The following is a 276,633-nucleotide window of genomic DNA, read 5'->3' as shown; positions in this document are numbered from 1 at the left end:
CGCCCAGGAGAGAGCGTGAACTCCGTGAGGGACACAGGAAAGGCTGAGTGGACGTCTGCCTGTGGTCCCTTACCTGGTGCACGGGTGTGTGAATTTCTGCGGAGAGCTCTTAATTTCTGTCGTTTCTGCTGGCTTGACACGGTGGTTGGCAAACGGTGACGTGTTCCGTGCATTCAGGACATGATCGTGGTTCCTAATAATCACTTTGTTTTGTCCTGACACCTCCACAGAGAATTTACTACTGAATATCCACTTTACAGAAGAGAAAGTGAGGCGTAGGAAGTGAAGTGACTGAGTAAGAGGAAGGACTCAGACAATTGGTGTTAGTAAATTAACCCTGCAAGGAGGCCATTAGCCTGCGGTGTCTCTAGCGATGCGGCCGCCTACTTAAACCAACCCAAATCTAAACCTGTCAGCGCCTCAGGGTGACGAACACCGCTGAGGACACCCAGTCACAAACCACCAACTAGGCGTTAAAGCCATAGCAAATCACTCGTTTCCTTGCTTTGCTTCTGCCCTTTTAAAATAAACATCTCTGCAGCTCCTGTGGCTGGAGTGCTCCTCACCTCTTCCGCTTTGTGGTGAGTGAATTGAATCTATTTTTGCGCACATAAAGTGTTAAAATTTTAAATATGCCTCAGTTTGTCTTCTAAGATGGGCCGTAGAAGTTGGATTTGTGTCCAGTTTCTAGAGCAGTGGTCGTCCTCTGGTCAGGCCTTAGGCGTTACATGTACAACGTTCCTCTTCTACCACCACCTTCTGGATGCCTCCACCCACTACCAGCTCCCACGCATCAGTTCCCCTAGATGTGGTCAGCAATGGCTTTTACATGCAGCGTGCTCACATTATAACATCGCAGACACTCCTCCGTCCTCCAGCCAGCGTGTGAAGTGAAACATTACCATTCCTGTTGAAGAGTCTCTGGTGTGACCACTTTCCCAAACACAGCCACTCCCCAGCTGACCCTGGGTAACCACTCTTCTGAACTTGGTCTCCATCACTGGCATGGATGTCTTTCTATGTAGGCTACATGTTTAAGTATTCTTAAACTGCATATCGTATTCTATTTTGTTTTCTCTTGTTACTTGCTTTACTTAGTGTTATCTTTGCTAGGTTCATCCATGCTGACACGTAAAGATCTGTCTAGTTCATGTACTTTCCTCGCTACGTAGGATTCCCATGTAGGGAAATCCAATAATTTATATGTGCATTTTCCTGTTGATGGACATTTAAATTGTTTCGAATTTTAAGTATGATTTCTTTTTAAAAAAAATTTTATATCCTTTATAAAGGTTACTTTACATTTACAGTTATTACAAAATATTGGCTATATTCCCTGTGTTGTACAATACATCCTTGAGCCTGTCGTACACCCAGTAGTTTACATCTCTCACTTCCCCACCCCTGTATTGCCCCCTCCTCCCCCTCCGCACTGGCAACCATTAGTTTGTTCTCTATATCGGTGACTCTCCTTCTTTTTTGTTATATTCGTTCAATTGTTGTATGTTTTAGATTCCATTTATAGGTGATATCCTACAGCGTTTCAGAGTTCAAAAGACTCTCACGACAGAAGCCAAAAGGTAAGAGCCATTTTACATTGATAAAAAGCATTTTAACTATGTAGAAGCAGAAAATGAAAAGAAAGAACTTTGCATTACATTTAATAAAAGCTTAGGGAGATCTTTGTGGTGTATTAGTGAACTTATTTGTGGAAATTTAGCCATGTACATTGTGTTGGAGAGGCACCAAGAGTTCAAGAACTCTCACAATTTGAGTACACAATTGCCTTACTTGTAGGCATGGTGGCAGCCATTTACATAACAATGATTTGGAGGATGTTGTGTTAGTCAGCTCTTGCTCTGATAATGCTTTGGAACAAATCGACCCAAAACTCAGTTCCATAAACAAGAATTTATTTTTCTTGGACCTATTGGCTAGCTGCAGTGGCTCTCTTTTAGGCCTCTAGATGGCTGGTTTTGCTCCGTGTTTTGGGTCAGTTTGAGGTCTGTAACACACACCTTCCTCTGGAGCCCAACTGTGAGGCCGCGGCTCCCAGGCCCTGTCTTCTCACAAAGTTCACTGAAACATAGGAGGTGAGCCCAACTGCACAAGCCTATTTAAGGCCTCTGCTGCTCATTGAAGGCCATCATGTCTGCTCACACTTCATTGGCCAAAACATGTCACAGATCTAAGCTGTATTTAGAATATGTGTATTTGTTTAAAGTTGGGTGCCCTCACAGAAGAATATTGCATTTTGGACAGTGTTACCTTAGCATTTTCACTGGCATTTGCAAGCGTGATAAACGCCGTGTGCACTTTTTCACCTTTGAGAACTTTCTGAAATTGTGGGACCATTTCTATTGGAAAAGAGGAAGGTACACTTTAGAACTCAACTCTAGTTATGGCATTGTTGGGAGAAGAATTAATGAGATAAGGGCAATACAAGTGAAAGATTTGGGATCACATATTCATCATTAACATTAGCATTCTACAGAACATTCCTGGAGAATTGTGATGCTTGCTTTATGTGATTTCTATCATAAATCATTAGAATTTGACCAAGACACTTCAGTGAAACATACATCATACAGCACATCGCATTTTAGTTTTTCCTACCACTCCACAACTTATCATCAATACTTCACCATAACTCAGAAAGAGAAACTGAGTGAGTTCATTGTTAGCAGACGGGCTTCACAAGCAATACTAGTGGAAGTTCTTCAAATGATAGCAGACAGTAACTCAAGCCATAAGAACAAACAAAGAATGCTGACTAGAGCAGTTGTGTAGGGAATTATCAAAGATACTGTAATTTCAAATTTCTTCTCCTTTCTTCTCTTAACTAATTTAAAAAGTAAGTGCCTAAACAATATGACTATATTTGGATTGTTCTCTATATAACATAAAGAAATATCATATCTTTGATGATATGGCACAACGAAGGCAGTGAGAACAAAGCTGTGTTAGAATAAAAATGACAGTAGATCATAAGCTGAATCCGCAGGAAGAAAGGAAGAGAACCAGAAATGGTAAATAGATTAACCCGACAAACTCAAAAATATTTATTTGCTCAACTTTCTTCTCTAAGCTCTTTGAAAAAATAAGCTTGTGAGAAGTAATTATTATAATAATATGTTGTTAAGTATGTAACATATATAAATGTAATAAAAACAAAAAAGAGGGGAAGGCATACAGCTCTATAAACGTACAGTTTCTGTTTCTATCTGGAATGAACCTAGTAAAAATCTGAAGAGATTCTGAGATGTATTACATAAGCCCTAGTGCAGCCATTACTCAAACAATGTGGTTAAAAATCATTAAAGGAATTACATGTTACAGTAGAAAATATCTACTTACTATAAAAGGAAACTGGAGGAACAATAACAAAAAAGCAAAAACATGAGACATGTAGAAAACCAAAGGTAAAATGATAGACATAAATAAATCCTACCATATCAATAATAAAAACTAAATGTAAATGAATTAATACAATCAAAAGGCAGATATTGTCGAACTGGGTATTAAAAACTGTTTTCTATAGGAGACACTGCTTGGATTCAAAAGTCTAATGTGTACAAAGTAAAAGGATGAAAAAATATACATCATGCAAATAGCAACCGTAAGCATTGCTGAAGTGGCTATACTAATACCAGAAAAAATAGACTTTAAAACAAACAAAAAAGTTACTAGCTATGAAAAGGGACATTTTATGATAAAGAAAGGGAAGATACAAAAATCTTTACCATATTTGCCCTGAATAAGGTAAAACCAAAATAAACAAAGAAGAAAATACCAAAATCCATGAAGAATTGAAGGAAGAAATAGATAATTGCACAACATTAGGTAGAGGCTTCAGTACTCCACAGTCAAAAATGGATAGAACAGTTAGGCAGGAGATCAACAACGATATAGAAGACTTGGACAAGACTATGAATTAACAAGACCTAATAAATGTTTACAGAACACTCAACCAAACAGTAAAATACTCCTCCTGCTCAACTACATGTGAAACGTTTTCCAGCATAGATGACATGCTAGGCTGTAAGAGGAGAGATTGAAACCCACATACATTGCTGGTGGGAATGTAAAATGGTGCGGCCATGTTACAAAACAGCTTGAGAGTTCCTGCAAGTGTTAAACATAGAGTTACCCTATGACCCAGCAGTTCCACTACTAAATATATACCTAAGAGAAATAAAAACTTATGTCTGCACGAAAGCTTGTACGTGAATGTTCATAGAAGCATATTTCTAAAAACAAAAGGTGGAAATAATTCAAATGACAACCGGATAAATGAATAAACAAAATGTGGAATATCCATACAATAGAATAGCATTCAGCTATAGAAAGGAATGATCTATTGATCCATGTTACAACATGGATGAACCATGAAAGCATTATGTAAAGTAAAAGCAGCCACTCACAAAAGATCACATATTGTACGGTCCCATTTATATGAAATGCCCAGAATAGCAAATCTGTAGAGACAGGAAGTAGATGAGTGGTTGCCTAGGGCTGAGAGGGTTGAGGAGATTGAAAAAAGCTTGTTAATGTGTAATGGGTTTTTTGTGGGGGGACAGAAATCTAAAATTGGATTGTTGTGATGCTTACCCAAGTCTTTTAGTGGTTACACTCAGAACCACTGAATTGTATACATTAAAGTGTTGAAATTATGGTATTTAAATAACATCCCAATAAAGCTGTTAAAATTATGACAATTTTATATTTATAAATTTGAAAATTCATCGAAAATGACAAATTCTTTAAAAATGCAAGCTAACAAGACTAACCCAAGAAAGAAAACATATCTCAAAAACCTATATCTACTGCAAAAGTTGTTTGTATAATTAAGTACCTTTACAGAAAATGATTGCCAGGGATAAATGGCTTTCCAAGTAAATTCTTCCAAATATTTAGGGAAGAAATATTGGTAATCTTACATAAAAATCTTCCAGGAGACAGAAAAGTATATATTGCTCAAATATTTATAAGGCCAACATAAGCTTCAGATCAAAACTAAAAAGAATATTACAAGAATAGAATCACAGGCCAGTTTCTCTTTTGAACATGCATGCAAAATGTGTAAACAGAAGCACAAACTGTATCCATGGTATGTAAAACAATCATATATCACAATCAAAGTAGCTTTATTCTAGTAATGCAAGGTTGGTTTAATGTTCAAACATGAAACTGATCCCAGGAATGAATTAGAGTGGGAAAAAAAGTCATTTAAAACAGAAGTCTTGGGACTTCCCTGGTGGTCCAGTGGTTAGAACTTGGCGCTTTCACTGCTGGGGCCCTGGGGTCCAATTCCCGGTCAGGGAACTAAGATCCTGCAAGCCATGAGGCAGGGCCCCCCCCCCCCGCCAAAAAAAAAAAGGAAAAAAAGAAGACAACCAGGAGAAGCAGAAGATCGAATAAACATAACAGATAACACCTTATGAAAAGTAGGTGAAGATTATGGAATATTCTAAAATTTTAAAACAAAAAGAAACATTTAAAGATTCAAGAGGATGTGACAAATATTGTACATAGGCAAAAAATAAAATAAAATAAAATAAACGGATGATGGGAGCCCAAAAATCCAGATGCCCATGTCCTGTCTCTGAAGATTCTCATTCAATGGGTTATGCATTTCCTCTATGTTTAAAAACCTACAGGTGTTATAAAGCAGAAACTAACACACCATTGTAAAGCAATTATACTCCAATAAAGATGTTAAAACACAACCAAACAAACCTACAGGTGATTCTGATATGATGCACAGACAATGTAAAGCTTCTGCTTTACAGGAAATAATACCAGATTATTTTGTTATTTTATAGTTATAGTAACAGGTTGTACTATTGACTGGTAAGTCTGATGTCAAAATGCACTCCCCACTAGGGATATAAAAGGAACTAATAGTCTCTACGGCTACTTGGTGGCAGCATGCATGTATTGCAAGGGCAATTATTGTAGGAATCCAAATGAGTGGAACATTTTAGAATTGGAAGACTACATACAGATCATCTAGTCAAGCTTCCAACTATGATAGTTGTGAAAACTAAGGCCCATATAAAAGAAATGATTTATCTCCAAAGAGCGTTAGTGAAAGAGTATGAAATTAAAAATATCTCTGAACTTTTAATTTAATGCTGTTTTTATTAATCTCATGTATTAGCTTAAACTTCAGTGTGACAGATTTGGGATTGAATTCTTGCTCAGATTTACTGATTGCGTGCCTTTTAGTAAGTTACTAAAACACTTTTTAAAAAAAAATAGATTTATTTATTTATTTTTGGCTGCGTTGGCTCTTCCTTGCCATGCGCGGGCTTTCTCTAGTTGCGGTGAGCGGGGGCTACTCTTTGTTACGGTGCGCGGGCTTCTCATTGTGGTGGCTTCTCTTTGTTGCTGAGCACGGGGTCTAGGTGTGTGGGCTTCAGTAGTTGTGGTTCACGGGCTCTAGAGTTCAGGCTCAGTAGTTGTGGCTCATGCTCTTAGTTGCTCCGTGGCATGTGGGAGCTTCCCGGACCAGGGCTCAAACCCGCGTCCCCTGCACTGGCAGGCAGATTCTTAACCACTGCACCACCAGGGAAGCCCTACTAAAACACTTTTAACTTCGCTTTTCACATATGTAAAATGGTGAGCCTTGGCTGATATAGAATATGAGATAACCTAGCACTGTTCTTAACACATACACGTAGTTAACATTTTTTGGCTCTCATCCCTCTTAAACAGCCTCTATCCTCTTAACAATGAAAGTGTGTTTCAGCTAGCAAAGCACCCCAGAACTGACCACATTCTGGCAAGAGATATAGGATTCTTTTTCTTGCTGGTGGTTCTTTATACCTGATATTTGAACTGCACTGAAACATGAACATCTCTTGTTTATACTGTATTAATGGATTGATGAATCTGATAATTTGATAGATGAATTTTAAAAAGTAATATGCAGGAAAAAAAGTAATATGCAGGAATTGAGCTGCCTTACTCTCAAGAAATATAATTTGATAGTGGTGGCTAAAACGATAAACAGTGTTTGCACAGGGAGTCCATATTGGATGTGAACTACCTGTACTCCCATTTGTCTATTAAGAATAAATAGAATCCTTTCAAAATCTGTTTTAAAGCGCAGTTATTTCCTTCTGACTCATTTAAGTTACCTGCAAGAAACAGACAATCTCCTGAATCCTTGCTTAAAAGGCTTTTAATATAAAGCAGATAATTTTTTGCAACATTTCCCAAACTTTTCATTATCAAATTGGCTGAGGCTTCTCAACGATTATCATTTCACAACAATATCTCCCTTTTCACCTTTTTTAAAAGAGTTGGCCTCGTAGATGTGCCCTTCAAACAGAGCTTCACTCTCAACTTATTTTAAATTTTGTATTCAAACAGTATGAAGAAAACAGGATCAGGGAATTCAGCCATAAAAGTGAATGGATTAATGATACATGCTACATCATGGATGCAACTAAGTGAAAGAAGTCAGGCTCGAAAGGCTCTATATTGTATGGTTCCATTTATATGAAATGTCCAGCAGTGGCAAATCCATACACACGGAAAATATTATACATTAGTGGTTTCCAGGGGTTTGGAAGAGAGGGAAATAGGGAATGACTCCTCAAAATGGGTGTATGTTTCCTCTTGGGGTGATGAAAATGTTTTGTAGTTGGACAGTGGTGGTAGTTGCACAACATTGTGACAGTAGTAAATTCCACTGAATGCTCCAGTGAATTGTAAAATGATCAAAATGGTGGATTTTGTGTTATGTTCATTTTACTACAATAAAAAGGAGAAAGAATTAGGGAAAGACTTAGAGTTTGGGAAACTAAGGTGAACTGGTCAAGAAAAAGACAGCTCTACCGTTCAGTGTTCTCTCAGCTCTCCCAGTGCATTAATCCTCAGCAAAAAGTAGCCTGAACTTGTCGATGATAGTCATTCAACACAGTCCAGGGAAAAGTAAATAAAATAAAACCCAACTCTTCTTCTTTAGCACATCTATGAAAGGTTAACTTGCTGCTCAGCCACGTGGATATTCATGAAATCGTTTCACTTTAGGTGTCCTCTACTTCAGTACTTTACTCACAGCTCATTCACACCTGTAGGCAACAGCATTCCTTAATTGGATGGAATCTGCAGTGCTGGTTGTGATCGGTCTCATGAAAAGAAAAGGGAAGGAGGAAAAAGCCTCCACATTGACTTGGTGGTCTTGACGAAATGGATGCAGAAGACAGCTTGAGTGTCAAACTGGAAACTGTTATTTTCCTTTTCCTTTTCTTTTTATCTTTCCTATCAGGTCTTCTGCCCACTTCCCACCCCCTTCTCTCAAACAGGAAAGACACTAATTAGCTGCTTTTTTGTGTTTTTGGTAAAACACCTATTGTTTTGCGTTTCTTGTTGTTCGGTTTTTACTGCCAAATGAGCTTCAGTGGTTGATGTAGGGGGCCTCTTGGGAACTTAACGTTTTCCAGTTTAAGTGGAAAAGCTTTTTTGTTTGAATTGGCTTTTACTGGGTGCTTCAAGGTTTGCTCTTGGCTCTTTGAAGGGGGACTAAATAGCACTGTGTTTCCTTTGAGGTTCCAATGAAGAAAGGATCCTATGTCCTGGGCACTTTTTGTTGATTTTGCTGTGTGTCCTCTCTAATAGCCAGATGCAGATTCCAGGAGAATGACATAAAAATGAATATAAGTAATCTAATATTTTTACAATTTGCTTTGGCCATACTCCTGGTCTTATTCTACTTGTAGCAGATGGCTTTAAAGAGCATTAGCTATGTATATATTAAAAATAATATAAATATACCAATATTAAATATTATATTGATGTATAAATGTAATATACTAATATTTATATTAGTGTATAACAATTATGTATTATATTAATATATATTTTTGCCTAGCATATATTATAGACAAAATATATGAGTAATGAAATGTATTTCTATGGTTAATATGTTCATAATATTAATATGATATATCCTGTAATATTGATTTTAAAACAATTATATCATAATATATAAATATATAATTATTATTATCTGATATAATACACTATAGTTAATATATTCTATATAACACAATATATAATGTATTAGTATAATTGTATTATATAATATAAATATAATACATATATAAAACTATATATCTTTTGGTTATACATTACACATACGAGTATGTATAGCTATTTATAATTTTATTTACATAGGAATCTGGTCATCATAACAATTGATGTAAAAATATGCAATATTTTCAATCAAATGGGCCTTAACCTCACTACCTACACATAACTACTTTTAAAATCTTGAACCCTGTCTAACTCATGCTTCCATATCTCTCAACCTGCTTTTCTACACATGCACATAGACACACGTTTATACATGATATATATGTATACCACCAGTATTCAGTTCAATGTATATAAATATATAATATATAATTATATTCCTGTGTATGTATACAAATATAAATCAAAGGTATGTGTATAGGTATGTATTTCATATGTTTATATAAATATATCATACAAATAATGTATGTGTATATAAATACATGACTGTATACATACATACACAGAAATACACTTATTTAAACAAAAGGGACCTAAATAAACATAGTTCTCTAAGAATAAAAGGTTATGTCTCACTCTTTCAATAACAGTTTATAGTTTTCTACTGTATGTGCTTCTATAATTGTTATGAACATTTCCCATTTTTGTTGAATGTTAAGTTGTTTTAATTTTTGGCCTTTTTTTGTTTTTTGTTTGTTTTTTTGGTACGTAGGCCTCTCACTGTTGTGGCCTCTCCTGTTGCGGAGCACAGGCTCCGGACGCGCAGGCTCAGCGGCCATGGCTCACGGGCCCAGCCGCTCCACGGCATGTGGGATCTTCCCGGACCGGGGCACGAACCCGTGTCCCCTGCATCGGCAGGCAGACTCTCAACCACTGCGCCACCAGGTAAGCCCAGTTTTTTGCCATTATTAATGAAGTTCTGAAAAATATGGTGGGCAAGATTACTTGAAAAACTCTCCTAAAAGAAAAGGGTTAGGTATGCTAGGTTAAATGTACACAACTTATTTTTAAGTGCGTGGTTGATTTTGGAAGTGTGCAGTCGAAATTTCCAGTACCCATGAAGGAAGGGTGGTCCATGTGTGAGAGTGATAGCTCTATTAAGAGTGGATTGAAGATCTTGATAGCTTAGAACAGAAGCTGGAACTCCTGTTTTTATGGAGCCAAATGGCAAATATTTTAGGCTTTGTAGACCAAAGAGGCCAAATTGAGGATATTATTTAGGTACTTAGGTAACCACTTAAAATGCTACCAGTTAAAACGTGAAAACTATTCATAGCTCATAGGCCATAAAAAATAGGCAGCTGTCTGGATTTGGAATACAGGCCGTAGTTGAATGACACACCTGGTATAGAGACTTGTTTTTAAATGGCCATGACCACATGGGAGGCAGGAGGTAAGACCCCATCCCTACTAGATGGGAAGTTAGAACTAAACCTATCTATCCCTGGCTTCACGTTTAATGAAAGGGTGTGCCAGGAGAAAAACATATCTGCTGGCAAAGGGAGACTAAGACCAAATTCTCTTGGCCTCTGCTCTGGGTAGGAAACAGGTAGGAAATCTTGAGAATTCTGAACCGCAGATCTGTGTTCACAGTGTTTGGGTTGCAAATTTATTTGCGGTCTTGCAAACAGAAGCTAAGAAATTAACTTACAATGCTCCCAAATCGGTGGTATTCCAAACACAAAACTAAACCCTTTCTGGAGAGGTAGACCTTCAACACAGGCCTATAGCGTTCCCACAGATAAAGTTTAGCTAAACGTGAGCTCATGATCTAAATTTACACAATAATGAAGAAATCAGCTACAAGTGGAGAGAATCAGCAAAAACAATCAATAGCAGAATTAGATTCCCAAGGCCATCCATCAGATGTTGGAATAATCAGGTGCCAGGCAGAAAATATACATAAAACTAGAACTGAAACAAGGAGCAAGGATGTTTTAAAAGACTGGGTAGGATCTTTCAAACATTTTTAGAGTACATGTCATTGTTAAAGCTAAAAACTCGAAGGTCGTGTAATACAGCAGATTAATCGTGGAGAAGAGTGAAATTATGCTGTTTTTAAAAATATGGCAGGTCAGATTTCCTGCCTAATTATATAAGTTGATTTATCTTAAAAAATACACAGTATTTTAAAGACTTATTGGCTGTAAAATAAGTTAAGGGTATTTCAAAGGGCTTCTCTGCAAAGAGAAGTGAGAAGTAGCAAAACACAGAAAGTCGAGGGGAAAAAATGTCAATATATACATGGCTATAGGGTGAACTAAGCCTTAGGCCAGCAACTATGAGGAGGAGCTGACCCTTAGATACGTACAACTAAGCTGGAACCTTCAAAAAGTTCAACTGTTTATAAGTCAAAAGATTTATTAAAATTAATAACCAAGTGTTTTAATTGACATCAGAAGAGTAAAACAATAAACCCTGAGAACATAGAAAAAGAGACAATAAAGATATGAGCAGAACTTAATAAAACAGAAAACAGTATAAAATTGAGGTGATTTAGTAAGTCAAAAGAATATTCTTTGAAAAGATTTAAAAAAACAAACTTTGATTAAGCAAAACAAAAACGTAAGTAAACAATATACAGAAAGAATCAGGACAATGTTATAGCAGAGAGTACAAACAGAGAATATATGAAATGCCAGTAAATTTGAACATTTCTGTAAAGTGGACAATTTCCTAGCTCCTAAAGTTTACCAAAACTGACACAAGCGGAAATTTGTAGCTGGAGTTCTTACACCAGTAAAGGAATTAAGTCAATAGTTTACAAGCTTTCACCAAGAAAATACCAGACCCGGCCAGATCATTTGGGAGGTGAATTCTATCAAACTTCTGTTAAACAGATAACATCAATATTAACAAAGAAAAACTTCTAGGGAGTAGCAAAGGAAGAATGCTCCTTTATTCATCTTATGAAGTCTATATAATCCTAATACTGAAAATAGATTAGGACTGTAAGGAAAAAGAAATTTACAGGTCAAATTTACTTGTAAATATAAAAGGAAAACTTTTAAACTATGATATTAGCTACCCAAGTTCACTAGAGTAAGAAAAAGCACGAGCAAGTTAGGTCATCCAATGTAGTTTAATGTCAAGAATATATATCAATAGATTGAAATCACCACATTTTATTTCTTTCATGTGTCTCTTTAACAAATTGGTAAGTACTTGTATTGATCTCTCTTGTACTAGGCACTGTGCCAAGTCACTTACATATTTACTCCTTTAAACCTTCTATCATCCCTGGGGGAAAGTTCTATTTTGCTTCCATTTCTTAGCTAAGACGCTAACCCCCAGGAAACTAAAGCAACATTTGTAAGTTTTTGTGGATGGTCAGTGACGGGACCAGTACAGGAACATCCAAAGTCTGTGCTTGGAAGCAGTGCCCCATGTTGACACTCGCATTACAGATGAAAGGAAAGGAACCATGCACTTACATATAGATTAAATCTCACATTACAGGTTAAAGGAAAGGAACCATGCACTTACATTATAGATTAATACCCACATAACAGGTTAAAGGAAAAAGAAACATGTGCTTCTCTCAAAAGTTGTAAAGAAGGCATATCCATTTCTAAATATATTCCCCAATTTCTTTTGCTTGTTTTCTGACCTTTATAGTGCATTTTGCCATGAGGAAAATTTTAATTCTTATATAATTAAATGTATCCTTTTCTCTTTGTATCTTAGAAAGGTATTCCTCATGAATAATTTATTTCAAGTCTCCCGGGTTTCTGATACTTTTATACTTTCATTATTTTTTAACTTTTAACTGGTTGCTGTATCTAGAATTTAGTAATTCTATGATAGCCATATTTTCCCACTTTTGTTGAATAATTTTTGCTACTGATCCAAAATGTGAATTTTATTTTAATCTCAATTCCCTTATGCTCTTGCATCTAATTTTAAGATACTTCCTATTCCACTGGTTGTTTTGTCTATCTAAAACAAAATGCTACCTTAAAAATAATGTAATTATAATATAATAAATGTCATTAGTAAACAGAATACAATATATAATAAATAGCATAATATAAAATAACAAAATATAATTTACCATATAACAAGGTCAAAGGAGAGCAAAAGTATACAGTCACTTGAAATATCCCCCAAAAGATATTTTATAAAATTCAATATTCATTTGTAATTTAAAAGAAAGAGTAAAATAGGGATTGATGAATGCTTCCAAAATAAGAAGAAATTATATGTCTAAAAGAGAAAGAGGTAAGTGATAGACTTTAGTAACACTGGCAATAAATGCAGGACAAGATGAGGATGCCTGATGTAATGTTAAAGAAGAAGTATTATGTAACATTGTGTTTGCAGCACTGATGAGTTCAGTGAAAAGAGAATCTCATAGAAAAGAGTATCTCGTTCTTCTTAATGTATGTACACTTGTCCATTGCATGAACATAACAGCTTATTTAACCAATATGTTACTGATCTGCATCTGGATTTCTAGGTTTTCATGGAATTTTATTATGCACAGTTGTTTCAAACACTAGGACTTCCTCTTATGTTTATATCTTTTGAAAGAAACACTATCTCCACCGATGATTTATCTGTGCTGGCTGCTAGCTGACTTTGGGTACTTCTCAGTTCTTCCCTTTACCTTCCTAGTCAATATGAAAAGGGAAGGCAAGAAGGTCTCCTGTTTCGAGACTGTAAAGATAGGTCTTGGTGATAAAGTCTTGGTGGTAAAGGCTAAAAGTATTAACCCAGAACAAATGTTTTTCCAGCTGTAACTGTGTGTGATTCCCTTGGCTTGATTCCGTAGAGGATGTAAGACAAGACTGTAGAATCTGCCCTCAAAGAGCTTCCAGTAGGATGAGCTAAGTCAAGTATGGTGGCATATCTAATTCAAGACAAAATATCACGTCTCCTTTTCTCTCCTGGCAAAACTTGGTGGAGTGAATGTCGAAGTCACTGTATGCTTTAAATTAAAGCAACACAATAAATCGTGTATTGGAAGGTGATTATTCTGGTCTCTTTGTGGAGACGAATTGGAAGTTGTCTAGAAGAAGGAAAATTAGGTTAACCAAAGTTAAACTCATAAAAAATTGAGCATTAATTAAATATCTGTGGTCTATGTTTCTCTTTGATCATAACTTCTCCCAATTTATAGACCTCTTTGATACCTGATTAATCCTTGTCAAAGATGCAGTTAACTGATTATTACTGTGTATTAGGTTTTGCCTGGGCCCTGAAGAAACTATCCTAAATCACCAGCTATGATTGTCACTTGATTTCCTCACAGAGAACAATCAGAACTCCTTGTCTTAAGTGGCTTGGGATGTGAAACTAGTTAGTCTCTTAGATACTGTTAGAGGACCCTACAGAGCCCATTGGTGAAAGTTTGGAAAACACTGGGCTTCTTAAAATTGATTCTTGTAGTGCTTCAGGAAAGATCACTGAACCAAAAGGATAACAGTGTTTCTGGTTCTGTTGTTAGTGTTCTCCATGGAAACATTGCTGAAGCTTCTGGACTCAATTTCCTTCCCCATGTGTGAATGTCACTGAAAATATCCAACTCCATTCTATCCCCATGTAACTTCAGAAACTAAGCAAAATGAAGACTCAAAATTCATTTCAAATAATGAAATGAATATATAACGTAGAATGGAACTGGGAAAATACCTGGTTTAAATTCTAGAAAGTACCAACTATACAATTCTGGATAAGTTGCTTCATCTTGCTTAGTCTGATTTAACGCCCATCTCACAGGATGTTATGATGATTAATTTAATATCTTTGTATAACGTACAGTGTTATGTAATTTCTTCTTGTTTTTCTTGAGTAAATTCATATCCTTAAGCAACTCACTGTAAACAATAGTTACTTACTTGCTTAAATTACTCTTATCTTCTATTATCAGCTGAATTGTGTCCTGCTCAAGTTAATATGTGGAAGTCTTAACCCCCAATACCTGGTAATATGACTGTATTTGGAGATAAGGCCCTTAAATAGGTAACTGAGGTCAAATGAGGTCAAATGGGTGGGCTTTAATCCAATATGACTGGTGTCCTTATAAAAAGAAAATATTAGGACACAGACATGCACAGAGAGAAGACCATGTGAAGACAAAAGGAAAACATGGCATCTACAAACCAAGAAGAGATACTTGAGAAGAAATCAATCCTGCTGACACCTTATGTCAGATTTCTAGCCTCTAGACCTGTGAGTGAGTAAATTTCTGTTGTTTAACCTCCTCAGTCTCTGGTACTTTGTCATGGCAGCTCTAGGAAACTAATACAACTTTTTATGGCCTCCTTGTCTCATGTTGAAAGTTCAATATTTGGCATCATAGCTAGGAAACAAAAATATCATCTACATTCCTTGTTGTAGTCTTTCTTCCCCATTCTCATTGCTAGTAATTTCCATATTTGGGTCTGTTTTCGGTGCCTTGTAAACAGAGCGTTACGCTCATTTCTGGTCTTACTGCTAATACACAGTAAATGTGCAGATACTGAATAGATTTTGGAGAAGTGCAGCATATAGTTGGCACATGTGTGTATGTGTGTGTATTCATATAATTTATACTTTTTCTCTATTTTCTTCCTTTGGTGAGCTAAGATTCTCTGCTTTTGTGACTAGTACTCCTGAATACTAATCCCTGAATTTAATTCACCAAAAATTGCCAAAAATAATAATAATATGGGGAAAGAGAGAGTGATAGAGGGAGAAGAACAAACAATCAGGCAAGGGCAGTACTGTGAATTATTAGGGTCTTATTAATAAGATTATGTTAGTCTAGCGGAAATGACCGTAAATATCATCAGTGAGCCCAGTTGGTCTTTACTGACTGCTAGACACATCCCTGAGTTCTGTTCTTAGTCTCCAACTGTGTGATTACTACTGTCTGGAAGTATTATTTGAACAACTAAAGTCACTTAATGGAAAAGGAATATGTCTTTAAAGAATCAACAGTAAGTTTTCTATCTGATTACAAAGGAATGTTGACTATCTGGAAACCTCAGTCATATCTGTAAGCAGGAAAGCATTGGCTATTAAAAGTGGATGATATAAAAAGATGAGCAGAAACTTTGGCGATAGGTATACCTGGATTTAATTCTCACTCCTACCGCTTAGCAGCTGGATAGCCTTAGGCAAGTTTCATACCTCCCTGAAATTCACTTAATTCAGTCTGTAAAATGGCATAATAACTTATTATAGCATCCTTTTAGGAATTTTAAATCAGTTATTGAAATAAAAGTACACAATATATAGACAAGTATGGATTCCTCAATAGGTGTTTGACTTTTCATTTCTCCATTATCCCACCCGCATCAAATAAAGAAAAATACTTTTTAAAATTTATGAATATTTCATTGTTCTAAAGTTAAAGCCATAAAAATAGAAATAATCAAATGGCCTACTATCATACCATTAGAAGAAAAAAAAAGTGTTCATGAGAGTTCCATATTAGAATACAAATTTTCCTTAGGCACCTGTTTATGTATGCTATTCTGCTCTTTACAATAAATAATTAAATTTAAAAGACTTAATTCCTCACTTTTAAGACCTTATTAGTTTACAAATTACATATTGACCTATGCTACATTTTATACCGACCCATGCTAATGAATTCAGTGCAGAAAACAAAAAACACTGCACTCAAGCAAACTACATATATATATATATATATTACTTAAATGCATTTATATCCTACCATGTCTCATAAAGCATTGTGGTAACTCACCGGAATACAGACAATCAAATATAATGGCAAAAGCACTTAATATAAACAGGGCCAAGGAAACATAGACAGAAGATGAAGAAAAGATGAGGGAAATGTGAACAGGAGGAAGTGTAGTTAATCGAGTTGTATGTTTTGACCTTAAGATTCTCTGTGTGGGGACTTCCCTGGTGGAACAGTGGTTGGGAATCCTCCTGCCAGTGCAGGGGACATGGGTTCGGGCCCTGGTCTGGGAAGCTCCCACATGCCGCGGAACAACTAAGCCCGTGCGCCACAACTACTGAGCCTGTGCTCTAGGGCCACTGAGCCACAACTACTGAAGCCCGCGTGCCACAACTACTGAAACCCTAGCGCCTAGAGCCCGTGCTGCACAACGAGAGAAGCCAAGGCAATGAGGAGCCTGCACACCACAATGTAGAGTAGCCCCCACTCGCCCCAACTAGAGAAAGCCCATGTGCAGCAACAAAGACCCAACACAGCCAAAAATAAATAAATTTATTAAAAAAAAGATTCTCTGTGGATAAAACAACATGTAAATAATTGGTTACAAAGCCATATTATTTGAAGGTGCCAGACTGCACATTAACAGTCTGACACAAAGGGACAGCACAGGAAAACTATTCAAAGATAAAGATTTTTAAATCTTTGCAGTTTGAAACCTTTTAGAGCAAGTATAATGAGCTCGACACACATTTCAACACTCCACATGTTAATCACATGTTCAAAGCATGTCTCAAAGTCATTGGAAATAGTTGCTGTCTCTGTCTCTGATATGTAAAACAGACCTGTGATGTGTAAAACTCAGGAGGTATTGATATCCACTTTTTGGCATCTGAACAGGAAACAAAGTTGTTTCGCAGTGATAATAAAGAATGAAGTAAATGCAACAGTCAAATAAAAGACAAAGTACTGAGGGAATGTATTAACAAAACGAATCCAACTAAATTCTGGTGGCCTGGGGCCTACGATTGTACACACTGCATGGAAATACCCCAGCCTAAATACTGGCATAGGAGGAAGGGTACTGCTAGGCCCATCACAGTATAATCCTTTTAAATGTCCCTTTCAAGGTTGTCTCCACTCAACACTGAGTATAGGAAATCTTCCCATCCGGCAGAAACACTGGCTGCGCAATGATTGACCAAGAAATTAACACACTAATGAATAAATGATGCTAATTTATTTCTATCCCTGACAACGGGAAACAGCACACACTCTGTGTCAATGATATGTCCTCTTTCCCACTTTTCTAAATGGTCAAGTATGTTTTTCCCTTCATTGCTTTATATCATGTGTGGCAGGCATGATGGGAAATGGCTACCAATGGTTCTGTTATTGATTTCTACCTTCATTTCACTGTGGCTAAAGAAGATACTTTGTATGATTTCAGTTTCTTAAAAATGTATTGGTACTTGTATTGTGGCGTAACATATGGTCTTTCCTGGAGAATGTTCCATGTGTACTTGAGAAAAATGTGTATTCTGCTGTTGTTGAGTGGAGTGATCTATATATGGCTGTTAGGTTTAGTTGGTTAAATGTGTTATTCAGTCCCCCTACCTCTCTACCGATCTTCTGTCTAGATGTATTATCCATTATTGAAAGCAAGGTATTGATCTCCAACTATAATTTTAGAACTATCTATTTCTTCCTTCAATTCTGTCAATGTCTGCTTCACATATTTGGGGGATGTTTGGTACATATATGTTTATAGTTGTTATATCTTCTTGATAGATTGAACTTGTTATCAACATATAGTGGCCTCCTTTTCCTCTTGTGATAGTTTTTGATTTAAAGTTTATTTTGTGTGATATTAACGTAGCCATCCCAGATCTACCTTCCTTCCTTCCTTCCTTCCTTCCTTCCTTCCTTCCTTCCTTCCTTCCTTCCTTCCTTCCTTTTTCTCTCTCTCTCTTTCTTTCTTTTTGTTACTATTTGCATGGGATATTTTATTCTGTGCTTTAACTTTCAACCAACTTGTGTCTCTTGAAATCAAGTGAGTTTTGTGCGGACAGCATATACTTGGATTATGGATGTTTTTAAGGTCCATTCTGCCAATATTTATCTTTTTATTGGAGAGCTTAATCCACTTTTTCAAAAATTACTGATGAGGAAGAACTTAATTCTGTCTGTTTCCTGGCTGTTTTCTGTATGTCTTATGCATTTTTTGCCCCTCATTTACTCCATTACTGACTTCTTCTGTGCTTAGCCGATTTTGTTGTAGTGAACTCTTGATTCCTTTTTCATTTCTTTTTGCATATAGTCTATTGATATTTTCTTTGTGGTTATCAAGAAGATTACATTCACCCTTCTAAAGTTCAACCAATATCATTTGAATTGGAACCAACTTCAATAGCACACAGAAACTCTGTTCCTCTACAGTTCCATTCCTCCTCCTTACATTATTGTTGTCACAAATTACACCTCTATACTTTGTGAGCCCAATAACATGGATTTATGATTATTTTATGCATTTGTTTTTTCAATCATGTAAGAAATAAAAAGTAGAGTTACAAGCCAGTAGCACAATACTGGCTTTAGTATCTGCCCATGTATTTATCTTTACTGGAGATTTCTATTTCTTTATACAGCTTCGAGTTGCTGGCTAGTGTCCTTTCATTTCAACCTGAAGGTTCAATTTAGCATTTGTCATAGGGCAGTGTTAGGAAGTTGTAAAACAAACGCCCTCAGCCTTTGTTCATCTGGGAATGTGTTAATTTCTCCCTAAGTTTTGAAACCAGTTTGGCCAAATATAGAATTCTTGGTGGACAATTTTTTTCTTTCAGCACTTTAAATATGTCTGGCTTCTTCCGTGGTTTCAGATAGGAAATTAGCTATGAATCTTTTTGAGGATCCCTGCTTTGTAACAAATTTGTTTTTTCTTTCTCCTTTGGGAGTAAAGATTCTTTCCCTGTCTTTTGGCATCTGAGAGTTTGATTATATTGTTTCTTGTTCTGGCGTTCCTTGAGGTTCTCTTAGTCCTGAAATCAGGCAAAGATTTACAGCAACCAAACACATACTGAACCCGGGAAGAGGCAATTGGAAAATGGCAGGAAAGCTTTGTGGCATTTTTACTTGCCCTTGCCCCATCCACTGTTAGTGTAGTGGTGGTCTTAAAGTGGTGGGGTCTTAATGCAGTGATAGTCTTAAAGTAGCAGCAGACCATTCCTAGTATGGGACCCTCAATCCTGCTTCAGGAGGGAGCAGAAGAGACCGTACTCTCGGATTATTATGTGTATCTGTTCTAACCTGTCTGGGAGCTACCTGAAGGACTGACACAAGATGCTTATCTCTGTCTTAGCTAACCTGGAACACAGTCTGGAAAAGCAGCGGTCATTGCTCAAAAAAAGTGCAAAGCACAGATGGCTGGGGCAGAAGACTGTGCATTGAAATACAATAGACCACATAAGATGCAGGAGCAAAAGTTGGGGGAGATTCTTTGGGAACTTAGAACATACAAAAAGTACACATGTGTCCAGAGAAATTAAGAAAGCCACATGCATACTCAAGATAAGATGCATGTTCTGAAAACACCAGAGGAGTCTAAGCTTTTACCATGGGCTGAGCCCTGAACTCAGTGCAGGTCAGCTAAATGTTGAAGGAGTGATCCAGCAATCTGCACAATGGGGAGAGGTGTGTGGTTTTGAGTGTGCATGTGGATGTGCTTGTGTATATTTGTTTTTGTTTGTCTTAGGTGCAGGAATTCAAGGACATCTCTGTCAAAACATTAGCTAAACATGAACTAAAGGAACAGAGACTTCAGTGCCTACATACGATAAGGAGTACAGTCATTGCAAAACTAGTTTGGAAAGGTCCCTAAACAAACAGACTACTACAGCCTTTAACAATCCAAAGGCCAGAAAACCCTGGGAAAGTAGGAGAATCTGATTTCCATAGACACCACATTATAATATTTGAAAGCCAGATGTTCAGCCAAAAAACTCACAAGGTATACAAAGACATGGTAAAGTATGGTCCATTTAAGAAAACAAATTAATTGATGACACCATCCCTAAGGAAGCCCAGACTTTTCTCCATTGCATATTCTTGCCTCCTTTGTCATAGATTGATTGACCATAAGTGCATGGGTTTCTTTCTGGGCTCTCTATTCTGTTCCAGTGATGGATGTTTTTGTGCCGGTACCATACTGTTTTGATTACTGTAGGTTTGTAGCACAGTCTGAAGCCAGGGAGCATGATTCCTCCAGTTGTGTTCTTCTTTCTCAAGACTGTTTTAGCTATTCAGGATCTTTTGTGTTTCCATACAAACTTTAAAATTATTTGTTGTAGGTCTGTGGAAAATGCCCTTGATATGTTGATACAGACTGCATTGAATGCATAGATTTCCTTGGGTATGATGGTCATTTTAACAATATTAATTCTTCCAATCCGTGACCACGGTATATCTTTCCAGCTGTTTGTGTCATCTTTCATTTCTTTTATGAGTGTCATATAGTTTCCTGGGTACAGGTCTTTTACCTCCTTAGGCAGGTTTATTCTTATGTATTTTATTCTTTTTTATGCGATTGTAAATGGGATTGTTTCCTTAATTTCTCTTTCTGATAGTTCACTGTGAGTGTATAGAAATACAAAATTCATATATAGAAATCTATTGTATCCTGCAAATTTACCAAGTTCATGTTTGCGCTCAAATAGTTTTTTGATGGTGTCTTTCAGATTTTCTGTGTATCATGCCATCTGCAAACAGTGACAGTTTTACTTTTTCCTTTCCATTTTGGAGTCCTTTTATTTATTTATTTTTTCTTGTCTGATTGCTGTGGCTAGGACTTCCAAAACTCTGTTCAATAAAAGTGGTGAGAGTGGGCATCCTTGTCTTGTTCCTGATCTTAGGGGAAATGCTTTCAGCTTTTCACCATTGAGTATGTTAGCTATGGGCTTGTCATATATGGCCTTTATTATGTTGAGGTATGTTCCCTCTGTGCCCACTTTCTGGAGAGTTTTTACCATGAATGGATATTGAATTTTTTCAAAAGCTTTTTCTGCATCTATTGAGATGATCGTATGGTTTTTAGTCTTCAATTTGTTACTGTGATGATAAGAGACCTAAGACAGCTACAGAGGCTAAGTGTCCTTTCTTCCCTGAATGGGTAGGTATCCTTGTTCTGCCTTCTAATTGAGTTAGTATCTGAGTAAAGAACTGCCAGGTGTCATTTAGTTCACAGTACACTGCTGTGGCAATATAGAAATGAATTTGCCTAAGTCATTTGGCTTTTCTCAATTATAGTAAATGAATAGACTGAATGAATACTTCAACTTAAGGAAATGTTCTTAAAAATATATTAATGTAGGCAACTTCAGTGGAGAACTGAAAACAAAACAAAACATTCAGGTAAAGGGTTGAAATAAAAGTACACTCAGTTGTATCCAGTTTCCTCTTGTAAATCTCTCTTTTTAATTTGAGTGGACAGTCACTTGAGAATATCTGACTTGGGGCTAAGGAAATCTAAGCCTTCTTGGCCACACTGTATTCTCTTATGTCATTTACTAAAGACACCAGTTGGGCTGCTGAAAAAAGAGTGGGAAAAATCAATCCCTCACATCCAAAGGGCGGCTCTTGAAAATATGTGTGTTGTTGTAGTTATTTAGCTCTTCTGGCCTCAGAAGTTCTAATCTTAACCTTAGCCCCTCATGGAGAGAGACTTTGTAAACCAGTTCCCACGTTACTCATTATGTGACCGTTGAAAAAGAGAATCCCAGCACTTTTCCTGTGCTTTCAACCAGTTATCTTCTTCAAAAATCTGTTTGGATTGTTATACCTTAATCTTGCCTGGCAAGGGACTTATGGGAAGGTTCTTATTGTTTGAAAGTTTGGTGCCAGTATCTGCAAAGAAAGAAGAAAGATGTGTTTATCAAACATCCCAATAGTGAAGGTGTGTGAAAGCAACTTTTGAAAAAGTTAATCTGTCAGAGTTTAGCCGTATTATTACATTTTATTTTATTCATTGAAAATAAATAATTATCAATGAATCCTTTCTAGATTTTCTAGTTTCCCAAAGTTCCCTGTATTCACATTCTAAGAGGAAAAATGGTATTTTAAGTCACTGCTCTCCACCTTATATTATTTATAATCACTCCTCGTGATCTCTTCCTTCCAAGAAACGTGATCCTGAGAAGTGTCCTTTGTTTGTCTTTGTGGAATAAGTGATGAGGATGCATCCTGGAGACCTGTGAGATGTTCAACTTGTGGCATAATGAAACTAGGATGGAGAGTTCTGGAAAGATCTGGAAAGGTGGCTGGTAGAGTGTGGCCAGATGTGGGAGAAGAGAGACATACAGAGAGAGGGAGAGGAAATTTTCAGAGGGAGAAAATGAAACAAATAATTAAATAAGTTTTGTTGTGTGGTGTGGGACGCAAGCCTTTCTCTCCCCCTTTCCTTCACAATGTCTTTGTTAAAGACTGTGTTTTTCATTAGTTTTACTGAGATAGGATTTGCCGTTTTGTTTGGATACTGAGAATGGACCCATGGGAACAGTTACATTTGGGTTATCTCTGACTATCTTTAACGAAGAACATAAATATTGGCCACACTATCTATGCACATGCTATCACCATGCCTTTTTTGTTCTCTGTTCATATATCTAAGTCCTCTTCTTTCTTTAAGGTCAATCTCAAATCTCATGTGAAATGTACATTTATTGATAGATTCAACCCATAATGAACTGTCCCTTCTTTGTCCTCCTTAGGCTCTGATTATTTATAAAAACTCACTTTTGAACTTAGAAACTGTCCAATATGATATATTAGTTATTTCACCACCATATGTTATATCCTCAACACAATTATACGCTTTTGTGGGGCTGGGATCATACATTCTGTAATTTTTCTCAGTACTTACACTTACTTTGATAAAAAGCGCATTCATTCATCTAAACATCATTTATTGGGTGTTAATTAAATATCTCAACTCAGTAAATATTGTTTCAATGAATGCATGCATGAATGAGGGAGTGTGCAATAGGTAGCCTAATGTACCGCCCAATGTGAGAAAACCAAAAACGTAAACACAAAAGCAAGCCAAAAAGTGGACCAGGACTTTCTGTAAAATATCCTGCTTTTTGTTGGATGATGCCATGAAAATCAAGATGCTCCTGAACGGTCTTAATAGCTGACGAAGAATAGTAAACAATTGAAATTCTCTCAGGCTTCTTCAACCCTATCTCTGGACACGTTTATACCTGTCAGGAATGGTATTAAAAGAAGAGATTAATAAAGCTTTTATAGATGAGTTGATAAATCTCTAAATATTTAAGTCTTCATTGCCTGCTAGGTTTTCTCCATTTTGGGTTTCCAAAAGATTTCAATAAACCACAGGATAATTAAAAATTAGACATTATCTTTCTTACCTTGACGTTTTTTGATGGTAAACACCTTTTTATTGTCTCCATAGTGCTGCCCGATTTCCACCAGTACAGTACTTAAGTGAATTTTGCTCTGGATGGTGGACTATATAAGATGTAAACGAATTGTTTGTATATGTTTTAGAATTCTTCAAAAGGGCCTGGCCATGGAAATGCATTGAATATTACTTAAATAACTAAAGTAACTTCCTCAGAATTATTATTCTATTCTGGTTAGGATACTATCTGCTCTGGTTTGTTAAAATTTCGCTTTAGAGTGGTTTTAATTTTGTTTCTGATAGGGTCCTAGGATTTATTGCCACGCCCATCCTGCATCTGTTTTTCTTTGAATTACTCTCCTTGCAGTTTCTGATTCATACAGGGCCTTACAGGTTAGTGACAACCTGGCCATCACAACGCTGGGAAGGACAGGCCTACTTTTCAGAGGTGTTGATGTTTTCCGTACCTGAAGGTTTTCAAGAGATATCAGTCTTCCTCACCACCTCCCTTGGCCCTCTTAATGGACTAAGCAGTTCCTCATGAAATTTCTGTAGGATATCTGTACCAACTTCTCAATATTGTTCCATCCTGAGTCTAAATTCCTGGCCTCAAGGTAATGTTAGATTCCTAGCTCCAGCCCCTATTTACATAAGGCCTATACTAAGGAACGGAACCCACAGACATCAGTCCGCTCTTCTTTCTCTGGATTTAATTTCTCTGTTACTTTCTGAAACATGCAGGTGTTCCTTTCTTTCTTTTAATCTCAGCTATGTGCTTTTAACTTTTTCAAAATTGACCCAGAATTTACATGTGTCTCCAGTAAGAGTACATTAAATTGAGCTTAGTCTGCTATTCTACTGGCATATTTGAGATCCAGATAATTTGCTACTTAACTGGATTCAATGACCTGTATATTTCAGGCATCTAAAACTCACCATGTTCCAAATTTCCTTCCTTATAGTTAGTAATTTTCTTGGGAATCTGGATGAGATTAAATGGAATAAAGTTAGTGAGTGGTCCAGGAATGCCTGAAAGTTTGTTTGTCAGAGTGGCCAGGGAAAGTTAAGCAAGGAAGAAAAGCAAATGAAAAACAGAATCCCATTATTATGGCTGAGTTTACTCCCAGGATTCCATGCAGAGCTCTCTGTAGAGCTGGGTTGGGTTATAACTTATGCCAGAGCTCTACGTGGGGCTGACACCATCTCATGCCAAGCTCTCAGTTCTGGGCTAACGTCATCTCTGGTCCACTCTGTGGAGTGGAAACTTCGGAGGAATGGCCAATGTGTTCTGCGGCGTAGGAAGAGGGAAATTGTGAATGTGACTTTCTAAATTGTGGAGGAACTAACCAATGTAAATATGCCTTGAACTATGTTGTTTAATTTGACCAGTCAGATCAATGACATTCCCCTTGAATGAAATGCTGCTACATATATGAGCAGAAAAACAAAACTGGTGTAAGAAATAGATAGCTAGTGGAAAGCAGCCGCATAGCACAGGGCGATCCGCTCAGTGCTTTGTGACCACCTAGAGGGGTGGGATAGGGAGGGTGGGAGGGAGAGAGATGCAAGAGGGAAGAGATATGGGGACATATGTATAACTGATTTACTTTGTTATAAAGCAGAAACTAACACACCATTGTAAAGTAATTATACTCCAATAAAGATGTTAAAAAAAAAAACTGGTATAAGGAGATGGAGAGACTGGAAGTCTTATTTTCCCACCAATTAACTTTGCCTCTGACCATGACCTTCCCTTTGAGTCTCCTAGACCTTGGGGATGATCACAACCCCTTGGGTTGGGTGACGGCAACCCCATCTTCACTAGAACCTCTATAGTTAACTTTTGATTTTTCCCACTCCGTCTATCCATCCCATGTATGCAGTCAGACATTTGATCTTGGACTTTTCCTGACAAAATGTGCTTGAATATAACCATTTCTTTTCACTCCCACTGCTACTATTGTCACTGCCTTAACTAGGGCTTTATCTTTAAGTTCTTTATATAAATATCTATATATAAATATACAAATAAAATATAGTATTAATTCTGATGATTTTAAAGTCTTTTCTTGAGAAAGATTTTTCCTGATAAAGATACACAATATCTTATATAAATATATTTGTATTATCTGTTCTTAGAATTTTAGTCATATGATTCTATCTCTTGGTTTGTCTAGAACTTTTTGATTGAATGCTGGCTATTTTATTTGGCTTTTTTTGTTTTTCTCAGTGGAAACGTTGTTTTGCTTCCAAATATTTTATTCTACCTGGAAGTAGCAAATCTTCAAATTACAGTTTTTTAAATGCTTTCAAATATCAATACTATAGGTGTCACAAAATCTAGAAAAATGACATTTAAAAATGAACTACTGCCAGATGTGTCTCTATAAAACTTTTCCCCCACTCTTTTAGCTATATATTCTTTAACTGCCTCCTCATACGACAGTTTATGTATTTTCGAAATAAAATTTTAAGAAATAAACTTTGTAGTTTATAGACATAGATTTCTTGTAACATGGTTGATTAGAATTTGCTTCTAGTTATTAATAGTTTAGAAAAGTTTATTTCAGCTTCACAATTTATTATTGATAATGTCACATTAATTTTCATTGTTAACTTTGAGAAAACCTCTATGGATTACTTCCTCATAAATATTTACTATTATAAATGCATTACTGATTTCAGTACTGCTATAGGTTTGTGCATTACAGGGATTCTGATAAAATACTCATTCACACCATTCCATTACACACATTGTTGATGGGGTATATTCTTTTATTTATTTATTTATTTATTTATTTTTGGCTGTGTTGGGTCTTCGTTGCTGTGCGCAGGCTTTCTCTACTTGCAGGAAGTGGGGGCTACTCTTTGTTGCGGTACACAGGCTTCTCATTGCGGTGGCTTCTCGTTGCAGAGCACGAGCGCTAGGCACGCAGGCTTCAGTAGTTGTGGCTCGCAGGCTCAGTAGTCGTGGCTCACGGGCTCTAGAGCGCAGGCTCCGTAGTTGTGGCACACCGGCTTAGTTGCTCCGTGGAATGTGGGATCTTCCCGGACCAGGGCTCGAACCCTTGTCCCCTGCATTGGCAGGTGGCTTCTTAACCACGGCGCCATCAGGGAAGCCCCTGGAGTATATTCTTGACAGAAGAAAATTTCCCGTTTTGACTAAGCATTGATGAGAACTGAATCTTTGACTTATCTTTCACATGCCTGATGATTGAAATAATTTTCCACAGAATAGCTTCTGGTTTTGTACTTTTCAGTTCTTTTTTTCTTCTTCAAACGCACATGCTTTGAGAGCTGTGAAGTGCAAGACATGGCTATATTGTAAGGTGGTTTTTGTCCTTATGCTTCTGTGTCTTGTGCTAGTTAAGTCAGTAGAGTAGTCAGTATGAGTACTGGAAGTTATTCCTGTAATGGGATAGTATATAGTCAATTACATATGGTGGTGTCTGAAAATCACATAATAGCCTCACTTAAAACATCTCCTTAGGGCTTCCCTGGTGGCGCAGTGGTTGAGAGTCCATGCCGATGCAGGGGACAGGGGTTCGTGCCCCGGTCCGGGAAGATCCCACATGCCGCGGAGCGGCTAGGCCCGTGAGCCATGGCCGCTGAGCCTGTGCGTCCAGAGCCTGTGCTCCACAACGGGAGAGGCCACAACAGTGAGAGGTCCGCGTACCACAGAACAAAAGAAAATCTCCTTAGCCAGATTTCAAAAAAGCCTGTGGCCATTCCAATATGATCCAACATAGCGGAATATGATAGAAGGAAAATTGGCAAAGAAAGAGACGCTGGTCTTACCTGATGGAAGTGAAAATATCTCACTTTTGACAATTTTGCAAAAACCTATAATTACATGAATTAATTTCTAGGGTTCTTCATAGGACCTAAAAAGGAACCCATAGAGTTGTGGAACAACAATAGAAGCTTCTGTGATGAGAAGCCCGGGCACCGCAACAAAGAGTAGCCCCCGCTCGCCGCAACTGGAGAAAGTCTGCACGCACTATTGAAGACCCAATGCAGCCAAAATAAAAATAAATAAATAAAAATAAATAAATTTATTTTTAAAAAAGTAATACTCAGGTTTGAGGCATGAGAAATATGATGAGGAGAAATTAACTAATCCTTTCAGAACTTTTAAAATATCAAACTCAGTCTCTAAGATTTTAGCATTATATACAACATCGGTTACTTATTAGTGGTTTGGGAAGGCCAATTTAAAATTTTCTGATCTTACTGTATTGAAATTCACGGCCCTAATGTTTTCCACATTGACTGTATGAATGATGAAGTAAAGTCAATCATGTATTTCCTTTCCAACTAGGCAGAAAACAAAATTTTGAAAAGTGTTTGGACTACTGACTTTTGATTTCTTCTAAGGCAAGTGTATAGGTAATTTTTATTCCCTGATTAGGAGAAAAATGGTGGAAGAGGGCAGGGTTAAGAATTAAGATTTCAAGAGCGTGACAGTTAGACGACCAACCAGAGTTCCTAAGGTTCGGTGCCTGTAACTGTCGCCGCCGCTTAAGCCTGCCAAAGCAGTGGTACGGCTGCTGCCCTCGTATTTGCTACCTCTAGAAACATTCTTGCCAGTAGTGGCGGCAGCGGGACTCAATTACCCCCTTTTATCACTCTCTGCAGAAGCTCCAGATGGCGTCTTCTGTGGGCAACGTGGCCGACAGCACAGAACCAACGAAACGTATGCTTTCCTTCCAAGGGTTAGCTGAGTTGGCACATGGAGAATATCAGGCAGGAAATTTTGAGGCAGCTGAGAAACACTGCATGCAGCTGTGGAGACAAGAGCCAGACAATACTGGAGTACTTTTATTACTTTCATCTCTACACTTCCAGTGTCGAAGGCTGGACAGATCTGCCCACTTTAGTACTCTGGCAATTAAACAGAACCCTCTTCTGGCAGAAGCCTATTCGAATTTGGGGAATGTGTACAAGGAAAGAGGGCAGTTGCAGGAAGCAATTGAGCATTACCGGCATGCATTGCATCTCAAACCAGATTTCATCGATGGTTATATTAACCTGGCAGCCGCTTTGGTAGCAGCAGGCGACATGGAAGGGGCAGTACAAGCTTACGTCTCTGCTCTTCAGTGCAATCCTGATTTGTACTGTGTTCGCAGTGACCTGGGGAACCTGCTCAAAGCCCTGGGTCGCTTGGAAGGAGCCAAGGCATGTTATTTGAAAGCAATGGAGACGCAACCGAACTTTGCAGTAGCTTGGAGTAATCTTGGCTGTGTTTTCAATGCACAAGGGGAGATTTGGCTTGCAATTCATCACTTTGAAAAGGCTGTCACCCTTGACCCCAGTTTTCTGGATGCTTATATCAATTTAGGAAATGTCTTGCAAGACGCACGGATTTTTGACAGAGCTGTGGCAGCTTACCTTTGTGCCCTAAGCTTGAGCCCAAATCATGCAGTGGTACATGCCAACCTGGCTTGTGTATACTATGAGCAAGGCCTGATAGATCTGGCAATAGACACCTACAGGCGAGCTATTGAATTGCAACCACATTTCCCTGATGCTTACTGCAACCTAGCCAACGCTCTGGAAGAGAAGGGCAGTGTTGCCGAAGCAGAAGATTGTTATAATACAGCTCTGCGGCTGTGTCCCACCCATGCAGACTCTCTGAATAACCTAGCCAATATCAAAGGAGACCAGGGGAACATTGAAGAGGCAGTTCGCTTGTATCGTAAAGCATTAGAAGTCTTCCCAGAGTTTGCTGTTGCCCATTCAAATTTAGCAAGTGTATTGCAGCAGCAGGGAAAACTGCAGGAAGCTCTGATGCATTATAAGGAGGCTGTTCGAATCAGTCCTACCTTTGCTGATGCCTACTGTAACATGGGAAACACTCTAAAGGAGATGCAGGATGTTCAGGGAGCCTTGCAGTGTTATACTCGTGCCATTCAGATTAACCCTGCACTTGCGGATGCCCACAGCAATCTGGCTTCCATTCACAAGTATTCAGGGAATATTCCAGAAGCAATTGCTTCTTATCGCACTGCTCTGAAGCTTGAACCTGATTTTCCTGACGCTTATTGTGATTTGGCTCATTGCCTGCAGATTGTCTGTGATTGGACAGACTATGATAAGCGAATGAAGAAGTTGGTCAGCATTGTGGCTGACCAGCTGGAGAAGAATAGGTTGCCTTCTGTGCAGCCTCATCATAGTATGCTCTATCCTCTTTCTCATGGCTTCAGGAAGGCTATTGCTGAGAGCCACGGGAACCTCTGTTTGGATGAGATCAGTGTCCTTCATAAACCACCGTACGAACATCCAAAAGACTTGAAGCTCAGTGATGGTCGACTGCGTGTAGGATACGTGAGTTCTGACTTTGGGAATCATCCTACTTCTCATCTTATGCAGTCTATTCCAGGCATGCACAATCCTGATAAATTTGAGGTATTCTGTTATGCCCTGAGCCCAGATGATGGCACAAACTTCCGAGCGAAGGTGATGGCAGAAGCCCATCATTTCATTGATCTTTCTCAGATTCCATGCAATGGGAAAGCAGCTGATCGCATCCATCAAGATGGTATACACATCCTTGTAAATATGAATGGTTATACCAGGGGTGCTCGAAATGAACTCTTTGCTCTCAGGCCAGCTCCTATTCAGGCAATGTGGCTGGGCTACCCTGGGACCAGTGGCGTGCTTTTCATGGATTATATCATCACAGATCAGGAAACTTCACCTGCTGAAGTTGCTGAGCAGTATTCTGAGAAACTGGCTTATATGCCCCATACTTTCTTTATTGGTGATCATGCTAATATGTTCCCTCACCTGAAGAAGAAAGCAGTCATCGATTTTCAGTCCAATGGGCACATTTATGACAATCGGATTATGCTGAATGGCATCGACCTCAAAGCATTTCTTGATAGTCTCCCCAATGTGCAGATTGTCAAGATGAAATGTCCTGATGGAGGAGACAATGCAGACAGCAGTAATACAGCTCTTAATATGCCTGTCATTCCTATGAATACTATTGCAGAGGCAGTTATTGAAATGATTAACAGAGGACAAATTCAGATAACAATTAATGGATTCAGTCTTAGCAATGGACTGGCAACTACCCAGATCAACATTAAGGCTGCCACTGGAGAGGAGGTTCCCCGTACCATTATTGTAACCACACGTTCTCAGTACGGGTTACCGGAAGATGCCATTGTGTACTGTAACTTCAATCAGTTATATAAAATTGACCCATCTACTTTGCAGATGTGGACAAATATTCTGAAGCGTGTTCCCAATAGTGTACTGTGGCTGTTGCATTTTCCAGCAGTAGGAGAACCTAATATTCAACAGTATGCACAAAATATGGGCCTTCCCCAGAACCGTATCATTTTTTCACCTGTTGCTCCTAAAGAGGAACATGTTCGGAGAGGCCAGCTGGCTGATGTCTGCTTGGACACTCCACTCTGTAATGGACACACCACAGGGATGGATGTCCTTTGGTCAGGGACACCCATGGTGACTATGCCAGGAGAGACTCTTGCTTCCCGAGTTGCAGCTTCCCAGCTCACTTGTTTAGGCTGTCTTGTGCTTATTGCTCAAAATAGACAAGAATATGAAGACATAGCTGTGAAACTGGGAACTGATCTAGAATACCTGAAGAAACTTCGTGGCAAAGTCTGGAAGCAGAGAACATCTAGCCCTCTGTTCAACACCAAACAATACACAATGGACCTAGAGCGGCTCTATCTACAGATGTGGGAGCATTACGCAGCTGGCAACAAACCTGATCACATGATTAAGCCTGTTGAAGTCACTGAGTCGGCCTAAATAATGACTGTGTGCACAGGAGAATTACCCTGTACCTGAGCCTCAACCTTCTGGGGGAAAGGGAACTACTTTTTCCTTATCTGTACAATACCATGCTGCAGATGGGTGACAGACAATGATAAGAAATAGCACAGCCAGACTTGCTTCCTGCATGATCATGATCACGATAGGGAGAGACACAAGAGATGGGAAACTGCTGTTCCACAAGGAGTCTCCATAGAATTTTGCAGCAGCCAGGTGTCTGGAAGGTCTGGAAGGTAAGTGTGGAAGGTCTGATCTCCCTTGGTCTTCCATGGGATGGATGGTTAGTGTGGAAGGGAGATAGAGATTGCCCAGCCATTTTGTGATTATCATGGATTGATTGAGTCTTCTGAATTAATATTTTTCTTTATATTTTGGGTATTGGAGCTTTTAAAAATGTTTGGTTTCAGGTATTTTTATTCATGTGAAGTGTATATGATTCTCTTGAGATAAGGTTTTAAGCTAAAATATTCCTTGTTTTAGTTTCTGAACTCTACAGATAAATGGGGACTTTGCTGGTGTAGTCTTTTTATAGGTTTTATAAACCACTTGAGCCTATATCAGTCATTTTAGTGTCTGACATAATGTTTGGAACTATCAGTGCTTTGTTGGTTTATAGATGATGGCTTAAATTCTTTTCCTGGTCCGTTTCCTTCTTCCCCTCCCTCCACTTTAAAAATTCTCCTGTAACTTGGCTAACAAAAAACCAAGTCTGATTCAAAACCTCCCAGAGCGTTTCTCTTAAACGCATCATCTGGTGCCAAATGAAGATCCTTAGGAGTGATTATTAATTCTGAAGGGCACAGTTGTGGTACTGTCACTGATGATAACGACAATGGATTTTTGGCCTAGAGTGTTGACCTATTTCACCAGTGTTTTACCGTTGACTGCCCCTCTATGCTGCTTCCAAAAGTCATAGTGTGTGATAAGATTTTTACTTTCATTTCTAAAGTTTTTTTTTTTTTTAGTGAGTCCTGTTCTTCCTTTTTCTTTCAGCAGAAATGAAATCCCAGATAAGTATAAGTATTCAAATATTTGATCAGTAAGTCACAGTTATCTCCAGTACATTAAATAACTTTCATCAAAGAAACATGTTATAGGTAAAAAGCTCTGAAGGACCAGCTATGTATATGATAATTATGTTTCAGATCTTCTAGGGTATTATATATAATAACTTGTCTTCTGGACGTGGTCTTGAAGTCTTTATGGATTCAGCCTCGGTAGTAGCAAACTGCACTGCTACTTGGTTTGGAGTACAAATTAGACTTTAGCCCTCCTGGAGGTTGAGTTTTTGGTATTGAAAACCATAGGAATGAAATTATTGTATTTCAGCAAAGGATCGAGGGCTTGAGGCTTAAAAAAGGCAACATATGTGTGGGAAGCAGTCAGCCTTGAAAGCAGGTAAGGACATGCCAGGCATGCGGCCGCTGCTCGAAGGGAATGTCCCTACTTGTTCCCCTCCTTATTCCATTCCATGGGAGATAAATCACCAGGGCCCAGAGATCAGAAAGAATGTAAAATTTGACAAGCAAAGCTGTCTCCCCTCTGCACGTGCAGGTTATTTTTGATGCTTCTGGGTTTATGGGTTTTCTCCCAGGGAAGTTAACCTTGAGCCGAGACAGTCTGTAGATAATGTAAACCACCATCTGGCAAGCTTCCTTTCTCTAGTCTATTTAATCTGCAACTGTAGCATAATGACTTTGGAATTACTGTTGCTGTATTACCAAAATCTTAAACTAGGATATTTTTGACAAATGCGGTCCTTAGTTAATTTTTAGAGCTACAAACTGTCAGATGGCTCTGAAATAACAATTGTATGGCTATTCTTCACGGTGATCACAATATGGTAATGACCTTGAGGTATCACTAAAAAGCAGGAAGGTGTGAGTCTTCCTTTGGTTCCGGAGTGAAATGCGAGTTGGAGTTGGAAAAGAGGCCCACAACCAAGTGTTAGAGAAGGAAATGTGAGGTCATTAGTTAAAAACCAGGTTGAAGTTAAGGTGAAGAGGCATGAGGAAATGGTCAACTGTTACAGTATTACAAAGATCATCAAGAAGCATATCCATGAATGTGGTTTGTATTGCAATCTGCTGAAAAAGAGACAAATATCCTGGCCTGGCCTTCATGGAGATTATATTTTATTGATTCTGATAATAGATTATTGTTGAAAAGGGCCTCCTATAAATTATAACCATGCAAAGGCAGCAAGATAATTTTTTTTCCTTTATGTATGTGTTTCTCATTCCTACTCACTTCTCTCTTAGGGGAAGAGAAAATCACAAAAAACAAAATTGTCAAGTCTCAGCTATTCCTTTTCAAAATAATTTTTTTCCAAATTCCAGTGGAGGCAATAGGTTAACTGTTAAGATTTGTAAGGCTCAAATAGCTAGATTTTTACAAAGTGTAGCCAAATTTTCTTCCATACATAATAGCTTTGGAAAGAATATGTGATGATGCAAAGTTGGAAAAAGGTGGTTTTTCTTCTGTGAATGGCTTCACTGTGTTGGGAGAAGAGGCACAGAAGAAATCAAAGTAATTAAACATGGGGTGAGTTTTCCTGATAGGGGACTCTAGTGCTTTAAAATAGACTAGATAATCCTAGGGATAATCTGAGGGTAGAACAGACCAATGCCTCATTTCCAGTCTGGTACCCTGGAAGAAAACAGTGTATTTCCTTTGAGGTCTTGAGAGGTTTCTCTTCTGCTTTGTTTTATTTTTGGTTCATTTTGTAATCAACCTTATTAAGGTATCATTTACATACAATAAAATGCAAACATTTTTAGTCAACTGTTCAGTGACTTTTAAATAATGTATACATTTGTATAACTAGCACCCCCATAAAGATAGATAACAATCCTAAAACCCTAGAAAGTTTCCTCCTAGGCTTTTGCAAAAGTATCCCCATCTCCCACCCCAAGGCCACCACGGATCTGCTTTTTATCTTTAGAGATGACTTTTGCCCAGTTTAGAATTTCATGTAAGTTGAATAATACAGTCGGTGCCCTTCTGATCTGGCTTCACTTGCTCAGCATATGGTTTTTGAGATTCATTCATGTTGGGATGTTTTAAACCAGGACTTTAGCCTGGGTGGCTGATGTTGTCTGAAGGCACCTATAGGTACATCTGAGTCTCTGGCATTGTCACTGTCTGTTCTTGGCTCAGTATTTTCAACTTTACTAAGAAGCACAAGGTTGAAGTAAGGAAGATCATTGTCAGTATAATGGAGGTGAAGTGGGTTCTGTTATATAATATTCTCAGCAAAAATTGACCTGCTTGGAATCACTGTGTTGATAATCGACAAGGATTCTCTTCCTCCAAAAGCCTTGATACTATAAAACTTCTAAAGGACGCTGTCCTAGGACCCTTCTTTTAGTTTTCATATTTTGGGAAACATTTCTGGAAAATTCAACTGCTCGCAACCTGAAAGAAGCAATTATTCACCTGAAGGCTAACTCTGCTAAAGTTGAGTTGTCCGACCTTTACATGCTGATAGAAGCCAAATAGCCTTGCAAAACAATGCTCTCTTATTGGATATAAGCATATAGATTGTTTTAAGGTGGACGTGTGTATGCAGTAAAGTGAAATAACAAAGAATCTTTGCGTTTCCCTTGCTGTTTTTTTTTTATTTTTTCATTTAAGTTTCTATAGCGTATGCTAATAGCTCAGGGAAACCTCAGGTTAGTTTTAGGTCCACTCTTTATGTAAATGTTGAAGTACTCCATACCCACCTTTTTTCTACCTTCCTTCTTTTCTTCCTTCTTTCCTTTCTAACTTCTTATAATCCATTATACTTAATCCTGCATTTGCTGAGGTGGCAATTAGTGTAGGAAAATACTGTGAAATTTTGCTGTTCAGAATGCATGTTGACCAAATTCTATATTGAGAAAGGTCTGAATTTACCCAGAGTAACCCTTTCTCAGCGTCTTTGAATAAAGGCCATAGAAAGTGGGCTATATATAGTATCCTGACAGGTATGTAGAATTCATAGCAATTGCCCTCAAAGAGCTTACCTAGCGTAGATGCATATGAATGCATTTAATAATTGCTTTATTGGCAGCAGTGCCAACATACACAGTCTATTTTGTTTTATATCATTCTCATTACCTGCTCTTTACCACTGTACACATTGCTAATGGCGTGGTTTCTATGGCTTGTGAATTTCACTGCCAAATAATACGTAATTTATTGCACACTTCAGTGTAGAAGATGGAGACTCCATAACTTTTCATGTGCTCTTTGCCGCTTTGGAATGTATTACACTGAGATCAGTCAAAGTAATAAATTTATTTCAAATGTGCGTGATAGGTAGACATCAATTAGGACTGATGGGCAATATTTCTTCCAGCAACATAACAGTTTTTAAAGACTAAGCCATTGAACGTGGAGTCACTGAACAGGGGACTCAGTTCACTGGGATCCTTCTTAGAAAAATAAAGGACAACTTGAATTGGATTTGTGTGGCTTATTCAAGTAGTAACTAATCAGCTACATCTTGGTGAACTTAATTTGTCACAGTCGTTTGGTATTTTATTAACTCTCTTCCCTCGACTCTCACGAGAATCGATCATGAGTATCTTAAAACATACTAAGTCGTCTTCCATCCCTCTAAATCTAACTACAAGAGCACACTTTCCTTATCCAATGCAACTTACTATCTTTTAGAGTGGCTGGGGTTTTAATTCTCTACAAAATTAAAACCAGCAAAGAGAAACATTTTCAAGGAGCCACCACATTGTAGAGCTTTAGAAAGAAGACTTTAGAATTAAGGGCAACTATATCATTTTATAGCTAAAGCACCCGAGGCCTAAAATAGGCAGGTAACCATCGAGGTCAGGGAAAGGGGTGGAAGATCAGATTTCAAGCTGAGAAAGAGTCTACGGGGACTCAATATGAGCAGGTCAAAAACTGAAATGAGACCACGAATGTTCTGGGAAGGCTGGCATCTGGCCTCCAGTGTGGGATTCAGATGGGGAGTGGGTCCTGGGGGAACTGAGCTTCTGCAGTAGGCAGAGAAGTCCACCTCATCTCCGGAAAGTGCCACTGACATCAGGAAGTTGAGGGGAAAGAGCAATGAGTTCCAGTCCACCTGAGAAAGCAGGCCAGTCTGATTAACTCTGAATTTAGGCTTATTTCAGATACTTCTTGAGAAAGAACATGGACAAGAGCAAGTCCCACGCAGCCTCTTTTAAATCCATGCCCAGTATTTTCTGGTGGAGCTGCTTAAACCCTCCAAGTGACTCCAGTATTTTAATTTCACTCTGTATTTAATTCCGACAGTTCTATGATTGATTCTTTAATGGGCAAATAAGTAGGGTCACAAAAGAGTGCGAATGTATTTTACAGGATGAGGATGGGTGGAGTGGAGCAGTCTGGAACAGGACACCAATAAAAAGGGATTTTGGTAAAGAAGAACGTCATTAGAAATAGAGAGGAATTCGCAAGGAAATTAGTGCCTGACACCACGCCCTTCTCTCTGCATGTTTAGAAGCTAGTTTCTAATTTTATTTTCATAGGAGATGTCCCTGTGATGAACTGTCTTTAATTCCATACTATTTATCACATGGACATATTGTGAAGTTTGTGTGAGAGAAAGCAAGTATTAGAATTTGTCTTGCAAGCAGCTATAAGCACTGCCTGGAACAATCTAGGATAGAAGGAAAAGGAAAGGAAGGTGGAAACAAAGGAGAAAGACAGCTAATGATGCTGGAGTCTCTCGCTGGGATTTGTGGTATCTCTTTTTGAAACTAAGTACAGAAAGTCAGAACTTGACTGATTGTTTCTTGATCACGGTTTGTTTTCATTTTTGCTTTTTTCTTGCTCTCTCATCAGTTATTCCAGCCAGTGGCATGTCATTTTCAGTTTCAGTAAGCATGCTTGTCTTGTTTCCATTTGCATTATTCATGCAAACGTTGATTGAACTGATGACCCCGAGTTATCACGACAACATTAGATACACCAGTTGATACATTTCTTAATTTTAGAAAAAAATTACCTAGTGAAGGTTAAAATAACTCCTCTTCAATTTGTCATTTAAAAAAACTTCTCCTAACATACAATACCTCATTGCCTAACAATGCCAGATAAATGAAGAATTCCTATGTATTCATGAATGCAGGCTAGTCTGTATATTTTTTGGCAGGTATGACCGTTACCAAGGGTAATGGCCTTGTTTGCTGGCCATGTCCTGTCTCCTTGAAAGTTGTACTTTCTGTTGTCTTTCAGTTGGTCCATGGGATATCAGAGGTGAATTTATAAAACTATACTTCCCTTTACACTTACTTTGTTTTGTTTTGTTTTGTTTTGTTTTACTTGAAGTGTAGTTGATTGACAATGTTGTGTTTCAGGTGTACAGCCAAGAGATTCAGATATATATATTTCTTTTTCAGATCCGTTTCCTTTATAGGTTATTACAAGGTATTGAATATAGTTGCCTGTGCTATACAGCAGGACCTCGTAGTTATCTACTTTATACATAGTATACACTTACTTTGTGTGATCCACGCTGGTCAGACCACATAATTATTTTCACTTCTGATATAATTTTTTCAGGTCCAACCTCAAATCTTTGATGAGAAGATATTTTAAAATAAGTTTAGCATGTGTGTGCTCTAAATCCAACAGTAGTTATTAGAGATATGATTTTGCACTAGGTAGTCCTCTCTTTTTTGTTCTTGGCCAACCAATTGAAAATTCGTTTTTATTTTCTGCTTAGTTTGCTAGATGTTTATGACTATAATAAAAGTCTTAAATTTTGTCTCATATCTTAAAGCACAATCTGAATTAGCAATGGATATTGTGCTATACATAGGGGCTGTGATATAAATATAGTTTCTAACTTCAAAAACATATAGCCTAGAAGGGAACACAGACACATATGCAGCAATTATGGCAACTGCATTTGTTTACTAAGTGAAATAGCACTGAGATGGATAAAGTGCTAGCAAGCCTTGAACACGCAAATCAGCTTCAAAAATAGATGCGCAGTTCTTTAAAAATCTTTTTAACATTTTTCCAGGTACATGTAGAATATAACTTAGCATAAAAACGGTATGGGTTTGAGGATATGGGGAGGGAGAAGGTTAAGCTGTGACAAAGTGAGAGAGTGGCATGGACACATATACACTACCAAACATGAAATAGCTAGCTAGTGGGAAGAAGCCGCTTAGCACAGGGAGATCAGCTTGGTGCTTTGTGACCACCTGGATGGGTGGGATAGGGAGGGTGGGAGGGAGACAAAAGAGGGAGGGGTTATGGGGATGTATGTATATGTATAGCTGATTCACTTTGTTATATAGCAGAAACTAACACACCATTGTAAAGCAATTATACTCCAATAAGGACGTTAAAAATAAATAAATAAGGAAAAGAAGACTGACTCATCCAATTAAAAAAAAAAAAAGAAATTCTCTTGTCCTGGATTCAAGAGAAGGGATGAAGTAAAAGGATGAGGAAGAACAAGAAGAGGAAATGTGAGCGTGGAGAGGGTAGGAGGAAGAGCAGAAGGCAAATAAGTGTATGTGCTTCCCTTGCCATCCCTGACTTTTTTTTTTTTTTTTTTTTTTTTGCGCTTCAGGAAAACCCAAAAGCCAGAGAAGAGCAAGGAGGTGGTCACCACTGCATGTGAACAAAAAGGTGGAGAGAAGAGAATGGTGGTAATCTGCGCAGGCAACTGGAGGATGACCTGAGTGCATCTCGCCAGGGAACGGTCCCTGTTCCACAGAACCCCTGAAGATGCCAGGCTCTTATGTTTAGATGGGGGGCCGAAGGCGTCTGTGGGGTCACCACATACATCACTCCTGGAGGTGTTGTTCACTCTTTGTAAAGAGTGTCCCTGGTGAGATTCAACATCTCCCTCTGCAGGACCCAGCCTTGCCCTCCCAACCCGCCGAGGTCAGCAGGCAACATCCCCAGTTAATCACCAAGTGTGGTGAGATATCTGGAGTGGCCCTGGTACCCCCCAGTTCAGGCGTCCTGGGGAAAGGGTGAGGAGGACAGAGGCACCGGGGCTTCTTCTCATGCAAGCAGACAGCTCACCTGGCCCAGCGCTGCTGCATCCCTGTGGGCACGCGGTAGCCCTGGCATCCGGTAGGGGACACTGCAGGATCCACACCTGGCTGGGATTTGCCCACCCCCTGGGGACCCCTCAGCCTCTGTGGAGCCCCACTGAAGGGCCTGGGTCACCTCATGGCACCATTTCTCAACCTGAGGTTCTATAGATTTTCCATAAATGTGTAAAAATTGAATACAACACACACACAAAATGAAGGCAATTCAAAGCAATGCTAATTTAGGATGAGTTAAAGGGCCAGGATTCCAAGTTAATTATGACCTTAAAATTAGATAACAAATACATCTGGTTTTATTACACGCTGAAAAGCAGTGCCTTCTACAAACTTTTCATGTTGGGATACAGCAAAGCTATAGAATTTATGATTCTATGACCACAGCATCAGGATATTTTTAAATTAAAAAGCACAGGCAAGTTTGGCTGGGGTGTTAAAGAAAGAAAAATGATTCTTAGGGGAAAAGGGAACATTGCGGTTCTCTGCCCACTTCCACTGTGCTGATCTCATGATGGGCCGTGTTGCGTGTGGGCTGGAGGGACAGGGTCACTACTCTCACCTGTGTCATCAGACCTCCCACTCCTCACAGCGCCCAGGTGGGAGGGACCCACACTTTTCACCCTGTAGCCCCAGAGCCTCCCCTTTCATCTGCATCACTTTCACTGTTCAGGGGACCAGTCACTTGAACACCGCCCGGCCAAATGCCCAGGTTAAATCGCCCCTGTAGGACAGGTCTCTCTGCTACCAGAACACACTTGGCAAAGAGCAGCAAACAGACCCCAGTGCCCTGGGGATGTGAGCCCTGGGGGATGTCAGGGCCCAAAGTGACTTGCAGGGTCTGAGTAGCCCCCTGGGTCCCACACACCGACCCCAGGAAGCCCACCTCCCCACTGACTCCAGTCCCTGCCTTTGTGTGGCAGGTTCTGGTCTGACACCTGTGAGGACTGTGACCTGGAGGCCTCAGCCTGAGACTCAGAGGGGATGGAGCCTGCGCAGCGTCTGGCAGCTTAAATGAGACACGAGGCCAAGGAAGGAGGGCCGCCTCTCTGCTCCCCCTCCGCTCCTGAGTCAGCTAGTGAGTGCCGGTTACTTCCTGTCGGAGCTGTACAGATTTAGCGTAAATTTTAGATATAGGTCTTACTTTTAACAGTGAAAGGCTGTTACATCAAGCAAAATTGATCTTTTTTTTTTTAAACATTTTTATGTAAGATAACACACAAGTATAGAAAAGCACCCTCCGCAAAGGGAGGGCTCAGTGAATTACAATGGGCGCTCCACTCTGGGGAGCAGTAGTTTTTCCCTCTGTAAAAGCCCAGATGCTTCTGAGAAGCTCCTCAGCTTCCTTACTCTGGCCCGACCTCCACAGCGGAAATCCCAAAGGGACTGGATTCTCCCAGCCCTCCAGCACCCTCCACTACTTTCTGATTGTGCTGCCACACTCATTTTGAGTTATTTGTGTGTAAATCACTGCACTTGGAATATACGTGGAGTAACTGATTTCATTCTTATAACCGAATAAGTTAGCACTTATTCTTCTCCCCTTCTACAGGAGGCAGCCAGGGTGCTGGGGACATCCTGTATATTGAACTGTGTGTTGGTAGCAGATGTGTTTATATTTACAAGAAACCATAAAGCTCTACGCTTAAGATCTGTGCCCTGTACAATACACCAAGGAAACTTCAATTAGAAAGAGATGCCAAAAAAATTTCCCCACAAAACAAACTTCAGGGCCAGGTGGCTTCCTCTGATTTCTACCAAACATTTAAGACAGAAACGATGCCCGTCTCCTACACACTCTTCCAGAGAACAGATACAGAGGGAACACACCCACACTGCTTTCATCGGACCAGGAGAATACTGATGTCATACCAGTAGCAGATATTACAGGACAGGAGAAATTACAGGCTAAAGACTTCTGAATGTCGATGTCAAAATCCAAAAGCAAATATTAGCAGTCTAAATCTAGAGGTTTTCAGAAAGGAAGGAAACTAGGATTTCGTGGCGGTATTTCCAGTGGTTGATGTGAACAGGATCACTGGGTGTTTGGGCGCTGCCTGGGAACGTGGAGAGAAGGGACAATGCCATCGGGTTAGTGGAATGAACGTTTGGTGACAGAGATTAGGAGGGCCTGGGTCATCTTCAGAGACAGTCCTGGGATGGGGTCTCTAGGCTGTGGCTATGGAGGGGTCCCTCTAGAAGGGCATGGGCCTCTCTCCTGTGCCACTGCAGGGTCTAGGGATGGATGAGGAGTTTGTAGGGGCTGGTTTTTGATGAGGAAGGATGAGCAGGGAAGGTGCGCCCTCAGAGCCAGTGCAGCCACGGCCCCTCCCCAGCCAGGCCGTAGCCCAGGCTACTCAGACAGTTGCTCACATCAATAGGCGACAGTGGGTCACGCCAGCTTTACCCACTAAACCACCAAGCACAGCCCAGCAGGCCACTGTCCTCATTAATCAGCACTACCTGTGCATCCAGGGCTGGTTGTTGAAGACCAAGCTAATTTGTTGGAGACGTGCCATGTGGGCAACTGGCTTGGAGAGACCAGAGCTCTGAGCCACGTGGAGACAAGCCGACCACTGGTCAGACCACCAGGAGGCTCACCCAGTGTGTGAAGACGCTGAGGGAGGAGGGACGTAGATGGGACCCCCTGATCCTTCAAGGGACCTTCTTTCAGGGATATTTAAGAGCTGTGGGGTCAGGGATCAACATGTAAGGGGGGCAGCAGGTCAGGCATGGGCCCTCCTGTTGGCTCAGACCCCTCCTGTCCTTGGAGCAACCATGGGGCAGGCAGGAGGATTGGGGGGATGGAGGGAGGGGAGCCCTGGGCTCAGGGGTCCAGAGCACCATCTAGAGGATTCAGGGGTTGAGGGATTTCTGTCCCAGGGAACCAACTACATTCCTGTCCCACATCCATCTGTCATCAGCTTTGCGACTCCGGGAAAGTCACTTAAAATCTCAACATTTTCGTGCCATGTACCATAAAATATGGTTCACAGCACCTGCCATGAGTTCCCCACGGGGCTGATGTGGGGATCACAGGAGATGATGACAGATATTCTTCACAAGCTCTAAAGCATCACACCCATAACCTTCCCCACTCCCCTGCCCTGTGGCATCCAGGTCCCCTCTCTGGAGGCAGCACTACCACATTTCTTGCTTATTCTTCCAGACATTTAATATTTGTACACTTAGGTAGCACTTATGAAGTAACCATCATTTTTCATCAGGGTCTACCTGATTTGCTGTATTAAGCTTCATCATGTGATACTAATAAGTGGGCCCTATTAACATTTCCGTTATCACAGAACAAGGAACTGAGGACAGAGGGTCTGCATAACTTTCCCAGGTTCACGTGGCTTCTGGTATGATTTGAATCCAGACCATCAGGCACCAGCCCCCACTCTGTCGGTCACTGTGCTGTGCTCCCTTTCTGTATTATCTCACTAAATAAAGTCATGTCCCCGTGCAGTCAGCCTGCTGGCTATTTTAAGTGCACACCACATTGCAACACCCTCTTCTGAGCCCAGCTTCGATTCACTTGACTCCCCTAGACTCCCCTAGGAGGCTGGTGAACAAAGAGAACAGACGTGTGACCTGGGAATGAATTGACACCTCTGCATGGTCTTCTCCCAGCAACATATCAATAGTTCTCTCAGTTTTTGTTGTGTTTTCCTGGATCATGACTCGTGTACCAAGAAGAAAAGGAAGATTATAAAGGAGTCAAACACAGGATGCACAAGAATATCATCTGCGATCAAGATAATCTGCCGGCCATCCGCAGCGGTGGTTCAGGCACATCAGAATCAGCATCTGGCCAAACAACAGGGTAGGGACACAAATAGCACCCCCACTAACCACTCCATTGAAGGTACTGTGGAAATAATACCAGCAAGTAGATTCAGGAGCAATGGCTGTAGTTTGTACAGCAGAGCCTGGGTCTGGCTGAGGGAGGATTGGGCAGGGAAGGTGCCCACTCAGAGCCAGTGCAGCCACTGCCCGCTCTTAGGCAGGCCTTAGTCCAAGCTGCTCAGACGATTGGTCAGTTTCTAGTCAGTGAGACCCTGGGGGCCTGTAAACCTCATCTGTTAAGCCACCAAAACACCAGCCCAGTAGACCCTGTTCCCAGCTAATGAATATTAACTGCTCATCATCCAGGTTTGATCAGTTGAAGATGATGCTAATTCTCTGTGCAACTGTCATGTGGGCAGTTGGTTTGGAATGTCCTGGGTTTTGAGTCAGTTAGGGAGTCAAGTAGACTACTGGTCATTCAGGGTGGTCACTTGACCACCAGGAAGTCTCACTGCAAATCAGCTGCTAGAATCAAGTGCTGAGGGGGAAGGGAGGGGAGATGCACACATATTTGGATACCCCGGTCCATCAGGGGGTCTGCATTTGGGGGAAAGACATTGTATTTGGGGTCAGGGATTGAAACGTAGAGCCAGGAGGTAGGTCCAGATTTGAGCCATTCTCTTGGGCCAGGCACCTCCTCCGAGTACCAGCTGTCTCCCTGCAGCATCCTTGGGGCAGGAGGATGTGGGAAAGGGAGTGAGGAGAGCTCTTGGTTTGTGTATCCAGGGCATGATCTCATGTCCATGTGTTCAGGAATCTCTATCCCTCCCCTGCCTCAGACCCATCACTCATCAGTGTTGTGACTCTGGGCAAGTTACTCAATCTGTCTAAATTTCAGTGCCCTGAACCATAAAATATGGGTCACAGCCCCTACTCTGCCCACCCCACAGTGCATCACAAGAAATAATATTCTTTCCATGAGCTCTAAAACTTCTTACTCATGTCATCAATGTGAAAAAGTAGGCTCTATCCTCCTGTTTGTAGCCTCCTAGGTGCCCTTTCTGGAGACGACCTACTTATTCTTCCAGGCATTTAATACTTGAACATTTATGTAGGTAGCACTTATGAAGTAAGTACCCATCATTTTTCTTCAGGCTTTGTATTTACTAATTTTTAGCTTCAGAACATAATACGAATAAGCAGGTCCTACTAATATTTCCATATCACTGGCCAGGGAACTGAGAAACAGAAGGGCTAAGTTACTAACCTTCCCAGGTACACGTGGCGTTCAAATAGGATTTGATTTCAGGCCATCAGGCACCAGCACCCATACTCTCCCTCATTGTGTTGTGCTGACTTTGTACTTGTCTCATGTAAATAAAGTTATTTTCCCCATGTGATCAGCCTGTTGGGTATTTTAAGTGCACGCTAAAATGCAAGGTCCATCTTCATAAGCCCTACTTTGATTCAGGGGACTCCCCGGGCAGCTAGTAATAAGGAGCTCTGAAGTTTGACCTCTGAATAAGTTAAGACTTTTGCCAGGAAGATGTCAACACCTCTCACTATTGTGACTGTATTTCCTAGGAACTTGTTTCAGGAATATGAAGAGAAAAAGACAAGGATTCAAACCAAGGATACATATGGGGATTGATCCTCCGTGAAGAAAATATACTGGCTGGCCCTCACCGTCATTCAACAGCTCAAAATGAACATCTGGTCCCAAAGGGTTGAGCCTCAAATATCATCCCATACAAGCCACTCCATTGAAGTCACTGTGAGAATTCCATCCTGAAACTGATCAAGAGTAATGACTATAAAAATGTTGTCATATTATCCTTTGATTGAGATATAATTCACATTCCATCAATTCACATTTTTTTTTTAACTGTGTGATTCAGCTGCTTTTAGTGTACTCAGGTTTTGCAATCAACATCTCTAATTCCAGTATATTTTCATCATCCCCAAGAGAAACCGCATACCTAGTATCAGTCATTCTCATTCTGTCCTCCCCTTTCACCCCAGCCCTGGGTCTTTCTGTCTCTATTGATTTTCCTATGCTGGACCTTTCATATGAATAGAACCACACAATGTGCGGACTTCTGTGTCTGACTTTTGCAGTAAGCAAAATGTATTCAAGGTGCATCCAGGTTGTAGCATGTATCTGTCCTTCACCCTTTTAATGGCTGAATAATAGTCATTGTATGGATATAACACATTTTATTTTTCCATTCCTCAGTTGGCGAATAGTTGGGTTGTTTCCACTTTTTGGCTATTATGAATAATGATATGACAATATAACACTCATGTACAAGTTTTCGTGTGAACATATGTTTTTTATTTCTCCTGGACATATACCTGGGAGTGGAGTTCCTGGGCCATACTGTATCTCTGTGTTGAACTTTTTGAGGAACGGCCAAACTATTTTCTTTTTCATATTTGCACCAGCGATGCTTGAAAGTGCCAATTTCCCCACATCATTGCCAACCCTTGTTTTTAAAAAAATTATATGGCACAATAGTGGGTATGAAGTGGTATCTCACTGTGGTTTCAGTTTGCATAATTTTGACTAATAATTTTGGACATGTTTTCATGTGCTTATTGGCAATTTGTGTCTTCTTTGGAGCAGTATCTATGCAGATTCTTTTTCTCATTTTTAAAATTTGGTTATTTGACATTTTATTGTTGAGTTGCCAGTGTTCTTTACATATTCTGAATACTAGGCTTTATCAGATATATGACTTGCAAACATTTTCCTTCATTCTGAAGGTTGTATTATGTCTTTCTTGTTGGTGTTCTTTGAAACACAAAGGATTTTAATTTTGATAAAGTCCAATTTCTTTTTCCTTTTGTTGCCTGTGCTTTTGCTATCATATTTAAGGGTTCATTGCCAAATCCAAGACTATGAAGATTTATCCCTTTTTTTCTTCAGAAATTTGTATAGTTTAGCTCTTATATTTAACTCTTTGATCCATTTTAAATTCAAAGCCTATTTTGTCTGATATTGGTATAGACACTCCTGCTCTCTTGATTACTATTTGAGTTTTCTCACTGAGTTTGGAATTCCCTTTTCTATCCTTTAACTTTCAACCTGCTTCATTCTTTTGATCTCAATTAAGTCTCTTGTAGACAGCATATAGTTGGGTCATATGTTTTTACCTATTCCGCCAATCTCTGTATTTTGATTGGAGAGTTTAATGCATTTACATTTAAAGTAATTGCTGACAAAAAAAAAGACTTATTTCTGCTATTGTGCTGTTTCTTTTCCATCTGCCCAAAGCTTTTTTGCCCCTCATTTCCTGCATTCCTATCTTTCGTTGTGTGTGTTTAGCTGATTTCTTACAATAAAATATTTAAATTACTTTCTCACTTCCTTTTGGGACTATTCTATAGCTATTTTCTTTGTGTTTACCATGGGGATTACCTTTAACATCCTAAAATTAAAACACTCTAATTTGAACTTATACCAGGTTAAACTCAACAACATCCAAGTTCTTGAAGCTAAAAGAGCATCCTACTATCTCAATGCAAAAGACCTTCTCCAAGACACACTGCAGTTTCTGCCTGGCTGGGACATTGCCCCAGAGTGAGGTTAAGTTTAAGGAGTCGAAGGAGGCATACATTTCCATCCTCTGGATCACTGCTCACCAAAAAATACATAATGCCAGGCACATATGTAATTTTGAATTTTCTACTGAACACACCAGGAAAATGAAAATGGTGAAGTCAATGTAAATAATAGATTTTTAATTCAGTATCTGCAAAGTGTTAGAATGTTTACATGTGGCACGAGAAATGTGGTCATATTACGAGGGCTTGAGAGCCGCGTGGGGCAAGATAGAGGACAAACAGCATGCACTTGAAACTCTAAGAAGTGAACGCTAACAGGCAGATGGGGCCTGGAAGTCCAAAGTTGAATAACAGCCCATAACAGGGTGATTATGGTGGGGTTTTTTTCCTGCCTCTGTCTCCCAGCTTAGGCAAGGCACGCAAAGTCCAGCAACAGCTGAAAGTTAAAACCATGGGATCAACCTTTTATTTCTAGCCAGACAAGTGAGAAAGTGGGGGGCTTGGATGTTGAGGAGTGAGGGGGTCATCCCCATTGGTCTTTTTCTCCCCAGTTACCACATCTCCCCTGCAACCTCAGTGATGGCAGAGGCCTTCACTGAGAAATGGCCTGTGTCTCTGGACAAAGGAACAGGTTAAGAGGCTCCTATTGTCTGAAGAGTGTGGGGGCATGCCCGTTATTTTCCTTTCTTTTCTCTTGCTATTTAAATTGACAAGAACAGATACTACACTTGATCTTAGCCGAAAGGCTGAGATGAAATAGACAAAATAAACTTTAAGCGAAAATTACTGTCAAGTATAAATTTTACTAATCTAGTAATTCCAAAGGACCAAAGAGCAGGGCAGTGGCTTTATTGAGAACCCAGGATTTCCGAGTGTCCACCGTGCTCAGTCACTTTTAAATCATCAGCACAGCCCTATAATTCAGAGATTTAGGTGAAGTGACTTGCCCAGGGTCACACAGCTAAGTGAGAGTCTTCTGGGACCAACAGTAACTTTTGCAAAGGCGTCTCTTGCTATACTTAATCACTGCCACCATCTGACACTCACATTCTTTCTTTTTATACTATTCTGTTTCCTTGGGTCAAAGAATCCGACCCCTGAATTAAGGTTAAATAGCAATTAGTGGCAGATCAAAAGCCAAAATCGCTTCAAGATATTCTTTTAATTCCCCCAAGTAATGCCTTTAGTCACAAAAATATAGAACAATATAGAAAATTACAAGTGACCTTAGTGTTCACAGGCAAGCACTAATACATTTTAATGTACCATGATCATATTAAAATAGAAATAACTATGAAACATTTTCTGCGGAGAAGCAGCCCCTGTGGCAGGCAGCAGAAAGGGACAGGAATGCTGCATGGTACCCAGGCCCCCAATGGCCTAGGTCTCACCCTGCAGCTCACTGCTGATGCGCCGGAACGCTGCTTCCTTCTCGGAGTCTAGGTCTTCAGTGGCGATAGGGAAACCCAGCTCAGGGCCTGGGGGCAGCCTCAGAGACTCCCCTTGCCGGGGCGGCAGCAGAGGAATCCTGCGTTTTCGGGGCCTGGGACTGTCAGATGTGCGGGAGCCGTTCCTCCAGGGCCCTTTCTGCCCTCTTGTTGCCTCTGCATCTTTGTCAGGCTGGCTTTTCCTCTGGGAAACCACCGGAGCTGCAGAGGGCGACGGAGGGCCCTCCTTGCTCCCTGTCTTTGCAGACTTCTGGGGCAGCCCTTCCGGTATGGCGGGACTCCTCCTTCTCTTCACTGGTAGGAAACCTCGGGTGGAGACATATGAGTTCGTGATGGCGTTTCTTTGGGGGCAGGAGCTCATACAAGTGGTCTGCGGTCTCCTGGTGGATCTGTCTTCTGCCCTCTTGGCGTGGAGGTCTCTCTGCAGAGGTCCAGGCCTGGGCACGAAGAAAGAGTCCCCCAGGGGCCTAAATGCAGATCGTGCGCCCCCGGTGTCATCGGGGCCGCTTCTCTGGTCTTCGTTCCTCCCTGTGACTGTGGGGACTTCCTCCTGCTTGGCCATCCCTTGCCCGCTCTCTCCCAGGGCCCTCAACACCGTCTTCTCTGTGCTGTAGTTCAGGACACAGCTGGGTGTCGTGGCCGGCACTGGCTGACCCCGTGCCACACTGACAGTGACTGTGTCCACTGCGGACACTGAGCTGCGGGACGTCATGGAGGTGCGAGCACCCATCACTGCCTTCTTCCGATGGCCTCGCCTGCAGATGGAGATAAGGACCCCCAGAAAGGAGCGCAGGGTCTGCGGAACGGTAGAATGGGGTCTCAGAGACTCTGTGGCAAAGCGCAGATGGCAGAGTCACTGGACACTTGTGGGCTGGCCTGCGAGTGGATAGCCGGCCATAGACAGCTGGTTTACCCGGGGCAACCATGGGAAGTCGGTGGGCGCGGGGAGCGGGCTGGGGGCAGCCGAAACCTCCTGGCAGGTGCTGGTCCCCCAGTGCCCGGGGCGGGGGTAAGGGGCAGGGCTTACCTAAGTAACTGCCCCTAGAGAACTTGGGTGAGGTCGGTCCTTGGATAGAGAGCTGGGCTCCGAGCACTCTCCTTCAGCTGCCAACTCGGCCAAAAGCGGAGTGCGCTCTCTTTGGCCTGTTGCTGGGATGCAGTTCTGGAACCTGTGAGCGAACAATGGGCGTGCGTTGGCGGGGCGCAAAAGTTTAGGGAGGGGTGGCGCATGCGCAGAGTACACGTCAGGCCCTGGGGCGCACAGGTGAGGATGCGCGCCCCTGGACCATCTAGCGCTTCTGAATCTCCCCGGGGGTCTGAGGGCTGGAGGTGTTTGCCTTGAGGGTGATGAGCTTCTTGGCAGGACAGCTGCCCCTTCTCCCCCGGCCGGCTCTAACTGTACAGGATGGGTCCCCGGCCACCAGAACAGGAAAGCTGGAGAGCAGGGTACCTGGCTCAGCAGCCGCCACCCGAGGTGGCAGATTTGGCATCAGCGCCTGTGCGTCCGCCTGCCCTCCCACCTGGTAACATTGGAGGAGAGAGCCGCTAAGAACAGAAGTGCAAAAAAAAAACCCCAAAACAAACAAACAAAAAACCCCAGAAGTGCCCAAGCCAACCAGATCCTGCTTGGGGTGACAACTGAAGGGGCAGGCAGGGCGGGCTGGGAGGGACATATATACCAGGTCCAAACCCAGAAAGATCTGAAATGCACGAGTCAGAATGAAAGTCCAGAATCATCCTTGGGCTTTGGGCTGAGCTGGAAGTATAGCCAAACTCTTCAAGGTCTCCAGCTCCACCTGCAGTTTCTGCCTGGCTGGGACATTGCCCCAGAGTGGGGTTAAGTTTAAGGAGTCTTAGTTCCCCTACCAGGGACTGAACCCGGGGCCCCAGCAGTGAAAGTGCTGAGTCCTAACCACTGGACCGCCAGGCAATTCCCTGTATATGTATGAAAAAAGGATACCACAGTCTCAGAGGGTGGCGTTGACGTCATATAAAGGTGACACATATGACAGCTATAACAAAGAGTGGAAGGTAAAAGAATCTATATGGATGTAAGCCTTCTGAATTTTATTTAATTGGTAAAATATTAACTCTAGACTGTGAAACAATACGTATACATAGTGTTATTCCAAGAACAATTAAAAAATGACAAACTCAAGAAAATTGGATAACCTCAATAGTCCTATATTTAGGAATTGTGGACAAGATAGCTAAAACATTCACATATGTGTTTTGTGAAAAGTTTTTCTCTTGGTTAATTGCCTAGGAGTGGGTTTTTGGGTCATATGGTAAGTATGGCCCTCTCAGCCAGCCCTGGCCACCACTTCAGGTGTCACCCAGCAGGATCTGGATGGTGTGGGCACTTCCGTTCTTAGCGACTCCCCTCCAGTGCCGCCAGGGGAAAGGGCAGGAGGACGCAGAGGCGCTGCTGCCAAAGCTGCCGCCTCTTGTGGGAGCTGCACAGACAGCGACCTTGCCCCACTTTGCTGGGCGGGGATCCCGTCCAGTACAGTTAGTTACCCCGACAGCACTGGGGCGCGGCCAGGGGAGAAGGGCCAGCTGTCCTGCCAAGAAGCTCATCACCCTCAAGGCAAACACCTCCAGCCCTCAGACCCCCGGGAGATTCAGAAGCGCTAGACGGTCCAGGGGCGCGCATCCTCACCTGTGCGCCCCAGGGCCTGACGTGTACTCTGCGCATGCGCCACCCCTCCCTAAACTTTTGCGCCCCGCCAACGCACGCCCATTGTTCGCTCACAGGTTTCAGAGTATAAAAAGGCAACAGGCCAAAGAGCGCGCACTCCGCTTTTGGCCGAGTTGGCAGCTGAAGGAGAGTGCTCGGAGCCCAGCTCTGTATTCACGGACCGACCTCACTCAAGTTCTCTAGGAGCAGTTACTTAGGTAGGCCTTGCCCCTCACCCTCGTCCCGGGCACTGGGGGACCAGCACCTGCCAGGAGGTTTCGGCTGCCCCCAGCCCGCTCCCCGCGCCCACCGACTTCCCGTGGCCGGCCCGGCTCACCCAGCTGTCTATGGGCGGCTATCCACTCGCAGGCCGGCCCACAAGTGTCCAGTGACTCTGCCATCTGCGCTTTGCCACAGAGTCTCTGAGACCCCATTCTACCATCCCGCAGACGCTGCACTCCTTATGGGGATCCTTATCTCCATCTTCAGGCGAGGCCATCGCAAGAAGGCAGTGATGGGTGCTCGCACCTCCACGACGTCCCGCAGCTCAGTGTCCGCAGTGGACACAGTCACTGTCAGTGTGGCGCGGGGGCAACCAGTGCCGGCCACGACACCCAGCTGTGTCCCGAACTACAGCACAGAGAAGACGGTGTTGAGGGCCCTGGGAGAGAGCGGGCAAGGGATGGCCAAGCAGGAGGAAGTCCCCACAGTCACAGGGAAGAACGAAGACCAGAGAAGCGGCCCCAATGACACCGGGGGCGCACGATCTGCATTTAGGCCCCTGGGGGGCTCTTTCTTCGTGCCCAGGCCTGGACCTCTGAAGAGAGACCTCCACGCCAAGTGGGCAGAGGACAGATCTGCCAGGAAACAACAGACCTCTTGTATGAGCTCCTGCCCCCAAAGAAACGCCATCACCAGCTCATATAGCTCCACCCGAGGTTTCCCGCCAGTGAAGAGAAGGAGGGGTCCCGCCATACCGCAAGGGCTGCCCCAGAAGTCTGCGAAGACAGGGGGCGAGGAGGGCCCTCCATCGCCCTCTGCAGCTCCGGTGGTTTACCAGAGGAAAAGCCAGCCTGACAAAAATGCAGAGACAGCAAGAGGGCAGAAAGGGCCCTGGAGGAAGGGCTCCCGCACATCTGACAGTCCCAGGCCCCGAAAACGCAGGATTCCTCTGCTGCCGCACAGGCGAGGGGAGCCTCTGAGGCTGCCTCCAGCTCCTGAGCCGGGTTTCCGGGTCACCGCCGAAGACCTAGACTCCGAAAAGGAAGCAGCGTTCCGGCGCATCAACAGAGCGCTGCGGGGTGAGACCTATGCCATCGGGGACCTCGGCAGCTCTCCCCAGCACAGGCAACCGAAAACTCCAGCCTTTGCCTCTGCTCCAGGCCCCCCAGCTTCGGGCGGCCCCGCACAAGCATCTTCTGGGTGTTCATCATCCAGAAATTCCACCGTGGGCACCCATGCCAGCACACAGCTGGGTTTTGGGAGCAGAGCGGCTGCCCTAGATGATCTGAGCTGCATGTTTGCAGCTCTCAGAGTGACATCAAGAAAGAGGGGGCCCCCGAGCACCACACACAGCAATGGGGGCAGCGTGGGCCTGAACTCCTGGGACCCTCCTCACCAGAGCCACCCCATGGTGACCACGGGACCCAGCCCTAAGAAGAAGCCTAGGTTTGGAGGCACTACTGCCCCCATCTTAATGCACATCCCTGGGGGCCCTGATTGGCAGCAGCGAGGAACCACCGCCTGTGGCAGCTCTCCCCAGAAGAGGAAACGGAAAGCCCCAGCCTTTGCCTCTGCTCCCGGCCCCCCAGCTTCGGGCGGCCCCGCACAAGCATCTTCTGGGTGTTCATCATCCAGAAATTCCACCGTGGGCACCCATGCCAGCACACAGCTGGGTTTTGGGAGCAGAGCGGCTGCCCTAGATGATCTGAGCTGCATGTTTGCAGCTCTCAGAGTGACATCAAGAAAGAGGGGGCCCCCGAGCACCACACACAGCAATGGGGGCAGCGTGGGCCTGAACTCCTGGGACCCTCCTCACCAGAGCCACCCCATGGTGACCACGGGACCCAGCCCTAAGAAGAAGCCTAGGTTTGGAGGCACTACTGCCCCCATCTTAATGCACATCCCTGGGGGCCCTGATTGGCAGCAGCGAGGAACCACCGCCTGTGGCAGCTCTCCGCAGAAGAGGAAACGGAAAGCCCCAGCCTTTGCCTCTGCTCCCGGCCCCCCAGCTTCGGGCGGCCCCGCACAAGCATCTTCTGGGTGTTCATCATCCAGAAATTCCACCGTGGGCACCCATGCCAGCACACAGCTGGGTTTTGGGAGCAGAGCGGCTGCCCTAGATGATCTGAGCTGCATGTTTGCAGCTCTCAGAGTGACATCATGAAAGAGGGGGCCCCCGAGCACCACACACAGCAATGGGGGCAGCGTGGGCCTGAACTCCTGGGGCCCTCCTCACCAGAGCCACCCCATGGTGACCACGGGACCCAGCCCTAAGAAGAAGCCTAGGTTTGGAGGCACTGCTGCCCCCATCTTACATCACATCCCTGGGGGCGCACCCAGGCAGGGCCCCCCTACTTCCAGCGGAGGGTGCAGCCCATGCCCAGCCAAGGCTGACTTTAGGGGTGTGTCGGTTCCGGCCTCTATTCCTATCAGCCTCAGCTCCACAGTGGGCACAGCAAGGTGCAGCCTTGCTCTTAGGGCCCCCTCATCACCTGCCCAGGGCGTGGCTGGACAAAAAACCACTGGGCCATCGACCAAGTCATTCTCCTCCAGGTCTCCATTCATTACCTTGGGGTTTAAGAGGAGGAAGTTGGCCTGAGCCAATAACTTTGCGGCGAGGCCATCAGTGTCCACCTCCTCCCAGGCTGGGCCTCGTGTGGACCCTGTTTCGATGTGAAACTTACAATAAAGCTTTGTTCTTGTTCTTTTGCATAATCCTCACGTGTCTGTGATCTGTAGATCAAGTGTGGAAAAGCACTGGCTTGTATGAGTGGTAACATGGAAAGCCAGACCTGTTGACAGTTTCCTGTGACCCTGCTCATGGGTTGTGAAGAGTAGCACAACAAGATGGCTACAAGGGCCCTATATTAAAAGTGTGTTTTGAGTTTAAACGATGCAGCCCGAAATAAAATGGGCCCAGAGGGAGGGGTAAACAGGGAGGGTCATCCTTGTCTGTTGTAATTGCTACTTCCCACCCACCTCTCTGGCCTGGAGGGGGCTGGGTCATCCCGAGCACACACCAGCCGCCCATACTCTACACGTTTAGTATTTTCTAATGTAGCAGTTTCTTTGACTTTTTCATTTTGCTTTAATAAGTCTTAGGCAAATCATTTACATGCACATCTCACTCAGAGAGTATATGTCCATACAACCTAAAGCAATCTACAGATCCAGTGCAATCCCTATCAAAATTCCCATGACATTTTTTACATAAATAGGAAAAACAATCCTAAAATTCGTATGGAACTGCAATAGACTTCAAAAGCCACAGCAACCCTGAGAAAGAAGAACAAAGCTGGAGGCAACACTTTTCCTGATTTCAAATTATACTACAAAGCTAGAGTAATCAAAATAGTATGGTACTGGCATGAAAACAGACACATACACCAATGCAACAGAATCAAGAGCCGAGAAATAAATCCACACACATACGGGCAACTAATTGACAGGGATCCAAGAATACTCAACAGGGAAAAGATAGTCTCTTCAGTAAATGGTGTTGGCAAAACTGGATACCCACATGCAAAACAAAGAAAGTGGACCCCTATCTTACACCATTTGTAAAAATTAACTTGAAATGGATTAAAGACTTAAATGTAAGCCCTGAAACTGTAAAACTCCTAGAAGAGAACATAAAGAGAAAGCTCCTTAACATTGGTCTTGGTGATGATTTTTTGGGTATGACAACAAAACCACAAGCAACAAAAACAAAAAGCAACCAATGGGACTACATCAAACTAAAAAGCTCCTGGAGAGCAAAAGAAACAATCAACAAAATGAAAAGGCAACCTAGGAATGGGAAAAAATATTTGCAAACCACATGTATGATAAGAGGTTAATATCCAAAATCTATAAGGAATTCAAACAACTCCATAGCAAAAAACAAACAAACAAACAAAAACAAATAATCTGATTCTAAAATAGGCAAAACAGGGGACTTCCCTGGTGGTGCAGTGGTTAAGACTCCACACTTCCACTGCAGGGGGCATGGGTTTGATCCCTGGTCAGGGAATTAAGGCCCGCATGTCATGCAGCGTGTGTAAAAAAATAAAATAAAATAGGCAAAGCAAGACTAGGAAACAACTAAGTGTCCAACAGGTGAATGGATAAAGAAAATGTGACATATAGATATAGATAGATGATAGATAGATAGATAGATAGATATAGATAGATAGATAGATAGATAGATAGATAATGGAATTTTATTCAGCCACATGAAAAGAAGGAAATCTGCCATTTGTGACAACACAGATAGACCTTGAGGGCATTATGCTAAGTGCATTAAGTCAGAGGGCAAAACATAAATACTGTATGAGATCACTTATATGTGGACTCTTTAAAAAAAAGAAGAAACAACTCACAGATACATAGAATAGACTGGTTGCCAGAGGTGGGAGGTGGGTGAAATAGCTAGCTGAAAGTGGTCCAAAGGTACAAACTTCAAGTTATAAGATAAATAAGTCCTGGGGATGTCATGTATAGTGTAGTGACTATAGCTAACAATATTGTTGTGTATTTGAAAGTTGCTAAGAGAGTAGATCTTAAAAGCTCTCATCACAAGAAAAAAATAATTTGTTACTGTGAGTGGTGATGTATGAAAAGCCATGGAAGAAGCTTAAATGCATATTGCTAGTTGAAAGAAACCGGTCTGAAAAGACTACACACTGGATGATTCCAACCATATGACATTCTGGGAAAGGCAAAACTATGAAAACAAGAGGACATGTGGCCCCAGTGGACACCACTGTCTCTCCTTTCAGGAGCCTCCAGGTGCTGGAGACCTTCCCTCCTGAGATCCAGGTCTTCATGAAGGACTCCAGTGGCCAGGGCAAGCCTTATGCCATTGACCCTGATGACTCCATCCACGACTTGAAAGAGAAGGTTGAAGAGGCTGGAGGACCTTACATGGAGGGTCCCAGGGCCAGAAACTGTGGAATCAATAGCTTCTCAGATTGCACATCAAGGATTGTGACACCATCATGCTCGTTAAGAGAGGCCCCACATCCCCACGAGTGCCAAGATCAGGCTGTTCATTCTGTAGACTTCTATGGTCATGTCCCCCTAGCTCACCCCTTTCTACCCAGACCACTGTGCTCTTTCTGAAGCACAAATAGAAACAGAATCCTCCCCTGCTTTAAATTCTCCAATGGCTCCTATTACCTACAGAATCAAGTTCAAGTTCCTTTGCTTGGCATTCAGGGTTCTTGACCATTTAGCTCTTGCTGACCTCTCAGTCTCTCCTTTGAGAGTGCTCAAAACATACCAGACGTGGCCAAACACTTGCAATTCCAGAACACTGAATGCTGGCTCACAACTCCATGACTTTGAGTCAACTTTCCTTCTCCCCCATGTTGTCACCATTCAAAGTTCAAACCTCTAAGTTATTGATTCTCAAAAGTATGGACCCCAGACCAGCAGAATCAACATCATCTGGGAACCTCTTTGAAATAAAAATTCTCAGCAGCTAGCCCAGAATTACCTGAGTTAGGTTCTCTGGAAGTGGGACTCAGCAATCTGTGTCTTAACAAGCCTTCCAAGTAATTCTGAGCAAATATGGAAGTTCCAGGGAGCTAACACCCCGGGGGTAAGCCTTGGCCCATTGAAAGACAGGAACCAGCGAGTGCAGTGAGTGCATACTCCCCTCCTCCACCTCTCAGGTGGATAATTTTGAGGCATGTTCTGCATTGCTCCTTAGAGGGTCCCCAGTGGGATCAAAGCTCAGCTGCCCACAGTAGTGATCAATTTCATGATATTTCCTGGACTGTTTTTTCCTCCTTCTCAATCCCCCACACCTGTCCCTTGGGATCATTTCCCAAAACAAGTCTCATGCAAATCCTTGTCTCAGGCTCTGCATTTGGAGGAACACAAGCTAAGAGAAAACCCATCTTTATGCATCTTCCTCCTTCCTAAAACCCAGCCCACACCCTTCCTAACTACTAGCTCTTCCCCCACCGCCATAGACATGTGCCCAACTGCATGGCATTTCTATAAACCATAAAACCAATACACAATCGACTGCATGTTCCCCTTTTTTTTTTTTTTTTGTGGTACGCGGGCCTCTCACTGTTGTGGCCTCTCCTGTTGCAGAGCACAGGCTCCGGACGCGCAGTCTCAGCAGCCATGGCTCATGGGCCTAGCCGCTCCGCGGTGTGTGGGATCTTCCCGGACTGGGGCACGAACCCATGTCCCCTGCATCGGCAGGCGGACTCCCAACCACTGCGCCACCAGGGAAGCCCCATGTTCCCTTTATAAATCGTTTTTTTTTTTTTCTTTTTTGGCCACACTGCGAGGCCTGCAGATTCCTAAATACCAGACCAGGGATTGAACCCTGGTCCCTGTCAGTGAAAGCCCAGAGTCCCAACCGCTGGACTGCCAGGGAATTCCCCCTTTCCAAATCTTGAAAGCTGCTGAACTCCCAGATATCTCATGAAAATGAATAATGAAATGAATCAAAACTAATATGTAAGGTCTATTGAGCAAAGTGGTGGCTACCAGTGGGGAGAAGGAAGTGGGGAGAGGCAAAATAGGAGGACGGGATTAAGAGGTACAAACTACTGTGTATAAAATAGATAAGCTCCAAGGACATATTGTACAGCACAGGGAATAGAGCCAATATATTATAATAACTTTAGTTTTTCAAAGGTTTATTATTTATTTATTTATTTAATTTATTTTTGGCTGCATTGGGTCTTGTTGCGAGACGCAGGATCTTCATTGAGGTGTGCGGGATCTTTCATTGCAGCACGTGGGCTCTTCGTTGTGGTGTGGAGGTTTCTCTCTAGTTGTGGCCTGCATGCCCCAGGACACATGGGCTCAGCAGTTGTGGCGTGCGGGCTTACTTGCCCTGCCACCTGTAGGATCTTAGTTCCCCGACCAGGGATCAGACCTGTGTCCCCTGAATTGGAAGGCAGATTCTTTACCACTGGATCACCAGGGAAGTGCCTATAATAACTTTAAATGGAGTATAACCTGTAAAAATATTGAATAACAATGTTGTACACCTGAAACTGATATAGTGTTGTAAATCAATTATGCTTCAAAAAAATGTTTTAAACTAAGATGTAAGGTCTGAATGTTTGAATAACTTTTGTTTGAACAACTTTTACATTGCCTTGAAGCTCATTATCTGTCATTATAAACATAGGACAAATGTTTGGAATCTCACTTTATTGTTGACTTTGGTTTGCGAAATTGCCACTGCTCTTTAAACAGTTATAATATAGGACTGTTTAAGGACCAGGCACTACCAAACTTTGAAAATATGGAGACTTTTAGAATTTATGTAATTAGAAATGTGATTCTTTCCGTTTGGGGTTAGCCAGTTGGAGAGTTTAAATTGAAACGTGTCATGATTGAGGGTTTTTTTTTCCCCCCCAAATGGTATTTAAGACAACAAACACCCTCCACCCCACCACTTCCTCCAGCTAACACCTGGTCTTTCTCCTCCCTTTCACGACAAAGTTCTTGAAAGTGTTATCTACACTCCTGGTCTCCATCCTCCTCACCCAACTTACTCTTCAACCCCGCACCTAAGATCTGGCTTCTGCTCCCAGCTCTCCCTTACATTTCACCCACAATGATCACCAGTAGCCTCTTGGGTGCTTCTCAGACCTATATTCCTGAACTTATCGGAAGCATTAGGCAATGTGGACAACTATTTTAAGCTCTCTGGCTTAAACAGCTACCCTTGTAGACCTCCCCACTTCCCACTCCTCCTTGTATCTTCCTCCCTTTGTTAATAGTACCCTCCATCCATTACCCAGGTACCCAAGCCAGAGAGCTGATAGCCATCCTGTCTTCTCCCTCACCTCCTACCTGTAGTCACCAAGTCCTGTTCACCCTTCCCCCAAGGTAGACCTAGAATCCCATCCCTTCTCCAGCCAAGTCCGGGTCACCTTCCCTCTCACCTGGATCACTGTACAGTGTCCTGACACCTCTCCCTACATATCTACCCCTGCCCCCTGCAATCCTTCCTCCCCACAGAAGCAGCCAGACCAATCTTTCCAGAATGGTCATTTCACCTCTGGTCGCTCTTCTGATTTGCCACTGCCCTCAGGACAAAGTCAGCGCAGATTCACCTCATATGTGACCCAGTGGATCACTTTCTCTTTCCTAGAAAAATGTTTCCACTTGGCTATCAAAACACACTCCGGATTTTTCTTCCACCTCCCTGGCTACTCCTTCGCATTCTTGTTTGCCGGATGCTTGCCTCTCCCCAATCACTTAATACTCTTAAGTGTTTCAGGGCCCAGTCACTGGTCCTTTTCTTGCCTTGCTCTATACTCGCTCCCTTGGTGAACCCACCCAGCCTCATGGCTTTAAATATATCTATGCTGGTCATTTGTATCTCAACCCCAGACTTCGTCCCTGAAATCCAGACTCAAATATGCAATTCCCTAGCCAACTCAGATCTCATTAGACACTCAAGTTTGCTTCCAAAGCCGAACTCCCGACCTTCATGCCTACACTGTGCCCTGGCCCAGTCTTTCCCTTCTCAGTTAAGGACAATTCTATCCTTCCAGTGCTAAGGCCAAAAGCCTTAGAGTGGTCCTTGACTCTAATTTTTCTCTCACATCACACTCTATCCTTTAGCAAGACCTGTTTATACTCAAAATATAGCCAGTGAAATGATATGAGGTCTGGGATTCACTTCCAAATAATACAGGAGGGGAGATGTGGATGGAGATATCATTGAAACAAGATTGTCTGTAGGTTGGGACTTCCCTGGTGGTCCAGTGGTTAGGACTCTGTGCTTCTACTGCAGGGGGCATGGGTTCAATCCCTGGTTGGGGAACTAAGATCCTGCGTGCCGGGTGGCCAATAAAAATTAAAATGGGCAGAAGACCTGAATAAACATTTAAAAAACTGTCTACAGGTCGATAATGGTTGAAGATGGGGGATGGTACGTGGAGGTTCATTGTATTATTCTACTTTTGTTCATGTTTGAAATTTTCCATAATAAGAAAATTGAATCATACCACTTCTCCCTACCTTTCACTGCTACCATTCTGATCCAAGGCGCCACATCTCTTGCCTGGACTGTTGTAGTAGCTTCTTAACTGAATTCCTGCTTCTGCTCTCACCTCCACTCCCCACCCTCTGCTTTTAATCCAATCTTCCCAAGAACAGCCAGTGTGATACCGTTAAAATGAAAGTCCATCCATGTCCCTCTTCTGCTTGGAACTCCCCAGTGGCTCCCCATTTCAATCAGAGTAAAAGCCAAAGTCTTAGTAGTCTTCAAGATCCTACACAATTTGCCCCCTACCCTTGTACTCAAACCTCATCCCCTCCCACTCTCCCCCTTTGATCATTCCATTCCAGTCACACTGCTATTCCTCAATCCCACCAGGCATACTGCCGCCACAGGGCCTTTGCACTTGCTTTTCCTTCTCCCATTCTTCTTTAATTGTTTTTATTTATTTTATTGTTTTTAAATTTTTGGCTGAGCCGGGTCTCAGTCGCGGCACACGGGATCTTTCGTTGGGGCGTGTGGACTTCTTAGTTGCCGCATACAGACTCTTAGCTGCGGCATGCATGTGGAATTTAGTTCCCCGATCGGGGATCGAACCTGGGCCCCCTGCATTGGGAGAATGGAGTCTTACCCACTGGACCACCAGGGAAGTCCCACTTTCTCTCATTCTTCCCTCTGACATGCATACCGCTCACTCTTCGCCTCCTTCATGTCTTTGCTCAAATGCATGTCTTTGCTTTTCAGACCTTCCCTAGCCACCTTTCTTGAGACTGAACCCCTGAACATTGCCACTTCTCACCCCCCCGACACACGTAGTCAGTACCTTTTAACCTCTTTCCCTGCTTTATTTTCCTGATTAGCACTTATCACCATCTTAATTATTATAATGTTACTTATTTATCCTGTTTATTATCTGTCTCCACCATTAGAGTGTTAGCTCTCTGCAGTCCGAGAATTTTGCCTATTCACTGCTGTATCCCCAGGACACCTGCCTGGCACATAGCGGGCACTCAACAAATGTTTGTTGAATGAATGAATGAATGGCATTCCGAGTTTCAATCCCTGCTCACCTGTCCAGGCACAGCTCTCCCCTCTCCCCTCCCTGCCCTCCATGCCAACGTGGATCTGACAGCCGAGTCCTGGCACATAGCAGGATGGTTCACACTTCTCAGCCTTATCCGGTCTTGTGCCCTCTGTCTCGTGGCCGCATTCCCAGTCTTTTAAGACTCATCTCAAGCAGGTGTTCACTGACACCACAGGTGACCCCAAAGAAACTCTTCTGCCTGAATTTCCACCAAGTTTCTGTGCCCTCTTTTCTCCTAGTACACAGGACACTGGACTCTCTGTGTCTCCTCTGTCTCCCCCACTGCTCTGGGAGCCCCTGGGGCAGGAACCACGTCTTACATTGTCTTCTTCGCACAATGTCTGGCACCCAGCCAGCACTCAATAGATGTACAGTGAACGAATAACAATACTTGCATTTACTTAATGTTTTCTCTGCTAAATGTTCTCTTGCTTAATCCACACAACCTATGGGGTAGGTATTATTCTTAAACCCATTTTAAGGATTATTTCTGTGAGGGTCAGAGAGGTTAAGAGTCTGGCAAAGGGCAGACTGGAATTCCAGAGTTTGTTCTGCGGAACCCTAGAATTCCCACTGTTCAGCCCAACCTCCAGCGAGTGCCTGCTCTTACTGAGCCTGTTTTGGGTGACAAGCTTGTGGGGATGGGATTGGTGGATACCATCCAACTCCCATCTCCTGGGGGAGTTGTCTTTCCCAGGGCCATCCTCAAGCCAGTTTCAGTTTCCAAGTTGTAAAAGGGAAACTAAGAGGTGAGAAACGAAACCTACAGCAGAAAGGGTGACTAAAAGCCCCGCCTGTTAAGGTGGTTTCACCCAGTGTCCCTTGGTACCCCAGCTGCAGTGAATGGCCTCCAGGAAGAGGATCCCCTGGTCAGCCAGACACCCCTTGTTTCCTCTTCACTCTGGTCCTTTATTCCACAGGGTGCTGGAGGTCAGCTGAGGAGGAGTCCCCTTAAAGAAGAGTGTGTGTGCCAGGAGCTGGGTAGGTGTGTGGGTATATATCTAGCCACCAGTGGTACTCTCAAGACAGAGATGGCAGTGCCCCCGGAGCTCTTTGTCACCCCAGCTTCCAGGCTGAACTCCTTCGTGGCTCACTGCCTGCATCCCAGCCAGAAGTGGAAAAAAGAGGTGTTGGAGACTGTGCAGACCGTGGAGCAGTTCCTGAGGGAGCAGAGCTTCCAGGGGGAGCATGGGCTGGACCAGGAATCGGGGGTGCTGAAGGTGGTCAAGGTGAGACTGGTTCCCTCCATCCCCAGGCCAGGGCTGGGCAAAATGCAGCTTGTGGGTCTACATCCCTGAGGATGCTGGGACCTGTTGCCTCATTATCTCTAGCCCATGCTACTGACATCTCAAGACACTCCATCCCAATGCACTGCTGCCTTGAGCAGAACAAGTCCAGTAAGGAAGCTAATAATAATAGTGTACTTTTTTGGATGCACTAGCCTAACCCCTTAACATGTATTATGTCTAATTTGTGTACCCTGTGAGGTGTGTATTATTCTTTTCCCATTTTACAGATGAGCAGAATGGGAACTCAGTGATTTAAGATCCATAATGACCAAACGCAATGCAAGGTCTCTGATTGGATCTTGGTGTGAATGGACCATCTGTAAAATATAATTTGGGAACAATTGGGGAAATTTCAATATGGCCAGAATATTAAATAATATATATATATAAGGGAATTGTTTTTTTAATATTTATTTATTTTATTTTTTTATTTTCTTGGCTGCGTCAGGTCTTAGTTGTGGCAATGCGGGATCTTTTGTTGCAGCGTGTGGGCTCGGGCTTCTCTCTAGTTGTGGCGTGCGGGTTTTCTCTCCCTAGTTGTGGCGCGTGGGTTCCAGGGTGTGTGGGCTTTGTAGTTTGCGGCACACGGGCTCTCTAGTTGAGGCGTGGGAGCTCAGTAGTTGTGGCACGTGGGCTTAGTTGCCCTGCAGCATGTGGGATCTTCGTTCCCTGACCAGGGATCGAACCCGAGTCCCCTGCATTGGAAGGTGGATTCTTTACCACCGGACCGCCAGGGAAGTCCCAGGGAACTGTTTTTTTGAGGCGTAATAGTTTTGTGGTTATGGGGAAAATGTTCTCTTTTGTTGGACACAAATGCTAAAGTATTTAGGGACGATGGTCCTTAGCGTTTGTAATTTACTTTAAAGTGGCTTAGTTGAAGCAAATATGGCAGAGTTTAGACTTGTTGAATCTGGGCGGATGTATAAGTGTTCATTGTATTCTCTTTCTATTTTTCTGTTTAAAATTTTTGATAATGGAAATTTTTTTTTAATGGAAGCTCAGAGAGGTGAGGTCACTTGCCCAAGGTCACACAGCTAGTGGTGAAGCTGGGATTTCACCCAGGATCTATCTTACTCTGCTCCAGGCTGCCCTCACTGAGCTTTTTTCCCCCAAGCCCTTCCTGCAGCTGCATCATGTCACCTCCTGTCCTAGCTAGGATAATAATGCAAGAGGGTCAAAACTAGAAAGGTGTGATGAGAAAAACAACTTTGAGGAAAAAATTTTGTTTTTCTGAGTGGCTGCCGAGGCATTTTACAGTATGGTGACCCTACTAACACCAAAAGTTCAGAGTCTGGACTTTTAGATAGGTTTAGGGTATCCCCACAGGTTCCTGCTTTGCCTTCCCCGGTGGAACCTTTTAATATAACCACTGAGTGGGCTTCCCTGGTGGTCCAGTGGTTAAGACTCTGAGCTTCCACTGCAGCGGGCATGGGTTCGACCCCTGGTCAGGGAAGTTCTGCATGCCACACTGTGTGGCCAAAAAACATAAATAAATAAAATTTTTTAAAAATTTAGAGCTAAGCGGGTTTTAAATAAAAGTTTTTAATGTAAATTGATACAGCCACTATGGAGAACAGTATGGAGGTTCCTTAAAAAACTACAGATAGAACTACCATACGACCCAGCAATCCCACTACTGGGCATATACCCTGAGAAAACCATAATTCAAAAAGAGTCATGTACCAAAATGTTCATTGCAGCTCTATTTACAATAGCCAAGACATGGAAGCAACCTAAGTGTCCATCAACAGATGAATGGATAAAGAAGATGTGGCACATATATACAATGGAATATTACTCAGCCATAAAAAGAAACGAAATTGAGTTATTTGTAGTGAGGTGGATGGACCTAGAGTCTGTTCTACAGAGTGAAGTAAGTCAGAAAGAGAAAAACAAATATCGTATGCTAACACATATATATGGAATCTAAGGGAAAAAAAAAAGAAGGTCGTGAAGAACGTAGGGGTAAGACAGGAATAAAGACACAAACCTACTAGAGAATGGACTTGAGGATATGGGGAGGGGGAAGGGTAAGCTGTGACAAAGTGAGAGAGTGGCATGGACATATATACACTACCAAACGTAAAATAGCTAGTGGGAAGCAGCTGCATAGCACAGGGAGATCAGCTTGGGGCTTTGTGACCATCTAGAGGGGTGGGATAGGGAGGGTGGGAGGGAGACGCAAGAGAGAAGAGATATGGGAACATATGTATATGTGTAACTGATTCACTTTGTTATTAAGCAGAAACTAACACACCATTGTAAAGCAATTATACTCCAATAAAGATGTTAAAAAAAAAATAACCACTTAGAGTTAAGCCTGTGAAAAGTTAGTAGCCTCTGCCCCAATCACCTTGTAAGGACTAGGTGCTTGCTACCCCGCTCTAGCTCCTGCTGGCTTGTGACCTGGGGTGGAAGACTGCCCTTCCCCCGGCTCACTGTGTCCCTTTGCTTCTGGGATATATAAGTAATAAATCATTTTTTTTTATTTTTTAAATTAATTTTTGTTGGAGCATAGCTGCTTTACAATGTTGTGTTAGTCTCTGCTGTACAGCAAAGTGAATCAGTTACACGTATACATATACCCCTCCTTTTTAGATTTCTTTCTCACTTAGGTCACCACAGAGCATTGAGTAGAGTTCCCTGTGCTATACAGTAGGTTCTCATTAGTTATCTATTTTTGAAAGTAATAAATCTTATGACGCTACTCCCTTTGTATGGGTGTATTGGAACTGCACCTTTCCTCCAAATGACCCCGGGGGTTTCATTTCCCCACAGAGGGAGTTTGGATGCTGAGGGAGCTACCTGCCCACACTGTGTGGGCGGCTTGTGCCCCTGGCCAACGAGATATTAACACTTTATTTGGGCTTTAAACTCTCCCCCAACCCCTGAAAATCTGGTAAGCTGTGCTGATCCACAAGAGTGAATGCTTGTCCTTGGGTTTGAATAGGTTTGAACTGAAGCAAGTCATGAAGCCTGTTCTAGAACGCTCTTCCCTCTCTGCCTATATCTTACCACTGGAAAAGGTGGGAAGGGCAACACAGGCACAGCCTTCAGCGGGATGTGCTCTGTGCCATTCCCAACCCTCTCACATAGGGCAGAAACACCCCGCCCCTGCCAATTCCTGAGTTAAGCCCTCACTTCTAATGTGACTGTATTAAGAAATAGGGTCTTTAAGGAGGTAATTAAGGTTAAATAAAGTCATAATGGTGAAGCCCTAATCAGACTGGACTCGTGTTCTTATAAGAAGATAGAGACATCAGCGGCCTCTCTCTGTCCATGCACACACACAGGTAAGACCATGTGAGGACTCAGTGAGAAGGCAGCTGTCTGCAAGCCAGGAAGAGAGGCCTCAGAAGAAAGCAACTCTGCTGGCATCTTGATTTTAGACTGCAAAATTCCAGAACTGCGAGAAAGGAAATATCTGTTGTTCAAGCCTCCGGTCTCTAGTATTCTATTATGGCAGCCCAAACAGACTAATGCACCATTTTATGTTGGCTTTTTTCCCCAGGAGAACAGTACCTATAACAGTAGACTAGCATCCTGGTCCCCAGGTCATTTTGGTTCAGTTAAATTCTTAAAGTAGCACTTACATCTTACCTCACACTGAAATAAATCCTTTTGTAGCATGTGAGTGGCACAGAGTGGAGCTTAAAAGATTTAGTGGGCCATCAGGCTCTCTCTAACCCACCCCTTGAACCTGTCTTATACCATCTTCTTTGCTTCCCAGTCCAAACCCTGTGTTCCAGTCTTTTCCCTGTCCCCCATTTATAGTGCCCACTCCTTCCTTGCCCAGTTGGAATTTTCTCTAGCTTCCATGCCGACTGCCCAAACCCCATCTCTTCTTCAGGGTCATCCTAAGCCCTACATCTTTGGGGCCTCTTCTCAACCTTCCAGCCAACCTCTGCATCACTCTGGTACTTCCTGCCTTTGCAGAAATTTAACAGAAAGAGAGGAGGGGATTGGAGGCACTGTGCCTAAGATCTCAGGTGGATGAGATTCTTCCCTGCAAGCCAAGTGTCCGGCTGTAAACAATACCTTCAGGGCCTAAACAGTGAATAGAGGGATAGAAAGTGACTTGACTTTGGTGTATGTATGTGTTTATACCCATATATGTGAAGTCTGTGTTCTTGGAGTAGAGCCCCATTCATTTAGAGAAAAAAGAGCCTGCTCCAAATTCCCCATCTGGAACTAGCAATTTGTCCTTAATGAGGCACATGTATAACACAGGTTATAGATTAAGACTGACCTGAAGAGAGCACACTGACTTTCGTCTAAGCACCTCACACGTCAAAGACAGCTGGACGTGGAAGAAACCAAGAAATCAAGTGTAGGATTTCCCAAACTGCAGTCAGTTAGTAGCCACATTAATAACTGTTTTAAACCTTATTCACATTGCATCAAAGGGATGCTTTGATGCACTGCTGAGGTCTTCTCAGCAAAGCTCACGGGAATTTGGTATATGAGGATCCACACTAGCGATCCATTTCACCGGTGTCAATCTCTCTGGACAGTTTGGGTGGAAAGGACAATTCCTGAAGGTGCGATACCTTCACCACATGTACTAGCATTGGGTCTTGCTTGTGTGTGTGTCACCGACTTCAGCCTTGCTGTAGCAATAATAGCTAAGATACTGTACAGCTGAGAGGCTATTTAAGTATTTATAGATATATACATAAGATAAAAGCACCTAACTTTTTTCTACCTATTGCTTACTTTCCACAGCGGTATACACACCACACTTTAGGAAACAGTGATGTTGTCCAATTTGTCTTCTCATTTGAAGATGAGAAATGAAGGTCTGGAGACCTTTCATTGCTCAAGGTCATTCGAGTGTTTAAGGGCAGGATGCTGGGGTTCCTGACTTCCAGGGAACCTAACTTTTCTCTGAAATTATACTGCCCCTTAATCTCTTAGCAGTACATAAAACAAATATTGGTGACCTCGTGACATGCCAGCCCTTGGGTGAAATGGAGATCTGTGACTGGCTCTCAAACTTTTAAGAAATGGGAGTCTAGGAAAAAAAAACCCCAAAACAGTCATGCAAAGACTCACTGTGCTGGGAGGGGAGCCTGTGGTCGTCTAGCTCAGTGCTGGGCTGAACCCTGGATCGTCCAAGGAGGGTCTTGGAGACCTCTCTGCAGGCCAAGAAGTCAAGGCATAAGGGGGAATCAGGCAGGTTTGCTTCTGTGTCTTCATGTTATTTTCATGTAAGATAGCACTGAAAATTTCAAAAGTAACACTGGAAATGTGCTGTGCTTGTCCATTTTCATCGTATAGATAATGACATGAAGGCTCAAAGGGGGGATCGTGTTTTGCTAGTTAATAACAGACAACATTCCTCATCCAGCATTCCTATAGCTTAAAAAAGCAATAGAGGCAAGTGTGTCCATGAACGTGGGTTTGTGGTCATGCAGATTTGAACTTGCATCCCAGCAGGACTTGAATGGAGTTTTTCTCTCCAAATTAGGCAAATTGTTTCTCCAAGGCTCATGGAGTGGTCAGTGTTGTTATAGGGGAGTGAGGTAAAAGCATTTTCTTCACCATATGCTGCCCCAGACATGTTATCTGAAAGGAAGGAAAGAAGGAAAAATGGGAGGGATATATGGAGAAAGAGGGAGGAAACTAAGGTGGCAGAGAACATTCCTAAAAGTCCTCCATGATACTTCTGCTGTGCTTCCACACGCTCCTTGGGACCTTGCTTGCCAACAGAAATGTTGATTAAGCACTCTGGTTCTTATGTACGTTCTGCATTGGGAACACTTATAGTTAGGTTTCAGGGCTCTGAACTCCCCAAACTGAGGAACTTGTCATTAAAAGGTCCTTTTAAAAAGCACAAGTGCCCCCAATTTAATGGCATTAGATTTTGGCAATGATTTCTTGAATATGACACCGAAGGCACAGGCAACAAAAGGAAAATAGAGAAATTGACTTCAAGAAAATTTTTAAAACTCTGTGCATCCAGACCCTATCAACAGAGGAAAAGGGCAATCGCAGAATGAGAGGAGATGTTTGGAAATCACATATCTGATAAGGGATTAATATCTAGAGTGTACAGAGAACTCCTAAAACTCAACCACAAAGCAAACAACCTGGCTAAAAAATGGGCAAAGGACTCGATTAGACATTTCTGCTAAGAAGATACATAAATGGCCCATAAACACCTCAAAAGATGCTCAGCATCAGCAATCATTAGGAAAATGCAAGTCAAGACTACAGTGAGACACCACCTTACACACATTAGGGTGACTACTGTGAAAACAAAAAATAACAAGGGTTAATGAGGATGTAGGAAATTGGAGCCCTGTGCACTACTGGTGAGAATGTAAAATGGTACAGCCATTGTGCAAAATATTACGGTGGTTCCTCAAAATTAAAAGTAGGATTACCATATGGTCCAGTTCCACTTCTGGGTATATACCCAACATAACTGAAAGCAGGTTTTGCAAGATACTTTGTATACCTATGTTCATAGCAGCATTGTTCACAATAACTAAAATGTGGAAGGAACCCAACTGCCCACTGACAGATGAATAGATAAGCAAAACGGGATGTATACACAACAGAATATTATTCAGCCTTAAAGAGGAAGTTCTGACACAGGCTACAACATGGATGAATCTTGAGGACATGATGCTAACCTACCAGTCACAGAAAGACAAATGCTCTCGATTCCACTTGTATGAGGCACCTAGAGTGGTCAAGTTCATACAGACAGAATGTCGAATGGTGGGTGCCAGGGGCTGGGGGTAGCGGTTGCTGGAGGGCAGAGAGTTCCAGTTTTTCCAGAAGAAAAGAGTTCTGGAGATTGGCTGCCATACAACGTGAATGTCCTGAACGTTTCTAAACTCTACACTCATAAATGATACGATGATACAATTTTATGTGCATTTCACTACAAATAAAAACAAAACATGGACTTCCCTGGTGGCGCAGTGGTTAAGAACCCGCCTGCCAATGCAGGGGACACGGGTTCGAGCCCTGGTCCGGGAAGATCCCACATGTCGCGGAACAACTAAGCCCGTGCACCACAACTACTGAGCCTGCACTCTAGAGCCTGCGAGCCACAGCTACTGAAGCCCGTGTGCCACAACTACTGAAGTGCATGCACCTAGAGCCTGTGCTCCTCAACAAGAGAAGCCACCACTGTGAGAAGCCCGCACACCGCAACGAGGAGTAGCCCCCGCTCGCCGCAACTAGAGAAAGCCTGCGCACAGCAACGAAGACCCAACGCAGCCAAAAATAAATAAATAAATAAATTTAAAAATTAATTTAAAAAATTATTAAAACAAGAAAATACCAAACACAAGTGGCCCTCGGAGACACAGTAAATATTTTTGTCGTTCACAGTTTAGAGCTGTCTCATTGTCAGGGTGCTAGTCTTCAGTCAACTAGCTGAGAACTGGTACGGAGGGGATGGGAACTTCCATGAAAGAGCTTCTGAAGCTAAGTAGCCTGGTCCATTTCCTAATTTCTTTAGCGAATATCTGAGTGCTTGCTGGAGCCGGGCACTGTACTTGGTCCTCGAGATAGACAGCTGTGAAAAAATTATACAGAGATCCTTGCAATCTGGGAGTGAGAGGTGGGGTAGGGAAGGACCCGCAAATGAAAGCATGGAAGTTTTTAGCATGTTACCAGGTGATGCAGGTTACAGGAACAATAAAGCATCAAAGGGAAAGAGGGCTACCCTAATTAGAAGGGGACATGTGGACAGACCGGAGAGAGCAGCCCCTGTAGATACGGAGAGAAAGAACATTCTAGGCAGAGAGAATAGTAAGTGCAGGAGGCTACGGGGAAGGAGCTGCTAGGAACAGCCAGGGACAGCGTGCCAGTGTGTCTGGAAGGGCTTGAGGGAAGGGGAGGGACGGTGTGTGTGTGTGTGTGTGTGTGTGTGTGTGTGTGTGTGTGTGTGTGTCAGAGAGAGAGAGACAGAGAGACAGAGAGACAGAGAGAGAGAGAGACAGAGAGAGAGAGGAATGGGGAGGGGGAGAGGGGGAGAAGACTGCTTTTGTTCGAATCCAGATGGGAGCCTCTGAAGGGTTTTGAGCTCTGAGCAACACGATCTGACTTGGGACTTACCAGGATCACCGTGACTGCTGTACCTAGAACGGATTGAATGGGAGGGGGCAAAGCAGAAAAACGCATTTGAAAGGGGTGCACAGAATGGGAGAGCAGGGCTGGTGGGACCTGAGGGGAGAGGTTTTCTGTCCCTTGCAGGGTGCCGGGTAGGGTTTAGTCTGGGTGTGGCCGCCCCGCTCCCTGTCTGCAGCACTCTGCCCTCCTCACCTCCTGTAAACGGAGGCTAAGTACATCCTTGAGGCTCTCCCAGAGAGTTGATGGCCTGCCTGGGACAGTCCTGAGTCACAGCCCCTTGGCTGTCACCAGCTCCAGGGATGCTCCTGTCCTGAGCATTAACCTCCCTCAGGGGGAGTCCTCATTCTCCAGGGAGGAAATGGATATCTCACTGCTGCGGGCTCTTAACTCCTGTAAAGCTGCAGGACAAATGACTCACTGAACATGCTTCATGCAGGGAGGAGTGGGTAATCTCAGAGAAGGGAATAAAAGTTCTCAAAACTCCGAACCGGGGGATTGCAGAGAAGCTCGCTGTCTTCTCTCTTGGGTGCCTGTGTGTGAATCGGGGAAGGAGAGGGCGGGCACCGACTTGGGTCTCGGTTCGCCGCCGCGGACCATCCTTCCAGGGCAAGTTTTTCTTAGTGTCACTCGATTTCCTGAAGTGGGAGAATGAATACCCAGTGTAGAAAAGTGGGAAGAAAAGCGTGTTAGTTAGCATGAAATATGGTCATCTGATGACTTGTCCATTATGTATTTGAGGAAGCGGAGATTCTGAAGACCTTCACCTACTCAAGGAGAGGAAATTGCCTCTGTCTAGACCAGGACCTCTTACTTTTGCCACTGGTGACATTTTGTGTCCGATAATTCTTTGCTGTGGGCTGTCCTGGGCATTGTGGGATACTCCTACAGTATCCCTGGCCTCCGCCCAGCGGACGCCAGCAGTCCTTCCCCAGCTGTGACAGCAGAAATGCCTCCTGAACTTGTCAATTGTCCCGGGGGCGGGGAGCTGGGGGGAGGGCGGCAGAGTTGCTCTGGGTTGAGAGCCCCTGACCCAGGCTCAGCAGGCACATGGGTGAAGTCAGGACTGTGTATGTCATGTCCTCTCTGGCTAACAGTAATCGATGGTGTTAAAACTAACAGTGGCTTCTGCTTGGTCACTGGGACAGCAGAGCATTCACTGCTCTGCCTTGAGAGAACAATTTTCCTGTGTTTTAACTAATAAGGCCCTTGTGACAGCTGGATTCTGGGCACCCCAACTAATAAACGTGCCGATAAGGCAAAGAAACCAAAGCCAACGTCCTCCCTGATTGCCAGGGAGGGGGCATGTTTTCTTTCCTCTCCCTCTCCTGGATCCATGCAGTAATTAGCCAAAGTAAAATGAATTTTAGCTCATGCTTAATTGCCTTTACAGCGTACTCGCCAGCACGGATGCAGTAGTGCTAAACTAATTTTTAAAATAAATTTTAAAAAATTTATTTATTTTTATTTTTGCCTGCCTTAGGTCTTTGTTGCTGCGCGCGGGCTTTCTCTAGTTGCGGTGAGCAGGGGCTACTCTTCGTTGCGGTTCGCGGGCTTCTCATTGGGTGGCTCCTCTTGTTGCAGAGCACGGGCTTTAGGCGCGTGGGTTTCAGTAGTTGTGGCACTTGGGCTCAGTAGTTGTAGCTCGCGGGCTCTAGAGTGCAGGCTCCGTAGTTGTGGCGCACGGGCTTAGTTGCTCCGTGGCATGTGGGATCTTCCCGGACCAGGGCTCGAACCCATGTCCCCTGCACTGGCAGGTGGATTCTTAACCACTGCACCACAAGGGGAGTCCCTAAACCAATTATTTTTTTAACTTTATGGCTTTAAATAATCCTTGGCTCTGAAATTCCCTGTACCCCTCAGCTACGTAACCACAGGCCCCTCTGCCCTAAATCCTTTTCTTATACTTTTGTAGCTTTTTAAGCAAGGCCCCTCTTTAGGAAGACATAACCCCTTCTCTGTAGAAAACATGAAAGACCTGAACAAATCAAGATTTCTCCATGCAGAATTCAGCTAGTCCTGTGCTTAGCTCCAAACAAGGAAATCCATCTCTCTAGCAAGCATGCCATTACCGGGACTAATGTCTGACTTGAATAACAAGCAAATTGTTGTGCTTTTAATTGTACCCTGCTGGGTCACAAAGCTTGTGAGAGAGGAATGTGCCCAGCTTCTGCAGGAGAAACAGATCAGGCCTCTAATCCTCCTTTTCTGTCACCTTCCCCTCCCCCTTTCCAATCCTTTCTCTTCTCAGCAGAGCAGAGGGACAAAAAAGAGACAGCTAAATTATGTTTAAAATGGAAGAGTCTAAAAGAAGAAAAACGGTGGTCAGTACTGACTTGGGAGAGGATGCATTATCTATCCACAGCCTCTGCAGTGTGGCCCATTTGAGGACAATCAGTGTTCTCACCGGCTTGCTGGAGGGCGATATCTGCGAGCCTAAACCAGGCTTTCTCAGCCTCAGCACGACTGCTGGGTGGGGTTGGATGCTTCTTTGCTGTGGGCCTGTCCTGTGATGGAAGGACATTTAGCGTCGCGTAAGCTGTGACCATCCAAAGTGTCCCAAGACACTTTCAAGTGTCTCCTGGGTGCAAAATTGCCCCTGATGGAGAACCACGGCCCCAAGCCCTTCCATATTGGGATGTACTTGCTCTCTCTCTCAATCTCCCCCGCCCCCCAGTACACAAAACCCAAGAAAATCATGGTTCCTGTGTTAAAACTGGGGAGATCAACGTGCTCTTCATGTAGGTAGAATGAGTGGAAAGGAAAAAGACGCTGACTTGTGTGTAGGCAGGGGACAGAGTGGGAACCCCCTCAACACCAAGACTGAAAAGAGTCTTAGGATGTGGGTGTGTTTGTGGCTCCCGCTGGGAAGTGGCAATGCCCCTGGTTGAACAAGCCAACTTTCGAACGCCTCTACCCTGTGCACTTTGGAATAGGGCTTGCTGTGGGCGAGATGAGGAGTGATGGCGAGGCTGCAGAGATGAAGGCGCCTCTGAAGGTGCTGACTGTCTCCTCCCGCACTACTTGGGACAGGGGAGAACTACCCAGCTTCACAGAGATACCCATTGCTCAGACAATGACAATCCTGTCTTGGACCTAAACATCGGGATGAAAGAGGGCTACTGACAAGACAGACGTTGTGCAAACATGGGGTTGCACTTTCATTACAGACATCGAGGCAAACATTTCACTCCTGGTGATATAATGAGACCTCCCTATTTTTAGGAATTTACAAGAAGCATTATTGCTTGTCCTTACCGGCCAGAAGGAAAGGCGGGAGAGCGAGCACACTGCAGTGAGCCCCCATATCCACTAGATGGCGGTGTACATCTTCCTCAGAAGCCAGGCGGGCAGCGCTCCGGGCAGCTCGTTGGCCTAAGCAAGACAAGGGCCACTCTTCTTTTGGGAGACAGGCATCTCCTCTCACCGTCGGCACAAACAGCCCCAAACAATTGCACTGACCACACAGCTCTAAGCCATGTTCCAGGGCACTGCCGTCTGTTCAGGAGTGAATGCTGGGGAAATGAACCACGCTGCTAATTTCCTTGATTGGGGGCCAAAATAAGATCTCAAGTGACAGTGGGTGTGATTTATTTTTCCAACAAGAATAGGGGCAAAGCCATTGCATCCCACCCCCCCACCCCCGCCCCAACTGCTACCATAAATGAAAGCAATCACCTAATTAGTCCTGAATTACTAACTGGCAGGGTAAAGATCTGCTGGAATTCAAGCTGAAGTGGGGAGTCTGGAGAAAGGGATGTGATTTCTGCAGGGGAGGAGGGGAGGGGTAGGGCAGGGTGGGAGGGGCGGGAGGGGAGGGGAAGACCTGAAGCCCATTGTGAGGTCCTGCGTCCCTGTGGTCTGGGGGCCGTGCTGGCCCTGACCCTGGGAGAAAAAGAGGCTCAGTGATGTCTTCAGGCCGTTTATTTTGTGCAGGAGAATGACTTTATAAACTGAAGGAAAAAGAACCTGTTGGAGAAAACCTATCCGAGAGTTTCTCTGAAAATGCTACAGATGGAGATGAACTGGCTTGGGAAGGAGAGCACAGCCCTGTGGCACCTGGCCACCCCGCTGCTGGTGGACCCCCCAGGAAGGTTCTGTCATGGAAACGACAGGCAGATCTAAAACCAAGTTGGGCTTTACGTCATTAAGAAATCCCCCAAAGGAATGGAATAAAGGCCTCCTTTCACACTTTGGGTTTTGTATGTGTCCCGAGGAAGCGCCTCTTCCCCAGCTGAGACAGCGCGCTGTCCCCGCGACCCAGTGAGCGGCCCTCGTCCTGCGGGGAAAGCAAAACAGCAGCGGGGTGGGTGCGCGCCCAGAGCTGCCCCTCTCGCAATTGATTTGTTCAGGGGTGACTTCTTGCGTTCTATTTAGATGTGACTTTAATCGAAGTGCTTTCCTAAGGCGATTTATCACAACTGTGAACGGTCAGTTTGCACAGCTGCTGCTCTTTTAGGGAAACGCACAGGCTCGGGAGGTGGAGGGGCCGGCGCGGGCTCCCCTCTTTCCCACGGACCGGCCCGCGTGCCCCTCGCACACCAGAAATATGTGCACCGCGTCTTCAGAGGCCGCCGCTTCTGTGCTCGGGCTCCTCTGCTGTCTCTGGCTGCTGAACAGCCATCTCCTCTCTCCTGGGAGGGGCAGCTGGTTTCCTTTTGGGGCGCTCCCCTTCTCCCCGTCTCAGCTCCTGCAGCGGAGACGAGGCTGCCCCTCTCTCCCTGCACGCTGCGGGCTGGGTGTACAACCCGGCTCGGGTCACCGTCTCCCCCCTCCCCTCCCCCCCGTCCCCGCCGACCCCGCTCAGCGCCCACCACAGCCGGCAAAGCCCACACGGGGCGCTCAGTTAAAGCTGAACCTTAGGTGAAAACCACGACTTTTTAGGGTGTCTTCAACATTGCATGCAACATACTTCTACTGAAACAATTACTGTTTATCTGAAGTTCAGCTTTAACGAGGCGGGCATCCTGTATTTTGTCTGGCAGCCTTCTAGGTTCTAAAGAAAATGTTTGTCCAGAGCAGATCAAATTGGAATCAGCCTAGGACTTTTAACTGGAGCTTTGGGGAAAAAATACTTAAAAGGTATCTGTTGGGACTGCTAGGCTGGTAGGATTCATGCTTGCAACCGCTGGGAGCCAGCTTTGCTATCATGTGGGGAGAGCTGCTGGAACTAGAAGCCAACACCACAGAGAGCAGACCTGTTTCACTTGAACAGGTGGATCCAGCTGTTCTTGAAGCTGGCCCGGTGGGTGGTAGAGGTCAGGGTGCTGATGGCCAGGAGGGATAATAATTTCCTACCCCTCAAATCTGGGAAGTGAAAACAGCAGGGCTGAATGTGCCCACGGGGCATGGCTTCTGTTCAACTGGAAGAGTGGTGAATGGCTATTGGGTGACCCAAACAGTCGGTCTACTATATTCTTACTTTGTTTGCTAATTGTTTTGCTGCATGTAAACTCTTTGTTGCATTAGCTCTTGTTCATGACGTCATGTCTGGAGGCAGGGTCTGATAGACTTACATGTGGAATTGGAGACTTAAATTTCAAATCTGCCTCTGCCTGGTTGAGTGGCTTTAGGGTCCTCGTAACCTCTACAAAGTTGAGTTTCTGGGTCTGAAACCTAAGGACAGAGGTTATCGTAATCCATTTGGACTGCTATAACAAAATACCAGAGTCTGGGTAGCTTATGAAAAACAGAAATTTATTTCTCATAGTTCTGGAGGTTGGAAGTCTAAGATCAGGGTGCGAGCAGATTCACAGTCCGGTGAGTCTCCTCTTCCTGGGTCACAGTTGGCGTGTTTTCTCTGTAACCTGCCATGGCAGAAAGGTCGAGGGACCTCTGCGGGGTCTCTTTTATGAGGGCACTAATTTTGTTCATGAGGGCTCTACCCTCATGACCTTATCACCTCCCAAATGCCACACCTCCTGATACCATCACTTTGGGGGTTAGGATTTCAACATATGAATTTTGGGGGAGGCAAATGTTAAATCTATAGCAGAGGTACTTTCCCCATAGGATGGGGGAGAGGGAAAGTATGTAAGCACCTGTCATAGGGCCTGGTGTGGAGCAGGTGCCCCATACAGATGTTATTACAAAACATTGAGTATAGTTCCCTGTGCCATAGAGGAGATCCTTCTATCTATTCTATGCCTTCTTTGAATGACCGTAGCACTTGTTGTCTGTATCATTTTTATGTCTGTTGTTGCTTTGTGACTGAAAACGAAAAATTTCTATTTGTCCATGTCCTGGCCCTTACATAAAAATGTGTTCATATATCTATTTCATATTTATTGACTACATCTTAGGCACCCTGTTAACTGCTGGTTCTAGATGTTAGTAAAATATAGACCTTCCTGCTCAAAGGGTCACAGTATTTGTGGGAAAATAAAAAAATGAACAACCTATGTCTCAAAGAGCTTTGTACTTCCCAAAGAGAACACACCTCGTAGGTACAATAAATACATGTATCATATGTAAATGTATAAATAGTTAATGGGATTATACACCTGAGATAACTGCTTTCCGATTCTGAGGAAATGATGATTATATTTCACCAGGAGCTCAATACCACTCTGAGAATGAGGGCTTAACCCCCGACTTGACTCACTGCATCGCTTTCCTATATAAAAATACACAAGTCTGTACATATGCTCTAGAAAAAGGCTTATCTGGCATGAATTTCAGATAGCAAGAAGAAAACTTCAAGAGGTTCAGAGAAGCATCCAGAAGCTCAGATGACTGTCTGGCACTAATACAACTTGCTTGACAGGAAAATAGAGCTGCAAATCTCACAAAATCAGATGATCTTTCAAGAATTTCAAAACCTCCTGCTATTAATTGGAAATCCTAGAAGAATAGCTTCTTTTAAAATGTACTGATAATATGCTTTACAGCTTAATATTCAGAAGCCTATGTTTTGGCTAAGTGAGCTTCAGGAAGGAAGGAAATTTGCGGTTTACCTCCACTTACTTTGGAACCGCTGGTTCCAAACATCTACTTCTATGCACAGTCATCTTATCATCTGTCAAATGGAGGCAACTCTAAGACAACAGAGTTACAGAGATGTTGCACAGCTCCATGTGTCATTGTCGTCATTTGTTTCAGAATACCAATAACATCTAAGCGACTACCGAAAGAGTGCTATATTATTTGGGGTCATCTAGTGCAGCTCTGTCAAAGTAAAGAAAAGGGACCTAGAATGACTATAATTTTCCCAAGAGGACACAATTATTTTATGGTAAATCTGGGACAAGAACCCTGATCTCTTGGATCCCATTCCATTGTTCTTTCATTGGGTTCTGAACAACCCAGAGAAATAAAGAGAAATAAAACTCCTGTGTGCTGTGTCACTGGTACAGGACATGGCAAGATTGGAATTGGAGCACTACATATTAAGAGGTATCTGAGAAATTCTTCAAACTAATTGAGAAACAGTATTGAGAAACATAGAAAACAGTATGTTTTATGAAGATGATTCTGTGCAATGAACAGAACTGGTAACACACACTGGAAGGTGAATTCTCATCTTCTGGCACCTTGAAAACGCCACCTCAACATACACGTTAAAATAAACATTTGAACTGGGTCATATTTAATTCTGCATGCTCTTGTAAGTCAGCAAAATATTCCATATATCATTTAAGTTGTCACTCACTTTTTAACTTGACTTTCAATTTCTAAAAGTCTTTCCAAACATAAAACAGAGGTGGGAAAATGGTATATGGGAAGCTGCAGAGATGAAATAAGCTTATTTCATTAGGCATAAGGATGAATATCCAAACAACTTCTTCATGGCTGAAAGTGTGCAAATCTACTGTCTTCATTTTGTAGTCAAGGCTTCTGGAAAAATATGCTAATGGATTCCTTATTACCCAAATGTCCCATATCAGTTTCAGTAGGTATCATTATATATTATGGAAATTTTTCTCAGTGACAGTGAAAGACACCCTGACTGAACATCCCCCTGCCCATGACACAGAGATGATGGTCTCAAGCTATCTCGAAGGCACTGGAGCCCACACTATCCGTTACTAATATTAATGGAGGATAAAACTTCATATTCTGTTTGCTCTATATTTGTTCAATCACTTCTTCCCTTCATTAAACTGGATGGCCCATAATTGAGTCTGTAGTGTGTCTATCATTGGAAACTGAACAAAGTTTTGTTGGTTTTATTAATGTCATACGTTCCTAGGGAGGGTCTATTCAATAACTAAGTCTAGTTTCACAGTTACAAATAAATTATGATGTAACTTTGAATAAATTAAGCTCATCATAAAGGAAGGATACTGAGAGTTGCTACTACCCCTTCCTTGAGGGGCTCTCGTAAGGCACTAATTAAAGTAACAGAGGTGTATATGTATGCATATATTTTCAATGATATTTGTACAGACTTAAAAAGAACTCTGCAGAATGCATTATAAAAACCTTAATGCTGTGTGTCCCTAGTTCCCAGCTCTCTCATTAGAACTACTTAAATGAACACAATCTTATCTGTTAGGATAGCTATCAGAGTACTCCAAATACTACTTCTTGCAGTACCCTGTCCCAACCATTTGCCATCCTCTTCCCATTAGTCCTCAAGTCAGAAGCCCCGAAGATCTGTTCATTAATTTATGAACACATTTCTTCATCCAGCGAAGAAAATTGATTGATCCCTTACCAAATTTCAGGCACCATTCTTCAGTATGATTTATAGGCATGTTCAGGAAACACAGCAGTGATTAACACAGATGAATATAGTCTCTCTTGAGCTGAGTGGGGAGACAAAAGTAAATAAGCAAATATAAAATCATAAGTATAGGGCTTCCCCGGTGGCGCAGTGGTTGAAAGTCCCCCCGCCGATGCAGGGGGCACGGGTTCGTGCCCCAGTCCGGGAAGATGCCACATGCCGCGGAGCGGCTGGGCCCGTGAGCCATGGCCGCTGAGCCTGCGCGTCCGGAGCCTATGCTCCGCATTGGGAGAGGCCACAACAGTGAGAGGCCCGCGTACCGCCAAAAAAAAAAGCTATGAAAACAAAACCTATGGATGGAGACCTACATGAAAGATGGAAGAGTATAATAATGGCCAGAGTACATTACTGTGGCAGAAGCAGCAGCCCTTAAGGAGGACAACTTTATAAATTACAAATTGGATTTAAATAGACAGGGAATTGAAAGTGGAGACATTATTTTCTGCAGAAGATGATGGACAGGGGAGAACAAAGAAAATAAAACTGAGATTGCTAGCAAAATACAATGCTAAGCATGTAAGTTAGGACTGAGTCCTTAACTTTCATTTTTATTATTGAGTGGGTGAGTATAGATTACTGACTACACAGAACCAAGCCTGGGAACACATTTTATATTTATGATCTTTGTGCCTAAAACTAGATTCTCCTGCAATTTAATATGACACTAGGACAATGACTGGCCAAGTTTTAGATTAATCACTCTTACACAAAGATTTTTCATTCATATAATCTCAAACAAATACTGCGTCACCAGTTAAGTTCCAGATCCTATGCACTCTGGCTGAAGATAGAAATATCTTGCAAGCCCAGCGTCACTTTCCTCTTTCTCTGGTAACAAATCACACTTTCTATTATGATAATGGCCCCAGTTATCGGCCCAGGAATAAACACTTGACTCAGGAAGAGCCAATTAAAGCCCTCCTTTAGAGTTGATCGAGAGCTTGAAGGTTAGAGTATTTCAATCTTATGAAATTTTTGTAAAACAAAATTATTTCAAAATCTACTAATTATTCTTTAAGTTCTAGAAACTGCATTCTGTGACTAAGAGGACAATTTATTTGCCGTCGGTTCTGCTCTGCCCACTTTATGTTTCTGTTATTGTGAGATAAAGGCAGTGGGGAATGGCAAACCAATTCTGATTCATTCAACACATGAGTGCTTCTTAGGTACAAAACACCATTCTGAACATTGTCCGAGCTAAAAAGGTAAATAATACCTAGCCCCTTACCCTCAAGGATCTTCCAGCTTAGCAAGGGAAATAAAACATGCACACAGATGACTGCAACAAAAAGAAGATAATGATTGCTGCCAGACGTTTGGGGAGAATGAGTAGAGCAAAGAGAGAACACAGAATAAGGCAACATTCAACAGTCAGCCAAGAACTATTTGTTGAGCAATTGCAAGCTGTGACCTGGAAATGGAAGAGGAGAACATAGATCTTCACATGGGCAGGTGAAAAATCAAGTGTTATTACTTGTAACACAGCTCTTCAAATATATTTTTTGGCACCAAGTGCCTACTAAATAGCCTTAAATTAAAAACTAAATAAGGATACAGTCTCTATCAAATATAGCCTCAGGTACTGATGCCTAAATACTAGGATCACAGTATTTGTGTTCCCAAGGATGCCTTTCTATTGCTTTGCTTCTTTCCCCCTTTCCAAATTAGCTAATGCTGCCTTACCAGGATATCTATTTCACTTGTTCCAGCCTTTTTGATCCAATGTATTGAATAGCAGAATAGGTGAGTTACAAGAGGATATTTTGACTTCAAACAACAGAAATAAAATACTATATAATTAAAAAAAAGAGGCAATCTTTCAGGCACATGTGGATCCAGGAGTTCACATGTTCTAACCAGGTCCCTTTCTCTCTTCCCCACCCCTTCTTCTCTCTGCCTTTTCTCCTCTCTGGTAGTTCTCATTATGGGATTCAAATATTTCCCTGTTTATGTGGGAGCTTCTGGCACAGCTGCGGGCTTATACCCTCGCAGCTCCAGGGCTGGCTGGAAGGGGCGGGCGCATCACAGCATAAGGTTGCACAAGGTGTGCACTTATATAGCAGGGCATCACATCTATGAGGGATTGATGATCACATTGTATACAGGGGTAGCTTCGCATAGTTTTTACATCACTTTTCTTGAAGATGGCAGTAAAATGGTATGTTTTTACAAAATCAAATAGTGTAACGTTGTCCAAAAGATATACATAAAGCATTTAGAGGAAGGAGGCTCCTTTTTCTTTTAACTCCGGCACGGATTGTCTATTGGACAGTGGTAACCCTATGTCATCAACCTCGTTACTCCAGCAGAAGTCCAGGGATTAGCCCTGCATAACTCTTGTTAGCCTCTATTCCCTTCCTTGAACACTGTAGCCAGAAGGTTTTTTTCCTCCTCAAACCTTAAGTATTGAAACCTGGAGGAGGGGCATGTCTGAAAAGAAAATGATGGACTGGACTCTCCCTAGAAGGAAGATAAATGGGTGGTCAAGAAGAAAGAAAATAAAATCCTCTGTACCAGGAAATGTTTGGAGTGTTTTTTGGGTATCAAAAAACGGGTGCCCTACACATAAAGCAACAAAGGATATTGGTCTAAAAAGAACACCATGGCCCAAGGTGCATGACCTATTTCAACAGAGGATTTGAAAGTTAAAAGTTAACCTGTAAAACATTCAATTCAATTTCATCATTTTACAGATGGGCAAAGTAAAACTCAGGCACAGGAACAGAAGTGCCAAGGTCATACAGGTGGTTGGTGGAAGAGACAACCAACTTCCCAACTTCTGACTTTTTAGGGGTGTGTGTGTGTGTTGTTTTGTTTATGTGCAAGGACATTTTTCTTTAGTACACTAACATTACAACAGAAAGTATAGTCTTGTTTTGGTTTTCTCTGCGCCCTCAATTCTGTATAAGACAGTTTCGCTGCCCTCCAACAGAAAGGCTCAGCAAGAGTAGAGACCACCGTAAGCAGTACACGTGGGCACCAAGGGCAGATACATTGCCCTTCCTTGTGTAGGAACTAGGGCCACTTGTTGCTTTAATGGGCCAAGTTTGGGCTGGACCTGCAGGAGGGGACACCTTTGAAAAACAGCTTCCTAACTGCACTACAACCTGCTCTGGCATCCTGGTTCCACTCCCCAAACCCCCCAAATCTTCAGCCAGAAAAAAAAAAAAGAATGGATCACTGGATCGATGGGGAGATTTCTGTCTGCTCCTCCTACTGCCACCTCTTTCTTGCTATTTCCTGCCCGAGGAAACCTGACATCAGCCCAAAAGCATCTCTGGAAATGGGTAGGAGGGAGCCTTACACCTGTCAGCGCCAGAGAAGAAAGTGCGCTCTGCAGAGTTCTCAGTTGTTCCATCTCTTGCGATGAAAGGAAGAAAAGGAGCGAATCCGCCACAGATTTACTGGAGACCAGGGTTACTTCATCCGGCTCCGGCCACAGTAACCCCTGAAGACCAAAGATGCATTTCCATTCCCAGCATTTCTTGTTGGCGTCTTTCCCTACAGGCTAGCCCAGTGCCTGGCCCCGGAGAAGTCTCTGCGTAAAGGTTCTTTAGGTCATAAATCAGGCTCCTGTGTGTATGTGTGTTTTTCTTAGGAAAAACTGGCACAGACGAATTAGCAGTACAGACTGGGGTCTCCCTACTACCCTTCATGCTTGGCGGCATCACCTTCGACTACCTCGCATTCTCCCGGCGCTGACAGTCCCGGCTCCGGACCTCAGGGTTGGAAGCAGTCAGCCCCAGCTAGAACCGCCCTGTCCGGGGCTGATGCCACCCTGTGCCTAGAATGTGCGTGTGGGTGCAGGCGGGCGAGCGAGCGGCTTCTACAGTGAGACCGAAGCAGGAGCTCAGCCTTCGCCTGTGACCTGCAATCCCCAGATTCCCTGGGGACCTCGAAACTCCCAATCGGAGGTACTCCCCCCCTCCACAGCCGCCCACCTATTCCCTCCCCCCTTACCTCAGCACGCAGCCCCTCCCTGCGTGATGATGCAAAACCGTGGGGAGGGTGGGCGCTGGGAAGGGTGGGGAGAGCCTGAGAGCGAGCGAGGGTGGGAGGGAGTGGGCGGAGGAGGAGAGGGAGCCGAACGCGCATTTAAAGCGATAGCCATGCTCGCTCTCTCCCCAGTGCTGGGCTGTTGGAGAGCTCGAGCTGCAAGCCACCGAGCGCGAGCTCGAGCGCGGCGCGCTGGCCGGGGAACCCAAGAGCGCACGGCGCTCCAAGATGGCAGGCGCCGCGGGACCCCCCACCCTCGCCGGCTGCCCTTCCCCGGGCGCCCCTACCCTCCTCGCCCGCAGGAGACCCTGGGCTTCCCCGGAGGAGCTCACCCCAAGGGGCCAGGACGCCGGCGAGCCCGCCACCGTCCCCTCGAGTGCCGCCGCCACCACCGCAGCCGCGGGAGCAGCATTGTCCAGCTGGGGAAGCTGCTCCGCGCCCTGACTTTGATGAAGTTTCCCTGCTGCGTGCTGGAGGTGCTTCTGTGCGCGCTGGCGGCGGCGGCGCGCGGCCAGGAGATGTACGCCCCGCACTCCATTCGGATCGAAGGGGACGTCACCCTCGGGGGGCTGTTCCCGGTGCACGCGAAGGGTCCCAGCGGAGTGCCCTGCGGCGACATCAAGAGGGAGAACGGGATCCACAGGCTGGAAGCGATGCTCTACGCCCTGGACCAGATCAACAGCGATTCCAACCTGCTGCCCAACGTGAGGCTGGGAGCGCGGATCCTTGACACTTGTTCCAGGGACACTTATGCGCTCGAACAGTCGCTCACTTTCGTCCAGGCGCTCATCCAGAAGGACACCTCCGAAGTGCGCTGCACCAACGGCGAGCCTCCGGTTTTCGTCAAGCCCGAGAAAGGAGTTGGAGTGATTGGGGCTTCGGGGAGTTCGGTCTCCATCATGGTAGCCAACATCCTGAGGCTTTTCCAGGTAGGGGGGCGCTCCCTCCGGGGCAGAGCGCGCCGTAGCTCCCCGCGCTCTTTATCCTGAAGGCTGGCTTGGACTCCAGGGGTGCGGGGTCTGGTCAGCCTTCGCTCATTTCCACCCTGGAGATCCTGCGGAATCCCTCCCACCTCACCCGAGGAGGTACTTTCCCTGCTTGATTCATTTCCCTTCCATCTCTCCCCTGTCCGCGCTCCACTCCATCCGGCTTGACATTCTGGATTTATGGCCCCATTGACAAGAAACAGTCTCCGAAAAACAAGGCGATGATTTAAATGGGTTTGCATTCGAGTGAAATATGGTTCCAAAACAGGCTTGTAAAAGTGCCGGGCTCCTGTGAGAGCCACTTAGGCGCAAGGAATATGAAAGATGAGAAGACGCCTAGAAACTAGGCATTTCTCAACTCCCCAGCTTCCCTGCCCCAAGCCGCCCGACAAGCTGCAGCTCCCTTGGAAAATTTCGAGAAGAGCTTAGGGAGGCAGTTCTTAAACCGAAGGCTAGGTCTTCACCTACATTTGGACGTGAATTGCCCATTTCGCTCGGGTTGGATTTCCCGACCTGTAACCTGTCTCTGCGAGGGCATGGGGCGGAAGGCGTGGGGACTGTCCTCAAGCGGGGAGAAGCCACCCGCAGACGTGCCCCCAGGTGATTTGCTCTGGGCAGTTGTTTGCACCGTCTAAACTGCCTTTGCGATCCGGCCACTGGCAGGAGCCGGGCGATCAGCTTTCTACTCCTGCCAGCTCAGAGCCCGGAGGTGAGCTCATGCTAACTGCGAAACACAGTCGCTTTGTCTGCACCCACCCTGTGCCCATCCTTTCCCACGACCTCTCTAACGCAGCCCCCAACCCCAGTCCTGGGTTTTGAGGACGATTCTCAGAGCCAGACAAGAAGGCGCCTGGAAGGAGGCAGTAGGGTGCGCTGAGCAAGGCCGGGCGGTCCTCTAGCTCCGGGTGCAGGCGGGCAACGGCGGAAGAATGCGAGGACGGCGGAAGATGCGAGGACGGCGGATCGGGCCCGCTGAGCGGTGGGCGGTGCTGCAGTGCTCTCTCACCGCCTGCTCCCGCAGCCTCGGCCCCGAGGCTCCTGTGCCGCCCTGGGTATAGATGGATGGCTTCTGGATGAAGAAATTGAGTTTCAGGGTCTGCGTGACTATGGGTTCTCTTGTTTCTCTGTCTTTCTTCCTGTGTGTCTCTCTCCTTGTGTCTCTTTCTCCCTGCTTTTTTTTTTTTTTTGTCTCTCTGTTTTTATGTTCTCCCTTTCAATTTCTGCCTCTCTTTTCCTTCTCTACCCCTATCTCCAAGTTTTTTGTTCATCTCTGTCTTGAAGTGATCCTTTCCTAATGCACAGCTCTCTCCCTGCCTGGTAGGACCCAAGCTCAGTTAGTCCCTTCTCCAGATGTTCTGGCTGACCCTTATGCTCCCCGTAGCTAAAAAGTCGGCTCCCTCTCAAGTGCCTTTCCTGAAGCATGTTGGGTTTCTGGAGGGGACTCCTTGTGAGATTCAAGCTGTCACTACATCAGCACCCAGGGGTATGAAGTTTGTGTTTGTGCCAGAAGGAGGGGTGCCTGTCTAAAGCTGCAGCCTCGTATGGCCCCTCTGAGCCTCTGAGCATCCCTAGCACCTGTTGAGTATGCCACCTCTAGATGTTTGCAAGGCCAAAAGTGCTTCTGGGCAGCCTTCACTTTGAGGTAATGCTGTCAGGAAGAGCCTGGGTTGTTGGAAGCAAAACCCAGAAGCACTTCCTTTACCTCTGAGCTTAAACTAGAGAACCTGAGGAGGCAGCGCTGCAGGGAGGATGAGGCCAGAGGTCACCTGAGAACCACAGGGGCAACTCACAGTATTTTTACTGGAGCTCTGGGGGTTGAAGGCACATTTGCTGTTTGACATTTTAAAAATTATTTTGGTGCCTTCACTTGGAGCTTGGGAGCTTGCAGATGGGCCTGCCTGTCGAAAAAAGAGTGAAATCTTAAAGTCAAGAGAGAGCTTGCAGACTAGGTGAAGGATTGTGTTTGCTGAAAAAGATTCCAGGGGGAGCTGATTCCTTCTCTGGTGTGTGGATCTGAGGCACTTGCAAGAAAAGAGAACGCTTGCCTTATGCTTAGTTCCCCCGTTCCCTGGGCTGGGAAGGAAAGGAACGGAATGCCAGCATTAGCAGTGTGCGTTGGGACCAAAACCATTCAGAGAAAACACTGTCATTTTCCTCTAATTTGCAAATTGCAGCTATTCATGTTGCATTGAACAGCTGAGGGAAAAGAGCCCCCAGTTTTCACCTGCATTTATTGAGAAGAGGCTGGTAGTAGGAGGGATGCACCAACTTGTGGCTTGTGCTGCAAGCTGGATATAAGCTTGGTGTGAGCATCCTGGTTAACCACTGCCCATGTTCAAATATACAGAGATAGATTCCAACAGTCTCTTCCAGTAGCCTTATTTTTGCGTGTGATCTTAGAAGCTCCTGGCATGTAAGTCCAGTCCCCAGTTTCCCAGCCTCTGTAAACCTGCAAAATGAATAGAGAGAATAGTGGAACACAGACCCCTTGTTCAAAGACACAGTCACTTTAGGGAAAGAGGAAAAGAACGGGTAGGTGAATCTTCTCTGGGATTGCAGGGTTCAGCTCAATGAAGACTGTCCTGTATAAAAGAAACTCCTCTAAATGGTTGAATTCTTAGCTCTCCAGAGATTTGAGTTTTCTTTTCCCCAGTCCCTGTGGGTTGCTGTGGGGAATGTGTCAAACCTATCATTTGAGATAAAAATTTATGGTGAGGTAAGCTTCTAGGCTGGGGGAAGGAAGACTTAGTGACTGAAATGGGGGATGCTAAGCACTGGGGGGCAGGAAGGAACAAGGAGCTAGCAATGGATGTAACAAATGCTGCAGCTGCCAGCAAAGCCTGGATTGAACTTCCTTCCTGAAAATGAGGACCCGGGCAAGAATGACCACTCAGATGTAAACAGTGTCTCTGACTGGGAATTCTCATCTGCCTGCCGGTGGGCCAGAGCTGAGCAAGTCCTTTCTCTCTCCTCTGTATGCACACTGAACTGCTTAGTAAGTGACATGTCAGAGGACAGGAATCATATTCAGTGGATCTTTCAAATCCAGGAGTTTGAGGCTAATGAAATTAGTGTGAGGCCAGGGCTCTGCCAACTAGAATTAAGTCACTGCAGCCACCCTGCAATGCATTTTCAGCCTGAAGGGAGCATCAGGTAGGAATTTCGGGAGATTTGTTTCGGAGCCTGTACAAAATAATACTCTCCTAATGCTAAGAAAGATTAAATGTAAATTAATATTGACTACGAGTAACATATTTAAAAAATAATCGCCGAGTGGGGGATGGCTTAAAGTGGAGAGATTATATAATATGGTGGCCAAAGAATAAATCTCCCCTGACCACTGTTTCATGGGCTATAAGTAAGATCTATTACAATGGAAAGTAATGGGAACGTTTTTATTCAAGGCTTCTCTGCTATTGACTTGAGAGCAAACACTCTGAGAGTATAAATTACTCTTGCTGTGTGCTGACTCTGAATGAACAATATTTCATGTGCAGTGACATGGTCTAAGCTATAGACTTGGAACTGAATGGCATCTGTTTCAATTGCTTTGTTCTCTCAAGAGCAACTAGATAGAAAAAAGTGGTCAATTTGACCCTTGTGGGAGCGTGTTGCAAATCTAAACCTGTGTCCCTCATACCATAAATGAAATACATTCGTAAATTTGTGAGTGTTTTCCTTCTGTTCATTGATGCTTGAGTATAATCTCAAACTTTGGCAGCAACATTTTATACATAAGTACTTGGTTTTCTTCCTTTCTTCTTTCTCTTCCTCCTCTCTCTCTCTCTCTCTCTCCATCTTATGTAATTGGATAGAACTGGGCACCTAGGATGATGTGGTGTTACTATAGTGGGATTTTTTTTTTTTTAAAAAAACAACTCTAACTTACCCTTTTAAACATTTCATAAATACAGGTGTCAGTGCCATTTGGAATAGTCTCTATAACAATTTCTGTCTCCACATTTACTGTGTTTCAGCAAATTTACCTAACAGATGGTGAGTGGGCAATTTTTAAAGGGGCATTTTTTAAAGAGCGGAGGGGGAAGGAATAGAGACAGGCACATACTATATTTGAAGTTACCTCCACGTGTATTTTATGTATGTATACCCATACAATTAAGAAGTCTTTGGATGTTTTATCTTCAAGAATAATTCAGATACTGGATTACTTGAATATCATAAACATTTAGGGTTTAACAGATTCGTTACATATAGACGTTGTATCATGGATTGAAAAGACCATAGCCAGCGGGCAGCAGCGGGCGAAGCGACCGAGCGGCGGCGAGGGCTGGACGGCGGGTGCACGGGTCCGTGCTTCCTCGCGGTGGAAGGCTGGGGTTCGCCAGAGACGCCGGGTTGCTCCGCGTTGCCAGGTTACCGAGCGCGTGCCCCCCGCCCGCTCTTCCGCCCGGGCCGCCCTCGGCGCCGCCTGAGCCGCGGTGCGGGCTGCGCGGGGCGCCGGGTCCGCGGAAGCCTGGGTCGGGGGCTGCGTGAGGGACTCTCGTCGCGCGTGGACGCTGCGCGAGCGTGCGGGGGACGTATGGCGCCGACCTGGGGCTCCCCGGCGCTCCGGCTCCGCTCAGGGCGCCCTCTCAGGGGCCTCCGGCGCGAGGCCCCCTTCGTGGTCAAGATGGCGGCGCCCAGGCGGGCCGCGCCGAGGTGAGCTGGAGCTGGGCCCGGAGAGGGGTGAGTCAGCCACGCCCAGGACTTGGACCCCGGGCTCGTCTCCCGTCTCCCGGGGAGCGGCGGGTGAGTGGGCGCGGCCGCGCGTAGGTTCCTCTCGTGGGGTGGTCAGCTCTTCGTGCGTCCGCAGACTTCTGTCGTCTGATAGTCAGATCTGGGGTGGCCCAGGTTGGAGGCGAGGGTGCTTGATTGGGGAAACCTGAGGGGTTTAAGGACTGTGTTGGGATCGTTTCAGACCCCAGCAAGAAGCTGAGCAAGTTTTCTCCTCTCTTCCCGGCTAAGTGTTCTCCCTTCTCTGAAGACGCCAGCTTTTCTGAATCACCTTGTTCCCCGGGGGGATACAGTTGGTGGTTCTGACCGTGGAACGTAGGACCCGGCGCGGGGAAGCCTGAGCTGGTTCTAGTTACTTTGTTTGCAAAGCACTTGTCTTGTCTTTGGAATCTTTGTGTATATAACCAACGTTGGGAAGAGCCAGCGTTTTCTCCTCCAAAACACTGCGAGGGGTAACTTTATACGTAAGAAACAAGTGGGCGTTCACATCCATCTCTTTTCCAACCACTGAGTTTTGGTTGTGTTTCCTTTCTTTAAGTTTGTCTCGTTTTGAAGTGATAACAAAACAAACAAACAAACAAAAAAACCATAGCCAGTTACACAAAGTATATACTCTAGTCTCAGTCCTGCCATTAATTAGCTATGTTACCTTAAGTCATTTATTTTTTCTAGGCCTCATTTTTCTCATGTGATGTTTTTTCTTTGGAAAAGTATAGTTTCTCGAAGTCGCTAATCTCTGTGTCATAGTTCAGCTTGGAGAAAACCTGTTCTTATCCAAACTCCATGACATTGTATTTCAGGCTCCAACTTTGGACTTTGAGTGAGTTGGGGGCAACTTTTTAAGGATATTTTCACACAGGTTTTTTAGTTAATATCAGTCTAGCTGACTTGTCATACTCAGACTTTCTCCCATATTCTTTTACCAGTGTGTTCCTTAGTCATATATATAAAGACTGTTGTGGGAAAAATGACCTCCTGGGTCAGCTTACTGCATGGTCATCGACACAGGACAGGGAGTAAGATTCTGTGGATTTTACAGAAGCAGATACAGGTTTCATTTTCCATGTCCTCTCCCCTTTCATCTTACAAAAAAACAGCAGGCTTTTCTTGGAGAACTGCCAGATAATGCCATCCTGCCTCCTCAGGGGCCCCGGGGATGAGTCGCCCAGGGACTGAACTCCAGTAAAGCAGGTGATTGGCTCATGGGTAGGCGTCTGACCTCGGCTAAGTCTATCAGACTGCTCTCCAGGACTTTTCTCTCAGAGCAAAATGGAAGAATTGTCTTTTCTCTCTGGAATTTCTAAGCTGGGGAGATATGACTCTGGGACTCCCAGTGACCATCCAGCACAAGGAGAGACTTTCTGTAAAATAAAGTCTTGCAGAGGTAAGCAGCGCTGAGGGATGGAGAGAGAGCTGGAACCCTGCTGATACTCTGGAACGTCCAGATCCAACTGTATCTGAATATGGCTGCATCCCTGAATTTCTAGTACTTGTTTGTTGAGGTGGTTGTTGTTGTTTGGTTTTTGTTTTTAAATTTCCTTTGACTATTTTGAATTTGTTTTCAGCCATGTGCATTTGAAAGCATCATAGCTAAAAGAGCTAATTTCCTACATTAATGTCAGGTTTGCTGACTGGCATTCCATAAGTGAAAAATCATATCCGCTATTTTCTTTAAATAAAATCCTTCTAGCTCAGGTTTGAGATATTCAAAACTCTGCCTCCTACCCCCCTCTTTGCAACATTTACTGTATCACCTTGAAGCATTTGTGACCACATCTTTCCCATCTAGACGCAGTTGAGAGAGAGAGCAAAGACTTCTGATATAAACTGCAACCTATATGCCTCCTACCTGGAAGCTTTAGAACATACTTGATTCTTGTCATTAAAGCAAATCGTTTGTTGTTGTCTCCAGGGCACAGAAGCATTTTCATGGCATAATAGAGTACAAAGTACATTAAGCCTAACTCTACTTCTCACCCTCTTTTACTTTAAATAGGCAGAAAAGAACAATCTCAAACACATTTTCCCAACAAATAAAATACATATACGATTATGTTTAGAAGACATTTATGCAACATATAGTTAGACTGATGAATTAATGGACCTTTCGCCAATTGGCACAGTAAATATATATGTTCGATGTGCTTAATTAAAAAGAAGACAATAACATATTTTTACAGGTTAATTATCTGAGAAGAGTATTGTGCCAGCACACTTGATACTACAGTATTTCATGTTTGACAAGTAACCTTTTTTCAATTATATTTACTGCTAAATGTTTCTTGGATCAAGCTATTAAATTATAAAGTCAAAAGTAAAATGATATGAAATTACAATGATAAAGGGACACATATCCCACTTTATGAGAATAGAAGTTCTAATTTCTTTTCAATACTACTAGTAGTGACCACAATACTAATTTGAGCCCTTACTATGAGCCACTGTGCCCATATACATTTAGTTCTTACAGTAGTTCTGCAAAGGGCATATAATAATCCACACTGTAAAGCTGAAGAAAGTGATTCTCATAGCTGAAAGTCACATAGCTGGTGAGTGGCAAAGTCTAGATTCAAACTTAGAGTCGTCTGACAATGCCCAGGTTGTTGACCACTATGTACACTGCTCAATTGTTGCACCAATAAAGAAGGGCTTGAAATAATTATAGATTTGCCTACCCCGAAACTGCAGTGATTTAAAGACATCAGAGTTGCCAGTTGCTTAACCACATCTACTTACAGTAAGAAATTACATTTTATTTCATTTCTAAAACAAGATTAATTCTGCAGGCCCATCGAAACTTGAGCACACAAATCCTACCTCCAAATGAAAGATGCTTGTTTTCCATTATTCAACACATGGCCCTGTACAGAGGCAATAAATATATAGTAGAATTTTCATTCAAATAAGTGAGAAGAGAGGTTTCTTCTTGTCCTGATTCAGTGCCCATCATTATGGATTATGATGGCTCTTCCCAAACTTTACTTCATTCCCTCCACTCTTTCTACAAAACTCCAGTAATGGAATCCATCATTCAGATATATGTGCAAAGCGAAAGGACTGTATTAATACAGTTGTTGAAAGTCAAGTTGATAGAGCACAGGAAATACATCCTAATAAATGCAACATTAATGTTTGTGTGGGCCTTGGAGTGAGGGGTAGAAGAATTTTCAGTTTAATGGAATATTTTGCCTCTTGCTATGAAAGTGCGGCTTAATAGTCTTGTAATTGGTCATTTACAGAATCCTCCATCTCTGGGTTTCATGCTTTCTTTACTCTGCAGCTGTTGATTCCTTCTCTTGTTCTGGATGGAAGAGAGCCACTTCAAAGGGCTCAGCCTGGCTTTTTGTGTTATTGTTGAGATGAAGATATTTCCATTTATTAAAGCGCACTATTTAAACATTTTTATCATGTTTTAAACTTGACTGTGTTCTGAAGGTATGAGCACAGGCAGACATAATGGGGGATGTTTTCCAGGAGAAAACATACTCTTATCAAAGGAATTATCAGAATTTTCATGTATGGATTGAGAATCAAATTCTGGAGTTAGACCTGAATTTAAATTCATACTCACAACTTATTACCAGTCTCATCTTGATCAAACGGTTACCACACTTCTCATCAATTTCCTTATCTTTGAAAGCGGAATAAGAGAAGTATGCCTGGTGGAGTTACACATCAAGCTCATCTGATAGAATATTCATAAGGATTTTGCACAAAATGTACATGGAAATATTTTAGCACCGAGTTTAGCATGCGATTCGTCTTCAATACATTTAAGAGCTATTATTTTATTATTATTATGCTATCACTAAATATCACTATTACTTAAATGTCATTATTGCTAAAATTGCTGTAAAATTACCGCAGTAACCCATGATGAATTCCCCTCTTCTGTTTCCTTTGTTTAAATGGAAAATATATATATAGATCTAGACAGAGAACACTTTAGTGATCCTATTCAGTGGAGTGAGAATTTCCATGGCACTGATTAAAACAAATCCTGAATTGCATGGACTTAAGATAGCAGAGAGGGGCTTCCCTGGTGGCGCAGTGGTTGAGAGTCCGCCTGCCGATGCAGGGGACACGGGTTCGTGCCCCGGTCCGGGAAGATCCCACATGCCGCAGAGCGGCTGGGCCCGTGAGCCATGGCTGCTGAGCCTGCGCCTCCGGAGCCTGTGCTCCGCAACGGGAGAGGCTGCAACAGTGAGAGGCCCGCGTACCGCGAAGAAAAAAAAAAAAAAAAAAGGTAGCAGAGAGGCTAAGAGATTTGAAGTTAGACATCCCCAAGTGTGAATTCTACTGTGACCCTCTTCTAGCTCTAAAACCTTGAGGAAGTTACTTAAACTTTCTGAGCTTTACTACTAGTTTCCTCATCTGTATCTTTTCCAGGACTATTTATCAAGCATCTTCCTGTTCTCTATGCTTGGACGTATCAATGAATAAATTAGACAAGAGCCTTTGCCTGCGTGCTCCTTCTTGCATGCTTTCTCCCTCCTTACACTCTCGTGTGGAAACGGATGTTATAAATAAATTCTATGCTTTGTCACAGGTTGATGGGCGCTACGGGATAAGGAAAAGGATGTGAAGCTCACTGAAGAGGCTTGCGTTGGGAGTGCTGGAGGCGTGTACAGGTAGGTTCTGATTTTAAATAGGGTAGTCAGGGTGGATTTTATAAGTTGACATTTGAGCAAAGACTTGAAGTGAGGGAGTTGTCAGAATGTATGATGGGGAGACCACTCCCTGGGAGCAAGAATAACCAGTCCCAAAACTCTAAGGCAGAAATACGCCGGGCAGCTTGGAGGAATATCAAGGAGGCCACCCTGGCTGACTTAGTCAGTGGGGAGGAAGAGACAGCAGGAGGGCTGGAGGTCGGATATGTGACGGGATGGATTGGGTAAGTCCTGGGAGGCCATCACATGCATTGTGTCTTTTACTCTAAACGTAGGCAGCCAGGGACAGGATTTTAGCCGAGGTGTGGCATGAACTGTCTCTTGTTTGAAAAGCATAGCTCTATCTGTGGTCTTGAGGATGTGGGGAGAGAGTGGAGTCAGGGAGAATCTCAGGAGGCGACTACAGGATCCTCGAGGTCTATGTTGGTGGCCTGCACCAGGCTGCTAGTGGCTGGTAATTCTCAGAAGTGGTACATTGGGAAGGTTGTGACAGCATTTCGTGGTAGATTGAATGCAAGAATGGAAAGGAAGAGGGGGTCAAGGGTGAATTCGAGATTTAGGGCCTGGGGAACTGGAAAGGTGTGGTTACTGTCACCTAAGATGGAAAAAGTTTGGGGTAGAGCATGTTTGGGGGATTAAAGACCAGTTTTGGAGGTATAAGATTTGAGATGTTTTTGTGATATCCAAGTAGAGGTGCTGAGTACACAGTTGGATACACAAGTCTGCAGTTCTGAAGAAAGGTCTAAACTAGAGATACACTTTAATACCATGGAGATATTAAGAATAATTACATGGAAGCGCTATTTTAAAGATAAAATGAAGTAATGCAATTAGCACTCTGTCTTCTCAAAACATTTAATAACTGTTAGCTAAAATAATTACCTGAAATGAAAAAATACCTATAGTTTCTTTTGTTGTTTGCAGTAAAAGTGAATAAAATGTCACAATTATTTTAATAGTATTTGTGACACAGTAGTTTTAGTTAAGACACCATGACTACAAACATTTACAATAAACCTTTCAGTCTCCTGCTTTTCACTCTGATAGGGTACTTGGAACCATATTTTGTAAGGTTTAAGTTAGTTGTCATAGGGTACCTCTTTAATTAGAAGTAATTCTGAACTGCCTAGTTCCATGCAGTTTTATATACATATATGTATAATTATTATTTTATGATTTATCAAACTCAGTTGAAAATTTGCATCACTGATATACATTAGAATTTAAGCATTTACCCAGGTACTCAAGGAAAAAAATGTACTTGTCTTGTAATTTCCATAGGGGTACTTACTTTCACATCTTCCCTTCACTTTGCAATTGCAAACATGGCAGGGGAAATATTATCTTACTGGTCTTTGAGTTCCCCTTAGCTATCTGCAAGTCCTTAAACAGCCTTTGTGGCTTAACCAAAATTCTCTTCCATCTTCATTCCGCTAACAGATATTGGTCTAAGCATGTACTTACACTAAAAAATGCATGACCACGTTGTCTCTACACATCTATAATTTTATGTTAACACTAACATTATGTAAGCTATACTTTAATTGTAATTATAACAGATTTTATGTCAACACACATCCATTTCTAGTGTTCATCTGGTGTTCAAGGGGAGAGCAGTATGTCGTAAATTTTATCAAAATATAACATCTGAAGAATAGAACAGAGGGTAATTGTGTAATTCTGTATTCACTCTAATTAAGTTCAGTGGAGTTGGCATAATAGAATTAAGATGAAAGAAAAAGACATCGAGGTACCATGGCTCCCTCTCCTAACACACCCTTTTTGTATCCGAGAGCAGAGACTCAGCACCTTTCTGTACCGAAATGGAGACAGGAAGAGGCCAGAGGATGAATGACAGGCACGAATGAGGTGGAACTTTGAAGAGCAACATGGAATGAAATACTTCTTTTGTATTTGGTAGGTGGGGAAAATGTACCAGCGTGTATGCCTACTGGGACCACGTTTTCCAGAACAGTTAAGCCCAGTGTCAACTATGCTGTCCCACCTTCCTCGTAAGTAGGAACATCCTGTTACTTGAATCTTTGCTTCCTGTTTCTTGATAGCTGGTTGAGAAGATTATCACAGGAACTGCATCTTGTTAGCAAATACACTGTTTTGAAATGATTGACACTCACTGAAGAGTGGCAACTCCAAGCTTGCTCTCTCTTGATCTTGGACTATTTAAGTCTGGAGTGCAGGAGTGGGTTATGGGGAAAGACCATTGGAATTCTTGTGTCTTCAGCATAATGGTTATAGCATAATGGTTAGGAGTGTAGGTGCTGGTTCAAATCTCTGCTTTCCACTTGCTAACCATATGAGCTTGGGCAATTTACCTGATTACCTGAACCTCAATACTCCTGCCTATAAAATGATGTTAATAATATTTCATCCTCATAGACTTGTTTTCAATGTTAAAATGAAGTCACTTACACCAAGCACTTAATACAATGCCTAGAGCATAGTAAGGTCTATTATTATTACTATTACTACTACTAATACTATTATTACTATTACTGTCACGATGCCAGGTGCTATTTTTCCTATGCCTTATTCCATTATCTTCTGCCCTGTCCCCCCATTTCTGTCTTGTTTCTGTACAAGGGTAGGTTTGTCACAGAGCATTTTCTTTCCCTAGTGTCTGACTCTTAGTCATCAAGGTGACTGGTCCACGACGCGGCATTCATTGCTGCTCGTTGAAGCAACCCGTTTTGAGAAGGGGAGTTGGATATTGATGCCAAGTTGGGTCAAGGAGAGAGAATTTTCTCTCTTCGGCACTCAGCTAAGTGAAATATTCAGGCCTCAGAAGGAGAATCAGGCAAAGGGCAACATGCTTAATTTCATACCTTAGTGATTAAGAACAAGTCAGACAGGCTGGATTTGAACTCATTTCCGTCATGTACTGACAACGGGATCTTAGGTGCTTTTGTAACCCGTCTGAGGCTCAGTCAACATCTGAAAGAGACGAATAACATTATCAGGACCTAGCATATAGCCTCGTTGTAATAAGTGAGTAAATCCTTTTAAAACGTTCAGCACGTTGTTTGGCATATAAACACGTAATAAAATTTAGCTTCTTTGACTACTACCGCTGCTAATATTATTAAGTAGCTGAGCAGATCCGAGGCCCATTTTTTTCTTAGATTGCACATAATCATTTGGACAACGAGCTCACATTGATCAACCGTTGCTTATATATAAACCCCCATGAACCCAAAGGTGCTTTAACTGTCTCCCAGTCAGAGCCTGTTCTGGGGGCAGAAGGAACACCGGCACTACCCCCGTCATCTTTGCCTTTATTGTCACTACACTCGCCTGCCGTACTGAGCACTTTCTGTTTGCCAGGCACCAAATTTAGCCCTGCGTATGCACTATATCATGTAGTTCTCACACTCAGGTGGGAGACATCATCATCGTCCCCAATTTTCCGATAAAGACGCCGAGGTGTTGGAAAGGTAAGAAACTTGACCCACAGCAAGAGTTGGAGCCGGAGTATTCAAACCCTTCTCTCTGACCTCAAGAACCCTTAAATATTAGCATACTACTACATCCTGGTAAGAAAATCTGCTTCCAGCCACTCTGGTGAGAGTAGAAATGATTCTCAGTCCCCACATTCCTCTATTGCCCATGCCACCCTAGCCTCAGGACTAGGTGGGAAAGGAAGTGATCTCTTCAAAGAGCAGCCAAAGGGAACCTACTCCCTTCTGCCTTTTCGTAATCAACTAACCAATATTTTATTTCCTTCTTAAGAGTCCCCACGTGTTCCTTTTGGTACTTAGCTTGGCCTTTTAGAATTCTGACATTCTGTACATGACTCATCCACTGTATTTCATGTTAATTTATTGAGGTCAAGTATAGGGTCTTACTCATCCTGAAGTCCGGTTATCCCCTGTCACATCTAACTCTGTTCTTTTCTTCTTGTAGGACATCTGCAGATATTTATTTGAATTTTGTTGAATTGTTCTCATCAATAGTACATTAAAAGTTATACAGAAAGTGATTTCTTATAAGGAAAACCATCTAAATAGATTTCTAGCTCTTTACTTTTTATAGCACTATTGTAGAGATTATAGATCTCCAGGTAGTATTTTTTAGATTGAGTTCTTCATATCATCTTATTTTTACATATAATGATAAATCTGAATTTTCTCTATCAAAGCTCTGAGACTTCACTGGCTTATAACTTAGCTTGTTGATATGTGTTGTTGACTTTTCCATTTACAATGATGTTTGATCCTGGTAAGGATGGGGCTGGGTGGGAAGGTACCTCTTAGGGCCATCAATTGGTTTTGTAGAGAACTAACAGAAAGATCTAAAGTCTCATCATATTTCTGCAGAACTCATGAATCATTTTATTATAATTCCATTCATTCAGGGAGTATAAAACCATTTTCAAATTGTTATTCCTAATTTGTTCATCTTCTCTTCCTTAGTCTTAGTGAGAAGAGAGCAGGCTGAATGGAAGACAGTCATTATGACCACTGGGGCCACTAAGGTAGGCATCAGTCCCAGAGTTTTGTTTTCATCTCTCCGCTATTAATAGTGGCTAATGTCTTGAGTGCTTACTTGGTGCAAATTACTTAGCCGACCATGGCAAATGGGTTGTGTCATTTCATCCCCTGATAGTCATACAATTAATGTATGTATTATTATGATATCCCATAATGCATACATGGAACAGAGCCTCAGAAGTAGTTATTTGCTCACCAAAATATGGTAGATGTGGAATTTGGACTGAGGTCTGATAGACTCCTAAATCACTCCTAGTGATTTTTACCACTAAATTAAAGTTGTATACCTCTGGAGAGTAGACAGTTTCTAAAATTTCCTCAGCTCTAATGTTTTATAATTAAATTTTTGTCTGATGGCAAGCTTAACAGTTAGGATGGGTAGGAAGGAATGCCAGCCTGTTGAATGGAATTTCCCTGAAATAAGCCTGTTTTATGACACCAGTTCATTCATTCATTCACTCAGCATGTATTGAATGTTTGCTCTGTGCAAAGGCATTTTAGGCATCACAGTGGAGTGAGCGCCCCTTCCATAGACTCTCCTGCAGCACTCAGAGAAGTCTTGGACTGGTTTGCCTGTTATGGAATGGGGCTTGGTGATAGAAGCCTGGTTTGTCCTCCACTGATAAAACTAAGACATACTCATATGAGTTTAGAGGCATCTTGAAGCCGTGGGATAGTAACACACATGAATCTTACCATTTTTGCCTGGGATTAATGATATAAAGGCTTTGGATTTGGGTATGGAAAACGGGTGCAATTATGGGCGTGTTGGTTCTACATATATACGGACATCACGTGTCATCAGCCTGCAGCTACCTGCCATTCCTCACTACTCCTTCTTTTCACAAACCAAAGAAGTACCTTCTTATCTCTCCTGTGGATAAGCTCTTGACAGTGGCACTAGGGCCTCCCTCAATAAGTACATCATTGGCTAAACCAGTGGTTTCTCAGATATGCTCATTGAACAACCCTTAAGGTGGATTGACATTCCACTGCCTAGAATAGAATATGGTGTTCTTTAGAAATCGGGGGGAAAAAATAGGCCACCAGATGTACTTTCTTTAATTTAAATTGTTTATATATATATATATATATATATATATATATATATGAACAATTGTTATGTATGTGTATGTATACTTGTTCATATATATGAATGATTTAAAATTGAAGAGATAGATATATACACACACATATATATATATGTATGTTTAAATTTTGGCTTCTGTTAGCAAGTAGTAAATTAAATTATTAGCAGAGCCATACTGCAGGGAAATAACCAATCAGATTTCATTCAATAGCTTGCTTTTTTGTAGATTTATGGTTGTGATTTTATATCTGCAGGTATGTTTGCTGAAGAAAATATTTCTGCCACTTTATACAAAATTAAATTCATTTAATACCAATGCGGCATGTCTCAAATGTCTTAATACAGTTTTAATCTTTAATCGCATCAAAAGTATGAAATTAGAAACATACCCCAAAATCATTTGAAGATATAATTACTTTCATTTCCCTTATACTTTTGAGACTTTTGAAAAACAAGTATTTAGTTGTACTTATCTGTTTCTGTCTCTCTAAGCATAGCAAACACTGAAACACAATTCTTTTTAAAAGTCAGTATTGAAAATATATTGTCCAAGATGATCAAAACTAAGGAAGTGGCAAAGAAATTCAAAAATTTAAACTTTCAAAGGGTGCTTTTTTTGTGAACGTGTAGTACTTGTTCTTCTGAAGGAATTAATCTTTTTAAAAATTTAATTAACTTATTTTTTATTGAAGTATACTTGGTTTACAGCATTGTGTTAATTACTGCTGTACAGCAAAGTGACTCTGTTATACATATGTGTATACATTCCTTTTCATATTCTTTTCCATTATGGTTTATGACAGGATATTGAATATAGTTCCCTGTGCTATAGCAGGACCTTGTTGTTTAGCCAATCTATATATACCAGTTTGCATCTGCTAATCCCAAACTCCCAGTTCATCCCTCTCCCACCTGCTTCCCCCTTGGCAGCCACCAGTCTATTCTCTATGTCTCTGATTCTGTTTCTGTTTCATAGATAGGTTCATTTGTGTCATATTTTAGAGTCCACATATAAGTGGTATCATGGTATTTGTCTTTGTCTTTCTGACATACTTTGCTTAGTATGATAATCTCTAGTTGCATCCATGTTGCTGCTGCAAATGGCATTATTTCATTCGTTTTTTATGGCTGAGTAGTATTTCATTGTATATATGTACCCCATCGTCTTTATCCATTCATCTGTTGATGGACATTTAGGTTGTTTCCATGTCTTGGCTATTGTGAATGTTGCTGCTGTGAAGATCAGGGTGAATGTGTCTTTTTGAATTATAGTTTGGTCTGGATATATGCCCAGGAGTGGGATTGCTGGATCATATGGTAGGTCTATTTTTAGTTTTCTGAGGAACCTCCATACTGTTTTCCACAGTGGCTGCACCAACTTACATTCCCACCAACAGTGTTGTAGGAGGGTTCCCTTTTCTCCACACCCTCTCCAGCATATGTTATTTGTAGACTTTTTAATGATGGCCATTCTGACTGGTGTGAGGTGGTACCTCATGGTAGTTTTGATTTGCATTTCTTTAATAATTGGCAGTGTTGAGCCTCTTTTCATGTGCCTATTGGCCATCTGTATTTCTTCTTTGGAGAAATGTCTCTTTAAGTCTTCTGCCTATTTTTTTGATTGGGTTGTTTGCTTTTATTGTCATCAAGTTGTATGAGCTGTTTGTATATTTTGGAAATTAAGCCCTTGCTGGTCGCATCATTTGCAAATATTTTCTCCCATTCTGTAGGTTGTCTTTTCATTTTGTTTATGGTTTCCTTTGCTGTGCAAAAGCGTGTAAGTTTGATTCGGTCCCCTTTGTTTATTTTCATTTTTATTTCTATTGTCTTGGGAGACTGACCTAAGAAAACATTGGTATGATTTATGTCAGAGAATATTTTGCCTGTGTTCTCTTCTAGAAGTTTTATGGTGTCATGTCTTATGTTTAAGTCTTTAAGACATTTTGCGTTTATTTTCGTGTATGGTGAAAGGATGTTTTCTAACTTCACTGGTTTATATAAGGCTGTCCAACTTTACCAACACCACTTGTGGAAGAGACTGTCTCTTTCCCATTATATATTCTTGCCTCCTTTGTCAAAGATTAATTGTCAAAGATTAACTGAGGTGTGTGGGTTTATTTCTGGGCTCTGTATTCTGTTCCATTGATCCATATGTCTGTTTTTGTGCCAATACCACGCTGTTTTGATTACTGTGACTTTGGAGTACTGTCTGAGTCTGGGGTGGCTATGCTTCCAACGTTGTTCTTTTTCTTCAGGATTGCTTTGGCAATTCTGGGTCTTTTATGGTTCTGTATGAATTTTAGGATTATTTATTCTAATTGCGTGAAAAATGTCATGGGTAATTTGATAGGGATCGCATGAAATCTGTAGATTGCTTTGGGTAGTATGAGCATTTTAACAATATTAATTCCTCCAACCCAAGAACATGAGATGTCTTTCCATTTCTTTGAATCATCTTCACTTTCCTTTATTAACGTCTTACAGTTCTCAGCGTATAAGTCTTTTGCCTTCTTGGTGAGGTTTATTCCTAAGTATTTTATTTTGAGGGTTGTGATTTTAAAAGGCATTGTTTTTTTACATTCCCTTTCCGATATTTCATTGTTGGTATAAAGAAATGCAACCAATTTCTGTATGTTAATCTTGTGTTCTGCTACCTTGCTGAATTCGTTTATCAGTTGTAGTAGTTTTCATGTAGAGTCTTTAGGGTTTTCTCTGTATAGTATCATATCATCTGCATCTAATGACAATTTTACCTCTTCCTGAAGGAATTAATCTTGAAGTTCTACTAAGACTTTTGGGACATCTGTTTTAATGAGCCACTACTTCCTGCCTGAGATTGCACTATGCACCAGAGATTCTAGAATTAGCATAATAAAACTAATAATGCAAACAACAGCAACAAATCTTCACAAACCTTCCTTGCAAGGAAGTAAAGTCCACTGGAAACACAGACAAGTGAAACACACATTCAAAATGGCAGTGATTCTCAAACATTTATGTGCTGAGAAATCATGACAAGCATGATAACCAGGGCAATTACTAGACCCCTTCTCCAGCTGGTCAGGTGTAAGGTCCTGTAACTCTATTTTTGGTGACTGCCTCCAGGAGAGTCTGAGACAGATGTTCTCAGTTGTCGTCAACCTTTAGTGTGCATCAGATTTGCCTGAGAGTATTGTTAAAACACAGATTGCTGGGCTCCAGTGCCAGAGTTCTAACCAGTTCCCAGGTGTGGCTGATATTGCTGGCCCAGGGACCACATTTTGAGAACCACCTTTCAAAACTGCAGTATGCGGTTGTGTGTGTTGTGAATGCCGTATGCGGTTGTGTGTGTTGTGAATGAGACGGGCCCAGAGAACCAAAGGAGGGCAAAGGGACTCTGCCCTAAATTAGCCAAAGGTAACAATAGCAGCTAGAATTGATTGACCCAAGAAAAAATTATAAGAACTTTACCTGCGTTTGCTCATTTAATCCTTTCAGTAAGGTACATAGGTGCTACTTAGTGTTCCTCTTTTACAAGGGTGTCCAGAGAAGGTAACTACTTTGCCCACGTCGTAAACTGGTAAGTAACAGGTTAAGAATTCAAGTCTAGGAAGTCTGATTCCAGAGCCCACACCTCTACTCTTTCTGCATGTAGAGAGGAGTAAAGGGTTGTCAGTGAAGCCTTCCTGGGGGCCCTGGCCTCTGAGTGTAGATAGAAGGATGAGTGGACATAAAGATCATTATTTGTGTGTGGTGGGGGTAGGGGAGGAAGTATGAGGGCTTCCAGAAGAGCCTGCCCTCCCCATACATCTGCTATAAGCAAGTCTGATGATCAGGAGTCCGGAACATGAGTATGACTATGGGATACTGAGAAGGGTTCTAGAACCCTGAGGTTAGAGTTCTGGATCAGTTAGTAGGTAACAGAAAGTGAATGAGTGATTTACCTTACTTTCCACGGGTAGCAGGAACTTTGGAGATAGTCCCTCTAGCGTTAGTGCAGCTGCTGAAGGGCATCACCAGGGGACTGGGTTGCTTCGCTCTTCCAGCTTCCACATCTCTAGCACGTCCACATAGCTTCAAAGTGACCCCAGAATCTCCAATAGTGTTCCAACAATTGGGGCAGGAAGAAAGAAAAGGAAAAAAAAAAAGAAATTAAGTAAGAAAAAAAGGCAGTGTCTAACTCAGAGAGCAAATTTTTTACCACAGATGGTCAGCAGACTTGCACTTAGATCTCATCAGCTCGGATTTTAAACTGGCCACCTTAGCCTTAAGGATAATGGGGTCTCCTAAACCAGGGCTCTGATAGTAAGGAATAAGGAGAGAGTGGTACTGATTAGCAGTGCCTGCTGTCCCAAACAAATATTATCCCCAAACTATTTTTTTTATCCTATATTTTACTTTAAAGAATGGAGGGGAAACATTATGTATCTGTAAATAGCCTTTTAGAAAGGGTACAATTATATAGTTATACAACCCCCTGGAGGGCTCCTTTCTTCTAAAATCTCTTTAAAAAACAGTTCAAGGTTAAGGACATTTTTATCTTAATTTAGTCACTTGCAGTCGATTATCTTGGAATGACATCCTCTCTCTGCAGATGTTCTGTCAGGCTTTAGAAGATTCTAGAAGTGGACAGAGAAGTGTTATGGTACATGTATTTGCAATATGCACGTCTTTGAAATGAAATCCATTTAGGGACCAAAAGGCATTCCATGTCTTTGCTATACATTTTCACATATTTGCCTTTCCAGAATTCCTTTGAGCAAATCTGTTAGATGTAACCCATCCGTTTCTCCCATCTGAATTCTTTATTACTAAACATTCTTCAGTATGCTCTCACTCCCCTCTGTCAAAGGCGTTTCTCTGGGTCCTCACCCTTCTCATCTCATATGTGAATGCGTATCTTAAACTGAAGCAACAGTCTGCTATGACTTCTCCATAACTTGAAGAACCCGTCTTTGTGGGAAAAAAAGTAGACTTACTAACTTAAAAGGTAGAATGCGCGCAATGTTTCTGAGAGTTAAAAACTAAGGTAAAAACATAAGCAAGGGAAAAAACTTACAGTGGATCCTTTTCAAAGACTTTATTTTACAGAGAAGGCAACTGAGGTTTAAAGAAAAAATGCGTTAGTTAAACACTAAATAATAAACCTTAAACCTCAGTGGAGCAACACATGGACAGTTCATTTCTCACTCACTCAGGAGTGTAGTATGGACTTTGGTGGTCTGAGGGTCAGTTTTCTGCTCAGTTATTCAGGGACCCACCACCTTCATCAAGTGGCTCTACGTTTGTCCTAAAAAGGAAAGGAGAGAGGAAGCTGCAAGCTACAATTATCAACTCGTTATCCTTCAGACATAAACTCTTCAGGTCACCTCTGGTCACATTCTTTGGGATAGAACCATACCCAGATGCAAGCGGAGATGGAGAATGTTGTTCCTATCTTGGTCCTAGTGATGCCTCTACAGGCTGGAGGAGCTAATTAAAGTGTAGTGAACAGCTCGTTGTTTCTGCCACAATGAGTGATTAGCTTAAGGCTGTGGATTAATTATGTGTGTGTGTCACATATACATATAATACACACAAACATATATATGTGTGTGTATATATCCATTTTTTAGCATGAGTTGACACATGGGGCTTCTGCCGTATCAAAAGAGTACAAACTGCCTCTTGTTGCTTTTTCTTAATTGAAGTTGACTACTACTATCTATTTCCCTTCATTTTGCTACCTCCCCCCCGCCTTTCAGTATTATATGAAAATTCTGAAAGAAATAATTTCAAAGTTTCCAGTGCTTTTAAAGGTAATAGAATATTCAGACCTTAACAATTTTCCTATGTGAAACTTTTGCCAGACTAAAATAGTTAACTTATGAAAAGTAAATTTAGATTGATACAAAAGAGAAAATAAGCTGATTTTTTTTTTTTTTACACAAATACCCTGAGCCAGGGTGGAAAATAAATGGAAAACTGGAGGAATTTAGATCCTTTTGTTGTAAATTTAAATATTTTTAATTGTAAAAATAATACAGGCTCATTGCAGAAACTCCAAAATTGAAAGGATTTAAAGAAAAAAGGAAAAATAACTCAAAATCCCATTTCTGATAAATCATCTCTGTAACATTTTTGAGGGTATCTTTTGAAACTTTTTTGTGACGGGGTGCATATAAATACAATGCAAGTATAAAATACCTTCAATTATTATATCAAACTACAAAACAGTTCTATAACATTTTTATTTAGTAATATAAGTATGACTACTCACCACCTAATAAAAATCTGCAGCAGCATTTTTAATGGTTGAACAGCATTCTATTATTTATTGAACCAGTCCCTACTGTTCAACATTTAGATTATTCCTGTTTTGCTTTGCTAAACAATGAGACAAGCATCCTTGTTCATATGTCTTTGAGCATTTGTTTACTTCCTTAGAATGGACTTCTAGAACTTGAATGGCTGCTTGTCAGTTCTGGTACATACTGACATATTGTCTTCCAGAAAGGTTACCGTGCTTTTTATTTCTACCAAGAATTTAACATCCAATGTGGTTTCTTACACACACTCATCAGTACCAGTATTATCAATATCAATACCAGTATTATCAAGTTTTTTAAAACTTTGTCATTCTAGCTCAGTAAAATATGACACCTGAATTATTTTATTTGTATTTCTTTGATTAATAATAGCAAGGTTGAACATATTTTCATATCTTTATTGGCTGTTAATACTTTTTAGTTTGTGACTTTATGGCATCCATTTTTCATCGATGTATAACAACCTTTTATATATCAATGTGTTTATTTTGTTGTTTGTTGTCAATGCAATTTTTTTCTCTTCATTTATTAATTTTTATTTTGTGTGTGTTGAACTTCTTTAATACTGTCAAGTCTATTCAAAAACCCTTTAATGAACACAACAAATGTGGAAAATCAGTCATTCTCCTGCATTTTGTAATCAATTTATTTCCTTTTGGGCAGTATGGAAATGTAGGTTCTTATTTCATCTTATGGTTGGAAAGAATCTATTCCCTCGGAAAGGGATTATAGTCTCCATGATGCAGTAATGGGAGATTTTATAGGGTAGGCAGGGTCTACAGAAGAAAAAACCCTAAATCACACTCCATTGGTGGTTGCCTTATTTATAAAAATGGCATTTGAGGTTGTGTGACTGCCATCAGGTAAGCAAAATTAATTTTTAGCATGAAGTACTCCGATCAGCAAGAACAGCCTAGGATAGGCTAGCAGTAAGAAGTGAGGGGTTATGGGATTGGGGCATAGCCTCTGTTTCCTCCAATGCAGCTGGAAATTTAAACTCTGGGGCTCCTGCTTGATCCAATCAGCCCAGCTAGTATGTGTTGCCAGGTAGGGTGAATAGACTCAGAAGTACAAGAGCTCATCCTTGGTCCCCTCTGGAAATGAGCAGAGAATACTGTGTCAAGCAGAGGTGATCAGTCCATGGTCTGGAGACTTGGATCTCCTCACATAGTCCTTAAAGTCAGGGTGAGACAAAATGCCAATACAAATTATATTGATGACAGTATCAATGAGGTGACATTGAGTCCTTTGACCCAACGTGTGTCTGCAGTGTGCCATCCATTAGTAAATGGGCAAAGCCATTTGACAGATCTATCTGATACAGTGAATGAATCTGACACTGACATTTTGAAAAACTGAAACTGTATCCATTTGTCAAGAACAGTGGCCATTTGTTCTGCTTTATTCCCCCTGGTAGAACTAGGTAACATTGCAGGCAGGCAGTAAGACGTTCCGGCATTTCACCCTGGAGTAGCCCCCAAACTGAAGAAGCTGTCTTATCAGTAGTTAGCTCCTTGTCACCAAGAATATTAAAGTAGATTTGTATGATTAGCAAATTAAAGAGACTGTAGTGCCTACCACTACTGTATTCACTAAGGCACCCAAGTTATTCTAAAGAAATCCTAATAATACATTAGGACCGTTTTGAATATTTTTATTTGATTATCCATAATCTTCTAGTTATAACATCCATCACCATTTTGACCACTGAAACTTGGCCTTCTTTTCTTACAGCCTAGCCCTGTGGTCTTGGGCTAATCACTAACCTGCTTAGATACAATTTTCTTCTCTATGAAATAGAAACAATATTATATGCTTTGAAGGACTGCAGGAAGATGAGCTGTAATGTTTATCAAGTGCCTGGTAAGTAGCCTGGCCCATAATAAATACTTGGCTAATTGTAGATGTTAGTTTCATTTTTAGTTTTATTTCCAAACATTGCTCTTTACTTTTGGAACTCTAAAATTTGTTTTGAGAGTGGAGGACTTGTTGTTTGGATTCCTCCAACACTCTCTGTATATTCTGTACTTCTATCCCTACATCATTTATATTAATGGAATAAATGATCTTTGGTCTGGTGATTCCAAGGTGACGAGGAGCTAAGTGGAGGTTCAGTATATACCTGGAAGTATGGATTTTCATGCCCAGTGCAAATGTGGGAAAGGCATTATTCCCACATTATAAAGGGGGTAAAGACCTCCAACTTGAGGAGACTCTGGGTTGAGAGATGAGAGATTTACAGGTACTGTGTTTATCGTACAGGGTACCACAGGGGCTTTTATGTTCTGTAGCAAGAATTTGCACCTTATACCCTTGTAGTTAGAAGTAAAGCATACCACATAACTAATATCTAGTAAGCATTAGAGTTAGAATAAATACCATTTATTTAACGTTTCCTTTGTGTTAAGCATTTTACAGTTATAACATATGGATGGATACTATATTGTAATGGTTAAGAGTGTAGTTTTTTGAGCTGGATAATCCTGGATTGGAGTCTCTTCTTTATTACCTCTCTTTTTTTTCTGTTTTATTGAGGTATAATTGACAAAATTGTAAGATAGTCAAAGAGTATATCATGATGATTTGATATACATATGCGTTGTTAAAGGATCCTTCCCATCACGTTAATTAATACATCTAACAGCTCATGACACCTTTTTCCTTTTTTTCTTTTTTTGGTGAGAACACTTAAGTTCTATTCTCTCAGAAAATGTTAGTTATACAATACAGTATTATTGACTGTAGTAACTATGTTACACAGTAGATCCTCAGACCTTATTCATCCTGCAGCTGAAAGTTTGTACCCTTTTACCAGTCTTCCCCTCTTTTCCCCACCCACACCCCAGCCCCTGGCAACCAGTTTTCTACTCTGTTTCTATGAGTGTGGCTTTTTTTCTTTTTAGATTCCATATATAAATGATAGAATTCGTATTTATCCTGTCTGGCTTATTTCATCAGCATAATGCACTCCTGTTTCATCTATATTGTCACAAATGAAAGGATCTCCTTCATGTTTTTAAGGCTGAATAATATTCCATTACCTCTTAAATGAGTGACTTTTGGTACATTGTTTACACTTTCTAAGCCTCAGGGTTTCTTTTCTTCTGTAAAAAAAAAATACATATATATATATATATATATATATATATATATATATATACACCCACTAACAGGTTATTTTCTGATATGTGGAATGTTTGTTGAATCAACAAATAATTAGTTGAGATCATAAATGTGACACTTAGCACTGTATTAACATTTATTAATACTCTCCCTGTTAATTTCTACAATAAATTGTATAATAAGTAACAATAATAATAGGACTAGTAGTAGTTTTAGAAAATGCATAGGATGTGCCAGGCATCATATACTGTACTACCCTCCTTCATGTGTACCACAAGTTACATGTGGATATCATCTTCCACGTTGTTTCCTTTAAAGAAAATTGAAGCTCAGCAAGATTGAGTAGCTTGCTCCAGATGTGAACTCAGGTCTGAATCACTCCACATATAGGTTCTTAATGACTCCATGTCTTTAATTCCACATCTGCATTTGTTTGTTGTTGTTGTTTTTAACTTTCCAAGCATCTGATCTGAAATTCCTTTCTCTGGGGAATTTTCCACTTTGTGGGTCTTGGTGAGAAACAGAGCCTTCCTCTCGTTATACAAGCTGAACTTGTCAGATATACTGTTTATTCACATGCTCAGTCTCCCTTACAGATGGAAAACAGTCGGGCGACCTCGGGTTGGCCAACTGCACCCCTCTCTTGGATTTTGAATGACAAATAAATGATGTAAAGAAGCAAGGCCCGCAGTGCTGGGTCAACCTCCTGTTTCCTGTTCCTGCTTGGTAGCAAGGCCAGCTAGGACTTATAACATCACTTCGGCCTGATCCTATAATTGCAATAGCATAGGCTTGGCTTACGGTTGTTTAGTCTGCTTGTAGTTACTGAGACCTCACCATAAACTTCCAAAAGTTTCTTTTTCTGCTCAAATTAGCCGTATCCGGTTCCTGATGATTCCAAATAAGACCTTTCCTGATATACAATGGTGACCTACTTATCCAGGCAGATGTAACATCGTCCTGGCAGGGACAGAGGGCAGGCAAGTTCCTTGAACAGCTGAACAAGAAGAAAAAGACCTAAGAAGGAAGAATTGAAGCCAGTTCTGCTTGTGTTATACTTCTACCAGCAGCTGCCTCTGTTTCACAGAGCACATGCTAAGGACCATGTCCCTTCCCCTGTAACAGACGAGCAAAGTAGACCCAGGCCTTCCAACCCAGAGACCAGCTGAGCTGTACCGTGGACAATCTAGGATGTGAAAGACTTCACTCAATGTCTTTGTCACTTGACACATTGTTCCTCTCTTTGGGAAGTAGCTTCTTTGTGTGACAAGAATATGCTAAACCAACACTTAAGTGGACAGAGGTGAAAGATGCCAAAATTAGCTACAGAAAAAAAGGCATAAAGACTTGTATTTTCTGTTATTTGAAGGTGTTAAGACCCCACATAGAATATGAGTCCTTTAAAGGAAAATTGTGAATGGCCCAGGGAATGTTGAATTTCCATGTGGCAATATGTTCTTGATCGGTCATGATGATGATGATGATGGTAGCATCAGTAGCATTTATCAGTGTTTCCTGGGTGAGAGGCACTTTATCCTAATGACCTTTTATCCCCATGACAACCCTGTGAAGTAGGAAATACTGTTTCAGCATCTTCAGGGTTTTTCTTTTTTCTTTTTTTTTTTATCAGGAATTTACCCTAGATCACAGTTGGGTGGTAGAACGACCAGAACTGGACACTAGCCTTTCCTGAATTCCCAGGGTGTGATCTTAGCAGTTGTATTGCCTGATGCAGAGCCATGTAAATGTTGCCAAAGCAATGAAACATGTACCTATTTCTAACAGATTCTAACTCAGAAGCTCTGGGGTTAAGTGCAGAGCAGTTGAGTGTGATTGTCTTTACAAACAGTAGATAACTTAAGAGAAGTTGTTTAAAAGTATATTTGCATATTGCACTACACTGTCATATCTGTGATTGGTTAGCTATTGAGTCACTAACACAAATCCCAATCCCATCTCTAATCTCATTCATCTCTTGTATGATATTTGACCTAATTGAGGCAGTTTTTTTTTTGTTCTTTCCCACAAACACACATCGAACATCCAAGACATGCTTACCATTTGTGAGCATATTCTCTTAGTTATTTAGGAGTTGAGTAAGAGTGAGAGAGAAGGGCTTCCCTGGTGGCGCAGTGGTTGAGAGTCCGCCTGCCGATGCAGGGGATGCGGGTTCGTGCCCCGGTCCGGGAAGATCCCACATGCCGCGGAACGGCTGGGCCCGTGAGCCATGGCCGCTGAGCCTGCGCGTCCGGAGCCTGTGCTCCGCAACGGGAGAGGCCACAACAGTGAGAGGCCCGCGTACCGCAATAAAAAAAAAAAGTGAGAGAGAAAAAGACACATAAGTATGAAATATGGTGATCATTTTTTTAATATCCTTTATGTTGTTAATCCCTCTTAGCATTTACTGCCATTCACTCATTTGTATTATTTGGGGTATAGCAGTTTATTCACACAGCATTTTTACATATGGCTTATCATTTGTATTCTATTTTAATAACACTAATAATTATAGACTATTGACAAACTCATCAGACCCTACATATTCATTTCAAAATCATGAAAATAAGGTGGAAAATGAGGTGTAAAGTGGAAAATCTATGTGTATGTTTTCATTGGTGGAATGAGGAGCTACCTGAATATCACTCCTTTAGCTTTTCCTTCAAATGGTGCACTTTTTCCTCCATGCATAGGAGTCCCTTCCATTAGGTAAACAGTAGTCTTGAGGGCAAACCTCAGAAGTAGAAACAGGAGAACTTTTCAGTTATGGTAAAATCAAACATATTTTTCTTCAGTAGTGAAAAAAAATTCGTCATGAGAAGTTCTACCACCGTGAGTTCCATGGTGAAAAACTTTCCGCTTATAGATGCAACTTCCCCCAGAATTCTGAGAAATGTCGGTAGTAGAGAGGGGTGTTGCATACACCTGTTTCATTTCCCTCTGACTTTTCCTTCTCCTTTCTCTATTGACATTAAAATCTATAGTGAAAGCACATAGTAAGCAGTCTAGGACAATTGATATGACATTTGATCTAAATCTCCAAAGTCTATTTTAGATGGGGATGCTATGAGAGTCACAGGAGGGGAAAAAATCTAGAATTATTCTTATATGATCAAATGTACTAAAATAACAAAAGCAAATCTTATTTCTAGCTAATAACATAGCATTCCTTATATGATGTCATATTATGGCAGAAAAGAAATATATGCGTCTATTTTCTTCTATATTAAAACTGCTAAGGAGTGGGGACCAATGAACTAAATCAATTGTTTTGGGTTCAAGTTGTAGTTTTTAGTAGCCATCCTTCTTAGCAAGTTTTCAGAAGCAAATGTAGTTTGTTTACTATCACCACTAAATGTGCAATTGTGTAGATTTGTGGAAAAAAGTATTATCAAATATATATACTTTAAGATGATTTGTGTAAATTTATCTATTCATATTATTATTCTCCCCAAGTAAATCAAAATATACTATATACTATGTTTTTCTTCTATAGCTTAAAAGGGGAATGTATGTTTAAACTTATTCAAATATTTATTAGGTGTCTACTAAGTGCCAGGCACTCTACTAGGCAGTAGAGATGTTGTATTAGAGGTGGAAAATGTCCTTGACCTCCAGAACTGATACTCTTGTAAGAGAAATACTGGGTCAAACTAAGTCAACAGTTTCTTTGCTACAGAGCTTTTTACGAGTCTTGTGAATTATGAGTCTCTGATAAGGAGATGTAGTGGACAACAGATCCCAAATTTATTTGAAATCTTTTCCTTCATGGACTGTCTCATAGGATTTATGATCCACTGAACACACCTTGAGAGACACTAGTATTCTGCAGTGGTCAGTTAATTGTTTTCTATTAAACAACTATATACTGAATCCATGATATTATTATCTGGATGTTTTGGAGGATACAATGATGTACATGGCCACTGTGATGATAAGGGCGTCCAGTTTAGTGAAGAAGAGAAACCACAGAAGCTGTAACTTAATGTAACAAAGAAATACAGACACATATACATATATTTATATGTAAATTACTATTTATATAGTATACAATGTCTTCTGAAGAAGATAGGGTTGTTTGTAACTTGGGATCTCACAGGAGGTTTCACAGAGAAGGTAGACCCTGAGCTGGGCAGAATTTCAGTAAGTTAATTTGGTTCTGACCGTACGATAAAATCAGGTATTTGCACTGGTCAATCTGACCTTGATGGAACAGCATTCCATTTGCAGGGAACAGTGTGATCAAACATGCAGTGGTGGAGATGGCCAGATTGTAATATTCCAGTACCTGGAAAGTGTTGGAACATCTGCTTTCTCCACGGTCTAGAAAAGTGAATCTCAAGTGAAATGCACGTATAATGGAGGCCAGTGCTCTTTGCTTTGTGCACTGCTTTGATTCTACAGCGTGCAACAATGTAGTGATCTGTTTCAGATTGTCATTATTCGAGAGGGTTCTTAGTAACAGGAGTGGAAAAGGAAGACCTCTCTTCCTGTGTTTCTGCCCTATGCTCTTAAGCCAGAAAAGGTACCAACGTCACTGACCTGACCTTGTCTCAGGTATCTATCAGGATCTACTAGAATCATTCTAGTGAAAGGTAACTAGACGTCCAAAGGACTCAAAAGATACACTATAACCTTTGTATACTTTACCTGGTGAAAAAAAATGTCACCTGAGTGGTCCCCTTCCCTAGAAATACCAGTATGTTCTTCCAGTGCATGGCAGAACTTTGCAGGTAAAACTGGGATAAAGGTGAAGAACAGTCTTAAAATTCTAGTCCTTGAACAGCACCTAACACGCAACAGGTTTTCAATAATCTTAGCAACAATATTCACAAATAATGACCATCAGCGTAACTGCTCTTTTGTGCCAAAATATATTACCATATTACTTTTTTTCTTGCAGCTTTACAACTTGGGTTCTATTATTGTTTCCATTTTACAGATTAGGAAAGTGAGGCTCAGAGATGCTAAGTCACTTGGGCAAGGTCACAGAGCTTGTAGGAGATAAACCTGCACCCTTACTGTTGGGTCCTACAAACCAGACCATCATTTAAGTCCTTCAAAATATACCTCAGAACATTTGAGTAAATTAATGAATAAATCCTCCTAGTCAGACTGACCAGATCATTATATTAGGTTCAGCTATAAGTGGAGGAAAATCATAATCATAGTTGGACAGTTAATACAGTAATTTACTTGATTTGAATTTTCTAAATGACATTTAGCTGCTAATTTCATGATGATAACCATCGAATAAAAACAGGTATATTTTGATGTTTGGAATAAGATCTCATATTGAGTAAAATACATATTGATTCCTAGACCTATATGATGTGAGTAACAGATGACATTGAGATGCCATCTAGAAGTACTCCTGTGCAGTTCATCATGTCAACCCAGCTAATAATTTTAGAATCTTCAGAGTGAATAATATATGCAGCCATAAAGCATATTTCTAATCAATGCAAATAATATTTTTCCTATGCTAAACCCAGAGTGAAGTTATAACACGCATCATAAGATTAATGGGCCATTTTTTCTTCATCACTTTGCTAAATTACTTAGTCTGGAAACCATTCAGAAGGTTGCGAATTGGAGCTGAGCAGTAGTAGTGAGACTGTGCCTCTGATGATGAAACTATTTCCACCCCGACCCCTACTGCTCCCTTCTTGGGAAAGAAGGCAACATTTCTCCTAGAAAAAGTCACAGGTTCATAAGCTGGCTTGTATAATACGTTTGGAGGAATAGTGTGTCTTTTAAGCAGAGCCTATCTCGGCATATAAAATAATTTTTACCTACCATTTAATGAAATTAACACTCACTTTGAGGCTAGGTCTTTTGCCATTTGACTCCTGGATCACGTCTATGGATATATGTTTTTCTTGAGACGAAGTGTGAACCCAATATAGTATCCATCATTCAGTCTATCTAGCTGAGGTACATCATCTGAAGCACAAGCTCCCTGAGGCCAGGCACTTTATCTGCTCTATCAGTGTAGCCCTGATGCCTAGTGTCTAGCTTTTGGAGATTCTTAATAAACATTTGTACTGAATACGGTATGTATATGGTGAGCAAAAGTTGGCTTCCCATTTTCCAGTCAAGGGTATCCCACTCATGTTCTGTGAACACTGGATAGCAGAATCTTACTATGTTATTTTTCTTTTCCCTTTGCAAGTTTCCTGAAAGGGCATTCCTGTCCTTAGAATGTCCATCTCCTCCCATCTTCCTGGAGAATAACTCTTCTTTCTTAAATACTTAGCCCCATTATTGACTCTTTAAGATTGAATGTATTACCTCCTTACAAACAGGAAAATGCAGTGCTTTTTTTTTTTTTCGACAATTTATCACCAGAAAATTATTCTAACACCTGAAATTCTGGGCCTAAAATGCCTGGACTAGTGGTTCTCAAAGTCTGGTACCCAGACCAGCACATCAGCTGCACGTAGGAATTTTTAGAAGTGAAAGTCTTGGGCCCTGGTCCAGACCTACAGACTCGGACACTCTGGGGGTGGGGCCCACTGCCTGTTTCAGCAAGCTCTCCTGGTGATGCTGATGCATACTCAAGTTTGAGAGCCACTGCTTAGACCTAGAACTTAAGGTTTAGGCTTTGGACAGATCTGAGTCCTAAACACTACTGAGACACTGGGGTGACCATGAGCAAGTTACTTCTGGGAACCTCTTAGCATCTGTGTGCCTTGCTTAGCTAATAGTGATTTTAATTAATTAGAATAATGCACATGGTGTACTCAAGAGAGTAACCAAAGCATACTTTATGTTCCATAAATTCTAGCTGTTTACCATTATCATCAGTCAGAGCTTACTGACACATCCTGAAGACATTCTTCTAATAAGTGTAATAATGTGGTTTGTAAAATTAACAGCTTAGAAGAGCATGTTACGAATTTCATCAGACAGGGTCTCAGCAGGAAATCAGGGGTACATCAATAAGGATAAATTGAGCCCAATGTAGAGAATCAAGAGATAGTGTAGTGCCCTGGGTTCAGTAAAAGTGTGGCTACCTTTATAGGAGATGAAAGAGAAAGGAAGCCTTGCTGGAGAGAGAGTCCTCCCCAAAGATGCTGTGATGCCCCACGGAGAAGCACTATACGTTAGTTGGGGGATGCAATTTGGCAAGAATTAATACCCTAACTTCACTCCCCTCCTTCATTCCCTACAGTCTTCTATTGGTACTCTTCATTGGTGAACCAAACAGTAGCTAGAGCAAGGACACTTACTAAGATAGGCCATGCAAGCCATCCATATAGAGTTGGGTGGAGAAAGGATGTGGAAGGGCAAAGAGGACATATTTCCCGCAGGTGGTGAGTGAGCTGTAAAATCACTCGCCCTTCTAACATCATTGCCATTGCAGGAGCACGGAGGAGCAAGTGGTTAGTTCTGACTTGGCAGATCCAGGCGACTGCAGGACACAACTGGTATATGAGTTGGGCTTTAAAGGTAGGTTTGAATTTTAATGGAGAGCATGGAGTAAGAAATGGTGAAGAACCAAGGGAAAGGGAGATTCATTGCAAATGGAGAAAAGAAAAGTGGCATAAAGACAAGAAAAGTCAAGACTTATGGAAGAGATAGCAAATACTCTGCGTGTGACTGGAGCAGAGAATGGGTAGACGAAGGCTGGAAGTTAAGATGAAGTCATCCTTGAATAACATTAAAGTTTCCTCCTTTAACCTCAATTTCCACCTTCTACTCCCTTCATTAACATTGGAAAATTAAAAGTGAATTTGACTGGGCTGGTGACAATGGCAGTATGAAGCAAAGAGAGGAGAATAAGAGTAAAAAATTTAGTAGTACCTTGGTGAAGCTGGGTAAATGATGGGTGGTGGTGTCACGTCAAAGCATGGGCAAGTGATTGTGACAAATATAGGCTTATTTCTTGACTATATGACTTCAGTTAAGGTACTTAAGCCCTCTAGGCTGCAGTCTCCCAACCTGTAAATTGGGGATAAAACCTCGCTTCCTCCAAGGTTTCTGTGAGGATCTAATGAGCAATGGAAGTAAGAGTTGAGTCCAGTAATCAGTTTTTAATACATATAAACTAATGTGAGGATAAGGGTAAGAATACTTGCTATCATTTATTGAATACTTACTATGTGTCCAATATTGTGCTAGTCTATTTACATATCTTTTCTCACTTAGCTTTCTTTTCTCTTATCTGCCTTTCTATAGACAAGAGATAACTGATGGCTCAGTTATGAGGAAACACAGTTGTGAGGAAAATGTCAGAGGGAAAATGTACCAGAAAGTTAATTCCTAATGGATCTGTCAGCCTTAAACAGAGCATGTCTGTGCTAAACTGTGTAAAATATCTGTGCTAAAACTACTCAATTGGACAAGTTTTGATAAAGTATTAACTTAATGAATAGGCATAAACAGCTTGGAGCTTTTTGGAGGGTATGTGGTAATATTAGTATTGGTGTGATGACTTTTGAAAGTTCTATGGCGTATAGAAGTCAAAAAGAAGACCCGGAAAGGGGGAAAACTCTCTCTGAAAGTTATTGGGGAAGTCTGGCTAGTAAGACTCCAAAAGGGAGAATCAGTAAGAGGCCAGGTTATTCATAGGCCCTTCTAAGAATGTGTCCATGAGAAATATTTACAATGATTGGATGCCGGAATAAAGGAGAACACTGGCTCCATAAATGGTAACTTATTTTACACAAACAGGCTAATGATAAAAATAATGAAAATCTGATGGATTTTTGAGAGTTTCATTGACCAAACTGAGACAAAAGTGCATAACAGCTAGATGCTCATAGTTTTAATCAGTTCAGTTTGGAGTCAAGCAAAGATAGCACCTGAAATGGTAAGGGACGTTTATGCAAGGTCACAAAGATTTTTGGTGGTGCATTTGGGATATAAACCCATTTCCATAAGAATTCCTTCAGAGGTCAAATGTTTGCTTGTCAAAAGTAGCATGAACTTACTTCCAGGAAAAGTTCTTAAGAAAAAATAATTTGAGTAATGAAGAACACTGATGTAACAGTTAATTTAAGAACCCAGAAATAGAGGTAAAGAGTAAAGCAATTATGGGTTAAGAGTCTGCATAAATTCCCCTGGAAGGGGGATATGGTCAGAGATGGCAGTTTGAAAACAGTGAGTCACCAAAAGTAAAAGTTTAAATTACAAGCTGTTTTGGGGGTCTTCAAGAGAGATTTTATAGATTGAACAACAACAGCAGCAAGGATAAGGTATAACGCTGTCATGTAGACTGCAGCCTGAAAAGAAAGCATTGCAGAAAAGCCGCATCATCCTGAATTTATATTTCCGTGCATTTGAACAGATTGGAGAGCAGTAAAGTTGCTTTAAGAGCGAGTGATTTAAGTCAGCCAGCTTGTGAATAATACGAGATATTTTTGCATTTACATTAACTTATGTCCATAAATAACGAACTTTAACAATGAACAAAATCCATAATCCTGATAATGCTAAGAAAACTGGAAAGATACCTTTACCTTGAAAAGACAGGATAAAGAAGACAGCATAGAAATTTAGGGAGATTGCAGTTTTGGAAAAATTATATTAACATTTATTAGCTGCTACAGCTTTGAAATGTGATGATTTAAAGAAAGAAGTAGACTGTTGATTTCTAAAAGGTAATGTGTTGGCTGAAAGAGAAGAGAATCTTGTTGAGACCTAAAGTGTTCTTTTAAGGATATATTTCAATGTCATTTCAAAAAATAAACACATTTCCCATAACAAAACAGTGAGGTTGATGGAATAATGCAGGTGAAAGCTTTTTGGCCCGAAGGAGTTCCATCCTTTGGAACAAAGTTTTATTGTTGAACACACCATGACCCAGGCCTGTGAGTGCCAGCACAGTGGCTGTTTTTACAAGATCTGGTACAATATTCACAGTAGTTCTGGCCTTAGCACTAGGCAAGGATCATTCTTTTTGTATCTTCCTGATTGCTTCCTGTACAGAAATGGGATAATCCCTCCTCTTCTAAACTGGAAAGTAGTTTCTTCCCTCAATAAAACTAGTTTCTTCTCCAGGTTGAGCTTTTCCAACTCTTAGAGGTCTAAAATGAATGATATGAAACATACTATATTTGCATCTATTTTTATTTAAGAGTTATCTAAGGAGATTTATCTAATTAAATAGGAATTTCCTAAGAGATGCCAAAATAAACAACCAACAAGTTTTCTTTAAAGATCATATATATTATATAACAAGATCCACCTAAGAGTTAAAATATAAGTAGGTATATAATTTAACTATTTGAAGATAATTTTTCTTCTTACCACTGAAGCAATAAGCAGGTAGTAGTACAATTTGGGGAAAACAATATTTCTGGCTTTTGTTTGTTTTATTTTAATTTGTGATATTCATGAGATCTGTTGTGAAGCCTTTGGGTATATAGTAAAATTCATGGGTTTTTAACTTTGTATTGACTCGTATTTTTGTAGGTTTAAAATTTTTCTTCTGGCTTTAATTTATACTATCTCCATTTACTTTTTCATTTAGAAATAATGTATTTTTCTCAGGATTGCAATCTCAGTGCAGTCCTCTACTTTTCTATTTGTTGGACGTTCTCTTAGACGTCTACATTTTTGTCTAGTTCGTACATTTCTAGATTTTTATACAATTGATAAGAACTCCATAATCTTATGAATTCTTTATATTTTCTCTTTGGAGACAAGATTTATAGGGATTTCCTTGGGCTTAAACTAGAAAGAAAAACGAATTTGCATATGAAATGTTGAAGGCTTTGTTACAAAGTGGGTTAACATTATATGTATGTTTGAAATAAACTACTTCAGCCAGAGCACCTAGCTGTTAACCTCCAGATTAATATCTATCATAAAATATGTGCATGCTTCCAACACATGGCATTGCCTCCTATTACTGCATGTCCAGGAGAAATTGTTTTGTCTTGTAGCAAAAGGCATTAGCTCTTTGCACTTTTTTTTTTTTTTTTTTTTTTACTGACAGCTATCCAAAAATCAAGCTGAACCCTTGTATGTGAGGACAGAAAAGGACAATTTTTAGACAGGTCTAATATCCAGTTGTACCTTTCAGTCACTTAGAGAGAAGGCTTAGACCCCTGAAGCCCAAAGTCACAGGTTTTTTAGGATTATGGTGGTATATACCTCCAGTTTATAGGGAAAAAATGCGTTGTAGAAAATCCAAGTTAAATTAGGACTAATATCCAAGTTAAATCTAGAACTAAAGTTTTACTGCCCCAAATACATGTAAACTCTAGGTTACTGCTCTGTTGTCCATTTCATCAGTTGCAGAATATTCAAGTTAGTCTTTCAATGCTAACAAGAACATAAAAATGCATTATGTCTAAAAGCAGAACATGATTGCCAAGCCAGATCTGCTCATTACCTGAGAGTTTGGGGGGCCACCCAAGCGGCATCTACTTGTTTGCTACTGACCTTCAGTTAGACTTGCTCAAGAATTGTTACAATGTAATAACATACACCCTTATGTACTCTTGAGTTTATTGAAAACACACAGCAAATGTGCACACACACACACATACACACCAGCACACCAGCACGCACCTACTCTAGAGCCTAGAATTTTAAGAGTCAGAACTTTTTATTTGCTTCTGGATTAAGATGGACCCTATATTTCCTCAGCATGCTAATTAGAAACTCTATAAACAATTCAAAACCAGCTTCTTAAAATTCTGTTTTACAAAAATTGATGTTAAATATTGTCCTTAGAGAGTTCTACTCTGACTTTTCAAATTGTTTTTTTCTCCCTTCATGGGATAAACAGTTAGGGTTTCTTTTTGTTTGTTTTTTATCTCTCATTGTAAAAAATTCTATCTTAAAAGCTGATTTATTATTTCTTCCTTAGCATGGACGACATGGGAACAAAGATGATATTTCATCAGTCTTGTTTTTATTTAAGTTGAAAGGTTATATATTTCTACTATCTACTGCAATACTGCTAAATATTTTTATAGTGCTTGTAAATCTTATGACATTATTTTTTTAGTTTGTATTTAAGGCATTTACTCAAAAGGGACCATATGCCTCAGTTCATGTCACTCTATCATCAGTGTGTATGGTCACTCTATTTTCTAATACTTTTAAGATTGGTTTTGGCCCCGACGTTCCTCTGCCAGATTTATTTCCTTTATTTTCCCCTATATAGCACCATTTGGGCCATTTAATATGTAATTTCCCAACTCACCTTTCATAGTTATTTTAAACATATGTATATATTTGAAATACCGAATTGTTTTGTATTTTCTCATTTTTGCAAAAGTAGTATCGACTAAGAATCACATCCTATTCTTTTATTTTTTCTACACAAAATTATTGTTTTAAAATTTGTCTGTGTTGCTCCATAGAAATTATTGCTTCTGGCCACTGTCTAATATTCCACCATATGTTGATACCATGTTTTGCTTATCCATTACCCTGGTGATACATACTTAGGCTATTTTCAACACTTTATGTCCACCATAAAGCATTAATACACTCTTTCCACATGTCCCCTTGAGTAACAGTGCAGAGTAACAGTGCAGCCGTGGAATAGCTGAGGTAGAAGTCATATATATGCCTTATTTCACAGATTCCTCCCCAGAATAGCTGTACCATTTTCCCCTCACCAGCAATACTTGGAATTTCTCTCGCCATATCCTTTGTCACCACATGCTGTTAATCTGCATTTTTAAAAATTAATTAATTTATTCATTTTTGGCTGCACTGGGTCTTCGTTGCTACACTCAGGCTCTCTCTAGTTGCAGCGAGCGGGGTCTACTCTTTGTTGCGGTGCTCAGGCTTCTCATTGCGGTGGCTTCTCTTGTTGCGGAGCACAGGCTCTAGGCGCGCGGGCTCAGTAGTTGTGGCTCCCAGGCTCTAGCGCGCAGGCTCAGTAGTTGTGGTGCACCAGCTTAGTTGCTCCGTGGTATGTGGGATCTTCCTGGACCAGGGATTGAACCCATGTTCCCTCCATTGGCAGGCGGATTCTCAACCACTGCGCCACCAGGGAAGTCCCCCAGATACATTTTAGAATCACTTTTTTATGCTGTCCCTCAAAAAAAAAGAGCTTGGCCTTTTATTACAGTTGCATTTAATTTTATAGATTAATATAAGGACATTTATATTATTATAGTAAGTCATCTCATCCATACCTGTGATATATATTTCTTTTACTCATGTGTCCTCTAATAAAGTTTTCATTATGAAGATTTTCTGCATAATTTATTAGGTGAAACCCCATACTCTCTATAGGTTTTGTTACTGTGGTAAATTCATCTTGTATTGTATCTAGATATTGATGCTATGGAGGAACACAATTGATTTTGGTGTATTAATTTTTTTCCAGCCCCTATGTTGAGCTCTTTTCTTAGATTTAATAGCTTATTGATTTTCCTGTGTTTCCAATGAAATACATAATCAAAACAATCTATAAATATGACATTTTTATCTGTATTCTTCTAAACCTTCTCTCTCTTTCTATTTCTCTCAATACACAGCTCCAAAAAGGTCGGTTCCAATAGACCAGTAATGTTAGAAATCTTTATCTCAATTCTCTCCTTAAAGGAAATGCTAATTTTTTTAAAAAATTACTAGTATAATAATTTTTGTTAGTGTATACATGTGCCATGTATTTTTGGTATATAGCCTTTATCAAGGAAAGATAGTTATTATTTGGATCTAGTTTTATAAAATTTACCCTACCCAATAGATTTTGAACCTCATGGGATGTTTTTTATCTCTTCTATCTAAAAAGAATGATGATATGATTTTCTCCTTTTATTTAACTAATATAGTGAATCACATGATTTGACTGGCTGATAGTGAACCAACCTTGCATTCTCAAGGATAAACCCACTTGACCAAATCGTATTATAGTATAGATTAGCTTTTGCTGTATTACAAACCACCTCAAAGCTTAGTGGCTTAGGGAGATCAGCTTGGTGCTTTGTGACCACCTAGAGGGGTGGGATAGGGAGGGTGGGAGGGAGGGAGACACAAGAGGGAAGAGATATGGGAACATATGTATATGTATAACTGATTCACTTTATTATAAAGCAGAAACTAACAAACCATTGTAAAGAAATTATACTCCCATAAAGATATAAAAAACAAAACAACAACAAAAAACTTAGTGGCTTAAAATAGCAATTACTTGGCAATTTGGGACTGGATTCATCTGGGTAGTGTTTTACTTTTGGTTTTATGTGGGCTCTTTCATGCAGTTTTAGTCAACTGATGGATCAGCTGAGTGAGAGCTGGTCTGGGATAGCCTCACTCACAGGTTCGGTGGTTGGCTTGGACAGTGGGAGCACCTGGTCCACTTGTCTTCAGAACCTAGTGGGCTAGTCCTCGGCAACTGAGCCATCAAGCTCTTTTGCTATTGTCTCATCATGTGGGTTGAGTATGCCAAAGCCCAGTCCTGCTGAAGTGGTGACTCAGGAATGAGGGTGTCAAAGGGGATTGTACCATAATTTTTGAAACATCCTATCACAGTGTTTTTAATATACCTTAAAACTCTGTGGAATAATAGTGTATTTAGGTTTTTGACTTATATTTTTAATAAGGAAAATTTGATTGTAATGTTTTTTTATATTGCCCCTGTTTGGTATAATATTCTTCTTGCACCTCTAGCCCCATTATTCTAGCTTGGGGTACTTAAAATGTATTGAAGGGGATAGAAATGAGTATTGCATCTTAAATAAAATAGTCTTGGACAAGTGGTTCCCACTTATCACTGAGGTTGTTCAACAGGCTGCACTCTCACAGTGGACTATTGAACCCTTATGCACACCAAGCATTACATCTCACTTATACCTTACTAGCATTCTTGTGCTGGTTCCTTGATTTTAATTTAAAAAGTAATAAGTACTTGAAAAAATACAAAGTAAGAAGCAAAAAGCCTCCATCACCCTAGTCTCTTTCCCTCACAGGGGAAGCAACTATAAAGTTAAGATGTCAATTAAAAAATATTTACAAGATGGGGCTTCCCTGGTGGCGCAGTGGTTGGGAGTCCGCCTGCCGATGCACGGGACGCGGGTTTGTGTCCCGGTCCGGGAGGATCCCACGTGCCGCGGAGCAGCTGGGCGCGTGGGCCATGGCTGCTAAGCCTGCGCGTCCAGAGCCGAGGCCAGGGCAGTGAGAGGCCCGCGTACCGCAAAAAAAAAAAAACCAAAAAAAAAAAACAAAAAATATTTACAAGATGAAAATGATTCTTCAAAGTCCTTGGGGGCATTTAATCATTGAAGGGTATGCTGAAGAAGGTAAGTAACAGTTTGACCTCCAATCCAGAGACTATTGGCAATAAGTGTAAACAGTGTTCTAACAACATGGCCTAATAGAACTATAGAACTAAAGAAAAAGCTAGGATTAGAATTATTGGGCCCAAATTCACATTGTTCCTAATGAAGAACCTTAAAAATCATGAAATATTGACTGATCTCTAATTCTAAGTCATTCCAGAATGCTATTTTCTATGTTGAGGAGTGGAGTTTGAGAGAGAAATAAGAAGGAATAAAGTCCAATTTGGTTTTAAAGAATCATGGAGAAATGAAGATTATTTCTTTCATAATTTCCCTGTAGATAGAACTCTTCTATGACTGACTGTTTCACTAAAGCAGGGAAATACAGGGTGTTATCCAGAAAATCATATCAGTTTACTTCAAGTCAGTCCTCTTCTGGGCAAACACATCTTTAACTTCATTTGTATTATATAGTATTTTAAATTATGAATTGTTTTGTCTTCTCAGGTCAGTTTCTTTTAGCCACGTGGGTTTGTTCTCTGTTTATTCCTTCCTCCTTCCCTCTCTTCCTTCTTCTCTCCTGTACTCCCTTTTTTATTAGTGAATTGGAAAGACGATTTCCTTATATACGCTAAACTGTGCAATAGCAAACCCCCAAAATATAACTAACGTTTTATGAAGAAGACAATAACGAAAAAAAATTATAGTGGAAAAATCTTAGGAAACTGGAAGGAATTTGGGGGTCTTTCTGTCTCGAAGTAGATTTGGAATGTGCATTTCAGGTTCTCTTTTTTAATGCAGGGTTGCTAGTTGAGCCTTTATTTTGTTTCCAGAAAAACAATCAGCTTACATATTTTTTTTAACAAGGTTTTCTTCACCTTTGGAAATTAGTAATGATTAAAAAGAATATTATATAGTTAAGTGATGTCTAACATTTTTCCTCATGGGTTCACCGTAGTTCAGGTTATAGCCCTGATCTGTTTAATCCTCCAAGATTCCTGAGAGGGAGCAAAGGGGCAGATGTTCTTTCCTTATTTCACAGATGAGAAAACTGAGGTTCAAAGATTCAAAGTGAGGTTAAGTGCTTCTGCCAAGGTCATTCTCTGAGGTGGAGCCGGAGCCAGGAATAGCACCTCATCCTCTTGTTTTCTCTCATGTGATTCTCCATGCGCTGACCCACTCTGACTATAAAAACACACTGTACCAGGCCTCACACAGTCCCTGAAACGTCCTTTTAGTAGGACACGATGGTAGTGACAAGATTGAACAGATATAAAGAATGCTGTAAAAAAGGACCTGTCTTTTTTGTTGACTCCATCCCATAAACTTCCACAGCCACACTGCATGAGAAACATGAGACATCCATTAAGATCGTATTCCCATGAGTTCCCAAATCTAGCTAGAACTAGATTTTGCAGAAATTGAAGACACATCTTGTGGCCTGACTGCTGAAAATGAGTGTCTCAGGAGTCAGAGAGGCATTGCTGCTCAACGAAGTCAAGAATGCCCTTTGCCAATTGTTTCTCCTCCATTTCTGAGGGAATTTAAATTCATAATCGGCACCATATATTATACTTCAATACTATTCACCATCCATCTTGTATGTATTTGCAGGAAAGAATGTTGCCCAAGTCATTATATCCCGCCATGATTCACAGTCGTATGACCTTAGGTGGCAGCTCAGCAGGAGCTTACCGGTGCCTTAAATCATCCCTGTTGTGGACATACAAGAGCGTGACCTCTGACTTCCCAAGCTGTCTCTTCATGAAATGAAAATGGAACTGCGAGTTTAGGGGAAAGTTTTGAAAGTGTCTGGCTCTTGTAGTCATCTAATGAGGTCCTCATTTCTAGCTGCGAAGCATGCCCTTTAATTGGTGGTCACTCGAAAATCAATGATAATATAACTGTTCAACTCTTTGGAGCTATTTTTCTCTCTGCTTTCTATCCTGCAAGTGCACGATAAAAGAAACCACCCATTCAGCCATTATCTTGTGTCACTTACTATTCAGAGATCAGTCTTCCTTTATGTGCTCTTTCAGGAAACACCTGGGTTGTATTTTTCACTAGCATTTCAGGCAGAGAGTAGAGTCCTTGGCACAGGTTAAGTCCTCAAAAATGTTAGATGGGTGGATGGGTGGGCAGTGGATTGCAGCACATGAGCAACTACAGTAGCATTGTGATACATGACAAGGAAATGACCTCAGTTGGGGAAATAAATGCCTAGCACATATGCCACCACTTTCCCCTTCCATCTTCATTACAGTCCTTACTAATCTATTATGACATTTTTTCCCATTGGGTCTAGACGTGACCTCAGGATCCTTGTAGAATATAAACAGTCCTGTGCAATGTAAACCTTGTATAATGTAAACAGTGCTTTACTGTTTGATTTGAGTTGGGACACGAGAAGAATCCTATTTTCCGTCCATAACATAGACGTTGGGAATAATAGCTAATGCTTATGTAAACATATAGATTCATAGGATAGAAAAAATAATTTTTAAGAAATGACCTAGTACAGACTTGGGGAAAATATATGTTACCTTGATTATAGAAATTTGGTTCAGCCATTCAGCTTCAACCTTCAAAAATCATGTCACTTTTAATTTTAAACCAACATATGAATCCAAGGTATAGCAAAATAAACCATAAACCTTGCAGAACAGGGCCCTTCTAGATACGATCTCGTTAGGACCTGATCCTCCATGGTTGTATCTACACAGAGGGGTAATGCCAGGTCCCCTACTGGGAAGTTGAATTGGAGGAAGAGATAGACATAGAGGTACTATGGAAAATTCTAGACTGACATGGTCATCAGGAAGTCCTATGAAAAATAATTTCTGGTGAGTATAGAGTAAATCAGCAATGAGAAATGGAGAGGATTGGAATTAAGTAGACTCATCACTAGTCCGTGGTTATTACCAGTGTACCAGTTTAGCAATGAATTACTCAAGGTAATTGATGCTAGGTAGTCTAACAAACACTCCTGAAAGCCAAGTGTCTTAACTTAATAAATGTTTATTTCTCTTGTCAGAGACCAGTGTGAATTAGGTGGTTCATTCTTAGCAGATTATTTTCAAGTAGTGAATCAGGAACCCATGCCCCCTCCACCTTGAGGTGTTGTCTTAAATGCATGACTACCTAAACTACAGCAGAAGGGAACATGGGCAATCATGCATAATATCTCCTGGCCAGGCCTGAAAGTGGTAGACCCATACCCTTTCAACAAGAATGCAAAAACTTGACCTCTGCCTGGCTCCAAGGGAGGTTAGGAAAGGTCATTGTTCTGTGTGTCCAGGAAGAGGAGAATGAAATGCATCTCACTATCTCATCCATAGCTGAAGGCAGGTAATCTGTGGCAGAGAGCAATGTTTGCAGATGGTGATACATGAAGATTGAGGAAGATTGATTTCTCAATCATTGAGGAGTACTGTTCCATCTAACTGAGTTCTGAATGGTAATAAAGTCATCCACTGAAAACTTACCAATCTAGTTCGTGTGCAAGATATTATGAATTATAGTCTTACCGTTAATTTAGCAGACCCACAAATATTTACATCTACCAAGCACCGTGCTGGCAACTGCAGCTTACCAGTACTTCTTTCCTGGGCCCTGGATAATTTCCAGTAGTTGGTATCAGGATCTAAGCTATCCACTTGATGTGGACACTAGTCCCCTTGTAGCGTCTCACAGGAGCCTTTAACCATTCGTGGCCAAAAACAAAGGAAATGGGCAAGAGTTACTGCTCTGCTTATCAGAAAGTGTCTCCTAAAGTCTTGTCTCCTAAATCATTTTTCTGGCCCCTTTATAGTAATTCTTTCTTTCTTCACATTTCTTGGCCTACTGAACGCTATAATCAAATCCTCCCTCAATTTTCTTTTTTCTGAAGTATATAAAACTACATTTTCTTCAGCCTTTTTTTAAAAAAAATGATAATTATCTTGTTTATTTGTATTTGGAAAATCTAATGAGATCACATATTTAAAAATCACATACTATCAAAAGATAAATAGTAGTAGTAATTCCTTCTGGAATATTTTTGCCCCTCATCCAACCAACGTTAGGTCCCTTACCCCCTTTCTTAGCAACTTTTATTAATTTCTTATGTGTCTATCAGAAGTTTTTTGTGGCAAAGGTACATGTGTATGTTTCAGAGGTTACTGTTGTCATGAATTCACAGAAGCCAGAGCCTGGAAAGCATTAAGTGGTCCTGAGCACCCCATTTCCAATGAGAGAGCGTAGCAGTGCTCAAACGGCTGGGTGTCCTATAATTCAACTCAATTCTGGCACTATCTACCTGTAGATAGCATCAGATCTCACATGTTAAGGGCTCAGTCCAGCAGGAATGCACACACACACTTCAGGTGCCAGTCACCAAGTATATGTTGTCACCTGTGCTTCTGACCCTTGTACTACAGGTCAGAGGTTCCAACGACCCCCTTCTTAGCTTCAATTAATTTGCCCAAGTGACTCATAGAACTCACAGAAATATTCTATTAACTAGATTAACCGGTGTATTATAAAATGATAAAACTCAGCAACAGCCAGATAGAAAACATGTATAGGACGAGGTATGGAGAGAAAGCATGGAGCCCACTCTCCCCAAATCTCCATGTGCTCACCAACTGGGAAGCTCCCTGAACCCTGTCCTTGGGGGTTTATGGAGGCTTCAGTACACAGGCGTGACTGAATAACTCATTGGCCATGGGGGATTGAGCTCAATCTTGAGTGGCTCTTCCCTGCCCTGAGGGCAAGGGGGTGGGACTGAAAGTTCCAACGTCTAATCACAAGGTTGGCTCCACAGGCTGCCTGCTCCCATCCTTAGGTGCTTTCCAAAGATCACCTTGTTAACATAACAAAAGACATCATTATCATCTCATCACTTAGGAAATCCCAAGGGTTTTAAAAACTCTGGCAGAAACTGGGACAGAGACCAAACATATAATTCTTATTACTCCTAAAGCACAGTTATCTAGGTAAATGTTTGTATCACCCCAAACAGGCAGTAGTCACCAGGGAAAATAAGTTAATTGCCAGTCTTTTCTATTAATTTTTAAAAATCAGATTTAAGAAGAGAATTTTTTGAATGGCCAGTGAAAATGTCTCTTACTTTAGCTCTTGCCCTTTTCTACTTATTATTTATTTTTTCAATTTTTAGTTTAGTTTTGAAAACTGTCTTTAAGTTACTTTAAGGTTAGAACCGAACCTTCCAGGGTTAAAAAAATATTGCGTCTCTTGAAAGAGATTATTTTAGACTTAGTGAAATGGATTTGATGCTAGAGAACATTTGACCTTTTTGAAATGATTTACATTATATCAGCTACATTTTAAGTCCAGCAACTGTAACCAAAAAAAAGAAGAAAAAAACCCTACTAATTAAGGCAACTTTGCAGATTGATGGCATTAGATTATCAATTAAGATCTCAGTTTTAAACCAGATTTTTCCTCTAAATAGTGATCCAAAGAACACTAGTTTTACTGTCATTCTAATTAGTCAGACAGCCTTCTGATTGTTTAGTGCCTTCACTTGAAGTTTGTTAAATATTTTGAATCCCACCTATGCTCCCATGGGACATTAGTGAATGTGAAGTCAACAAAAAAGAAAAAAAGTAAGAGAAAGGATTTTGTAGTAAAATAAACTTGAGCAATCCTGGGTTCAGGAAATTTAAACATGTTTCGTGACTGGAGGACTTTTGAGATGTGGAATGAGCTATAATGTGCTCTGTGATTTTCACTGTTAAGTAGAGTTTGGTCTGAAGTGTTTTTAAACTTTATTTGGCTCTACAACCCTTTGTCAGTGGAACATTTTAAAGGACCCTTTGTTTCTAGCAACTTTGGAAAATGCTGTTCTGGTCTCAGTTAAGCCCTTGAAATCTTAGCATTTGGAAGGAGATCCACACACAAGCTCATCCAATTTCTGGTACAGAAATCTACCATGTATCCCTGCTATAGGCTCACTCAGCTGTGGATGAGTATTTTGATAACAAAATGCTCACTACCCATAAATCAGCTGATTCTATAGTCGGAATGCTGGTCTGTTAGGAGGTTTTAACTTTTTAAGTGCCTTTTACTCTTAGAAAATTTTAAGTTTTAAAATTTTGTCTATTGGACCTAGATCTGATCTCTGGATTAAGATAAGTCCTACTCAAGTAAAACAATCCTTATTTTTCAAGGATGATTTGTACATGAAAAAAAAAATCCATATACTTCAAATCATCTGTAAATAGTGACTGAAGAGTAATTGAAAATACATTTGAAAATAATTTTCATTTGAAATTTATGTCAAAATATGTTATTATATAAACGAATCCAGTATATTTTCTCTTATAGCCAGTAAAATTTAGGTTAAATTTTAATTAAGCACAAGTGCTACAATTAAAAAAAAGAATTACATTCTGTTTCGAGTGATTATTTCAGCAAAACTGGTTTATGGGACAGTAAACTGTCCTTCACTGCATGTTCAATGTTAGCAGCTCAAACAGGCTAATTCTGGTAAAAATTCAACAGTTTTCCAAGGCCTTCTCTTAATTATTTGATACTCAATTGTTTTTTCTTTTACTTCTATTGTATCTCTTCTTTAAATTGTTAACTGCACATCCTCATTTATCAATGGCTTTGTATGTTTAACCCAGCAGATCTCTGGTATTATTTACAATGGCTTCATGATATTATATCTTTAAAATTCAGAATCTCACTTTAAAGTTGATTTGAATTTTATTTCTATTATACGGTATTATGTTTATGTTATGAATCCATCAGTGAGTAATTTTCTGAAAGAGGATGAGCAGTTTGCTGACTTAGAAGGGCTGGAATCTATAGACACCTTAACATTAAGATGTAGATAACGAATAGTTGGATGACAAGAAACCCTGTTATATGAAAACAGGAATAATAATGAGTGTTCCAAATCTTATCTTTTCTGTTCTTACTTTTCTCCAAAGGTTAGTTCTAGAGTCCTTAGTTCTCCATTCAGTATTAAATGATTGACTATTTGCAGCCTTCCCACCATTCTCCCCACTTCTAGGTCTGAGTTGGATAAACCTTTTGGTTTCATCCTTTCTTTGTGAAGTAGTGTTCCTAGTCAAGCCAGAAGGCTGTTCCATTAAAGGTTTAGCATTTTAGTAATTTTAGTAGTAAGGGTAAGGATAAGTGGTCTTCAGCCCGTCACAGTCTTCCACCCAACCTTTCTTCAGATGAATTTCCTGCAGTAGAAAAATTAGACAACCAGGCTGAATGATTGAGTCCCTGACTATGACTAGCAATGAACTACTCAGCCCTGGCTTCCTGAGCATGCCATCCTTCAAAAACAGCCTGCCAGATGGAATCTCAATCCCCTAGCTTGGCATTCAAGATACTCATACTCTAATCCACCAAAATCCAGTTCCAGTAGTTCTCCCCACTTCTTTCATACAGCAAATATCCATTCACCCAACTGCATTCGCTCATCTGGAGTACAAGTTCTTTTCCTTATATCCCAATATATCCCTATTTCATCTGCCTAGGAAGTCTTTCAACTTCTTCACAATCTTAAATCCTACATGGTCGTTACTTTCCTACCTTTACAACTTGACCTTAAGAAAATTTTTGCTTTCCAAGATCTATAAGTCAATCAATCAATAAACCATTAATAAGTTCATAGGCTGCTTCAATACAGTTCTCCTCAATACAAATATAGTTGTCAATCCTTAATAATTGACAGCTTATATTTGATCACATAGAAATGTATTTTAACTCACATATTTGTTATCTAAAATGATAGTATAGCACTCTTCATTTTGTTGGTTATTTTCACGTATTTTAATGTCAGTATCACCTCTTTGAAGACTTAAAGTATATGCTGTCCATTTTTTCAGTATTTTAGTATCCTGCCCTGTTTTACACTTAGTGGGTGTTCAATAAATGACTTCAACACTTCACAGAATGGAGAAAATTTTCCCAAATCCTACAAGCGTTGACCCTGTCTGACTTTGCACATCACTTGTTAATGGCAGCTGGGTAGTTGTGTTTGATAGAAATTCAAGAAAAAATTTCTACATGTTTCAAGACCAAAGCCACAGTCATATGAGGACCTTAGTCAGCATCATGAATATATTCTTAAACATATACAATGGAGAATTGCACTTTTATGATTTCGTGATGAACCACATGTAAAACAGTCATTCACATTTTATTTATTTATTATTATTTTAAAATATCTTTATTGGAGTATAATTGCTTTACAATGGTGTGTTAGTTTCTACTTTATAACAAAGTGAATCAGCTATACATATACATATATTCCCACCCCACATCTCCTCCCTCTTGCATCTCCCTCCCACCCTCCCTATCCCACCCCTCCAGGTGGTCACAAAGCACTGAGCTGATCTCCCTGTGCTATGTGGCTACTTCCCACTAGCTGTCTATTTTACATTTGGTAGTGTATATATGTCCATGCCACTCTCTCTTTGTCCCAGCTTACCCTTCCCCCTTCCAATGTCCTCAAGTCCATTCTCTATGTCTGCGTATTTATTCCTGTCCTGCCCCTAGGTTCTTCAGAACCATTTTTTCTTTCTTTCTTTTTCAGATTCCATATATATGTGTTAGCATATGGGATTTGTTTTTCTCTTTCTGACTTACTTCACTTTGTATGACAGACTCTAGGTCAATCCACCTCACTATGAATAACTCAATTTCGTTTCTTTTTACAGCTGAGTAATATTCCATTGTATATATGTGCCACACCTTCATTATCCATTCATCTGTCGCTGGACACTTAGGATGCTTCCATGTCCTGGCTATTGTAAATAGAGCTTCAAAGAACATTCTGGTACATGTCTCTTTTTGAATGATGATTTTTCAGGGTATATGCCCAGCAGTGGGATTGCTGGGTCATATGGTAGTCCTATTTTTAGTTTTTTAAGGACCCGACATACGGTTCTCCATAGTGACTGTATCAATTTACATTCCCAGCAACAGTACAAGAGTGTTCCCTTTTCTCCACACCCTCTCCAGCATTTATTGTTTGTAGATTTTTTTGATGATGGCCATTCTGACCGGTGTGAGGTGATACCTCATTGCACTTTTGATTTGCACTTCTCTAATGATTAGTGATGTTGAACATCCTTTCATGGGTTTGTTGTCAATCTGTATATTTTCTTTGGAGAAATGTCTGTTTAGGGCTTCTGCCCATTTTGGGATTGGCTTGTTTGTTTTCTTGATGTTGAGTTGCATGAGCTGCTTGTATATTTTGAGATTAATCCTTTGTCAGTTTCTTCATTTGCAAATATTTTCTCCCATTCTCAGGATTGTCTTTTCATCTTGTTTATGGTTTCCTTTGCTGTGCAAAAGCTTTGAAGTTTCATTAGGTCCCATTTGTTTATTTTTGTTTTTATTTCCATTTCTCTAGGAGGTGGGTCACAAAGGATCTTGCTGTGATTTATGTCATAGAGTATTCTGCCTATGTTTTATTCTAAGAGTTTTATAGCGTCTGGTCTTACATTTAGGTCTTTAATCCATTTTTTTTTTAACATCTTCATTGGGGTACAATTGCTTTACAATGGTGTGTTAGTTTCTGCTTTATAACAAAGTGAATCAGTTATACACATACATATTATCCCATATCTCTTCCCTCTTGCGTCTCCCTCCCTCCCACCCTCCCTATCCCACCCCTCCAGGCTGTCACAAAGCACCGAGCCAATATCCCTGTGCCATGCGGCTGCTTCCCACTAGCTATCTACCTTACTACGTTTGTTAGTGTGTATATGTCCATGACTCTCTCTCGCCCCGTCACAGCTCACCCTTCCCCCTCCCCATAACCTCAAGTCCGTTCTCTAGGAGGTCTGCGTCTTTATTCCTGCCTTACCCCTAGGTTCTTCATGACATTTTTTTTTTCTTAAATTCCATATATATGTGTTAGCATACGGTATTTGTCTTTTTCTTTCTGACTTACTTCACTCTGTATGACAGACTCTGGGTCTATCCACCTCATTACAAATAGCTCAATTTCGTTTCTTTTTATGGCTGAGTAATATTCCATTGTATATATGTGCCACATCTTCTTTATCCATTCATCCGATGATGGGCACTTAGGTTGTTTCCGTCTCCGGGCTATTGTAAATAAAGCTGCAATGAACATTTTGGTACATGACTCTTTTTGAATTTCGGTTTTCTCAGGGTATATGCCCAGTAGTGGGATTGCTGGGTCATATGGTAGTTCTATTTGTAGTTTTTTAAGGAACCTCCATACTGTTCTCCATAGTGGCTGAACCAATTCACATTCCCACCAGCAGTGCAAGAGGGTTCCCTTTTCTCCACACCCTCTCCAGCATTTATTGTTTCTAGATTTTTTGATGATGGCCATTCTGACTGGTGTGAGATGATATCTCATTGTAGTTTTGATTTGCATTTCTCTAATGATTAATGATGTTGAGCATTCTTTCATGTGTTTGTTAGCAGTCTGTATATCTTCTTTGGAGAAATGTCTATTTAGGTCTTCTGCCCATTTTTGGATTGGGTTGTTTGTTTTTTTGTTGTTGAGCTGCATGAGCTGCTTGTAAATTTTGGAGATTAATCCTTTGTCGGTTGCTTCATTTGCAAATATTTTCTCCCATTCTGAGGGGTGTCTTTTGGTCTTGTTTATGGTTTCCTTTGCTGTGCAAAAGCTTTGAAGTTTCATTAGGTCCCATTTGTTTATTTTTGTTTTTATTTCCATTACTCTAGGGGGTGGGTCAGAAAGAATTTTGCTGTGATTTATGTCATAGAGTGTTCTGCCTATGTTTTCCTCTAATAGTTTGATAGTTTCAGGCCTTATATTTAGGTCTTTAATCCATTTTGAGCTTATTTTTGTGTATGGTGTTAGGGAGTGTTCTAATTTCATTCTTTTACATGTACCTGTCCAGTTTTCCCAGCACCACTCATTGAAGAGGCTGTCCTTTCTCCACTGTACATTACTGCCACCTTTATCAAAGATAAGGTGTCCATATGTGCATGGGTTTCTCTCTGGGCTTTCTATCCTGTTCCATTGATGTATCTTTCTGTTTTTGTGCCAGTACCATACCGTCTTGATAACTGTAGCTTTGTAGTATAGTCTGAAGTCAGGGAGCCTGATTCCTCCAGTTCCTTCTTTCGTTCTCAAGATTGCTTTGGCTATTCGGGGTCTTTTGTGTTTCCATACAAATTGCAAAATTTTTTGTTCTAGTTCTGTGAAAAATGCCAGTGGTAGTTTGATAGGGATTGCATTGAATCTATAGATTGCTTTGGGTAGTAGAGTCATTTTCACAATGTTGATTCTTCCAATCCAAGAACATGGTATATCTCTCCATCTATTTGTATCATCTTTAATTTCTTTCATCAGTGTCTTATAATTTTCTGCATACAGGTCTTTTGTCTCCTTAGGTAGGTTTATTCCTAGATATTTTATTCTTTTTGTTGCAATGCTAAATGGGAGTGTTTTCTTGATTTCACTTTCAGATTTTTCATCATTAGTATATAGGAATGCCAGAGATTTCTGTGCATTAATTTTGTATCCTGTCACTTTACCAAATTCATTGATTAGCTCTAGTAGTTTTCTGGTAGCATCTTTAGGGTTCTCTATGTATAGGATCATGTCATCTGCAAACAGTGACAGCTTTACTTCTTCTTTTCCGATTTGGATTCCTTTTATTTCCTTTTCTTCTCTGATTGCTGTGGCTAAAACTTCCAAAACTATGTTGAATAAGAGTGGTGAGAGTGGGCAACCTTGTCTTGTTCCTGATCTTAGTGGAAATGCTTTCAGTTTTTCACCATTGAGGACGATGTTGGCTGTGGGTTTGTCATATATGGCCTTTATTATGTTGAGGAAAGTTCCCTCTATGCCTACTTTCTGCAGGGTTTTTATCATAAATGGGTGTTGAATTTTGTCAAAAGCTTTCTCTACATCTATTGAGATGATCATATGGTTTTTCTCCTTCAATTTGTTAATATGGTGTATCACGTTGATTGATTTGCATATATTGAAGAATCCTTGCATACCTGGGATAAACCCCACTTGATCATGGTGTATGATCTGTTTAATGTGCTGTTGGATTCTGTCTGCTAGTATTTTGTTGAGGATCTTTGCATCTATGTTCATCAGTGATATTGGCCTGTAGTTTTCTTTCTTTGTGACATCCTTGTCTGGTTTTGGTATCAGGGTGATGGTGGCCTCGTAGAATGAGTTGGGGAGTGTTCCTCCCTCTGCTATATTTTGGAAGAGTCTGAGAAGGATAGGTGATAGCTCTTCTCTAAATGTTTGATAGAATTCGCCTGTGAAGCCATCTGGTCCTGGGGTTTTGCTTGTTGGAAGATTTTTAATCACAGTTTCAATTTCAGTGCTTGTGATTGGTCTGTTCATATTTTCTATTTCTTCCTGATTCAGTCTTGGCAGGTTGTGCCTTTCTAAGAATTTGTCCATTTCTTCCAGGTTGTCCATTTTATTGGCATAGAGTTGCTTGTAGTAATCTCTCATGATCTTTTGTATTTCTGCAGTGTCAGTTGTTACTTCTCCTTTTTCATTTCTAATTCTATTGATTTGAGTCTTCTCCCTTTTTTTCTTGGTGAGTCTGCTAATGACTTATCAATTTTGTTTATCCTTTCAAAGAACCGGCTTTTAGTTTTATTGATCTTTGCTATCGTTTCCTTCATTTCTTTTTCATTTATTTCTGATCTGATTTTTATGATTTCTTTCCTTCTGCTAACTTTGGGGGTTTTTTGTTCTTCTTTCTCTAATTGCTTTAGGTGCAAGGTTAGGTTGTTTATTCGAGATGTTTCCTGTTTCTTAAGGTAGGATTGTATTGCTATAAACTTCCCTCTTAGAACTGCTTTTGCTGCATCCCATAGATTTTGAGTCATCGTGTCTCCATTGTCATTTGTTTCTAGGTATTTTTTGATTTCCTCTTTGATTTCTTCAGTGATCACTTCGTTATTAAGTAGTGTATTGTTTAGCCTCCATGTGTTTGTATTTTTTTACAGATCGTTTCCTGTAATTGATATCGAGTCTCATAGCGTTGTGGTTGGAAAAGATACTTGATACAATTTCAATTTTCTTAAATTTACCAAGGCTTGATTTGTGACCCAAGATATGATCTATCCTGGAGAATGTTCCACGACCACTTGAGAAAAATGTGTATTCTGTTGTTTTTGGATGGAATGCCCTATAAATATCAATTAAGTCCATCTCGTTTAATGTATCATTTAAAGCTTGTGTTTCCTTATTTATTTTCATTTTGGATGATCTGTCCATGGGTGAAAGTGGGGTGTTAAAGTCCCCTACTATGAATGTGTTACTGTCGATTTCCCCTTTTATGGCTGTTAGTATTTGCCTTATGTATTGAGATGCTCCTATGTTGGGTGCATAAATATTTACAATTGTTATATCTTCTTCTTGGATCGATCCCTTGATCGTTATGTAGTGTCCTTCTTTGTCTCTTTTCATAGTCCTTATTTTAAAGTCTAGTTTGTCTGATATGAGAATTGCTACTCCAGCTTTCTTTTGGTTTCCATTTGCATGGAATATCTTTTTCCATCCCCTTACTTTCAGTCTGTATGTGTCTCTAGGTCTGAAGTGGGTCTCTTGTAGACAGCATATATAAGGGTCTTGTTTTTGTATCCGTTCAGCTAATCTGTGTCTTTTGGTGGGAGCATTTAGTCCATTTACATTTAAGGTAATTATCGATATGTATGTTCCTATTCCCATTTTCTAAATTGTTTTGGGTTCGTTATTATAGGTCTTTTCCTTCTCTTGTGTTTCTTGCCTAGAGAAGATCCTTTAGCATTTGTTGTAAAGCTGGTTTGGTGGTGCTGAACTCTCTCAGCTTTTGCTTGTCTGTAAAGGTTTTAATTTCTCCATCAAATCTGAATGAGATCCTTGCTGGGTAGAGTAGTCTTGACTGCAGGTTTTTCTCCTTCATCACTTTCAATATGTCCTGCCACGCCCTTCTGGCTTGTAGGGTTTCTGCTGAGAGATCAGCTGTTAACCTTATGGGGATTCCCTTATGTGTTATTTGTTGTTTTTCCCTTGCTGCTTTTAATATGCTTTCTTTGTATTTAATTTTTGACAGTTTGATTAATATGTGTCTTGGCGTATTTCTCCTTGTATTTATCCTGTATGGGACTCTCTGTGCTTCCTGGACTTGATTAACTATTTCCTTTCCCTTATTAGGGAAGTTTTCAACTATAATCACTTCAAATATTTTCTCAGTCCCTTTCTTTTTCTCTTCTTCTTCTGGAACCCCTATAATTCGAATGTTGGTGTGTTTAATGTTGTCCCAGAGGTCTCTGAGACTGTCCTCAGTTCTTTTCATTCTTTTTTCTTTATTCTGCTCTGCAGTAGTTATTTCCACTATTTTATCTTCCAGGTCTCTTATCCATTCTTCTGCCTCAGTTATTCTGCTATTGATCCCATCTAGAGTACTTTTAATTTCCTTTATTGTGTTGTTCATGGTTGCTTGTTTCATCTTTAGTTCTTCTAGGTCCTTGTTAACTGATTCTTGCATTTTGTCCATTCTATTGTCCATTCTATCTCCAAGATTTCGGATCAACCTTACTATCATTATTCTGAATTCTTTTTCAGGTAGACTGCCTATTTCCTCTTCATTTGTTAGGTCTGGTGCATTTTTATCTTGCTCCTTTATCTGCTGTGTGTTTTTCTGTCTTCTCCTTTTGCTTATCTTACTGTGTTTGGGGTCTCCTTTTTGCAGGCTGCAGGTTCGTAGTTCCTCCTGTTTTTGATGTCTGTCTCCAGTGGCTAAGGTTGGTTCAGTGGGTTGTGTAGGCTTCCTGTTAGAGGGGACTAGTGCCTGTGTTGTGGTGGATGAGGCTGTATCTTGTCTCTCTAGTGGGCAGGTTCACGTCTGGTGGTGTGTTTTGGGGTGTCTGTGGCCTTATTATGATTTTAGGCAGCCTCTCTGCTAATGGGTGGGGTTGTGTTCCTGTTTTGCTAGTTGTTTGGCATAGGTTTTCCAGCACTGTGGCTTGCTGGTCGTTGAGTGAAGCTGGGTGCTGGTGTTAAGATGGAGGTCTCTGGGAGATTTTCGCCGTTTGATATTATGTGGAGCTGGGAGGTCTCTTGTTGACCAGTGTCCTGAAGTTGGCTCTCCTACCTCAGAGGCAGATCCCTGCCTCCTGGCTGGAGCACCAAGAGCTTTTCATCCACACGGCTCAGGATAAAAGGGAGAAAAAGTAGAGGGAATTAGTAGAAGTATGAGGAAAGAAAGAAGGAAAGGAGGGTAGGAAGGAAGGAAGAAAGAAAGAAAGAAGCAAAGAAGGAAAGAAGGCAAGAAGGAAAGAAAGGAGGGAGGGAGGGAGGGAGGAAGGAAGGAAGGAGGGAAAGAAGGAAAAAAGACAGAAAGAAAGAAGATACAGTAAAAATAAAATAAAGTTATTGAATTAAAAAATTCTTATTTAGAAAAAAAAAAGGGACGGATAGAATCTTAGGACAAATGTTGGAAGCAAAGCTATACTGACAAAATCTTACACAGAAGCATACACATACACCCTCACTAAAAGAGGTAAATGGGGAAAAATCATAAATCTTGCTGTCAGAGACCACCTCCTCAATTTGGGATGATTCGTTGTCTAAAGGAGGGAAGGAAGGAAGGAAAGAAAGAAAGAAAAAGGAAGAACGAAGGTAAAGTATAATAACGTTATTAAAATTAATTATTAAGAAAAAAATTTTTTAAAAAAATGGACGGATAGAACCCTAGGACAAATGGTGGAAGCAAGACTATACAGACAAGATCTCACACAGAAGCATACACATACACATTCACAAAAAGAGGAAAAGGGAAAAAATCATAGATCTTGCTCCTAAAGTCCACTTCCTTAATTTGGGATGATTGGTTGTCTATTCAGGTATTCCACAGATGCAGGGTATATCAAGTTGATTGTGGAGCTTTAATCCGCTGCTTCTGAGGCTGCTGGGAGAGATTTCCCTTTCTCTTCTTTGTTCTCACAGCTCCCAGGGCTCAGCTTTGGATTTGGCCCTGCCACTGCGTGTAGGTCGCTGGAGGGCGTCTGTTTTTTGCTCAGACAGGATGGGGTTAAAAGAGCCGCTGATTCGGGGGCTCTGGCGCACTCAGGCCAGCGGGGAGGGAGGGGCACGGAGTGCGGGGCAGGCCTGCGGTGGCAAAGGCCGGCGTGACTTTGCACCAGCCTGAGGCGCGCTGTGCGTTCTCCCGGGGAAGTTGTCCCTGGATCCCGGGAACCTGGCAGTGGCGGGCTGCACAGGCTCCGCGGAAGAGGGGTGTGGAGAGTGACCTGTGCTCGCACACAGGCCCCTTGGTGGCGGCAGAAGCAGCCTTAACGTCTCCCGCCCGCCTCTGGGGTCCGCGCTTTTAGCCGCGGTTTGCGACCGTCTCTGGATTCCGCGCTTTCAGCCGCGGCTCGCGCCCGTCTCTGGATTCCGCGCTTTCAGCCGCGGCTCGCGCCCGTCTCTGGGGTCCGCGCTTTCAGCCGCGGCTCGCGCCCGTCTCTGGGGTTCGCGCTTTTAGCCGCAGCTCGCGCCCGTTTCTGGAGTTCCTTTAAGCAGCGCTCTTAAACCCCTCTCCTCACGCCCCAGGAAACAAAGAGGGAAGGAAAAGTCCCCTGCCTCTTCGGCAGGTGCAGGCTTTTCCCCGGACTCCCTCCCGGCTAGCTGTGGTGCACTAACCCCTTCAGGCTATGTTCAAGCCGCCACCCCAGTCCTCTCCCTGCGTTCCGTCCGAAACCGAAACCCGAGCCTCAGAGCCTCAGCTCGCAGCCCCGCCCGCCCCGGCGGGTGAGCAGACAAGCCTCTCGGGCTGGTGAGTGCCGGTGGGCACCGATCCTCTGTGCGGGCATCTCCCCGCTTTGCCCTCCGCACCCGTTGCTGTGCACTCCTCCGCGGCTTCGAAGCTCCTCCCTCCGCCTCCCGCAGTCTCCGCCCGCGAAGGGGCTTCCTAGTGTGTGGAAACTTTTCCTCCTTCACAGCTCCCTCCCACTGGTGCAGGTGCCGTCCCTATTCTTTTGTCTCTGTTTTTTCTTTTTTTCTTTTGCCCTACCCAGGTATGTGGGGAGTTTCTTGCCTTTTGGGAGGTCTGAGGTCTTCTGCCAGCCTTCAGTAGGTGTTCTGTAGGAGCTGTTCCACGTGTAGATGTATTTCTGGTGTATCTGTGGGGAGGAAGGTGATCTCCGCGTCTTACTCTTCCGCCATCTTCCGCCTTCTCCTTTAATCCATTTTGAGTTTATTTTTGTGTATGGTGTTAGGGAGTGTTCTAATTTCATTCTTTTAAATGTAGCTGTCCAGTTTTCCCAGCACCATTATTGAAGAGGCTGTCTTTTCTCCATTGTATATTCTTGCCTCCTTTATGAAAAATAAGGTGACCATATGTGCATGGGTTTCTCTCTGGGCTTTCTATCCTGATCCATTGATGTATATTTCTGTCTTTGTGCCAGTACCATACTGTCTTGGTTACTGTACCTTTGTAATATAGTCTGAGGCCTGGGAGCGTAATTCCTCTAGCTCTGTTTTTCTTTCTCAAGATTGCTTTTGGTATTCAGGGTCTTTTGTGTTTCCATACAAATTGTGAAATTTTTTGTTCTAATTCTGTGAAAAATGCTGTTGGTAGTTGGATAGGTATTGCATTGAATCTGTAGATTGCCGTGGGTAGTATTGTCATTTTCACAATGTTGATTCTTCCAATCCAAGAACATGGTATATCTCTCCATCTGTTTGTATCATGTTTAATTTCTTTCCTCAGTGTCTTACCGTTTTCTGCATAAAGGTCTTTTGTCTCCTTAGGTAGGTTTATTCCTAGGTATTTTATTCTTTTTGTTGCAGTGGTAAATGGGAGTGTTTCCTTAATTTGTGTTTCAGATTTTTCATTATTAGTGTATAGGAATGCAAGAGATTTCTGTTCATTTATTTTGTATCCTGCTATATAACCAAATTCATTGATTAGCTCTAGTAGTGTTCTGGTAGCATCTTTAGGATTCTCTATATATAGTATCGTGTCATCTGCAAACAGTGACAGCTTTACTTCTTCTTTTCCAATTCGGATTCCTTTTATTTCTTTTTCTTCTCTGATTTCTGTGGCTAGAACTTCCAAAACTATGTTGAATAATAGTGGTGAGAGTGAACAACCGTGTCTTGTTCCTCATCTTAGAGGAAATGGTTTCAGTTTTTCACCATTGAAAATGGTGTTGGCTGTGGGTTTGTCATATATGGCCTTTATTATGTTGAGGCAAGTTCCCTCTATGCCTACTTTCTGGAGGGTTTATATCATAAATGGGTGTTGAATTTTGTGGAAAGCTTTTCCTGCATCTATTGAGATGATCATATGGTTTTTCTCCTTCTGTGTGTTAATATGGTTTATCACATTGATTGATTTGCATATGTTGAAGAATGCTTTCATTCCTGGGATAAACCCCACTTGATCATGGTGTAGGATCCTTCTAATGTGCTGTTGGATTCTGTTTGCTAGTATTTTGTTGAGGATTTTTGCATCTATGTTCATCAGTGATATTGGCCTGTAGTTTTCTTTCTTTGTGACATCTTTGTCTGGTTTTGGTATCAGGGTGATGGTGGCCTCGTAGAATGAGTTTGGGAATGTTTCTCCCTCTGCTATATTTTGGAAGAGTTTGAGAAGGATAGGTGTTAGCTCTTCTCTAAATGTTTGCTAGAACTCGCCTGTGAAACCATCTGGTCCTGGGCTTTTGTTTGTTGGAAGATTTTTAATCATGGTCTCTATTTCAGTGCTTCTGATTGGTGTCTTTATATTTTCTATTTCTTCCTAGTTCAGTCTCAGAAGGTTGTGCATTTCTAAGAATTTGTGTATTTCTTCCAGGTTGTCCATTTTATTGGCATAGAGTTGCTTGTAGTGATCTCTCATGATCCATTGTATTTCTGCAGTGTCAGTTGTTACTTCTCCTTTTTTATTTCTAATTCTATTGATTTGAGTCTTCTCCCTTTTTTTCTTGGTGAGTCTGGCTAATGGTTTATCAATTTTGTTTATCTTCTCAAAGAACCAGCTTTTAGTTTTATTGATTTTTGCTTTCATTTCCTTCATTTGTTTTTCATTTATTTCTGATCTGATTTTTATGATTTCTTTCCTTCTGCTAACTTTGGGGGGTTTTTTGTTCTTCTTTCCCTGTTTGCTTTAAGTGTAAGGTTAGATTGTTTATTTGAGTTGTTTCTTCCTTCTTGAGGTAGGCTTGTATTGCTATAAACTGCCCTCTTACAACTGCTTTTGCAGCATCCCATAGGTTTTGCGTCATCGTGTTTTCATTGTCATTCATTTCTAGGTATTTTTTGATTTCTTCAGTGATCTCTTGGTAATTTAGTAACATATTGCTTAACCTCCATGTTTTTGTATTTTTTACAGTTTTTTTTCCTGTAATTGATATCTAGTCTTGTAGCATTATGGTCAGAATAGGTACTTGGTATGATTTTAATTTTCTTACATTTACCAGGGCTTGACTTGTGACAAGTCAATATATGATCTATCCTGGAGAATGTTCCATGAGCACTTGAGAAGAAAGTGTATTCTGTTCTTTATGATGGAATGTTCTATAAATATCAATTAAGTCCATCTTGTTTAATGTGTCATTTAAAGCTTGTGTTTCCTTATTTATTTTCATTTTGGATGATCTGTCCTTTGGTGAAAGTGGGGTGTTTAAAGTCCCCTCCTATGATTGTGTTACTGTTGATTTCCCCTTCTATGGCTGTTAGCATTTGCCTTATGTATTGAGGTGCTCCTATTTTAGGTGCATAAATATTTACAATTGTTATATCTTCTTCTTGGATTGATCCCTTGATCATTATGTAGTGTCCTTCTTTGTCTCTTGTAATAGTCTTTATTTTAAAGTCTATTTTGTCTGATATGAGAATTGCTATTCCAGCTTTCTTTTGATATCCATTTGCATGGAATATCTTTTTCCATCCCCTCACTTTCAGTCTGTATGTGTCCCTAGTATGTGTCTGAAGTGGTTCCTTTGTAGACAGCATATATAGGGGTTTTGTTTTTGTGTCCATTCAGCCAGTCTATGTCCTTTGGTTGGAGCATTTAATTCATTTACATTAAGATAGTTATTGATATGTATGTTCCTATTCTCATTTTCTTAATTCTTTTGGGTTTGTTATTGGAGGTTTTTTCCTTCTCTTGTGTTTCCTATCTAGAGAATTTCCTTTAGCATTTGTAGTAAAGCTGGTTTTGTGGTGCTGAATTCTCTTAGCCTTGGCTTGTCTGTAAAGGTTTTAATTTCTCCGTCGAATCTGAATGAGATCCTTGCTGGGTAGAATTATCTTGGTTGTAGGTTTTTCCCTTTCATCACTTTGAATATGTCTTGCCACTCCCTTCTGGCTTGCAGAGTTTCTGCTGAAAGGTCAGTTGTTAACCTTATGGGGATTCCCTTGTATGTTATGTGTTGTTTTCCCTTGCTGCTTTTAATATTTTTTCTTTGTATTTAATTTTTGATAGTTTGATTAATATGTGTCTTGGCATGTTTCTCCTTGGATATTTCCTGTATGGCACTGTCTGCGCTTCCTGGACTTGATTGCCTATTTCCTTTCCCATATAAGGGAAGTTTCCAACTGTATTCTCCTCAAATATTTTCTCAGTCCCTTTCTTTTTCTCTTCTTCTTCTGCGACCCCTATAATTCGAATGTTGGTTCATATATGGCCTTTATTATGTTGAGGCAAGTTCCCTCTATGCCTACTTTCTGGAGGGTTTATATCATAAATGGGTGTTGAATTTTGTGGAAAGCTTTTCCTGCATCTATTGAGATGATCATATGGTTTTTCTCCTTCTGTGTGTTAATATGGTTTATCACATTAATATTGTCCCAGAGGTCTCTGAGACTGTCCTCAATTCTTTTTATTCTTTTTTCTTTATTCTGCTCTGCAGTGGTTATTTCTACTATTTTATCTTCCAGGTCACTTTTCTGTTCTTCTGCCTCAGTTATTCTGCTATTGATTCCTTACAGAGAATTTTAAATTTCATTTATTGTGTTCTTCATCATTGTTTGTTTGCTCTTTAGTTCTTCTAGGTCCTTGTTAAACGTTTATTGTATTTTCTCCATTCTATTTCCAAGCTTTTGGCTCATCTTTACTATGATTACTCTGAGTTCTTTTTCAGGTGGACTGCCTATTTCCTCCTCATTTGTTTGGTCTGGTGGGTTTTTTCCTTGTTCCTTCATCTGCTGTGTATTTCTCTGTCTTCTCATTTTGCTTAACTTACTGTGTTTGGGGTCTCCTTTTTGCAGGCTGCAGGTTCGTAGTTCCTGCTGTTTTTGGTGTCTGCCCCCAGTGGCTAAGGTAGGTTCAGTGGGTTGTGTAGGCTTCCTGGTGGATGGGAGTGGTGCCTGTGTTCTGGTGGATGAGGCTGCATCTTGTCTTTCAGGTGGGCAGGACGGCATCCTGTGGTGTGTTTTGGGGTGTCTGTGACCTTATTATGATTTTAGGCAGCCTGTGTGCTAATGGGTGGGGTTATGTTCCTCTCTTGCTAGTTGTTTGGCATAGGGTTTCCAGCACTGTAGCTTGCTGGTCGTTGAGTGGAGCTGGGTGTTAGCGTTTAGATGGAGATCTCTGGGAGAGCTTTCTCCTTTTGATATTACGTGGTGCTGGGGGGGTCTCTCGTGGACCAATGTCCTGAACTTGGCTCTCCTGCCTCAGAGGCACAGGCCTGACACCCTTCAGAGCACCAAGACCCTGTCAGCCACACGGCTCAGAACAAAAGGGAGAAAAAAAGAAAGAAAGTAAAAAATAAAATAAAGTTATTAAAATAAAAGATAAAAAAATATTAAAATTTTTTAAAAATTAAAAAGTAATTTAAAAAAAGAAAGAAAGAAAGAAGAGAGCAACCAAACCAAAATAGAAATCAAGCCCTGTAAACTATACTAAAAAGCAAAGAAACAAAAGACGTACAGACAGAACCATAGGACAAATGGTATAAGCAAAGCTATACAGACAAAATCACAGAAAGTCCACCGCCTCAATTTTGGGATGATTCATTGTCTATTCAGGTATTCCACTGCTGGGATAGATTTCCCTTTTTCTTCTTTGTTTGCACAGCTCCTGGGGCTCAGCTTTGGATTTGGCCCCGCCTCTGCGTGTAGGTCACCTGAGGGCGTCTTTTCTTCACCCAGACAGTACAGGGTTAAAGGAGCAGCTGCTTCGGGGGCTCTGGCTCACTCAGGCCGGGCGGAGGGTGGGGTACGGAGTGCGGGGTGAGCCTGCCGCAGCAGAGGCCAGCGTCATGTTGCACCAGCCTGAGGCGTGCCGTGCGTTCTCCCGCGGAAGTTGTCCCTGGAATTCGGGACCCTGGCAATGGCGGGCTGCAAAGGCTCCCGGGAGGGGAAGTGTGGACAGTGGCTTGTGCTTTCACATAGGATTCTTGGCGGCTGCAGCAGCAGCCTTAGCATCTTATGCTGTCTCTGGGATCCGCGCTGATAGCCGCGGCTCACGCCCGTCTCTGGAGCTCGTTTCGGCAGTGCTTTATTAATCCCCTCTTCTTGTGCACCCCGAAACAGTGGTGTCTTGCCTCTTAGGCAGATCCAGACATTTTCCTGAACTCCCTCCCAGCTAGCTGTGGCACACTAGCCCCCTTCAGGCTGTGTTCACACAGCCAACCCCAGTCCTCTCCCTGGGATCTCACCTCTGAAGCCCGAGCCTCAGCTCCCAGCCCCCACCTGCCCTGGCAGGTGAGCAGAGAAGCCTCTGAGGCTGGTGAGTGCTGGTCAGCACCGATCTGTGCGGGATGCTCTCCACTTTGCCCTTCGCACCCCTGTTGCCATGCTCTCCTCCGTGTCTCCAAAGCTTCCCCCCACCCACTGCTCCCTGTCTCTACCAGTGAAGGGGCTTCATAGTGTGTGGAAACTTTTCCTCCTTCACAGCTCCCTCCCAGAGGTGCAGGTCCCATCCCTATTCTTTTGTCTCTGTTTTTTCTTTTGCCCTACCCAAGTACGTGGGGAGTTTTTTGCCTTTTGGGAAGTCTGAGGTCTTCTGCCAGTGTTTAGTAGGTGTTCTGTAGTTGTTCCACATGTAGATGTATTTCTGATGTATTTGTAGAGAGGAAGGTGATCTCCACGTCTTACTCCTCTGCCATCTTGAAGGTTCATTCATATTTTAAATACTCTCCAGAGCACAATTTTTTAACTTTTATTTCTCTAAACATAATTATTTAATAATTAAGAGGTATCAAAATATTACAGTTGGTTTTTCTTGTCATTCTGTTTGTTTGTTTGATCCTATATTGTATCTTGGAGATTTGGGGGCAACTTATATTCTATAGCAGTATACAGTATATATGCACAATGTTTTAAAAATCTGATGTATAAATATTGAGTTTTACTGTTACCTAGATGGCAGATACGCAAAAAATAAATTCATTAAAATATTTCTAAGGTCCTGGTTTTAAAATAGGGAGCACTTTCTCAATGTTCATGTCCTCACATAGTCATAAAGTTTCCTACTTTAACAAAAGTCACTTGGTTCTCTGTGCGCCAATGAACTTGAATGTTAAATTTACAAGTTCATGCTAATGTGTTCTCTGCTAAATTTGGGAAATTTTCTTTTTGTGTATCCATTGATATTTCACTATTTATCATGGTGGTGTAAATGCTTGGGTTAGCTTGACCTAATGGCATCCAAATTCATGGAAATGAATGTGGAAATGGGACAATATATTTAAATATCGCAATTAATGGGCTTGATGCTCCTATTTCATTCTACACACACTCATATTAAAAGTAGGGTTTTTTTTACGTAAGACTTGGTTCTATATATAGTTCAGCCAGAAGTAAAATTATTCCTAAATCACCCTGTCTCTCAACCTAATGCATCAGCTTCAGCCTGTACACATGACAGTCAGACCTTGATTGGCTTTTTTCTCTTCCAACTGGTGGTGTAGACAGCAAACAGGAACCCTGTCTGAGAAGAGTTTGTGTATAGACCCAGAGAAAACTTTTAACATGGCACTGTTGTTTATGTTATGATCAACCAAATTTATTGATCCAGTCATTTATTTATTTGTTCTTACAAAGTCCTGTATTCATCCATCCATCACATTTCGTGAATACTTACCATGCACCAAATACTGAAAGTACAGTAATACGCAAAACAGACATAGCCCACGTAGTCCCGGATTTCATAATTTGGAAAGCACAGCTGGACTAGAGTTACCCTTAGGAAAAATACGTTCAAATATAATTAATCACACAAATATGTGAAATGAATAATAAACATATGATGCTGTAAAAGCAACGAGACCCAGTATTTTCAGGAGGTCAAAGAAAGGCTTTTTTGTGTCAGTGCCATTTGAACTGAGATGGGAAGGACGCATTAACTGAACAATGGCGGTGATGGGGAAAGTAATCACTAGCTATCTGACCTCAGACAGGTTACTTAACCAGTTTATGCATCAGTTTTCTCATCTATCAAATGACAAGGTTAATAGTACCTACTTTATAGGGTCTGGTGAGGATTTGGTAAGAGTTTAGGACTATGTTCACTACATGGGCTCTATGTAAATATTACATACTGTTGTTACATGGCATTTTTACCCATAGTTTGCTAAGTTAGAAACATACTGAAGAAAATAAAAATAAATAATCCTGAATGTTGATTTCAGATTTATTCAAAGTAAGATGCAAGTGAAAAATAAAACTTTCCATACAAAAAGTCACAATTCAGGTAGGGAGACAACATGGAAAATGTTGAAAGCGATGAAAATGATGATGTGAACTGCATACAATAGATGCATTATGAAATGACACCTAGGAAAACTGGAAATCAATGAAGTTGTGTTAATTGCTATTTTTTCTGGAAAGGGAAGATGGATGCTTGCAATAAACTTAAATGAAAGATTTTTAAAAATGGTGCCCTGGGAACAGAGAGGCACAAAAGCATGCTCATAATTTTGTGGCTTGGGCTGAAGCATTTCTCAAATGTCCTTGAAAGTTTCCAAAGACAGTCTTTCCTCAGGAAAGTATTTCTCCTGTGAGTAAATAATGTTCTTGCCTAGAAATGAAATGCAGTAATATATTACATTGCAAGTGAACTGTTAGCAAGACTGGCAGCAGAAGTTCAGAAACAAATGTTACATTGCAATCTAGAGTTTGAGGCTCTGTATCTGAACTTCCATAACTTCTAAAGGGATGCCCTTTGTATGAAATCAAAATAGTCCAGAGAAGAATTTTGACTTCTCTTTACTTAACTATTAGAAGGATTTATTTGGAATTATTATTGTGTCATGCATGTTCCGCCTTAAATTTTCTGTGGTTGAGTTGCACAATTGATAAGCTAAGGTTTCTTTTCACCATAAAAAGGCTCCTTTTAAGGAGTCCTATAATAATGACATTTAAAGTACTTGCTTGCTTTTGAAGAAAGCTTCATGCTTGGGCTTCCCTGGTGGTGCAGTGGTTGAGAGTCCGCCTGCCGATGCAGGGGATACAGGGTCGTGCCCCGGTCCGGGAAGATCCCACATGCCGTGGAGCGGCTGGGCCCGTGAGCCATGGCTGCTGAGCCTGCGCATTCGGAGCCTGTGCTCCGCAACAGGAGAGGCCACAGCAGTGAGAAGCCCATGTACCGAAAAAAAAAAAAAAGAAAGCTTCATGCTTTCCAAAGTGCTTTATAAACGCATTTCTATGAGGCAGGTGGAACATGTCCTGTCAACAGTATTTTACAGAAAAGAAAATGGAGGCTGTAAAGGAAAGCTGCTTGGTCAAGGTCATTCAGTGCGTTAGGCGAGTTTTCATCACAGGAGTACTCACAGTTGAGCAGGGAATCCAGCAGGGAAAGTTTAAGGCTTTAGTCTATCTTTACACAAGTATTTTTGTATAAATGAAAAATTTACCCAAAATGAAGTGCATTAGGTGCCTAGTACTGCCTTCTTGTTCCTTAGAGTCTAGTGAGGGATATAGACTGAGCATATTCTATCCCAATGAATATAACTTAGATTATTTTGAGGGTGATCACTTGGGCTTCAGAATCTGAATTCCAGCTTGACCCCTTATGTGAAGGAAGTTACTTAATCTTTCAGAGCCTGTTTCTCCATCCCTTAAATGGTAATTTTAATGTTCTCTTATATGTTTATTAACTCATTCACTTAACAAAGCACCTGCTAGATCTCAAGTACTCTGCTAAGAATGGTGAAGCTTTTCTAGGAAGCCAGAAGGCCTCCTTCAGTGGATAGCGGAGATCAAGAGAGGTTAGAGTTAACACTTGAATTTGACAGTGGGAGAAGATGAAAGGTTCACACGGCAAGGAAAAGAGAAAAAGACTATTATACAGGTTAAAGAGCTAGACCTGGATATATTTGGAGTGACAAAATTTCTGAATTTTGATGTACCATACTTCCTGCCTCAGTTCCCACATCTTGGAAATGGGAATAATGATTAAACATGTTTCACAGTATTCATTTGGTAGAGATTAAATGAGGATTAAATAAGCATGGAAAGTGGCATAGGACAAATTTGATAAATTATTATGTATGAAAGTGTGTATAAATAAAATCAATTGCCATGACCCCTCTTCGTACCGAGTGATCACAGCATGCTTTAATTTTCTAGCTGAGTCTGGATATGGATTCGTAACTTTATTCAAACAGTGTATCAGGCACCACTTAACCTTTGGATTGGCTGGAAATTTTTGCTCCTCTGCTCTAATACAATTTAATTTTAATTTTGGTTTTTAAGGTACATGGGTATAAGTAAGAAGAGTGTTAAAGAAATGTATTTCAGATTTTAAATTCAAAAATGTAGAAAAACTTTCTTTTACTATTTTTCATTTTACCTTTGGGTGCACTGATCAGCTACTTTTTCTTCTGCACCCAGGCAAAAGGGATTCTGAAGAAAACACTTTAAAATTTTGATTTCGTATATAAGATAGTGGGAGCCTCTGCCTGCTTGATTTACATTTGTGCTCACCTTCCACTTTATGCGGGAGGGGGCATACGAGTAAAGGAAATTTTTATATGATTTCAAGTTATTTAATTCCTGATATTATATTTAGCCATGATAGAGTGTTATGATTTGCCTACAACATCCATCCTTCCTTTTCTTGTACCTTACCTTGTTCAGAGAGGACTTGTGCCTGTTCTGCTCTGAATTTCTCAACCAGTTCAGCTGCTAAAATCACAGGTGAAGCTTAGTTTCTGCTGATTTAATCCATCCAATCGAGATAGAGTTTCTCATTTTATTCAGCAAATATTTACGATGCCTTAAAAAAAGATTTTTAAAAAAATGCATGGTCTTATTTGCTAATGCTGCTGGGAATTAATTAAGTTTTAGGTTCACAGTAAAATTGAGCACAAGGTACAGAGATTTCCCACACATTCCTCTGGTGGGAATGTAATAAATTGGTACAGCCACTGTGGCAAACAGTACGGAGGTCCCTCAAAAGCTAAAATAGAATTACCATATGATCCAGCAATCCCACTCCTGGGCATATATCCAGACAAAACTATAATTCAAAAAGATACACGCACCCCAATGTTCGCAGCATCATAGAGGCGTTATTTACGATTGCCAAGACGTGGAAACAACCTGAGTGTCCATCAACAGATCAATGGATAAAGAAGATTTTATATATATATATATATAATTTAAATCTATATATTTGCATACATATATATATATAAATACTACTCAGCCATAAAAAAGAATGAAATTAATTTTGCCATTTGCAGCAACATGGATGGACTTGGAGGGCATTATTCTAAGAGAAACAAGTCAGACAGAGAAAGATAAATACTGTATGATATCGCTTATATGTGGAATCTAAGAAATAAAACAAACTGGTGAATATAACATAAAAAAAGCAGACTCACAGATATAGAGAACAAACTAGTAATTGCCAGTGGGGGAGGGGGGAAAGGCAATTTAAGAGTTGGAATTGGGAAGTGGGAAGTACAAACTATTTGGTGTAAAGTAGGCTCCAGGATGTATTATACAACAGGGGGAATATAGCCAATATTTTGTAATAAATGGAAAGTAGTCTTTAAAGTTGTATAAAAATATTTTCTTTTTTAAAAAAGATACTTCTTAGCTGATAGAAGCTTTAGAAGTCTACAGAGGCAGATAATTTTAAAATTGCAGCATATAACTTCTGGAGCCTGGCTGACATTCTCATAGGAAGCCGCATGAAAATTACTTTCAAAGGCATTCATCACCTTAGCTTACAGGAGTCTGTTCCTTCAGTGTGTATTAGTCCATGGTGCATCCTTACTTTGACTTATCTGTGAGGTTCACTTCTCGCCCCCAGGAACAAAGCCTGCAGAGGGGCAACTTGTTTGGCTTGGGAGCCTGCCCAATATGAAAAGTTTGCAGGCAAAATCAGAAAGAACAGCTGCAGGAGGAGAGCTGAGGGTTGCCGACAGCTAACGATTCAGAAAGCAATTTGCATGAGAGCCTTCTGCTTAACAGGAGGCAGCATGTGCTGGGCAATGGTTTACCATCCACTGCCAAGCTGGTTTCTACACCCTGAGTCCTCATTCCATCAAAACATGTGTCCTGAGGGAACGCCCAGCCACCAGCTTGCACTTACCTGACTTAGCATGACCTGCCATCTAGAATTTCAGAGAGCTTTTCATTTATTAACTCACATGAATCTACTTTATCCTGAGGCTCTGGATACTAGTCCCATGCAAACTGATTTAATAACAAACATTTAAGTGCAAATCCAAGGTCATCTAGATAATATTCTTTGACAGCTTATTGCATATGAGGCACTGCACTGTGCACTTTTTATACCATATCGGACTTCATAACAGACCTCTGAAGTGGGTGGTTAAGTTTCCTGCCAAGGGATCCATACACAAGAAACGATAATCAGAAAAGACCAAAGTATTACTTATTACTAGTGAGCTAGCCGCTGTTACTTCATTTTGGAATTCTAATTGAGGCTTTCCTTCTCTCTCTCTCTTGCCCCCAAATCACAGCTGACTAGGTCATGGGACAAGCTTAAGCTAACATGCCTTATTCTGTGAATCATAAGCTGAGCTACTGGGACAGAACCATGTGACACGTTTGTCCCTTTCAAATGTAATAATTCTACCCATTGCTCCATAGATGTTCTGGTTACTGACCAATAACATTAACAATTCCTCTTCCAAGAATAGGATGGAGGGGAAAGGCACTGGATCTCCTATGCGTCCCAAACATGTGAAGGCCAAAGCATGGTGGGAGGAGAAGCATATCTCTTTGTAATATGTTTTATTCCCTGTTTTATAGATGTACCTATGGAAGATTAGAAAGGCTGAGTAACTTGTCCATGTCATGTAGCCCATGCTTTTAACTTTTTTATTATACCACTTACCCTTCTCACCTATCAATTTGCCTTTTATACTGATGTCCTGAGAAACAGACCACTGTATGGTATAGAAATGAACAACCATAAATAAGCTGGAAATGCATTTCTATTTACATTAACTAAGACAGTCACTTGTTTCTTTTAAGTGAGGTCCTCCGCCTTTTTAGGGACCTGAGTAAACTAACGATGTGCTTCCATTGATTAAACAAGAATTCTCCAATATTCCATAGAAGAATCATACATTTCTTTAAGCCCTGGGTATGCTTCTAGGGTTTAGATTCTAAATCAAATAGGTTTCTGTTTTTCATTTTAAAAAAACGAACACAGGATTTCACTTGTAAATTTATTAACTTTATTTTTCTGTCTAGCAACAAGCAGTGATTGTTGTTGGGTTGGTGGACATAGTAGAGATGGCCATTCAGAAAATCACAAATTTTAGGAACTCTAGCATTCATGTAGCTCAGAACTGTAAGAAGAGACCAGAGGAAGATCAACATGCTTTAAAGTATATTACAAATCAATATTGAAACAGAGCTTAACATATAATTCATCTGGAAAGAAGCTCAGAACATGATTGCCAGTTATTTAATATTCTGGTCAAAGACAATGGAAGCACTATTAAAGTATGGCACTTTGACTGCCATTGGAAAGGTCAGGTTTCAAACAGCAGTGCACTAGTTGTGCTCAAAATGACTAAAGAATGATGAATAATTAAGTGAAGAGGAAATGGGAGACCTGCATTCTAATCTTGTTTTGGCCACTGATGGGAATCATGTGGACTTTAAGGCCATCACACAGTCATTTACCACCTTGGTTTTCTCACCTGTAAAATGAGGGAGTGACTATAGTTCTTTAATAATCCTTGATGATCTTTAGCGCTATGATTCTAGAAGCATCTTGATTTAATACAGTTTGAGGATTTATGTCTAAACTCTAGCAAGCAGAAAAATGTTCTTTTATTTCTAAAATGGACTTGACATTGCGTTAACAGAGCAAATGAAATCTTTTGAAGATTGTTCAAAGAATCACCAACTTAAAATTCATCTCCATTGTTGGTTTTTATTGTCTGTTTAACTCTTACTAGATCTATAATAGTTTTATTTATTTTCCTTTGCACCTGGACTGGCAGCCTGTGTGGTTGGAAAACACATCACCACTTATTTTAGATACTTTGTTATCAGAGCCAACTCTGTAATCTTTGTTCTGCCTGTGAATTATTTATTTAATTTGATGTGTTTTTTCCTGGATTCATAGAATTTCCTTTTGTCATGATGCTTCTTTCCATTTATGGGACTGTAAATACAGCTGACTAAACCTCTCTAGTGGCCGAATACGTATCAGGTCTTTTGTGTGAAGGATGCTAGCTAATCTTCCCGTTCATAGGCTGACTACATTTTTATTCATTTGCTTTTTTTCTACTCACCCCTGACAGTAGTATCTGTGGAATAAATAAAATAAGGATACCTACTACTTATTTAACTCGGATCAGAAAACTTGACCTTTTCCTAATTTTTTACATTTGCTAGCTTTGTGGCAATATGCACCCCTATTTTTCTATGAATCTCAGTTCACCCTCTACATGGGAATAATTATGCCTACCATACAACGTGGTGATCATAAAAGAAATTCTACCCATCTACTACCATATTGGGGAAAAATATTTGGATTGACTTTGACCAGACTTGGAGGCACATGTTTGCAGTGGCCTGTTTGAAAATCCTGACTACATGGGGTACAGTGGGATACTCTGAAGGCACCTTACAGAGGTAGATAATATCTCTCCCAGGGCATCAACGCTAAAAGTGAGAAGCATTTTGATTTCTCATCAAGAAAGAAATGTTCTGTGATGTTAATGGTTCTTAACTTTTGGTGATTCATTAAAATCTCCTGGGGAGCTTTTGATAATCTTAAAGCCCAGCCTGTAATTTATACCAATTAAATATGAATTTCTGGGGGTTGGACTGAGGCATTGGTATATTTTAAGGTTTGCAGAATGTAATGGTTAATATTTAAGTGTCAATTCAACTATATGCTGAGATACACAGATATTTTGCTAAACATTATTTCTGGGTGGGTCTGTTCCCAGATGAGATTAGCATTTGAATTGGTAGATGGAGTAAAGCAGATTTCCCTCCCCAGTGTAGGTGGGCCTCATCCAATCTCTTGAGGGCCCCAAAAGAATAAAAAGTCAGAGGAAAGGAGAATTTGCTCTCTCTGCCTGAGTGTTTGATCTGATCCCCTGCCCTCTGACTGTGGCTTACGTCAGTTCTGAAAACTACACCCCTGGATTTCCTAGCTTCCAGCTTATATTTAATATACAATGTATTTAATATTTAGTATGTTTAATACCTATTACATATGTTAAAGCAATTACATACATTACATTATATTTATTATGTATCTCCTATTGGTTCTGTTTCTCTGGAGTACCCTGACTACTATGGTGCTTCCAATACACTGTAAATATTGAGAACTACTATATATGTTAAAATACTATGGCTAAGTTCTTACAAAAGTGGATGCTCTGACAGTGTAGTTCTGCTTCTTAAATGGGCAACTCAATGAGGATAAGTAGCAATGTAAATTATTTTTTTCATTTTAAATGGTGGCCAGTCATATATATATATATAAACACTTTGGGAGGCTATAAGACACTAATTAAAAGAACTTATAGGATATAAGCACTAAAACCACATTGACTCACCACTCAGTAGAAGGAATTCTAGGCCCAAGATATAGAAACCTCCATACCTGAATCATTGGAAAAGATGTAGAAAAGACACTAAAACTATTGAAATTTTCAGAGATCCCTTGTGACCCTTTTGGAAGTCATGATATCAGGACTCACTGGCCCCTGAGTCTTGTTTTGTAATACAGAGAGGGACCCACAGTTACATAGTAAATTGACACCTGAGACTTGTTTTTTTTTTTCAGCTAGAAGTGGAAAGGAGAAATATCTTTCACTGAAGCAGAGAGTAGAGGTATAAGTGGGGAAGACAAGGTAAAGAAAGAGAAAAGAAAAGAATCCATTTAGAGAAGACTTGCTCTTGGGGCAAGCCCTGGACGTATAGTCATTTATATATCCTATTTCAGGATACATTGCATGCTTTACTGTAAGTAAGCATTTAATGATTTGTCTTCCACATACTTTGTTTCATTAAAGAGATTCACTTCTGCTGGCATTTTGTTTCATGGGATCCCAGGCCCTTAGCATAGTCGCTTAGTAAAGTGTTTGTAGAATGAATCAGTCAATATGTCCTCAAACTCAGTACCCTTCTCAAATCAGTTACCTGCTTTATACCATAACTGAGATGATATTATCATAGTGTTAGGACTCAAAGGGAAATATGATCTCGATTTTAGGGTGAGCGGCGAAGCTGCCGAGCGCCCGCGTCGCTGCCGCGGCCGGAAGACAGACGCCCCCCAAAGCCCCTCGCCTGGCTCGGAGCAACGGAGCCGGCAGCCCGGCACTCCGGTGGGTGGCGCCTCCTCCCCAGCCCTAGACCCCCGCTGGGGACCGGCCGGCCGGGCTCTTTTGTGCAGCGCACCGGGGGTGCTCTGCGCCCCCTCCGCGCGCCCGGGTCCGGTCCGCCGGACCCCGTGGCTGCGGTGCCCGCGGTGCGATCGGTCTTTGTTTCCACCGGGGCCCGCGGCTCGGCTGGGCTCGGCTCGAAGCCTGGCAGGCAGCGCCGGGAAGGGGGAGGGGGAGGTGGACGAGAAGGGAGCGCGGGGAGGGGGGGTTCCCGGGTTTCCTGGCCGCCCCGCGGCTCCCCCGACTCGGGGGCGAGGTACGCACCCAGCGCTGCCGCGCGCCCCCTCCTCCTTCCCCCTCCCTCCGTCTTTGGATTTAAAACTGCAATTTGCTCTCCAGCTTGCTGAGTGTGTGGCGGGGATGGGTGAAGGGGGGACCGTGGGACCGGAGAACAAGGCTGGATTTTAGGAACGGCCCTGGAAAAGGGGGAGACTGCGGAGGGAGGAGCCCCTTCCCTTCAACCCCCAAATCCCAAGGTTCTGCTGGTGCTCTGGGAGTTGAGAGGCGGGGACCTAATGACCCGGAGCGGGTGTGGGGCGGAGGAGGGATTTGGGGGCGGCCAGGGCCGTAGGGGTTGGGCCGCGTGCCCGGTTACCTGGTGAACAAAGTCGGCTCACTTTTGCATAAATAAATAATCGCCTATCAATGCGTTTCCTCTGAGGCTCTGATTGAATCGGCCCCCTCTTCCCCAGGGGGTGGGGTGCTGAGTGACAGCTGTCAGCCCCCTGGGCCGGTAGCTGGGGGTGAATTGCAGAATCCCTCTGCTTTCTGGCTAAGGGCGCATTCCCCTGCTGGGTCCTGGTCCCCAGGCAGAGCCAGAGGGGCAGAGGGCTGGCTCTGAGTCTAGGAAATAACCTTGTTTCCTGTTCTACAGGAAAAGGGACAGCAACCCAGAGTTTGGGGGCTGGGGATGAAGACTGATGGGAGCTGGAGGGGTTCCCCAGCAGCCTGACCCCCCAGCCTCCTGCCAGGCGAAGGGGCCAGCTGAGGGAGGAAGGATGTGGGCCTTGCTGGCCGGAGGCGGGAGCTGGGGCCGTCCCTGAGACGGGCAGCGGGCACTGAGAGGGAGAAGGGAGAGAGAGAGAAGCGGGGGCGGGAATTCTCTACCGCAGACCCTGGGGGCCAGGGCCAGATGTGGAGGGGTGGGGAGTCCCCCCTCCCTCCTAGCTTGGGGGCCCTGGGGCTGGGCGGGGCTGAGCCTGGTGCCCTCCGTTCTGCACCAGTGGCTGACTGGCAGGGCCAGCTGAATTTGGGCCCAGGCGTCACCCTGGGAGGTAGGGCCAGGCTGCACCAGCCTGGCCCCTGAGCACAAGGAGGGACCCTTGGGGGGCCTGTGCCTGTCTGGCTGGGCAGGCGTTTCCCGCCGGACCAGTTGGTGTCAGGCGGGACTTGGCCCCAGTTCCCTGGGCAGAGCTCAGGGTGTGAGGACAAGTTTGCCTCCGGGTCAGGGTGGCCACATTTCGTCCGCTGCTGCCGCCGGCGGGGCGGGGGCATGCGCCCGGGCCTGGGCAGAGTCCTGCCAGGAGCATTTGGGGTGTTTCTATTGTTGGCTTGTTCCTGTTCCGTGTGGTCCGGTGTGTGTAGCTGTGTGAGCTGGGGCTGTAGGTGACAGATTACCAGTTGGTCCGTCCCCCACCCACACACAGCCCCCACCCCTGCCGCCTGGAGGGGCAGGCTGGGTTGTGGTGGTGAGCTGCAGGGGGACCCCCCAGGTGGCATGTGCCTGCAGCTTGCCATCTCCCTCCTTTGAGCAGATGTATATTTTTATAGTAATGGAAAATCAAACTGGATAGTAAGTTGAATTCATTTTTTTCTTCTGCTGTGTCAATAGTTGGAATAACCTCTAGAGACTAGTGAACTTCTTGCCCCAGAGCTCCTACCCTCCAGAGGTTGCAAAGATCAGTGAGGGCATGAGCTTTGGGGGACCAGTTCAAACCAGTGACTCTTGTCCCTCTTGGTCTGGCATTGGGGCAGGTGCCCAGGTGGGCGGGCATTGCCCCCTGCCCAGGCATTCCCCCCACACCCCACCCCACCCCAGGTGTAGTCTGTCCTCTGAGCCACCTCCTTGGTCAGTGCCTAAGCTGTGCCCAAGCCCTCAGGGACCTTCTCCTGGTGGGCTCTCTCCCCCTGCCTGGGCTCCCGGCCCACGTGTTGATATTTATTTTCTGCAGTAAAATCCATTTTTAATGCCGTTACTATTGAAATAATATAGAGAGAAACAAATGTGATGTGTTTAAGTTGCCCTCTGTGAGTTTTTAATGTGATCTATGGCTGAGGTAGTGATGGAAGGAGCTGTTCGGCTTGGAGGAATTTGGTGTCATAAAGAAAAAGAGCTTGCTGTTTATTATGGTTGCTGGGCTGGGGGGTCTGGAACAGGGTCGTGGGGGCAGGGAGCCCCAGCACCCCCAGGTGCTGTGGATGGACAGGGTTGCTTCTCGGTTTGAAGGTGCGTGGGTTCCAGGATTGTTTTGCATTGCTCCCCAGCCCTTGATGGGGCCTTTGGTGAGGGGGCTTGGGAGCTGGGGGGCTTTGTCCCCTCCCATTCCACCTGGTTAGATTGGGGCAGGGAGGCTTATGGAACCCCCTGCTGAGCTAAGTGGAGGTGTACTGTAGGGAGGATGGATTTGGATTCTACAGGAGATTAAGAGACAGAGACGCGGGATCTTTACCTGCTTGGTGTGGCTGTGCTGGAGGCTTGGAGGGCAAACTGTCCCTGGCAGAAGACCTTTTTTTTAGGGGGGGCTGATCTGGACCGGCAGAGCCCCAGAGGGACATTGCTTGTTCTCAATCAGCCTGGAGCGCTGGCTCGAGCCACTACCTCCTCTTGCCTCTGTTCCCCATTGGACAGGGGCTTCCTCCAGGCAAACCTGATCCCCCTCACTTCCCCTCTTCTCTGCTCTGCCCCACCCCAAGTCAACTTCTTTTTTTTTTTTTTTTTTTTTTTTGGTTTGTGGAATACAGAGCTCTGTGCCTCAGGCCAGCCACCCAAGACCACAGGGTGCCATGCCTTCATACCAGAAGCCCAGGCACTTCTGGTGTGATTAGTGAGGTCAAGCAAACTCACCATTATGGGATGGAGCCCAGCTCTGCCTCTGGGTCCCCTGGGTCTCTTGGGACAGAACCGGGGAGGGGGAAGCCAGGATGGGGTGGAGCTGGGAACTGAAGGGGGGGAGCAACGGTAACATTGTTGCTAATGTCAGCAGATGAGCCCCCCAGGGAGAGAGCTGGGGGAGGTGGGGAGGAAAGAGACCCAGAGAGCCCGACATGAGGTGGAAAGAGGAAAAGATGGTGACAGAAGCCAGTGATGAGGGGGTGAGAGAGAAAACGGTCAAGGAGAAGAGCCAGGATCACAGCCCCTGGAGATGGCATCCAGGGGACCAAGAAGGCCTAGGCATGTGCTACTCCCCACCCCACAGCCCAAAATGAGCGGGCACTGAGAGGGGTCACTTGACTAATGCTCCTGCCCCAGGGCAGTGTCTCCCCACTCCCCAAATGTCTGGGAACAGAGCCGACCTCTTCTTTGGACCTGGGGGCGGAGCCTGAGGCAGGTACAGCACCCCACAGGTTGTGGGCGCTCTGTCAGGAGGCACCGGGCTTTTAAAAGCGGGGAACATTAGGACTGTTAGAGACACCAGGGGTGTCATCCGGTTGGATCCCCCCCACCTTGTTTGCCAGGAGGAAATCCAGTCTAGAGGGGCCCCCTCCCCTTGCTTGCCTGGGACCTAGGCTCTTTCCGTCCACCTCTGTATAGTTAGAGAGCTGGAACAGCTGCGGGGGGACTCCTGGGTGCGGAGGGGGCCAGAGCCTGGGGAGAGGAGCAGGCGGGCACCCTTGTGGCCAGAGCCCCCCCAGGGGAGGGGGAGGCGCCGCTGCCAGGAGAGAGGGAGGGAGGGGAGAGAAAAGGGGAAACAGTGAGTTAGGCTTCCAAGAGCTGAGGATGAGAGAGCCAGAGCTGGGAGGGAGAGGGCAGGGAGGGCTGCTCAGAAGTGAGGAGAGGGAAGGGGCCCAGCCAGGGGCAAGGAGAGCTCTAGAGGGAGGGAGCCAGCCCCTGACCCTGGCCCAGCGGTAGGGCTGTGCAGGGCTGTGCAGCCAACATGGACTTTGCCCGTGGCAGGTCAGGAAGGAGCCAGATTCTGCCCCTGCGGCGTCCTTTTCATTCCCTATTCCTCATTTATGATCCCACCCCAGGGTCTCAGGAAGAATGACTGACTGTGTCATCCCATCCCTTCCTCAGTTTCCCCATCTATTGTGGGATTTGGACTGTGAGCTCTTCTTAGGGAGGAACAGAGCCTCCTGGGAAGTGTTGGGGGGTACTTCCTCCAGCTGCTGGCTTTGTGCCGGGGGCCCTGCTGGAGGCTGCCACCAGTCAGTGTAGGGTGCAGGTCTCCGCGGTAGGGCTCCTTTCAGCCCTCAGAGTTGCTGGGCCAGGGAGTGGCGGTGGTGGGCCACGAGTGCTGGGGTGCAGTGTGTGTGTGTGTGTGTGTGTGTGTGTGTGTGGTGCCGGGCTGGCAATGGTAGGTGGACTGCCTGGGGCCTCTCAGGATGGCCAGGGCGTAGACAGGGCCACGAACTCCAGATGTCCAGAGCCAACCTCCATTTGGGGAGGGAGGAGACACCCTTGTGATCCACCCCCCTCCGCCTTATCCCTGTGGGTCAGAGGCTCTGGGGCAGCTGGGAGGTAGGAATGGTCCCTGTGGGAGCTGGTGAGAACTGCCTATGGGGCCCCTCATGTCCGGAGCTGGGACCAGCACTGGAGGGATCCCCAGGGACTGCCTGGGAGGGAGGAGGGAAGGAGCCCCCCTCCCACCCATCTGACAGGAAGCTATGGCTTCGTCCAAGGCCTGGCATCCCCCAGCCCTTCCCTCCTGGATCCCCAGCATCTCTTCCATTGGTGAGGGGATGAGGGAGGTGGGCACTGAAGCTTCCTCTCCTACAGGGCCTGGCTTTGGGGGGAACGGTGAAGTGAAGGCATAGTGAGGCCCCCTGCCTCCCCCTACGCGCGCACACACAGACTGAGCTGCAGTGAGGCCCTGCTCTCTCCTCTCTCTGCTCTGGGGTCCTTGGCTTGGGAGCCCAGGGGAGGGGCCACTTCTGCAGCTGGCTGGCCCCGAACTCCCACTCAGCCAGCTGCTATTGAAGCTTCCAGAAGCTGCAGCTCTGCACCCCCTCCCCGCCCCCTGAGCCAGGAGAGGCCTTTGCTGACCTGGGGGAGGGTGTCTTGGTGAGCGAGTGGGCACCCTTAGAAGGACTAGCACAGACAACCAGACAGATGGGTGGCGGAGCAGATGGACAGAGACACCCACGCACAGGCAGACGGAGAGAGACAGACAGATGGACCAGGACTGGGAGAGACGGACATACAGAGGTGCTGGCAGAGACAGGAGTCAGAAAAATGGAAGGGCCTGGGGAGAGAGTAACAGACAGGCAGAGACAGAGACTTGGAGACAGGGAGATCCAAGGGGGGAGACAAGGTGACTGAGATGGGAGAAGGAGAGATATGGGGGAGAGAGGGAGGGGCAGGAAGAGATAAAGAAAGGGGGAAACCCAGACCGAGAGAAAGAGAGAGGAGAGACTGAAGGCTACAAACCACAGACAAGGATTTGGTAAGAATCTGGAAGGTGTTTTCTCCTGCTTCCCTCCCCAAACCCCCAGGCCAGCCAAGTCTCCATTCCTTCCACCCCTGGCTCAGTTTCCAGCTGCTAAAGAGGTCAGGGAGAAAGAGAGAGGAAGACACACACACACACACACACACACACACTCCCCCCAGATCCCAGAGACCCCTTTCCCCTGATCTCTTTGTAGGGGGAGGGAGTTGCGGAGGGTGCCTCTCCTAGCCCTGACCCCTACTCGCAAATGTACATACCCCTTGTCTCAGAAAATATCCCAGAATACTTCCCACTCACTCCCCACTCACACTCACTGTGTGTCTCCTTGTGTAAGTGCACCCCCCCATACTCACGCCTGTCCACAGGGGCCTGGCCTCACACACACTCACAAATACACATTTTGTGGCATACATGTCTCTGCTCTCACACTCATCTTGAATCTCACAAACATAACCGGTGAACCTGTCCCTATGCTTTCTTACCCATACAGGCAGTGACACACAGGCCTCATCGTGGCTTCTCAGAACATGTTGATACACACACATACACAGTCACACTCTCACACAACAGTGGCAGACACCCCAGAGCAGAGAGAGGACTCTTTCTCTCTGGAGGGGAAGATCAGGGTTCCCAGGGAGCCATGGTGGGGGGGTATGCCCCCCACTCTGACCTAGCTGGCAGGGCAGGGAGGCAGGAGACACTTTCAGCGGGTGGCAGCCTTCCTGCAGGGCCTGGCCTGGACACAGAGAAACTGGCTGGTGTGAAAGAGCTGAGAGCTGGTGAGAGTGTGTATGCACGTGTACAAACATGTGCGCGTATGTACAGGTATAAGGGATGGTGAGTGTCTGTTACAATGTGTATGAGAGAGACTGAGTTCATATGAGGTGGGATATGGTGGTGACAGGGAGATCCACTCCCCAAGGTGTGTGGAGTGTGTGGGTGTGGGTGTGACAGCTACTTGTCGGGTATGTCTGTGTGGAGGCATGCATATGTGACAGGTGCATGTGGCTGTACCTGGCTTTGCAGTGTGCGGGTGTGTGTCATGGGCGTACACATGTGAAGGACTGGGACTCTGGGGCTGAGGGGCATGTGTACCAGGGTGCAGTGTTCTGCAGATGTGGGAGATGTTTGCGTGTGAGTGTAGTGTAGGCAGGGTGCATGGATGAGGGGGTAGCTGTGTGAGGCTGTGAGCTCGTAGCCTGGGTTGGAGGGCTGTTTTCCAAGGCAAGGATGCTGCGTGAACAGAGGCCACCGGCATGAACACATGCGAAGGGGCTCCAAGGCACACAGTTGGGCGCTGACCCACACGACGTACGAGGACAGACAAACCCGCCCCTGTCCTCCCTCTTGGTCTCTCCTGGCGTCAGTGGTTTTCAAAGGAGCCTCCACGAGGACTGTTTGCTGTGCAGTTCCCCCCACCCCCCAGCCCGTGCCTCTTCAAACACAGGGATGCCCCCCAGGCAGCTTTGTGGAGGCTCCTGCCTCGACCATCTGAAGGCAGATGGGTGGGCTGGGATCTGCTGCCGCCCCCCCAGGGAGCGAGGAGGCGGCACTGCTCCTTCGGCCTGGGCACAGGAAGAGACAGATGGACTGCCTGTCTCGACACCCGGACGTGGGGTCTGGGGGTAGGCGGGCACCACCGGCAGAGGGGCTCTAGCGGGCAGCCCCCAGGTGGGCCCCTGAGCAGAGGCCAGGACTCTGCCCTTCACCTCCTCAGAGGGGCACCCGCCCTCACCCCGCAGCCCCATCACCTGTCTGGGCACAGGGGCCCAACTCCAGCCCCTTGTACCTCCTAAATACACAACCACTTCCCCACTCACAGCTCCAGCACCCCCAAACACACAACCACCACATGCCTACCCACCCAAACACATATTACAGCTCTAGTACTTAACCAAAACCCAGATGTTTATGACCCCCAATATACCCCCAGACACCCCAACACACACACAAGGCTTCTACCACATCCTGAAACAGATCAACTCTTCCTCCAATCCCAGCACCTCCCCAGATACACCCAGGACCCTACTGTAGCCCTAATACCTTCCACACACTCAGGTTCTCAGAGTCCCAGCACCTAACCAGACACCCACAGGCTCTCCCGACGGCCCCAGCGTTTCCCTCCGCTGCAGCTCATCATGTCCCCAGACACACCGATACAGCCCCCTACACCATTCCAAAATCTCCCCGTGACTTACACGTACACACACCGCCTCAACACCCACGCAGAGGAGGACACCCCTGTAGCCACACCATTTACCTCAAACACACAGACACGGTGCATCTTTGAACAGTAATGTCCCCTCAGCTTCTCGTACCTTCCAGGCCGTGCACGTGCATGTGCATCCCGCACACGCACACACACCCCCCAGATCCCAGCACCTCCGCAAACAAGCAGTCCTCTGTGTGTTCCCCAGCAAGCTGCAGCTCCAGTACTTTCCTCAGCCATCCAAGGGCCCAGGGACAGCCCCACCCCTCTCCAAACACCAGTCCCGCACTCATACACAAACACACAGGGCCCCAGCCCAGTCACCCCTCAGAGCAGCTCCGCCCTGCGCCCACACCTCACCCTGCAGCCGCACTCCCACCATCACACGTTCCAGCACAGCCTCCCTCCTCAGCGCTCTCCATCACCGCTCCCCCACCCCACCTTGTCCTCCCCAGCCTCCCTCCCCCAAACTCCCCCCAGATAGCCTCAGCCTTGCAGACACACTGGCCCACTCTTCCGTGCTCTCTCTCATTCTCGGCTGCCTGGTCCTCCCCCACTTCCCAGAGCCTCCTCTGCCTGGGGAGGCATCTCCACCCCCCCTTATTGCCCCAGGCCTTCCATTCCTGGACAGTGAGGCTGTACATCTGGTTCAAAGCTGCCCCACCCAAGACCCTGTGCTCTGGCACCCTGGCCTGGGCTTTGAGGGTTTGAGGCCTCTTTGGGGGCTCTTGGCACCTGGTCATCCTGGTGTGGCAGCCAAGAACTCTGAGTACCCAGCCATGCCCTGACTCTGTCGTGTATGGGTGGGGGGGGGGGTCTGGGCAGGGGGATTTACCCCCAACCTGCAGTTTCTCAGGTGCTTGCCAAATCCTCCTCTTCTTGGGCTCACCTGAGGGGGACATTGGGTCTGGAGCTTCAGGAAAAAAAGATGGAGAAGGTGCTGGCTTGACATGCTTCCCCTCCCACCCCACCCCACCCCCAGACCCGGGCTTGGGGCTTGGTCTCCCTGGGAGTCAGTTCCAACAGTGAAGGTTACTTTACTAGATGCATGATTTTAAATGGAATCTGCACCATCTGTTCCACCCCCTAATTACAGATGCACAGAATCCGCCTCAGAGGGGAGCATGAGGGGAGTGATTTAGAGGCTGAGCTGCTTCTGCCTGCATTAGGGCTGGGGAGACTGGGGGGGCCTCTGGGTATTGCTCACAGCCCCCCAATCCCATCTCTTTCCCAGGGACCCCTCGTGCCTCTTCTCTTGCTGGGGGAAAGGCTCCTAGAAAGGTGCCCCAACCCCCTAGACCTGAAAGAGGAGGCAACTGCAATGCTGAGGGAGGGGTCCCTGAGAGATCGCCTGTGTCCCAGGCCCCAAGTCTGGGGAGGCAGGCTCCATTAGAGCCTTAAAAAATTCAGTGGATCGATCTCTTGCCTGCTTCTTGTGCCCTGGGGAGCCACAGGCGCTGGCCTGGCCCAGCTGTCTGCCCACCCCAGGGGCAGCAAGGATTAGTGAGGTTAGGGAGGGGGCGGTTAGAGCAGAGGTGGGGACATCCAGGTTTTGGCAGCAGAGGATGTGGCCAGGCACGCCAGGACCCACCAGGTGTGTTTGCACGTATGTGCCGGTCCTCCTTGGCACATCTGGCAGGCCCGACCCCAGCTTGAGCCTTGCCCTGTGGGGCTGGACGGGCACCAGGGGCCGGAGGGGATGGACCAGGGCCTGGGCCTCAGAGGGTTCCGAGGGACACCCCGAGGATGGGTCTACCTTTGCCCGTGGCTCCAAGGACCTGGGGCCCCGGCCAACTCGCTGGTGGTGGTGGCGGCCGCGGGCACGCTGTGGTAGAAGCTGGAGCATTCACTGTGGGGAGAAGGGGAGAGAGGCCGGGCTACAGGAATTTTAGATTGCTGCAGGCAGGAGGGTCTCTGGAACCCTGTGGAGCGGGCAGTCATGCAGAAGTAATCCTATCGCTGCCTGCCTGCATGGAGGAGAGGAGAGGAGAGGAGAGGGGGCTGGGAGGGGAAGGATGGCGCAGCCGCCCCTTTCCCACCTCAGCCCCTGCCCCAGCCAGCTGTGGAGGGAGCCCGGGACCCCAGGGGGCTCCCCCCGGGAGGCACCACCCTTCCACCCCTGCCTGTGCCCCCTGGAGGGGCGGCACCGCAGCTGTTGCTCGGCTAGGAGCTCTGGGTTTTATAAATAATGCAGCTTGGAGGTGGGGGCCCACTCAGCCTTGGGTCACCCACTGTGGCATCATCTCCAGCTGGCAGTCCTGTGGCAGAGCCCCTCTGCCTTCCAGCCTGCTCCTCCTCTTTTGCTATGTGAGTTTGGGCCAGAGGCCCAGCCTGTGTGAGCTGGGCCAGGGCAAAGGAGTGTGGAAGAACCCAGAACCTCCTGTCCTTTTGTACCCCGCCCCCACCAGCCTTCACAGGTTAACTGGCCACTGGCTCAGCAAATCCAGGCTGGGAAGGGATGACCCGCTGTACGGGGGCCTCCCCAGTTCCAGCCCCTCCATTTTGCAGATGGAGTAACCAAGCCCAGAGAGGGCAGGGATGGCCAAGGCCAGCCAGCTGATGAGCAGCTCCTTCCTGTCCCATTCTGCTGTCAGTCAAGGCTCTTCTCAGCCTCAGCTCAGCTAAGAGCAGGGCCTGGGGGGCGGGGGGGATGTTTGGGAAAGTGGTTGCGGCTGAGACGTTGCCATGGCGATGTTGCAGGATGCCGAGCTGAAGTGGGGGTCTTACAGGGTCTCTGGGGCCCCCAGCTCCACACCCCTGTGGTCTTCTCCTCCCCATCTCCTGTCCCTCACCCAGAGGCCTGTCAGGCAGCTCCGGTGACAGGCTGGGTGGGTGACAGGTGGTGCAGGTGATGGGCTGGGTGGGTGACGAGCTGGGTGGGTGACAGGTGGTGCAGGTGATGGGCTGGGTGGGTGACGAGCTGGGTGGGTGACAGGTGGTGCAGGTGATGGGCTGGGTGGGTGACAGGTGGTGCGGGTGCGAGGCAGGCAGGTGACAAGCTGGGTGGTGACGGGCCCTGCTGATGACAGGGAGGGGGTGTGGTTGGCGGGGATGCTGTCTCCTGGCTGGTGGCCTGTCGCAGCCCCCCACCCTCACGCGTGTGCACATGCACAGACTCTGGGCTCAGAGCTTGGGGCTAAGATACTAATGAGGCTTATTACGTGTGGGGGGGCAGGTGCCCAGGCTCACTAATGAGAGGCCTTTAACGAAGAGGGGAGACAGCTGGGGGGCTTTGAGGAATTTGGCTGGCCCTCCTGGTCTGGAGGATGAGCCAGGTCGGGGCCCCACCTACCCTTCCCCCCGGCCACTTGGCTTTGTGTTAATACTACCCACAGTCATGATAGTTACCATTGTCCAAGCGTTTGCTACACTGGCCGAGCCCTTTACATGCGTTTTCTTATTTCAACTCAGCAGTCGTAGGAGGGAGGCACTATTGCCCATTTTATGGATGAGGAATCTGAGGCTGAGAAGGCAAGGGACTTCACGTAACAAGTTTCTGTTGCAGCTGACATTTTAATCTTAAGTCTTTCTGTCCCCAGAGCCCATGCTCTTAACCATCCCACCAGTAACACTCAGGTCTTGGTGCAGACCCCGACCTTCTCTCAGGGCCTCAGTTTCACTCTTCTGGAAAATGGATGTGCGGTGGAGGAGTGAGCACCATACGCTCTTCAGCTCTGACTTGGGTGGCTTCAGGGGCTCCTCCAGTTAACTGTCAAAGCCTCACCCCATCTGGCCCAGATTCTAGGTGACACCCCTGGACTGGAGAGAGGGCAGGGCTTAGCACTGAGGGAGCGGAGCTGAAGGGGGATACCTGGGGTATCCAGACCACTTCCTGCATTGTGTGGTGGGGAGGCTGAGGCCTGGAGAGGAGCAGCAAGGGCCCAAGGCCACATACCCTGTAAGCTGTAGGGCCCCGTGGGATCCCAGGTCTCCTGGCCTGTTGGAAGGGCGGGGCTGGGAGTGGTGCCAGAGCTGGAGGTCACCTCCTCCTGGACCCCACCCACCAGCCTAGCTTCTTCCCTGGAGGTTGTGAGCCCCTACATCCTGGGAGGGTGCACGGGGCTGTTGGCCACCTCTTTAGGGCCATGCCCCTTCCCCGTCAGTCTGGGCCCGTAGTGTCAGTTGATCTCCTCCCTTTGGGACCCATTGGGGTGGAAACTCCCTGGCAACAACTGATGGATGGGTTAAGGCCTTGACATTGGCCTGGGGCCACAGCATGACCCTGGAGGGACCAGGCTAGGGCTGGGGGGCTTGGAGGGGAATTTAAGGGAGAAGAATTAGGGTCATAAATCTTGGAGCATCTGGGTTCTCTTCTCCTCGACCTTAATCTCTTACCAAACCTGCTCTCCGGCTGCTCATCCAAGTCTGAGGGTTGAGGGGGGTCCACCTGCCCATTCCCCTCTCCCTCCAACTGATGCCTCCCCCCCCCCGAAATTGCACCCCCTATGGGGAAGAACAAGTTGCAGCCACTGCCGCTGGACAGAATTAAGAACTTGTGTGTCTAGACTACTGGATTTGGCCTCTGATTCATAACAGTAGGCAGGGCAGAGAGCTTCACTGCCTCAGTTTCCCCAGCCTTGGGTTTGAAATCCTCTCCTGGTGCCTGACTGCTCAGTCAGGAAGGAGTGCTAAGACCAAGAGGGATTTCACAGCTGCGGGACACATGGCCCTGTCCTCAGAAGCCCCATTCTGAGATAAGCAGCACAGTCCTGGCCTTGAGAGCCCTCAAACCCAGAGGTGAGGTCTTGAACTCAGGCTGGGTGTGTGCTGAGGCTCAGGTAGGGAGTGGGTGGTGCTGGGTGGCTGGTCTGTTTTCTGAAGCAAAGGCCGAGGCTGGGGAGAGGCCAGAAGAAGGGTGGAGGTTTGCCTGGGGGCCTGAGGAGCCGTCTGTGGTTGGGGGTGGGAGCCTGGAAGGGTCTGGCTTTCCCATAGTCCCGGGCAGCTGTAGCCTGAAGTTCTGGGGCCCTCCTAGCTCCCCAGGGAACCCGCTGCTGCCCGGCCCTGGGGACCCAGGCGTCCTGGCGGGTGAGGGCGGGTCTCCGGCAGGCGCCCTGCCAAGCCTCGCAGCCTGCTCACCAGGAATCTTGTTGCTGAGAGATGGAAGATCCAGGTCGGGCCTGCAGCTCATCTCTCCCCTCCGGGAGGAGGAGGGGCCCAAAGATTCCTTCCTGCACCTGCCCTCCCATCTGGGGCAGGGCCCTCCTCAGCAGTGGGTGGGGCTGGGGGGCCCAGGACAGGCCTCTAAGGCTCCGTCACATGTCCTGGAGCCTAGCCCAGCCAGCAGTGGGCACCGGGGCACTCTGGAGGCAGAATGAGCCTGGTGTGGCAGAGGAGAGGTGGGGGTAGGGTGCTGAGGCCACAGGGGGCCCTGCATAGGGGCCTAAGTCTGGCCCTGGCCCCCACTGGCTCCCCCAGGGCAGAGGGTGAAGAGTTGGTTCTCTTCCATTATGGGAGCGTGATTTTATTCCACGTGTCACGGAGTCTGAGATTAACTTGCTCACCAGTCTGTGACAAACCCCTCACACCCAACACACACATACACACACAGAGGCACAGAGACACACGGAGATCCTTGGTCTCACAAAGGCACCTTCCACAGACACACATAAGCATTTCCATGCTACAACGCATGGCAGACTCTCACATGCAGATGCACAAGCACACACCGAGATACAGTGTGTAAAGATACACCTAGATCTAGATCCACAGTCTCCAAAGCACAACGTTCTCCCACTCACACTAAGACCACACAGACAGAGATACAAACAGGCGGTCCAGGGGGCTGCTCGCAGCCCTACCTAGACATGCACAGATCAAGGATGCCCGGTGCCCCACAGGCACAGATACACGTAGACACACACAACCCCAGACACAGTCTTGTGGGCAAGCCTAGACCAACCGCCACACACACTGAGACAAAGGCCCAGATACATACAGAGACAGACAGGCACAGACACACAGCCGGCAGCACGCACACAAGCACAGGCGTGCACACCCGGACACAGACAAAGACAAATAAATGCCCAGAGGTTTTGCTGTGGACAAAATGTGAGGCGCACACACACATCTGGGCCTCCTGCTCGACCTCTCTACCTGGGGACTTGGTGATCTGGCACCCGTGGCCCCAGGGAGAACTCTGAGGAACCTTCTGCTCGGTCAGAGCCCCCCACCCTGGGCCCAGGGCCAGCCCCCACCTCTGGCTCCCGGCCCGTGGCCGAGGCCATGCAGCCACACCCTCAGCAGCGCCCTGACATCCTACCTTACCCTCCGCGTCGTGCACACTCACGGTCACACCGTCTCCTGCACGTGCTCACGACACCATCCACGCCCGCACACTTACGGTTTCTCCCTCACACCCCCCTCAGGTGTCCCCTCCTTGTTGTCTTTCTCAATCACTGTCCCCACCCCCTCACCCCGCAGACATGCACAACCTCCGGCACAGCCTTCGTGGCCCACACCCTCGCCTTCTCACGCAGACCCCCATGCACAAATAGAACGCACGGGCTCTCCGCCACAGACCCACAAGCCACGTACACGCGCTCCTTCACATACTTCCTCAGCACCGCTCTCACAGACTGATTCACAAATGCAGCACACTCACACACGCACACTCCCCCGCATACATCCCCACCGCCTTCTCACATGCGCGTGTGCGTGCACACACACACATACTTTCAGAGCCTCCCTCACACCATCACTTTCCTTCCTCTGTCTCTCACAAACACTCCCTCTGCCAAGAGCGTGGCTCTGCTGCAGAGCAGCCCCTGAAGTACTTGTCACTGTACTCCACCACGTCCTTGGCCTTCCTGGCCTCAGTGTCTTCCCTTCCACCTCCAGCCATGCATACTGTGGCCTTGTATTCTTTTGCCATTTCTCCGTTTAGTCAACAAGAATATAGAGAGTATTCATTTATTCATTCAACAAATGTTGACTGAGCACTGATTATGTGTTAAGCATTGGGGATACTATGATGACACAGGTCCTTCCCTCGTAGAGCTCTCAATTTTGTGTCCAGTTCGTTTGCTGCTTGTCTCATCTGACTAGAATGGAAGGTAACCCTTGATCTTGGATGTTGAGAGTTGTGTAGGAGTTCACAGGAGGAAAAGTAGGGGAAGGGTGTTCTAGGCAGAGGGCAAAGCATGTGCAGAGCCTACAAGTAAATCAAGGTACAGTAGGCTGGAAACTGAGGTGATGCTCAGAGACTAGAGGAGAAGCTGCAAAGAGGGAAGAAGCCAGATGTCACAGAGTTTAGATGCCATGCTCAGGGGTTTAGATTTTGTCTAATGGGCCACAAGGAGTCATGAGAAGTCTTTAGTGACAGGACAGGGTGAGGAAATGATGGTGGTCTGACCTAGAAGAGGTGAGTGGGAAGGAAAGGAGACTCATTTAGGCACAAGAACCAGTGGGGTTCCAGTTCCAGAGCTGTGACCTCAGGAAAGTCACACAACCTCTGTGACCTGGGTCCATCACATGAGGATGGGAGACAGTACCAGAGCCGGGCTTATGGTATATGCTCGATAAACAATAGCCATTATTGTCAGTTATTGGTAGGACATGGCAGGGCATCAGATGAGGAGGAGATTTTACTGAGCACCTACTGAGTGCTGGGTACTGCGCCAGGTGCTGGGGCCCAGAGGGGAGGTGGTCTGCGGCTTCAGGAAGCTCACACACCGTAACCACAGCTCACATGGACAACAGAGTGCGGGGTGTGCGGGTGGAGGCAAAGCACCTCGGAAGGTTAGAGGAGCATGAGGGCTCTGGGTGGCTCACGAAGGAGCTGGCATTGAGCCGGACCCTAAAGAGGCTGGTTGAACTTGGGCAGGCAGAGGTGGGAGAAGGAGCTTCGGGGAGAAGGAGCCCTGTGAACGACAGCCTGAGGGCAAGGGGTCTAATCCGGCTGTTGTGCGGGACACAGGAAGGGGGTGTCGTGGGATGGGATTATGGAGGCGAGACCTTGGTGGCCAGGCTAAGAGGGGGGGTCAGCACGGGCTGAGCTGCACTCTAGAAATCCCATGTTTTGGTGGTAACATGGAATGTATCCATTAGAGACTCTGCTCCAGGCTCCGCCAGTAAGCCGTTGCCCTCTTCGACCTCAGTTTCCCCATCTGTGTGATGAGTTCAGTCTTGTTTAGGAGGGAGTTGCGGTATCATGTCCTGGGGCTGGCCTAGCCTACTTTGTTGGGCATCTTCTGGCCTGGGATTCTGGGTCTCAGCAGTGCTTCCTTCCTGAGCACCCTCAGCCAAAGAAAGGAGCAAAATGAGGGGTTCCCCAGATGCAGGTTTTGGGCGCTGCAAATGAGGGGCCAGGAGCTCCACACGGAAGGGTGGGGTCTTTGCCTGGATCTGACTCCAAGCCCCAGAGGGAAACCAGAAGAGAATGTCAAGGTCCCTCTTCCCTCTCGCCCTGACCCGTGTGGTGGCAGATGTGGGCCATGTGCCCAGTCCCTGGTCCCAGGGGGTATCAGGACTATTCTGCCCACTGACAGAGGAGCAGGGCTTGGGTTCAAGAATGTGGCCCAGGGCTTAGAGTCCCCTGGGGTTAAGGAGCCAGGAGGCCAATCTTAGGGTGGCAGAGCCAAGTAAACGCCCATGGGTAACAGGGTTCATTTATATTTGGTGTTGCCAGGAGTTGTGGTCTAAGGCAAGTCCTGGTGACACCCAAAAAAATAAAAAATATAAGAAAAAAAATGCTGATTTTATAAAGACTGCTTTCTTCCATAGTTGACAAACTTATGATGGTACCGATGGTTGGATACTACTCTTAGAGATGAAAAAGGTCTTAAGGAATCTTCCATATTCCATTCACCAATCTATGTTCTTGTTCAAAGCAAAATTAATTCCTTTCAAAATTAACGTATTAGCTTAATAATTTTTAATCTTAAAATAATCTGTGAGAATGGGAATTTTGGGTAGGAAAAAGTGACAGAAGATGGGACAAAGAGAATTCATAGAAAGACAAAACAGAATTTTTTAAATGGTGGGTACGAACTTCTGTTTCCAACTATATCAGTTTACCTTAGAAAAACACACTAGAAAGGCCAGATAAATCATAAGCAACATTTGACTGTGAGCGTTAGAAAGCTACTGAGGTAGCCATGACCTAGAAAAGTAAAATAGAGAAAGAAACTCACTGAAGTGAGAACAATATTCTGCACATGCGTTTCTAGCCCAGTCATTTAGAAACTACTGATGAAGAGCAAAAGTCTGAGAAACCAAATGTGGCTACTAAGAGGTAGAAAAGCCAGTAGATCTTAGGACAATGTCATAGGACTAAGGAAACCAGAGTTGGAAGTGAGAAATAACAAGGCAGCTAGAATTTTAAGGACCAAAATCACAGAGAGAGTAAAGATTCAGAGAACGGAGCTGCATTCAGCAACAGTGTTCCCTTGCAGTATTTTCCATGTATAAAAGGTAGACAAGACAAGATGCTAAGAAGTCAAACAAAAGCTAACTGAAGTCAAAGCAAAGACTTAGTTGGCTCATAATGCTGAAGAGACAAAATTGGGGTTCAGAACCTATGAAAGATTTGTGGCCCAATGGAAAACTAATGATACGAATTAGGACACTGGAAGTCTCTACATATGTGTGTGTGTGTGTGTGTGTGTGTCTGTCTGTCTGTCTGTGTGTCTGTGTGTCTGTGTGTTAGGAAGGTTGATGCAACATCTACATTGAACCTTACAAAGAAGGAAAATGAGTATGAAGTTGGTCCAGGTGACTGAGGTGATCTTCCCCTACCTAAGAATAGGAAATTCTCTCCTCAAGAAAATACAGTTGACCCTGGAACAATGTAGTATTTAGAGCCGCTGATTCCCTGTGCAGTCAAATATCCACATACAACTTTATGGTCGGCCCTTCTTATCTGTGGTTCTGAATCTGAGGATTCAACCAACCACAGCTCATGTAGTACTGTATTACTTATTGAAAAAAAAATCCATGTATAAGTGGATCTGTGCAGTTCAAACCCAGGTTGTCCAAAGGGCAACTGTAATGTCATTCAGATTCTCTACAACTTGTCATATCCCAAGTCTGGTATTCACTGAAGAACCACCAAGACTACCAAGAAAAGGAGAATTAGAATAAAAAACAAAACAGAATCAGAATCATAGATGACCTAAACATTAAATTTCATACATATTTTGGTAAATATTATCAAGGTCAAGAAAATAGATGACAAGGTGAAGAATTTAACTTGACAACTAGAAACTAGAAACTGATTGAAGTTGAACTGATAGAGTTAAAAATTATACGAAATTTAAAACTCGGTAGTGGATTGGACACAGGTAAAGAGAGGTAAATGAACTGGAAGATAGAGTAGTAACAATATAAAGACTAAAGCACGGGAAACGAAAAGAATAAAAAGTACACATAAGCGCATTTGAGACATATGGGCCACAGTAAACATTTTTATCATATGTGTAAACTGGAGTCCAAAGAAAAAAGGAGAGAGAGATTGGGATGAAAACAATATTTCAGAAATATTAACAGCTGAGAGTTCTCTAAAACTAAAAGGAATATATGGAGCCTTAAATTCAACAAGCACTAAAAAAAAAGCAACAAGAACAAATACAAAGAAAACCACACCTAAGATCACCACAGTACAATTCATGAACAGCAAAGAAAAACATGACATCTTAAAAGCAGCCCAACGAAAAAGAGAGAGATTACTTTCAAAGGAACAATAGGATTAAGATTACAGTTTACTTCTCAGAGAAACTGAATGGATACTAGAAAATAATGGAATAACATTTTTAAGTGCTAAAGAAAAGAGCTGCCCATTGGGAATTCTAGAGGCAGAGAAATTGTTGTTTGGAAGGAGAGATGCAATAAGGAAATTTGCAGACAAACAAAATTTAGAAAATATTTTCTCATCAGAACTGACTGAATTAAATTATAAAGGGAGACCTGCAGGCAGAAGGAAGATTATCACAGATGAAAATAAGGACTTTATAAAGAATTATGTATAACAGAAAGGATAAATAAGTGGATAAACCTAAATAAAATCTAACAACACAAAAGGGTAATAATAAAATATATCAAAAATTAGAATGCATTAAAACAAATGGAAGAGGAAAATATAGTAAAAGAAATGTAAGATTTCAGCATTGCCTGAGAAGCAGTAAAACAGCTAATAAGTCATGGTACATGTGTAACTGCTACTTATATAAAAATAACAAGCTAATACAAGGCAAAACGGAATTTGAAGAAATCTCAAAGGAAGAAAGAAGAGCAAAAGGAACATAACAAGGTGGGACAAATAGTAAACAAGGAGTAAACGATCTGTAAGAAAATACATTAACTGTAAATACTCAAATGACAAGGATTATTGAAACAAACAAAAAACCTAATTCTATGCCACCTACAAGAGACAAGAGTCAGATTGAAAATGAAAGGATTCAACAATTATGTCATAACAACAATAAGTAAAATTGAAGAAGATTTTTTTAATGTTAACATAGATTTGAAAGCAAAAAGTATCACTGGCAATAATGCAGGATAATAAAACCCACTGTTACTTTACAAGGAATATATTATAAATCTAAACTTCAATGCAATATATGAAGGGAAATTCCAAAAATCTAAGTAGAAATAGAAAAATCTGAATTACCTAGATCAGTAACATAGAACCACAACAATAAATCAGCAGATTATAGAAGATCTGAATACCATCATTAAAACTTTGGCCTAAATTTATATAAAACACTGCACCAACCATGATGGAATATATATATCCCGCAGAAATTTTTAGGTGCACATGGCACATTTATAAAATTGACTATATTCTGGTTATAAAACAAGACTCTGAATAAGCAAGAAATTTAAAACTATATAACCAATATTTTAGCAAATAGTTGGATATTAAAGACATACGTCTGATCATTATGTAGGTCAAAGATAAAGTTGCAATGGGAATTAGAATTTTATTAATTGAATGATAATGAAAACATGCCATAACAAAACCTGTGGGTTGCAAATAAAGCTGTGGTCATAGAGAAGTTTATGTATTCCAATTATACTCTCTAAATGTAAAAGGGAAAGGAATAAAGCAACTAGAAGATAACCTATCACCCTGAGGTAGGCAGCTCCTGAACTGTACCTGGTGGGGAAGGCAGGGCAGAACTTCAGGAGGCCAGCTGAGAGCACGGTGAACACCATGTCAGGAGCAGTCTCCAAGAAAGAGAATTTAATGTACAAAGGGATGACTAAAATATATTTAAGAGCTAGCACCCTGACCCTTCTTAAGGATGACTTACGTTGCTGGGGAAAAAATAAGAAGTGCTCGATGTAGCAGGTGAATAGCTTTATAATTCCCAGGAGAATCTTGGTACCAGGACCACACAATGAAGAACTTGGAGTCCCCATGGCTAATCCAGCAGAGAAAAAAGGAGGAACAGAGATGCGAGAGAAAATAAAGGGAACTCTTGGTGCAATTCGGTGCTGCTGCATGCCCAAGTCCAGGTATGTGCTCTGTCTCTCCACATCTTAAATAAAAGCCACCATGTTCCTCAGTCTTTCAGGTACTTAGAATTTCTCTTTAGAACCTGAAAATGGGGTCAGGTTTCCGGTCTGCATTGCTAGAGTACAAAATAGAGGCAGGATGTTTGAAATAGTTCTCCATCTGGCAGAGGAGGCCTTAAAGCTGTGAGCCACTCGCTGCAAACCAGCAGGACATGAAGGATTCTTGAAGGATTCTCCCGTGGGGGCCCAAAGGGGTTAAATGAGCACTCTTTGACTTGTACTTGGTGGTCCCAGAACTTGACTTGGGCTTGGAGACTTCCATGAAAAGTCTGCCTTCCATCTAGTGGCTTGGGTTTCTTGGGCTCTCTGCTCCAGGCTAATCCCTTCAACCTGCTTTTCCCATTTCTGCCAATAATCCCCCTCTCCAGACCTTCCTAATGCTCTTCTGGGGCAGGGGGGAGACTTACTGAGGGCAATGTTTATTTCTAGAGGGAGAGGTGACCACATGACTTCACACTGGTCGTCCCCTTGATTATTCAGTTTCTGTCTAGATTAGTCGTGGGTGTTTGTGCACCCCATCCTCACCCGCAGGAGGCTTTAGAACACTGTCCTTATCTCAGCACTGAGCCTCTATCTAGCCTCCTTCCCTCTCTCTCCTTACCCATCTTTACCCACAGACTCGCAGGCTTTCTGGACCTCAGAGGAAGATAAGCACTTCACAGAACCTCTGCTACAGAACCAAACATATTGAAATGACTCTTTACGAAGATACTGAAACAACAGAAAAAGAATACATGATGATTGTTTCTCCTGAGGGTTCAGTTACCTAGGGGGCCTTTAGCAAACTTTGACTGATAAATCTAACCTTTCCTTCCTTGGCAATAGTTGATAACACTGTGAGGAAAACAAGTTAGAGAATGGAAAAACAATATTTGGATTTCAACGAAATAATAAAGATGCAGGGACTATCTTTGACTTTTGCAAGGTAAGAAGAGAGTTTACATTTTGATTATTTGATGGCAGGAATCGCTTTTACAACAGGGCCAGTCTGCATGATGCATTTAAAAATCAACCTTTTCAAATATAGCCATAACCCCCACAAGATTTCTTGATTTCTCTGGGGTCAGATAAACTGTCACATTTCACAGTGGTGCCCTGTACATGAAAATGATAAACATAATCTGGAAGCACGGCAGTGGCTAAAACTATGGAGCTGGCAGCCATTCGCTGAAAGGATTTTTTGCTTTTAATTCATTGCATAAAATGCTAATGTCCAAATTCAGGCAGGTAGCTCTTACCAACCATCAAGAGCTTCAACCCTGCTAACAGCTAAGTATGCACTTTTAAACCCTACTTTGACTGCTCCAGAAACTTACTGGGTTTCGTTAATGCCTCTGTTACTATTTCCTTTGTGTCGTTTTCTTTTTCTTTAAAAACACAGCTGTGTGATCTTGGGGAAGTTATATTATTTCCTTGAGACTTGGTTGCCTTCTCTGTGAATATCTGGGTATAATTTTAGTATTGCTCAATAGAATTTTTGGTGATAATGAAAATATTCTATATCTGTACCATGCAATGCAGTATTCAATAGCTACATGGAGCTAATAAACATCTTTGAAATATGGCAAATGCAACTGAGGAACTGAATTTTTAATCTTATTTTTAAATTTGTTTAAATATAAATAATGCCATGTGGCTAGCATCTGTTGACAGTACAGATCTACATAATATTTTAAGGACACTCTCCACTCAAAAACTCTACCATTCATTAACTCAACCTAAATATTTTTGCCCTCTGACAAACAAAAAATAATTTATGCTTCCCTTGAAATTTTCTGTCAAGACCTTTATCAGTTTGGGGACATTATATTCTTAAAATTGACTTTGCTTTATGAAACTTTAATAATGCTGGAGTTTCCTGCCCTTGGTAACACCTTTGTGTTGATGGGAAATATTGTGGATGATCAAGGACCATTTCAAGAGATCATGGAGAGAAACCTCCTTCTGGATTTAATTTCATTATGAGGATGTCAAAATGCTACATTACTTAAAATAAAACCCGTACCGTTTTTATGCTAAGTTATAGTCTACATGTAGATGGAAAAATGTTAAAAAGATTTTTAAAGAACTGCGCATCTGTTTTTGAAGCTGATTTGCCTCTTCAAGGCTTGCTAGCACTTTATCCATCTCAGTGCTATTTCACTTAGTAAACAAATGCAGTTGCCATAATTGCTGCATATGTGTCTGTGTTCCCTTCTAGGCTATATGTTTTTGAAATTAGATACAATATTTATATCACAGGCCCTATGTATAGCACAATACCCATTGCTAATTCAGATTGTGCTTAAAGATATGAGACAAAATTTAAGACTTTTATTATAGTCATAAACATCTAGCAAACCAACCAGAAAATAAATGCTAGTTTTCAGTTGGTTGGCCGAGAACAAAAAAGTGAAGAATACCTAATGCAAAACCATATCTCTAATAACTACTGTTGGATTTAGAGCACACACATGCTAAAAAATATCTTCTTATCAAAGATTTGAGGTTGGACCTGAAAAAATTATATCAGAAGTGAAAATAATCATGTGGTCTGACCAGCGTGGATCACACAAAGTAAGTGTATACTATGTATAAAGTAGATAACTACGAGGTCCTGCTGTATAGCACAGGCAACTATATTCAATACCTTGTAATAACCTATAATGGAAAAGGATCTGAAGAAGAAATACATATATCGGAATCACTTGGCTGTACACCTGAAACACAACATTGTCAATCAACTATACTTCAAGTAAAACAAAACAAAACAAAAAACTAAGTGTAAAGGGAAGTATAGTTTTATAAATTCACCTCTGATATCCAATGGACCAACTGAAAGACAACAGAAACTACAACTATCTAGGAGACAGGACATGGCCGGCAAACCAGGCCGTTACCCTCGGTAACGGTCATACCTGCCAAAAAATATACAGACTAGCCTGCATTCATGAATACATAGGAATTCTTCATTTATCTGGCATTGTTAGGCAATGAGGTATTGTATGTTAGGAGAAGTTTTTTTAAAATGACAAATTGAAGAGGAGTTATTTTAACCTTCACTCGGTAATGTTTTTCTAAAATTAAGAAATGTATCTACTGGTGTATCTAATGTTTCCTTGATAACTCGGGGTCATCAGTTCAATCAACATTTGCATGAATAATGCAAATGGAAACAAGACAGGCATGCTTACTGAAACTGAAAATGACATAGCAATGGCTGGAATAACTGATGAGAGAGCAAGAAAAAAGCAAAACTGAAAACAAACCGTGATCAGGAAACAATCAGTCAAGTTCTGACTTTCTGTACTTAGTTTCAAAAAGAGACACCACAAATCCCAGCGAGACACTCCAGCATCATTAGCTGTCTTTCTCCTTTGTTTCCACCTTCCTTTCCTTTTCCTTCTACCCTAGATTGTTCCAGGAAGTGTTTATAGCTCCTTGCAAGACAAATTCTAATACTTGCTTTCTCTCACACAAACTTCACAATATGTCCATGTGGTAAATGGTGTGGAGGTAAAAGAGAATTCATCACAGGGACAGCTCCTACGAAAATAAAATTAGAAACTAGCTTCTAAACATGCAGAGAGAAGGGCGTGGTGTCAGGCACTAATTTCCTTGCGCATTCCTCTCCATTTCTAATAGACGTTCTTCTTTACCAAGATCCGTTTTTATTGGTGTCCTGTTCCAGACTGCTCCACTCCGCCCATCCTCATCCTGTAAAATACATTCACACTCTTTTGTGACCCTCCTTATTTGCCCATTAAAGAATCAATCATAGAACTGTCGGAATTAAATACAGAGTGAAATTAAAATACTGGAGTCACTTGGAGGGTTTAAGCAGCTCCACCAGAAAATACTGGGCATGGATTTAAAAGAGGCTGCGTGGGACTTGCTCTTGTCCAAGTTCTTTCTCAAGAAGTATCTGAAATAAGCCTAAATTCAGAGTTAATCAGACTGGCCTGCTTTCTCAGGTGGACTGGAATTCTGCTCTTTCCTCTCAACTCCCTGATGTCAGTGGTACTTTCCGGAGAGGAGGTGGACTTCTCTGCCTACTGCAGAAGCTCAGTTCCCCCAGGACCCACTCCCCATCTGAATCCCACACTGGAGGCCAGATGCCAGCCTTCCCAGAACATTCGTGGCCTCCTTTCAGTTTTTGACCTGCTCAGATTGAGTCCCTCTAGACTCTTTCTGGAAACCTGATCTTCAACCCCTTTCCCTGACCTCGATGGTTACCTTCCTACTTTAGGCCTCAGGTGCTTTAGCTATAAAATGATATAGTTGCCCTTAATTCTAAAGTCTTCTTTCTAAAGCTCTACAATGTGGTGGCTCCTTGAAAATGTTTCTCTTTGCTGGTTTTAATTTTGTAGAGAATTAAAACCCCAGCCACTCTAAAAGACAGTAAGTTACATTGGATAAGGAAAGTGTGCTTTTGTAGTTAGATTAACAGGGATGGAAGACGACTTAGTATGTTTTAAGATACTCATGATCCGTTCTCGCGAGAGTCGGGGAAGAAGGGGAAGAGAGTTAATAAAATACCAAACAATTGTGACAAATTAAGTTCACCAAGATGTAGGTGATTAGTTACTACTTGAATAAGCCACACAAATCCAATCCAAGTTTTCCTTTAGTTTTCTAAGAAGGATCCCAGTGAACTGAGTCCCATGTTCAGTGACTCCACGTTCAATGGCTTAGTCTTTAAAAACTGTTACGTTGCTGGAAGCAGAAATATTGCCCAGCAGTCCTAATTGATGTCTACCTATCACGCACATTTGAAATACATTTATTACTTTGCCTGATCTCAGTGTAATACATTCTAAAGGGGCAAAGAGCACACGAAAAGTTATGGAGTCTCCATCTTCTACACTGAAGTGTGCAATAAATTACATATTATTTGGCCGTGAAATTCACAAGCCATAGAAACCACACCATTAGCAATGTATACAGTGGTAAACAGCAAGTAATGAGAATGATATAAAACCAAACAGACTGTGTAGGTTGGCACTGCTGCCAATAAAGCAATTATTAAATGCATTCATATGCATCTACGCTAGGTAAGCTCTTTAGGGCAATTGATACGAGTTCTACATACCTGTCAGGATATTATATGTAAAACTAACCTGAGGTTTCCCTGAATTATTAGCATATGCTATAGAAACTTAAATGAAAAAATAAAAAAATCCAGCAAGGGAAACTCAAAGATTCTTTGCTTTTTCACTTTACTGCATATACACGTCCATCTTAAACAATCTATATGCTTATATCCAACAAGAGAGCATTGTTTTGCAAGACTGTTTGGGTTCTATCAGCATGTAAAGGTCGGACAACTCAACTTTAGCAGAGTCAGCTTTCAGGTGAATAATTGTTTCTTTCAGGTTGCGAGCATTTGAATTCTCCAGAAATGTTTCCCAAAATATGAAAATTAAAAGAGTCCTAGGACACCGTCCTTTAGAAGTTTTATAGTATCAAGGTTTTTGGAGGAGGAGTATCCTTGTCCATTATCAACACAATGATTCCAAGCAGGTCAATTTTTGCTGAGAATATTATATAACAGAACCCACTTCACCTCCATTATACTGACAATGATCTTCCTTACTTCAACCTTGTGCTTCTTATAAAGTTGAAAATACTGAGCCAAGAACAGACAGTGACAATGCCAGAGACTCAGATGTACCTATAGGTGCCTTCAGACAACATCAGCCACCCAGGCTAAAGTCCTGGTTTAAAACATCCCAACATGAATGAATCTCAAAAACCATATGCTGAGCAAGTGAAGCCAGATCAGAAGGGCACCTACTGTATTATTCAACTTACATGAAATTGTAAACTGGGCAAAAGTCATCTCTAAAGATAAAAAACAGATCCGTGGTGGCCTTGGGGTGGGAGATGGGGATACTTTTGCAAAAGCCTAGGAGGAAACTTTCTAGGGTTTTAGAATTGTTATCTATCTTTATGGGGGTGCTAGTTATACAAATGTATACATTAATTAAAAGTCACTGAGCCGTTGACTAAAAATGTCTGCATTTTATTGTATGTAAATGATACCTTAATAAGGTTGATTACAAAATGAACCAAAACCAAAACAAAGCAGAAGAAAAACCTCTCAAGACCTTAAAGAAAATACACTGTTTTCTTCCAGGGTACCAGATTGGAAATGAGGCATTGGTCTGTTCTACCCTCAGATTATCCTTAGGATTATCTAGTCTATTTTAAAGCACTAGAGTCCCCTATCAGGAAAACTCACCCCACGTTTAATTACGTTGATTTCTTCTGTGCCTCTTCTCCCAGCACAGTGAAGCCATTCACGGAAGGAAAACCAGCTTTTTCCAACTTTGCATCACCATATATTATTTGCAAAGCTATTATTTATAGAATAAAATTTGGCTACACTTTGTAAAAATCTAGCTTTTTGAGGCTTACAAATCTTAACAGTTAACCTATTGCCTCCACTGGAATTTGGAAAAAAAATTATATTGAAAATGAATAGCTGAGAATTGACATTTTTGCTTTTTGTGATTTTCTCTTCCCCTAAGATAGAAGTGAGTAGGAATGAGAAACACATACATAAAGAAAAAAAATTATCTTGCTGCCTTTGCATGGTTATAATTTATAGGAGGCCCTTTTCAACAATAATCTATTATCAGAATCAATAAAATATAATCTCCATGAAGGCCAGGCCAGGATATTTGTCTCTTTTTCAGCAGATTGCAATACAAACCACATTCATGGATATGCTTCTTGATGATCTTTGTAATACTGGAACAGTTGCCCATTTCCTCATGCCTCTTCACCTTAACTTCAACCTGGTTTTTCACCAATGACCTCACATTTCCTTCTCTATCACTTGGTTGTGGGCCTCTTTTCCAACTCCAACTCCAACTCGCATTTCACTCTGGAACCAAAGGAAGACTCACACCTTCCTGCTTTTTAGTGATACCTCAAGATCATTTCCATATTGTGATCACCCTGAAGAATAGCCAGACAATTGTTATTTCAGAGCCATCTGACAGTTTGTAGCTCTAAAAATTAACTAAGGGCCAAATTTGTCAAAAATATCCTAGTTTAAGATTTTGGTAATACAGCAACAGTAATCGCGAAGTCACTTATGACAATCAGTGTGGGAAGCACCCTCCTTCAGGAAGATCCTTTGCCATACAATACTCTTTCCCTGTCGGGTAATAAGGAAGAATGGCCGTGGAAAGCAACCTTTTGTGGAAAGAAATACTTGGCTTCGAGAAGCCAAGCAGTTCATATCTTTTTCTTAAATTAGATTCCCCATTAATTACTTTATCCACAAAGAGGTAATTATCAGAGTTATGTAAGCAATTAAGGAGATACTACTCCACATTCTTTCAGCTTGTTGACCTTTCTCACTTTATTTCATGTGGCTATCTGAAACATCAGTGATTTACATGCCTTTTTTTTTTGACAGATTTCTGTGTGTGTGTGTGTCCCCATGATGAAAACATCATTAAAGTAAAATATCAGGAATACATTCTTAAGAAGCAGTCGACTTAAAGTCCTAGAAAAAATGAAAGCACTAATATTCATGGACAACTCTACACTCTGAAAGTTACTCCAAATTTTGTTGACCTCTCTTTTGTCTAGGAGTTTTTCAAATTTTCTACCATGATCATTTGTTAGTTTTATAATTACATAATAAAGGCATTACATCATACAATCTTTTGTTATCCATTGCAGTTTTAAAACTATTCCTTTCTTTGTCCTCAGCAGATATGTCATAGATTATTAGTACACAAGCAAAGACTTTCAATGTAACAGTACTTTATAGTGAGAAGAACTGTACTGAGCTATCTCTAGCCTAAGACAATGCACTAGGAAAGCACTAGGAATTCTTAAGCACTAGGAATACAGAGACGATCAAGGGGCAAGTTCCTTGCCTTCGAGTATACATGATCATTATAGCAAATGCTTAAATAGCACTTAGTATGTAACTCACCACAGCAGTCTTATTATCCTCCTTTTTAATAGGTGAGCAGAAGAAGCCACAGGGAAGTCATAGGGTAAAGCCAGAATTTGAACCTAGGTAGACTAGTACACTCTCCACGGCTTTAACTACTACATTTATATATATATATATAAACTCCAAGTATTCCAAAGTTACAAAACACTTACCTACCAAAACTCAAAAAGGAGCACACAAACTTGCATAGAAAATAAACATGTAAAAGTTCATAAATAAACCACAATATAACCTGCTCCACATAATATACTGACTGCAGTGTCCTGGGCCTCTCCCATCCTTAGGTAGCTGGAAATTACAACAAAATAATACTTTTCACCTTTGGAAGCCACACCATCTCCCATACCAACCAACCAATTACTTCCTTAGAGAGAATAGGAAATTAACCTGAATATCATAAAAAAAAAATATATATATAGCATTACTGATGTAGAACCTTTGTTTAAAGACAATAACTTCAATAGCAGAGGGAACGTTACCATTGCAGGCTTCCGATAACCTCTATATTTCTCAGATTTCATGCTAAATCATAAAATGCCATATTGTGTCTGAAGCTATTTTTTCAATACTCCATTTTCTTAAATGGACTAGCAATGCCATAAATACTGAGGAACATTTTGGCTCCCAAATCCTAAAGCCATTCTGATTATGCCTGGGTGATCATGGGGACGTCATCGGAACTACCAGAGGACTGGCTGAAATACCAGTGTTCTGGCCAGCTTACAAATTAGAAATTATACAGAATCCAATTTTATTTTTTTGTTAAATAATTCCTATGAGGCTGTTGGGATGTCAATGTAAAGTCCTTTCATGTGTAATCTTTATCCATTAGATAGGGAACAGTGCCAATCCCCGTCATAAATACTTTCACAACCTGACGTTGAAAATCCACTGTAGGGCATAGGACCTGCAAATAGGAGGTGAATCACACACATCCACTCATTCAGACAATCCACAAATATCCATTTTTAAGTCTACTATATGCCAATAATGTACCGGCCTCTCAGATGCTAGACCATGCTAAATGCTGAAACAGACATACTCAGTTCGGGCCCTCCTGGAACTTATTACCTACAGAAGTGCCTTCATTGTAAATGGTCAGGTCTCAGCCAATGCTATTATCATCAGCAGGTGACCAAATGATACAGCTTGCTTTCTAAACAAGCTCCACACTGTTTGCTTTCAACATATTTGCTTTCCTTCAAGGCACATAATCCAGTGGTCAGTTTCTCCCAGTTAGTGAGGTTTGGGGAAAAGGTACCCAGTGAACAATTCCCTGTGGCCTCACTCTTTCCTCACACTCTCCTCTGTGCTTTTGAGCTAAAGAGACCTGGATTAAAGTCATTTGTTCTAACCTTATTATTTTAAAATACGGCTGCTCCTGCTTTGAGGATTTCCACTGGACCAACAGAGCAGCAAAGCAGCACTGAATCAGAAGCAGGTAAATTTGAAAATGACAGCTCTAAACATATCCACTCTCCTTTTGTTCTCCTCCTATCCCTTTGCTCTGAACACCTCTGCCCTGAGGCTTTGCCTTTACCCTTCTCTGATTACTGCTCCAAAAGGGTTTCCAAGAGCAGGGAGTATTTATGGCTTCATTTGCTCCCAAGTCCTTGGTGGAAAAGGATGCTTGCTTCCTGATTCTTACTAATTCCACACTCACATCATCAACACAAAAATCATCATTAAAAAAAAATTTCCTCAGCTTCATATTTCTTCTGGGCCAACACTGAAAGAATATTTTCAAAGAAACAATATCCTCTCTCCTTTGCTCTTCTGAGTTTCACGTTCTTACCTCCAGTCTCATTTTCAACCCTTATTATGGGATGCATCACAAAAACAGAAGAAAGTTCATTGTGCTTTCCTGTACCAGCTAATTATTCTAATTTGTTCTGTCTCTACCGAACAGAATGCGAAATCAACACAAAGCCTGATTATGCGACCTCTTCCAAGGGAATGGTCTGAGAGTTGTCTACTTACTAATGAAGCTCAGTGTGTATTAAGGGTTGACTGAAGCAATCATCAGGAATTTTCATCCCTTAAATTAGTCTTTTCTACCAGATGCACATCTTTCATTTCGGATAATATAACTTTTAAGTTCAGGATACAACTGGACAAAAGAAAAGAAAAAAAGGTAACCAACACAACATTTCCAGTAATAACACAGTAACAGCTATCATCCTTCCCTGAGGAATTCAGCCTACTTTATGGACACAATTTAGTACAAACTCATAAGAAAGCTAACAAAGCCCCAAACCACTTCACAAGAGCGTAGAGAGGTAAAGGTCAGAAATTATTACCGCCAGACCCAGCAGACAATGGCACCTACCGGAAAGAGCACAGGACAGGAAAACCTGGAAGCCTGTGTTCCAGTTTCGGTTATTCCTTTAAGCACTAGTACGATCTGAGTGAACTCAGCCTGCCCTGCTTTTTCCGTTTATAAAAACCTACATCATCCTCTCAGTAGAATGAAATGCCACATCTGAAAAGTTGCAGATCTCTTTAGGAAAGAAAAAAGCTCATGCTTTCCAACCAAAATGGAATAATTCAGTCAATGGAGACTTGATAAAAATTTGCCATAAAGCAATTGTTTACTTGAAATCTATCTTTTGTGGTATATTTATTGGGGTAAGGAGTGTAAGCAAATCATAATTAGAGTTACCGATTATTCCAGAAATCAAGGTCATTGAGTTCAGATTCCAACTTTGACCCTGACCCAGGCTTACAGAGATGTAAGATGTCCCAATACCTCATACCCACCATACATGGGAGAAACAAGGTATGCAGACAGATCCTCTTATAAATATCCCATATGTCGTGGTTTTAATACAGGGTCTCAGATTCACTGCCATTCTTCGCATCCAGATTGTGGGCGTTTTCCCTTGAATTTGGGCAGGCTTTCCATGGCTTCAAACAATAGAGCAGGGGTCAGTAAATTATGGCTGGTGGGCCAAGTCTAGGCCTCTACCAGCTTTAATAAATGAAGCTTTATTGGAACACAGCCATGTTCCTTAGTATATGTATTGTTTGTGTCTGTTTTCACATCACAGCAGCAGAGCTAAGTAGTTGCAAAAGAGACTGTATGGCTTGTAAAGCCTAAAATATTGACTGTCTGACACTTTATGGAAAAAGGTCTCCAACGCCTGCAATAGTATATAATGAAAGTGATGCTATGTAACATCTAAGACTAGGTCATAAAAGGTCATGCAGCTTTTGCATGATTCTCGTGGAATGCTTCAACCCTGGACACTCATTCTCTTGGGATACTCTATCTTGAATCCTAACTACCACGTTATGAGAAGTCCAAGCCACCTGGGCAGCCATCTATAGGCACTCCAGTCAACAGTCCTTGTTGGGCCCAGTCTTCAAGGGCCAGACATGTGAATTAAAATTATCTAGATGATTCCAGCTCCAGCCATCCGAATCCTCATGAGCTGAGGTTTCAGATATCAGTCATGGCGTAGAGACAAGCCATCTCCTCTGTGTACTGTTTGAATTGCTGACCCACAGAATCTGGGCACATATTAAAATTTTTGTTTATTTCACCACTAAGTTTGGACTTCTTTATTATGTAGCAATAGATAACTATAGCACTGTGTCTGTACACAGGAGATCTACATTTCACAGAGCACAGATTTTTAGATGTGAATGTTGACTGCTCACTTTCTAAGAAGAACGTATACACACACATAGGTACAAAATGTTTATGCATATGTAAATATTAGACCTATATAAACTAATCTATATTATCCATAAAATGAGGGGGCCTTGATAATGGCTAACATTATTTTTCGGTATTTATTGTGTTCCAAGAACTGATAAATTCTTGCATTGTATGAATTTTCTCTTTCACCCTCATAGCAACTCCCTGAGAGAAGTAATGGTATCTCTATTTTATAGATGAGAAAACTGAGGCAAAAACAGATAACATGCTCAAGAGTACTCAACAAGTAAATTTTAGAGTCAAGATTTGAACCCAGGTTCTCAAGTTTTAGATCCCTTACTCATACTCACCAAGCTATATACTGAGGAAGGGGATGAAAGCTGACACCATTACCTCATGCTCAAGAAGTTAGACAAACTTAGCAGGTATGGTTGAAAGAAGACAGAACTTGGAGTCGTAAGTCCAGAGCCTGAGTTACGAGATGAATTCTCCTCTCATCTAGATATAGGTTTGTTTTTAGAAAATGAAGACGGTCACTGCATATTTTGATTGTTAATTTCTGTACTTAATGATTACCAAAGAATGGAATTTTACCAGGGAGCTATTTTGCAATGACATAAATTATTGATTCAAACTCAAACTTTTATTATAAATTATTGATTCAAAATCAAATCTTTATTAAGTCTCCCTTGCATCAGAAGTTTTTCCCACTCTTCATTTCTTTGAAACCCTTTCCTGTCTACTCTTGGCCAAAGCTTGAAGCCTAATTTAACACTTGGAAATAAACTAATGAAATAGTCATAACACAGCAATTCCAATGCCTACTGAAATGGAAGCTCTAAATAATTTTTCAGATAATTTAGGAGATTAAAAATATTTACATCATAGATGCAAAGACAGAAGTTACTTGTGTAATAAATGGTGAGACAAAAAGTTTCTGGTCAAGTAGATTTGTTTATATATGATCACTAATCTGAGTTCTACCCCTGTGCTAAAACCCAGTGACAGGTTGCATACAGCTTCTAAAGGGATAGTTCAGTGCATTGGGTCAAATTCATGCCATAAAATGTGGTATTAATAGTAGTACTAGAAGACAGAGTGACTGTCTTCTTTGGGACATAGATGAAGACCCCAAGATAGACAATATCAAGGACAAATTATGTAGAATAAGATATTATCTCAGTCCTTGGAACATGTCATCCAGGATAGAACAAGAAGTAGATTTATTATCAAGTACATGAAGCCAGAGACAGTAAGCAATGAGTGGTAGTTGGTTAAAATAGACAGGTTTTAGAAGTAGAGGCACGGATGTAGAAAACAAACTTAGGGTTACCAGGGGATTGTGGCGGGGAGGCTAAATGGGGAGATTGGGACTGAAATATACACACTACTATACATAAAATAGATAACTAGTAAGAACCTGCTCTTCTTATTAGCCCAGGGAACTCCATTCAGTACTCTGTAATGGGCTATTTGGAAAAGACTCCAAAAAAAAAATAAAAGTGGGGCTTCCCTGGTGGCACAGTGGTTGAGAGTCCGCCTGCCGATGCAGGGGACACGGGTTCGTGCCCCGGTCCGCGAAGATCCCACATGCCGCGGAGCGGCTGGGCCCGTGAGCCATGGCTGCTGAGCCTGCGCGTCTGGAGCCGGTGCTCCACAACGGGAAAGGCCACAACAGTGAGAGGCCTGCGTACTGAAAAAAGAAAAAAAAAAAAGTGGATATATGTACATGTATAACTGATTAACTTTGCTGTACACCTGAAACTAACACAACACTGTAAATCAACTATACTCCAATAAAAATTTAAAAAAAAAAAAGGTTTTAAGAACCATAGTCAGGGAGCAGTGTGGATTGGAAAGACCTGGCAAGAAAAATTTCTGCATCCTCAGACAATGCTCCCCAAGCTGGCTATTGCAAGGGTGAGCATTTAAGAGATCTTTGACCTAAGGAGGACATGAGATTAACAATCTATCCCAATGTGCATGAATTATTCTCCTCGGTGCTATCAGAAATCAGATGGCATCCTAGAGCAGGGGTCAGCAGATCTTCTTTGTAAAGGGTCAGATAGTAAATATTTTGGATTTTCTGTACCATACGTCTCCATTGCAACTGCCCATCTGCTGCTGTAGCACAGAAACAGCCATGCACGATACGTTAATGAATGAGTGCGGCTGGGTTCAAGCAAAACGTTATGTACAAAACCAGGAGTCAAGCGAGATCTGATCAGTGGGCCAGAGTGTGCGGACGCCAGTTCTGGGTCAGTGTTCACAGCTGAATGAGTCATGAGGCCTTAAGTTCCAGTTCTCATTGTACTACTTTCTACCTGGGTGAACTTGGGTTCATCCTTTTATTTATATGGGCCACTGTATTAGTCAAGGTTCTCCAGAAAAACAGAACCAACAGCATGTGTATACAATGTGCCCATATATACTGACAGATATAGATCTAGATATCGATATTGATACCTAGATCTATATCCATATCTATATAAAGATAGAGAAAGAGAGAGAGATTTTAAACAATTGGTTCACACAATAATAGAGGCTTGGTAAATTCAAAATCTGCAGGTTAGGCTGTCTAGAGACTCGGAAGAGTTGCAGTTCAATTTCTGTAAGTCTTCTGGCAGAATTCCTTTTTGTGACAGGGAGGTCAGTCTTTATTAAGAGCTTCACCTGATTGGATGAGGCCCATGCATATTATGGAGGATAATCTGCTTTACTCAAAGTCCACCACAAATTTAATTATGAATTTCATCCAAAAACACCCTGGTGGCATAGTGGTTAAGAATCCGCCTGCCAATGCAGGGGACACGGGTTTGAGCCCTGGTCTGGGAAGATCTCACATGCCATAGAGCAACTAAGCCCATGCACCACAGCTACTGAGCCCGTGCACCTAGCGCCCATGCTCTGCAACAAGAGAAGCCACCGCAATGAGAAGCCCGCACACCACAACAAAGAGTAGCCCTCGCTTGCTGCAAATAGAGAAAGCCCATGTGCAGCAACGAAGACCCAATGCAGCCAAAAATATAAATAAATAAAACATAAAAATTTTTAAAAACACAAAAACACCATCACAGAAATATCCAGAATAATATTTGACCAAATAACTGGGCATGGTGGCCCAGACAAATTGACATGGAAAATTCACCACCTAAGCCATAGTTTTGTCACCTTTTACTGAGAAATATGACTTATCTGAGCTATTTTGATACCTAGAAGATACCTTCTAGAGGTAATACCCTCAGTATTTTACATGGTAGGCAGTAGAGGGAATGAGCCCATTTGCCCAGTCATATGACACCTAAAGGATAAAATTCTGTCTTCTCTCTCCAACCCACAAGGATGAATGCCAAAAATACATCACTTATATCTGCTTTAGCTAACATAGGATAGGTCTGGAACAGACCTATGCTCCCAGTAAGTCTCATGAAATGCTGTTTCATTAAGGAGAGACTTTACTTGCTAAGATTAGAAGCAAAAGAGGGTGGTGGATGAAAAACTGCCCAAAGATATAAGCTCATGCAAGGAAGCAGGAGAGAGAATGGGTATCCGAAGATGTGCGCTCTGAGCCAACACTAATTCCACAGCATCAGGTTATAATTCAGGGAGCCCAACCGCTGGGGTTTTTTTCCCCTTCTTCTTTTCCCCCAAAGAGGGACAAGCATACTGACAAAGGAAGAGCATCAGTCACCACAGATAAATTGCTTTTTAGAGCTGATCTCGCAAATGATTTGGCTCAGTGTAGACTATGATTTGGCTCCCCAAACCATAAGCTAGAGCATTTCATTCCAGGTCCCTCCTCAAATATCCATGATAGGTAAAACTTTGGCATCAAGTAGGTCTTGAAATCTCCCCAGGTGAATATAATATGCAACCAGGGCTGAGAATCTGGAGAGGTAGAGCAAATTTAAATTGAACTTTAGTTAAACAGTAAAACAAACTCTGACTCTACTGGCTGGAGCTAGACAAGGGATATGGATTTAGTGGGATGAGAAGATAAAGGACACCAGGGAGTAAATCAAATGCTTTACACCTGTGCTTAGCTAATTGTTACTCAGATAATTCAGACAATCTTACAGCACCTGAACCCTGAAATTCCTTAGTTCTGTTTAAAAAAAAGTAACTCTTCAAGTAACTGAACTCTGAGAATCATGCCAATCATAAAGAAAAAGAAGAAATCTTATTTTTTGAATTAGTTGATTTCATATATACTGTTTCACTTTCATGATATTAACTAGTTATCTTTCTTTCCATTTTATGTTTGAGGAAAGTAAGGCTTTAAAGTCTCAGTAATTTTCTCAAGGTCACTTGTTAAGGGTGTGGTAGGCAGCATAATGGCTCCTAAAAATGCCCTCACCCTAATCCCTAGAACCCAATAATATGTTACTTTACATGGTAAAGAGGACTTTGCAGATATGACTGAAGTTATAGGCCTTGAGATAGAAAGATTATCCTGGACTACCTCATGGAACAAATCTAATTGCATGAGTCCTTAAAAGCAGAAAACCATTCCCAACTGTAGAAAGAGAAAGAGAGAGATGTCCTAATAGAAGCAGAATCAGAGAGATGCAACATTTTGGGGTTTGTAGGTGGAGAAAGGGGACTCTGAGTCAAGGACTACAAGTGACCGCTGGAAGCGGATAAAGTCCAGGGAACAGAAACACCCCTAAGAGCCTCCAGAAAAGAATGTAGCTCTGCCAACACTTTTTTTTCTTTTTTAACCATCTTTATTGGCGTATAATTGCTTTACAATGGCGTGTTAGTTTCTGCTTCATAACAAAGTGAATCAGCTATACATATACATATATCCCCATATCGCCTCCCTCTTGCATCTCCCTCCCACCCTCCCTTCCCTATCCCACACATCTAGGTGGACACAAAGCACAGAGCTGATCTCCCTGTGCTTTGTGGCTGCTTCCCACTAGCTAGCTATTTTACATTTGGTAGTGTATATATGTCCATGCCACTCTCTCACTTCATCCCAGATTACCCTTCCCCGTCCCTGTGTCCTCAAGTCCACTCTCTATGGCTGCGTCTTTATTCCTGCCCTGCCCCTAGGTTCTTCATAACCATTTTTTCTTGTTTTTTTAGATTCCATATATATGTGTTAGCATATGGTATTTGTTTTTCTCTTTCTGACTTACTTCACTCTGTATGACAGTCTCTAGGTCAATCCACCTCACTACAAATAAGTCAATTTCATTTCTTTTTATGGCTCAGTAATATTCCATTGTATATATGTGCCACATCTTTATCCATTCATCTGTTGATCCTGCCAACACTTTTACTTAATTGAGACCAATGTCAGACTTGTAAGGTAATAAATTTACGTTGTTTTGAGTCACTAAATTTGGGATAATTTGTATGAAAGCAATAAAAAAAAAAAACAGAGGTCCTACAAGAGCCAGGCTATATATTTATACTTAAGTATTTCTGAAATGAATTTAACCTTGTGATTGACAGCAGCAGCAGCAGCAGCTTCCAAGGGATCCCACCACACACCTGAGGCAAAAGGAGCCTAATACAAAGCAGTGACAGCAGCAGGTCACTGCCCCACACTTGGGGTAGAGGGGGACTTGATCTACTGTAGCAGCAGCATAGCCTGAATGGGAACCCATCCTCCTGTGGCACTAGTCCCATCAACATTAGTCTAATCTGCTAGCATCTGCTGTGCCAACAGGCCCAACGTATACAAACCCTCCAACTCAGTAGCATTAAGTGAGCCAGGCTCAGTGTTTCCTGAAACTCATATCCAGTTGCACTGGAAATCCAAGATATCACCTACTGTTATGAAAACATAAACAATAACAGAAGACTGGGAACTTCAGAAAGAAAAGGGGAACAATGGAATGGGTGAAAACAAATGGGGTAAATATAAGAGACTATCATTAGCCTCATGAGTTTCTTAAATTCTATATGATGGTCAAAGCAAAAATGATGACACCATCTGATGGGGTTCTCAATGTAGAGAAAGGAAATACTACAGAAAATCATACTTTAAAACTGGGGAATATTAAGAGACCTAAATGGAAGTAAAATTTTGAAACTTCACTTGAAGTAATGAAACGCTGATTCCAGTAGGCTATGATAAGTTACATATGTATACTGTAATGCCAAAAGCAACCACTAAGAAAACTATACAAACAGTATACACAAATGATTATAAATGAATTAAATTAAAATGGACTTATTAAAAAATGTTTAAGTAACCCACAAGAAGGAAAAATAAGGGAAACACAGGATTGAGAAACTAAGGTAAAAGACAAAACAAAAAATAACATGGTAGACCAAATCTTTGACATGGCAATAATTACATTAACAGTAAATGATCTAAATAACCAAGTCAAAGACAGAGATTGGAAGAGTAGATTAAAAAATCGCAAGCATGATCCAACTATATACTGTCTATAAGAAGCTTACTTTAAACATCATGATATAGGTAGTTCAAAGTAAAAGGATGAAAATGATATATCATGTGAACATTAATCAGAAAAAGCAGGAATGGCTATATTAATATCAGACAAAGTAGACTTCAGAGCAAAGGAAATTATTAGGGGCAAAGAGGGTCATTACCTAAAGATAACAGGAATAATCCACCTAGATGACCTAGTGATACTAAATGTGTGTGCACCAAACAACAGAACTTCAAAATGCATGAAGCAAACACTGAAAAAGGTAAAAGGAGAAAGTTTTAAATCCACAATTATTATTTGAGACTTCAACACAGCAATTTATACAACTACCAGAGAGAAAAATCAGCAAGGATATGGAAGAACTGAAAACATCATCAATCAACAGGATATAACTGACATTTAAAGAACACACTCAGTAAGAGCAGAATACATATTCAAGTGTCCATGGAACATTCACTCATATACCATATACTGGGCGATAAAAAAACATTAGCAGATTTAAAAGAATTAAAATCATAGAGAGTATGTTCTCTAGCCATAATGGAATCAGACTAGAAATCAATAAGAGAAAGACAACAGGAAAACCTTCAATCACATGAAAACTAAACATCACACTTCCAAATAACTCATGGGTAAAAAAGAGAGCATCAAGAAAAAAATTTTTAAATGCATAGAATAAAAGAAAATGGAGATATAACAGATCAAAGTTTGCGGAATGAAGCGAAAGCAATGCTGAAAGGGAAGTTTATAGCACTAAATTGGGAAAGAAAATATTTCAAAGCAATAATCTAATTTTCTATATTAAAATAGTAAAAAAGGAAGAGGAAAAAACACTAAACAAGCAGAAAGAAGGAAATAATAAAGATGAAACCGAAATCCATGAAACTGAAAACAGGAAAATAGGGGGGGAAATCAATGAAACAAAAGGCTGGTTCTTTGAAATAAGCAATCTAACCAATAAAGATCTAGCAAGACTGATAAAGATAAACAGAGAGATGGCACAAATCACAGATATCAGAAATGCAACCAGGGATACCATGACATATCCTGCAGGTTAATGAGGGACAAGTTACTATGAACAAGTCTACACTACAAATTCAAAAATGTAGATGAAATGGGCCAATGTTTCTACACCCAAAACTACCAAAACTCAGCCAAGATGAAATAGATAATCTCAATTTTCCTGTAACCATTAGAAACACTGGTTTTTCATTTAAAAACTCCCAAAAGAAATGTTCAGGCTTAGATGTTTCACTTTTACCCAAGACTTAAAGAATTAACACCAATTTTACATGATTTGATAAGAAATAGAAGTAGAGGGAACAGTTTCTAATTAATTTTATGAAGGCAGTATTACCTTGATACCAAAACCAGACAGGGATAGTATAGAAAGAAGAAACCTACAGACCAATATTTTTTATGAAATTGGCTGAAAAACCCTCAGGCAAATATTAGCAAATTAAATCCAGAAATATATGAAAAGAATAATATACCATGACCAAGTGGGATTTATTCCAGTTATGCAAAGTTGGTTAAATATTTGAAAATTAAACAGTGTAATCCACCATATCCAATAGATTAAGGGGGAAAAGTCATGTGATCCTATCCATTAATGCAGAGAAAGCATTTGACAAAATCCAATCCCATTCATGATTTTAAAAAAAGAAGAAAAAAACTCCAAGCAAACTAGGAATAGAAAAGGAGCATACTGAAACTCATAAAGATGATCTACAAACAACCTATACCGACATGATATTTAACTGTGGAAGACTGGATGCTTTCTCTGTAAGATCAGAAACAAGGCACCGATATCTGCTCTCACCACTTTTATTAAATATATCACTGGAGGGTCTAGTAAGAAAATAAAGCAAAAATAAATAAATACATAAATTTAAAAGTTAAATTTTTAAAAAAGTTTATTTAAAAGATAAAAGGACTATTCCTACTACGTTGCATAGGAAGGAACATATCCTACTGAATGTTGAATAGTAATATATCCTATTATACTGAATAAGGAAAAGTAAAACTGTCTGTATCTGAAGATGAGATGATAATCTAAATGGAGAAAATACCAAGGAATCCACAAAAAGCTTGAGAAATAATATTAGTTTGTAAATGATTTAGAGTACAAGATCACCACAATTTTATCAAATTATATATTAATAACAAATGTGTAGAAGCTTAAATAAAAATATGTGATGCCATTTACAACTGACCTAAATAAATACCTAAATATAAGCCCAATAAGACATTTATAGGACCTCTAGACTGAAAATTACAAAATGCTGATGAAGAAAAATTTTTAAGTCCCAAACAAATAGGGAGACATACCTTGTTCATGGATTAGAAAACACAACATGGTAAAGATGTCAATTCTCCCCAAGTTAAGAGGCTTAACACAATTACTCTTAAAATGCCCTCAAGGTTTCTGTGGATATAGACAAGCTTATTCTAAGATTTATATGGTAAGAAGAGGCTGAAGAATAGCTAAAACAACTTGTAAAGGAAGATGAAAATGGGAGGAATTAATCTACCCAATTTCAAGATTTTGCAGTAATGATGGAGGGTAGATACATAGATCAATGGAATGGAATAGAGAACCCAGAAATAGACTGACATAAATACACATAACTTGTTTTTGACAGCAGTGCAAAAGCTATCAAGGAAGAATAGACTTTTCAAAAAATGGTACTGAAACAGTTGGACATCCCTCGACAAAAGCAAACAAAAAATGAACCTTAACCTCCACACCTTACGCAAAAATTAAATCAAAGTGGATCATAATCTTAAATGTAAAAGCAGGGCATTTTTAGAAAAAAAATAGGAGAAAATGTTTGGCATCTAGAACAAGGGGAATAATTCTTAGACTTGACACCAAAAGTATGATCAATAAAGGCAAAAACTGATAAATTGGATCTCATCAAAATGAGTTAAAAATGCTTCATAGAAGATCCTTTTAAGTGGATGAAAACTCAAATTACACAGTAGGAAAACATATTTGAAAATCCCATATGAGACAAATGACTTGTATCTATAATATACAAAAAACTCTCCAAACAACTTAAAAAAATCCAACTAGAAAATAGGCAGAAGACAGGAACAGACATTTCATGGAAGAGAATATACACACGGCAAAGGAGCACATGAAAAGATGCTCAGCATCATTAGCCATTAGGGAAATGCAAATTAAGACCATAATGAGATGTCAGAGAGTAACTAAAATTAAAGTATAGTGACAACATCAAATGCTGGCGAGTACATAGAAAAATTATATCACATCACTGGTGGGAAAATAAAATGGTTTAGCCACTCTGATCAACAGCTTGACAGTCTCTTTTAATCCTAAAAGTAGATTCACCCTACAACGCAGTAATTGTACTCTTGAGCATTTATCCAAAAGAAACAAAAACTTAATTAAGTTCCCACAGAAACTTACACATAAATGTTCATAGCAGTTTTATTTATAATAGCCAAAAACTGGCAACTACTCAAATGTCTTTCAGTGGATGAATGTTGAAACAAATTGTGATAAAATCTGATGATAGAATACTACCGAGCAACAAAAAGGAACAAATTATTTTTTTAACATCTTTATTGGAGTATAATTGCTTTACAATGGTATGTTAGTTTCAGCTTCACAACAAAATGAATCAGTTATATATACACATATGTTCCCATATCTCTTCCCGCTTGCGTCTCCCTCCCTCCCACCCTCCCTATCCCACCCCTCCAGGCGGTCACAAAGCACCGAGCTGATCTCCCTGTGCTATGTGGCTGCTTCCCACTAGCTATCTACCTTGCGTTTGGTAGTGTATATATGTCCATGCCTCTTTCTCGCTTTGTCACCGTTTACCCTTCCCCCTCCCCATAGCCTCAAGTCCATTCTCTAGTAAGTCTGTGTCTTTATTCCTGTTTCACCCCTAGGTTTTTCATGACATTTTTTTTTCTTAAATTCCATATATATGTGTTAGCATACGGTATTTGTCTCTCTCTTTCTGACTTACTTCACTCTGTATGACAAACTCTAGGTCTATCCACCTCATTACAAATAGCTCAATTTCGTTTCTTTTTATGGCTGAGTAATATTCCATTGTATATATGTGCCACATCTTCTTTATCCATTCATCCGATGGTGGGCACTTAGGTTGTTTCCATCTCCGGGCTATTGTAAATAGAGCTGCAATGAACATTTTGGTACATGACTCTTTTTGAATTATGGTTTTCTCAGGGTATATGCCCAGTAGTGGGATTGCTGGGTCATATGGTAGTTCTATTTGTAGCTTTTTAAGGAACCTCCATACTGTTCTCCACAGTGGCTGTATCAATTTACATTCCCACCAACAGTGTAAGAGGGTTCCCTTTTCTCCACACCCTCTCCAGCATTTATTGTTTGTAGATTTTTTGATGATGGCCATTCTGACTGGTGTGAGATGATATCTCATTGTAGTTTTGATTTGCATTTCTCTAATGATTAGTGATGTTGAGCATTCTTTCATGTGTTTGTTGGCAGTCTGTGTATCTTCTTTGGAGAAATGTCTATTTAGGTCTTCTGCCCATTTTTGGATTGGGTTGTTTGTTTTCTTGTTATTAAGCTGCATGAGCTGCTTATAAATTTTGGAGATTAATCCTTTGTCAGTTGCTTCATTTGCAAATATTTTCTCCCATTCTGAGGGTTGTCTTTTGGTCTTGTTTATGGTTTCCTTTGCTGCGCAACAGCTTTGAAGTTTCATTAGGTCCCATTTGTTTACTTTTGTTTTTATTTCCATTACTCTAGGAGGTGGGTCAAAAAGGACCTTGCTGTGATTTATGTCATAGACTGTCCTGCCTATGTTTTCCTCTAAGAGTTTGATAGTTTCTGGCCTTACATTTAGGTCTTTAATCCATTTTGAGCTTATTTTTGTGTATGGTGTTAGGGAGTGATCTAATCTCATACTTTTACATGTACCTGTCCAGTTTTCCCAGCACCACTTATTGAAGAGGCTGTCCTTTCTCCACTGTACATTACTGCCACCTTTATCAAAGATAAGGTGTCCATATGTGCATGGGTTTCTCTCTGGGCTTTCTATCCTGTTCCATTGATCTATCTTTCTGGTTTTGTGCCAGTACCATACCGTCTTGATAACTGTAGCTTTGTAGTATAGTCTGAAGTCAGGGAGCCTGATTCCTCCAGTTCCTTCTTTCGTTCTCAAGATTGCTTTGGCTATTCGGGGTCTTTTGTGTTTCCATACAAATTGCAAAATTTTTTGTTCTAGTTCTGTGAAAAATGCCAGTGGTAGTTTGATAGGGATTGCATTGAATCTATAGATTGCTTTGGGTAGTAGAGTCATTTTCACAATGTTGATTCTTCCAATCCAAGAACATGGTATATCTCTCCATCTATTTGTATCATCTTTAATTTCTTTCATCAGTGTCTTATAATTTTCTGCATACAGGTCTTTTGTCTCCTTAGGTAGGTTTATTCCTAGATATTTTATTCTTTTTGTTGCAATGCTAAATGGGAGTGTTTTCTTGATTTCACTTTCAGATTTTTCATCATTAGTATATAGGAATGCCAGAGATTTCTGTGCATTAATTTTGTATCCTGTCACTTTACCAAATTCATTGATTAGCTCTAGTAGTTTTCTGGTAGCATCTTTAGGGTTCTCTATGTATAGGATCATGTCATCTGTAAACAGTGACAGCTTTACTTCTTCTTTTCCAATTTGGATTCCTTTTATTTCCTTTTCTCTCTGATTGCTGTGGCTAAAACTTCCAAAACTATGTTGAATAAGAGTGGTGAGAGTGGGCAACCTTGTCTTGTTCCTGATCTTAGTGGAAATGCTTTCAGTTTTTCACCATTGAGGACGATGTTGGCTGTGGGTTTGTCATATATGGCCTTTATTATGTTGAGGGAAGTTCCCTCTATGCCTACTTTCTGCAGGGTTTTTATCATAAATGGGTGTTGAATTTTGTCAAAAGCTTTCTCTACATCTATTGAGATGATCATATGGTTTTTCTCCTTCAATTTGTTAATATGGTGTATCACGTTGATTGATTTGCATATATTGAAGAATCCTTGCATACCTGGGATAAACCCCACTTGATCATGGTGTATGATCCGTTTAATGTGCTGTTGGATTCTGTCTGCTAGTATTTTGTTGAGGATCTTTGCATCTATGTTCATCAGTGATATTGGCCTGTAGTTTTCTTTCTTTGTGACACCCTTGTCTGGTTTTGGTATCAGGGTGATGGTGGCCTCGTAGAATGAGTTGGGGAGTGTTCCTCCCTCTGCTATATTTTGGAAGAGTCTGAGAAGGATAGGTGATAGCTCTTCTCTAAATGTTTGATAGAATTCGCCTGTGAAGCCATCTGGTCCTGGGGTTTTGCTTGTTGGAAGATTTTTAATCACAGTTTCAATTTCAGTGCTTGTGATTGGTCTGTTCATATTTTCTATTTCTTCCTGATTCAGTCTTGGCAGGTTGTGCCTTTCTAAGAATTTGTCCATTTCTTCCAGGTTGTCCATTTTATTGGCATAGAGTTGCCTGTAGTAATCTCTCATGATCTTTTGTATTTCTGCAGTGTCAGTTGTTACTTCTCCTTTTTCATTTCTAATTCTATTGATTTGAGTCTTCTCCCTTTTTTTCTTGGTGAGTCTGGCTAATGGCTTATCAATTTTGTTTATCCTTTCAAAGAACCGGCTTTTAGTTTTATTGATCTTTGCTATCGTTTCCTTCATTTCTTTTTCATTTATTTCTGATCTGATTTTTATGATTTCTTTCCTTCTGCTAACTTTGGGGGTTTTTTGTTCTTCTTTCTCTAATTGCTTTAGGTGCAAGGTTAGGTTGTTTATTCGAGATGTTTCCTGTTTCTTAAGGTAGGATTGTATTGCTATAAACTTCCCTCTTAGAACTGCTTTTGCTGCATCCCATAGATTTTGAGTCGTCGTGTCTCCATTGTCATTTGTTTCTAGGTATTTTTTGATTTCCTCTTTGATTTCTTCAGTGATCACTTCGTTATTAAGTAGTGTATTGTTTAGCCTCCATGTGTTTGTATTTTTTTACAGATCGTTTCCTGTAATTGATATCGAGTCTCATAGCGTTGTGGTCGGAAAAGATACTTGATACAATTTCAATTTTCTTAAATTTACCAAGGCTTGATTTGTGACCCAAGATATGATCTATCCTGGAGAATGTTCCACGACCACTTGAGAAAAATGTGTATTCTGTTGTTTTTGGATGGAATGCCCTATAAATATCAATTAAGTCCATCTCGTTTAATGTATCATTTAAAGCTTGTGTTTCCTTATTTATTTTCATTTTGGATGATCTGTCCATGGGTGAAAGTGGGGTGTTAAAGTCCCCTACTATGAATGTGTTACTGTCGATTTCCCCTTTTATGGCTGTCAGTATTTGCCTTATGTATTGAGGTGCTCCTATGTTGGGTGCATAAATATTTACAATTGTTATATCTTCTTCTTGGATCGATCCCTTGATCGTTATGTAGTGTCCTTGTTTGTCTCTTCTAATAGTCTTTGTTTTAAAGTCTATTTTGTCTGATATGAGAATTGCTACTCCAGCTTTCTTTTGGTTTCTATTTGCATGAAATACCTTTTTCCATCCCCTTACTTTCAGTCTGTATGTGTCTCTAGGTCTGAAGTGGGTCTCTTGTAGACAGCAAATATATGCGTCTTGTTTTTGTATCCATTCAGCCAATCTGTGTCTTTTGGTGGGAGCATTTAGTCCATTTACATTTAAGGTAATTATCGATATGTGTGTTCCCATTCCCATTTTCTTAATTGTTTTGGGTTCGTTATTGTAGGTCCCTTCCTTCTTTTGTGTTTCTTGCCTAGAGAAGTTCCTGTAGCAGTTGTTGTAGAGCTGGTTTGGTGGTGCTGAACTCTCTCAGCTTTTGCTTGTCTGTAAAGGTTTTAATTTCTCCATCAAATCTGAATGAGATCCTTGCTGGGTAGAGTAATCTTGGTTGCAGGTTTTTCTCCTTCAACACTTTCAATATGTCCTGCCACTCCCTTCTGGCTTGCAGAGTTTCTGCTGAAAGATCAGCTGTTAACCTTATGGGGATTCCCTTGTGTGTTATTTGTTGTTTTTCCCTTGCTGCTTTTAATATGTTTTCTTTGTATTTAATTTTTGACAGTTTGATTAATATGTGTCTTGGCGTATTTCTCCTTGGATTTATCCTGTATGGGACTCTCTGTGCTTCCTGGACTTGATTAACTATTTCCTTTCCCATATTAGGGAAGTTTTCAACTATAATCTCTTCAAATATTTTCTCAGTCCCTTCCTTTTTCTCTTCTTCTTCTGGAACCCCTATAATTCGAATATTGGTGCGTTTAATGTTGTCCCAGAGGTCTCTGAGACTGTCCTCAGTTCTTTTCATTCTTTTTTCTTTATTCTGCTCTGCAGTAGTTATTTCCACTATTTTATCTTCCAGGTCACTTATCCGTTCTTCTGCCTCAGTTGTTCTGCTATTGATCCCATCTAGAGTACTTTTAATTTCCTTTATTGTGTTGTTCATCGTTGCTTGTTTCATCTTTAGTTCTTCTAGGTCCTTGTTAACTGATTCTTGCAATTTGTCCATTCTATTGTCCATTCTATCTCCAAGATTTCGGCTCAACCTTACTATCATTATTCTGAATTCTTTTTCAGGTAGACTGCCTATTTCCTCTTCATTTGTTAGGTCTGGTGGGTTTTTATCTTGCTCCTTCATCTGCTGTGTGTTTTTCTGTCTTTTCATTTTGCTTATCTTACTGTGTTTGGGGTCTCCTTTTTTGCAGGCTGAAGGTTCGTAGTTCCTGTTGTTTTTTGTGTCTGTCCCCAGTGGCTAAGGTTGGTTCAGTGGGTTGTGTAGGCTTCCTGGTGGATGGTACTAGTGCCTGTGTTCTGGTGGATGAGGCTGGATCTTGTCTTTCTGGTGGGCAGGTCCACGTCTGGTGGTGTGTTTTGGGGTGTCTGTAGACTTATTATGATTTTGGGCAGCCTCTCTGCTAATGGGTGGGGTTGTGTTCCTGTCTTGCTAGTTGTTTGGCATAGGATGTCCAGCACTGTAGCTTGCTGGTCGTTGAGTGAAGCTGGGTGCTGGCGTTGAGATGGAGATCTCTGGGAGATTTTCGCTGTTTGATATTATGTGCAGCTGGGAGGCCTCTTGTGGACCAGTGTCCTGAAGTTGGCTCTCCCACCTCAGAGGCACAGCACTGACTCCTGGCTGCAGCACCAAGAGCCTTTCATCCACAGGGCTCCTTAATTTGGGATGATTCGTTGTCTATTCATGTATTCCACAGATGCAGGGTATATCAAGTTGATTGTGGAGCTTTAATCCGCTGCTTCTGAGGCTGCTGGGAGAGATTTCCCTTTCTCTTCTTTGTTCTCACAGTTCCCAGGGGCTCAGCTTTGGATTTGGCCCCGCCTGTGCGTGTAGGTCGCTGGAGGGCGTCTGTTCTTTGCTCAGACAGGACGGGGCTAAAGGAGCCGCTGATTCGGAGGCTCTGGCTCACCCAGGCGGGGGGGGGGGGGGGGGGGGGGGGGGGTAGGGAGGGTCACGGAGTGCAGGGCGGGCCTGCAGCGGCAGAGGCCGGCGTGACGTTGCAGCCTGAGGCGCGCCGTGCGTTCTCCCGGGGGAGCCGTCCCTGGATCCCGGGACCCTGGCAGTGGCAGGCTGCACAGGCTCCCCGGAAGGGCGTGTGGCTAGTGACCTGTGTTCGCACACAGGCCTCCTGGCGGCGGCAGCAGCGGCCTTAGCGTCCCATGTCCGTCTCTGGGCTCCGCACTTTTAGCCGCGGCTCGCGCCCGTCCCTGGAGCTCTCCCAAGCAGCGTTCTTAATCCCCTCTCCTCGCGCACCAGGAAACAAAGAGGGAAGAAAAAGTCTCTTGCCTATTCGGCAGGTCCAGACCCCTCCTCGGACTCCCTCCCGGCTAGCCGCGGCCGCACCAACGCCCTGCAGGCTGTGCTCACGCCGCCAACCCCAGTCCTCTCCCGGCGCTCCGACAGAAGCCGGAGCCTCAGCTCCCAGCCCCGCCCGCCCCGGCGGGTGAGCAGACAAGCCTCTCGGCTGGTGAGTGCCGTTCGGCCCGATCCTCTGCGCTGGAATCTCTCCGCTTTGCCCTCCGCACCCCTGTTGCTGTGCTCTCCTCCGTGGCTCCCAAGCTCCCCCACTCCGCCACCCGAAGTCTCCGCCCGCGAAGGGGCTCCTAGGGTGTGGACACTTTTCCTCCTTCACAGCTCTCTCCCGCTGGTGCAGGACCCGTCCCTATCCTTTTGTCTCTGTTTAGTTTTTTCTTTTGCCCTAACCAGGTCCGTGGGGGGTTCCTTGCCTTTTGGGAGGTCTGAGGTCTTCTGCCAGCGTTCAGTAGGTGCTCCGTAGGAGTTGTTCCACGCGTAGATGTATTTCTGGTGTATCTGTGGGGAGGAAGGTGATCTCCGCGTCTTACTCTTCTGCCATCTTCCCGGAAGTTTCTGGAACAAATTATTAATATATGCAAAAATTGAAATGAACTTCAAGGGAATGATGCCGAGGGAAAAATTTTGAAAAGCCGATCTCCGAAGATTAAGTAATTCATGATTATGTTTACATATTATTCTTAAAATAACAAAACCGTGGAGATGGAGAACAGATTAGAAGTTGCCAAGGGTTAGAGATGGGGGTAGAAGGTACAGCGGGGGAACTCTGTGAGGTTTTTGTGGTTCCAGTACAAATAATACAGCAATCTTGGTTTTAATCCCTAAAGATTTCTAAAAGCAATTCCTAATAAGAGGTGTCCAGATATTTAGTAATGGCAGATTAGAGGTATAGCTCCCCAACATAACAACTTCAAAAGAGAACGTACTAATTCAATGCATATGTTAATTTCAAAAAAAGGCCAGTCACAATACTTAAATGGTATATATCTTAACTATATTATTCTAAGTATCCAGCTATACCAGATGGACTAGCAAGATTTTCTGTACATTCAACCTTATTTAAGACAGTAAATCTTATAATAAGACAGTTAGAAAAAGAAAAAAAAACAAACCTCAACTACAGTTGGATATTCTCATAGGAAGATGAGGTGCAAATATGCAGCAGCGGTTCAAAAGCTTAAGCAGTGGCACCTAAATTTGGTTGTGCATTAGAATCATCTGAAGCACTTTTTAAAAACCCTCACACTGACGGTTGGTCATCGTAGACCAATAAAATCATTTTAAATCTCCTCAGACGATGCCAATGTCTAGCCAGAACTGAGAACCAGCGGACTAAGCAGAAGGGGATGTTTCTACAAAGATCTCTTAACAATAAGTCCTTTCACCCAATCAGATTTACCTCCCCGCAAAGGGCTAAAGAACGCTAGTGTTGTCCATACTTGCTTAGCTTTAATTAGCACTTGTGACTTGCCCAAAACCTAGATCATGTTTCCCCTAAATTTCATGTTATTCCCTACGTTTTTCAAACCCAGGGCTAAGGGGTTTGCCAGGATGAGATTTTAAGTGCTCACACAGGGGAAGTCCCTGGCAAACCAGGACAGCGGTCCCTCTACATTGAAATGTAAAGCATCCTAAATAACCCTGCCACTGCTCCCAGATCCTAGTCTGTGCCAACCAGTGGAGAAAAGGCATTCTCCATTACTACCACGGCAAATGCTGCTGTACTTGCCTTGGCTGGTCCCTATCTTTTCCAGGCACCAATCCCCTTCACCTGCTGGTGGACGCTTTGGCCAGCTGACAATGCAGATATTTTCAAACTTTAAGGTGAATAAAAATCATCTGGAGGGCCTGTTGTAACAGAGATCACTGAGCCCCACCAGAGTTGCTGATTCCATAGGGCTGGGACAGGGCCCTAAAACTTGAATATCTGACACATTATCAGGGGACGCTGGTAAAACTGGTCAGGTTGTTACCGAATGCAGGTTCGTCTGTCTGAAGCACAGTGAGGCCAAACAAACCTAAAGGCTGGAGTCTGGAGCAGAGAAAGGTTTATTGCAGGATCGAGCAAGGAGAGGGGTGGCCCGAGTTCCAAAACACCCTGAAATCTCCAAAGGATTTCAGCAAAGCATTTTTAAAGGCCAGGTGAGGGAGGGACGTCCCAGGGAATGTGATCAGCTCGTGCACAATCCTCTGATTGGTTGATGTTGAGGCCACAGGGCAGGTAACATTATCCATCCTTAGGTGCCAGAAGGTCTGGGGGCTACGTGCTCATGATCATCAAGGAGTTAATTTCTTCCATTGGGTGGTGGTTTTTAGCATCTGAAAACTCAAGAAATATGCCTGAGATACTATTATCTGAGTACTTCAGAGAGGAACTACAGCAGAGGATATGGGGGATGGGTCTGTCCTAGGAAGGCCCCATAGGGTACTGCTTGGTTACAAGGTGACCATACTTTGAGAACCACTGCTCTAGTGGCTTGGAATGTTCAGAAAGTAATGGAAGAATCCCTTCCCAGGTCTAGATTCTAGTATCGCCAGCTATTTTGGTGGGGGGAAGGGTAAGTTTTGTCCTTGCTTGGACTTCTTGTTCATTTATATCAAAGCCTATTTGAGGCAGTGCGCTCGGCAGTCCTGCAGTTCTGTCTTTTGCTTCAACAGTGTTTGGAATGAACAGACCCAGGGACGCTCCTTGCTCCAGCCCCCGACCACCCTCCAACCTTTCTTCCTGTCGCAACCTTTGGAATCAGCCACTCAGCTATCCTCAGCCTCCAGGACAGGCCAACACCGTTTTTTGAGCTTAGCTCCTTATCACTGATCAACCACGAGTTCCCAGGTTCGTCAGAATTATTCCATCGAGGTGGAGGCCGCCGTCCACCGCCTGTTCAACATGCATCTGGGGACACTTACCTCTCTCTGAGCTTCTATTTCGACAGCAACAATGGGACTCTGGACAGTGTGGGCCACATTTTTCGCCAACTGGCTGAGGAGAAGTGTGAGGGCGCCCAGCGTCTCTTGAAAATGCAAAACCAGTGCTGTGGCCGCGCCCTCTTCCAGGATGCGCGGAAGCCTTCTCAAGATGAGTGGGGTAAAACCCAGGACGCTGTGGAAGCCGCCATTCTTAGGGAGAAGAGCCTGCACCAGGCACTATCACATCTGCGCGCCCTGGCTTCCGCCCGCGCAGACTCCCACCTCTGTGACTTCCTGGAGAGCCGCTTCCTGGAGGAGCAGGTGAAACTCATCAAGAAGATGGGCGACCACCTGACCAACCTCCGCAGGCTGGCTGGTCCGCAGGCTGTGCTGGGCGAGTATCTCTTTGAAAGGCTCACCCTCGAGCACAAACAGGAGTCTCTGAAGTCCAGCCGCCTCTGAGGAGCCCCTCTGGCATCAGAGCTTCTGCCTGAAGCCCTGCTCTGCAGCTACTAGGCAGCTTTGTAACCGCCCTGGAGCCCTCTCCCAAGCCTTGGACCAAATGGAAACAATAACGCTTTTTGCAGAAGGAAAAAAAAAGCCTATTTGAAACACAAACAGAATAAAGAGGAAAAAAAGAAATATATATATATATATATATATATCTATAAGTATATATATATATATTCATGTTTTTTTTCTTTTTTAAAAAATTTATTTTACTGAAGTATAGTTGATATACAATGTTGTGTTAGTTTATGCTGTACAACAAAGTGATTCAGTTATACATATATATAATTTTTCATATTCTTTTCCATTATGGTTAATTACAGGACATTGACTATAGTTCCCTGTACTATACAGTAGGACCTTGTTGTTTATCCACCATATATATAATAGGTTACCTCTGCTAATCCCAAACTCCCAATCCATCACTCCCCCACCTCCCCCTTCCCCTCGGGAACCACAAGTTTGTGTGCTATGTCTGTGAGTCTGTTTCTGTTTCATGGATAAGTTCATTTGTATCATATTCTAGATTCCACATATAAGTGGTACCTTATGGTATTTGTCTTTCTCCTTCTCACTTACTTCATTTAGTATAATAGTCTCTAGGTCCAGCCATGTTGCTGCAAATGGCATTATTTCATTCTTTTTTATAGCTGAGTAGTATTCCATTTTATATATATCACATCTTCTTTATCCATTCATCTGTGAGTGGACATTTAGGTTGTTTGCATGTCTTGGCTATTATAAATAGTGCTGCTGTGAACATAGGGGTGCATGTATGTTTTCGAATTATAGTTTTGTCCAGATATTTGCCCAGGAGTAAGATTGCTGGATCATATGGTAGCTCTATTTTTAGCTTTTTGAGGAACTGTCATAGTGTTTTCCATAGTGGTTGCACCAATTTACATCCCCACCAACAGTGTAGAAGTAAGTCAGAAAGAGAGAGACAAATACCGTATGCTAACACATATATATGGATTTAAGAAAAAAAAATGTCATGAAGAACCTAGGGATAAAACAGGAATAAAGACACAGACTTACTAGAGAACGGACTTGAGGATATGGGGAGGGGGAAGGGTAAACTGTGACAAAGCGTGAGAGAGGCATGGACATATATTCATGTTCTTTTAACACATGAATTGCCCCACTTTATCTGTGTGAAATAAGTTTGTTCCCGTTATTGGGCTGCTTCTCAAGCTTTGCTGCTCATTTGAATTACCTAAAGAGCTTTTAAGAAAAACATTGGTGTCTGGGTCCCAGCCCCAGAGATTTTGATTCAGTAGGTCTAGGGAGGAGCCTGGGCACAGGGAGGCCTCAGAGTTCCCCAGGTGATTCTAATGTGCAGCAACTTTGGGAACCACCTCTTGGCTTCAATCCAGCTAGTGATCAGATATTAAATCTAAGACACATGGGCTAGTGCGTGAGCTCTAGGAAGATTCGTGCCAGGGGAAATGATCGATAGTTGTGTTACTTCTCTGAAATGGACTGAAATTTCCAATTAGCATGAACAGGGGAGGGTGAATGGGTGAATGCAATAAGGTGTATCATTTACGTATTGCCCTATGTGTATGGCTAGAAGCTTTTGCAACTGAGGTCTGCCCTACTTTTCATGCTAATGGTAATGCTTGTCCTCCTAATGCAGCTGTAAACTTTATAAGCCCATAGGTAGACAGCATCACAAAATATTTACCCCTCCCCACTGGCCCACTCTCAAGCTTCTCTCCCCTTCCCCAATACACAAATGTACGTCAATGCTCTTGAGACCACTATCAACATATTGACCTTCAATTCTTCTACTTTGCAGCTTCCCTCTTATCAGGAGATGTCAGCATTTAGTGCAAGGACAAATGCTTGCCTCTTGGTGAGTAATGTAGGCAATGCCTCCAAGAGACAAATAGCCCTTAGGGAGGGGGAAAAAGTCTTTCAAAAATGTTGATGCCCAGAGGAGGCATTTTCAGTCATCTCAGCTTAGAGGTCAAATATCCAAAATTAAAAAGGTTAAAAAAAAGAAAAAGAAGAAAGCAAGGAAGAAAAGAAGGAAACAATTTTCTTATCTCATAGTAATAAGGCAGTTTTCCTTAAAAAAAAAAGACTTAAGCCTTAAATTCTCTTTCCTAATCAAAATGTGCTTTTCCGTCTTTAGACTATTCCTCTTATATCCTGTATTATTCATGACGTTTAATTCTTGAAATAGCACATGGCTGAAAACAGAAGCTAACCTCTTGTCCACTATGAATTAAATCTTCTTTTCCTAGGACCTGTCTACAGTGTACAATTTGGGGTTTGCCAACATAATTATTTTTTCTGAAATAAGTTACAGCATTTTGCCTTTTCAATATATAGTTATACAATATATTGTTAACACAACATAGTTAATAGAGTCAATATAGTAAATACAACTATAACACACGTGATATGATGCCACTGGTGATTTTCTTCATCCATGTAATTCTGAAATTTGACAGTATAGTTTTCATATTCTAATGAGCTGAGTATTACCTTTGCAAGGATAGAACAATAAAATAAATTCATAATATTCTTGTGAGGTTTGCCCCTGGGGTGGATTACCATAACGGGGGGATATTTGAGCCTTTCCCCAAGTCATTAAAAAACCTCCAGCGAGCAGCCCCTTGTCCTCTCCAGGGAGTGGGGGGAAAGGATCTTTAATCATAATAATCCTGGGGGGAGAAATCTCAGAAATAAGACATCTGCTTCTGTGCCTTGTTGTTTTGCAGAATAGCAATGATTGCTTTAGCAGCTTCTATTGCCATGTGTGTACAATAAGTAAATGAACATAAAATTGAATGAATGCATAAAAGAAGGATAAACCCACCCAGCTTAACAAATCCACTCTCTCACCTGCTGTGCCCTGAAACATGAAAGAAAGAATCACGGGATCATAAGGATTAATAAAATAACAGTCTCTGTTAACAATATTGACAGAAGGTATAGGAAAATTTGTCTGATGTGGGACCAACAGCTTAACTGCTTAATCCTTTTTTTTTTTTTTAAGGGCAACTCATTCATTTATTGTTTAAAGATTGCAAGACAACTTCTGAATTTCTGTAGCACAGTTTAAATGTTTTACTTTTTTGATAAATCAGAGTATAATAGAAAAAACAATTCGTTTCCAGTAATATCTATATCTCTATTCAGAATTAAGTCTTCCACAGACATGTAACCTGGAAACAAAATCCTGTTACAATAAGCAAAGCTTCAACAGAGCTGCTACTTTTCGGGCCAGGGAAAGGTTCATCCCTATAGGAGGAGGATGTGCTATGTAAAATGGCTGCAAGGTCACAGCCTTGAGGGCGCTGGAAGTCTATTATCCTATCCCACATTAAGTAGTTTGGTGAACTTCCAACGTCCGTTCATCTGCAACCAAGCTGGCAAACTTTAGCTGATATTTCAAGCAGGTAAAAAATAAATTAAAAGAAATCCTTACACTGATGTTCCTTGATTCACACTGTTAAATGGTTCATTAACATGTAATTCTGGCTAAGAATTACATTTGAGACTCCTTGCTCAGATTTTGGTTAACAGTACAAATCTTTGAGAAATTCAAGTTCTTATTAATCAATAATTTGTCAGCTAGGCTACATTCAGGCATCAGCTGCAACTACAGAATAGGTGCACTGCCTCAGCGCTTTGGAAAGACATAATCTAGAACACTACTAGCAGACAAAATATCTGTTACTAGGCAGCACAGGTGCAGTACAGCAAGACAAAGACATATATTCATGTGTGCCGCGGACCAGCCGGAGAAAGAGGATTTCACTGCCCAGGGTCAGAAGGGAAGGGGTAAGGAACTGAAGTAGCACCGACGAATGGGGTCAGAAGGACCAAGACAACTGATGGTTGCAAGGCAAATTTTATTGCGCTACAGTTGCAGATTATCTAGACTAGAAAAAGGAAGGTTGCCAGATGGTGGTTTACATTACCTACAGACTGTCTCGGCTCAAGGTTAACTTCCCTGGGAGGAAACCCATAAACCCAGAAGCATCAAAAATAACCTGCATGTGCAGGGGGGAGACAGCTTTGCTTGTCTCATTTTACATTCTTTCTGATCTCTGGGCCCTGGTGATTTATCTCCCATGGAATGGAACAAGGAGGGGAACAAGTAGGGACAGTCCCTTCGAGCAGCGGCGGCATGCCTGGCATGTCCTTACCTGCTCTCAAGGCTGACTGCTTCCCACAGGTCTTTTTTATTTTTTAACTTTTGCTGCAAAATAATTCCATGAAGTTTAGTGCCGAGAGTAGTGTACTGTTGCATGAGGATACGAAACAGACATGAGATTATTATCAATAATAGGCAAATTATGGCCAGGGTAATAAATCCTGACAACCTTCCAGTAATCCAAGACTGAGGGTTTAACCACTTTAAATGATCCAGTAAAGTTTGAATTACATCTTCTGGCGAAACATCATCAAGATGTGTATTTTGTATATCCTGAATTTCAGCATTTAATTTCTTAAGATCAAGACTAATATTATTATCTGACCAAACACTCAGCAGATGCATTTTTACTTTTTCCCATTCCCAAATACAGTCACTGTACTTTTAAGGAGTAACACACATCCATGTATACTTTGCATGACAAGCTAAACGCATCCTCAATTTTAATGCTGCCATCTGATCTCCAATCCCCAAAATTGCGTTTTTAAATTCATCTAACTTGTTATTAATCCGTAAATATATGTGACTTTGTAAAGATAAAGCAAGACTGGTATGTTGAGATAACTGATTAGCAAAGTGAGCATGATTAATACTCTGTGAAAGAGCAAGACCGGCAGTAGCCACAGTAGCAGACAGAGCAGCCGACGCAAGTAAACTTACTATTAGCCACCCAAGAAAGCGTCTCCTCTGCAAGGCTTTAGAGACTTCCACCCATGCCTGTACTCCAGTATCTTCATACCAAGGTTCTCTCAGATGTACAGGCACCATAACATACATGGGTTGCTTTAGTATAAGCACAGATTGCGTTCCTGCAGAAGGGAACATACAACTGCTAAAAATACAATGAACACAGCTAATATTATATCCTCCTTTGGAAGAATTACCAATGTTAATAGAACCACACAAACGTGTATATGGAGAAGCAACACAAGTTATAACAGGTGTATTGGAATAAGTTAGAGCTAGTTTCCATATATCCCAGTTCTTTTGAAATGTGATAAACCTATCTATGATGGGAAAAGAAGAGATAAGAATTGACACCTTGGTATAATCTATAGTACACCATATTTGGTTATTATTCCAAGATGCATTGCAATGTTCAAAATTGGATCCAGGAAAGTTAACGGTCGTAAGGGGAGGCAATTGATTTTTTGATTTTCTGTTAAGCATAGTAACCTTACGTCCAGCTATAAGTATCCCTTGTCCTCCAAGTAAACGCTTCATACAGAAATAATTTCCTGAATCTTCACCTGTAACCTTGGCTATAGTAATAGCGGAATCCCTAAGTGGTGAGGCGTACGAGATTCGACCTCTAATATTAATAGGTTGCCCATTTTATACCAAATGATGGTATCCTTAAGATCCTCTCGTCGGCTGGTAGCCGGGCATGTAAGAGTAATGTTGGTTCCTGTAAAACGAAGGATGCCTGGAGAGCCTGACAAACTAATTGATTGATCCGTTCCCTCATAAACATCTGTATGCTCATAACTAATAGCCTTTACACATCCAGTTTCCAGATTCAATGGGCTAAGACAGACAGGATGGGTACTAAACCAGTTAGTATAATTTACAGACATATTGATTTGTTTTATATTCCCAATAAGAGGCCCATAAACACTTATCATTGTAAAATACAGGAAACTCTGCTTCAGACCAAGATATGGGTTGTAATAGTGGAGGATAAGGTACATAGGCCCAGTAAGTTGCTGCATTAACAAAGGGAACACATGAAATGGTCGCCAACATAACCAAAAATAAAGTTACAGGTGTAACAGGATTATTCTGTTGTTTCACTGACTCTTGAGCTCATGAAACCAGTTGTTTAATTTGTCCCCAAGTTGGAACATCACTCCTTTGAGTCGTCCTGGCAAGTGCTCTCCTCTTCTTCTTCTTTTTCTGAATCAACACTGTCAAATTTTCAGGAGAGGTGCAGAGCTTCTTCATCTTCTGAACTAGGTGAGCTGTGGCGAGCCATCTATTTGCTTGACTAAGCGCTCAGGAAGCCAGCAAGGTCCAGGCACTGATCTGGGAAGGATACACACGTGACCACGTCCCCAAATCAACACAGGATCAGGACCACGCCAAGTGCTGGTTAACGGATCTTTCCAGAGGACCTCCGGAGATTGAGAGGCCAATCTTGGCTCAGCCACCAACCTTCCCCCTGCAGAGCAGCCAAATTTGTCAACAGTGAGAACATTTAAAATAAACAGAGCATGATTTATAAGGTTATGTGGCGTTGTTCTATACAATTCCCCCCTTTTTATTTTTTCAATAGTTAGCTTTAAAGATCTATTTGCACGTTCTATAATACGTTGTCCTTGAGGGTTATATGGAATGCCTGTAATATGGGTAATTTTGTAATGAATTACAAAATGTTGCAAAAGCAGCGGGCCCATTATCTGTTTTAATAATTTTGGGAAGGTTCATGAAAGCAAAACAGTGTAATAAATGAGTGATAACGTGTTTAGTAGCTTCTCCGGTCTGTGCTGTAGCACAGAGGAAACCAGAATAAGTATCGATAGTGACATGAACAAACTGTAATTTCCCAAAAGACGGAATACGAGTAACATCCATTTGCCATAAATGTCTAGGTAATAATCCACGAGGATTAACAACATAATGTGGAACAGGAAGGTGAGGTAAGCATTGTGGGCATTGCTTAACAATTTGTGGGGCGGCTTCACCAGTAAGGGAAAATTGTGCGTGCAATGTAGCCGCCGACTGACGGTGTAAAGCGTGCAACGGCTGTGCTGCTTGTGAAGCAGTTTGATCATAACTTACCATAATATGAGGGTGTCCAGGACATGGACCATGAGTATCAAGAGTATGAAGATAATGAATGCAGTACATTAGCCATTCTTGACAGCATGATGAACGGAAAGGAGGAGTACGGTAAATTGGGACCTGTCCTGCTTTAGGGAAAAGAGATTGAGGAGGAGGAGTAACTTCAACTCTATTCTTGGGAGGAAAATGTACAGGATAAAGATCACGTTTAGATCGAGTTAAAACATCTGCAGTCGCATTAAGTTTAGTCAATGGACCAGGCAAGTTAGAATGAGCACGGATATACAGACCTGCAACAGGACCATCATGGGAACGAATAAGCTGTTGAAGCAAACAAAAAGAGGATGATAATTCAGGGTCATTAGTATGTCCTATGCTCGCAGTCTCCAGAAGAAATCACAAGCTAATAAGATATTTACTATCAGAAAACAAATTAAAAGATATAGAAGGCAAATGTTTAAAAGACATAATGACAGCATACAGTTCAACACGTTGAGCTGAAGTCAAGGAAGTTTCTTTAACGAGGTTTGTTCTGTGGTCAATGATTACAGTAGCCACTCCTGAAGAAGAACCGTCCGTAAAAACCAAAGGTACATGAGGAACAGGCTGTTGCCTAATTATAGAAGGAAAGATATGAGTTAAGTTTGCTGAATTGGATCAATTTATCAGCAGGGTAATGGCGTTCCAAGGTACCTGAAAATCCTGCAAGAGCAAGACCCCATTCATTACTATGTTGAAAAAGCCAATTTTGTTGACTAACTGAATAAGGGATAATAATTTGAGAAGGTTCTATACTTATAGGTTGTAAGCATCTAGTTCTACCTTGCATTATTAAATTACTAATAAGTTCATAATAAGGGTTAATAACTTTAGAGGGTGTAGTTTTCATATGAATCTATTCAATAATTCCAACAGTTTGCCATAAGACGGCAGTAGTCACGTGAGGAGTTGGACAAATTATTAAGAAAATTGGAAGGTGAGTATGAATTCTAGTTAATTGTGTAGAACTGATAGATCTACTGACTATTTGTAAAGCTTGAAATCCTTCTGGAGTCATAGAGCGTGAAGAAGAAGGATCTGAGTCACCTTTAAGAATATCAAACAAAGGCTGTAATTGAGCAGTAGTAAGTTTTAAGGAAGGCCTTAGCCAATTAATATCTCCAAGTAATTTTTGAAAAGCATTTCATGTTTTTAAATTATCAACTCGAATTTGCAGTTTTTGAGGCCTAATAGTAGTGTTATCAATATATTTTCCCAAATATAAAAATGGAGATTGTCTTTGAATTTTTTTGAGGCAGTGACCAAGCCAAATGATTGTAAGGACTGTTGTAAAAATGGAAAAGCAGTCTCTAATAAAGAAATATTATCAGTGGCTAAAAGCATATCATCCATATAATGTATGAGATATAACGATGGAAACCTTTTTCTCACAGGAGTCAAGGCCTGAGCCACATATTTTTGGCATAATGTAGGACTATTTGCCATGCCCTGAGGCAATACTTTCCATTGAAATCTCCTCATGGGTTCCTTAAAATTTAAGGAAGGCAAGCTAAAAGCAAAATGTTTTCTATCTTCAGGAAACAAAGGAATAGTGAAAAAACAATCTTTTAAATCTATAACTAAAAGATGATAATTGTGTGGTATGGCTGTTGGAGAGGGTAGGCCTGGTTGAAGAGCTCCCATTATTAGCATAGTTTTATTAACAGCTCTTAGATCCTGTAATAACCTACATTTTCCAGATTTTTTCTTGATAATAAAAATAGGAGTATTCCAAGGACTACTGGAAATTTCTAAATGCCCTAATTGTTCCAGTACTAATTGTTCTGCAGCTTCTCATTTCTCCTTTGTGAGGGGCCATTGGTCCACCCATACAGGGTCATCAGTCAGCCAAGTAATTGGATCAGCAGTGAGTGGAGAATCCAAGGCGCCTAAGAAAAACCCAAACCTTGTCTATCATTTTTTATTTTCACATCAATAGGACTGACAGTTCCTTGTTGATTTGTTCCCAGCCCTTTTGTGGGAAGAAATCCTTGATACAACATCATATTAGAGACTTGAGAGTTTGGACTATAAAGTAATACTCCCATTTCTTTTAATATATCTCGGCCCCAGAGGTTTAAAGGCAGCCCAGGCAAAACATGAGGCTGGAAATATCCTGAATGGCCCTCACTATCTTGCCATAAAAAAAAACTGACTACTTTGCATAGGAGAAGAACTTTGTCCTATTCCGTGAAGTTCTGTAATAGTAGGACTAATGCGCCAACGTTTAGGCCAGTGTACCTGCGTCATAACAGAGACATCAGCTCCAGTGTCTAACAAACCTGAAAAAACCTTTCCATTAATGGTTCATTTCATTTCTGGACGTTCTTTCCCTATCTTCTGAATCCAGTAGGCAGCATCAGACGATCCAAAAGCCTTTGTTTCTCTCTTTTGATGTTGTAAAATTTGTCCATGAGGTACAAAGGGCAAAAGTAGCAATTGTGCAATTTTATCACCAGGAGAAATAGTTATTATATTTTTAATAGTTTGTGCCATGACTTTTATTTCTCCTTCGTAGTCAGAATCTATGACTCCTGGCATAACAGTTAAACCTTTCATGGCGACGCTACTTCTTCCCAATAATAGTCCCATCAAACCCTTGGGTAAAGGTCCACAGATGCCCGTAGAGAGGGCCTGAGGACCCATTTCAGGAGTTAATACATATCGGGCGGAGGTACTGAGCTCCAGTCCTGCGCTTCCTGGTGTTGCTCTGGAGAGCGAGGATATTGTATGTTTTTGTTTTTGGTTAATGTCTGATTGATAATTTGAGGAGGATACACAGACATTGCCCTTATTATTTGTTGGGGCCGGGGAAGGCCCCGGGAGGAGTTCCCCGACAGTGGTGGCCCATCCTTGTGGGCCACTGAGCAACAATCTTGTGCCCAATGTTTTCCCCTATTGCATGTAGGGCATAAACCAGGGATTTTCTGACCATCTGGAGGTTTCTGAGTAGGGAAGGAAGGACTAGGGTTAGAATTAAAAGATCTACATTCTCTAGCAAAAGGACCTGCCCTTTCCGCATTTAAAACAAGTCTTTGTTTTCTTTTGATTGTTTTTAAACCCCACGTTAGTTAATGCTGCAGCCACAGCAGCACCCTGTATATAAGTAGGCCCAATGTCTGCACAAAGGCGAATATAATCCTCCAATGTTCCCCGTTTTCTCCAAGGTCGAATCGCAGCCTGACACTCATTATTAGCATTTTCAAAAGCAAGTTGCTTAACTACAATTGTACCAGTGAGTCCGTCCACAATGAGTCTCCCCACCGCCTGTGACAACCTATCTACAAAATCAGCGTATGGTTCATCAGGTCCCTGTCTAAGTTTTGAAAGATCTTCAGTTTTGTGTGTAGAAGGACATTTCCTCCAGGCTTGTAATGCCAAATGATTTATTTGAGGATAAGCAACAAAGGGATAAGTTAATTGATCTTGTAAAGAAAGATATTGTCCTTCCCCAATCAGCATATGATAATCAACTGGAATATTATGGGCAGCATTCTTTTCTGCTTGTTCAGCAGCCCGTTCATAAAAATCAAACTTCCATATTAAATAATCTCCACCATTTAAACAAGCTCGTGCAATAGACTTCCAATCAGCGGGGGGAAGAGCTTCTCCTGTCAACCATAGCAGTAGTAAAAGGAGCAGTGGGCCCATATTGAGCACAGGCAGATTTTCAATCTTTCAAAACTTTCAAAGGGAGAGCCTGATGCTCCCTAGTAGCTTGTTGAGGATTATCAGGACCAGGTCTTTCTATGACGGGACAACAGAAAATAGGATCTTCTCCTCGTTTTATTGCTCCTTGTACAGCGCGCTGCAAGGGACTCAGCATTTTTACAGATGTAGATTTTTGAGGAAGACAGTCCTTATTAACCTGCAGCTTTTTCACTGACTTATCTATCACAGCCATTAGAAAACCATCCTCAGGATAGTTCTCTCTTTTATGTTTACAAGCCTCATCTGTTAAGTCAAAATGTTCCTCTTCATCTAAACTATTGAAATTAATTAGCTCTTTCGGTTTAGGAAGTGGCGACACAGTAGTTAATACAGTCTCTCCTTCTGTCAGAGGCTTATGTTTTTCTGACTTTACATTCAAATCAACACTATCATGAGAAGAATCTAAACATATTTTTATCAGATTCCACAAACTATATGTAACAACAGGAGTATGAGTAGGCCCTCGAGACTCGTAATAATTTTTTAAATCTTCTCCAACTTTCTGCCAGATTTCTATGTCACCAGAGCCACCATCAGGAAACCAGGGAGATACACCATGGATATGCTGTAAAAATTCAGTCAACAATAAAGTTCAGAAACTTTATTACCCCGAGCTTTAAGCATCAAAAGTAAAACCTGAGCAAATAATTCATACATCTTTGAGCCCTTTTGCCCCATCTTATTTTACTTCTGACTATTGCCTTATGCCGCTATTCGTTTCACTTTTACTGGTGGCCACACATATTTTGCATAAGCGTTCTCTTACCTGCACTTTCTTTTTCTTTTAATTGCCTTCATGCTTCAGGTCCCTGTTCGAGTGCCACTTGCCGCGGACCAGCCGGAGAAAGAGGATCTCACCGCCCAGGGTCAGAAGGGAAGGGGTAAGGAACTGAAGTAGCACCGACGGGTGGGATCAGAAGGATCAAGACAACTGATGGTTGCAAGGCAAATTGTATTATGCTACAGTTGCAGATTATCTAGACTAGAAATCGGAAGGTTGCCAGATGGTGGTTTACATTATCTACAGACTGTCTCGGCTCAAGATAAACCTCCCTGGGAGGAAACCCATAAACCCAGAAGCATCAAAAATAACCTGCATGTGCAGGGGGGAGACAGCTTGCTTGTCTCATTTTACATTCTTTCTGATCTCTGGGCCCTGGTGATTTATCTCCCATGGAATGGAACAAGGAGGGGAACAAGTAGGGACAGTCCCTTCGAGCAGCGGCCACATGCCTGGCATGTCCTTACCTGCCCTCAAGGCTGACTGCTTCCCACACGTATGTTGCCTTGTTTAAGCCTCAAGCCCTCGATCCTTTGTTGAAATACAATAATTTCATTCCTATGGTTTTCAATACCAAAAACTCAACCTCCAGGAGGGCTAAAGTCTAATTTGTACTCCAAACCAAGTAGCAGTGCAGTTCGCTACTACTGAGACTGAATCCATAAAGACTTCAAGACCACGTCCAGAAGACAAGTTATTATATATAATACCCTAGAAGGTCTGAAACATAATTATCATATACATAGCTGGTCCTTCAGAGCTTTTTACCTATAACATGTTTTTTGATGAAAGTTATTTAATGTACTGGAGATAACTGTGACTTACTGATCAAATATTTGAATACTTATACTTACCTGGGATTTCATTTCTGCTGAAAGAAAAAGGAAGAACAGGACTCACTAAAACAAACAAACAAACATTAGAAATGAAAGTAAAAATCTTAACACACACTATCACTTTTGGAAGCAGCATAGAGGGGCAGTCAACGGTAAAACACTGGTGAAATAGGTCAACACTCTAGGCCAAAAATCCATTATTATTATCATCAGTGACAGTACCACAACTGTGCCCTTCAGAATTAATAATCACTCCTAAGAATCTTCATTTGGCACCAGATGATGCGGTTAAGAGAAACACTCTGGGAGGTTTTGAATCAGACTTGTTTTTTTGTTAGCCAAGTTACAGGAGAATTTTTAAAGTGGGGGGAAGGGAAGAAGGAAACGGACCAGGAAAAGAATTTAAGCCATCATCTATAAACCAACAAAGCACTGATAGTTCCGAACATTATGTCAGACACTAAAATGACTGATATAAGCTCAAGTGGTTTACAAAACCTATAAAAAGACTACACCAGCAAAGTCCCCATTTATCTGTAGAGTTCAGAAACTAAAACAAGGAATATTTTAGCTTAAAAGCTTATCTCAAGAGAATCATACACACTTCACATGAATAAAAATACCTGAAACCAAACATTTTTAAAAGCTCCAATACCCAAAATATAAAGAAAAATATTAATTCAGAAGACTCAATCAATCCATGATAATCACAAAACGGCTGGGCAATCTCTATCTCCCTTCCACACTAACCATCCATCCCATGGAAGACCAAGGGAGATCAGACCTTCCAGACTTACCTTCCAGACCTTCCAGACACCTGGCTGCTGCAAAATTCTATGGAGACTCCTTGTGGAACAGCAGTTTCCCATCTCTTGTGTCTCTCCCTATCATGATCATGATCATGCAGGAAGCAAGTCTGGCTGTGCTATTTCTTATCATTGTCTGTCACCCATCTGCAGCATGGTATTGTACAGATAAGGAAAAAGTAGTTCCCTTTCCCCCAGAAGGTTGAGGCTCAGGTACAGGGTAATTCTCCTGTGCACACAGTCATTATTTAGGCCGACTCAGTGACTTCAACAGGCTTAATCATGTGATCAGGTTTGTTGCCAGCTGCGTAATGCTCCCACATCTGTAGATAGAGCCGCTCTAGGTCCATTGTGTATTGCTTGGTGTTGAACAGAGGGCTAGATGTTCTCTGCTTCCAGACTTTGCCACGAATTTTCTTCAGGTATTCTAGATCAGTTCCCAGTTTCACAGCTATGTCTTCATATTCTTGTCTATTTTGAGCAATAAGCTCAAGACAGCCTAAACAAGTGAGCTGGGAAGCTGCAACTCGGGAAGCAAGAGTCTCTCCTGGCATAGTCACCACGGGTGTCCCTGACCAAAGGACATCCATCCCTGTGGTGTGTCCATTACAGAGTGGAGTGTCCAAGCAGACATCAGCCAGCTGGCCTCTCCGAACATGTTCCTCTTTAGGAGCAACAGGTGAAAAAATGATACGGTTCTGGGGAAGGCCCATATTTTGTGCATACTGTTGAATATTAGGTTCTCCTACTGCTGGAAAACGCAACAGCCACAGTACACTATTGGGAACACGCTTCAGAATATTTGCCCACATCTGCAAAGTAGATGGGTCAATTTTATATAACTGATTGAAGTTACAGTACACAATGGCATCTTCCGGTAACCCGTACTGAGAACGTGTGGTTACAATAATGGTACGGGGAACCTCCTCTCCAGTGGCAGCCTTAATGTTGATCTGGGTAGTTGCCAGTCCATTGCTAAGACTGAATCCATTAATTGTTATCTGAATTTGTCCTCTGTTAATCATTTCAATAACTGCCTCTGCAATAGTATTCATAGGAATGACAGGCATATTAAGAGCCGTATTACTGCTGTCTGCGTTGTCTCCTCCATCAGGACATTTCATCTTGACAATCTGCACATCTGGGAGACTATCAAGAAATGCTTTGAGGTCGATGCCGTTCAGCACAATCCGATTGTCATAAATGTGCCCATTGGACTGAAAATCGATGACTGCCTTCTTCTTCAGGTGAGGGAACATATTAGCATGATCGCCAATAAAGAAAGTATGGGGCATATAAGCCAGTTTCTCAGAATACTGCTCAGCAACTTCAGCAGGTGAAGTTTCCTGATCAGTGATGATATAATCCATGAAAAACACGCCACTGGTCCCAGGGTAGCCCAGCCACATTGCCTGAATAGGAGCTGGCCTGAGAGCAAAGAGTTCATTTCGAGCACCCCTGGTATAACCATTCATATTTACAAGGATATGTATACCATCTTGATGGATGCGATCAGCTGCTTTCCCATTGCATGGAATCTGAGAAAGATCAATGAAATGATGGGCTTCTGCCATCACCTTCGCTCGGAAGTTTGTGCCATCATCTGGGCTCAGGGCATAACAGAATACCTCAAATTTATCAGGATTGTGCATGCCTGGAATAGACTGCATAAGATGAGAAGTAGGATGATTCCCAAAGTCAGAACTCACGTATCCTACACGCAGTCGACCATCACTGAGCTTCAAGTCTTTTGGATGTTCGTACGGTGGTTTATGAAGGACACCGATCTCATCCAAGCAGAGGTTCCCGTGGCTCTCAGCAATAGCCTTCCTGAAGCCATGAGAAAGAGGATAGAGCATACTATGATGAGGCTGCACAGAAGGCAACCTATTCTTCTCCAGCTGGTCAGCCACAATGCTGACCAACTTCTTCATTCGCTCATCATAGTCTGTCCAATCACAGACAATCTGCAGGCAATGAGCCAAATCACAATAAGCGTCAGGAAAATCAGGTTCAAGCTTCAGAGCAGTGCGATAAGAAGCAATTGCTTCTGGAATATTCCCTGAATACTTGTGAATGGAAGCCAGATTGCTGTGGGCATCCGCAAGTGCAGGGTTAATCTGAATGGCACGAGTATAACACTGCAAGGCTCCCTGAACATCCTGCATCTCCTTTAGAGTGTTTCCCATGTTACAGTAGGCATCAGCAAAGGTAGGACTGATTCGAACAGCCTCCTTATAATGCATCAGAGCTTCCTGCAGTTTTCCCTGCTGCTGCAATACACTTGCTAAATTTGAATGGGCAACAGCAAACTCTGGGAAGACTTCTAATGCTTTACAATACAAGCGAACTGCCTCTTCAATGTTCCCCTGGTCTCCTTTGATATTGGCTAGGTTATTCAGAGAGTCTGCATGGGTGGGACACAGCCGCAGAGCTGTATTATAACAATCTTCTGCTTCGGCAACACTGCCCTTCTCTTCCAGAGCGTTGGCTAGGTTGCAGTAAGCATCAGGGAAATGTGGTTGCAACTCAATAGCTCGCCTGTAGATGTCTATTGCCAGATCTATCAGGCCTTGCTCATAGTATACACAAGCCAGGTTGGCATGTACCACTGCATGATTTGGGCTCAAGCTTAGGGCACAAAGGTAAGCTGCCACAGCTCTGTCAAAAATCCGTGCCTCTTTCAAGACATTTCCTAAATTGATATAAGCATCCAGAAAATTGGGGTCAAGCGTGACAGCCTTTTCAAAGTGATGAATTGCAAGCCAAATCTCCCCTTGTGCATTGAAAACACAGCCAAGATTACTCCAAGCTACTGCAAAGTTCGGTTGCGTCTCCATTGCTTTCAAATAACATGCCTTGGCTCCTTCCAAGCGACCCAGGGCTTTGAGCAGGTTCCCCAGGTCACTGCGAACACAGTACAAATCAGGATTGCACTGAAGAGCAGAGACGTAAGCTTGTACTGCCCCTTCCATGTCGCCTGCTGCTACCAAAGCGGCTGCCAGGTTAATATAACCATCGATGAAATCTGGTTTGAGATGCAATGCATGCCGGTAATGCTCAATTGCTTCCTGCAACTGCCCTCTTTCCTTGTACACATTCCCCAAATTCGAATAGGCTTCTGCCAGAAGAGGGTTCTGTTTAATTGCCAGCGTACTAAAGTGGGCAGATCTGTCCAGCCTTCGACACTGGAAGTGTAGAGATGAAAGTAATAAAAGTACTCCAGTATTGTCTGGCTCTTGTCTCCACAGCTGCATGCAGTGTCTCTCAGCTGCCTCAAAATCTCCTGCCTGATACTCTCGATGTACCAACTCAGCTAACCCTTGGAAGGAAAGCATACGTTTCGTTGGTTCTGTGCTGTCGGCCACGTTGCCCACAGAAGACGCCATCTGGAGCTTCTGGAGAGAGTGAGAAAAGGGGGTAATTGAGTCCCGCTGCCGCCACTACTGGCAAGAATGTTTCTAGAGGTAGCAAATACGAGGGCAGCAGCCGTACCACTGCTTTGGCAGGCTTAAGCGGCGGCGACAGTTACAGGCACCGAACCTTAGGAACTCTGGTTGGCCATCTACCTCTCACGCTCTTGACATCTTAATTCTTAACCCTGCCCTCTTCCACCATTTTTCTCCTAATCAGGGAATAAAAATTACCTATACACTTGCCTTAGAAGAAATCAAAAGTCAGTAGTCCAAACACTTTTTAAAGTTTTGTTTTCTGTCCAGTTGGAAAGGAAATACATGATTGACTTTACTTCATCATTCATATAGTCAATGTGGAAAACATTAGGGCCGTGAATTTCAATACAGTAAGAACAGAAAATTTTAAATTGGCCTTCCCAAACCACTAATAAGTAACCAATGTTGTATATAATGCTAAAATCTTAGAGACTGAGTTTGATATTTTAAAAGTTCTGAAAAGATTAGCTAATTTCTCCTCATCATACTTCTCATGCCTCAAACCTGAGTATTACTTTTTTAAAATTAAATTTATTTATCTTTATTTATTTATTTTTATTTTGGCTGCATTGGGTCTTCAATGCTGCGTGCAGACTTTCTCTAGTTGTGGCGAGCGGGGGCTACTCTTTGTTGCGGTGCCTGGGCTTCTCATCACAGCAGCTTCTATTGTTCTTCCACAACTCTATGGGTTCCTTTTTAGGTCCTATGAAGAACCCTAGAAATTAGTTCATGGAATTATAAGTTTTTGCAAAATTGTCAAAGGTGGGATATTTTAACTTCCATCAGGTAAGACCAGCGTCTCTTTCTTTGCCAATTTTCCTTCTATCATATTCCGCTATGTTGGATCATATTGGAATGGCCACAGGCTTTTTTGAAATCTGGCTAAGGAGATTTTCTTTTTTCTGTGGTACGCGGGCCTCTCACTGTTGTGGCCTCTCCCGTTGTGGAGCACAGGCTCTGGACGCACAGGCTCAGCGGCCATGGCTCACGGGCCTAGCCGCTCCGCGGCATGTGGGATCTTCCCGGACCGGGACACGAACCTGTGTCCCCTGCGTCGGCAGGTGGACTCTCAACCACTGCGCCACCAGGGAAGCCCTAAGGAGATGTTTTAAGTGAGGCTATTATGTGATTTTCAGACACCGCCATATGTAATTGACTATATACTATCGCATTACAGGAATAACTTCCAGTACTCATACTGACTACTCTACTGACTTAACCTAGCACAAGACACAGAAGCATAAGGACAAAACCCACCTTACAATATAGCCATGTCTTGCACTTCACAGCTCTCAAAGCATGTGCGTTTGAAGAAGAAAAAAACAACTGAAAAGTACAAAACCAGAAGCTAATCTGTGGAAAATTATTTCAATCATCAGGCATGTGAAAGATAAGTCAAAGATTCAGTTCTCATCAATGCTTAGTCAAAATGGAAATTTTCTTCTGTCAAGAATATACTCCAGGGGCTTCCCTGATGGCGCAGTGGTTAAGAAGCCGCCTGCCAATGCAGGGGACAAGGGTTCGAGTCCTGGTCCGGGAAGATCCCACATGTCACGGAGCAACTAAGCCGGTGTGCCACAACTACGGAACCTGCGCTCTAGAGCCCATGAGCCACGACTATTGAGCCTGCGAGCCACAACTACTGAAGCCTCCGTGCCTAGCACCCGTGCTCTGCAACAAGAGAAGCCACCGCAATGAGAAGCCTGTGCACCGCAACGAAGAGTAGCCCCCAGTCCCTGCAAGTAGAGAAAGCCTGCGCACAGCAACGAAGACCCAACACAGCCAAAAATAAATAAATGAATGAATGAATGAATGAATGAATGAATGAATATACTCCATCAACAATGTGTGTAATGGAATGGTATGAATGAGTATTTTATCAGAATCCCTGTAATGCACAAACCTATAGCAGTACTGAAATCAGTAATGCATTTATAATAGTAAATACTTATGAGGAAGTAATCCATAGAGGTTTTCTCAAAGTTAACAATGAAAATTAATGTGACATTATCAATAATAAATTGTGAAGCTGAAATAAACTTTTCTAAACTATTAATAACTAGAAGCAAATTCTAATCAACCATGCTACAAGAAATCTATGTCTAAAAACTACGAAGTTTATTTCTTAAAATTTTATTTCGAAAATACATAAACTGTCGTATGAGGAGGCAGTTAAAGAATATATAGCTAAAACAGTGGGGGAAAAGTTTTATAGAGACACATCTGGCAGTAGTTAATTTTTAAATGTCATTTTTCTAGATTTTGTGACACCTATAGTATTGATATTTGAAAGCATTTAAAAAATTGTAATTTGAAGATTTGCTACTTCCAGGTAGAATAAAATATTTTGAAGCAAAACAACGTTTCCACTGAGAAAAACAAAAAAAGCCAAATAAAATAGCCAGCATTCAATCAAAAAGTTCTAGACAAACCAAGAGATAGAATCATATGGCTAAAATTCTAAGAACAGATAATACAAAAATATTTACATAAGATATTGTGTGTCTTTATCAGGAAAAGTCTTTATCAAGAAAAGACTTTAAAATCATCAGAATTAATATTATATTTTATTTATTTGTATATTATATTTATGTATAGATATTTATATATTTATATAAAGAACTTAAAGATAAAGCCCTAGTTAAGGCAGTGACAATAGCAGTAGCAGTGGGAGTGAAAAGAAATGGTTATATTCAAGCATATTTTGTCAGGAAAAGTCCATGATCAAATGTCTGACTGCATACATGGGATGGATAGACCGAGTGGGAAAAATCAAAGTTAACTATAGAGGTTCTAGTGAAGATGGGGTTGCCGTCACCCAACCCAAGGGGCTGCGATCATCCCCAAGGTCTAGGAGACTCAAAGGGAAGGTCATGGTCAGAGGCAAAGTTAATTGGTGGGAAAATAAGACTCCCAGTCTCTCCATCTCCTTATATCAGTTTTTTTTGTAACATCTTTATTGGAGTATAATTGCTTTACAATGGTGTGTTAGTTTCTGCTTTATAACAAAGTAAATCAGTTATACATATGTCCCCATATCTCCTCCCTCTTGCATCTCCCTCCCTCCCACCCTCCCTATCCCACCCCTCTAGGTGGTCACAAAGCACCGAGCGCATCTCCCTGTGCTATGCGGAAGCTTCCCACTAGCTATCTATTCCTTATACCAGTTTTGTTTTTCTGCTCATATACGTAGCAGCATTTCATTCAAGGGGAAAGTCATTGATCTGACTGGTCAAATTAAACAACATAGTTCAAGGCACATTTACAGTGGTTAGTTCCTCCACAATTTAGAAAGTCACATTCATAATTTCCCTCTTCCTACACCGCGGAACACATTGGCCATTCCTCCAAAGTTTCCACTCCACAGAGTGGACCAGAGATGACGTGAGCCCAGAACTGAGAGCTTGGCATGAGATGGTGTCAGCCCCACGTAGAGCTCTGGCATAAATTATAACCCAACCCAGCTCTACAGAGAGCTCTGCATGGAATCCTGGGAGTAAACTCAGCCATAATAATGGGATTCTGTTTTTCATTTGCTTTTCTTCCTTGCTTAACTTTCCCTGGCCACTCTGACAAACAAACTTTCAGGCATTCCTGGGCCACTCACTAACTTTATTCCATTTAATCTCATCCAGATTCCCAAGAAAATTACTAACTATAAGGAGGGAAATTTGGAACATGGTAAGTGTTAGATGCCTGAAATATACAGGTCATTGAATCCAGTTAAGTAGCAAATTATCTGGATCTCAAATATGCCAGTAGAATAACAGACTAAGCTCAATTTAATGTACTCTTACTGGAGACACACGTAAATTCTGGGTCAATTTTGAAAAAGTTAAAAGGACATAGCTGAGATTAAAAGAAAGAAAGGAACACCTGCGTGTTTCAGAAAGTAACAGAGAAATTAAATCCAGAGAAAGAAGAGCGGACTGATGTCTGTGGGTTCCGTTCCTTAGTATAGGCCTTATGTAAATAGGGGCTGGAGCTAGAAATCTAACATTACCTTGAGGCCAGGAATTTATAGACTCAGGATGGAACAATATTGAGAAGTTGGTACAGATATCCTACAGAAATTTCATGAGGAACTGCTTAGTCCATTAAGAGGGCCAAGGGCGGTGGTGAGGAAGATTGATATCTCTTGAAAACCTTCAGGTACAGAAAACATCAACACCTCTGAAAAGTAGGCCTCTCCTTCCCAGCGTTGTGATGGCCAGGTTGTCACTAACCTGTAAGGCCCTGTATGAATCAGAAACTGCAAGGAGAGTAATTCAAAGAAAAACAGATGCAGGATGGGTGTGGCAATAAATCCTAGGACCCTATCAGAAACAAAATTAAAACCACTCTAAAGGGAAATTTTAACAAACCACAGCAGATAGTATCCTAACCAGAATAGAATAATAATTTTGAGGAAGTTACTTTAGTTATTTAAGTAATATTCAACATCCAGAGCAAAATTCCCTTAAGTACTGTACTGGTGGAAACTAGGCAACACTATGGAGACAATAAAAAGGTGTTTACCATCAAAAAACATCAAGGTAAGAAAGATAATGTCTAATTTTTAATTATCCTGTGGTTTATTGAAATCTTTTGGAAACCCAAAATAGAGAAAACCTAGCAGGCAATGAAGACTTAAATATTTAGAGATTTATCAACTCATCTATAAAAGCTTTATTAATCTCTTCTTTTAATACCACTCCTGAGAGGTATAAATGTGTCCAGTGATAGGGTTGAAGAAGCCTGAGAGAATTTCAATTGTTTACTATTCTTGGTCAGCTATTAAGACCTTTCAGGAGCATCTTGATTTTCATGGCATCATCCAACAAAAAGCAGGATATTTTACAGAAAGTCCTGGTCCACTTTTTGGCTTGCTTTTGTGTTTACGTTTTTGGTTTTCTCACATTGGGCGGTACATTAGGCTACCTATTGCACACTCCCTCATTCATGCATGCATTCATTCAAACAATATTTACTGAGTTGAGATATTTAATTAACACCCAATAAATGATGTTTAGATGAATGAATGCGCTTTTTATCAAAGTAAGTGTAAGTACTGAGAAAAATTACAGAATGTATGATCCCAGCCCCACAAAAGCGTATAATTGTGTTGAGGATATAACATATGCTGGTGAAATAACTAATATATCATATTGGACAGTTTCTAAGTTCAAAAATGAGTTTTTGTAAATAATCAGAGCCTAAGGAGGACAAAGAAGGGACAGTTCATTATGGGTTGAGTCTATCAATAAATGTACATTTCAGATGAGATTTGAGATTGACCTTAAAGAAAGAAGAGGACTTAGATATATGAACAGAGAACAAAAAAGGCATGGTGATAGCATGTGCATGGATAGTGTGGCCAATATTTATGTTCTTCATTAAAGACAGTCAGAGATAACCCAAATGTAACTGTTTCCATGGGTCCATTCTCAGTATCCAAACAAAACAGCAAATCCTATCTTAGTAAAACTAATGAAAAACACAGTCTTTAACAAAGACATTGTGAAGGAAAGGGGGAGAGAAAGGCTTGCGTCCCACACCACACAACAAAACTTATTTAATTATTTGTTTCATTTTCTCCTTCTGAAAATTTCCTCTCCCTCTCTCTGTATGTCTCTCTTCTCCCACCACATCTGACCACACTCTACCAGCCACCTTTCCAGATCTTCCCAGAACTCTCCTAGTTTCATTATGCCACAAGTTAAACATCTCACAGGTCTCCAGGATGCATCCTCATCACTTATTCCACAAAGACAAACAAAGGACACTTCTCAGGATCAAGTTTCTTGGAAGGAAGAGGCCACGAGGAGTGATTATAAATAATATAAGGTGGAGAGCAGTGACTTAAAATACCATTTTTCCTCTTAGAATGTGAATACAGGGAACTTTGGGAAACTAGAAAATCTGGAAAGGATTCATTGATAATTATTTATTTTCAATGAATAAAATAAAATGTAATAATACGGCTAAACTCTGACAGATTAACTTTTTCAAAAGTTGCTTTCACACACCTTCACTATTGGGATGTTTCATAAACACATCTTTCTTCTTTCTTTGCAGATACTGGCACCAAACTTTCAAACAATAAGAACCTTCCCATAAGTCCCTTGCCAGGCAAGATTAAGGTATAACAATCCAAACAGATTTTTGAAGAAGATAACTGGTTGAAAGCACAGGAAAAGAGCTGGGTTTCTCTTTTTCAACAGTCACATAATGAGTAATGTGGGAATTGGTTTACAAAGTCTCTCTCCATGAGGGGCTAAGGTTAAGATTAGAACTTCTGAGGCCAGAAGAGCAAAATAACTACAACAACACACATATTTTCAAGAGCCGCCCTTTGGATGTGAGGGATTGATTTTTCCCACGCTTTCTTCAGCAGCCCAACTGGTGTCTTTAGTAAATGACATAAGAGAATACAGTGTGGCCAAGAAGGCTTAGATTTCCTTAGCCCCAAGTCAGATATTCTCAAGTGACTGTCCACTCAAATTAAAAAGAGAGATTTACAAGAGGAAACTGGATACAACTGAGTGTACTTTTATTTCAACCCTTTACCTGAATGTTTTGTTTTGATTTCAGTTCTCCACTGAAGTTGCCTACATTAATATATTTTTAAGAACATTTCCTTAAGTTGAAGTATTCATTCAGTATATTCATTTACTATAATTGAGAAAAGCCAAATGACTCAGGCAAATTCATTTCTATATTGCCACAGCAGTGTATTGTGAACTAAATGACACCTGGCAGTTCTTTACTCAGATACTAACTCAATTAGAAGGCAGAACAAGGATACCTACCCATTCAGGGAAGGAAAGGTCACCTAGCCTCTGTAGCTGTCTTAGGTCTCTTATCATCACAGTAACAAACTGAAGACTAAAAACCATACGATCATCTCAATAGATGCAGAAAAAGCTTTTGAAAAAATTCAATATCCATTCATGGTAAAAACTCTCCAGAAAGTGGGCACAGAGGGAACATACCTCAACATAATAAAGGCCATATATGACAAGCCCATAGCTAACATACTCAATGGTGAAAAGCTGAAAGCATTTCCCCTAAGATCAGGAACAAGACAAGGATGCCCACTCTCACCACTTTTATTGAACAGAGTTTTGCAAGTCCTAGCCACAGCAATCAGACAAGAAAAAATAAATAAAAGGACTCCAAAATGGAAAGGAAAAAGTAGAACTGTCACTGTTTGCAGATGGCATGATACATAGAAAATCTGAACGACACCATCAAAAAACTATTCGAGCTCAAACATGAACTTGGTAAATTTGCAGGATACAACAGATTTCTATATATAAATTTTGTATTTCCATACACTCACAGTGAACTATCAGAAAGAGAAATTAAGGAAACAATCCCATTTACAATTGCATAAAAAAGAATAAAATACATAAGAATAAACCTGCCTAAGGAGGTAAAAGACCTGTACCCAGGAAACTATATGACACTCATAAAAGAAATGAAAGATGACACAACCAGCTGGAAAGATATACCATGGTCACGGATTGGAAGAATTAATATTGTTAAAATGACCATCATACCCAAGGACATCTACGCATTCAATGCAGTCTGTATCAACATATCAAGGGCATTTTCCACAGACCTAGAACAAATAATTTTAAAGTTTGTATGGAAACACAAAAGATCCTGAATAGCTAAAACAGTCTTGAGAAAGAAGAACACAACTGGAGGAATCATGCTCCCTGGCTTCAGACTGTGCTACAAACCTACAGTAATCAAAACAGTATGGTACCGGCACAAAAACATCCATCACTGGAACAGAATAGAGAGCCCAGAAAGAAACCCATGCACTTATGGTCAATGAATCTATGACAAAGGAGGCAAGAATATGCAATGGAGAAAAGTCTGGGCTTCCTTAGGGATGGTTTCATCAATTAATTTGTTTTCTTAAATGGACCATACTTTTCCATGTCTTCGTATACCTTGTGAGTTTTTTGGTTGAACATTTGGCTTTCAAATATTGTAATGTGGTGTCTATGGAAATCAGATTCTCCCACTTTCCCAGGGTTTTCTGAGCTTTTGATTGTTGAAGGCTGTAGTAGTCTGTTTGTTTAGGGACCTTTCCAAACTAGTTTTGCAATGACTGTACCCCTTATCGTATGTAGGCACTGAAGTCTCTGTTCCTTTAGTTCATGTTTAGCTAATGTTTTGACAGAGATGTCCTTGAATTCCTGCACCTAAGACAAACAAAAACAAATATACACAAGCACATCCACATGCACACTCAAAACCACACACCTCTCCCCATTGTGCAGATTGCTGGATCACTCCTTCAACATTTAGCTGACCTGCACTGAGTTCAGGGCTCAGCCCATGGTAAAAAGCTTAGAGACTCCTCTGGTGTTTTCAGAACATGCATCTGATCTTGAGTACGCATGTGGCTTTCTTAATTTCTCTGGACACATGTGTACTTTTTGTATGTTCTAAGTTCCCAAAGAATCTCCCCCAACTTTTGCTCCTGCATCTTATGTGGTCTATTGTATTTCAATGCACAGTCTTCTGCCCCAGCCATCTGTGCTTTGTCAGTTCACCTTGCACTTTTTTTGAGCAATGACCGCTGCTTTTCCAGACTGTGTTCCAGGTTAGCTAAGACAGAGATAAGCATCTTGTGTCAATCCTTCAGGTAGCTCCCAGACAGGTTAGAACAGATACACATAATAATCCGAGAGTATGGGCTCTTCTGCTCCCTCCTGAAGCAGGATTGAGGGCCCCATACTACGAACGGTCTGCTGCTACTTTAAGACTATCACTGCGTTAAGACCCCACCACTTTAAGACCATCACTACACTAACAGTAGATGGGCCAAGGGCAAGTAAAAATGCCACAAAGCTTTCCTGCCATTTTCCAATTGCCTCTTCCCTGGTTCAGTATGTGTTTGGTTGCTGTAAATCTTTGCCTGATTTCAGGACTAAGAGAAACTCAAGGAACGCCACAACAAGAAACAGTATAATCAGACTCTCAGGTGCCAAAAGACAGAGAAAGAATCTTTACTCCCAAAGGAGAAAGAAAAAACAAATTTGTTACAAAGCAGGGATCCTCAAAAAGATTCATAGCTAATTTCCTATCTGAAACCATGGAGGCAAGAGGCCAGACATATTTAAAGTGCTGAAAGAAAAAAACTGCCCACCAAGAATTCTATATTTGGCCAAACTGGTTTCAAAACTTAGGGAGAAATTAACACATTCCCAGATGAACAAAGGCTGAGGGCGTTTGTTTTACAACTTCCTAACACTGCCCTATGACAAATGCTAAATTGAACCTTCAGGTTGAAATGAAAGGACACTAGCCAGCAACTCGAAGCTGTATAAAGAAATAGAAATCTCCAGTAAAGATAAATATATGGGCAGATACTAAAGCCAGTATTGTGCTACTGGCTTGTAACTCTACTTTTTATTTCTTACATGATTGAAAAAACAAATGCATAAAATAATCATAAATCCATGTTATTGGGCTCACAAAGTATAGAGGTGTAATTTGTGACAACAATAATTTAAGGAGGAGGAATGGAACTGTAGAGGAACAGAGTTTCTGTGTGCTATTGAAGTTGGTTTCAATTCAAATGATATTGGTTGAACTTTACAAGGGTGAATGTAATCTTCTTGATAACCACAAAGAAAATATCAATAGACTATATGCAAAAAGAAATGAAAAAGGAATCAAGAGTTCACTACAACAAAATCGGCTAAGCACAGAAGAAGTCAGTAATGGAGTAAATGAAGGGCAAAAAATGCATAAGACATACAGAAAACAACCAGGAAACAGACAGAATTAAGTTCTTCCTCATCAGTAATTTTTGAAAAAGTAAGTGGATTAAGCTCTCCAATAAAAAGATAAATATTGGCAGAATGGACTTTAAAAACATCCATAATCCAAGTATATGCTGCCCGCAAAAAACTCACTTGATTTCAAGAGACACAAGTTAGTTGAAAGTTAAAGCACAGAATAAAATATCCCATGCAAATAGTAACAAAAAGAAATAAAGAGAGAGAAAGAAAAAGGAAGGAAGGAAGGAAGGAAGGAAGGAAGGAAGGAAGGAAGATAGATCTGGGATGGCTACGTTAATATCACACAAAATAAACTTTAAATCAAAAACTATCACAAGAGGAAAAGGAGGCCACTATATGTTGATAACAAGTTCAATCTATCAAGAAGATATAACAACTATAAACATATATGTACCAAACATCCCCCAAATATGTGAAGCAGACATTGACAGAATTGAAGGAAGAAATAGATAGTTCTAAAATCATAGTTGGAGATCAATACCTTGCTTTCAATAATGGATAACACATCTAGACAGAAGATCAGTAGAGAGGTAGGGGGACTGAATAACACATTTAACCGACTAAACCTAACAGCCATATATAGATCACTCCACTCAACAACAGCAGAATACACATTTTTCTCAAGTACACATGGAACATTCTCCAGGAAAGACCATATGTTACGCCACAATACAAGTACCAATACATTTTTAAGAAACTGAAATCATACAAAGTATCTTCTTTAGCCACAGTGAAAGGAAGGTAGAAATCAATAACAGAACCATTGGTAGCCATTTCCCATCATGCCTGCCACACATGATATAAAGCAATGAAGGGAAAAACATACTTGACCATTTAGAAAAGTGGGAAAGAGGACATATCATTGACACAGAGTGTGTGCTGTTTCCCGTTGTCAGAGATAGAAATAAATTAGCATCATTTATTCATTAGTGTGTTAATTTCTTGGTCAATCATTGCGCAGCCAGTGTTTCTGCCTGATGGGAAGATTTCCTATACTCAGTGTTGAGTGGAGACAACCTTGAAAGGGACATTTAAAAGGATTATACTGTGATGGGCTTAGCAGTACCCTTCCTCCTATGCCAGTAGGCGGCTGGGGTATTTCCATGCAGTGTGTACAACCGTAGGCCCCAGGTCACCAGAATTTAGTTGGATTCGTTTTGTTAATACATTCCCTCAGTACTTTGTCTTTCATTTGACTGTTGCATTTACTTCATTCTTTATTATCACTGCGAAACAACTTTGTTTCCTGTTCAGATGCCAAAAAGTGGATATCAATACCTCCTGAGTTTTACACATCACAGATCTGTTTTACATATCAGAGACAGAGACAGCAACTATTTCCAATGACTTTGAGACATGCTTTGAACATGCGATTAACATGTTGAGTGTTGAAATGTGTGTCGAGCTCATTATACTTGCTCTAAAAGGTTTCAAACTGCAAAGATTTAAAAATCTTTATCTTTGAATAGTTTTCCTGTGCTGTCCCTTTGTGTCAGACTGTTAATGTGCAGTCTGGCACCTTCAAATAATGTGGCTTTGTAACCAATTATTTACATGTTGTTTTATCCACAGAGAATCTTTTTTTTTTAATAAATTTATTTATTTTTGGCTGTGTTGGGTCTTTGTTGCTGCACATGGGCTTTCTCTAGTTGGGGCGAGTGGGGGCTACTCTACATTGTGGTGTGCGGGCTCCTCATTGCTGTGGCTTCTCTCGTTGCAGAGCATGGACTCTAGGAGCTGGGGTTTCAGTAGTTGTAGCACGCGGGCTTCAGTAGTTGTGGCTCATTGGCCCTAGAGCACAGGCTCAATAGTTGTGGCGCATGGTCTTAGTTGCTCCGCGGCATGTGGGATCTTCCCAGACCAGGGCCCGAACCCATGTCCCCTGCACTGGCAGGAGGATTCCCAACCACTGTGCCACCAGGGAAGTCCCCACACAGAGAAGCTTAGGGTCAAAACATACAACTCGATTAACCACACGTCCTCCTGTTCACATTTCCCTCATCTTTTCTTCATCTTCTATGTTTCCTTGGCACTGTTTATATTAAGTGCTTTTGCCATTATATTTGATTGTCTGTATTCCGGTGAGTTACCACAATGCTTTATGAGACACGGTAGGATATAAATGCATTTAAGATATATATATATATATATTTTATATATACATATATATATAATATATATATATAATTTGCTTTAGTGCAGTGTTTTTTGTTTTCTGTACTGAATTCATTAGCATGGGTCGGTATAAAATTTAGCATAGGTCAATATGTAATTTGTAAACTAATAAGGTCTTAAAAGTGAGGAATTAAGTCTTTTAAATTTAATTATTTATTGTAAAGAGCAGAATAGCATACATAAACAGGTGCCTAAGGAAAACTTGTATTCTAATATGCAACTCTCATGAACACCTTTTTTTTTTTCTTCTAACGGTATGATAGTAGGCCATTTGATTATTTTTATGGCTTTAACTTTACAACAATGAAATATTCGTAAATTTTAAAAAGTATTTTTCTTTATTTGATGCGGGTGGGATACTGGAGAAATGAAAGGTCAAACACCTATTGAGGAATCCATACTTGTCTATATATTGTGTACTTTTATTTCAATAACTGATTTAAAATTCCTAAAAGGATGCTATAATAAGTTATTATGCCATTTTACAGACTGAATTAAGTGAATTTCAGGGAGGTATGAAACTTGCCTAAGGCTATCCAGCTACCAAGCGGTAGGAGTGAGAATTAAATCCAGGTATACCTATTGCCAAAGTTTCTGCTCATCTCTTTACATCATCCACTTTTAATAGCCAATGCTTTCCTGCTTACAAATATGACTGAGGTTTCCAGACAGTCAACAGTCCTTTTTAATCAGATAGAAAAATTACTGTTGATTCTCTAAAGACATATTCCTTTTCCATTAAGTGACTTTAGTTGTTCAAATAATACTTCCAGACAGTAGTAATCATACAGTTGGAGACTAAGAACAGAACTCAGGGATGTGTCTAGCAGTCAGTAAAGACCAACTGGGCTCACTGATGATATTTACGGTCATTTCCTCTAGACTAACATAATCTTATTATAAGACCCTAATAATTCACAGTACTGCCCTTGCCTGACTGTTTGTTCTTCTCCCTCTATCACTCTCTCTTTCCCCATATTATTACTATTTTTGGCAATTTTTGGTGAATTAAATTCAGGGATTAGTATTCAGGAGTACTTGTCACAAAAGCAGAGAATCTTAGCTCACACCAAAGGAAGAAAATAGAGAAAAAGTATAAATTATATGAATACACACACATACACACATGTACCAACTATATGCTGCACTTCTCCAAAATCTATTCAGTATCTGCACATTTACCGTATATTAGCAGTAAGACCAGAAATGAGCATAACGTTCTATTTACAAGGCACAGAAAACAGACCCAAATATGGAAATTACTAGCAATGAGAATGGGGAAGAAAGACTACAACAAGGAGTGTAGATGATATTTTTGTTTCCTAGCTATGATGCCAAATATTGAACTTTCAACATGAGACAAGGAGGCCATAAAAAGTTGTATTAGTTTCCTAGAGCTGCCATGACAAAGTACCAGAGACTGAGGAGGTTAAACAACAGAAATTTACTCACTCACAGGTCTAGAGGCTAGAAATCTGACATAAGGTGTCAGCAGGATTGATTTCTTCTCAAGTATCTCTTCTTGGTTTGTAGATGCCATGTTTTCCTTCTGTCTTCACATGGTCTTCTCTCTGTGCATGTCTGTGTCCTAATATTTTCTTTTTATAAGGACACCAGTCATATTGGATTACAGCCCACCCATTTGACCTCATTTGACCTCAATTACCTACTTAAGGGCCTTATCTCCAAATACAGTCATATTACGAGGTATTGGGGGTTAAGACTTCCACATATTAACTTGAGCAGGACACAATTCAGCTGATAATAGAAGATAAGAGTAATTTAAGCAAGTAAGTAACTACTGTTTACAGTGAGTTGCTTAAGGATATGAATTTACTCAAGAAAAACAGGAAGAAATTACATAACACTGTACGTTATACAAAGATATTAAATTAATCATCATAACATCCTGTGAGATGGGCATTAAATTAGACTAAGCAAGATGAAGCAACTTATCCAGAATTGTATAGTTGGTACTTTCCAGAATTTAAACCAGGTATTTTCCCAGTTCCATTCTATGTTATATATTCATTTCATTAGTTGAAATGAATTTTGAGTCTTTATTTTGCTTAGTTTCTGAAGTTACATGGGGATAGAATGGAGTTGGATATTTTCAGTGACATTCACACATGGGGAAGGAAATTGAGTCCAGAAGCTTCAGCAATGTTTCCATGGAGAACACTAACAACAGAACCAGAAACACCGTTATCCTTTTGGTTCAGTGATCTTTCCTGAAGCACTACAAGAATCAATCTTAAGAAGCCCAGTGTTTTCCAAACTTTCACCAATGGGCTCTGTAGGGTCCTCTAACAGTATCTAAGAGACTAACTAGTTTCACATCCCAAGCCACTTAAGACAAGGAGTTCTGATTGTTCTCTGTGAGGAAATCAAGTGACAATCATAGCTGGTGATTTAGGATAGTTTCTTCAGGGCCCAGACAAAACCTAATACACAGTAATAATCATTGTTAACTGCATCTTTGACAAGGATTAATCAGGTATCAAAGAGGTCTATAAATTGGGAGAAATTATGATCAAAGAGAAACATAGACCATAGATATTTAATTAATGCTCAATTATTTATGAGTTTAACTTCGGTTAACCTAATTTTCCTTCTTCTAGACAATTTCCAATTCGTCTCCACAAAGAGACCAGAATAAGCACCTTCCAATACAAGATTTATTGTGTTGCTTTAATTTAAAGCATACAGTGACTTCGACATTCACACCACCAAGTTTTGCCAGGAGAGAAAAGGAGATGTTATATAGTTTGTCTTGAATTAGATATGCCACCATACTTGACTTAGCTCATCCTACTGGAAGCACTTTGAGGGCAGATTCTACAGTCTTGTCTTACATCCTCTATGGAATCAAGCCAAGGGAATCACACACAGTTACAGCTGGAAAAACATTTGTTCTGGGTTAATACTTTTAGCCTTTACCACCAAGACTTTATCACCAAGACCTACATTTACAGTCTCTAAACAGGAGACCTTCTTGCCTTCCCTTTTCATATTGACTAGGAAGGTAAAGGGAAGAACAGAGAAGTACCCAAAGTCAGCTAGTAGCCAGCACAGATAAATCATCTGTGGAGATATTGTTTCTTTCAAAAGATATAAACATAAGAGGAAGTCCTAGTGTTTGAAGCAACTGTGCATAATAAAATTCCATGAAAACCTAGAAATCCAGATGCAGATCAGTAACATATTGGTTAAATAAGCTGTTATGCTCATGCAATGGACAAGTGTACATACATTAAGAAGAACGAGATACTCTTTTCTATGAGATTCTCTTTTCACTGAACTCATCAGTGCTGCAAACACAATGTTACATAATACTTTTTCTTTAACATTATATCAGGCATCCTCATCTTGTCCTGCATTTATTGCCAGTGTTACTAAAGTCTATCACTTACCTCTTTCTCTTTTAGACATATAATTTCTTCTTATTTTGGAAGCATTCATCAATCCCTATTTTACTCTTTCTTTTAAATTACAAATGAATATTGAATTTTATAAAATATCTTTTGGGGGATATTTCAAGTGATTGTATACTTTTGCTCTCCTTTGACCTTGTTATATGGTAAATTATATTTTCTTATTTTATATTATGCTATTTATTATATATTGTATTCTGTTTACTAATGACATTTATTATATTATAATTACATTATTTTTAAGGTAGCATTTTGTTTTAGATAGACAAAACAACCAGTGGAATAGGAAGCATCTTAAAATTAGATGCAAGATATAAGGGAATTGAGATTAAAATAAAATTCACGTTTTGGATCAGTAGCAAAAATTGTTCAACAAAAGTGGGAAAATATAGCTATCATAGAATTACTAAATTCTAGATACAGCAACTACTTAAAAGTTAAAAAATAATGAAAGTGTAAAAGTATCAGAAACCTGGGAGACTTGAAATAAATTATTCATGAGGAATATCTTTCTAAGATACAAAGAAAAAAGGATACATTTTATTATATAAGAATTAAAATTTTCCTCATGGCAAAATGCACTACAAAGGTCAGAAAACAAGCAAAAGAAATTGGGAAATATATTTAGAAATGGATATGCCTTCTTTACAACTTTTGAGAGAAGCACATGTTTCTTTTTCCTTTAACCTGTTATGTGGGTATTAATCTATAATGTAAGTGCATGGTTCCTTTCCTTTAACTTATAATGTGAGACTTAATCTATATGGTAAGTGCATGGTTCCTTTCCTTTCATCTGTAATGTGAGTGTCAACATGGGGCACTGCTTCCCAGCACAGACTTTGGATGTTCCTGTACTGGTCCCGTCACTGACCATCCACAAAAACTTACAAATGTTGCTTTACTTTCCTGGGGGTTAGAGTCTTAGCTAAGAAATGGAAGCAAAATAGAACTTTCCCCCAGGGATGATAGAAGGTTTAAAGGAGTAAATATGTAAGTGACTTGGCACAGTGCCTAGTACAAGAGAGATCAATATAAGTACTTAGCAATTTTTTAAAGAGACAGAGGAAAGAAATAAAATGTGGTGATTTCAATCTATTGATATATATTCTGGACATTAAACTACCTTTTCATTCATTGGATGACCTAACTTGCTCATGCTTTTTCTTACTCTAGTGAACGTGGGTAGCTAATATCATAGTTTAAAATTTTTCCTTTTATATTTACAAGTAAATTTGACCTGTAAATTTCTTTTTCCTTACAGTCCTAATCTATTTTCAGTATTAGGATTATATAGACTTCATAAGATGAATAAAGGAGCATTCTTCCTTTGCTACTCTCTAGAAGTTTTTCTTTGTTAATATTGATGTTATCTGTTTAACAGAAGTTGGATAGAATTCACCTCCCAAATGATCTGGCCGGGTCTGGTATTTTCTTGGTGAAAGATTGTAAACTATTGACAATTCCATTAGTGGTGCAAGAACTCCAGCTACAAATTTCCTCTTGTGTCAGTTTTGGTAAACTTTAGGAGCTAGGAAATTGTCCACTTTACAGAAATGTTCAAATTTACTGGCATTTCATATATTCTCTGTTTGTACTCTCTGCTATAACACTGTCCTGATTCTTTCTGTATATTGTTTACTTACGTTTTTGTTTTGCTTAATCAAAGTTTGTTTTTTTAAATCTTTTCAAAGAATATTCTTTTGACTTACTAAATCACCTCAATTTTATACTTTTTTCTGTTTTATTAAGTTCTGCTCATATCTTTATTGTCTCTTTTTCTATGTTCTCAGGGTTTATTGTTTTACTCTTCTGATGTCAATTAAAACACTTGGTTATTAATTTTAATAACTCTTTTTACTTATAAATAGTTGAACTTTTTGAAGGTTCCAGTTTAGTTGTACGTATCTAAGGGTCAGCTCCTCCTCATAGTTGCTGGCCTAAGGTTTAGTTCACCCTATAGCAATGTATATATTGACATTTTTTCCCCTCAACTTTCTGTGTTTTGCTACTTCTCACTTCTCTTTGCAGAGAAGCCCTTTGAAATACGCTTAACTTATTTTACAGCCAATAAATCTTTAAAATACTGTGTATTTTTTAAGATAAATCAACTTATATAATTAGGCAGGAAATCTGATCTGCCATATTTTTAAAAACAGCATAATTTCACTCTTCTCCACGATTAATCTGCTGTATTACACGACCTTCGAGGTTTTTAGCTTTATCAATGACACGTACTTTAAAAATGTTTGAAAGATCCTACCTAGTCTTTTAAAACATCCTTGCTCCTTGTTTCAGTTCTAGTTTTATGTATATTTTCTGCCTGGCACCTGATAATTCCAACATCTGATGGATGGCCTTGGGAATTTAATTCTGGTATTGATTGTTTTTGCTGATTCTCTCCACTTGTAGCTGATTTCTTCATTATTGTGTAAATTTAGATCATGAGCTCACGTTTAGCTAAACTTTATCTGTGGGAACGCTACAGGCCTGTGTTGAAGGTCTACCTCTCCAGAAAGGGTTTAGTTTTGTGTTTGGAATACCACCGATTTGGGAGCATTTTAAGTTCATTTCTTAGCTTCTGTTTGCAAGACCGCAAATAAATTTGCAACCCAAACACTGTGAACACAGATCTGCGGTTCAGAATTCTCAAGATTTCCTACCTGTTTCCTACCCAGAGCAGAGGCCAAGAGAATTTGCTCTTAGTCTCCCTTTGCCAGCAGATATGTTTTTCTCCTGGCACACCCTTTCATTAAAGGTGAAGCCAGGGATAGGTAGGTTTAGTTCTAACTTCCCATCTAGTAGGGATGGAGTCTTACCTCCTGCCTCCCATGTGGTCATGGCCATTGAAAAACAAGTCTCTATACCAGGTGTGTCATTCAACTACGGCCTGTATTCCAAATCCAGACAGCTGCCTATTTTTTATGGCCTATGAGCTATGAATAATTTTCACATTTTAACTGGTAGCATTTTAAATGGTTACCTAAGTACCTAAATAATATCCTCAATTTTGCCTCTTTGGTCTACAAAGCCTAAAATATTTGCCATTTGGCTCCATAAAAACAGGATTTCCAGCTTCTGTTCTAAGCTATCAAGATCTTCAATCCACTCTTAATAGAGCTATCACTCTCACACATGGACCACCCTTCCTTCATGGGTCCTGGACATTTCGACTGCACACTTCCAAAATCAACCACGCACTTAAAAATAAGTTGTGTACATTTAACCTAGCATACCTAACCCATTTCTGTTAGGAGAGTTTTTCAAGTAATCTTGCCCACCGTATTCTTCAGAACTTCATTAATAATGGCAAAAAACTGGGCTTACCTGGTGGCACGGTGGTTGAGAGTCCGCCTGCCGATGCAGGGGACACGGGTTCGTGCCCCGGTCCGGGAAGGTCCCATATGCCACGGAGCGGCTCGGCCTGTGAGCCATGGCCGCTGAGCCTGTGCGTCCGGAGCCTGTGCTCCGCAACGGGAGAGGCCGCAACAGTGAGAGGCCTACGTACCAAAAAAAAAACAAACAAAAAACAAAAAAAGGCCAAAAATTAAAACAACATTCAACAAAAATGCGAAATGTTCATAACAATTATAGAAGCACATACAGTAGAGAACTATAAACTGTTATTGAAACAGTGAGACATAACTTTTTATTCTTAAAGAACTATATTTAGGTCCCTTTTGTTTAAATAAGTATATTTCTGTGTATGTATGTATACAGTCATGTATTTATATACACATACATTATTTGTACATTTATATAAACATATGAAATACATACCTATACACATACCTTTGATTTATATTTGTATACATAGACAGGAATATAATTATATATTATATATTTATATACATTGAACTGAAAACTGGTAGTATACATATATATCGTGTATAAATGTGTGTCTACGTGCATGTGTAGAAAAGCGGGTTGAGAGATATGGAAGCATGAGTTAGACAGGGTTCAAGATTTTAAAAGTACTTATGTGTAGGTAGTGAGGTTAAGGCCCATTTGATTGAAAATATTGCATATTTTTACATCAATTGTTATGATGACCAGATTCCTATGTCAATAAAATTATAAATAGCTATACATACTCGTATGTGTAATGTATAACTAAAAGATATATAGTTTTATATATGTATTATATTTATATTATATAATACAATTATACTAATACATTATATATTGTTATATAGAATATATTAACTATAGTGTATTACATCAGATAATAATAATTATATATTTATATATTATGATATAATTGTTTTATAATCAATATTACAGGATATATCATATTAATATTATGAACATATTAACCATAGAAATACATTTCATTACTCATATATTTTGTATATAATATATGCTAGGCAAAAATATATATTAATATAATACATAATTGTTATACACTAATATAAATATTAGTATATTACACTTATACATCAATATAATATTTAATATTGGTATACTTATATTATTTTTAATATATACATAGCTAATGCTCTTTAAAGCCATCTGCTACAAGTAGAGTAAGACCAGGAGTATGGCCAAAGCAAATTGTAAACATATTAGATTACTTATATTCATTTTTATGTCATTTTCCTGGAATCTGCCTCTGGCTACTAGAGAGGACACACAGCAAAATCAACAAAAAGTGCCCAAGACATAGGATCCTTTCTTCATTGGAACCTCAAAGGAAACACAGTGCTATTCAGTCCCCCTTCAAAGAGCCAAGAGCAAACCTTGAAGCACCCAGTAAAAGCCAATTCAAACAAAAAAGCTTTTCCACTTAAACTGGAAAAAGTTAAGTTCCCAAGAGACCCCCTACATCAACCACTGAAGCTCATTTGGCAGTAAAAACAATAATGTTCACCGAACAACAAGAAACGCAAAACAATAGGTGTTTTACCAAAAACACAAAAAAACAGCTAATTAGTGTCTTTCCTGTTTGAAGGAAGGGGGTGGGAAGTGGGCAGACGACCTGATAGGAAAGATAAAAAGAAAAGGAAAAGGAAAATAACAGTTTCCAGTGACACTCAAGCTGTCTTCTGCATCCATTTCGTCAAGACCACCAAGTCAATGTGGAGGCTTTTTCCTCCTTCCCTTTTCTTTTCATGAGACCGATCACAACCAGCACTGCAGATTCCATCCAATTAAGGAATGCTGTTGCCTACAGGTGTGAATGAGCTGTGAGTAAAGTACTGAAGTAGAGGACACCTAAAGTGAAACGATTTCATGAATGTCCACGTGGCTGAGCAGCAAGTTAACCTTCCATAGATGTGCTAAAGAAGAAGAGTTGGGTTTTATTTTATTTACTTTTCCCTGGACTGTGTTGAATGACTATCATCGACAAGTTCAGGCTACTTTTTGCTGAGGATTAATGCACTGGGAGAGCTGAGAGAACACTCAACAGTAGAGCTGTCTTTTTCTTGACCAGTTCACCTTAGTTTCCCAAACTCTAAGTCTTTCCCTAATTCTTTCTCCTTTTTATTGTAGTAAAATGAACATAACACAAAATCCACCATTTTGATCATTTTACAATTCACTGTACCATTCAGTGGAATTTACTACTGTCACAATGTTGTGCAACTATCACCACTGTCCAACTACAAAACATTTTCATCACCCCAAGAGGAAACACACACCCATTTTGAGGAGTCATTCCCTATTTCCCTCTCTTCCAAACCCCTGGAAACCACTAATGTATAATATTTTCCGTGTGTATGGATTTGCCACTGCTGGACATTTCATATAAATGGAAGCATACAATATAGAGCCTTTCGCGCCTGACTTCTTTCACTTAGTTGCATCCATGATGTAGCATGTATCAGTAATCCATTCACTTCTATGGCTGAATTCCCTGATCCTGTTTTCTTCATACTGTTTGAATACAAAATTTAAAATAAGTTGAGAGTGAAGCTCTGTTTTAAGGGCACATCTACGAGGCCAATTCTTTTTAAAAAGGTGAAAAGGGAGATATTGTTGTGAAATGATAATCGTTGAGAAGCCTCAGCCAATTTGATAATGAAAAGTTTGGGAAATGTTGCAAAAAATTATCTGCTTTATATTAAAAGCCTTTTAAGCAAGGATTCAGGAGACCGTCTTTTTCTTGCAGGTAACTTAAATGAGTCAGAAGGAAATAACTGCGCTTTAAAACAGATTTTGAAAGGATTCTATTTATTCTTAATAGACGAATGGGAGTAAAAGTAGTTCACATCCAATATGGACTCCCTGTCCAAACACTGTTTATCATTTTAGCCAACACTATCGAATTATATTTCTTGAGAGTAAGGCAGCTCAATTCCTGCATATTACTTTTTTTTCCTGCATATTACTTTTTAAAATTCATCTATCAAATTCATCAATCCATTAATACAGTATAAACAAGAGATGTTCATGTTTCAGTGCAGTTCAAATATCAGGTATAAAGAACCACCAGCAAGAAAAAGAATCCTACATCTCTTGCCAGAATGTGGTCAGCTCTGGGGTGCTTTGCTAGCTGAAACACACTTTCATTGTTAAGAGGATAGAGGCTGTTTAAGAGGGATGAGAGCCAAACAATGTTAACTACGTGTATGTGTTAAGAACAGTGCTAGGTTATCTCATATTCTATATCAGCCAAGGCTCACCATTTTACATATGTGAAAAGCGAAGTTAGAAGTGTTTTAGTAGGGCTTCCCTGGTGGCGCAGTGGTTAAGAATCTGCCTGCCAGTGCAGGGGACGCGGGTTTGAGCCCTGGTCCGGGAAGCTCCCACATGCCATGGAGCAACTAAGAGCATGCGCCACAACTACTGAGCCTGCACTCTAGAGCCCGTGAACCACAACTACTGAAGCCCACACACCTAGACCCCGTGCTCAGCAACAAAGAGAAGCCACCACAATGAGAAGCCCGCGCACCGTAACAAAGAGTAGCCCCCGCTCACCACAACTAGAGAAAGCCCGCGCATAGCAAGGAAGAGCCAACGCAGCCAAAAATAAATCTATTTAAAAACAAAAAGTGTTTTAGTAACTTACTAAAAGGCACGCAATCAGTAAATCTGAGCAAGAATTCAATCCCAAATCTGTCACACTGAAGTTTAAGCTAATACATGAGATTAATAAAAACAGCACTAAATTAAAAGTTCAGAGATATTTTTAATTTCATACTCTTTCACTAACGCTCTTTGGAGATAAATCATTTCTTTTATATGGGCCTTAGTTTTCACAACTATCATAGTTGGAAGCTTGACTAGATGATCTGTATGTAGTCTTCCAATTCTAAAATGTTCCACTCATTTGGATTCCTACAATAATTGCCCTTGCAATACATGCATGCTGCCACCAAGTAGCCGTACAGACTATTAGTTCCTTTTATATCCCTAGTGGGGAGTGCATTTTGACATCAGACTTACCGGTCAACAGTACAACCTGTTACTATAACTATAAAATAACAAAATAATCTGGTATTATTTCCTGTAAAGCAGAAGCTTTACATTGTCTGTGAATCATATCAAAATCACCTGTAGGTTTGTTTGGTTGTGTTTTAACATCTTTATTGGAGTATAATTGCTTTACAATGGTGTGTTAGTTTCTGCTTTATAACACCTGTAGGTTTTTAAACATAGAGGAAATCCATAACCCATTGAATGAGAATCTTCAGAGACAGCACATGGGCATCTGGAGTTTGGGGCTCCCATCATCCGTATATTTTACTTTATTTTATTTTTTGCCTATGTACAATATTTGTCACATCCTCTTGAACCTTTAAATGTTTCTTTTTGTTTTAAAATTTTAGAATATTCCATAATCTTCACCTACTTTTCATAAGGTGTTATCTGTTATGTTTATTCGATCTTGTGCTTCTCCTGGTTAAGTCTTCTTTTTTTCCTTTTTTTTTTGGGGGGGGGGGAGGTCCCTGCCTCATGGCTTGCAGGATCTTAGTTCCCTGACCGGGAATTGGACCCCAGGGCCCCAGCAGTGAAAGTGCCAAGTTCTAACCACTGGACCACCAGGGAAGTCCCAAGACTTCTGTTTTAAATGACTTTTTTTCCCACTCTAATTCATTCCTGGGATCAGTTTCATGTTTGAACATTAAACCAACCTTGCATTACTAGAATAAAGCTACTTTGATTGTGATATATGATTGTTTTACATACCATGGATACAGTTTGTGCTTCTGTTTACACATTTTGCATGCATGTTCAAAAGAGAAACTGGCCTGTGATTCTATTCTTGTAATATTCTTTTCAGTTTTGATCTGAAGCTTATGTTGGCCTTATAAATATTTTGAGCAATATATACTTTTCTGTCTCCTGGAAGATTTTTATGTAAGATTACCAATATTTCTTCCCTAAATATTTGGAAGAATTTACTTGGAAAGCCATTTATCCCTGGCAATCATTTTCTGTAAAGGTACTTAATTATACAAACAACTTTTGCAGTAGATACAGGTTTTTGAGATATTTTTTCTTTCTTGGGTTAGTCTTGTTAGCTTGCATTTTTAAAGAATTTGTCATTTTCGATGAATTTTCAAATTTATAAATATAAAATTATCATAATTTTAACAGCTTTATTGGGATGGAATTTACATACCATAATTTCAACACTTTAATGTATACAATTCAGTGGTTCTCAGTGTAACCACTAAAAGACTTGTGTAAGCATCACAACAATCCAATTTTAGATTCCTGTCCCCCCACAAAAAACCCATTACACATTAACAAGCTTTTTTTCAATCTCCTCAAACCACTCAGCCCTAGGCAACCACTCATCTACTTCCTGTCTCTACAGATTTGCTATTCTGGGCATTCATATAAATGGGACCGTACAATATGTGATCTTTTGTGAGTGGCTGCTTTTACTTTACATAATGCTTTCATGGTTCATCCATGTTGTAACATGGATCAATAGATCATTCTTTTCTATACCTGAATGCTATTCTACTGTATGGATATTCCACATTTTGGTTATTCATTTATCCGGTTGTCATTTGAATTATTTCCACCTTTTGTTTTTAGAGATATATTTCTATGAACATTCACGTACAAGCTTTTGTGCAGACGTAAGTTTTTATTTTTCTTAGGTATATATTTAGTAGTGGAACTGCTGGGTCATAGGGTAACTCTATGTTTAACACTTGCAGGAACTCTCAAGCTGTTTTGTAAAATGGCCGCACCATTTTACATTCCCACCAGCAACGTATGTGGGTTTCAATCTCTTCTTTTACAGCCTAGCATGTCATCTATGCTGGAAAACGTTTCACATGTAGTTGAGCAGGATGAGTATTTTACTGTTTGGTTGAGTGTTCTGTAAACACTTATTAGGTCTTGTTAATTCATAGTCTTGTCCAAGTCTTCTATATCGTTGTTGATCTTCTGCCTAACTGTTCTATCCCTTATTGACTGTGGAGTACTGAAGCCTCTACCTAATGTTGTGTAATTATCTATTTCTTCCTTCAGTTCTTCATGGATTTTGGTATTTTCTTCTTCATGTATTTTGGTTTCACCTTATTCAGGGCAAATATGTTAAAAATTTTTGTATCTTCCCTCTCTTTATCATAAAATGTCTCTTTTCATATCTAGTAAATTTTTTGTTTGTTTTAAAGTCTATTTTTTCTGGTATTAGTATAGCCACTTCAGCAATGCTTACGGTCGCTATTTGCATGATGTATAGCTTTTCATCCTTTTACTTTGTACACATTAGACTTTTGAATCCAAGCAGTGTCTCCTATAGAAAACATTTTTTAATACCCAGTTCGACAATATCTGCCTTTTGATTGTATTGTTTAATTCATTTACATTTAGTTTTTATTATTGATATGGTAGGATTTATTTATGTCTATCATTTTACCTTTGGTTTTCTACATGTCTCATGTTTTTGTTTTTTTGTTATTGTTGTTGTTCCTCCATTTTCCTTTTATAGTAAGTAGATATTTTCTACTGTAACATGTAATTCCTTTAATGATTTTTAACCACATTGTTTGACTAATGGCTGCACTAGTGCTTATGTAATACATCTCAGAATCTCTTCAGATTTTTACTAGGTTCATTCCAGACAGAAACAGAAACTGTACTTTTATAGAGCTGTATGCCTTCCCCTCTTTTTTGTTTTTATTACTTTTATATATGTTACATACTTAACAACATATTATTATAATAATTACTTCTCACAAGCTTATTTTTTCAAAGAGCTTAGAGAAGAAAGTTGAGCAAATAAATATTTTTGAGTTTGTCGGGTTAATCTATTTACCATTTCTGGTTCTCTTCCTTTCTTCCTGCGGAATCAGCTTATGATCTACTGTCATTTCTATTCTAACACAGCTTTGTTCTCACTGCCTTCGTTGTGCCATATCATCAAATATATGATATTTCTTTATGTTATATAGAGAACAGTCCAAATATAGTCATTGTTTAGGCACTTACTTTTTAAATTTGTTAAGAGAAGAAAGGAGAAGAAATTTGAAATTACAGTATCTTTTATAATTCCCTACACAACTGCTCTAGTCAGCATTCTTTGTTTTGTTTTTATGGCTTGAGTTACTGTCTGCTATCATTTGAAGAACTTCTACTAGTATTGCTTGTGAAGCCCGTCTGCTAACAATGAACTCACTCAGTTTCTGTTTCTGTTTCTGAGTTATGGTGAAGTATTGATGATAAGTTGTGGAGTGGTAGGAAAAACTAAAATGCGATGTGCTGTATGATGTATGTTTCACTGAAGTGTCTTGGTCAAATTCTAATGATTTATGATAGAAATCACATAAAGCAAGCATCACAATTCTCCAGGAATGTTCTGTAGAATGCTAATGTTAATGATGAATATGTGATCCCAAATCTTTCACTTGTATTGACCTTATCTCATTAATTCTTCTCCCAACAATGCCATAACTAGAGTTGAGTTCTAAAGTATACCTTCCTCTTTTCCAATAGAAATGGTCCCACAATTTCAGAAAGTTCTCAAAGGTGAAAAAGTACACACGGCGTTTATCACGTTTGCAAATGTCAATGAAAATGCTAAGGTAACACTGTCCAAAAGGCAATATTCTTCTGTGAGGGCACCCAACTTTAAACAAATACACATATTCTAAATACAGCTTAGATCTGTGACATGTTTTGGCCAATGAAGTGTGAGCAGACATGATGGCCTTCAATGAGCAGCAGAGGCCTTAAATGGGCTTGTGCAGTTGGGCTCACCTCTTATGTTTCAGTGAACTTTGTGAGAAGACAGGGCCTGGGAGCTGCGGCCTCACAGTTGGGCTCCAGAGGAAGATGTGTGTTACAGACCTCAAACTGACCCAAAACACGGAGCAAACCAGCCATCTAGAGGTCTAAAAGAGAGCCACTGCAGCTAGCCAATAGGTCCAAGAAAAATAAATTCTTGTTTATGGAACTGAGTTTTGGGTCGATTTGTTCCAAAGCATTATCACAGCAAGAGCTGACTAACACAACATGCTCCAAATCATTGTTATGTAAATGGATGCCACCATGCCTACAAGTAAGGCAATTGTGTACTCAAATTGTGAGAGTCCTTGAACTCTTGGTGCCTCTCCAACACAATGTACATGGCTAAATTTCCACAAATAAGTTCACTAATATACCACAAAGATCTCCCTAAGCTTTTATTAAATGTAATGCAAAGTTCTTTCTTTTCATTTTCTGCTTCTACATAGTTAAAATGCTTTTTATCAATGTAAAATGGCTCTTACCTTTTGGCTTCTGTCGTGAGAGTCTTTTGAACTCTGAAACACTGTAGGATATCACCTATATATGGAATCTAAAACATACAACAATTGAATGAATACAACAAAAAAGAAGGAGAGTCACCGATATAGAGAACAAACTAATGGTTGCCAGTGCGGAGGGGGAGGAGGGGGCAATACAGGGGTGGGGAAGTGAGAGATGTAAACTACTGGGTGTACGACAGGCTCAAGGATGTATTGTACAACACAGGGAATAGAGCCAATATTTTGTAATAACTGTAAATGTAAAGTAACCTTTAAAAAGTATATAAAAATTTTTTTAAAAAGAAATCATACTTAAAATTCGAAACAATTTAAATGTCCATCAACAGGAAAATGCACATATAAATTATTGGATTTCCCTACACGGGAATCCTACGTAGCGAGGAAAGTACATGAACTAGATAGATCTTTACATGTCAGCATGGATGAACCTAGCAAAGATAACACTAAATAAAGCAAGTAACAAGAGAAAACAAAATAGAATACGATATGCAGTTTAAGAATACTTAAAATTGTAGCCTACATAGAAAGACATCCATGCCAGTGATGGAGACCAAGTTCAGAGGAGTGGTTACCCAGGGTCAGCTGGGGAATTGCTGTGCTTGGGAAAGTGGTCACACCAGAGACTCTTCAACAGGAATGGTAATGTTTCACTTCACACGCTGGCTGGAGGACGGAGGAGTGTCTGCGATGTTATAATGTGAGCACGCTGCATGTAAAAGCCATTGCTGACCACATCTAGGGGAACTGATGCGTGGGAGCTGGTAGTGGGTGGAGGCATCCAGAAGGTGGTGGTAGAAGAGGAACGTTGTACACGTAACGCCTAAGGCCTGACCAGAGGACGACCACTGCTCTAGAAACTGGACACAAATCCAATTTCTACGGCCAATCTTAGAAGACAAACTGAGGCATATTTAAAATTTTAACACTTTATGTGCGCAAAAATAGATTCAATTCACGCAGCACAAAGCGGAAGAGGTGAGGAGCACTCCAGCCACAGGAGCTGCAGAGATGTTTATTTTAAAAGGGCAGAAGCAAAGCAAGGAAACGAGTGATTTGCTATGGCTTTAACGCCTAGTTGGTGGTTTGTGACTGGGTGTCCTCAGCGGTGTTCGTCACCCTGAGGCGCTGACAGGCTTAGATTTGGGTTGGTTTAAGTAGGCGGCCGCATCGCTAGAGCCACCGCAGGCTAACGGCCTCCTTGCAGGGTTAATTTACTAACACCAATTGTCTGAGTCCTTCCTCTTACTCAGTCACTTCACTTCCTACGCCTCAGTTTCTCTTCTCTAAAGTGGATATTCAGTAGTAAATTCTCTGTGGAGGTGTCAGTACAAAACGAAGTGATTACTAGGAACCACGATCATGTCCTGAATGCACGGAACACGTCACCGTTTGCCAACCACCGTGTCAAGTCAGCAGAAACGACAGAAATTAAGAGCTCTCCGCAGAAATTCACACACCCGTGCACCAGGTAAGGGACCACAGGCAGACGTTCACTCAGCCTTTCCTGCGTCCCTCACGGAGTTCACGCTCTCTCCTGGGCGGGGCGAGCACAGACACTTTGCGGGAGTTTAACTACTTTTAAAATGCGCTGATACAACCATGTCTCACTTTTGTTTGGATCAGTCAGCAAACGCTTTTCGGAAACCCCAAATTCTCCACACCTCCTACCTTTTGCGCTGCCGTAGTCTCGAAGCTGCCGACACCGCTCCTCAGGCCGCGTCGTCATGGGAGGCGGGTCTGCGTGCGGACGCACGGCGAGCGCGCGGAAGTCTTCGAGCCCCGCCCCCACGGGCCCGCCCGGAGGCTTAAACCGCAACCCCGCGGCTCGGGAGGCAGTTGATGCCCGCGCCAACACCAGGCCGCGCGTGGGCTCCGGAGCGCGGCATGGAGGCCCCGGCCTAGGTGGGGCCCGTGGCCCTATGTCTTCTGGCTGCTACGCCGGTCCTGCCCACGATGCGGGGCCGCAGCCGCCGGGTCGCAGCCGCCGGGCGGTGGGCGCGCGAGGGGCTGGGAGGCGAGCCGGGACCCACAGGCGGGTGTGGGCATCCTGTCTGCAGCCAGCGTCCCCGAGGCCGCGCTCAGGCCATGAACACTCGGTGAAGCTGCGCCCGGACAGCACGGCCGACTCCTTCTCGCGCTCTGGGGCCCTGTGCGCGCTGCAGGACTCGGTGCCTCTGCCCTCCGTGCGGGCTTCCCTGAGGGAGGGCCTGCTGGGCTTAACGCCGACCGCCTCCGCGGGGGTAGACTGGGCGCCACTCCTGAGCACCCTCTGCCCCTGATCTGTATCCAGAGCTTCTTCCAGCCACGGCTTGTCGAGACAGGTTTGTACTTCCCGCTTCCAGGGGCCCTCGTGTGGGCGCTGAGAAGCGGGGTATTAAATGGTTAAAGGTGGAGGGTGGGCACTAGACCCGATGCCCAGTGCCCGGATGTGCGTGCACTAGACGGGGCGTGTGGCCTAGGACTCCTGCCAGCTCGGTGACCCCGGCCGGGTGCCTTAAGGCTTCAAGGTCTCAGTGTTCTCATCTGTAGCATGGGCTTAACAGGACCCAGCCTCCGTGGCGGTTACAAGGATGCACTGTGTTAATGCTTCTAGACTCTACAAAGTAGAACACTTAGCACAGTTTGGAGTATCGTTAATTGTTGCACAGATGTTACCTGGTCTGTTGAATGACTTTGCCTGGTACACACCAAAGCGGTTAGGAAATGGATATATCCCAGCTTCATTTCGTTTCCATTCAAACAGGGCTCAGGAAAAAAAAATTTTTTCCAATAGGTGTATCATATATAGTGGAAAGAGCACCGGTGTCAAGGCAGCTTAGGGTTTGAATTCCAGGGCTTATGCTCTCTGTGGCCTGGACAGGTTTCTTTTGCACAATCCCCACACTTGTAAAATGACATTAAAAACCACTCTTTCTGTGGGTTCTTAGAATTAATTAAGCAGGTTATGTGTGTAAAGTATCCTGGCACTTGAATGAGTTGTCAGAACCAAGGGCTGCTGGAGACGATGCTTCTGCCCTAGGTAATCGTCCCTTCTACTGGGCAGCAAGTAAACACAAGCACAGGAGTCAGTGCTCTGGAAGAAGTGAGTTCTGCTGCTACAGAGCACAGAATCTCTTTTTTCTTTGATTTAATTTTTATTCTATATTGGAGGATAGTTGATTTACAATATTGTTAGTTTCAGGTGTACAGTAAAGTGATTCAGTTATACATATATCCATTCCTTTTCAGATTCTTTTCCCATACACTTTGTTACAGGATATGGAGTAGAGGTCCCCGTGCTATGCAGTAGGTCCTTGTTGATTATTTTATATATAGTCGTGTGTATATGTTAATGCCAAACTCCTAATGTATCCCTCCCCGCCATCTTTCCCCTTTTCAGAGCACAGAAACTTGGAAGGGAAAGTTCAGGGTAGGATTCTTGGAGGAAGTGCCGTCCTTTCTAAGGATATGTAGAAGCTCCTGGGGTGGCAGGAGAGAGCAGTGTGTGTTGAAGTTTGAGAAATGTAAGAAAATATGGCAAAACTAATGTACAGGACTGGAACTCAGGGTTTGGGAAAGAAATGAGAGTCGATACTGAAAACTTAGTGGGGCCCAACAGAAAGGCGCCTTGTTTGTCCTGTCAGAAGTTTGGATGTTTATCCTGAAGGCTGCGGGAAACACCAAAGAACAGTGATTTGGAATTCTGGTTTAGAGGCTCACTTGGACCTCCATGTGGAAGGCAGTTGATTGGGTGCAGGGTGAATTGTAATCTAAGGGTCCCACTTAAGTTATAAAAGGTGGGACCGGGTTTTGCAGATCTGAGAGAGAATGGGTGAGGCCTGGTGACCAGTTAGAAAAGGGAGGGCAGCAAGCGTGGGTGACAGTTTACAGCTGCATCTTTTTGAGAGATACAGAGCACAGTAGAAAGGGATTGGGTGTGGCGAGAGGATCTTACTTCATCTTCAGTGCTTTAGAGGGGCCTGGTAGATAGGTCTGGGCCCAAGGCACAGATGTGGGCTTTTGGGAGGACAGGTGTTTGAAGGCATGGTAGAGACTTAGGTTATCCACAAGAATATCCAAAGAATCATAGGTCTGAGAGTTTTTTTAAGTGGGTATATTTGAGGATGTTTATAAGCTGAGAGAAAGTAGCCAACAGAGGAAGGGTGTAAAGATCTAGGAGAGGAAGTGATTGTTCATTTGTTTTTGAAAGCTGAACACTTATCGTGTGCCTGGCCCGTTTCTAGGATCTGGGGTTCACACCATCTGTTATCTCTTCTGCAAGGACAGTTCAATTCATGCCCCGGTGAACAGAAGTCAGATTATTCTTTGCATCCCATTCAGGTGTAAGAACTGTTTTGTACCTCTGAAGGGAAGCAAGCTCTATCCTTTGGTCACCTGCTGATGATAATAGCATTGGCTGAGACCTGACCATTTACAACGAAGGCACTTCTGTAGGTAATAAGTTCCAGGAGGGCCCGAACTGAGTATGTCTGTTTCAGCATTTAGCATGGTTTAGCATCTGAGAGGCCGGTACATTATTGGCATATAGTAGACTTAAAAATGAACATTTGTGGATTGTCTGAATGAGTGGATTTGTGTGATTCACATCCTATTTGCAGGTCCTATGCCCTGCAATGGATTTTCAGTGTCAGGTTGTGACAGTATTTATGACGGGGATTGGCATTGTTCCCTATCTAATGGATAAAGATTACACATGAAAGGACTTTACACTGACATCCTAAAAGCCTCATACGAATTACTTAACAAAAAAATAAAATTGGATTCTGTATAATTTCTAATTTGTAAGCTGGCCAGAACACTGGTATTTCAGCCAGTCCTCTGGTAGTTCCGATGACGTCCCCATGATCACCCAGGCATAATCAGAATGGCTTTAGGATTTGGGAGCCAAAATGTTCCTCAGTATTTACGGCTTTGCTCGTCCATTTACGAAAATGGACTATTGAAAAAATAGCTTCAGACACAATATGGCATTTTATGATTTAGCATGAAATCTGAGAAATATAGAGGTTATCGGAAGCCTGCAATGGTAACGTTCCCTCTGCTATTGAAGTTATTGTCTTTAAACAAAGATTCTACATCACTAATGCTATATATATATATTTTATGATATTCAGGTTAATTTCCAATTCTAAGGAAGTAATTGGTTGGTTGGTATGAGAGATGGTGTGGCTTCCAAAGGTGAAAAGTATTATTTTGTTGTAATTTCCGGCTACCTAAGGATGGGAGAGGCCCAGGACACTGCAGTCAGTATATTATGTGGAGCAGGTTATATTGTGGTTTATTTATGAAGTTTTACATGTTTATTTTCTTCTTTGCGGTACGCGGGCCTCTCACTGTTGCGGCCTCTCCCGTTGAGGAGCACAGGCTCCGGACGCGCAGGCTCAGCGGCCATGGCTCACGGGCCTAGCCACTCCGCGGCATGTGGGATCTTCCCAGACTGGGGCACGAACCCGTGTCCCCTGCATCGGCAGGCAGACTCTCAACCACTGCGCCACAAGGGAAGCCCACATGTTTATTTTCTATGCAAGTTTGTGTGCTCCTTTTTGAGTTTTGGTAGATAAGTGTTTTGTAACTTTGGAATACTTGGAGTTATATATATATATATATTTTAATGTAGTAGTTAAAGCCGTGGAGAGTGTACTAGTCTACCTAGGTTCAAATTCTGGCTTTACCCTATGACTTCCCTGTGGCTTCCTCTGCTCACCTATTAAAAAGGAGGATAATAAGTCTGCTGTGGTGAGTTACATACTAAGTGCTATTTAAGCATTTGCTATAATGATCGTGTATACTCGAAGGCAAGGAACTTGCCCCTTGATCGTCTCTGTATTCCTAGTGCTTAAGAATTCCTAGTGCTTTCCTAGTGCATTGTCTTAGGATAGAGATAGCTCAGTACAGTTCTTCTCACTATAAAGTACTGTTACGTTGAAAGTCTTTGCTTGTGTACTAACAATCTATGACATATCTGCTGAGGACAAGGAAAGGAATAGTTTTAAAACTGCAATGGATAACAAAAGATTGTATGATGTAACGCCTTTATTATGTAATTATAAAACTAACAAATGATCATGGTAGAAAATATGAAAAACTCCTAGACAAAAGAGAGATCAACAACATTTGGAGTAACTTTCAGAGTGTAGAGTTGTCCATGAATATTAGTGCTTTCATATTTTCCAGGACTTTAAGTAGACTCTGCTTCTTAAGAGTCTATTCATGATATTTTACTTTAATGATGTTTTCATCATGGGGACACACACACACACAGAAATCTGTTAAAAAAAAAAAAAGAAAGGCATGTAAATCACTGATGTTTCAGATAGCCACATGAAATAAAGTGAGAAAGGTCAACAAGCTGAAAGAATGTGGAGTAGCATCTCCTTAATTGCTTACATAACTCTGATAATTACCTCTTTGTGGATAAAGTAATTAATGGGGAATCTAATTCAAGAAAAATGTATGAACTTCAAGCCTTCTCAAAGCCAAGTATTTCTTTCCACAAAAGGTTACTTTCCACGGCCGTGCTTCCTTATTACCAGACAGGGAAAGAGTATTGTATGGCAAAGGATCTTCCTGAAGGAGGGTGCTTCCCACACTGATTGTCATAAATGACTTCGGAATTACTGTTGCTGTATTACCAAAATCTTAAACTAGGATATTTTTGACAAATGCGGTTCTTAGTTAATTTTTAGAGCTACAAACTGTCAGATGGCTCTGAAATGACAATTGTCTGGCTATTCTTCAGGGTGATCACAATACGGTAATGACCTTGAGGTATCACTAAAAAGCAGGAAGGTGTGAGTCTTCCTTTGGTTCCAGAGTGAAATGCGAGTTGGAGTTGGAGTTGGAGTTGGAAAAGAGGCCCACAACCAAGTGATAGAGAAGGAAATGTGAGGTCATTGGTGAAAAACCAGGTTGAAGTTAAGGTGAAGAGGCATGAGGAAATGGGCAACTGTTCCAGTATTACAAAGATCATCAAGAAGCATATCCATGAATGTGGTTTGTATTGCAATCTGCTGAAAAAGAGACAAATATCCTGGCCCGGCCTTCATGGAGATTATGTTTTATTGATTCTGATAATAGATTATTGTTGAAAAGGGCCTCCTATAAATTATAACCATGCAAAGGCAGCAAGATAATTTATTTTTCTTTATGTATGTGTTTCTCATTCCTACTCACTTCTATCTTAGGGGAAGAGAAAATCACACACACAAAAAAATGTCAATTCTCAGCTATTCCTTTTCAAAATAATTTTTTTTCCAAATTCCAGTGGAGGCAATAGGTTAACTGTTAAGATTTGTAAGCCTCAAAAAGCTAGATTTTTACAAAGTGTAGCCAAATTCCATTCCATAAATAATAGCTTTGGAAAGAATATGTGGTGATGCAAAGTTGGGAAAAGCTGGTTTTCCTTCCGTGAATGGCTTCACTGTGTTGGGAGAAGAGGCAGAGAAGAAATCAAAGTAATTAAACATGGGGTGAGTTTTCCTGATAGGGGACTCTAGTGCTTTAAAATAGACTAGATAATCCTAGGGATAATCTGAGGGTAGAAAAGACCAATGCCTCATTTCCAGTCTGGTACCCTGGAAGAAAACAGTGTATTTCCTTTGAGGTCTTGAGAGGTTTTTCTTCTGCTTTGTTTTGGTTTTGGTTCATTTTGTAATCAACCTTATTAAGGTATCATTTACATACAATAAAATGCAGACATTTTTAGTCAACGGTTCAGTGACTTTTAATTAATGTATACATTTGTTTAACTACCACCCCCATAAAGATAGATAACAATCCTAAAACCCTAGAAAGTTTCCTCCTAGGCTTTTGCAAAAGTATCCCCATCTCCCACCCCAAGGCCACCACGGATCTGCTTTTTATCTTTAGAGATGACTTTTGCCCAGTTTAGAATCTCATGTAAGTTGAATAATACAGTAGGTGCCCTTTTGATCTGGCTTCACTTGCTCAGCATATGGTTTTTGAGATTCATTCATGTTGGGACGTTTTAAACCAGGACTTTAGCCTGGGTGGCTGATGTTGTCTGAAGGCACCTATAGGTACACCTGAGTCTCTGGCATTGTCACTGTCTGTTCTTGGCTCAGTATTTTCAACTTTACTAAGAAGCACAAGGTTGAAGTAAGGAAGATCATTGTCAGTATAATGGAGGTGAAGTGGGTTCTGTTATATAATATTCTCAGCAAAAATTGACCTGCTTGGAATCATTGTGTTGATAATCGACAAGGATTCTCTTCCTCCAAAAGCCTTGATACTACATAAAACTTCTAAAGGACGCTGTCCTAGGACCCTTCTTTTAGTTTTCATATTTTGGGAAACATTTCTGGAAAATTCAAATGCTCGCAACCTGAAAGAAGCAATTATTCACCTGAAGGCTAACTCTGCTAAAGTTGAGTTGTCCGACCTTTACATACTGATAGAACCCAAATAGCCTTGCAAAACAATGCTCTCTTATTGGGTATAAGCATATAGATTGTTTAAGATGGACGTGTATATGCAGTAAAGTGAAAAAACAAAGAATCTTTGAGTTTCCCTTGCTTGGTTTTTTTTATTTTTTCATTTAAGTTTCTATAGCGTATGCTAATAGTTCAGGGAAACCTCAGGTTAGTTTTAGGTCCACTCTTTACATAAATGTTGAAGTACTCCATACCCACCTTTTTTCTACCTTCCTTCTTGTCTTCCATCTTTCCTTTCTAACTTCTTATAATCCATTATACTTAATCCTGCATTTGCTGAGGTGGCAATTAGTGTAGGAAAATACTGTGAAATTTTGCTGTTCAGAATGCCTGTTGACCAAATTCTATACTGAGAAAAGGTCTGAATTTACCCAGAGTAACCCTTTCTCAGCGTCTTTGAATAAACGCCATAGAAAGTGGGCTATATATAATATCCTGACAGGTATGTAGAACTCATAGCAATTGCCCTAAAGAGCTTACCTAGCGTAGATGCATATGAATGCATTTAATGATTGTTTTATTGGCAGCAGTGCCAACATACACAGTCTGTTTGGTTTTATATCATTCTCATTACCTGCTCTTTACCACTGTATACATTGCTAATGGCGTGGTTTCTATGGCTTGTGAATTTCACGGCCAAATAATATGTAATTTATTGCACACTTCAGTGTAGAAGATGGAGACTCCATAACTTTTCGTGTGCTCTTTGCCCCTTTGGAATGTATTACACTGAGATCAGGCAAAGTAATAAATGTATTTCAAATGTGCGTGATAGCTAAACATCAATTAGGACTGACGGGCAATATTTCTGCTTCCAGCAACATAACAGTTTTTAAAGACTAAGCCATTGAACGCGGAGTCACTGAACATGGGACTCAGTTCACTGGGATCCTTCTTAGAAAAATAAAGGACAACTTGGATTGGATTTGTGTGGCTTATTCAAGTAGTAACTAATCAGCTACATCTTGGTAAACTTAATTTGTCACAATCGTTTGGTATTTTATTAACTCTCTTCCCCTTCTTCCCCCGACTCTCACGAGAACGGATCATGAGTATCTTACAACATACTAAGTCATCTTCCATCTCTGTTAATCTAACTACAAACGCACACTTTCCTTATCCAATGTAACTTACTGTCTTTTAGAGTGGCTGGGGTTTTAATTCTCTACAAAATTAAAACCAGCAAAGAGAAACATTTTCAAGGAGCCACCACATTGTAGCGCTTTAGAAAGAAGACTTTAGAATTAAGGGCAACTATATCATTTTATAGCTAAAGCACCTGAGGCCTAAAGTAGGAAGGTAACCATCAAGGTCAGGGAAGGGGTGGAAGATCAGGTTTCAAGCTAAGGAAGAGTCTACAGGGACTCAATCTGAGCAGGTCGGAAACTGAAAGAGACCACAAATGTTCTAGGAAGGCTGGCATCTGGCCTCAAGTGTGGCATTCAGACAGGGAGTGGGCCCGGGGGGAACTGCGCTTCTGCAGTAGGCAGAGAAGTCCACTTCCTCTCCGGAAAGTGCCACTGACATCAGGGAGTTGAGGGGAAAGAGCAATGAATTCCAGTCCACCTGAGAAAGAAGGCCAGTCTGATTAACTCTGAATTTAGGCTTATTTCAGATACTTCTTGAGAAAGAACTTGGACAAGAGCAAGTCCCACGCAGCCTCTTTTAAATCCATGCCCAGTATTTTCTGGTGGAGCTGCTTAAACCCTCCAAGTGACTCCAGTATTTTAATTTCATTCTGTATTTAATTCCGACAGTTCTATGATTGACTATTTAATGGTCAAATGAGTAGGGTCACAAAAGAGTGTGAATGTATTTTACAGGATGAGGATGGGCGGAGTGGAGCAGTCTGGAACAGGACACCAATAAAAACGGATCTTGGTAAAGAAGAACGTCTATTAGAAATGGAGAGGAATTCGCAAGGAAATTAGTGCCTGACACCACGCCCTTCTCTCTGCATGTTTAGAAGCTAGTTTCTAATTTTATTTTCATAGGAGATGTGCCTGTGATGAATTGTCCTTTACCTCCACACTATTTATCACATGGACATATTGTGAAGTTTGTGTGAGAGAAAGCAAGTAATAGAATGTGTCTTGCAAGGAGCTATAAACACTGCCTGGAACAATCTAGGGTAGAAGGAAAAGGAAAGGAAGGTGGAAACAAAGGAGAAAGACAGCTAATGATGCTGGAGTCTCCCGCTGGGATTTGTGGTGTCTCTTTTTGAAACTAAGTACAGAAAGTCAGACCTTGAGTGATTGTTTCTTGATCACGGTTTGTTTTCATTTTTGTTCTTTTTTTGCTCTCTCATCAGTTACTCCAGCCAGTGCCAAGTCATTTTCAGTTTCAGTAAGCATGCCTGTCTTGTTTCCATTTGCATTATTCATGCAAATGTTGATTGAACTGATGACCCCGAGTTTTCATGGAAACATTAGATACACCAGTGGATACATTTCTTAATTTTAGAAAAAAATTACCGAGTGAAGGTTAAAATAACTCCTCTTCAATTTGTCATTTAAAAAAAAGCTTTTCCTAACATACAATACTTCATTGCCTAATAATGCCAGATAAATGAAGAATTCCTATGATTTCATGAATGCAGGCTAATCTGTATATTTTTTTGGCAGGTATGACCGTTACCGAGGGTAATGGCCTGGTTTGCTGGCCATGTCCTGTCTCCTAGAAAGTTGTACTTTCTGTTGTCTTTCAGTTGGTCCATTGGATATCAGAGGTGAATTTATAAAACTATACTTCCCTTTACACTTACTTTGTTTTGTTTTGTTTTACTTGAAGTATAGTTGATTGACAATGTTGTGTTTCAAGTGTACAGCCAAGTGATTCAGATATATATATTTATTTTTTCAGATCCTTTTCCTTTACAGGTTATTACAAGGTGTTGAATATAGTTGCCTGTGCTATACAGTAGGCCCTCGTAGTTTATCTACTTTATACATAGTATACACTTACTTTGTATGATCCACGCTGGTCAGACCACATAATTATTTTCACTTCTGATATAATATTTTCTGGTGCAACCTCAAATCTTTGATGAGAAGATATTTTAAAATAAGTTTAGCATGTGTGTGCTCTAAATCCAACAGTAGTTATTAGAGATATGATTTTGCACTAGGTATTCCTCTCTTTTTTGTTCTTGGCCAACCTATTGAAAATTAGTTTTTATTTTCTGGTTGGTTTGCTAGATGTTTATGACTATAATAAAAGTCTTAAATTTTGTCGCATATGTTAAAACACAATCTGAATTAGCAGTGGATATTGTGCTATACATAAGGGCTGTGATATAAATATAGTTTCTAACTTCAAAAACATATAGCCTAGAAGGGAACACAGACACATATGCAGCAATTATGGCAACTGCATTAGTTTACTAAGTGAAATAGTACTGAGATGGATAAAGTGCTAGCAAGCCTTGAACAGCCAAATCAGCTTCAGGAACAGATGTGCAGTTCTTTAAAAAACATTTTTAACGTTTTTCCAGCTACATGTAGCATATAACTTAGCATAAAATCGGTATGGGTTTTATTTTAAGTAATTTAGCATTTTGACATCCTCATAATGAAATTAAATCCAAAAGGAGATTTCTCTCCATGATCTCTTGAAATGGTCCTTGATCATCCACAATATTTCCCATCATCACAACGGTGGTACCAAGGGCAGGAAACTCCAACATTATTAAAGTTTCATAAAGCAAAGTGAATTTTAAGAATATAATGTCCCCAAACTGATAAAGGACTTGACAGATAATTTCAAGGGAAGCATAAATTATTTTCTGTTTGTCAGGGGGCAAAAATATTTAGGTTGAGTTAATGAATGGTAGAGTTTTTGAGTGGAGAGTGTCCTTAAAATATTATGAAGATCTGTACTGTCAACAGATGCTAGCCACGTGGCGTTATTTATATTTAAACAAATTTAAAAATAAGATTAAAAATTCAGTTCCTCATTTGCATTTGCCATATTTCAAAGATGTTTATTAGCTCCATGTAGCTGTTGAATACTGCTTTACATAGTACAGATATAGAATATTTTCATTATCAACAAAAATTTTATTGAGCAATACTAAAATTATACCCAGATATGCACAGAGAAGGCAACCAAGTCTCAAGGAAATAATATAACTTCCCCAAGATCACACAGCTGTGTTTTTAAAGAAAAAGAAAACGACACAAAGGAAATAGTAAAAGAGGCATTAAAGAAACCCAGTAAGTTTCTGGAGCAGTCAAAGTAGGGTTTAAAAGTGCATACTTAGCTGTTAGCAGGGTTGAAGCTCTTGATGGTTGGTAAGATCTACCTGCCTGAATTTGGACATTAGCATTTTATGCAATGAATTAAAAGCAAAAAATAATTTCAACGAATGGCTACCAGCTCCATATTTTTAGCCACTGCTGTGCTGCCAGGTTATGTTTATCACTTTCATGTACCGGGCACCACTGTGAAATGTGACGGTTTATCTGACCCCAGAGAAATCAAGAAATCTTGTGGGGGTTATGGCTATATTTGAAAAGGTTGATTTTTAAATGCATCATGCAGACTGGCCCTGTTTTAAATGGGATTCCTGCCATCAAATAATCAAAATGTAAACTGTCTTCTCACCTTGCAAAAGTCAAAGATAGCCCCTGCATCTTTATTATTTCGTTGAAATCCAAATATTATTTTTCCATTCTCTAACTTGTTTTCCTCACAGTGTGATCAACTATTGCCAAGGAAGGAAAGGTTAGATTTATCAAAGATTGCTAAAGGCCCCCTAGGTAACTGAACCCTCAGGAGAAACAATCGTCATGTATTCTTTTTCTGTTGTTTCAGTATCTTCGTAGAGTCATTTCAATATGTTTGGTTCTGTAGCAGAGGTTCTGTGAAGTGCTTATCTTCCTCTGAGGTCCAGAAAGCCTGCGAGTCTGTGGGTAAAGATGGGTAAGGAGAGAGAGGGAAGGAGGCTAGAGAGAGGCTCAGTGCTGAGATAAGGACAGTGTTCTAAAGCCTCCTGGGGGTGAGGATGGGGTGCACAAACACCCACGACTAATCTAGACAGAAACTGAATAATCAAGGGGACGACCAGTGTGAAGTCATGTGGTCACCTCTCCCTCTAGAAATAAACATTGCCCTCAGTAAGTCTCCTCCCGCTCCAGAAGAGCATTAGGAAGGTCTGGAGAGGGGGATTATTGGCAGAAATGGAAAAAGCAGGTTGAAGGGATTAGCCTGGAGCAGAGAGCCCAAGAAACCCAAGCCAGTAGATGGAAGGCAGACTTTTCCTGGAAGTCTCCAAGCCCAAGTCAAGTTCTGGGACCACCAAGTACAAGTCAAAGAGTGCTCATTAAACCCCTTTGGGCCCCCACGGGAGTGGAGGAAGACTGGACAGAGAGGGAGAAGGGGCCATTGAAGGTACAGTATTTACTATGGGATTTAACTCCTCAAAGGCCTCCCAGTAGCTTCAGATCTGCTCAAGAATCCTTCATGTCCTGCTGGTTTGCAGCGAGTGGCTCACAGCTTCAAGGCCTCCTCTGCCAGATGGAGAACCATTTCAAACATCCCGCCTCTATTTTGTACTGTAGCGATGGAGACAGGAAACGTGACCCCATTTTCAGGTTCTAAAGAGAAATTCTAAGTACCTGAAAGACTGAGGAACATGGTGGCTTTTATTTAAGATGTGGAGATACAGAGCACATACCTGGACTTGGGCCTGCAGCAGCACCGAATTGCACCAAGAGTTCCCTTTATTTTCTCTCGCATCTCTGTTCCTCCTTTTCTCTCTGCTGGATTAGCCATGGGGACTCCAAGTTCTTCATTGTGTGGTCCTGGTACCAAGATTCTCCTGGGAATTATAAAGCTATTCACCTGCTACATCGAGCACTTCTTATTTTTTCCCCAGCAACATAAGTCATCCTTAAGAGGGGTCAGGGTGCTAGCTCTTAAATATATTTTAGTCATCCCTTTGTACATTAAATTCTCTTTCTTGGAGACTGCTCCTGACATGGTGTTCACCGTGCTCCCAGCTGGCCTCCTGAAGTTCTGCCCTGCCTTCCCCAACAGGTACAGTTCAGGAGCTGCCTACCTCAGGGTGATAGGTTATCTTCTAGTTGCTTTATTCCTTTCCCTTTTATATTTAGAGAGTATAACTGGAATACATAAACTTCTCTATGACCACAGCTTTATTTGCAACCCACAGGTTTTGTTATGGCATATTTTCATTATCATTGAATTAATAAAATTCTAATTCCCATTGCAACTTTATCTTTGACCTACATAATGATCAGAAGTATGTTTTTAATATCCAACTATTTGGTAAAATATTGGTTATATAGTTTTAAATTTCTTGCTTATTCAGAGTCTTGTTTTATAACCAGAATATAGTCAATTTTATAAATGTGCCATGTGCACCTAAAAATTTCTGCATAATATATATATTCCATCATTGTTGGTGCGGTGTTTTATGTAAATTTAGGCCAAAGTTTTTCATGATGATATTCAGATCTTCTATAATCTGCTGGTTTGTTGTTGTGGTTCTATGTTTCTGATCTAGGTAATTTAGATTTTTCTATTTCTACTTAGATTTTTGGAATTTCCCTTCATATATTGCATTGAAGTTTAGATTTATAATATATTCCTTGTAAAGTAACAGTGGGTTTTATTATCCTGCCTTATCGCCAGTGATACTTTTTGCTTTCAAATCTATGCTAACATTAAAAAATCTTCTTCAATTTTACTTATTGTTGTTATGACATAACTTTTGAATCCTTTCATTTTCAATCTGACTCTTGTCTTTTGTAGGTGGCATAGAATTATGTTTTTTGTTTGTTTCAATAATCCTTGTCCTTTAATTTGAGTATTTACAGTTAATGTATTTTCTTACAGACCATTTACTCCTTGTTTACTCGTTGTCCCACCTTGTTATGTTCCTTTTGCTCTTATTTCTTCCTTTGAGATTTCTTCAAATTCCATTTTCCCTTATATTAGCTTGTTAATTTTACACAAGTAGCAGTTACACATGTACCATGACTTATTAGCTCTTTTACTGCTTCTCAAGCAATGCTGAGATCTTAAATTTCTTTTACTACTTTTTCTTCTTCCATTTGTTTTAATGCATTCTAATTTTTGATATATTTTATTATTACTCTTTTGTGCTGTTAGATTTTATTTAGGTTTATCCATTTATTTCCGTGATAACTCGGGGTCATCAGTTCAATCAACGTTTGCATGAATAATGCAAATGGAAACAAGACAGGCATGCTTACTGAAACTGAAAATGACTTGGCACTGGCTGGAATAACTGATGAGAGAGCAAGAAAAGAACAAAAATGAAAACAAACCGTGATCAAGAAACAATCACTCAAGGTCTGACTTTCTGTACTTAGTTTCAAAAAGAGATACCACAAATCCCAGCGGGAGACTCCAGCATCATTAGCTGTCTTTCTCCTTTGTTTCCACCTTCCTTTCCTTTTCCTTCTACCCTAGATTGTTCCAGGCAGTGTTTATAGCTCCTTGCAAGACACATTCTATTACTTGCTTTCTCTCACACAAACTTCACAATATGTCCATGTGATAAATAGTGTGGAGGTAAAGGACAATTCATCACAGGCACATCTCCTATGAAAATAAAATTAGAAACTAGCTTCTAAACATGCAGAGAGAAGGGCGTGGTGTCAGGCACTAATTTCCTTGCGAATTCCTCTCCATTTCTAATAGACGTTCTTCTTTACCAAGATCCGTTTTTATTGGTGTCCTGTTCCAGACTGCTCCACTCCGCCCATCCTCATCCTGTAAAATACATTCACACTCTTTTGTGACCCTACTCATTTGACCATTAAATAGTCAATCATAGAACTGTCGGAATTAAATACAGAGTGAAATTAAAATACTGGAGTCACTTGGAGGGTTTAAGCAGCTCCACCAGAAAATACTGGGCATGGATTTAAAAGAGGCTGCGTGGGACTTGCTCTTGTCCAAGTTCTTTCTCAAGAAGTATCTGAAATAAGCCTAAATTCAGAGTTAATCAGACTGGCCTTCTTTCTCAGGTGGACTGGAATTCATTGCTCTTTCCCCTCAACTCCCTGATGTCAGTGGCACTTTCCGGAGAGGAAGTGGACTTCTCTGCCTACTGCAGAAGCGCAGTTCCCCCCGGGCCCACTCCCTGTCTGAATGCCACACTTGAGGCCAGATGCCAGCCTTCCTAGAACATTTGTGGTCTCTTTCAGTTTCCGACCTGCTCAGATTGAGTCCCTGTAGACTCTTCCTTAGCTTGAAACCTGATCTTCCACCCCTTCCCTGACCTTGATGGTTACCTTCCTACTTTAGGCCTCAGGTGCTTTAGCTATAAAATGATATAGTTGCCCTTAATTCTAAAGTCTTCTTTCTAAAGCGCTACAATGTGGTGGCTCCTTGAAAATGTTTCTCTTTGCTGGTTTTAATTTTGTAGAGAATTAAAACCCCAGCCACTCTAAAAGACAGTAAGTTACATTGGATAAGGAAAGTGTGCGTTTGTAGTTAGATTAACAGAGATGGAAGATGACTTAGTATGTTGTAAGATACTCATGATCCGTTCTCGTGAGAGTCGGGGGAAGAAGGGGAAGAGAGTTAATAAAATACCAAACGATTGTGACAAATTAAGTTTACCAAGATGTAGCTGATTAGTTACTACTTGAATAAGCCACACAAATCCAATTCAAGTTGTCCTTTATTTTTCTAAGAAGGATCCCAGTGAACTGAGTCCCATGTTCAGTGACTCCGCGTTCAATGGCTTAGTCTTTAAAAACTGTTATGTTGCTGGAAGCAGAAATATTGCCCGTCAGTCCTAATTGATGTTTAGCTATCACGCACATTTGAAATACATTTATTACTTTGCCTGATCTCAGTGTAATACATTCCAAAGGGGCAAAGAGCACACGAAAAGTTATGGAGTCTCCATCTTCTACACTGAAGTGTGCAATAAATTACATATTATTTGGCCGTGAAATTCACAAGCCATAGAAACCACGCCATTAGCAATGTATACAGTGGTAAAGAGCAGGTAATGAGAATGATATAAAACCAAACAGACTGTGTATGTTGGCACTGCTGCCAATAAAACAATCATTAAATGCATTCATATGCATCTACGCTAGGTAAGCTCTTTAGGGCAATTGCTATGAGTTCTACATACCTGTCAGGATATTATATATAGCCCACTTTCTATGGCGTTTATTCAAAGACGCTGAGAAAGGGTTACTCTGGGTAAATTCAGACCTTTTCTCAGTATAGAATTTGGTCAACAGGCATTCTGAACAGCAAAATTTCACAGTATTTTCCTACACTAATTGCCACCTCAGCAAATGCAGGATTAAGTATAATGGATTATAAGAAGTTAGAAAGGAAAGATGGAAGACAAGAAGGAAGGTAGAAAAAAGGTGGGTATGGAGTACTTCAACATTTATGTAAAGAGTGGACCTAAAACTAACCTGAGGTTTCCCTGAACTATTAGCATACGCTATAGAAACTTAAATGAAAAAATAAAAAAAACCAAGCAAGGGAAACTCAAAGATTCTTTGTTTTTTCACTTTACTGCATATACACGTCCATCTTAAACAATCTATATGCTTATACCCAATAAGAGAGCATTGTTTTGCAAGGCTATTTGGGTTCTATCAGTATGTAAAGGTCGGACAACTCAACTTTAGCAGAGTTAGCCTTCAGGTGAATAATTGCTTCTTTCAGGTTGCGAGCATTTGAATTTTCCAGAAATGTTTCCCAAAATATGAAAACTAAAAGAAGGGTCCTAGGACAGCGTCCTTTAGAAGTTTTATGTAGTATCAAGGCTTTTGGAGGAAGAGAATCCTTGTCGATTATCAACACAATGATTCCAAGCAGGTCAATTTTTGCTGAGAATATTATATAACAGAACCCACTTCACCTCCATTATACTGACAATGATCTTCCTTACTTCAACCTTGTGCTTCTTAGTAAAGTTGAAAATACTGAGCCAAGAACAGACAGTGACAATGCCAGAGACTCAGGTGTACCTATAGGTGCCTTCAGACAACATCAGCCACCCAGGCTAAAGTCCTGGTTTAAAACGTCCCAACATGAATGAATCTCAAAAACCATATGCTGAGCAAGTGAAGCCAGATCAAAAGGGCACCTACTGTATTATTCAACTTACATGAGATTCTAAACTGGGCAAAAGTCATCTCTAAAGATAAAAAGCAGATCCGTGGTGGCCTTGGGGTGGGAGATGGGGATACTTTTGCAAAAGCCTAGGAGGAAACTTTCTAGGGTTTTAGGATTGTTATCTATCTTTATGGGGGTGGTAGTTAAACAAATGTATACATTAATTAAAAGTCACTGAACCGTTGACTAAAAATGTCTGCATTTTATTGTATGTAAATGATACCTTAATAAGGTTGATTACAAAATGAACCAAAACCAAAACAAAGCAGAAGAAAAACCTCTCAAGACCTCAAAGGAAATACACTGTTTTCTTCCAGGGTACCAGACTGGAAATGAGGCATTGGTCTTTTCTACCCTCAGATTATCCCTAGGATTATCTAGTCTATTTTAAAGCACTAGAGTCCCCTATCAGGAAAACTCACCCCATGTTTAATTACTTTGATTTCTTCTCTGCCTCTTCTCCCAACACAGTGAAGCCATTCACGGAAGGAAAACCAGCTTTTCCCAACTTTGCATCACCACATATTCTTTCCAAAGCTATTATTTATGGAATGGAATTTGGCTACACTTTGTAAAAATCTAGCTTTTTGAGGCTTACAAATCTTAACAGTTAACCTATTGCCTCCACTGGAATTTGGAAAAAAAATTATTTTGAAAAGGAATAGCTGAGAATTGACATTTTTTTGTGTGTGTGATTTTCTCTTCCCCTAAGATAGAAGTGAGTAGGAATGAGAAACACATACATAAAGAAAAATAAATTATCTTGCTGCCTTTGCATGGTTATAATTTATAGGAGGCCCTTTTCAACAATAATCTATTATCAGAATCAATAAAACATAATCTCCATGAAGGCCGGGCCAGGATATTTGTCTCTTTTTCAGCAGATTGCAATACAAACCACATTCATGGATATGCTTCTTGATGATCTTTGTAATACTGGAACAGTTGCCCATTTCCTCATGCCTCTTCACCTTAACTTCAACCTGGTTTTTCACCAATGACCTCACATTTCCTTCTCTATCACTTGGTTGTGGGCCTCTTTTCCAACTCCAACTCCAACTCCAACTCCAACTCGCATTTCACTCTGGAACCAAAGGAAGACTCACACCTTCCTGCTTTTTAGTGATACCTCAAGGTCATTACCGTATTGTGATCACCCTGAAGAATAGCCAGACAATTGTCATTTCAGAGCCATCTGACAGTTTGTAGCTCTAAAAATTAACTAAGAACCGCATTTGTCAAAAATATCCTAGTTTAAGATTTTGGTAATACAGCAACAGTAATTCCGAAGTCATTTATGACAATCAGTGTGGGAAGCACCCTCCTTCAGGAAGATCCTTTGCCATACAATACTCTTTCCCTGTCTGGTAATAAGGAAGCACGGCCGTGGAAAGTAACCTTTTGTGGAAAGAAATACTTGGCTTTGAGAAGGCTTGAAGTTCATACATTTTTCTTGAATTAGATTCCCCATTAATTACTTTATCCACAAAGAGGTAATTATCAGAGTTATGTAAGCAATTAAGGAGATGCTACTCCACATTCTTTCAGCTTGTTGACCTTTCTCACTTTATTTCATGTGGCTATCTGAAACATCAGTGATTTACATGCCTTTCTTTTTTTTTTTTTTAACAGATTTCTGTGTGTGTGTGTGTCCCCATGATGAAAACATCATTAAAGTAAAATATCATGAATAGACTCTTAAGAAGCAGAGTCTACTTAAAGTCCTGGAAAATATGAAAGCACTAATATTCATGGACAACTCTACACTCTGAAAGTTACTCCAAATGTTGTTGATCTCTCTTTTGTCTAGGAGTTTTTCATATTTTCTACCATGATCATTTGTTAGTTTTATAATTACATAATAAAGGCGTTACATCATACAATCTTTTGTTATCCATTGCAGTTTTAAAACTATTCCTTTCCTTGTCCTCAGCAGATATGTCATAGATTGTTAGTACACAAGCAAAGACTTTCAAGGTAACAGTACTTTATAGTGAGAAGAACTGTACTGAGCTATCTCTATCCTAAGACAATGCACTAGGAAAGCACTAGGAATTCTTAAGCACTAGGAATACAGAGACGATCAAGGGGCAAGTTCCTTGCCTTCGAGTATACACGATCATTATAGCAAATGCTTAAATAGCACTTAGTATGTAACTCACCACAGCAGACTTATTATCCTCCTTTTTAATAGGTGAGCAGAGGAAGCCACAGGGAAGTCATAGGGTAAAGCCAGAATTTGAACCTAGGTAGACTAGTACACTCTCCACGGCTTTAACTACTACATTAAAATATATATATATATATATAACTCCAAGTATTCCAAAGTTACAAAACACTTATCTACCAAAACTCAAAAAGGAGCACACAAACTTGCATAGAAAATAAACATGTGGGCTTCCCTTGTGGCGCAGTGGTTGAGAGTCTGCCTGCCGATGCAGGGGACACGGGTTCGTGCCCCAGTCTGGGAAGATCCCACATGCCGCGGAGTGGCTAGGCCCGTGAGCCATGGCCGCTGAGCCTGCGCGTCCGGAGCCTGTGCTCCTCAACGGGAGAGGCCGCAACAGTGAGAGGCCCGCGTACCGCAAAGAAGAAAATAAACATGTAAAACTTCATAAATAAACCACAATATAACCTGCTCCACATAATATACTGACTGCAGTGTCCTGGGCCTCTCCCATCCTTAGGTAGCCGGAAATTACAACAAAATAATACTTTTCACCTTTGGAAGCCACACCATCTCTCATACCAACCAACCAATTACTTCCTTAGAATTGGAAATTAACCTGAATATCATAAAATATATATATATAGCATTAGTGATGTAGAATCTTTGTTTAAAGACAATAACTTCAATAGCAGAGGGAACGTTACCATTGCAGGCTTCCGATAACCTCTATATTTCTCAGATTTCATGCTAAATCATAAAATGCCATATTGTGTCTGAAGCTATTTTTTCAATAGTCCATTTTCGTAAATGGACGAGCAAAGCCGTAAATACTGAGGAACATTTTGGCTCCCAAATCCTAAAGCCATTCTGATTATGCCTGGGTGATCATGGGGACGTCATCGGAACTACCAGAGGACTGGCTGAAATACCAGTGTTCTGGCCAGCTTACAAATTAGAAATTATACAGAATCCAATTTTATTTTTTTGTTAAGTAATTCGTATGAGGCTTTTAGGATGTCAGTGTAAAGTCCTTTCATGTGTAATCTTTATCCATTAGATAGGGAACAATGCCAATCCCCGTCATAAATACTGTCACAACCTGACACTGAAAATCCATTGCAGGGCATAGGACCTGCAAATAGGATGTGAATCACACAAATCCACTCATTCAGACAATCCACAAATGTTCATTTTTAAGTCTACTATATGCCAATAATGTACCGGCCTCTCAGATGCTAAACCATGCTAAATGCTGAAACAGACATACTCAGTTCGGGCCCTCCTGGAACTTATTACCTACAGAAGTGCCTTCGTTGTAAATGGTCAGGTCTCAGCCAATGCTATTATCATCAGCAGGTGACCAAAGGATAGAGCTTGCTTCCCTTCAGAGGTACAAAACAGTTCTTACACCTGAATGGGATGCAAAGAATAATCTGACTTCTGTTCACCGGGGCATGAATTGAACTGTCCTTGCAGAAGAGATAACAGATGGTGTGAACCCCAGATCCTAGAAACGGGCCAGGCACACGATAAGTGTTCAGCTTTCAAAAACAAATGAACAATCACTTCCTCTCCTAGATCTTTACACCCTTCCTCTGTTGGCTACTTTCTCTCAGCTTATAAACATCCTCAAATATACCCACTTAAAAAAACTCTCAGACCTATGATTCTTTGGATATTCTTGTGGATAACCTAAGTCTCTACCATGCCTTCAAACACCTGTCCTCCCAAAAGCCCACATCTGTGCCTTGGGCCCAGACCTATCTACCAGGCCCCTCTAAAGCACTGAAGATGAAGTAAGATCCTCTCGCCACACCCAATCCCTTTCTACTGTGCTCTGTATCTCTCAAAAAGATGCAGCTGTAAACTGTCACCCACGCTTGCTGCCCTCCCTTTTCTAACTGGTCACCAGGCCTCACCCATTCTCTCTCAGATCTGCAAAACCCGGTCCCACCTTTTATAACTTAAGTGGGACCCTTAGATTACAATTCACCCTGCACCCAATCAACTGCCTTCCACATGGAGGTCCAAGTGAGCCTCTAAACCAGAATTCCAAATCACTGTTCTTTGGTGTTTCCCGCAGCCTTCAGGATAAACATCCAAACTTCTGACAGGACAAACAAGGCGCCTTTCTGTTGGGCCCCACTAAGTTTTCAGTATCGACTCTCATTTCTTTCCCAAACCCTGAGTTCCAGTCCTGTACATTAGTTTTGCCATATTTTCTTACATTTCTCAAACTTCAACACACACTGCTCTCTCCTGCCACCCCAGGAGCTTCTACATATCCTTAGAAAGGACGGCACTTCCTCCAAGAATCCTACCCTGAACTTTCCCTTCCAAGTTTCTGTGCTCTGAAAAGGGGAAAGATGGCGGGGAGGGATACATTAGGAGTTTGGCATTAACATATACACACGACTATATATAAAATAATCAACAAGGACCTACTGCATAGCACGGGGACCTCTACTCCATATCCTGTAACAAAGTGTATGGGAAAAGAATCTGAAAAGGAATGGATATATGTATAACTGAATCACTTTACTGTACACCTGAAACTAACAATATTGTAAATCAACTATCCTCCAATATAGAATAAAAATTAAATCAAAGAAAAAAGAGATTCTGTGCTCTGTAGCAGCAGAACTCACTTCTTCCAGAGCACTGACTCCTGTGCTTGTGTTTACTTGCTGCCCAGTAGAAGGGACGATTACCTAGGGCAGAAGCATCGTCTCCAGCAGCCCTTGGTTCTGACAACTCATTCAAGTGCCAGGATACTTTACACACATAACCTGCTTAATTAATTCTAAGAACCCACAGAAAGAGTGGTTTTTAATGTCATTTTACAAGTGTGGGGATTGTGCAAAAGAAACCTGTCCAGGCCACAGAGAGCATAAGCCCTGGAATTCAAACCCTAAGCTGCCTTGACACCGGTGCTCTTTCCACTATATATGATACACCTATTGGAAAAAATTTTTTTTTCCTGAGCCCTGTTTGAATGGAAACGAAATGAAGCTGGGATATATCCATTTCCTAACCGCTTTGGTGTGTACCAGGCAAAGTCATTCAACAGACCAGGTAACATCTGTGCAACAATTAACGATACTCCAAACTGTGCTAAGTGTTCTACTTTGTAGAGTCTAGAAGCATTAACACAGTGCATCCTTGTAACCGCCACGGAGGCTGGGTCCTGTTAAGCCCATGCTACAGATGAGAACACTGAGACCTTGAAGCCTTAAGGCACCCGGCCGGGGTC

The 276,633-nt window shown here is 41.6% G+C and overlaps 3 protein-coding genes and 1 pseudogene across 33 annotated transcripts; 3 read left to right on the top strand and 1 right to left on the bottom strand.

The window, feature by feature from the left end:
- Positions 1 to 26,821: 26,821 nt before the first annotated feature.
- LOC307183365 (UDP-N-acetylglucosamine--peptide N-acetylglucosaminyltransferase 110 kDa subunit-like) lies at positions 26,822 to 41,076 on the top strand. Its single transcript, XM_079915740.1, has 2 exons — positions 26,822 to 32,140; positions 39,478 to 41,076. The coding sequence occupies exon 1, from the start codon at positions 28,743 to 28,745 to the stop codon at positions 31,881 to 31,883; it is 3,141 nt and encodes a 1,046-aa protein (XP_079771866.1). The 5' UTR covers positions 26,822 to 28,742; the 3' UTR covers positions 31,884 to 32,140; positions 39,478 to 41,076.
- A 33,714-nt stretch (positions 41,077 to 74,790) lies between these two features.
- LOC307183366 (metabotropic glutamate receptor 7-like) lies at positions 74,791 to 273,158 on the top strand. 30 transcript variants are annotated; one of them, XM_079915766.1, is made up of 8 exons: positions 74,791 to 89,564; positions 94,099 to 94,180; positions 96,141 to 96,231; positions 98,650 to 98,711; positions 157,046 to 157,157; positions 177,342 to 177,485; positions 205,420 to 205,630; positions 208,135 to 208,390. In XM_079915766.1, the coding sequence occupies exon 1, from the start codon at positions 83,820 to 83,822 to the stop codon at positions 84,816 to 84,818; it is 999 nt and encodes a 332-aa protein (XP_079771892.1). In that variant the 5' UTR covers positions 74,791 to 83,819; the 3' UTR covers positions 84,819 to 89,564; positions 94,099 to 94,180; positions 96,141 to 96,231; positions 98,650 to 98,711; positions 157,046 to 157,157; positions 177,342 to 177,485; positions 205,420 to 205,630; positions 208,135 to 208,390. The 30 variants fall into 30 exon arrangements, with proteins under 30 accessions (XP_079771892.1, XP_079771874.1, XP_079771873.1 ...); XM_079915748.1 differs by lacking the exons at positions 205,420 to 205,630; positions 208,135 to 208,390 and adding exons at positions 145,639 to 145,690; positions 178,163 to 180,858; XM_079915747.1 differs by lacking the exons at positions 205,420 to 205,630; positions 208,135 to 208,390 and adding exons at positions 116,594 to 116,679; positions 178,163 to 180,858.
- LOC307184921 (ferritin light chain-like) lies at positions 177,388 to 212,573 on the top strand (annotated as a pseudogene). Its single transcript has 2 exons — positions 177,388 to 177,485; positions 208,303 to 212,573. The product of its transcript is annotated as a ferritin light chain-like (transcript).
- Positions 220,847 to 254,402, bottom strand: LOC307183364 (UDP-N-acetylglucosamine--peptide N-acetylglucosaminyltransferase 110 kDa subunit-like). Its single transcript, XM_079915739.1, has 4 exons — positions 254,277 to 254,402; positions 252,570 to 252,637; positions 244,219 to 244,391; positions 220,847 to 225,422 (listed from the first exon to the last, which is right to left on the bottom strand). The coding sequence occupies exons 3-4, from the start codon at positions 244,324 to 244,326 to the stop codon at positions 222,273 to 222,275; spliced, it is 3,258 nt and encodes a 1,085-aa protein (XP_079771865.1). The 5' UTR covers positions 244,327 to 244,391; positions 252,570 to 252,637; positions 254,277 to 254,402; the 3' UTR covers positions 220,847 to 222,272.
- Positions 273,159 to 276,633: the final 3,475 nt, after the last annotated feature.

This window comes from Stenella coeruleoalba, assembly GCF_951394435.1.
Source record: "Stenella coeruleoalba genome assembly, chromosome: 3".
In the NCBI taxonomy this organism is placed as follows: domain Eukaryota; kingdom Metazoa; phylum Chordata; class Mammalia; order Artiodactyla; family Delphinidae; genus Stenella; species Stenella coeruleoalba.
This window is presented reverse-complemented; position numbering and strand designations above follow the sequence as displayed.

Coding starts and splice junctions, on each gene's coding strand:
- LOC307183365 (XM_079915740.1), top strand. CDS start 28,743: ATGGCGTCTTCTGTGGGCAACGTGGCCGACAGCACAGAACCAACGAAA.
- LOC307183366 (XM_079915767.1), top strand. CDS start 83,820: ATGATGCAAAACCGTGGGGAGGGTGGGCGCTGGGAAGGGTGGGGAGAG.
- LOC307183364 (XM_079915739.1), bottom strand. CDS start 244,326: ATGGCTCACAGGCCGAGCCGCTCCGTGGCATATGGGACCTTCCCGGAC. Junction 225,423..244,218: donor CTCAACCACCGTGCCACCAG/GTAAGCCCAGTT, acceptor CACTCTCTCCAG/AAGCTCCAGATGGCGTCTTC.